Source organism: Sorex araneus, chromosome 3, assembly GCF_027595985.1.
Source record: "Sorex araneus isolate mSorAra2 chromosome 3, mSorAra2.pri, whole genome shotgun sequence".
Classification (NCBI taxonomy): Eukaryota; Metazoa; Chordata; class Mammalia; order Eulipotyphla; family Soricidae; genus Sorex; species Sorex araneus.
Window position 1 is genome coordinate 10492667 of NC_073304.1, and position 269204 is coordinate 10761870.

The following is a 269204-nucleotide window of genomic DNA, read 5'->3' on the forward strand; positions in this document are numbered from 1 at the left end:
CTGTCCTGCCCCTCCCCCCACATACCCTTTTGCTCACAACGGTATTTCCTCAGACCCCGCAGAGCCCCGGCCGTGCACCAGGGGGCAGGGTGTGAGACCTGCCACAGCCCAGTGCGGGGCCGGGGCTTGGGACCACCTTCGGTTGCCGGTTTCTAGGGCTGAGACTGGCGTGCTGCCGACCACGGTCCCCAGGGTGCGTGGTGACTCCATGTACTCCCCGGCACCCCCACACTCTAACGTGCAGAGTGCAGCGTCCACTCCCGTTGGCTGTGCCCAATCACCTCTGCCACCCTCCCCTGCCCAGCGACACTTCCTGCGCCGGGGCCCTTTATTTCCTGGGGTATCTAGGACCACCGCATGCACATCCAGCTGCTCCCTCCATGGGAGAGTGTTGGCATCTGAGCTTTGAGGGCAGGGCCTGGTGTCCTCAGCTCACAGCCTAGTCCACGGGGTCACATACTCTCAGCACCTAGTCACCGAATTGCGTCTCTCCCGTCCGGTTCTTCTGCAAATGTACCAAGCAGGCACCCGCAGTCAGTAGGAAATTATTTTATTTTCACTTAATTCATGACTTATTGGTATTGTTTGTGGTATTTGGGCCACACCCGAGATGCTCAGGGCTGACTACGGATTACGTGCTCGGGGATTATTCTTGGCGGTGCTCAGGGGGACCACATGGGATGCTGGGGAAGCCAACCCCGGTGGGCGAACCTAGTGCAAGACACATGCTCTGCCCACTGTACTATTTCTCCAGCCCTCAGTGGATTCTTGACCAGCACCTGCGTTGCCTTCCCTGCTTTGTTGGGCTGAGATGCTCCCACAGTTCTTTTTTTTTTTTTAGTTTTTTTTCTTTTTTAAATTTTATTGAATAACCATGAGATAGTTACAAGCTTTCATGTTTGGGTCACAATCTCACAATGATCAAACATCCATCCCTCCACCAGTGTACATTCCCCACCACCAATATCCCTGGTATATGCCCCCTTTCCCACCCTCCCCCTGCCTCCATGGCAGACAATATTCCCCATACTCTCTCTCTACTTTTGGGCATTATGGCTTGCAACACAGACACTGAGAGGTCATCATGTTTGGTCCATTATCTACTTTCAGCACACATCTCCCACCCCGACTGGTTCCTCTAGCCATCATTTTCTTAGTGATCCCTTCTCTATTCCATCTGCCTTCTCCCTTCTGCTCATGAAGCAGTCTTCCAGCTATGGGTCAGTGCTCCTGGCCCTTGTATCTACTGTCCTTGGGTGTCAGCCTCATGTGATGTTATTCTATACTCCACAAATGAGTGCAGTCCCTCTATGTCTGTCCCCCTCTTTCTGACTCATTTCACTTAGCATGATACTCTCCATGTCTATCCATTTATAAGCAAATTTCATGACTTCATCTCTCCTAACAGCTGCGTAGTATTCCATTGTGTAGATGTACCAAAGTTTCTTTAACCAGTCATCTGTTTTAGGGCACTCGGGTTGTTTCCAGATTTTGGCTATTGTGAACAGTGCTGCAATGAATATATAGGTACAGATATCATTTCTACTGTGCTGTTTTGCATCCTCAGGATATATTCCCAGAAGTTGTATTGAAGTTGGTATCATATGGAAGCTCAATTTCTAGGGTTTTTTTTTTCTTTTTTGGGTCACACTCAGCGATGCTCAGGGGTTACTCCTGGCTCTGCACTCAGGAATTACTCAGGTGCTTGGGGGACCACATGGGATTGAACTTAGGTTGGCTGAGTGCAAGGCAAATGCCCTGCCTGCTGTGTTATCTCTCCAGCCCCTCAATTTCTAGTTTTTGAAGGACTGTCCATATATTTTTCCAGAAAGGCTGGACCAGTTGGCATTCCCACCAACAGTGAAAGAGCGTCCCTTTTTCCCTACATCCACGCCAGCACTAGTTGCTTTTGTTCCTTTGAATGTGTGCCAGTCTCTGTGGTGTGAGATGATATCTCATTGTTGGTTTGATTTGCACCGCTCCCGCAGTTTTTAGCTGTGGTGCTTGCCAGGGTTGCATCTTTGCACACTCAGCCAAGGTGCTCCCAGAGGGATGACCTTCTCCTATTGGGGTGCCTGCACACATGCTCACCTGGGCGCACATCCTGGCTCACCTGGGCACACGTCATGCTCACACACACGTCAGCGGTGCTCACCAGAGGTTGCACCCCTCAGGGTGTGGTAATCACACATGCCTGCTTGTGGTACAGCTGGAAGTCTTTTGTGACTCTAGGGATCACTGAGAGCACAGCTATTGGGTTCCATGTGATAGCACCAGGGGTTAAACTCAAAACCATATGTCACAGACCCTGGCATCCTAAAATAATTTTATACATTCAGGTTTATAAAAGTTAAAAGGCAGTCAAAGGAAATGTGTGTCTTTGCTTGAGCACAAACATTTGGAAATAGGAGCTGGGCAGAGAGATAACTCGTTGCGGTGAGAACATGCTTTGCAGGCAGGAGATCTGAGTTCGATCCTGGCCTCATGTATTCCCTAGAGCACCACCAGGAGTGATCCCAACCACTGAGTCAGGAGCAGACCCAGAGTACTGTTGGGTGTGGCCCCAGAACCAAGATCCAGGGATACACACGTAGATTAATGGATAAATAACTAAACAGCCTGGTCTGGAAATTGGGGCCTTTCAGCACAGTTGCCTTATTCCCTCCACATCTGAGTGAGACCCTAGCATGCTCTGTTTGTCGTTTTCTTTGTTTTGGTATTTGGGCCACACCCAGTGGGGTTCTGGGGTCACTCCTAGCTTTGTGCACAGGGCTCACACCTGACAGGACTCAGCAGACCATAGTGGGTGCCAAGGATCGGATCTGGGCCAGTCGCATGCAAGACAAGTGCCTTACCTGTTATACTATTTTCCCGCCCTCACACTGTCATTTGTAATCCAGGCATCACGACAAGAGCCTGTGGGTGATCTCCAGCACCCCATAATCATGCACTCAAGTGTGAGATCCACGCCCCTCAGAGCATCGGCCCCCAGGGTCTATGCCCCAGGTACCCCAACAACTCAGGGAAGGAAAGAGGAAAAAGACATCCTTAGCACCGTGGAAATGGATGTGGGCAGCAGGTAGCAATCACATCTCACTTTATCTTTGCATTTTCTTACAAAAGAATTGATCCTGGGAACCTCATGAACCCCAAGCACCCCAGCAGTGACCCCCAAACTCAGAGCTGACAGTAGCTGCTGAGCATTATGGGGTGAAACCCTCCATAAAAGGTTTCATTTACAAATGAGTCAGGAAGAGAGAGACAGACATAGGATGACTGCACTCATTGGTGGAATATAAAGTAGCATAATACGAACTAACACCTAAGGACAGTAGCGATAAGGGACAGGAGGGTCACCCCATGGTTTGGAAGCCGTCCCCACGTGCTGAGGGAAAAGGCAGTTGGGATGGAGAAGGAGCCGCTAAGTGAATGATGATTGGAGGGATCGCCCGGGATGGGAGATGTGTGCAGAAAGTAGACCAAGGACTAAACACGATGCCCTCCTAGTATTGTATTGCAAATCATAATGCCCAAAATGAGAGAGAGAGAGAGAGTAATGAGGATGGTACCTGCCACAGAGGCAGGGGGTGGGGTGGGGTGGGAGTGGAGGGTGGGACACTGGGAACAATGGTGATGGAAAATGTGCACTGGTGGAGGGATGGGTGCCCGAGCATTGTGTGACTGAAACGTAATCATGCAAGTTTGTAACTGGATCTCACGGTGATCCAATAAAACTTCTTAAAAAACAGTTTCATTCACAGGAAATGGGGATCACCCCAACATCACCTCCTGGGATCCGTCCATCCTCACCCAGAGAACTTGAAATAACAGCAAGAGACACACCCAGATGTGGGGGGGTGCTTCACTGGAGCCAGGATGTCTATGCTGAAAGCCAGTGGGCCACCAGGCGTTCCGCTGGGACTCAAAAATGTCCCGACAATGAACTTCTTGGAGTATATGTCGTTTGGAAGTTCCCTCAAGGGTCAGGACTAGGACCCCTGCCTAGCCCCCAGCCTCCGAGGACGTGGATGAATGGTTTGCAACATCCGGTGGCAATGTCTGTCACCAAAAGGGAACCAGGAGTGCTAGCAGCTCTCCCCGAGGGTCTCCTGGTGTGACCAGCCTCCCCCCCTTTGTGGGGACCAGCACAAAGGTGGCCTCCCATCAGTACCCCCGGAGGACTCACTCTCACCCGCCCCCCTCTTGATTCCTGGGGAACTTGCACTTCCTTTGTCCTTGTTGGGTTTCAAGCCACACCTAGCTCAGGGCTGGGTGGGCGTCGCTCCTGGTGGTGCAAAAGGGACCATGCGGTGTAAGGATGTAAGGATGAAGTCCAGACCTTTGACAAGCAAGGGAGCACACTGACCCTTTGAGGGCCCCTCCCCCTCTCGCCTGGAAACATGCGGGGGCAGTTGTGGCCGCAGAAGCTGGTCAGAGGACCCTGTGGCAGAAGTCAGGTGCCAGTCGCAAACGTGTGTTTGAATTCTCGCTCCCTCCAGTTCTCTGAAAGTGGCTTCCGGATCCACTTACCCCGTGGAGATCTGGTTTCACACCTTTAGAGAGAAACCGTGCCAAGTCCAAGCCCCAGAGAGGCGCCCGGGAAAAGAGGGGGGCAGTTATTTTTATCCGCTCCGAACACGCCCCCACCACGCGTGGCTCTGGGGACCAGGCCTCGGAGGCAAGCACAGACTTGGCCTCAGAAGCCGTGAGGAGGTGACTGAATCTCTCCACCCTCAATGCCTCCTCCTCTCCGCAGCCCGCTCCCGAAATAGCCCCCCCCCACCCACCGAGGCACCGAGAGCGATGACATTTCCCAGCGGAGGAGAAAACCGATCACTTTCAAATTTTGTAATATTTTAAGTGCATCATCTTTGAAATCTAGGTCAGGAAAAAAAAATGAACTCAGGCTCTAGGAATGTTGGAGCGGAGGAAACTTCTGAATCCTTTTCTCCCTAAAGAGGAGAAAACTGACGTCCAGAGAGGGACAGCCACTTGCCAAAAAGGCACAGCAAGTCACATGGACGATGTGGGCCAGAGAGGCAGCCCCAGGCTTATCCCTTTTGGGTTCTCAGTCTGGGAGGTAAGGACGGTGGGGGAGGGGGGGCCAGATATCATGGACAAGAACTCAACTGGGCCAGAGGGGGTGGTTCGCTGGCAGAGAGCTTTTTTTTTTTTTTTTTGCATGCATGAGTTCCTGGCATGTATCTGTGGCACTGTGACAAAACAAAGAACGAAAGAAGGCAACTCCACTGGTCCCAAACTGTGATGTTGTGTGTTCATAAATGAAGTGGCAAAATCCTGACTGACAGGGACACTCCATACCCCAGAGGAAACATGATTCCCTTCCCAGGGTGATGGTTCTCTAGCCTCTCACCCCCTGACCCAGAGCAGATCAGAGTTTTGGGGGGGAAGAAGGGAGATTTTATGCCTATCAGCGCATGGCTGAAACACAGCAGTAGGGCGTTCACCTTTCACGCAGCCGACCCGTGTTCGATTCCTCTGCCCCTCTCGGAGAGCCCGGCAAGCTACTGAGAGTATCGCGCGCCCACGCGGCAGAGCCTGGCAAGCTACCCGTGGCATATTGGATATGCCAAAAACAGTAACAACAAGTCTCACAATGGGAGACGTTACTGGTTCCCGCTTGAACAAATCGATGAGCAACGGGATGACAGTGATCACAGTGATCACAGTGATCAGTGCAGGGCATATGTTAAGAAGCATTTGGGGGGGGGCAGAGCAACACTACAGCGGGGAGGGCATTGTTCTGGCATGCAGTGACCCTGGGTTGGACCCCCGGCACCCCAGATGGTCCAGCCCGCCAGGAGTGATCACTGAGTGCAGAGCCAGGAGCAAATCCTGAGCACTGCCGGGTGTGACCCCAAAAAAAGAATTTGGAAGCGTGGGTCCCACAGGTGGGATGTCTCCCTTTGAACTTTCTTCTTGTTCTTGCTTGTTTTTGCTCTGTTTTGGGGGCACACTACTGGTGATCAGGACATCATGACATGCTGGAGGTGGACTCAGGGCTCTGGCGTGCAACATCCGTGCTCAGCCCTTGCACACGCTCGGTGGTCTCTGAGCTTTTTATTAAAATAATTTTCTTGAGGGGGGTTTTGGGCCACACCTAAAGTAGTCAAGGCCTATTCTCAAATCTGTGCTCAGGGATCCCTCCCAGGGGCGCCCTGGGGACCGTGTGTGATGGGGATCCAATCTGGGTCTCCTACCTGCAAAGCTTGTGTCAGCCCTTGCGCCATCTCTCAGCCCCTGCGCTTGCATCCACTGTCCCTTTGGCGAGTCCTGAGGCGGGCCAGTTCCTTTGCGGGCAGTCTCCTTTCTTTTGACACCATCTGCCTCGCGATGCCGAGAGAGTTTGCCTGTGTCCAGAGCAGAACCGAGTCCCTTTACTCTTCTAAAGGTAAATAAACTCAAGTCAAATTTTTTTTTTCTTTTTTGGGTCACCCCCGGTGTTGCACAGGGCTGACTCCTGGCTCTGTACTCAGGAATTACTCCTGGCGGTGCTCAGGGGACCCTATGGGATGCTGGGAATCGAACCCGGGTCGGCCCCTTGCAAGGCAAACGCCCTCCCCGCTGGGCTATCGCTCCAGCCCCAACTCAAGTCACGTTTGCATTCAATTCTCTCCTCCCCTCCCTGCTGTCCTCTCTCCGGCCATTCATCAATGCCTTTGAGGTCATTCACTTGGGCATGTGCAGACGCTCCACGAGGGGGTGTTCCCAGGCACTTTCCAGCTTGGCCCCCGGGGGCCACAGCAATAGGACAGTGTGGGGAGGGCCCGTGCAAGTGTCTGACCCAGGTGCGATCCCCAGATGGTCCCTGCAGCCCCTCCAGGGGTGATTCCTGAGCACAGAGCCAGCAGTGAGTACTGAGCATAGCCGGGCGGGGCGCCCAAACAAAAAAGATAAACAAGTAAACTAAGAAGCAGCTTGGCCTGCAGCCACAGGGCGTGTAGCTTGACGTGGGGCCTCTGCAGCCGAGTGAATCAGCGGCTGCTACAAATCCAGCTTTTTATTGGCACCTCGCAGAGCTGGTTGGTAAACATTTAGTCACACACCACTAGCACGAGGACTTGGGTTGAAGCCAGGGAACCAAGTGAGTGATCTTGGGTGTTTAGGCGGAGGTTGGGGGAGGGGGCTAAGTGCAGTAGGAGGGGTGGGGGGTGGGGAACCAGGAGTGGTGGGGGGTGGATAACCCTGGGACAAATTTGTCCACACACTTGTCTGCTGTTGAACCATTATTTTTAATTTTTATTTAATTTTTATAAAGTGGTTCACAATATTTGATTACGTTTACTATTTGAACATCAATCCCACCACCCTTACACCTTCTCACCACCCTATTTCAGATGTTTCCATCCCAAACCCCAACTCCTGTCCCAAAGCAGAACTGAAATAATTTATTTTGTATTGTTTATTGGGCTGGAGCAATAGCACAGTGGGTAGGGTGTTTGCCTTGCACGAGGCTGACCCGTGTTTGATTCCTCCGCCCCTCTCGGATAGGCCGGCAAGCTACCAGGAGTATCCCACCCACATGGCAGAGCCTGGCAAGCTCCCCGTGGCGTATTCGATATGCCAAAAACAGTAACAACAAGTCTCACACTGGAGACGTTACTGGTGCCCGCTTGAACAAATTGATGAACAACGGGAGGACAGTGACAGTGACAATATTGTTTGTTATGAATAAACCTTTGTGGTTGAAAAAACAACAGTTATGGGACACAATAGTTTTGGGGCTGGAGCGATAGCATAGCTGGGAGGGCGTTTGCCTTGCACGCAGCTGACCCGAGTTGATTCCCAGCATCCCATATGGTCCCCTGAGCACCGCCAGGAGTAATTCCTGAGTGCAGAGCCAGGAGTAACCCCTGTGCATCACCGGGTGTGACCCAAAAAGAAACAACAACAATAACAACAACAACAACAACAAAGCCAAACCCAAACAAAAGGCATAATAGTTTTATTAAGACGTGACACACCGACACTCTCATTTCTTTCTTTTTTTTTTTTTTGCTTTTTGGGTCACACTCAGCGATGTTCAGGGGTTACTCCTGGCTTTGCACTCAGGAATTACTCCTGGCGGTGCTTGGGGGACCATATGGGATGCCAGGGATCGAACCCGGGTCGGCCGCGTGCAAGGCAAACGCCCTACCTGCTGTGCTATCGCTCCGGCTCCCGACACTCTCATTTCAAGCGTGAAGTTCTGTGCCGGAGATGTGGTCCAGTGGTAGGTAGAGCTGCCTCCTCCTGAAGGCCCACCGAAGAGCTCAGAAAGGAGAGGCCCAGTGGGAGGTACTGGTTCTGAGCCTTCCTGTCGGCCCCTGGCCCAGACTCTCCTCCCAGCCCCACTGCCAATACACACAAGTCCTTGTTCTTGGCCCACATTCTCCGCTGTTGACACATTTCTGGACTGAAAAAAAAAAAAAAAGCTTCTCTCTTTGCACCCACAAACGAAACTGAGGGGCCGTGTGTGGTTTGGGGTGGGGGCCAATCCCTCAGGAAGGCACCGCACCCTGGCCAGAGGTAACGTGACTCGCACAGCTGCAGGAGCGGGTTCGGCACACGCTGCCCCGTGGGTCACCTGGGACCCCCCTGCCCCTCCGCTGCCTCCCGTGAAAACAGCACTTCCCAGTCTTGGCAGCCCCGGGCAGGGCCGGGCTGATTCCCAAGCAATGATCACTGTTTTCCCGATGCTCCGGGAAGCAGCTCTGGCAGGCGGGACCATCGAGAAGTGACGTCAGCTTTGGCGCTGCCCAGAGGGAAGACCAGTGTGTGTCTGATCTGCTGGCAGGGCCAAAGTCATCGGCAAAGGACCTGGACGGGGACATGGCACGGGCAGAGCGTTTCATGTGACCGAGAGAGGTGGCAGGGCCTGCAGCAGGGCCATGGTTTACTCGCCATCTGCCCAGGGCTCCTAGGGCTTGAGACCACCTGTGATGCCTCGCAGAGACCCTTCTCAAAGTCTCTGACTCCCACCTGGGCCTGGGGGCCCCCAAGATGCCTTCCAACTGGTCACCACTCTCGGTCTTCCTGTTTCCTGTTTCCACGTGGGCTCGGGACGCTGTTTTCATTGCTTAGCCTCAACCTGTAAAACACACAAAATGTACAATTGACCCCTTTTCCCAACATACAACTCAGAGGCGTGAAGCCTTGGCCTGAGGGAGCACAGCCATCAGTTGAGTTCTAGAATTTTCCATCACCCTCCCCACTCCCACAGCTCCTGGCCCCCACCCAGCTGTTTTCTCCCTCTGTGGGTGCGGCCTGCTCTGGCGGCTTCAGGCAGATGGAATCAGGCAATATCTGACAATATCTGGGGTTTGGCTTTTCCTCCACGTAGCTCAGAGCCTCACGGCCCCCTCACACTGCAGCCTGAGTCAGCACTTCCTGTGTTTCTTGTTTTGTGGCCGAACAATAATCCATCGCAGGGATACCCCACACCCCCCCATGCTTTGTTTCTCTGCTGGGGTTGCTGCCATCTCAGTGGCCCTGAATCTCAGCCCCTGACTCCATTTCCACAAAGACCCACACCCCAGCGCAGTCCACTGAGGCATCCTGCAGTGTCCAGTCACCAACGGGAAAGGCACGTACCATCCTTGATGTGACTCACAGCGCCATTAATGTAGGATTAACATCATCTGCACTGCAACTGGTCAGAGACGTTCTCCCAGAGGCTTCATCCAAGGTTCACTTCACAAAAGCACCGAAATGCAAAAAAAAAAAAAAAAAAACACAGTAGACATGACATCTGCACTTAGATATTTATTGCAGCACAGTTTATAATACCCAGAATCTGGAAAAAACCCAAGTACCTGAGAATAGATGATTGGTTACAGAAACTCTGGTACATCTACACAATGGAATACTATGCAGCTGTTAGGAGAGATGCAACCATGAAATTCACATATAAGTGGATGGACATGGAGAGTATCATGCTAAGTGCAATGAGTCAGAAAGAGAGAGACAGACATAGAATGACTGCACTCATTTGTAGAATATAAAGTAGCATAATATGAGACTAACATCCAAGGACAGTAGACATAAGGGACAGGAGGATTACACCACGGATTGGAAGCCAGGCCTACATGCTGGGGGAACAGGCAGTTGGGACGGAGAAGGAACCACCAAGTCAGTGATGATTGGAGGGATCGCCCAGGATGGGAGATGTGTGCTGAAAGTAGACCAAGGACCAAAAACAATGGCCTGTTAGTACCTGTATTGCAAACCATAACACCCAAAAATGAGAGAGAGAGAGTAAAAAGGATGATACCTGCCACAGAGGCAGGGAGTGGGGTGGGGTGGGAGTGGCGGGTGGGACACTGGGGACATTGGTGGTGGAAAATGTGCACTGGTGGAGGGATGGAAGCTCAAGCACTGTGTGACTGAAACGCAATCATGCAAATTTGTAACTGTATCTCAGTGATCCAATAAAACTTCTCAAAAAAAAAAAAGCACTGGGGCTGGAGTGATAGCACAGTGGGTAGGGCGCTTGCCTTGCATGCAGCCGACCCGGGTTCGATTCCCAGCATCCCATATGGTCCCCTGAGCACCGCCAGGGGAAATTCCTGAGTGCAGAGCCAGGAGTGACCCCTGTGCATTGCCGGATGGGACCCAAAAACAAAAAAAAAAGCACCAAAATGGGGACAGGGCTCCTGAGGGGCAGAGAGGACAGGTCTAGGGCAGCACCAGCACTGGGGGGGGGTCTGGAAATGAGGGGTCTCTGCCACCCGGGTGACAGGAGGGCTTGCTCCTGGCTTCGGGGGCCGCTGCTGATAGTTCCAGCAGAACCTTCTTTGGCAAACGGACGTTGCTGCCTTCTCTTGGATGACGTGTGGCCACTTGGGAAGGCAGGCCAGCACCGTGGGCACCCTTGGCCCTCCTGCATCTCTAGTCCAGCCGCTGAGGGCACCCTTCTTCCCAGGACGAGCCCTTCCACGTGGAGATGGGTAGAAGAAGCCACGAAGCCAAGAGCTCAGCTGGAAGAATCTGAGTCGTAGCCCTTGGCGGGGCCCAGCAGGGGTGGCTAAAGAGCCACTGGGTGTCCTACCTGTCTGGTGACCATGAAACCCGGTGCTGCGGGCCCTGCAGGGCATGTACTGTGTGTGGCACCAGTGGAGTCTCCAGTCAAATGCAGAGTCGGGGGCCCAGTGACCTCGGGATGGATTCCTGGGTGAGCCCGGCCCCAAGGGTAGGTGAGTCTTGGAAAGGGGTGGGGAGCCTGGGCAGGAGCAGAACACGAGAGTCAGGACCCTCCTGGGACTCCCGGGCCAGATTGGGGGCACCAGGGGAGCGCCCATAGGTGGCAGGTCCGAGGATACAGCCCCCAGAGTCGACAGAAGACAAAGCCATGTGGGAGGCTGTCGGCCTTGCTTGCAGCTGACCCGGGTTTGATCCCTGGCATGTGGTCCCTGAGCACCACCAGGAGTGATCCCTGAGTGCAGAGTCACGAGTAAATCCTGAGCATTACTGGGTGTGGACCCCAAACAAAAACTAAACAGCCACTGGGTTATTTTTTTTTGGGGGGGGGTGATGCTCCCAAGTGGTGCACACACAGGATGTCTGGGGGTCCTATGAGCAACTCTCAGCCAGTGGAGCCATTAGTTCAGAGCAGGGGCCCGAGGATGGGGGCTCCTCAAGGTGTGCAGTTTTGGGGGTCCCCAAAACTGCGATGCCCGGGGCCCATGTGGGGCTGGGATCAAATGCCGGGCCTGTGTCCTTGCCGCTGACCCGTCTCCTGCCCCACCCCTGAGGTTGCAGAGCGAAGAGGGGGTGAGAATTACGTCCCAGCAGCCCAGGGTCTGGGTCTGGAACAGGGCTGGGGGCACTCAGGGACTCTGGAGCCACCGTGGCAGCACCTGGGGTCGCTGTCTCTCCAGCCTTCTTCCTGCCACACGCAGATCTGGGAGCCCCCTCCGTCGGAGGACAGAGGCCCAGTGGCGGAACACTTGATCCTTCCATCCAGATGTCCAGAAACGGGTCCAAGGCCTCAGGGAACGAACCCCAGGGCTGAGACCACCGCACTCTGGGAAACCATAGCCCAGCTGGGACCAGGCCCCGGCTCCTGACAGAGACCTCAGAGTGGCCAGTAAGAGAAGCTGTTAAGCCCGGGACTGTGGGTTCCCAAGTGGCGAGACGGACAGAGACACGATAATGCAAAAGCGGTAGGAGTTTAATTCCAGTATACTGGGGTCGGACGAGCCTCACGCACTGGGGTCGGACGAGCCTCTGTACCAGCAGAGGAACCCAGGTGTGTGGGACCCGGGGCTGAGACCTCCAAGGCTGCTCGGATCGGGACTGGGCCTCTTCCCCCCAGATTCCCCATTTTCCAGTAGCTAGGAAGTCACACCCAGGGACTGCCCCCAGCACTGTGTAATCCCACCAACGGCCAACATCCAGAGACTGTAAAACTAAGCTCCCAGAAGCGACATCTTATAGCCTACTTTTCCCTCTGGGAGAACTTGGCAAGCTACTGAGAGTTTCCTGCCTGCCTGGGGGAGCCTCGCAAACTCCCCATGATATATTCATATGCCAAAACCAGTAACAATGCTGGGTCTCATTCCCCTGATCCTGAAAGATCCTCCAATGCTGCATCGTTGGGAAGGACGAGTAAAAAGAGGCTTCTAAAATCTCAGGGCTAGGACGAATGGAGACGTTACTGAGACGGCTCAAGAAATTAGAAGATCAACGGGATGATGATGATGATGATGATGATGATGATGATGATGATGATGATGATGATACTGGGGTAAGCTCTCTCACCCACAGAGTGGTCTCTTGAGAGCGACCCTGACCTTTAAGTGCAAGGAGTCTATATAAGCAGTCCATGCCTTACTGTTTCAGAAAAGAATCTTCCTTAGTTACTAAACAAAGGTGTTTTGGCAAGTGTCTAGGGTAACAGTGGTCAGGCAACAGTTAAACAATAATTTCTAGTAACAGTAACAGTTTTATGGTTACATAGGCTGCTCATTCTTTACCACAATTTCTGGGGTATTTTGACTGGGGCCATAGTGATCCATGGAGCCCACGTGCTGAGCTCAGGAACTTTCCCAGGGGGGCTCAGGCTGGCCTGAGCCCCTCTGGGAAACTGTTTCATTGTACACGTTGTTTCATTGTACACGTTGTTTCATTGCTGGGAAACTGAATCTGTTTCAGTTCCAGGAACTGAACCTGAGGCCGAGCTGATATTTCTCATTTCTGCCGCCTGTCATGATGTCCCCCTTACAAAGCGAGGGGAGGTCTGGGCTGACGCTCGAGCGCAGCTCCTGGCACGAGCCAGAAAGAGACACAGAGACCCCGCGTGAGCCTGGAGGGGCCCACCCCACCTCCACCTTCCCCACTTGCTCTATCGCCCCAACTGTCCTGCAGAGCTCACCTGTGCAGGGGGCACTGCGGGCTGGGGGTGGTGGGGTCCCCATTTCTATTACGCAGGTGCCAATGCTGTGGGTGTGCGGGAACTGGGAACGGGACCCCGTGGTCAGCCTCTCCTTGAGGGAGGCATTATTCAGTGACCCCTGGTGTGGGGGGGGAAGAGACATCTAACACCACCTGGGGGAATGTGGCTCCCCTGGGGGTAGGAGAAGTTCAGGCCCAGGGTAAGTAAGTGGTCTGGGCGGCTCTGGGCCCCCTGGGTCCCTCTGGAACTGGCCTGCTGACCTCTCAGCCTGGCACATGGTCTGTGGCTCCACGGCCCCCTCGGCCCCGTCCCAGGCCACCTGCTGCCTTCCATCTGCCAAGCTGAGCCCAGTGACATCGCCCGTCCCAGAACCATGTGAGTTTTTTTTTAGTTTCGGGTTCTGATGTCGGGGTTTGAGCCAGGACCCCTGCCTGCCGAGCGTGCATTCCCTCGATGCCAGAGCCATGATTAATAGTGACCTTTTCCATTCCTCAGATGTCCTGGTTTGCACAAGAAATGGCACGAGCACATTAGAAGAGGCAGATTTGCCTAAAACAAAGTCGCGTAAGTCACACAAATTCTTTCTCTTCCTTTCCGATGTCGGTGCGGGGCCAGGGGCTCACACGTGCCGTGGAGGGGCTTTAGCCCTCAGCCACACCCCCCCTCCAGCGCCTGGGGATTTTAATCCCAGGGAGCGTGGGGAGGTGTACCCCCGTGGCCAAGGTGACTCTGCTCCCCCCCCCGCCACCCCCCTCCCGGCTCTGCCTGCAGATCCTTTTCTCTCTGCACCGTTGTCCTTGTCTCCAGGACCAGCCTGGGGCAGCTCCCAGCCTCTAGTGACAGACTCAGGGAACCCAAAACGAGCCCAAGGAAGGTGCTCCCAGCCCCACGGAGAACGGAGGGCCACGCGGCTCAGAGCAAGCTCTGCAGAGAGCCGGAGAGGACGGAGGCTCCACTGGTTTCCCAAGGGGTGTTCCTGGGCATGTGAACAGACACCCCCTTCAGTGACCACCCCCCATGGCCCTCCTCACCCCCCGGGGATCCTGAATGAGCCCCTGCGACATTTGTCTAACCACAGGGCTGTCACCTACACTGCTGGGAGGAGTCACATACCCTGGATCCCACAAAGAGATAGTGTGGGTCCCCCACCCCCACCCCCACCCACAACGGGACAGGAAGTGGGCCTGGGAGCAGGGGGGAGGGGCTCCTTTGCTTGGCAGAGGAAAAACGCTGCTTCCCAGGAAGGGTGTGGCTTTGTTTCCTGCCTCCTCCAGGTGACCGCGTGTGCTCATGTATAGTGTGCACGTTTGTTTTTTATTTCTTCTTTCTGGTTTTTTTTTTTTTTTTTGCTTTTTGGGTCACACCCAGTGATGCTCAGGGGTTACCCCTGGCTCTGCACTCAGGAATTTCTCCTGGTGGTGCTTGGGGGACCATATGGGATGCTGGGAATCGAACCTGGGTTGGCTCTGTGCAAGGCAAACACCCTACCTGCTGTGCTATCGCAGCAGCTTTTTAATTCTTATTAAATTTTTATTTATTTTAAAAAAATATTTTATTATTGAATCGCTGTGAGAGAGACCCTTACAAAGCTGTTCATGATGAGGCTTCAGTCATACAGTGCTCCAACATCTATCTCTCCACCAGCGCACATTTCCCAGCACCCGTGTCCCCAGGTTCCCTCCCAACCTCCCCTACTCCCATCCTCACAGCCTACCGAGGGAGAAATCCCAGAGAATTGCAAGGCATTGCACTCAAACCAGCAAATATATATACACATGTATAAATAAATATATATGGTCTGCCTCGGCTAGACCAGGATCCACCTGTCCCTCCTCCTACCCTCCCCCCTCAGTGAGGCCTGACAAGGGATTCAGCCTGAGAACCTCTGACACTTCATTCTAGAAGGTTCCTGGCCCCCGAAAGCCAGGGCTGATCTGCTACCATGGAAACGCTGCTGAGGTGGCACCAGGGTGAGACCAGGGGCCCGAGCATGTCTCAGGCAGCCTTTCCAGCCTTCTGAATCAGAGGCTGTTTATTACAGCAGCTGAAACCCTCTGTCCTTCGGAACGGCCCTGCTGGGACTCTCAGTTGCGCCTTCAAAAGCATCTGAAAGTTCATCCCGTGCTGCTCGGGTACACATCTGGCTCTTTCTGGAGCATCACTTCACGTGGCTTAGTTACCATGGCACTTGCTAGTGCTGAGTGGCCTTCACCTAGCACAAGACTCTCTAAGGAAACGCTTTTGAAAAGGGGAATGACAAAGTGTGTTTGTCTTTGTTTAAGACTACCTTGTACGTCTCAATAGACTGAATGTTAGACACAAAATATAACCACTCTGAAAATTGGTCATGATTATTTTCCAGAAGCTTAAAGCAGAAGTTTCAAACCTTTTCCCACCTATAGACCAGTTATGCCCATGTTCCTACAGTTCAATCACTGGTTTCAAGCACAACTACTGGGCCTGAGAGACTGAGATGTCTTGGGCCGGAGCAGATGCTTCTGCAGAGATCTGGGTTTGATCACCAGCACTCAGGGTCCCCAAGCACCCCCAAGGGAGCAACCCCCAAGCATTGAGCTGGGAGGAGGCCTGTGTACTGCCAAGGGTGGCCCCCTAAACCAAAATAAATGCAAAAATAAACAAACCAAAGGATGGAGAGATGGCAACAGTTAAGGCATGTGTATCACATGGCCAGCCCGGTTCTATTCCTGGCACCACGTGGTCCCCTGAGCATTGCTGGAGGCAGCCTCGGGGACGCCCAGTACATTTGGGGTTGCCTGGGTCTCCCCAGCACTACAGGGCATGAGCAGCACCTCCTCCTGGCACTGAACAGCCAGCCCGGTGAGCCAAGAACTGCCAGTGGAGCCCCCAAGATTTCCAGAACACCATTTGGGAACCCCCCAAATAAATGAGGAAATAAGTAAAAAGTAGAAGTTCCTATTTCCAGTGACCTCGATTATTACATAGGTACTGCATTTATAGTTAAAAGCCCCTTGGAAGGAACCAGAGCTATATAGCACAGCGGGAAGACAGCTGACCTGGGTTGGATCCCCAGCATCCTACATGGTCCCCTGAGCACCACCAGGAGTAATTCCTGAGTGCAGAATCAGGAGTGACTCCTGAGCATCTCTCAGTATGGCCAAACTAACAAAAACAAACAAACAACAACAAAATAAGCCTCTTTGGAGTTTAGGACTGGTTGGTTAAAATGGAGTCAATCATCTAAAATGGTATCAACTCTGATTTTATTTATTTTAGCTTAAAATATATAATCACAGGGCTGGAAGGCAAGTTGCCTTCTCCCCAAGGACCACATGTGGCTCTCTGAGCACCACCAGGGATGATCTCTGAGCACACAGCTAGGAATAAGCCCTGGACAAAGCTGGATGTGCCCCCGCCCCCCTCAACAAACAAATAAACAAACATGTAATCATTCACCTGCAAGTATGAGTCCCTCAGTCATTCTGGCATAAACAACATACAGACCTCATTGATGATGCCCATCTTCGACTTGATAAAGTGGTGTGAGTTTCCTCTAAAAGTTAAAGATCACCTGACTTTCACCTCTGCATATATACAAAAGAGTGAAAACTAGGGGCTAAGCTGATATCTGCCTCCATTATTAATAGGTGAGAATTGTGAGAAATCATGAGAAAGTGGAAACAGTCCCAGCGTCCACTGAAAGGCTAAGAAAATGTACGTCTCTCTCTTTCTCTCTCTCTTTCACACACACACACACACACACACACACACACTCACTCATTCCATCAAAAGAAAAGAATAAAATTTTGATAGGTGTTATAGGAATAGACCCTGAAAGCATAATAAATGAAATAAGCCAGACAAGACGGGAAGACTCGTTTGCTTCTGTTTATACAAACTCCTAACACCTATTGTAGACAAACGCCAGGGACTGGGGAAAGGGCAGCGGCAGTGATTACTTCATGTGCAGAGTTAATGTTGTGGGGATGACAAAGTGTTTTGGCTTTAGATAGTGATGACATTCACACAACGTCGGTTACTGAATTGTACACTTAAAAGTGGTTAAAATAAGAAGCACTCATATATTTTTACCACAATTGAAAAAGTCGTAAGATTCACACCAATTTTCTGAATCTATTCTAGCACAATCACCCAAAGGTGAGTGAAAATGTGTTTTTGCAGAAATCTCTTTACCACCATGCTATTTCAATTATAGTCTAAGAGAACTTGAAAGGTTACTAGTAGGTGATTTTCTTTTAAAGTGATGTATGTCCAAATTGTGGATTTTTTGGGCATAAATCATATTTACTAAGAGAGTTTTGCTGATATGGAGACTTGCTTAGAATGTTAAATTCAAAAGGCAAATTAGTATTGTGATCAGAGATGAGTTTGTCCTTATTGACGTTATGAAGAACTAAAATGCTGGAGGAAATGTTCCACACACAGGTCTGGAGGCCGAGGGCAGGGCTTTGAGTTAATGGGTGTGTCTGTTAAGTCACGCTCAGCTGTGCTAGTTCAAATCCCCGAGGCTCTTATGAGCAGCTCTGCGGGTTAAGCCAGGATACTCTGCTATAGGACATTCTGCTGTCTAACCCTTGGGGCCGCAAACAATGTCTTATTATTTCTTTTTTCGGGGGGGGGGTCATACCCAGCATTGCTCAGGGGTTACTCCTGGCTCTGCACTCAGTAATTACTTCTGGCGGTGCTCGGAGGACCATATGGGATGCTGGGAATCGAACCTGGGTCGACCGCGTGCAAGACAAACGTCCTACCCACTGTGCTATCTATCACTCCAGCCCCCATAAATAATGTCTCATTTACTTATTTGTTGTTGTTGTTGTTTGGGGACCAGACTTGGAAATGCTCAGGGGTTACTCCTGGCTCTGCACTCAGGAATCACTCCTGACAGTGCTCGGGGCACCATTTGGGATGCCGGGCATTGAACCCGGGTCGGTAGTGTGCTAGTCAATGGCTTACCTGCTGTACTGTCTATCACTCCAGCCCCATGCAAGTGAGTTCTAATGGCACTGTTGCCGGGTATGTGTGTGAGCACCACAAAAGGGGTGTGATCCCCAGCAAATGTCACAACTAAATAATGTGCATGTGCAGAAGGCACAACCTTCAACAACATGTTAGTGATCTCTTATAGAAGGGCTTACTGGCCCCTGGTGAAATACAGCCACTCTTCACGCATATTCCTCTAAGGAAACTTTTTTGATCATTTTCAGTGGTTTTTCACAACAAACAATACAAAATAAATTATTTCAGTTCCGCTTTGGGGCAGGGGTTGGGGTTCGGGATGGAAACTCCCGAAGTATGGTGGTGGGAAGGTGTAATGGTGGTGGGATTGGTGTTTGAAAAAAAAACTCATATATATATATTTTTGCTTTTTGGGTCACACCCAGCGATGCTCAGGGGTTACTCCTGGCTCTGCACTCAGGAATTACTCCTGGCGGTGCTCAGGGGACCAGATGGGATGCTGGGATCGAAACCGGGTCGGCCGCATGCAAGGCAAATGCCCTACCCACTATGCTATCGCTCCTGCCCCAGTTTGAATATTGAATGTAATCAAATGTTGTGAACCACTTTATAAAAATAAAATAAAAATTTAAAAAAATAATGTGCGTGTGACACTGCTAGGAAGTGTGAGTGCTGGGGGCAGGCGTGGGGTCTATCACAGCCACCCTCAAAGCAAGGCAGCGTGTGTGCATCAACCAAGAGAGGGCCCCCCGAACGCCTACACACGCCCCACGACTAGGGAAGGATGGGAAGAGAAATGTTTGAAAATCCCAATGGTGGAGTTGGAGAGACAGCCCAGAGGATAAGGCACTTTCCGGGCAAGGAGCCAACCCCAGGTTCAATCCCTGCCAGCGCCTGTGGTCTTCTGACAGACACCACTGCGTGGCCCACAAACAAATAAAAGCAAAAACACCAAAATGAATAAAGAAGAGTAGCAGAAGTTGCATCTAGATCATCAGATAAAAGGTCATACCCCTCCCCATACACTTTTCTTTGACTTTGTAGAAATTTTTGCTTTCAACCAACAAAATAAAAAACACCAACAACAAACAGAAACAAACAAACAAACAAAAAGTAGCAAGGGCCGGAGCGACAGTACAGCCAGGTAGGACATCTGCTTTGCACGCAGCTGACCTGGGTTTGATTCCCAGCACCCCATAGAGTCCCCTGAGCACCGCCAGGAGTGATTCCTGAGTGCAGAGCCAGGAGTAACCCCTGAGCATTGCCAGGAGTGACCTCGAAACAAAGCAAAGCAAAACAAGTAGCAAAAGTTGCATCTAGATGGTCAGGTAAAAGGCGATATCCCCCGCCACACCTTTGTCTGTCTGTCTGTTTGTTTTTGTCCCCACCCACGTGACTAGCAGGGCTGGGGATGGGACTTAGGTGAAGCCTGGACTTGAGCCACTTGTGTGCTCTCCCCAGGTCCGATTTCTCCATGTGGTTATTACTTCCCTCTCCCTGCCAGTCTTCTCCAGAAAACATGTATCCAAATATTTCCCAAAGATGCAAAAACTCAATCCCCGCTGCCCCCATCCCCCTTTTTAATATGGCATAGTTATCATTATTTGCCTCATCCACAGGGGGGACAAAACTGTCTTGTTTCTTATGTTTTGTTTTGGGGCCAACCTGGCTCTGCTCAGTTCTTAGTCCTGGCTCTGTTCTCAGAGATCACTCCTGGTGGGCTCTGTGTGTGTGTGTGTGTGTGTGTGTGTGTGTGTGTGTGTGTGTGTGTGTGTGTGTGTCGGGCTGGGGGGGAGGTAGGGGATGGGGAGGCGGCACATGCAGTGTGGGGGATGGAACCCAGGCGGGCTGCACGCAAGACAAGCGCCCTCATCGGCTGCTGTACCGCTGCTCTGACCCCCTGTCTGTTTTCTAACAAGAGCTTCTCGAATCCTCGTTGTTCGCCGAAGCAGGCGTCCACTTCTTTGCAGAGCGAGAGAAGGACCAATCCAGGGACCAAGTGACTGAGAGCCCCGGGGACGAGAGGCACCGCTGCGGGAGACGGCTTCTCCCTTTCCGACCGTGCCTGCACCACACGCAAAAACTAGGTTGTGAAACCACAAGTTTTCATTTCAGGGTTGGAGGGGACGACCAAGTCCCTTCAAAGTAAATGTAGGTCAGGTTATTAATTATGGTGGCGAGAGGGAGGCGGGCGTTTGCCTTAGGAGTGAATTTCATTTTCACTGGCACGCTACGGCTCTTCACCTTTATGAACACTGATGCCGCCTTGTAACAATAATGGCACCAGGAGCCGGAGGGGTGGTATACGGCAGCTGAGGTGCTTGCCTTGGACGTAGGCGACTCAGGTTTGGTCCCGGGGATCCCCGGCATGGGGTCCCCTGAGCCCTCCAGGGGTCACTCGTGAGTGCAGAGGCAGGTGTAACCCTTGAACACTCCTGGGTGTGGCTCCAAAACAAACACAACTAACGGAAACAGCTTAATTTCAAAGCCACACACGTGTTTATGAGCCCCGGAAGGTATCACAAGCAAGAGGCTAGGAGGGCTGCTGCAGAAGGACTTGTTATGAGCAAGGAAAGATAAGACCGTGTCATCAGTGAGTCCCCAGCTACCCACGTGTGACACAGCCCCGGGTTGTGGGGCTCTGGTGTACCTTTGGGGACCTGGTCCGTCACCTTTCCAAATAGCTGCCATCTCTGTGCTGCCGTTCTCCTAGGGGGCTGGGAAACACCCACCCTGTTCTCCTACAGGCCTCCCACTTAAGAGCTCTGGGAGGGGGAGGCCCTCTGGGATGGACCTTGATTTGTTTGTTTGTTTTTTTGCTTTATTTTAGGTCACACCCGGCGATGCACAGGGGTCACTCCTGGCTCTGCACTCAGGAATTACCCCTGGCGGTGCTCAGGGGACCATATGAGATGCTGGGAATCGAACCCGGGTCGGCTGCATGCAAGGCAAATGCCCTACCCGTCGTGCTATCACTCAAATCCCTGGGATTAGCCCCTGGGATGGACCTTGAAAGACGTGGAACTCTGGGCGGGGCTTGGCACAGAAAGGGTGGGCGAACTCTCCACCCGATGAACCCCAACCTATGGCTTTTTTGGAGAACAAAAAATTGCCTTGGGGGTGTGGAGCGATAGTACAGTGGGTAAGGTGCTTGTCTTTTTTTTTTTTTATGTGTGTATGTGTGGCTATTCACAAATTTTTGTTGTTTTTTATTTTCAAATTGAATCACTGTGAGATACACAGTTATGAAAGCTGTTCATGATGGGTTTCAATCATACAATGTTCCAACACCCATCCCCCCACCAGTGAACATTTCCCTCCATCAATGTCCCCAGTATCCTTCCCACTGCCCCCCACCAGCCTACCTCATTGCAGGAAAATTTCTTCTCTCTGTCTCTGTCTCTCTGTCTCTCTTTCTCTCTGTCTCTCTCCTTTTGGACATGATGGTTTGCAGTACAGACACTGAGGGGCCATCATGCTCAGTCCTTTACCCACTGTTGCACACATCCTCCATCCAGAGCGATCACTTTCAACCGTCATTGTCATAGTGGCCCCTTCTCTATCCCAACTACCCTCTCCCCCAGCATTTGAGGCAGGCTGCCACATGGTGTACTGGGGTTCAATTCCCAGTATCTTATATGGCCACCTGAGCACTGTCAGCACTGTCAGGAGTGATTCCTGAGTATAAAAACAGGAATCACCTGTGAGCACTGCCCAGTGTGGCCCAAACACACACACACGCACACACACACACACACACACACACACACACACACACTCAGAATTGCCTCAATCCCTAGCCCTGCTTATGGTCTCTTGAGCATCACCACATTATGGACGAGGTTGGGCGCATGCAGGGTGGTATGGCCATAGAGTCACCACATCACAAAGGAGGAAAGCACTTCATTTTCATTAATGAAATGAAAAGAGCAATCGCAATTGAATAAAATATCTTGTTGTGTTGATATAATAGAAGTATTTTTCAGGGGATAATGTTGTATTTTAGTGGTGTTTAAAGCTTGTGTTCCCGGGGCTGGAGTGATAGCACAGAGGGTAGGGCGTTTGCCTTGCACTCAGTGGACCCGAGTTCGATTTCCAGCATCCCATATGGTCCTCCAGCACCGCCAGGAGTAATTCCTGAGTGCATGAGCCAGGAGTAACCCCTGTGCATTGCTGGGTGTGATCCAAAAGGCAAAAAAAAAAAAAAAAGCTTGTGTTCCCCTCTCAGCGGGTCAATTGTGGGCATTCATTTGTAGAAACCACCCCCCCCGCCCCCGTGCCCCATAGAAATCACTCTTACATTATGACCCAAGGACAAAACATACGTGGCCTGGGGGTTACATTTTGCTGACCCCTGGATTATGCCACTGTCACCAAATTAGTGGCAACTTCTCAAGCACCTATCCAACTTGCATCAGTGGAGTGCTGTTTCCCGCATGGATTCTCCCCTCCGCAGCCCCCAACCCCCACCCCGGGCCCACCATCCAAGTGGATTCCTGACGTCCCTCTGACATTATGTTCGCTGGTTTCTCCTGAGCGGTCCCAAGTTCCAGCTGAAGTGGAAGACTGGAAGTAGGTTCTCCCACTTAACTGCTCTAGGACTTTGGACAAATGATTTCATCTCTCAGTGCCTCAGTTTCCCCATCTGTCTACAAGCTGGTTTTCAAGCCTCAGTCTGCTGTGGGCAAAGTTAGGGTCATCTATGTATCTGGTGCTTCTGTCTGTCCCCCTCCCCTGCATTTTCATACAGAGCCAAATCCTTATTAAGACCTCCCTTGGTGATTTCTTGTGGTCCCACTCATACCAACCATGCCAACTACCATCATCCTTTAAAAAAATAGATTTACCAGGAGATACACAATTACAAAGTTGTTCTTGATTGAGTTTCCCCTCCATCCCCAGTTTGCTTCTGTGGCAGGCATTCTTCTTTTTTGTTGCTTTTTTTTGGGGGGGGGGTTCACACCTAGCGATGCTCAGGGGTTACTCCTGGCTCTGCATTCAGGAATTACTTCTGGTGGTACTTGGAGCACATAAGGGATGCTGGGGATTGAACTGGGGTCTGCCACATGCAAGGCAAATGCCCTACCTGCTGTACTATTTACTATTGCTCCTCCTCCTCTTCCTTCCCCCCCCCTCCTCCTCCTCCTCCTCCTCCTCCTCCTCCTCTTCCTCCTCCTCCTCCTCCTCCTTCTTCTTCTTCTTCTTCTTCTTCTTCTTCTTCTTCTTCTTCTTCTTCTTCTTCTTCTTCTTCTTCTTCTTCTTCTTCTTCTTCTTCTTCTTCTTCTCTCCTCCTCCTCATCCTTCTCCCTCCCCCTCTTCCTCTCCCTCTCCCTCTTCCTCTTTTTCTTTCTCCTCCTCCTCCTCCTCCTCCTCCTCCTCTTCCTTCTCCTCTCTCTTTCCTTTTGGGCATTATGGTTTGCAATATGGGTATCAAAAGGTTATCATGTATATCTCTTTACCTACTTTCAGCACCCAGTTCTTGTCTAGAGTGATCATTTCCAACTATCATTGCCATCGTGGTCTTTTCTCTGTCTGCCACCATTGCTTGTCCAGCCAGACATGCAGACTCTGTTGAGCACCTGTGGCTCTGACAGGTGACCCGTGCCATCTCTTGTGATCTGCATCCAGACACCTGTGGCATGGATATCATGGGACTGGACTTGCACTGGTCATTTGGGCAGAAGGTGGGCTTGTCCTGTGGTTCCCTGTCAGAGGGGCTGTTGGGCAAGGTTATGAATCAGTATCTATGAGTTTCTGGAGGATAATTCTTCCATGTCAGCCTTACCCCTACAGAATCCATCCCTGGGGTCCACCTCTGGGCTGCAACCCAGAAGCACCCTCAAAGACCTCCCCACAGGCAACTGGCATTAGAACAGCACTGAGTCTCATATACCCATGATTAGATCAAATTCCACAATTGGCTCAGACCCCACAATTCTATCAGCTCTCTCTCTCTCTCTCTCTGACTGCTGCTCTTCTGGGATGTCTGTTTGTTCCAGAAGTTTCTTCAGCCCTTCTGAACTCAGTCCTATGTTGAACTTATGGAGCCCATTTATTTGGATTCAAGGTGAGACACCCCTCCCCTACCAATTATATTCCCCTGGGTCAAGAGTAAAAAGGCAAACACTCAGTTGCAATGTTTTCTTATAAGAAGATTAAACATTAATTAAAATAAAATGTTAATATCAACCAATTAATTAAATATTCATTAAGTGTATTGTAGAACCCACAGAATCTCCTGCCCCCGCACCAGGCTGTTTTCACCAGGCCCCCTCAAAGCAGGAGTGGATTGAGTCTCCCTCCCTGCCCCAAGCAGAACCCCAGCAGCGAAAAACCTCCAGAACCCAGCCACAGCCATGCTCAAGGCCACTCTCCACATGCTCAGACGAGCCTCATGCATGAAGGAACCAACAGAGGAACACAGGTATGCAGCCCGTGGCTGAGATCTCCAAGCCTGCTCAGATCAGGACTGGGCCCCCTCCACCCAGATCCCCCATTTTCCTGTAGTTTGTCAGTCACACCCACAAACAAACCCTGGTGCCGTGTAATCTCATCAACAGCCAAAATCCAGAGACTATAAAACAAAGCTCCTGGAAGAGAGCAATGCAGAATCTCGCACGGCAGAGCCTGGCAAGATACCTGTGGCATATTCGATATTCCAAAAACAGTAACAATAATGGGCCTCATTCCCCTGACCCTGAAGGCGACAGGGATGAATAGAGACATTACTGGTGCCACTTGAGCAAACCGATGAACAACGGGACGACAGTGATACAGTGATACAGAGATTGTAGAACCACTTCTTACAATCAAAGTTTTGCCTCCATGAAGTATCCATGCCCTGGTGACCTGGATCTTTTCTTTCAAGGACATGACTTGGCAGTGTCCCAGCTGGCACCTTTTCCCCAGATGTCCCCATCCGACAGTCTGGGGTTGCCATTTCCCCTTGAAACCTGCCAGATCTGTTTTTCCCAGGTGTACAGCCCCTCCACTGACCTCTGCAGACCTCCCCTGTCCACAGGCTGGCAATGCTCGCCTGCCTTGCACAGACAGGAGGTTTTATTTATCTATTTGTTTATTTATTTTGAAGAATTTTTTTTTCTTTTTGGGTCACACCCAGCATGCACAGGGGTTACTCCTAGCTCATGCACTCAGGAATTACTCCTGGTGGTGCTTGGCGGACCATATGGGATGCTGGGAATCAAACCCAGGTTAGCCACTTGCAAGGCAAATGCCGTACCCTCTGAGCTATCACTTGGACCCCAATTTTAAAGAAGTTTTATTGGATCACCGTGAGATACAGTTACAAACTTGCATGATTACGTTTCAGTCACACAATGCTCTAGCACCCATCCCTCCACCGGTGCACATTTTCCACCACCTTGTTCCCAGTGTTCCACCTGCCACCTCCACCCCACCCCACCCCCTGCCTCTGTGGCAGGTACAGCCCTTCTTACTCTCGCTCTAGTTTTTTTTTATTTGCTTTTTGGGTCACACCTGGTGATGCACAGGGGTTACTCCTGGCTCTGCACTTAGGAATCACTCCTGGCGGTGCTCAGGGGACCATATGGGATGCTGGGATTTGAACCCGGGTCAGCCGCATGCAAGGCAAACGCCCTACCCGCTGTGCTATCTCTCCAGCCCCCTCGCTCTAGTTTTGGGCATTATGATTTGTAATGCAGATACTAAGAGGCCATCATGTTTGGTCCTTGTTCTACTTTCAGCACACATCTCCCATCCCGGCTGATCTCTCCAATCATCATTTACTTAGTAGTTCTTCTCCGGTCCAACTGCGGGCAGCCTTAGTTAAATTCATACTTCGGTGTTATCTTTTATTTATTTATTTATTTTGCTTTTTGGGTCACACCCGGGTTAACTCCTGGCTCATGCACTCAGGAATTACCCCTGGCGGTGCTCGGGGGACCATGTGGGATGCTGGGAATCGAACCCGGTTTGGCTGCGTGCAAGGCAAACGCCCTACCCGCTGTGCCATCTCTCCAGTCCCAAATTCACACTTCTGTGTGATCTTGGCTGGTTTGTACCAGGCAACACAAGGCAATCCAGCAGAACAACATCTGTGATGCTCCATCCCCTCTCGGGGACTCTGGCAAACATGCCAATAAATGGCAACACGAATCTCCATCACACAAAAAGGCTAGGGTTTGCTTCAGCTTTCTTGTTTGGCAAATAAGTTGCTTGCCAATTTTGTGTCTTGTCAAACTTACTTCCCGAACACAGGTGCGTGTGAATCTGGGGGCCCCTGAGTAAGAAACAGACCGGATCCGGGTGGGACTGGGTGACAAAGCCCAGTCGTCAGCGTGCGTCATCCCCCGACCCCCGGGGCACTGACGCACGCCTGCTCTCAGAGACAGCCGGCTACACAATTGTGTGGCCTTGAGACCACAATCTATGAGTGTCCCCCGAGCCTGTAGCTGAATAGGAGACGCTCTGTTGGGGGGGAGACCAAGGTCCTCAAGGTGGAGATGATCGGCTTGGTCTCCCGTAAGTCCTCTTCCCTTGGCGTCACTGGGCGTCATTGGAGCAAGACGTCAGCATGTTCCAAGGACTTGGGCCGCAGACTCCCCTTCTTTTCTAAAGCATCTTGTTATGAAGATGGGTTTAATTGAACAAAATAAGTGGCAGCTCCTGGCAGCAGACGGATGGCATCAGAGCTGAAAGGACAGGAAAGCTCATCTCCGACTCACCTTGGCCTCTTTCTGAGGCTTGCTTTCTGCCCACACGGGCGCATCGGGATGTGTTCTGACAGAAGTGACGGTGTATCCGCAGTCCCAGCCCCCCCACCTTGTCGATTCTCTTCTTCTGTTCTCAGAACAACAATCTGGAGCACAGGCTCGGGTCTGCAGCTGCAGCAGCTCGGACTCTGCTCTGTTTCCCAGCCCCCAGGTCAGCTTCTGGCTGCAAACCTGTCCCGTGTCACCAGAGTGTGCAGAGAGGCCAGCGCCTGCACAGGCACCAAACCCTCCCTTCCCTCCCTCCCCCTTCCCTCCCCTCTCGACCCCTTCCCCTCCCCTTCTGTATGTGACTTACAGTCATAGAAGTGACGATGATGATGATGATGATGATGACCACAGAGGAAACATAGCGAAGAGAAAGGCAAAGAGTTCCCCCGGGTTCCACTAAACAAAATTTAAAAATGAGTATCTCTGGGAAGGTAAACAGCACATTCTAAAATTTAGAAGTCCTAGGATTGGGAGACTTCCTTTAGCAAGCTCTGCACAGGGTCACAGGGTCAGCTTCGGGGCTTCCCTACTGGTGGACCACACAGAATCTCTAGAGGCTAGAGAAAAGGACCCCATAATGAGGCAGGAAGAAGGAAAGAAAGAAAGATAGGAAGAAAGAAAGAAAGAAAGAAAGAAAGAAAGAAAGAAAGAAAGAAAGAAAGAAAGAAAGAAAGAAAGAAAGAAAGAAAGAAAGAAAGAAAGAAAGAAAGAAAGAAAGAAGGAGGGGGCTGGAGCGATAGCCCAGCGGGTAGGGCATTTACCTTGCACGCGGCCAACCCGGGTTCGATTCCCAGCATCCCATATCGTTCCTTGAGCATCGCCAGGAATAATTCCTGAGTGCAGAGCCAGGAGTAACCCCTGTGCATCGCCAGGTGTGACCCCCCAAAAAAAAGCAAAAAAAAAAAGCGAAAGAAAGAAGTAAGAAGAGGAAGAAGAAAGAAAAAGAGAGAAAAAGAAAGAAAGAGAAAGAGAAGGGAGGAAGGGAAGGTGGGAGGGAGGGAGAGAGGGAAGGGAAGGAATAAACTAAGATAAACACAAGTTAAAAAATGAAACAATTTTGGAGGAAATATATATTTTGAGGAAGAGAGCCCAAATGGAGGTGAACAAAACTAAAAAGTGTCAATGAATATATTCAGAAAGGCAGAAAGCTATTCCGTCCATCAGATTCCACCGTAAAGTACAAACAAGATGAGCTCTTACAAACTAAAAGGACATCTGTTAAAGTTGTAAAAGTACTGTGGAAAAATCAAATTTTAGTTGTTTTCTGGAAAGGAGACCCTAAAGAAAGCTTGTTGGTTACTTGTTTGTTTGTTTGTTTTGCTTTTTGGGTCATACTTGGTGTTGCACAGCAGTTACTCCTGGCTCATGCACTCAGGAATTACTCCTGGCAGTGCTCAGGGGACTATATGGGATGTTAGAAATCGAACCCGGGTTGGCTGCGTGCAAGGCAAACACCCTACCTTCTGCGCTATTGCTCCAGCCCCAGTTTGTTTGTTTTTAAATGTAAGTAAAAGAGGGGGGAAGAAAGAAAATAAACACAGGAAATTAAAAAATCTTACTAATAGTAGGTTCACAAAGAAGGATAGACTATCAAAGGAGAGAACATAGGTAAGATCTACGGTTTGAGAATTTTCCAGCACTGAAGCCCACTCCCCACACAAAGCAAGCGTCTTACACGCCAGCCCAATCCAGGAGAGCATCTTACAAGTCAGCCACATAGAAGGAAGCATCTTCCCTTCTGGACCGTCGCTCCAGCCCGCTCTCTGCAACTGGACGCTGTTCTCAGGGGTCTGCAGGCACCTCCTCTCTCTTCTTTTGTTCATGTTAGGGCCACACTCAGCAGTGCTCAGGGCTTAATCCTGGCTCTGTGCTCAGGGATCACTCCTGGCTGGGTTCTGGGAACCACATGGCTCACTGGGGACCAAACCCAGCTGGGTTGGCTGCCTGCAAAGCAAATGCTCCCCCCGCTCCAGTTTCTGCCGCCTCTATCTTAACAGCCGGCTCTTGGGGGGGGGGGTCGTCTCTCTTGTGCTGAAGGTGTTCCTTCCATGCTTGGGGTCTCTGACTTCCTTTGTTATCAGCTGGACACAGCCCCCAGCTCGGAAAGGTTCTCATGCAGGTGGGGGAAATAGCTCGAAGGGCTGAGCGTTTATACTTCAGTCCCTGGCGTTGTGCAGTTCCCTGAACGCCACTGGGAGTGAACTGAGAGCAGAGGTTCGAGTAGCCCCCAAACACTGCCCTGTGGGAGCCCCTCCAAAAGTAAACAAAAGACTCTGATGATTAGGCTCATCCAGTTCATCTTCCTATCTTAAAGTCAACAAACTAGTACCTTTAATTGCATCGGCCAAAATCCTTCTGCCCGGTAACGTCGACATAATGAGAGTGATTCATTCATGCCAGGAAACAAAGGTCATATGGTCATCTTATCATCACTTGTATCACTTGTCATCCTGTTGCTCATCGATTTGTTCAAGTGGGTGCCAGTAACGTCTCTATTTGACCTTGTCGCCTGCTAGTGTAGCCCAATGGCGTCTACTTGCTCTTGGAACATGAAGAACCTCAAACCGTTCGTTCAGGGTCTTGGGGTGGCAACGGTGCCATCTTATCATACTATTGCAATTTCTGAGAAAGTGACTTATTTATATGGAGGATGTATTTGATAACAAAAATAATACTGTTAAGTACAAAGAAGTTTTTTGCCTTTTTTAAAAAAGTGCCTTAGGCACCACAGAGAGTACAGTGGGTAAAGAGCTTGCCTTACCAGCAGCTGACCTGGGATTTAATTCCCAGCATCCCTTGGGGGCCCTCTGCCCCCACAGTACTGCTAACAATGATCACAGCAATGATCTGTGATCATGAATCATAGAGCCAGGAGTAAGCCCTGATCACTGTTGGGTATGGCCTTCCCCCAAAACAGTATTTGAGATCTCAAATATCACTTCCCAGAAACAGGCACTGATATTTGGGTATTTGTTACCTTAACAGGTGCTGATGTATAACAGGGAAGAAAGATAAATAGACAATTATGGGATTTTCACTCTGCGATTACCTGTAAGTAAGTAAACAGTTTGTAAGTAGCACTGGAAACACTTTGTAAGTATAACTATAAAATTATTCAACTTTATTTTATGGAACTAGACATGGAAGTGAAACGAGTTGCTCTCAGGTAGATGCGCTTACAGCACAGCATTTAAAAGGAATCTTATTATCTTTAAAGATAAGGAAAATATTAAAATTGTCAAGATGAAATCATGCTTTATTTAAAAAGCTGTGGTGCATGCACTTCACTTTTTTAGAGTGATTATTTCCCTGCCATATTTTTTCTCAGTGATTATTTCTCTTTTCATGTACAAAAAATGAGGTAATTTGTATACTCACAAGTCCCCCCGCTGCTCTTCCATCTTTCTTCTCAGTTTTAGGAGGTTTGGCATTATTTGTATAGCATGAGAGTTTGCAGTGTTTGCATTTTTCTCTTACACCATCAGAACATTAAACAATTAAGACTGTCCGATCCTTTTTTTTTCAGAATTTTTTTGCATCGAATCACTGTGAGATAGACCCTTACAAAGCTGTTTATGATTGAATTTCAGTCACACAGTGATACAACACCCATCCTTCCTCCAGTGTTCATTTTCAGCACCAGTGTCCCCAGGTTCCCTCCCATCACCCCCCATCTACCTAGCCTCTCCTCTCTCTCTCTCTCTCTCTCTCTCTCTCTCTCTCTCCTCCTTTGGGCATTATGGTTTGCAATAAGACTGTTCAATCTTAACTCCAATACTTTTCAAAATTCATCTTCAGACTTTTAAAAATCCTCAGCTTTCCTCTTCATTTATTTTCCTTGGAGTTTTGGATTGGATTGGATTATTTTGATTGGACTTCAGTGTAAAGAACATTTTTTAAGTGCATGGAAGTCCCGAATCCTTTCATGCCTCAGCATGGCTCTGAGTAGGTGCTACACTGAAGGGACGATGGGCAGAATATGAAATGCACGAATCACACCTCCGTGCTCTTATATTTTGTAGCCGTTGCTTCACTGACATTTAATAGTAGTTGTGATTCTTGGTTTGCTGTTTTGAAGGGATAGATTTTATTTTTTTCCTCTCTGGATCACTGTTACTTTTACCTTGATTCAACTCTTCATTTTAGTTGAGTTTATTGTTCCTTTTGTCCTGGGCATTTCCTCAGTGACACCAGTTTTTCAGATGTTGGATCTCCATGGTTTATTTTCAGTAGCTACCAAATCTTTATCAATGGAAAAATTGCCTTGTTTGTTCCCATCTTGTTCCTTCCATATTTGTTCCATTGTGGGTTTTTTTTGCATGTTTTTTTTTTTATTTTTGGGTAATGCCCGGCAATGCACAGGAGTTATTCTTGGCTCTGCACTCGGGAATTACCCCTAGCAGTGCTCAGGGGACCATAGGGGATGTTGGGAATCGAACCCAGGTTGGCTGCATGCAAGGCAAACGCCCTACCCTCTATGCTATCGCTCCAGCCCCAACTTTTGGGCATTATGATTTGCATGAATTTTCCCACCACCATTCAAGCCTGCCTGCCAGGGACAGATGCTAGATAATTTATTTTCTATTGCTTATTATGAATACCACAAGAGGTTGTGTGGCTGCAAAAGTGGCCGCACACTTCTGGAATTCTAAAATTGTAAGTGGTTGGGGTCCAGAGATATCTCTGTAGGGAGCTAATCCATCTTGAGATTCATTTGGGAGTCTCTGGATCAAAGCCATTGATGCATTGATGTGGTGCCTGGAGGTAGATTGTGGGCATGACAGCCAAGATCCCATGTGGGCAGCGAGACGGGAAGGGATGGCCTATCTTCACTGCTGCAACGTGGCCTGGAGTCTTAGTTCTGGAACCCGTGTACCTGGATTTTACTTCTTTTTTTTAAATTTCTTTTTGGGTCACACCCGGCGATGCACAAGGGTCACTCCTGGCTCTGCACTCAAGGAATTACTCCTGGTGGTGCTCAGGGGACCATATTGGGATGCTGGGAATAGAACCCGGGTTGGCCGCGTGCAAGGCAAATGCCCTACCCACAGTGCTATCTCTCTAGCTCCCGGGATTTTGCTTCTGGAAGCTTGTGGCTACTGGGGTTTCACCTGGAGCAGGCGGGGAGGGCACTCCTGCTCCGGCTGGGGTGCCCTGGTGGAATTGGCTCGGCACGGGGTCCAGAGAGATCTTTAGCAAGCTGCTGTTTTCTGGGACTCACTGCTGTGTCTCCCCTGAGATGATTTTTGAAAGAGAAATAATTTTGGATTTTCTCCATTTGAGATAGTCACATAGAAGGAATGGAAGAGTAATGAGGCACTTGGCGACTCGTGTCTGTTTTTGAATCTGATCATTTGCTCTCCATGACAGAACGTCTCAATGATTCACTGTCAGGTTTTGGGACTGGGGCGGGGTCCGGCCACCCACTTTTTGTGTGTCGGAGATGCTGGAGGACGGAGGTCCCATACGTGGCGACTGTGGCTTGGAAGCCAGGTCACAGCTGATAGCAGTGAGTGACCCTCAGCCTGGTTTCTTCTCCATAGTGTCTTCTGCTTTGACCAGATGATTCTTCAATGAACACTCCTGCTTCCCTCGGGGGTCTTGGCGGGGGGCGGGGGGCTTCAATATAAGTATCAGCCATTTAGGTACCACTTCCTCAGTATTTGCATACCACCCTTATTATAATCAATATTCTTTGAATCAATATTCAATTTTTACTACCTTGTTTGTTTTTGGGGAGCCACACCTAGAGATGCTCAGCGTTTATTCCAGGCTCTATGTTGAGGGATCATCCTGGCAGTGCTCTGGGAACTGTATGTGGTGCTGGGAATAGAACTCAGGTCAGCCACATGCAAGGCAAGTACCTTATCTTCTGTACCATGTCTCTGGCTCCTTAATTTTTCTTTTTCTTTAAAAAATCTTTTTCTTTTTTTTTCTTAAAAAATTTTTTTTTCCTTAAAATTTTTTTTTCTTTTTGGGCCACACCCGGTGATGCACAGGGGTTACTCCTGGCTCTGCACTCAGGAATCACCCCTGGCATGGGACCATATGGGATGCTGGGATTCGAACCTGGGTCTGCCGCGTGCAAGGCAAATGCCCTCCCCGCTGTGCTATTCCTCTAGCCCCTAAAAAAAGATTGATTTGCCGTGAGGTACAGTAACAAAGCTTTTATATTTGAGCTTTGAGCATACAGCCATCAAACACCCATCCCTTCACCAGTGCATGTTTTTCCACCACCAAAATCCCCAGTATCCGCCACCCCCCACTCATTCCACACCTCCCCCTGCCTGTGTGGCAGACAATTTGCACAATACTCTCTTTCTCTACTTTAGTTACCTTCGATATTTTGAGACCAGTCCAACTACCCCTCATACCTGCCAAAAAGACAATGCTAGACAATGTGTTTTGTATTGCTTGTTATGGATACAATGTAACAAGGAATTCTAAAATTTTAATAATTAGGGTCTGAAGAGATCGCTACAGCAAGTTGCTTGGGTCCGAGATTTGTAAGTGGACAGTGACTGGATGTGGCGTCACCTTGGAGTCCCATCGGGGCAGGGGAAGGAGAAGGGCCTGGTGTTTGCCGCCACTGCCACCTCGTACCTGGAGCTTGTCTCTGACTTCTAGAAAATGGTGGCCGCCAGGGCTCCTAGAGGGCAGGCGGAGGGACAACACCTGACCCCGTCTGGAGCAGCCCAGAGGAGACGGCCTATTGCAAAGTCCAGGGCCATCTCTGCAGCGAGTTACTCGGTCCGAGATTCGTTTGTGTGTCCACAATTTTTATTTTTCGAAAGGGAGGTTATCACTATTATAAGTGAAAAATCCAGACTTGCTTGTCATAAAGCAGAAGTAACTAGTATAATAAATCCTGCACAAACAAAACAATAGGAAGAGCGAGCTAGCTACGGCAGTGTATTATCTGAGACTGGGGTCTAAATTCGCCTAGTTGGGCAGATGAGTAGCACTTAGAGACAAATCAAAGCCCACTGCACCAAAGCAAGACTTTTTTCTATTCATGTGATCACAAGTGAAAGAATTCTAAATTAACCCCTTTTTGCAATGAGCTCTTTGGTATAAACGGCTGATGCTTACCCTCAACTTGCCTTCTGCTCCCCTAGAAATAGTCTCCTTTGCCTTTGGGGAAACTGACTCCAACCTTGGGACTGAGAAGAACATTTGAGGAAATACTGCTGAGGGCTGCTGGCCCAGGCTGTGGGCTCTTAGCACCTCCCCAATTTCGGTACAGGTTTTGCAGTATTTGGCAAAATACTTCATGGCTTGTGGTCTGAGGTTTGAGAATTTCCTTGTTTCATTAAAAATAGGACTTTTCTTGTGTTTTTGCTGTTCTGGTTTTGGTGGTTGATGTTCCTTCCTCAAGATGTCAAATGGAGGAGGGGAGTAAAAAAAAAATCTTTACTGCCATTGCCTGGATATATGTATGTATTTATACACACACATATATATGCATATATATATGTATCTTCTTCATACATATAATGAGATGCCTCTATGCACTCTCCCTGCTAAATATTGAGGGGCTTAGACCTATACAGCCGAATCTAGGAGGGGGTCTTCCAATTCACCTAGGGCTAATTTGTATCCTCTGGAATCCCAGAGGGCAGGGTGAGAACCGAGGGCTGTCCCATGCCTGCAGGATGCCTCTCTCCCCGCCTCCCAACCTCACTTCTGGCTTGCTTTATTTTGGCCTTTCCGAAGTCTCTCAGATACAGCAGCCTTTTGTCTGCCTCCAGAGTCTGCACCAGCACCTGAGAATTCTTTCCCCTGCACAGTTCACCTGTGAAACTGGCCTGGAAGGCCAGTTTGTGTCTTGGTAGTAAACGACTCCAACAGCTCAGCGACTTAAACTGAAAGCCATCATCAAATTGTTTGCTTCTCAGTCTGAGATGGCTCAAGGGGGCTCACTTGAAGACTCTCCTGTCTTTCTAGATTTAGTGGCTCTAAATTAATGTGTTTCCCCGCCCCCCCAAGCATATTCAACAGGTGGCCTTTGGAGTTGCTATGGAGAGAGTGAGTGAGTATGTATGGCATTTCCTGGGCCCACCTGGAAATGGCAGTGGTGTCTACTCACCTTCCATTGGCTAGGTAAAAGTCACATGACCCTATCCTAACTTACAAAGTGGGGGAGCGATGGAGTGATCCTGGTAGTCCCGGAAGAGGAAATGAGTTCAGACTGTCACATCCTGGTTAAAACCTACTCATCTTTAAAGACTCAGATGAAGTACAACTTCTTTTACAAGGGCCTTCAAGCTTCTCCAATCTCCTCCCACTTTCCAGGATATATTGCACTGCAGCATCCTGTAATTCCTGCCCCACCCCCAGCTTGTTCACAATGGAGTGCCTTCATTTAATCGTGCCATTTTTTCATATGCATTCCCATTTATAGACTCTAAGAGAGCAACTGTGGCATCTAGTTTATTCCCACTGTGTTTATAGCATCTATCACAGAAATGGATACATTACTGGTACGGAAGTTGAGTGAGAAAATGAATAATAGCACACCATAGAGGAGAAGGACCAAAAGTAGGCAGTCATGTTTGAGTGGGACAAATGTTCCAGGCAGACAGGCCCAGGATGCTAAGGGCAACCTGAAGAGGCTTCCAAGACTTCCTGCTCTCTTCTCCTGGAACTTCACGAATCTGTAAACCACAGCCTGCGCCAAATTTGGCTTATTGGACCCTGTCATTTCAGGGTCCTCAAAGTGAGGAATGGTTTTTACATGTTTTAATGTTTACAAAAGGATTATGTTTAATTTAAATATCAATATCCATAAATAAAGTTTTATTAAGATCCAATTATATGCTTTAGTTTGCTTATTTGTGTTGTTTTGGGCCACACCTGGTCGTACTCAGGGTTAACTCCCGGATGTGTGCTCAGGGATCATTTCTGGTTGAGTTTGGGAGACCATGTGGTGCCAGGGATCAAATTCAGTCACATGCAAGGTAAACACTTTATCCGTGGTACCATCCCACTGGTCTGTAGTTTGATTATTGCCTATAGCTGCTTTTGCACTATAGTAGCATAGCCAACTAGTTATGAAATAGACTACATGGTCACAAAGCCTAAAATATGTACTATTTGGCTTTTTACAGAAGTTTTCTGATCTTTGATCTAATCCCAGCTTAGTGTAAAAGTTCATTCCTATGTTAAATCCAAGTGTCCTTCTTTACTCTCTTTTTTCCATTATCTAACCATTGTCAGAAACTGGGAAAAGTCATTTCTCTCTGGCAACAGTTTTCCTATTCTGCTCGCACTTTTTTCCCAGTTCATTCTTGTGGTTACAACCAAAGCAAATTTCTAAGGGAGGAGCTCTTTTTTATTTTTCTTTTTCGAGCCACACCCAGCGGTTCTAAGGGGTTACTCCTGGCTCTGCACTCAGGAATCACTCCTGGTGGTGCTCTGGGACCGCGTGGGACGCTAGAGATAGAACCTGAGTCTGCTGCCTGCTCCCTAGCCCCTAAGGGAGCAGCTTTGATGTTGTAACTACTCTTGGAAGCTACCCTTACAGTGTTAAGTAAAATCTTCCTCGTTTAAGCACTGTACTCATGGTTCTTCATCATCCCACCTTACCTCATTATCTTTTCCTCCATGTCTCTCACATCACACGTCAGTCCGGGCCTCCCAATTCCTTAACCCACCTTTGCCTTCACCTTTGACCCACCAGGTTCGTTACCATTTGTGTGAAAAGTCTGCTACTGGTATTTACTTCTATCCTACCATATCTTTTATGCTGATTATCATAAACGCTTCCATGCCTTTAAAAAACCTTCCCCAGTTCCTCTATGGAGTGGTACAACCCTCAAATGCTTTGTGTGACTTTTTATTTCAAACTCTGCTTCACTTTCCTTTGAGAGCTGTTTAGGGTTACTGTAGTCTGCTCTCTTCATCACTGTAGTATGCTTTGGGTGCTGTCGACGTCTATTGTCAATAAGGGAATGTCAATTCTTTGCGGATTTCTTCAAGTAAGAGCTAGGATTGTGAGATTTCATAACGTCTAGCAAAACTACCTAATTCGGGCACAAACTCCACTTAACCTGTTCGTGCCCACTTGGGGAAAGTGACACCACCTTTTCAGTCTTCCAGGGGGTCACACTTGTGGATTTCAGTCTATGAGCCAAAGTCTGCAAACACGTGCAAGAGCAGAGCGTCCCTCCAAGCTCCGCCTCTGTCCACAGTGATTGGCGGACCAAACGTACCAATCAGCCCTCCCCGCCTCTTTCCGCTACGGCCAATCACAGACCCCGAACGCCTCCTGCCTACTAGATACTGTTTACTAACACAGAAGCTGGGGAATAAGGGGTGTGACAGCTCTGGGGAGGTCAGGGAAGGGAAGGTCTGGACTGCGCGTGCGCGCCCAGGGGTGGGCGGGGCCGAGACTCGGGGCCTGACCAATCCGAGGCACCGCGCTCCTCCCTCTCCTGCCTCCCCGCCAAGCAACAACAATTCGGGGAGCGGGGCGGGGCGGCCCTGGGAGCGTCAGGGCTGATGGGCCAATGGGAGCCGGCGTGGGCCGGTGCGCGCGCGCGGCGCCCAATGAGCGCCGGCGGCTGCTCGACCTTGCTGGCAGTGGGCGGGGCGGCGGGGCGGAGGCGGCGGCGGGGCAGGGGGCGGCTTGGTTGCGCGGTACTAGCGGTGCTCGCCGGAGGGGGAGGAGGCGGAGGCGCGAGCCGCGCGGCCGGAGCGGGAAAGCGCCGCCCGTCGGCGTCGGCTCGGACCCCGCGCGCCGGCCACGGGAGAAGATGGAGGAGGAGGCGGGCGGCGCGGCGGGAGAGCAGCTCCTCACGGTCAAGCACGAGCTGCGCACGGGTGAGCGACCCCGCCCTCCCGCGGGTGCCCGGGCGCGCGGGCGGGCGGGGGGCGCGGGGGGCGCGGCCCCGCGGGGTCCCGGAGGTCTGGGCGCGCGCGCCCCAAAGTTTCCCGGGCTGCGGAGGGGCGCTGGGCGCGCGCCCACACCCGCCGCCGGACCCCCCGCGCCGCGATCGCCGTCGCGGCCCCTTCCCGCACAGGTGACACCGCTGTCACTGCGTCCTGCCGCGGGGGCCGGGGCCGCCCGGAGCTGGGGCGCCGCGGACCTGGTCTCCCGCCCCCGCGACGTGGCCCCGGTGGGGTTTTGTGGCACCGTCCCCTTCAGGTCTGCCGCTGTCCTGCACGAGGGAAAATTAAAAAAAAAATAAAGAAATTAAAAAATTAATAAGAGGAGGGGGGTGGTGGCTGGTGCCCGGGCTTTTCATAAACCGCAGAGAGATAAAGCGGGATCAAAGCCTCCAGCTCCTGCGACGGGGAGCTTTTATTTGCAATCCACATGAAATCCTAGACTTGGCCTTGAATTTCTCGCAGAGGTTCCCGGAGGGAAGGAGAGAGGCTGTCGGTGTCCGCCTCTAGGTAGAGAAGGGCAGCGAGCAGGCTGCTCGGGGCGGCGTTTGCGTGCCAGCGCGTGAGGTCGCTGGAGTTGTCCCAAGCTTTCTACTTGTTAAATGACTTGGCTCCTCGTGGGGTGGGAGGGGGGCGGGGGGGGGGGAGAGCAGGTTGTTCATTTTGGAAAGCGCTTATCTGCACGAACACGGTCTGGAGCTGTGTTCGTGGAGCTCAGAATAGAGATTCGTTTCTGAGTCTAAGAATACCTTTCCAGTAGCTCCCGTTATTGCTCTCACACCTTCTCATGAGCACGGAATACGAGATGCAGTGAGACCGCCGTGGAGAACAGTCTCTTCTCCCACGCCCCCCCCTTTTTTTTTTTAGGAAAAACAACAAAATATTGGGATGTGCTTGTGTCTTCTAGGGTAGGATTGGTAGGATTCAGGTGTAGGCTAGTGCACCCCGTGCTTCTGTTGGAAACAACTGTAAATTAGACGGAGCGCGGCTTCTGGTGTATCTAATGTGTCTAAGATTATTAGCATACAACTGAGTGCCAGCCATGGAGACTTAATTCAAGAGAGCTGTGGATTGCATGCTTTCCTCCACAGTTTTTCAGTCCCTGTGAACTTGTTATGTATACTAAGCCATTTCCTCGGTGGTCCTCTTTGGCTACTAATGTAACCTGTGTCTTGTAACCAGTTAGTTTAGATGTTTCTCCTTTAACTTTATAGACAGCTGATGTTTTCAAAGAACTGTTACGTCTTTTATTCATTATTAATGTCTGATCAATATCAGGGGCTTTTCTTGGGGTGGATATTTTTGCATTTGTCTTAACCTTGCACAACAGTTTATTGATTTGTATATCGGATCATGCCATGCAGCCAAGACCACTTGAGGTCATATGCTCCCAAGTCACCCAAGTTGACCGTGGTACAACAAGCAGCTTTTTTTGCTAACTGACCAAGGAGCCAACCTACGTGCTAGGCGACTCAGCCAGCTGCTCGGTTTCTGGGTTTTGCAAACAATGCTAGTTTTGTAGAAAACAATGAGTACTGCTTTATTTCTCCTTCTCTAGTAACTGGGTGAATCATCAAGCTGCAAGTTTGCATCTCAGAAAATGTTCTGATGGATGGTGAGATTATACTGAATTCATTAGGACTGTTAACTGTCAAAGGAAATGAAGAGTCATTTTGATTTATTGCTGAACACTGGAGCAACTGACCGGATATCGTGGTCAAAGGCACCGTTAAAATATAACTTGAAAGATTTGCTCGACTTCAGCCAACTGTGCTCCTGTCAGCACATGGTACTATAATAAGCAGCAAAGTCATTTGATCTGGCGTGGTCCTTTGCTTCTCAAAACACGGCAAGCATATAGTCCTGTCAGCTCACCAGTTGGTGATCGCTTGTTTGTGCCTGACACTTAGTTATTTTATTAATTAATTTGTTTATTTTGCTTTTTTTGGGTCACACCCGGCGATGCACAGGGGTTACTCCTGGCTCTGCACTCAGGAATTATTCCTGGTGGTACTCAGGGGACTATATGGGGTGTTGGAACTCGAACCCTGGTTGGTCTTGTGCACGGCAAACACCCTACCTGCTGTGCTTTCACTCCAGCCCTGACACTTAGTTATTGTATGCCGTGAAGGAAAGTGCAATCAAAGTTGCAAAGGGAGGAGTGGGAATTGCCATCTTTTATTTTGCCACGCTGGGGCTGGAACCCAGGTCTTCTGCATGGCAGGGCTGCTCTGCCACTGAGTCACATCCCCAGCGCATGGGACGGCAGTGGTGCCAGTTGTGGAGAACACAAGGTAGTGTGGTTTACCTGACCCTAGAGTCAGAAGTTAGGCATTTCTGAGTCCCGGCGCTGCCACTTAACTAGCTCTCTGAGCATGAACAGGTCACTTATATCAGACACGCGGCTCTCGACAGTAACAGTGTGAGAATGGAACAAGACCCAGTGGGGAAGTGGTAGGCCGTTTGCTAGGCACATTTTAGATTACGTTGGTTGAATGCGATTCTGAAAGAATCGAAACGGTACTTTATGTGAATTGGAATCTGAATCACCCGTTTGGGCTTAACTCATGCCACTTTGCCAGGCTCTCAGTTTGTTCTGTGTAGACCTTGTCTTGGGCTGGAGCAATAGCACAGCGGGTAGGGCGTTTGCCTTGCACACAGCTGAACCGGGTTCGATTCCTCTGCCCCTCTCGGAGAGCCCGGCAAGCTACCGAGAGTCTCCTGCCCGTATGGCGGAGCCTGGCAAGCTACCCATGGTGTATTTGATATGCCAAAAACAGTAACAATAAGTCTCACAATGGAAACATTACTGGTGCCCGCTCGAGCGAATTGATCAGCAATGGGATGACAGTGACAGACCTCGTCTTCTGAAGGAGTCAACAGATCCCTGATACTGTCAGACAACCTTCTCTTCAAAAATATTTAGCACACAGTGCCACAAATAATAATTGATTTACTTGTCTGTGGTAGTTTATAAGACCCTTGAGGGCAGATACTATGACCTTTGTCATTTCAGCCCTGGTGTTTGGTGGGTAAACAGTCATAGAATGAATTAATTCAATGGGTAAACTACTTAACTGAGCATAATAGTTTGTTCTACCTCCTGTATCAAACAGTGAATTAATTGAATGGATGAAATATAGAACTGAGTCTACTGGTTTATTCCCAGTATCTTGCAGATTGAAATATTGATGGCAGTGACTAAAAATGCCGAAACATGAAGAGTAAAAGACTGATTAGATCAGTTAAGCATAGATTTCCTGAGTGATTTCTGTTTTCTAGGTTAGAAGGTACAGATGACATAAAAAAAAATGATGAATTTCACTTTCTGATAGCAAGGGAGGAAGCTCTATAAGTCCGTATTTAGGACATACTGCTGAGGGTCTAGTAACAGAGGCAGAGAGTAAAAGTTAGCTGTGAAGACCCAACTCTGGATTCAGATAGCCTAACTGTTGAACAACAGCGGCACAGAGAGATCGGCCTGTTATCTAAGGAATATTGGATTTTCTTATCCGTTCATTTGTTTGGCAGATTTTTTTTTTTTTTGGGTCACACTCAGCGATGCTCAGGGGTTACTCCTGGCTTTGCACTCAGGAATTACTCCTGGCAGTGCTTGGGGGACCATATGGGATGCCGGGGATCAAACCCGGGTCGGTCGCGTGCAAGGCAAATGCCCTACCCGCTGTGCTATCACTCCGGCCCCCTGTTTGGCAGATATTTCATTACACACGGTGTGCTCGCTTAGACACTGGGGTTACAAAAGACGTGCGGTTTCCCAACCAAGGAACCTTTGCAACTTGAGAGAGGTGTTGTCTGTCCTCTTTTCATCTCCAATCTGTGCTGCTCTGCACGGGCCACTTCATTCTTCACCGCTGTCCAGCTTTCCCCACCCGGGAACGAGGGCTGCTTGCACCCTTGAAAGTGTTTCCTGTCTCACCGTTTCAGGCCCGGGAGAGACAGCACCGTTGTCTCAGGCTCAGGGACCCATGTCTCAGGGAAGGACTGGATTGGTTTAATGTTTCTCAGGTGGACACTTTGGGCTCGGTCAGCCAGTCACCGCTCTCTGCAGTCAACAGAGCAGTGGGAACGAAAGGAAACTTTTCGAGGAGAAAACACCGGAAAGCGGACAGCTGGGACAATCCTGTCTGCAGCCTCCTTGATGAGAAGAGAGAACGGAACACTGGGGCGAGGTTTAAGGCGTTCTCGGCCTCAGGGGCTCGAGGCAGCGGGAGAGTGCGCTGTCGGGACCAGGGAGTTGCCAGGAATGATGGTTCTCTTGTCACCCAGGGTCTCACATGAGGTCGTCGTCGTCATGCGCCCCGGCCGGGGCTGCAGTCTCCTGGAGACTTGTCTGGGCTGGAGGTTCCCCGTTCAGGAACGACTCGCATGCTTTCCGTTGCCTGTGTCATTACTGCTTGCCATCTAGAGCTCAGCAGCGCTGTACTTGCTTGGCGGTCCTTGTGATCAAAAGAATGAACACAGTGGAAGCCCAGAGCCTCGTCTGTAAAGACATTTACTTTATATATCTCATAAAATAGGCTGTTTTTGGCATTTAGGTTCCACCCGGAAGTGCCTGGGACTGCTCCTGCCTTGGTGCTTTTTTTTTTTTTTTTTTTTTCTTTTTGGGTCACACCTGGCGATGCACAGGGGTCACTCCTGGCTCTGCACTCAGGAATTACCCCTGGCGGTGCTCAGGGGACCATATGGGATGCTGGGGATCGAACCCAGGTCGGCCGCGTGCAAGGCAAGCGCCCTACCTGCTGTGCTATCACTCCAGCCCCTGCCTTGGTGCTTTGGGGTTGTGCCTGGTGGTACTTGGGGGAGCACATGGTACCAGGGATTGAATCCAGTCTCCCAAATGCGTACTAGCCCCCCTCCGTTTTTTTTTTTTTTTTTTTGCTTTTTGGGTCACACCCAGCGATGCTCAGGGGTTACTCCTGGCTCTGCACTCAGGAATCACCCCTGGCGGTGCTTGGGGGACCCTATGGGATGCTGGGAATCGAACCCGGCTGGAGTGATAGCACAGCAGGGAAGGCAAACGCCCTCCCTGCTGTGCTATCACTCCAGCCTCTAGCCCTTTAAGCTATCTCCTTGGCCCCCAAATCCACTTTTTAAAAAGTGTATAATTCAGTGAATTTGAGTACATTTATAGTTATACAATCATCACCATGAGCTAATTTTAGAACATTTCAATCACTCTAGGAGGAAACATCCTACCCATTTATATCAGTCACCCCAGATTTTGCAGCTTCAGGCAACCACTAATTCTGTTATTCTTTCCCTATAGAAGCAAATGCTTCTGATGGACATTTCATATCTGAGACTTTATAAAATGGGGTCTTCATGGCGGCTGCCTTTTATTGACTGTAGTGCTTTCAGGGTTTATCTGTGTACCGATACAGGGTCACGAAGATGGATTCCTCCTTCTAAGCTTTTGTGGCTTTAGTTGGTCCATTTATGCTTTTGATCTAGATTGAGTGGTTTTTGAATATCATGCGAAGCAGTCCAGATTTTATTTTCCATGTATATAATTCGGGGTAGGGCTTTGGCCTTGCATGCGGCCGACCCGGGTTCGATTCCTCCGTCCCTCTCTGAAAGCCCAGCAAGCTACCGAGAGTATCCCGCCCGCACAGCAGAGCCTGGCAAGCTACCTGTGGCGTATTGGATTTGCCAAAAACAGTAACAAGTCTGTTACTGGTGCTAGCTCGAGGAAACGGGAGGACAGTGCTACAGTGTATATAATTCAGTTGTCCCAGCATCATTTGTTGAAGGACTCTCCCCTCAACCTCCCTTCTTCCCTCCTCCCCAATCCTGTCATCTGTATTCGAAATTAACTGAGCAAAGATTTATGGATTTATTTCTGCGTTCTCAATTTGAATTTGAATTCATTGATCTTTTCTTTACTTTTTATTTTTTCCCCCTTTTGGTTTTGGGGCCACACCTGCGGTGCTCAGGGCTTACTCCTGGCTCTACGCTTCAGAATCACTCCGGAGGGTTTGGGCCCCATATGGGATGCCACAGATTGAATCCAGTTGGCCGTGTGCCCTGCTCTTGTACTATCTCTCTGGGCCCTTGTCGATCTTTATGTATATCCTTATGGTAGTACCGTGTTGCCTTGAGTATTGTGAGTTTTGGAGTTGGGAGTAAGAATCCTCCAGCCCTTTTTTTTTTCCCCTTCAAGATTATTTTGGCTAGCTGGGCGAAATCCTTTCGATAAATTTTAGAATCAGTTTGCTAATTTCTGCAAAAAAGCCAGCTGGGCTCCTGGTGGGAATTGCATTGAGTCTGTATATCAGCTCTGGAAGTGTTTCCAACGTAGCATACTTGTTTCTCCGATTCATGAACATGAACATAGAATATTTTTCCATTTATTTCGAGCTGTCATGTGTTCCCACATTTTGTAGTTTTCAGAGGAAAAGTTTGAATTTTGTTAAATTGCGTCCCGAGTATTTTATTCATTTTGGTCCTACGGTAAAAGGGATTCTATTTTAATTTAAAATTTTGATTATTATGGGCCAGGGAGATGGTACAGTGGGTAGGGTGTTTGCCTTGTGTGCGGTTGACCCGGGTTATATCTTTGGCATCCCAGGTGGTCCCCTGGGCCCATCAGGAATGATTCCTGAGCACAGAGCCAGAGGTAATCCTGAATACTGCTGGGTGGCGCCTAACCCCTCAAATTTAATTTTGATTATTGAAATTATGTAGAAATACAGTTGTGTATTTTTTTTGTTCAAATGATTTTGTACTCTGCAGCTTTGCTTAGCTAGTTTACTAGATCTAATAGTTTTTAAAGTGGCTATTTTCTGTTTACAAGATACTGCCTAAAAAAAGAGATGGTTTTACTTTTTCCTTTCCATTCCACATGCCTTTATTTAATTTCTTTTTTTTTTTTTTTTTTTTTTTTGCTTTTTGGGTCACACCCAGCAATGCACAGGGGTTACTCCTGGTTCTACACTCAGGAATTACCCCTGGCGGTGCTCAGGGGACCATATGGGATGCTGGGATTCGAACCTGGGTCAGCCTGGGTCAGCCTGGGTCGGCCGCGTGCAAGGCAAGCGCCCTACCCGCTGTGCTATTGCTCCAGCCCCTTTTATTTAATTTCTTGCTTAATTGCTCTGCCTAGAACATTTAGTCCGATGTTCAGTAGCATGGGTGAAAGCAAATATCCTCGTCCTTTTCCTGCTCCTCAGGGAAAGCCTTCGTCTTCCACCATTCAGTATAAAGTTAGCTGTGGATGTCTCCGAGAATCCTTTTTCCTTTTGCCTTTTGTTCTTGCCTTGTGGTACCAGCCAGTGCCAGCGATTAAACTTGGGGCTCCTGCATGCAGAGTATGCTAAGCCATTTCCTCAGTCCCCAAGGTAAAATCAGCTTCTAGTTAGTTCTACAGGAGTATAATGGTGACCTCCAATATGGCACTTGAAAGATGTCCATGATAGTCTATCTCTGGTGGGAATGCAGCCTCCATCTTTATATCATATGTGCAGAAATAGGTGTTCCTGTGTGTATTTTTAATCATATATTTTTCTCGAGAAGTGTGTCCTGACCTTGTGGTTCTGTCTTTATTTTTATAGGGTATGTTGAGAAGGTATAAGTACCGCATGCTAACCGATTGTGCCACTGGGGCTGGAGCAATAGCACAGCCGGTAGGGTGTTTGCCTTGCATGCAGCCGACCCGGGTTCGATTCCTCTGTCCCTCTCAGAGAGCCCGGCAAGCTACCGAGAGTATCTCGCCCACACGGCAGAGCCTGGCAAGCTCCCCATGGTGTATTTGATATGCCAAAAAACAGTAACAACACGTCTCACAATGGAGACGTTACTGGTACCTGCTCGAGCAAATTGATGAGCAGTGGGATGACAGTGACAGCGATATTGAGAAGGTTAAAATGTAAAAATATATGGGCCGGAGTGATAGTGAAGGGGGAAGGACCCCTGCCTGGCAAATGGCTGACCTGAATTTGATCCCCAGAGCTCCATATGGTCCTCGGAGTCTGCCAGGGGTTATCCCTGAGTGCAGAGCCAGGAATAAGCCCTGAGGGCTGCTGGCCTGGCCCCAAACACAAAGAACAAAATGTAAAAATAGAGACTATCAGTATCACTCTAATTTAATTCCCTAGAGTGCAGCCTTTAAGACATTATTATTATTATTATTATTTTTGTTCTCTTTATGGTTTTTGGGCCACACTCAGTGGTGCTCAGGGTTTATTCCTGACTCTGCACTCAGGAATCACTCCTGGCAGGGCTGGGGGACCATTGGGGGTGCCGGGGGTGAACATGGTTTATCGCATGCAAACCCATCGTAAGGCAGACACCTCACCCACTGTACTATCTCACCAGCCTCTAAGAAATGATTTCCAAACTCTCTCCCATGAGTTTTAGATAGTAAGAGGAAAATAATCTAAATGGGAATAGGAGGCAGCACCTCAGTCCTCAGGGTTAAATACAAATCTGCTTTGTATTTGTAACCTAAAGGGGGAAAACCCTTTCTGTGACACGTGTCGTGTATCATCAAGTACAGCAGTGACCTTTCCTCCGGAGAAGCAAGGAAGAATCTCGAAACGGCAGCTTCTTGGAGACGCACATGGTTTTGGGAGCAGGAGCTGAAGATTGGAGAAGACTGCAGAGAGAGAAGAGAGGGGTTAGCCTGGTAGCATCGTGCATTGGCTGAAGCTTCCGAGGGCAGCCCACTGTTGAGAGATGTCCCGAGACATGGGGGGCTGCCCCACGCACTTCCTTTGGGCATTTGGGATGACTTCCAAATCTCTTCTGTCTGTACCTTGCAAGTACCCTCACTCCTGCTGGTTCCTTGGGTGCCAGGTCAACAGTAGAATCTGCTCCTCTTCCTGTTTGTTCTTGGAAATGCCCCCCAGGGTGCAGGTGTAGCTGTTTCTCCAAAAGTCTAAGAAGCTCTCAGGACTTTAAATATTCCTAAGGTTGTGACCTCGCTGGCTGCCGCATTTAAAAACAATTTCAGGGGCAGGAGAGACAGTAAGGTGCTGGCCTTGACATAGGTTTGGTCCCCAGCACTGACGTGGTCCCCTGAGCACCGTCAGGAGCGATCTCTGAGTGCAGAGCCAGCACCCGGCTCTGAGCACACACGGCCAAGTGTGGCCTGCAAACAGCAACAGAAACCGAGCAGAAAAGTCAAGGACACCTCCTCTGTGGTGCAAGGGGAGTGCGAGGGTGAAATTCCTGACTTTGGGGACTTGTTTCTGCAGTTATTTTATTTCACACGTTTTTCTGTAGGTGTGATGCTTTTGGTGTATCAGTGGGTTCCTGACCCAACAGTGTACAAATAGTATTTTTCCAACCGCTTGGAATCTAGAAGATGCTCTTTGTTCTTAAATAAACTCTGTTATCAGCTCTTTTCTTTTTGGGCCGGTTGGTTCGGGGCCACACCTAGCTGTGCTCAATCCTGACTAGGCTCAGGGGGCCAGATATGGAGTTGAGGATTGATTCAGTCATGTCCAAGGCAAGAGCCATATCCACTGTATCTCCAACTCTCTTATTAACCTGTCGGACACAGAAAGCCAACTTTTCGATTATTATTATTTTTTTATTTTTTTGGGGGTCATACCCGGTGATGCTCAGGGGTTACTCCTGGCTCTGCACTCAGAAATTACTCCTGGCGGTGCTCGGGGGCCCATATGGGATGCTGGGAATCTAAACCGGGTCGGCCATGTACAAGGCAAGCGCCCTCCCCCCTGTGCTATCCCTCCAGCCCCCCTCCCCCCCAACTCTTCGATTAGATGCTCCATTTGTAACTTTGTTGCTGTGTTGATTTGATGCAGCATTGCCATCTCCCCTTGGCCCCATGGCCATGTTCTCACCTTAGAGCTGTGTGTAGACAGCGCAGAGTAAGGAGCGGGAGCGCTTAAGCCAAGGATCTTAATCCCGGATTATACAGACATAGAGAAAGTGACTGTAGGGTTCTAAAAGAGGCGAGAGGCCAGACCGGAGCAGGAGAGGGGAGGCTGGAAACCAGGTTGGAGCGAAGGAAGTCTTTGCTAGGGGGAGGCCACGAGCCACAGGATGTAGGCAAGCCTCTCCAAAAGCGAGGAAGCTCCACAGTCACCTTGCCTTTAGCTGGGTCATCAGACCCAGTTTTAAACTTCTGACCTCCAGAACTATAGGAGAACAAATTTGTGTTGTTAATGAGCCATAAGGTTTCTATTAATTTTTTGGGGGGCACCATTTGGGGATGCTCAGAGGTTACTCCGGGCTCTACATTTAGGAATTACTCTTAGCGGTGCTCAGAGGACCATAGGGGAGTCTGGGAATAGATCCTGGGTTGGCTGTATGCAAGGCAGACACCTTACCCTTCGTACTGTTGCCTTGGCCCCTCCTGTTGTTGTTGTTGTTTTGTTGTTGTTGTTGTTGTTTTTCAGCAGCCCTAGTACACCTATGCCTTGTTTCAGTTTGGGTGAGCCAAGAGGTCATTTTGCCCAGACCAGGGAATCGAGTATGAGAGCAATGTGAAGCATTTGGTTAAACAAACAACTATTTCAGTACAAAATGGTGCCAAGTGTCATTCTTCCTCGGAGCAGAGTGGTGTCCTCTCCGGAGGAATTCACGAGAAGACATTCCTCTCCGGGCCTGGTGCTAAACCTGCGGAGCTGCCTTCCGACAGCTGCTGTGTTCCGGAACTCTCAGGCGGACTCCGGAGACTCTCACCACGCCGGGGCCGGGAAGCGCCCAGTATCCAGCCTTTTCCCTGTAGGAATTGTGGTCTGGCAGAGTCCCTATTCTTTTTTTTTTTTTTTTTTTTGCTTTTTTGGGTCACACCCAGCGATGCTCAGGGGTTACTCCTGGCTTTGCACTCAGGAATTACTCCTGGCGGTGCTTGGGGGACCATATAGGATGCCGGGGATCGAACCCGGGTCGGCTGCATGCAAGGCAAACGCCCTACCTGCTGTGCTATTGCTCCGCCCCAGAGTCCCTATTCTTTTCTCTTCTTCTTTGTCTTTTTTTTGGGGGGGTGGGTTTTGGGCCACACCCAGCAGTACTCAGGTTCTGTTCTGAGGGATCCCTCCTGGCTGTGTGCTCAGGGCTCCCTCCTGGCTGTGTGCTCAGGGCTCCCTCCGGGCTTATTCTCAGGGATCCCTCCTGGCTCGGTTCTTAGGGCTCCCTCCTGACTGTGTGCTCAGGGATCCCTCTTGGCTGTGTTCTCAGGGATCTCTCCCTCCTGGCTTATTCTCAGGGATCCCTCTTGGCCGTGTTCTCAGGGATCCCTCTTGGCCGTGTTCTCAGGGATCTCTCCTGGCTTATTCTCAGGGATCCTTCCTGGCCGCATGCTCAGGGATTCCTCCTGGCTCAGTTCTCAGGGATCTCAGGGATCCCTCCTAGCCGTGTGCTCAGGGATCCCTCCTGGCTTGTTCTCAGGGATCCCTCCTAGCTCAGTTTTCAGGGATCCCTCCTGGCCTTGCTTGGGGACCTTGTGCGGTGCTGGGAATTAAAGCCAGGTTGGCCGTATGCCAGGCAAGTGCCCTCCCCGCTGTACTGTCTTGCTGGTATAGCTTCTCTTTGATTGCAGTAATTTTCCCGAAACTTCTCCTGGTTTAAGGTAGGGATTTGGTTACGTATGTAATTAAAGAAATATACATATATGCAAACGTATATGAATGAGAGACTCTAAGAGTGATACAGTGTCTCTTGCCCTCACGCCTGTCTTCCCGGGGCCCCTCGGAGGGGATGGGCTCCAGCTTCCCTCCCCACCCCAAGCAGAGCTCCCGGCAGCCGAAGACCACCGGAACCTAGCTACTTCCATGCTGGAGGCCCCTCTCCACACGTTCAGACAGGCCTCATGCCTTCTTCTCCCTCTAGGAGAAACTGGCAATCTTCTGAGAGTTTCCTGCCCACATGGGACAGCCTTGCAAGCTTCCGGTGTATTCATATGCAAAATCCAGTAACAAGCTGTATCTCATTCCCCTGGCCCTGAAGAGCCCCCAGTGCTACATCGTTAGGAGGGCCGAGTCGAGATGGACTTCTAAGATCTCAGGGAAAGGACGAAATGAGATGTTACTGAGCCTGCCCGAGAAATCAGTGATTAACGGGATTTCGTGATATGAACGAGCTGTAAATGCTGAGTGCAGGTTGGGAAGTGAATTCATTTTAGTGGTCACCTCCCAAGCAGTGCTCAGGGGGCCTTAGGGCCTCTCTTGGGGATCCTTGGCACTGGGGCCAGTGAATCAGTGCTGCTGTGGCCCTGCAGTGCCAGGGGCCATCAGGGATACCCTGGCAGTGCTCCGGGCTCCTGTGTCACCATAGCTGATGCTTAGGGGACCTCCCAGCCTTCACCTGCAGTGCTTGGGGTGCCAGGCCGTGCCTGGGATTGAACCCTTGTGGGTCTGTAATCCTTGGCCCAAATATTTGTCTTCCTGTAGTGTTTTGTTTCTTAGATATAATCTTTTGTTATATAATGTTTGTGCTGTATTTGTCCCAAAGAGAAAATAAGATTTGTAGTTATATTTTAAAAAATCACTGGAGCGATAGCACAGCGGTTGGGCTTTCGCCTTTCCGATTAGTGTTCGATTCCTCCGCCCCTCTCCGAGAGCCCCGCAAGCTACCGAGAGTATCGAGCCCTCACAGCAGAGCCTGGCAAGCTACCCGTGGCGTATTGGATATGCCAAAAACAGTAGCAATAAGTCTCTCAATGAGAGACGTTCCTGGTGCCCGCACGAACAAATCGATGAGCAACGGGATGACAGTGACAGTGACAGATTTAAAAAAAATCAGGTAATGAGAAATCAGTAAAGATACCTATTTAAAATAAGGCAGGGGCTGGGGCGATAGTATAGCAGATAGTATATTTATCTTACTTACGGCCGACCTGGGTTCAATCCCCCGCATCCCATATGGTCCCCCAAGCACCGCCAGCATTAATTCCTGAGTGCAGAGCCAGGAGTAGCCCCTGAGTATTGCTGGGTGTGGCAAAAACAAACAAACCCCAAGCCCCAAGCCCCCCAAACAGGCAAGCCCGCCTGCTTCCTAGTAACAAAAAGAGCATGTTTGGAAGGCAGTTAGGGGAGTGTCCCATCTTCAGCTGGAAAATCCAGCCAGATCAAGCACTCTGTTCTCTAGCCACATCAATACTGGAGTGAAATTTTTTATTTATTTATTTATTTATTTATTTTAATTTTTTATTGTGGAAAGTTACAAAGTTACAAAGTTTTCAGGTTTAAATCTCAGTTATACAATGCTCGAATACCCATCCCTTCACCAGTGCTCATATTCCACCACCAAGAAGGAGTGAAATTTTATGTTTTTCCGAAAGGAAAATTATTGAAAGTACTTAACAGGGGCAGTTGTACTTGATGTCTCAGTGCAGTGTTGTACCGTGGACTGTGCGGACAGCTTCCCCTGTGAACTTGACCACATCTCCGCCATTCGTAAGGAAAGGCTGTAGTTACGGTCAGAGCAGGACAAGCCCTGTGGGACTGTCACATATCAGAAGCAAAATTCTGACCTAAGTTTGCCGTGGTGTTTTGGGTGACAGAGCCATGGTTTTATCCAGCCATTAAACCTGTGTCGAATTCCTGGTGTCGTGTCCCATAGGAGATGCTGGGTTTTATGGGGAGAAAATCAGATGCTTCTTCGGCCCTCACTGAGCCGAAGAAAAGGACCTTAAACTCAGACTTAAGCAGCCGAGTCCGTGGCTGCGGCAGTTGTACTAAGCTTTGGAGAAGCCCGGGGTTCGATGAGGGGGAATCGAGGAGCCTGATGGCATTCTGGGGGAGGGTGAGGAAAGGCTTCTGTGAGGAGGTGACACGCTCAGCCAAGGCTTTAAGATTTATGGGGTGACAAGTGGGTGGAGGCGTGAAGCTTTTCTACCAAAGGAGGCCACGCGGATGGGATCGTCCTACAGTGGGAGTAGCCCAGAAGACTAGGGTTACTACAAGAGACCTCTGTGGCTTGAGTGACATGTGTCCGTCAACCGGGGGAGTCACAGGAAATAGGGCTGCAAAGGCAGCAGGTTCTGTCGGTGCCTCGTGAAACCATTCGGGGGGATTCGGGCTGGGAGCGAGATGCGTTTTGTGTTAGCAAGAGACGCGTCTCCTTGTAATGGGCCGGGGGAGAAGGATCCGTGCAGGAAGCTGCTGCAGCCGTTCCCAGGGAACCGTCGGGATTGGGGTAGAGCCCAGCGGACCCCCAGCGCTCGAGCCTCTGCAGGAGGCACTTAGGGGCGAGAACTGACAGCACTCAGTGCTGGCCGGTATAGTTTCCTAGGTGGACCAGATGTCTGTTTGCAAGTGCTGTTTGCTCCAAGGGTGTGTTCGTTTTCTGTGGCCACACAGCAAACTATAGCAGGTCGCTCTATAAGGTTGTGTTCTTCAGCATCGTTTTATTGTGACATGAGTGTGGTGAGACCAGCCGTTCACAACCAGGTCGCGTCTGTGTGGATTTCGTCTGGGGGCTCCGTTTCTGTCCATGGTCTAGGGATGTGCCAGGTAAGTATGGTGGGCAGTCAGATGTCCCTGACAGAGAGAGAGGGAGGGGGGGAGGACACAGAGGGAGAGAATAGAAGAAGAGAGAAGAGAGATTCCAGCCACTGTGAGTGGAATAAGCAGATTGGCAAACAAATGACTGAAGGCGTACCAGTGATCGCTTCATATTACAAGGTTTGGGATCTTTTTAAAGGAAGTTTTTGTGTCCGAAAATAGACCCTAGAAACTTAATTATTTATAGCAATTAGCCTGTGGTCAGCTTAGTTTTTTTTTTTTTTTTTGCTTTTTTGGGTCACACCCAGCAATGCACTGGGGTTACTCCTGGCTCTGCACTTAGGAATCACTCCTGGCGGTGCTCAGGGGACCATATGGGTTGCTGAGAATTGAACCCGGGTCGGCCACGTGCAAGGCAAACGCCCTACCCTCTGTGCTATCACTCCAGCCCCAAGGTCAGCTTAGTTTTTCTATGTGTTTCACTTAAATTCGGTTTCCAAGAACTTATACATGAACTTAAGTGACAGTTTCGTGTATGCCACACTTTTAGTGGTTTGTCATAGTCCTCATTTATTAATTTTTCCTCATGCCCACCCCTAATGCTCGTACTATCGCCTCACGGTTTCGGTTTGGCCAGGCTCAGGGGGGCAGCCTGCGTTCACAGAGGCTTTGGATAGAACCTGCTCAGAGGCTCACCCAGTGGGCAGGTTTCAGTCCCCTGGGTAGGTGTGAGCTCCTGGTTTCCGTGCAGGGTCCTCCTGGAAGGCACCAGTGCACCCCTTCACTTGACCCCTGTGTCTTCAGGCAGCACAGGCCCATCAGGCCCTTCCTGTGTCTTTGCCTTCTGCATCCCTTTCTCTGTCCTCTGTGCCTAGATTCAAACAGCCCCGTGGTGACCAGTAGCACATTCATCCATCAGAAGGAGTCAGGGGCCTCTCAGACCTGTTATATAAAAGGGAACCCCTGGGCGGGAGCGATAGCACAGCAGGTAGGGCGTTTGCCTTGCACGTGGCCGACCCGGGTTCGATTCCCAGCATCCCATATGGTTCCCTGAGCACCGCCAGAAGTGATTCCTGAGTGCAGAGCCAGGAGTAACCCTTGAGCATTGCTGGATGTGACCCAAAAAGCAAAAAAAAAAAAAAAAAAAGTGAACCCTGTCTCTTTGACCCACCCCAGGTCAGGCCCGCCTAGATGATCTTCCCCTCCTGAGTGAACTGATTTGGAGTCGTGATGGCTTCTGTACATTCCCTGCAGCTCAGAGCGACGTCTCATCTCATTCACTCCCCGGGCTGAAATCAAGCGAGAGGTCATAGGGGTCCTCTCCAGATTCTGCTTTTGGATTTGCAGGTGGTCAGAACAGGAGGCCCGCACGTGGGGCGGGTGGAGAGGATGGGCCGTGGTAGGTCTGAGAGGGATGGCTGTGCTAATGGTCATTGTTTCAGGGGTTGCTGTGTGCCACATGGGTGGTGTCACACACTCGCTTCCAAACACCATTTAGGCGGCACTGGTATTATGCTACGTTTTCAGAGGGGGGAAAGCGAGTCTGAGAGGAATCACCGGTTTGCGTGGGCTCCGCAGGCAGTGAGTAGATGCAGTCAGGCTTCAGGGCCCTTCTGTGCCTTATGCCATCACTGGGGGGTGGGGCAGGAGCGTAGTGACTGCTTTGGGTAAAGAGCCTGGCGTCACTGGCACTTCGATGACAGTTCAGGCCCAGGTGTGGATGACATCACCGTAGGAAGGGAAACTCCCGGAGGGTAGGGGTGGCTGGAGAAGGAGTTGGCGAGAAAGGGTACGGAGGGGCCAGGAGAGCCAGGCGAGAGGCTCTGGCTGCTCGGGCATGGCATACGGCGCCTCAGTTAACTCGGTGCGTCTCACCTAGTGCCCTTTCCGCCTCTTCCTGGTAAACACTCCTAGCTCATCATTAGTGCTACAAATGTCAAGTTTAAATTAGCGTGGCTTTCCTACCATCGGCACATCCTGACTAATCCAGTGGGTAAAATAAATATTTGGTACTTTTGAACCGGAACTAGAAATTATCCACAAAATTCCATTGTACTAGAATCAGTTGTTGCCAAAGTTTTCATAACTACGTAATAAATCATTTGTTTTTCGAAATAAAAAAAAAAGAAAGAAAGAAATCCTCTGGCTGTCGTGGTGTTGTGAAGCAGACGTTGTGCCGCAGAGCAAGGGTTCCACCCGGGTGATGGGCCTCGGTCCTTAACCACGAGCAGTTTTTGGGGACGATAGGAGGAGGAGGAGCCAGATTGGAATGGGCCGAGGGGTGGGTGCAGATGAAGACAGCTTTGGAGAGATGTGGCTAGGGAGGGGACTAGAGACGTAGCCAGAGAGGAAGAGAGGGTGTGAAGGCATCTTCTTCTGTTTTCGGTTTCGGGATGGGTGGATGCTGGAGCTTGCTTAAGTACCGCAGGTCTTGATCTCTGAAACTGCACCAGTAAGAGCAAGAGCCGCTGCCATCAGGGCCCAAGGGGGAGTGGCACCTGGGGATGGGGCGGGGGACTGGCCCTGCTAAGGGAAGCCCACCCACGGCGGCAAGGGGGAGGTGCAGGCGCCTCTGAACATCATATGTGGGAAGATTAAGGGCCTTTTAGCTCTCTTGGCTTTTCTTCCTTTCCTTCACCCTCCCCTGCTGGCCACACCCGGTGGTGCTCAGGCTTACTCCTGGCTCTGTCCTCAGGGATCACGTGATCCTGGGGTCCTTAGGCCAAATGCGGTGCCAGGGATTGGACTCAGGTCAGCTCCGCCCATGGCAAGCACCCTAACCACTGTACTATCTCTCCGGCCCCCAGGTTTTCTTAATTCTTTATTCAAAAGAGAAAAAGAGCTTTGACGTTCCTAAAGTTTGTTATTCTCTCACAGCTGTCATTGCAGAATTCTTAAATGTCCAAGCATGTTCCCAAAGTTGGCACAAAACGTCATCCATCATAGGTGAAACTTCATATAGTGCACGGTGCCATGTGGAGGATTTCCAGCTGAGCTATTGAGCAAACAGGTTCCGGGGCTTTCCAGCCAGGCAACTTCCGGTGCTTTTTCTTCTTTTCCACAGATTTTGTATTTTTAGATGAGTTTATCTAAGTGAGGTGGATGGGGTCCACATTATGTGATTGGGATGGTGGGGGGATGTTTATTGCAACTGTCGTGTAGCATTTATATTCTTACAGACTCGGTTTTCACATTGACTTCGCCAGGGAATTTTATTTTATTTATTTTTGCTTTTTGGGGGGTGGGTGAGGTGGGGGGTCACACACCTGGCGATGCTCAGGGGTTCCTCCTGGCTCTGCACTCAGGAATTACTCCTGAAGGCACTCACAGGACCATACGAGATGTCAGGGATCGAACCCAGGTTGATCATGTGCAAGGCAAACGTCCTCCCTGCTGTACTGTCGCTCTGACCCCACCAGGGGACTTTAGAGTCAGCTGGCTACGCAGACACTGATGTTTTACACCCCCGGAGTACAGGGAGGCCCGAATGGAGGCACCCCTGGCAGTGAGAGGGACGCGGCCAGCCTTGCTTCCCAGTGTGCTGATGTGGAAGAGGACTTTGCTCTCTCTCCAGCAGAATGCTGTCACACGTGTGGCTGGTGGCCTCGCCAGCAGTCTCGGCCCCTTCAGAATCGTTGAAAGGCACCTGGCCTCGGAAAGGAAGCCCCCAGGTGGCCGTGCTTTTGCTCCTCTGTGAGTGATCCCCCGAATTGGGCCGACCAGACCCTGCCAAGTTGGGTTAGGGATTGTAGGTTTCAGTTCTGTTCGGGCTGGCACACTGCGCCAGGCACCCCCTAAACTAGAGCTGCTCTGGCACATTGTTTTATAAATAATTTATTTGCCCCTGACAAGAAGGAAAAAAAAAAGCTTGAACAGCAGAGAAAGGTTTTTTTTTTTTAATTTCGCGCTGCATACAATTGTCACCTTTTGATGGAAGCTAAATTAGTTCAAGAAGCTTATGTTTCCGTGATGTTGAGTAAGAAAAGACAAGGTTTCATAAGAGAACTTATTTCACAGCTTTATTGTGTTGGTCCCGGCAAATTAGATCCCAGATACATATCTTCCAGTTGGAATATTAAAAAAAAAAAAACCCAACAAAAACCATCTAAGCCTGTAACAGTTGGTCGCGTCAGTTTGTGCACTGATAGCCTCTCTTGGAAATCTTCCGCTTCCTCCGACCACTTCTCCATTCCTTCTCCCCCACTGCCCCTCCTTTCCCTGAGCCTCAGACTCTCCTTTACACAAACATTTGGGTCTTCTTGGCAGCACCAGCAGGAGCCTCCAGGAGCCCCTGGACTTTGTTACTCTCCTCTCCACCAGCTTTCTCGAGAACATGTTGTCCCAGCTGTTTCTGCTTCCTTACCTCCCGTTCTCATGCCCGTTCCCAGGGCTGGGGCCTTAGCTTACGGCTCCTAGTGGCGCAGTTGCCCTGTGTTGCCCAGCTGAGTATCACCTGGAGGGGCCCTGAGGCCCCTGAGCAGCCCAGGGGAGGCCCCTGTTAAAAATGAACCTTAAAAATGAAAGTTGTATCTCTGTTTTCCTGGTCCCTTGGCGTGGCTCCTGAGAGCAGTCAGTGTGTGAGTGCTGGGCCCTGCTGTGGTCCTTCTCCAGCTCTGACTGTCTCCTGCCCTGTTCGCCCAGGCCCCCCACTCTGTGCCCCTTGAGCCTTGGTGCTTCTCGGAGTGCCCCAGAGGGGGGCAGGTGAGAGCTCTCCCTGCCCCAAGGGACCCAGCCCCAGGAACCAAAAACCTCCAGGGCTCAACTGCCGCCCTGCTCACAGCTGCCCTCCACGTGCTCGGGCCCAGCCTCACCCACGGGTGAACCTTTTCCTGGATCTTGCGGCCGCATTTGTGGCCACAGGACACCTCATAGGACACACCCTACCCGTACTCCCAGGGTGCCAGCACAATATTTGATAGGATTCAAAGCAGGAGGCAACCAACCCTAGAGGGAAATATATTATTTTGCTTCTGCTGTGCGGCAGGGAATGGAGTTCGGGATGGAAACATCTGAAATACGGTTGTGGGATGGTGTAATGGTGGTGGGATTGTTGTTTGAATATTACATGTAATCAAGTATTATGAACCGCTCTATAAAATAAATTTTAAAAATGAAATAAAAAAGGTAGAAGGAGTCTCTGCGCTCTGCTGTGGTGTGTATGTAAACGTCCGAGTCCTCTTGCGGGTCGGAGACCAACCTGGCCTCCCCGTGCCGCTGCTTCCAGCTTGCCGTGTCCTGCCCAGCGGCAGGTGTCCTTCATCATTCCCAGCACCGAGCTAGGAAGGGCCCCGGACTTCTTCCCACTCATGCGTCTCTCTCCCAGCCATCCCGCAGCCTGGCGTCAGCTCCTTTATCTGTGTCTTGCTGAACCGCGGTCCCTACCACAGACCGGTTGGAACCAGTTGTTCTGTCTTGTGTGTTTGCTACTGTGCTGAGTGCTCTGCGGGTCTCACTGAGTCCTCCGGCACACCTCTGTGATGGGCATGCTTCCCAGCCCTCTGGAACACGCCTTCACAGCCTGGGGTGGTGGCAGCATATGCTCACTCAGGCTCACTCCAAGCCCCTGTGTCTACTTTTTTTTTTTTTTTTTTTGCTTTTGGGGTCATACTCAGCGATGCTCGAGTTACTCTGTACTCAGAAATTACTCCTGGCGGTGCTCAGGGGGTCATATGGGATGCTAGGGGTCGAACCCAGGTTGGCCGTGTGCAAGGCAAACGCCCTCCCCACTGTGCTATCACTGCGGCCCCCGTGTGTCTGCTTTTGGGCACACGCACTGCCCGCTGTCCACGTTCTGGTCCAGGACTTTGATTCCTGCGCCGAGATCTAGGATCTGGCGGGGAGCTGACGTGGCTGCACAAACGCTGGTTCCAGAACCGAAGAGTTTCCCTGTGCCACTGAGAGCGTGGTAGCTGATGGGGCGCCCGACTGGCACTTCTCAGCCCTCGGCCTCGACTGGGGGTGGCCTCCGCTGGCCTTCCCTCCTCCTCCAGGCCGTTCCTCCAGTGCTCACTCATTCCTCTTCCTGACTGACCTTCCAGGTGAACCACGTGCCCCAGTCCCCCTGAGGCAGTGGGGGGCTCTAGAAGGCATCCCTCGAGGGCACCGTGGGCGTGACTCAGCCAGGTGGCAGCGAGGACAGCATGGCAGCTGGGAGTTGGGGTGGGTGATGCCCGCCTCTGAGCGGTCAGGACTAGCCTTGTAGGGAAGATACAGTGTCATGCCGTGGCCCTGGCCTCAAGGGGCATGGCACAGTGGCAACGAGGGCTCTGAAATTGGCCGACCCCTTCGACTCAGGGGGCCTTGACCGCTAGAGCTTGGCTAGTTCCGTCAGCCCTTTACCCCGAAGAGCAGCTTGTGAGAAGAGGGACCCCATGTATTTAATTTTTTAAAATTTTCGGCACTGTGATTTACGATACGGATAATGGCAGGGCTTCATGCCTGACACCCGTCACCACCATCCCCTCCACCAGTGTCCCCGTGTCTCGCTCTCCCACTTCCTGTCCACTCCCATCCCGTCTGCCGTGAGAGGCTTTCTGCTAAAGACCACTCCTCAGTTTCTGTTGCTTTGGGGTATTTGTTGTTTCCTCACTATGTTTCCTTATAAGCCCCATATCAGGGGGACCGTTCTTTATCTTACCCCTCCCTCTGACTGACTTCCCTCAGTCTGGTGCTCTCCAAATCCATCCCTGTAGCAGCGAAGTGCATGATTTCTTCTTCTCTTCTAGCTGAGCAATATTACCTTGTGTGTATGTACCATCACTGTATCACTGTCATCCCGTTATTCATCGATTTACTCGAGTGGGTGCCAGTAATGGCTCCATTCGTCCCAGCCCTGAGATTTTAGCAGCCTCTCCTTACTTGTCTTTCCAACGGTTGGAGGCTCTTTTCAGGGTCAGGGGAATGAGACTGTTACTGTTACTGTATTTGGCATATCGAATATGCCACGGGGAGCTTGCCAGGATATTTTTTATCCAGTCATCTGCTCTAGGATAGTAGGGTTGTTTTGGCTTTTGTGAGTGGCGCTGAAACAAACATAAGGATGCAAACGTCTTTTCTGAAGAGAGTATTTGGGTCCTTGGGGTAGATGCCCAAAATTGTCATTGCTGGGCCCTGTGGAAGCTCATTTCCTTTTGAGAAGTGGCCATATTTTTTCCCAAAAAGATTGAACTATTCGACATTCCTACCAGCTGTGAATGAGGGTTCCCCACATCCCCGCCAACACTGGTTTATTTTAGTCTTTTGTGCCAGTCTCCTAACAGCGAGATGATATTGTTGTTTTGATTTGCATTTCCCCAATGATAAGTGATCCAGAGCATGTTTTTCATGTATCTTTTGACCTTCTGCATTTCTTCTTTGAGAAAGTTTCTATTCATCCTTTCCCTCCATTTTATGTTTTTTTTTCTTGTAAAGTTCCACCAGTGCTTTATATATCTTGAATGTTTACCCTTTGTCAGATGTGTGATGGGCAAATATTCTCTCCATGTGTGTGGGTTGTCTTTTTAAAGAAATTATTTAAACACCATGGTTTACAAAGCTGTTCCTAGAACCGTTGTTTCAAGCATTCAGTGTTCCAGCGTCCATCCCGTCACCAGTGTGATCTTCCACCAGTGTCCCCGGTTTCCTGCCCATTCTTCACCTCCCCCACTCCAACCTGCCCCCTAGGCAGGCACAACAAAATTTATATTACTTGTTACAACAAAATGGCAAATTATATGGAATTATAAAAAAAATGGTCAATAAAAGCCGATTTGTGCTAATTATTATATTTCACAATGGTGTTACTAAAGTCATTGAAGATTTGCAGGGCTGGCTGGTGCTCGTTGCATCTTCTGTGCTATTGGGCTTAGTGGATTTCTATGCGACTTCCCCATCAGATTTGCTGTGCTCCTACTGGGCTGTCAGTCCCATGAAACTTGGAGGTATCTGAGGGCCACATGTGTGGCTGCCCACTTCTGGAGCTTTGGAGCTGGGGCAGTTTTGTGGCATGGCTTGCTGAGGTTCATTTGTGAAACTGGGCCATTTATATGCTGGATGGTGTTGGGTGTGGACATAGGCAGCTGGATCTTCTGTCCAGGTGTGTGTGTGTGTGTGTGTGTGTGTGTGTGTGTGTGTGTGTGTAGTCTTCCCTCCTATTCCAGGAACGTTCCAGAATGCTGGATGGTGTTGGGTGTGGACGCAGGCAGCTGGATCTTCTGTCCAGGTGTGTGTGTGTGTGTGTGTGTGTGTGTGTGTGTGTGTGTGTGTGTGTGTAGTCTTCCCTCCTATTCCAGGAACGTTCCAGAATTCTCAGCCTGAAGATGCATCTACCTGGGATGATTCAGTGACTTGGCGTTCTTTTGAGATTGGTTTTGGATCTGGGTGGGGGTGTCTTTTTATTCTGGTCATTATTTCTCTTGCAGTGTGGAAGCTTCTTGGTTTGATGTAGTTTAGTTTGTTTCTCTTTGTTTCTGTTTGCTTGGTCAGTGGTATTGAATCATTTGAAGATGACTCAAGATTCAATGTCATGAGGTAGTCTATGTGTTTTCCTTAGTGTAACTTATGGAATCATGTCTGATATTGAGGTCTCTCATCCATCTTGACTTACTTTTGTGCATGGTGTTAAGAAGTGATCTGAACTCTCTCTCTCTCTCTTATGTGAAAGATCAGTTATTTCATCTGTTGAAAGGCTTTCCTTGTGCCATTTGGTACTTTTTTCCTCCTTTGTCAAAGATTAACTGTACTTATACCTGAGGATCTACCTCTGGACCCTCAATTTTATTCCATTGGTCTGAGTCTGTCCTTATTCTTATACCACACCGTTTTGATTATCACAACTTTATAGTAAATTTAAAATTGGGTAAAGATAAGCCTTTACTCGACAGTAGAGACAAGGGCCAGGAAGAGTGTTCCATGGTTGGCAGCCTGCCTTATGAGCTGGGGGAGGAAGCAGCGGGATAGAGAAGGGATCACTAAGTCAGTGATGGTTGGAGGGATCGCTTGGGATGGAGATGTGTGCTGAAAGTAGATAAAGGACTAAACGTGATGGTCTCTCAGTGTCTGTCTTGAAAACCATAATACCCACAGGTAGAGAGAGACTAAGAGGAAAATTGTCTGCCATAGAGGCAGGGGGAGGGGTGGGATAGGTGGGGGAGGGATACTGGGGACAGTGGTGGTGGAGTATATACCCTGATGGAGGAATGGGTGTTTTTTTTTTCTTTTTGGGTCACACCCAGCAATGCTCAGGGGTTCCTCCTGGCTTTGCACTCAGGAATTACTCCTGGCAGTGCTTGGGGGACCATATGGGATGCCGGGGATCGAACCCGGGTCGGCCGCGTGCAAGGCAAACGCCCTACCCGCTGTGCTATCGCTCCGGCCCCAGGAATGGGTGTTTGATCATTGTATGACTGAAACTCAAACATGGCAGTTTTGTAACTGTAACTCATGGTGATTCAATAAAACAACAACAACAAGCTAAGCCTTTATCCTCCCCCACCCCACCAAGCTATCTTCTTTCCCCCAAGGATGGTTTTGGATATTTTGGGGGTTTTACTATTCCAAATGAAATTCAACAAGCGTTTTATCTATGTCTTTAAAAATATCTTTTTTTTAAATAACAACTACATTTTATCTGTATAATGCCTTGGGCACCATTGTCATTGACAATACTAATCCTTCTAGTCCATGAACAGGAGATGTGATTCCATTTCCTTGTGTCATTTTAGTAGTGATTCATAGTTTTTTTTAAATACGTCTTCCACCACTTTTGTTAAGCTGATTCCTAGATACTTGATTTTCTGAGGTGCAGTTGTGAATGGGATAGTTTTCAGTGGCAGAGTAGTCCACAGAATACTTTATTTGAAGAAATAGTAGATGAAAAGTTCCCAGACTGGCAAAGGAGTTAGACACCCAGATCCCGGAAGCTCGGAATATCACACAAAATAAATCCAACATATATGTGAAGACGCCTCGGCATGAAACTGGTGAGAGTCAGAGAGACTCTGAAAGCAGCGAGGGGGAAGTGCAGCGTCTCGCAGAAGGGAGCTGTCAGCACCCCCAGCAGATTTCCGCACGGAACCTTCAGAGCCCAGAGCAGCCGCACCGTGACGGAGCCCGGGCAGAGGCCTCCAGCCAAGAACACTCTGCCCAGTGAGGTTTCTGCTCGCACTGGCAGAAGGAATGAGCGGCTCCTCCGACAAATCGTGGTTAAAGGGATTCACTGCCCCTGAACCAGCCCTTCGAGAAATAAGGGGAAAAGAAGCCCCACTGGGGTCATTTGAACATCCACATAAAAACCCCCGAGTGTGGGGGAGCTGGGCCCCCGTCCTTCCCTTCCCTCGTTAGTGACCTGATGTAGGTGGAGGCTGCAAAGGCTTCAGCTTTATGAATTTGTGGTAGGAAGGGGGGCTGGAGCGATAGCACAGCGGGGAGGGCGTTTGCCTTGCATGCGGCCGACCCAGGTTCAATTCCCAGCATCCCATATAGTCCCCCGAGCACCGCCAGGGGTAATTCCTGAGCGCTGAGCCAGGAGTAAACCCTGTGCATCACCAGGTGTGACCCAAAAAGCAAAAAAAAAATTATGGTAGGAAGCTCTGACACTGGGCCAGGGAGATAGCTCAGTGGACTCGGGTGCCTGCTTTGCATGCTAGAGCCCTGGGCTTGATTCCTGGCACCTCCTGGTGCTCAGAGTGGCCACTCTGAGCACCAAGCTTGGAGTAGCCCCTGGGCATCACTGGGTGGGATCCCAGAATCTCAACAAATAAGAACTAACAAACCTCTGGCACTGCCCATCAAAACCAAGTGACCTCCCCCTTACCCCCAATATCTCAGTGACAATGACAACAACTTCAAAGGGAAAAAACACAGTAAAAACCTTTCATGGAATTTTTCTCTTTACCCTTCCCAGTACTGGGGATGGAGTCCAGGGCCTCGTGCTTCCAGGCAAGTGGCTTCTGTTTTGTTTTAGAACCTGTTAACACACACACACACACAGACACACACACAGACACACACACACAGCTGGGGGCTGTGGCTCTCCGAGGTGGAGGGGGTGTCACAGGCAAGTCAGAGGACGCTGGGAGCCCGGAGGAGTGGATAACGGCATTAGTCACCAGCTTGACATCTCGCTGCAATTGTCCAGCAGTCCTGAAGTCGAGGTGAAAGTGGTTTAATTTTCTGCTTTTTACCAGCGAGGAAATAGTCGGCCTGGGATAAGCCTAGATCCAAGCTGAATTCTGCTTTGCAGCCGAGTGGGGCCAGAGGCATGGACCGGGGAGTCTGGTTTGCGGCTCTTGCCCCTTCGTGCCCCCAACCCCACCACGGCAGCCCACAGCGGCCAGCAGGGAGGGGTGGTGAGAGAGAGAACCTGGGCGAGGCTCTGGGCTTCACAGCAGCTGCAGGGTCGCGGAGTGTGGACCGTTCCCGAGGAGCGTGAGCCTGTGGGCTCTCCTGGGTGGAGGGCAGAGGAACATGCGGAGATGGGAGAGCCACGGCCCGGGCTGCCCTGCGACTAAGCCACGCCACCTGGGGTTCAAGCCACACCCAGGGCTCGGGCCAGCCTGGCTGTCCCGGCCTGCCCTCACCAGGGCACCTGTTCAGCAGTTCTCCTGCATCGAGTCTCTCCCAGGGGAGGTTTGGCCCACACCTGGCGGGTGCTCAGGAGGCTGCTTGGCACCAGGCATGCACCCAGGCTCGGAGACGAAGCTGTCGCATGCAGGGCACGTGCGTTGCTCTCCACGCCCTGGACGGCCTCTGGTGGTGAGGTAGATATGCATACAGAGGTGTGAAGCGGGCTCCCCCGAGTCAGTGGCGAGCCAGCACAGCTTGTAATGTTTAATAAGCTTCTACTGAACGGAAAGGGACGAGGCAGCTGCCGTGTTGTTCCCCCAGGAAGGTGGTGCACGGCCTGCTGGTGGCTCAGCTCCGCAGGCTGCTGCAGCTCTGCTGTCCCTGGACTCTGGTGCTCCTGTAGCCCCGCCGGATTGCCCCCCATCCATTTTTTTTTTTTTTTTTAGTGACCTGGGCCTGTGGGGCTCTTGTCTCTGCGTCTCTGGCATCCGTCAAGCCAGGGCGAGCATCTTGCATGATTCCTGGTTTCCCCGGTTGCGGCCTGTCTTGGGGACTCCAGTTTGCCCGCGCTCCCGCCCACTCTGGGTCCCCCGTCTCCGTCCCGCCCGCCCGTGCTGCCCGTTTGCACTCTCAGCGCCAGGCACCGACGAACAGCCTTCTTGGGCGGTTTCAGGCCCTGACCTGTGTGGGGGCGAGTCTCTAGCGACGTCCCCCCGTGCTGTGGCACTCGGAGTGGGTCAGCCTCGCCGCCACGCCCTGGAGAGGTGTTTCATGCTCTCCTGGGCCGAGTGCTCCCTGCGATCTTACGTGGAAACGTTCGGGCAGATGTGCCTGAGCATCTCGGGCCCTCGATTTTCCAGGAATCCTCCATGCAGCATTTTTCCAGTTTGAAGACCGGATTTCTGGATCCTGTTGGGGTGATGTTGCTGTTCGTTGTCCTCCTCCTCCTCCTCCTCCTTCTCCTCCTCCTGCTCCTCTTCCTCCTCCTCCTTCTTTTTCCTCCTCCTCCTCCTCCTCCTCCTCCTCCTCCTCCTCCTCCTCCTTCTTCTTCTTCTTCTTCTTCTTCTTCTTCTTCTTCTTCTTCTTCTTCTTCTTCTTCTTCTTCTTCCTTCTTCTTCTTCCTTCTTCTTCTTCCTTCTTCTTCTTCTTCCTTCTTCTTCTTCTTCCTTCTTCTTCTTCTTCCTTCTTCTTCTTCTTCTTCTTTTCTTTTTTTTGTCACACCCGGCGATGCACAGGGGTTACTCCTGGCTCATGCACTCTGGAATTACTCCTGGCAGTGTTTGGGGGACCATATGGGATGCTGGGAACTGAACCCGGGTCAACCGCATGCAAGGCAAACGCCCTGCCCGCTGTGCTATCGTTCCAACCCCTGGTTCCTTCTTAGAAGCTGCCCCAGCCCATCCTCTCCTGAGGCTTCCAGAGCAATAACGACGAAACTTCAGCATCGTCCATGCATAGATATCCTTGTTCTGGGAGCAAATGCTCAGGCAAAGCATTTCAAGACGTGGCCAAGGTGTCCCAACAGGCGCCAGAGACCAGTGCAGGAGGGTGGGCCTGGGCGGTGCCGGACCCAGGAGCCAGAGTAAGGCTGGGGTGAAACGGGGGAAGGGCTCAGTCACAGGGCAGCACCGCTCGGAGCTCAGGGTTCCTCTCCTCATCACCTGGTTTCCTGGGCTTTGGCCTGGAGTATGACTTTTGACAAATGAGCAGAGTACGCAGGCGGAGAATCACGGTCAGGCGCCTCCAAAGGCTCGGGGTGAGAATATCGCGGGGAGGGTGCTTGCCTTGCACCCAAACAATCCGGATTTGATTTCTAGCCCCCCATAGAGTCCCCCGAGCTCACCAGGAGTGACTCCTGAGTGCAGAACCAGGAGTAAGCCCTGAGCACTGCTGGGTGTTGGGCCCCCAAATGGGGGAAAAGTTCTCTGAAAAGAAAGCCTGTGGGAAGGGATTCACCCAAGCGGTGGGAAACATGCCTTCGTGTTTTCTGGGAGGTCCAGAGACAACTTCCCTCGCCGTGGTTTACAGATTGTTCTGGTGAGGAACAGGCCAGAGGGGAGAGACATCTATGGACGCGGGTTTCCGTGCAGCCATAGAAATGCTGGGTTTGGAACCAGACCGTGTGGTGGCTCTTAGCATCGTCGGGAAGGTGCAGAGGGCCACTGGCGTCCGGGGTCTGTCCCAATTGCTAACCTCTGAGAGGGATCCGAGGCTTCTCTTGTCCTTCTCTATAGAACCGTGGCTGCTCCCTTTTGGGGAACATACCCAGCAGTGCTCTGTTGTGTTCAGAGGTCCCGCCCTTTGAACCCAAGGGTGTGGCGTGAAAAGCACGTGCTCCAGTCCTTGGACCGTCTCCTTGTTCGCCCAAACACGCTCCCTCCCTCCTGGGGCGTCCTGCAGAGGGGGGACCCTTTGGAGGTGAAATCAGTTGGCCGTAGGTTGTGACCTTCAAGGGTGAAACCTGTCGGTCTTAGGGTGTCTTTCGGGGTCCTCAGTGATTGTTCCTTCCTGTCTCTCTGTACTTTTCTGTGTTGAATCAAGCTGTTGTGTCGTTTCTTCCCTTTTTTTTTTTTTTTTTGATTACTTGCTCGTTTCTGTTCTTTCTTATTCCACATTAGGATTTTTTTTTTTTCTCTCACTTCCCAGATGTTTATTTGAAGATTTCAAATCCAGTTAGGAGCGTCCCGTGATCGTTTTCTTCAGCCTTGTGGCTATTCTTTTGGAGGAGGGGGATGGATTTATCAGCTGAGAAGCTTTCACTCACCATTTCTGTGTGCCTCGGGCTGGTCTGCAGTGTCTGGTGGCTGCTGTCCTGTCTGTCCACTCCTCGGGACACTGTCTCGTGTGGCTGCTCAGCACAGGTCCCGGTGCTTCCTAGCACCCTGCAAAGACCTGGCCTGTGCGTTTTCTGTAACTGGGTATGAGTGAAGACTTAGACAGTGTGTTTCTGTGTCCTTTAGGAAACTAGATATGTGGGCATCCAGGCCTGTTATGTAATCATTAGTAAGTATTCCATTGATAGACATTTCGGGTTTTTTTCCCCTGCCTATCTTTCCGTATCACAAACAGATTTTTCAGTGAGGTCCGTTTCTTCTCAGGACAAGGGATCTTTCCAACCCATTTGGTATTTTTTCAAACTTCATTTCGTATTGCGTTCCTAGCTGCTTTTACCTCACTCTAATTACATGTGTTGTGTTGCACTGTGATTATATATGTTTCCCCTTCCTCACCCAAGTTGTCTCTAGACCAGCGAACACTGTATGGTTCTTTTTTTGCGGTACTCGTAGGTCCCCACTAAAGGAATTAGTTTACTTAAAGCAGAATAGAGACTAAGTTGATGTCCCCTCATCAGTTGTGAAGAACATGAATATTTTGGCGGTCATCTTCATTTTGAAAGAAGTAGAAAACTTGAGTAATGATTAGCTTTTATAATAATACTAAAATTTAATCCATCCAATAAGTCTCTCAATGAGAGATGTTACTGGTGCCTGCTCGAACAAATCGATGAGCAACGGGATGACAGTCACAGTGACAGTGACTAAAATTTAAGGTAATGGGGTTGCTACCACTTTATACCACAAAACTTAGGTTAATTGATATGTATTTGGGAGGGTGATTTTGGGGTCACTCCCAGTTCTCCCAGCTTGGGAGACCACGTGGTGCTGAGGCTCCAACCATGCACCTCACATGCAAAACATGTGCTCCAGCCATTGAAACTGTCTCCCAGTCCTAAATGATTTTTTAAAAACAAAAATGACTTTCACATGTTCAGCTTTATAACTAATATTGTTGATTATTTAAAACTCTGGGAATAGAAAAGAGTCCCTTTAAAAAAAAAAGAGTACGGGACTGGAGCAATAGCACAGCGGGTAGGGCGTTTGCCTTGCACACGGCCAACCCGGGTTCGATTCCCAGCATCCCCTATGGTCCCCTGAGCACCACCAGGAGTAATTCCTGAGTGCATGAGCCAGGAGTAACCCCTGAGTATCGCTGGGTGTGACCCAAAAAGCAAAAAGCAAAAAAAAAAAAAAAGTACGAAAGACTGCAAAATCACTATTGTCAGCACATCATTTTATAAGTAGCTTTATATATATATATATATATTTTGGTATACAAAGCCATGTTGCATATTCCACAAGCTTAAAATTGCTCATGCTTATAAAAAAGACAAATCTGGTTTCTTTCTTTCTTTTTTGAGAGAGAGAGAGAGAGAGAGAGAGAGAGAGAGAGAGAGAGAGAGAGAGAGAGAGAGAGAGAGAGAGAGAGAGAGAGAGAGAGAGACCCAGCTGTGCTCAGAACTTATTCCTGGCTCTGTACTCAGGGACCACTCCCACTGGGGCTCTGGGGACCGTATGGGGTGGCAGAAATGAAATGCAGGTGGGCTGCATGCAAGACAGTGTCCTGCCTGCTGTACTGCTGCTACGGCCCTGATGCACCTGATTTCTTTGGATGTAGATTTGCCCTGTTCAACACAATTCCTGATGCTTTTTAGCACCCTGCAAAGACCTGGCCTGTGCATTTTCTGTAACTGGTTATGAATAAAGAATTAGACAATGTATTTAAATGTCCGTTAGGAAACTAGATATTTGCAAATCCAAATGTTATGTAATAATTGTTAAATATTCCACTGATAGAAACTTTGGCTTTTTTCCTACCTATCTTTTTGTAACATAAACAGATTTTTTCAATGATGTCCATTTCTTTTCAGGTCAAGGGACCTTTTAAACCTGTTTGTTATTTTTCATACTTAATTTTGTATTGCAGGTCATAATTATTAGGCATGACAGTCACAAGATTTTGAACATTAAAGAAGTGGTCCGCATAACTTTATCATGGAGTTTGCTGGATTAAGAAAAAGAACCCTAGATTTCATGCAGAACTTCTCACAGAAAGATATTGTTATTAATAGCACACACGCTGTTGTATAGGTCAGGAGAGAATTTTGTCTCTAATTAAATTCATTTAGAAAATAAATGCTAATTTTCTATATTTTGCTAGTTTGCTAGTTTTCTATGTTCTGGAAGAAAGAGAAATGGGGGCAGAATAGGTAGTTGTCTCTTACTTGTGTAGTATTCTTTACACTAATTTTCTTTACAATAATTTTCTGTTGAAGGATCACTTTCTTTAGTTCTATTTGCATGATAATTTAAACTGATCTATATATGTATATTTGTATGTGTTTATATACGGGTGGACTGGAGCGATAGCACAGTGGGTAGTGCCTTGCACATGACTGACCCAGGTTCAATTCCTCCATCCTTCTCGGAGAGCCCGGCAAGCTACCAAGAGTATCCCACCCGTACAGCAGAACCTGGCAAGCTACTTGTGGCTTATTGGATATGCGAAAAACAGTAACAACAAGTCTCACGATAGAGACGTTACTGGTATCCGCTTGAGTAAATCGATGAACAACAGGATGATAGTTCTACGACAGTGCTATATACGGGTGCATTTTAAGTGTGTATATCATCATCATCATCATCATCATCATCATCATCATCATCATCATCATCCCGTTGATCTTTGAATTTCTCGAGTGGTCTCAGTAATGTCTCCATTTGTCCTAGCCGTGAGATTTTAGAAGCCTCTCTTTACTCGTTCTTTCCAATGGTGCGGCATTGGAGGTTCTTTCAGGGTCAGGGGAATGAGACCCATCATTGTTACTGGTTTTGGCATATGAATACACCACGGGGAGTTTTCGAGGCTCTCCCATGTGGGCAGGAAACTCTCAGTAGCTTGCCAGGGTCTCCCAGTGGGAGAACTAGGCTAAAAGATGTTCTGGGAGCTTGGTTTTATAGTCTCTGGATGTTGGCCATTGGTGGGATTACATGGCTCCGGGGGCAGTCCCTGGGTGTGACCTCCTGGCTACTGGAAAATGGGGAATCTGGGTGGAGGAGGCCCAGTCCTGATCCGAGCAGGCTTGGAGGTCTCAGCCCCAGGTCCCACACACCTGGGTTCCTCTGCTGGTTCCTTCATGCGTGAGGCTCGTCCGAATGTGTGGAGAGGGACCTTGAACATGGCTGTGGCTAGGCTCCGGAGGTCTTTGGCCTCAGGAGCTCTGCTCGGGGCGGGGAGGGAAACTAAAGCCCACCCCTTCCAAGGGGCCCCGGGGAAGACAGCCAGGCGTGGGGGCAAGAGACTCTCTGCAACTGTGTATATATATACATATTTGTATATATAGAGAGTGTTTGTGTGTTTGTGTGTGTGTGTTGGAGTGGGGCACACCCAGCAGTGCTGAAGGCTTACTCCTAGCTCTGCACCCAGAGGTCACTCCAGGCTGGGCCCAGGGGCTCATATGGGGTGCCAGGATTTGAACCCGGGTCAGCCATGTTCAAGGCAGGCACCTTGCTTGCTTTAATAAAAGCTTTTTTTGACCCCCAAACTGTGATCTGTATTTTGACTTATTGCTACTGTTTAAGAGACAGGCTAAGTAAGCCAGCTGCACTTGAATTGTTGCCTGATTCCTTTGGAAACATTTTACTTTCAAGTGGATATTAGAAGACATTTTAAGCCTGCTGTTTTTAGCCAAGTTGCCTGTTTATCATTCAAGAAATTGTGAACACCTGTTCTCGCTGTGGAGGCATGGACGGTGCTATTAGCTGGCTGATGGTCCTGCTGTGGAGGCATGGACGGTGCTATTAGCTGGCTGATGGTTCCTGTTGTTATTTGACAATGCAGGCAGCTGCTTTGTGTCTGTGTCCCCAGGGCTCCGGCGGTTGCCCTGCACACCTTATTCTCACTGCCGCTGCGTTTCAGGAGATGAGACTAAGGTCTGGACTCCACACAGTTCACACACCTGGCACGTGGCAAAGCAGGGTCTGAGTCCAGGCTTGCGGACTCCAGAAACTGTGCTCTGAGCCCTTTCCATGAGTGGTTTTCACCCTTCCTGAGGACATATATATATGTGTACATATATATATACACACACACACACATATATATATGTATATATATACATCTATCTATCTATCTATCTATCTATCTATCTATCTATCTATCTATCTATCTGACTGGGAACACCGGTAAAGGCGATTAGAGGCTGCCCCCAAAGCCTCCATCCGTCTCAGAGAGCCCGGCAGGCTACCGAGAGTATCCCACCTGCACGGCAGAGCCTGGCAAGCTACCCGGGGTGCACTCGATATGCCAAAAAACAGTAACATTGACGGTCCTCATTCCCCTGACCCTGAAAGAGCCCCCAATACACCATCGGGCTACATTGGCATGTGACAGGGACGAATGGAGACGTTACTGGTGCCCCCTTGAGCAAATTGATGAACAATGAGATGACAGTGATACAATGATACAGTGTGAATGGTTTTGTTTTGGGGCTGCCCCTGGCATGCTCAGGGGTTACTCCTGGCTCTGTGCTCAGGGATTTCTCCTAGTGGGGCTTCGGGGACCATATGTGATTTTTGGAAATGAACCTGTATCGGATGTGTACCCTGTCCTCCATACTATAGCTCTGGTTCTGGCATACTAATTTCTGTTGAGGTATAAACAGATATCTCTTTGATCGCTACCTCCCCTGTCTTCTTATCAAAAGTAATCATTATTCTGAATCTAGTTCTTGTCATTCTGATGTTTTTTTAAAACATCACTTGTATCAGTTATCATCCCATTGATCTTCTGTTTGCTCCAGTGGGCGCCAGTAACGTCTCCATTTGTCTCTGTCGAGTGCTAGTGTAGCCCAGTGGTATCTGCTCGCCCCAGGAACAGGAAGAGCCTCAAATCGTTCATTCAGGGTTTTGACAAAGAAGTCTGACCATCTCATAGGTGGGTAGTCACATGGTCTTTTGATGTCCTGTCAGTAACAGCTCTAGTTCAGCGGTCGTCTCTGAATCGCATTACGTGTCTGGCGCATCTGATTTTTGACGCCTTGGTAAATGAGACAGCATGCCTGATTCTTAATTGTCGACGGAGGCTAGAACTCCGGATTCCTTCTCTCACTTGATGAAACGTGATACTCCAAGCACAGCTCTTTCAGTTCCTCATTGGGATACCCAAATAGTGTTTTCATCCTGTTTTCGTAGGGCCCAGGTCTCTGAGGCTTATGTTAGTGGTTTCAAACATAAGCATATATTACAAAATGGCAATATATAATGTTTGTGTGCCCTTCTCTTCCATAAACGACATCACATTGTATCCACATCTTTATTAATTATGCCTGTATCCTATTTCCACATTATACATAGTCTTCCTTGCTAACATTACAAGGGAGAGTTGTGTTGACATCTGTAACTTTTACTCATTTTTCCTGCTGTTCTTCAGTATTTTGTTATATGATAGCAATCTTGATTTGTTTGTCCACTGTTCTGTTACTGGGCTTTCAGGCTGTAAATGTTTTGCTGTGGGTGTGGCGTTCCTCTGTCCACAGGTGTATGTGCCCGAGTTTCTCTGTGCTGCAAGCACATTGGTGTAAAAAACTAAGGCTCGCAGTGGACAGGAAGAGGACCGCCGGTGGTTAAGGAAAGGCGAAGGAAGGACAGGACCCAGCTGGTTGCTGACTTGTTACTGTTTATTCAATCTTTAAACTTCTCTGGCACTCCCAGCTCCAGCCTCTCTCTGGATCTACTCCGCTCTCTCTCTAGTCTCTCCTTCCCCATGTCTCTCTCTCAGAACCCCTTTTTGCTCATGGTGCAATACATTGACAGTCACCAAAGGCACCTTACAGGAAGAACATTGAGGCAACATTATTCTCTTGTATCTGCAGGCCAGTAATCTAGGCCTCCGGAAAGAAGATATAGAATCAAAACAGAAGCCTTCCTTGGGCTGAAAAGCATTCAGATTTACATACCAAAGACTGGGCTGGGCTGCCACGTGAAATCTACATTGTAAATTGCAAACTAGGTAGCACCTGAAATCTACATCCCAAAGACCAGGCTGGGCCAGAGCCTGGAATCTACAATGTAACAATTCAAGCTTTCAGCAGGACCCATCAATGATGAAATCCCATGGTTGTGTTTCTCCTCTCCTTGTCCAACAAACATATAAGCATTCTTAATATTAATCATTTTGTATGGGCTTAGCAAGAGATGCATTAAACTTTTAGAATTGCTCTCCTGGGGTCATCTCAATCTCAGACGACAGTGCCCAGGCCAGATTAGTCTTTCCTATCCCTAGCAGGGTCCTAGTCTCGTTATTACTTTAAGATCATGACAGCACTTGTCCATGATCAGACTCTTAACTTACAGTTAAGAATGAGGCACTTTGGCCAGGCCTATCTCGATGCCAGGGTAGCACATAACTTACTGCTTGCCCTGGGTCCGTCTCGTCCCCCGTTGGGACCCTGCCTTTTAGAGGGCTAGGAACTGAGGGCAACCAAGGCTACAGTCAAGAAAGCAGATGCCCGGGAATTAATAATATTCAAAGCCAATAAATGTCTTTCTTTGTCCATACAAAAGGGACTTGCTCTGAATAAACTATGCAAAGGACTCAAGGAGAAGAGAAAAACATTATTTACAAGTTAACAGAACACTAAGAAAGAAGCTACAAATAAACACAGAGGAATGGGAGCACTGTGACGGGAGTAATCCAATAAACCTAAACTACCTGAAGCTATGTAATCCTACATATCCCCCTTTTTCTTTTTACAAAAACACAAAAATTTGAAAATGAGGAACAATTCCAAATCACAACACAATTTGAAATCACAATACAGTCTTATAGTTGTGCTAAGATTTCAGTCCGACCCTGGGTCCAGCTGTGTAATCCTACACATTGGGACTAGAATCATTGCATTGTGTGTGTGCATACTTTCAGCTGCCCAGTAGGGGCCGGAGAAATAGTACAGGGCTTAAGGCACACACAGACCACCTGGGTTCGAATCCCCAGCATCATATATGGTCCCCAGAGCATCACCGTCGTCAGGAGTGATCCCTGAGCACAGCCAGGTGTGCCCTCCGAACCAAAGAAGGCCGAACAAATAATCATCAGCTTTGTCAGGATGGCAAGACTGCTTTCCAGCTCGATTGTATTCATTCATGTTTTCATTATCTGGATACAGGAGTTCTTTTTACTCGGACAGCTCTTACCAAACTTTTACATTTTTACTGATTTGATGGGAATAGTCTCATATCTTGAATTGGCGTTTCCCTGAAACTGAGTGATTAGTAAATTTAGTGGCTATTTGCTTTTCTCCTTTTGTGAAGTTATCTGTTTATCTCATTTGCCTCTTTACCAAAACAAAACAAAACAGAACAGTTTCTCGCTGTTTCATCTGCTGCTTGAAAGTACCTGTGATGTGTGTTTTCCTCTCTGCTGACATTGTTCCAAATAAAACTATTTTACTTTACTAAGAAACAAACACCCACAAAATGGGTTTTTAATGCATAGCCTTCATTTAAAAGTAGTTCTTTATACTGTATCCCTTGTTACTAGAACTTTCTATAGAGTATTAGGGACATAATTTAACTCCCCCCATCTTTTTTTTTTTTTTTTTTTGGGGTCACACCTGGCGATGCGATGCACAGGGGTTACTCCTGGCTCTGCACTCAGGAATTACTCCTGGCGGTGCTCAGGGGACCATATGGGATGCTGGGATTTGAACCCGGGTCGGCCGCGTGCAAGGCAAACGCCCTACCCGCTGTGTTATCGCTCCAGCCCCCCCCATCTTTTTTCTTAAAGTTACATTTATTGTGCTGTGTTTCTATAGCAATGCTGCCTGAGGTACATGCGTCTGTATACTCAGTTACATACTAGGGCTTCCCACAGTGGGTGGTATTGCACCCTGGGGGGCACAGAGATGATGCAGGGGTGCAATTGAGGGATGGTGAATAAAAATAAGGGGGTGAATGTGCACTGGCGGAGGGATGGGTGTTTGATCATTGTGAGATTGTAACCCAAACATGAAAGCTTGTAACTATCTCATGATTCAATAAAATTAAAAGAAAAAATAAGGGGGCATATGCTCTCCTTCTTTCTCTCTTTCTCTGTCTACACGTATACTTTTTTTTCTTCTTCTTCTTTTTTCTTTTCGGGTCACACCCAGCAATGCACAGGGGTTATTCCTGGCTCATGCACTCAGGAATTATTCCCAGCGGTGCTCAGGGGACCATATGGGATGCTGGGAATAAAACCTGGGTCGGCCTCATGCAAGGCAAACGCCCTACCCGCTGTGCTATTGCTCCAGCCCCACACTTTTCTAAATAAAATTTTTATTACAAAAAATTTGCATGGCAGAGCCTGGCAGGCTCCCCATGGCGTATTCGATATGCCAAATACAGTAACAATAACAACAATACTCATTCCCCTGGCCCTGAAAGAGCCTCCAGGACGGCACCGTTTGGAAGAATGAGTAAGGAGAAGCTGCTAAAATCTCAGGGCTGGGACGAATGGAGATGTTACTGGCACCCAATCGAGCAAATTGATGAACAGTGGGATGACAGTGATACAGTGATTACAAAAAATATGACTAGGGTTACTACTGACTCTACACTCAGAAATCATTCCCGGTGAACTTGGGTGGACCATAAGGGGTGCCAGGGACTGAACCTGGGCTGGCTGCTTGCTAGGCCAGTGCCTTATCTGCCGAACAGTCGCTTTCGCCCCTATCTTTTAAATTCTTCACTAATATATTTTAGAGTTTATGTGAAGTAGGTAGAGCCTACAACTGTAAATTTTAGTATGAGTGAAGAGGATTTAAAACAATTTTAAGGGAATATCTAATGTCCTATTAGATATTCCCTTAAAAGCATAGAGTGTTTTATCTTAAGAAAGGGAATATTAAAACATTTTAAGACATAATATATATTCAATATAAGTGAGGCGTTAATTCCTTGCTGAAAATGTATAAAATCTCTTAGCGGTCTAGGAGAAAGCATATCTCCACCTTCTAGCCGGGCAACCCTAAGCACCATGGATAAATGTCTGGCTCAGTGCCTCTGCCCAGCAGTCCGTCCATTCCTTTACAGATGCTTCGTCAACCCTTGTTGTAAAAGTGGTTTTTAGGCTGTGAATTCCCTCAGCTGCTGCCTGGCTCGGAACCTTTGTATGGTTCCTTCACATCTGCATGGTAATCTGGCTGGAGAGAGTATTCTTGGTGACATGTTCATTTCATTGAGTTTTTCTACTGTATCTCTCCGCTCCCTATGGCTCGTAGTGTCTCATTTGTTAGGTCTGCTGTGACTCTCTCTTTTTTTTTTTTTCCTTTTTGGGTCACACCCGGCGATGCACAGGGCTTACTCCTGGCTCTGCACTCAGGAATTAGTCCTGGTGGTGCTCAGGGGACCATATGGGATGCTGGGAATCGAACCCAGGTCGGCCATGTGCAAGGCAAATGCCCTGCCCGCCCGTACTGGCGCTCCAGCTCCTACTGTGACTCTTACGGGACTCTCCTTTATATGTAAATTGCTTTACTGATCTTGCTGCTTTCAATATTCTGTCTCTTGTATCACTTGTCATCCCGTTGATCTTTGATTTGCTCGAGTGGGCGCCAGTAACATCTCCATTTGTCCCTGTCTTGTGTGTGTGTAGCCCAATGATATCTGCTTGCTCCAGGAACAGGAAAAGCCTCAAATTGTTCATTCAGGGTTTCATTCTGCCTCTTATCATTGGACTTTTAAATTTTGAGTAGATGATATCTTGGAGTTTTCCTCATGTCTGTTTTCATTGCGACCGTTTAGGCCTCTTGGAACTTGGCGCCTGTACATTCCTTTCCTTTGTTTCTGTCACATCATGTAGAAAATTCCTCTCCGTCATTTCCTTAAATATTGTTTCTTCATCAAGTTTGCCTTCCTGCTCTTCCAGGACTCTGAAGATTCCTAATATTCTTCCTCCTGCGCTCACCCCACAGTTCTCTGGTGTGCCCTTCATTTCTCTTCAGACTAATTCCGCCTTCTGATGTTTCCCAGTGGTTTCCTCCTTTGCACCTCGGGGCACCTTGGACTTGGTCTCAGCTGCTGTTCATCATTGTGCAGCACTCTAGTTGAGTTTTTTTTTTTTCTTTTTGGGTCACACCTGGCGATGCACGGGGATTACTCCTGGCTCTGCACTCAGGAATTCCTCCTGGTGGTGCTCAGGGGACCATGTGGGATGCTGGGATTTGAACCCGGGTTGGCCGCATGCAAGGCAAACGCCCTCCCTGCTGTGCTATCGCTCCAGCCCCTCCAATTGAGTTTTTGAAATCACCTGCCATGCTCTTCACTTCTGCTTGTAGTTTTCTCGTTTCAGCACTCATCCTTCTGCATGGCTGCGCGGACTACTTGTGCTGTCGTTTCTTTGATCCCATTGAATATCCTCACCGTGCCACTGCAGTCTTTGGCAGAGGGTTTCTGAGCTGGGCTTGCTATGTGAGCCCTCTGTGTTCTTCGTTTTGCTCACTCAGTGGGGTTCTGTATGGCTTCCCCAGTGGGTTTGCCGCGCTCCTAGTGGGTTGTAAGGAGTTTGAAATTAGGAGGAGAGATTGAGTGGCCTCCCGTGCTCTTCAGCAGTGTGGAACTCCTTGTTATGGTGTTCTGGCGTGGAGGCTGCACGGTGTGCCTGGAAGGGAGGGGAGTCCACTCACCTCCATCCCGAAAAGGATGTGTGGCTGTCAGCTGGGCAACTGATCAGCCTGGGTGGCATGGCGACATGCAGAAATCAGGAGTCGTGGTATTGGATCCCTTGCTATGGCAGTTTGGGGATGGAGGCGGCTGGCAAATGGGCATTTTTCTATGCAACTTTCAGTGGCCTGGGTTTGAAAGCTATTTGGTGTTCATCATACTTTTTTTTTCTTTTTGTTTTTTGGGTCACACCCAGCGATGCTCAGGGGTCACTCCTGGCTTACCCCTGGCGGTGCTCAGAGGACCATATGGGATGCTGGGAATCGAACCCGGGTCGGCCGCGTGCAAGGCAAACACCCTACCCGCTGTGCTCCAGCCCCTCATCATACTTTTGGTATAGATAGTGATAATTATTTTGAAGTCAGATTTCTTCTAGGAAACCATGCATGTAATTTATGTTCAATAATTTTTTTAAAGAATATTGAATGAAACTAGTTTTGTAATTGCATATCTTTTGAAATTTAATTCTATTTTCTACTTAATGACAAAGTGTTCTTCATTTATATATATGTATATATATACACACTTATAATACTAATTGCCAGCTCAGTTGAAAAGTAAAATTATTTCATGGTTTCTTTATGAATATTTTATATGAATATAATTATTTGATCTTAAATTCTCTTCATTTCGACCAAGTTTTGCTGGATTTATTGATTTCCGATAATAAAATAGTTAATCATGAAAGCTTTTTTACTTTATCTCTATATTTTTCTTAAGAGAATTATGGATAAAATTCTATAGATATTCCTTGTGAAAAAAAATAAAGGAGCAGTGGGAGCATAAAAAAGAAAATTGTAAAAACTAAAAAAAAGAGAGAAAAAATTTTAGGTTTTCTCCAGTTTGGAGAAGCCCGTGTTCTCTCTTGAACACGTATTTCCTTGCTTTCTCTCCTCTCACATCTTTCTAAGTTTCATACAGTAAAAACTATCTTGTTTCACTGTATCACTGTATCACTGTATCACTGTTACTGTCATCCTGTTGTTCATCGATTTGCTTGAGTGGGCACCACTAACGTCTCCATTGTGAGATTTGTTGTTACTGTTTTTGGCATATCGAATAGGCCACGGGTAGCTTGCCAGGCTCTGCCGTGCGGGTGGGATACTCTTGGTAGCTTGCTGGGCTCTCTGAGAGGGACGAAGGAATCGAACCCAGGTCGGCCACGTGCACGGCAAAGGCCCTACCTGCTGTGCTATGGCTCCAGCCTGCAAGAAGAAAAAGAATTAAAAAAGCTATTTGTGCACATAGAGTTAAAGTGATAGTGACTACTCCCCAAATAAATGAATTTCAGTTATAAATGATCAGTAGGTAAGTCCATGGGCAGGCCTCTTCAGGCAGGTGTCGGCCCAAGAGTCTGCCATGCAGGGCTGTACGCAGCTGCAGGAATGTGGGTGCAGTGGCTGCTTGCAAGTGGGACTATAAATCGGTCTCATGTATGGCCTCTCATTTGCATTGTTTCTGAATTATGTGTCAAGCAGTCGACAATAATGCAAGTGCAATAACTGTTTAAAGCATTGAGGGGTTGGAGCGATAGCACAGCAGGTAGGGCGTTTGCCTTGCACGCGGCCGACCCGGGTTTGATTCTCAGCATCCTATATGGCCCCCTGAGCACCGCCAGGAGTAATTTCTGAGTGCAGAACCAGGAATAACCTCTGTGTATCTCCAGGTGTGATCCAAAAAGCAAAAAAAAAAAAAAAGTATTGATTCATTTCAATTTAATTACATATTTAATATTTTTGATCTTTACAGATTATGGATTCAAACAAAGCCAATTGTATTGTTTTTATAAAACAGCAATTTACACAAGCATATTTTAATTCATTTCTATGTCTTCTAGTGCTTACTACTAATAAAACTGTAGCAGTTTGTGTTAGCACAATACTATTTGAAGTGTATAGTTAATATATTTCTCATATTTTTATTATAATATCGACGAAAATAAAATTATAAAAACATATTGGCCGTTAACATTACATCTTTTGAGTCATTTATGTTAATTAGCTAATAAGTCACTTATTAATAAGGAACAGGTATTTAAATAAGAGCAAACTAAATTGCATATTGATGGGTTGTTTTGACGGGGGAGTTTGAGGTCCTTTCTTGGTGTTACTCAGAGGCTACTTCTGACTCTGTGTTCTTAAACCAGAGTTGGGTTTATGCAAAGTACTGTCTCTCCTGCCTTTGATGTATTATTTATAATTAAATTTCTGATAAATTTAAAGTAGAACACATGTATCGAATGTTAAGCAAAGAACAGAACACAGTTTATTAGTTTCATTAGTATTTTAGTTTGTCTTTTGCCATCTTACACAAAAGACATTGTATACATGATGTCTTCTTGACTGTTATTGCACAGTTATTGCAGTTAGTTATATAACTACACAGTTATTGCAGAAAAATTTGATTATGGCAAGAGGAATTGAACTTTTAAAATTTATATAGATAGTTTTATCTCTTGATGATTTTTTCACCACTATTATGAGAAACATAAATATTTTAAAGATAAGAAGGCTGAATCTAAGGGAAAAAAAGTGACTATTTGATCTATGACTTTACTCAGTTCCTACAAACAGCACATTGCCAATTTGCCTGATTTGCCAGAAAGTTTCACCAAGTGAAGTTTTGAAGCCTTCAGGACTAGAATAACATTTGTTAAAGCTTCATGCGGATTAGAAAAGATAACAATTTATATCTTGTTCAGGTATTTTAGAAAAATATTCTGAGACATCGAAAATGTCACAACTCTTTTCAGTAGCATTCGAACAAGGTGACAATGTGTGTGTGCTTGTTAAACACTTCATTGCTGATTACTGTATCAAGAAAATCACATGTTACCAGTGAAGAACTCATTCTACAAACCAGCATCTGGCATAACCAAGAAAATTTCTAAGAGTAATGATACAATGCAGCGCAGAGTTGATGAGATGTCTCAGGAGGTTCAACACATATGTATTTAAAACCTTCCCAGTACCCTTACAGCTTGCTGAATCAAGTTGTCAAGAGATAAAACCTTACTTTCAGCATATGTGCAATTCATAAAAGAAGAAAAAGTTTGCTGGGAATTATTCTTGTAAGAATTAGTATTGCTGGAGTGATAGTACAGTGGATAGGGTATCTTCTTGCACACTGCAGTCCCAGGGCTAATCTCTGGCACCCCATGTGGTCCCATGAGCTCCCCCAGAGTAATACCTGATGCAGGACCAGGAGTAAACCCTAAGCACTGCTGAGTGTGACCCCCTTCTCCAGATTATTTGCTAAAGAATTTCAAGTTTCTTCTAAAGGAGAATTGATGTTTCATGCATTGGAAGAGGTTTTTTGTCTTGTTTGTTTTAAGAAAAAGCAATGTCCCTGAGTAATGTTATTACTGATGGTACTCCACTGATGATAGTGTTACAAGGGGTTCTTACGTACGGAAAAATGGGATTCTGGGCCAGAGAAATAGTACAGCAGGTAACGTGATTGCCTGGAACGTGGCTGACTCTCTTCGGTCTCTGGCACTATATATGGTCCTTTGATCACTGCTGTAAGTCCTGAACACCACTGGTTGGGACCAAAACCAAGAAACAAATAAAAACGAGCTTCTGAATATATTTTCTGTACAGTGTGTCACTTCTTACCAGCATCTAGTTGCCAGAAATCTGAGTGAACACCTACATAGATCATTATGTTATTAAAGCACTCCACAAAATCAGAAGAAATCCATTAAATGACAGATTGTTTGGACAACTTTGTATTGAAAACAATGAAGAATTCAAACGCTTGCTGCTTCATGTAAGAAGTTTTCTGGGCATCAGGACTGAGAAGTAGTAGGAGCTAAGCCTTGCATGTGGCTAAACCAGTTGGATCTCCATGGCACTACGTAAAGTCCCCTGTGGACCACCAGGTCTTGCCCCGGCTTCCCCTGCCAAAGTTTCTGGCTATCAAAAGATACCTCTTTGCTAAATCCATAGCTTCACTAAGAATCTCTGCAGACCTTTTCCCGATTCTCCAGATCCTGAAGTTTCTGGTCTGCACATATGTGGCTGCATGACACCTCCAAATTCTGCAGTACTGAAATTCCAGTAGGAGTACACCAAATTAGGTGAGAAAGGGACACAGAAGTCAACTAAACAAGCAAAACCAGTAACACAGAAGGCTCAACTAGTGACAAACAGTTTAGTAAATCCCCAAAGACTTAGCAACCTCTTGATGAGATAGAATAATTTTCACAAATTTTCTCTTACTGAAGTATTTTTGATATTTCCTTTAGTCATTTGGTTATAATAAGTAATATAAAACAGATTATTGTGTGCCTGTTAAGGGGGTAGGTTTGGAGGGTGGTTGGGAAAATTGAGACAATGGTTGAGGGAACGTCACTCAGGAGATGGGAGTGGTGTTGTAACAACAAAGTCCCGTAACAACTGTATTATGACAACTTTGTAAGCCACAGTGTTTAAATAAAGTAAAAAAAAAAGAAGAGAAAAAAAAAGATGCCTGTTTGGACAGGTTATATAAACTCTTTTACTCATGGTAGAGTTCCTAGAAAACAAAGGTGATGCTTTACGAGCAAACTTGAGTCCAATAATGATAGCTTGTTTGACAAATTTGTTTAATAAATATAATGAACAGATCTGTAGTTCCAAGATGGTAAGCTGAATTTTTTGTTTATTTGGCGGTCGCAATGCGGCGATGCTCAGGGCTTACTCCTGGCTCTGCACTCAGGGGTCACTCCTGAAGGGGCTCGAGGGACCATAAGGGGTGCTGGGGATCAGAACTTGGGTGGCTGCGTGCAAGGCAAGCACCCTACTTGCTGTACTATCTCTTCAGCCTCAAGCTGAACTTAATCAGAAAAAAAACTTATTTCTGTGTTTGTTGCAAACTCTCTTCTGTACAAATGTAATTTAGGACAGGGGGAATTCAGCCAGTTTCCAGCTTTATCAGTCGTAGAGGAAGATGACCAAAGCTTACCTATTGTCAGCCTACGGAAGCTCTCCATTCTGACTTAGTCCCTGATGTGAAGATATTCTTCAAAGGACACGCCTGATTGGATTTCAGTCCCTTTCCCAAGTACAAACAGGAAAATCTCCAAAATGACAAGAAGAGCTAACTGGTGGAAGTGAACAACAAAGGCAGCACTGCACTGTCGTCTCATTGTTCATTGATTTGCTCGAGTGGGCACCAGTAACGTCTCCATTGTGAGACTTGTCGTTACTGTTTTTGGCGTATCGAATACGCCACGGGGAGCTTGCCAGGCTCTGCCATGCAGGCAGGATGCTTGCTTGGCTCTCTGAGAGAGCAACAACAAATGAGGAATTGAAATTGAAATTCAGTTTCGGTTGCAAAAGCACATCCTGACACTTGATCCTGGATTATGGGCGAGAGTATAAAAGGTCTTAATTTCATTTCCTTCACGTGTAGGAGAACGTGGGCTGAGTGCAGCCATAAATCTGTTAACTAAAAGCAGAAATTGACTGAAACGGGCTAATCACATCAATGTAAGGATGCTGCTGACAAAAATAAGGCCAAACATTATTGAATTGATAGCATATCAGATTCGTCCTTGTCATTAGGATTATTTTTAATATTGTCTGTAGCTTTTTCTTTAATATTATCCTTTTTTTATCGGAGTGTAATGTGAATGTTACTGTGGTTGATTTCAATAATCATAATTATTGTCTGACAAAATCTCTGCTCTGTTGTGGGGGGGTAGGTAGAGCTATCCATTAAAGAACGTAAATGTGCATCTTTCTGTTTGTTCACTTCAAGAAGGTAGATTTAGGGTCAGGGAGATTGCTCAGAGGGGCTTCAGTGGATGCTTTGGGCCCACTTCTGGCAGTGCCTGTCCCCTACCCTCAGCACGCTCACTCAAGAGCTGAGTAACCCCTGAATCACACACAGACACACATACACACACACACACACACGTGCTCACTTACCCAGAGCTGAGTAGCCCCAGGGTACCAGCAGGTGTAGCCCCAAAAGAAGACCAGGAAGATAAAGATTGCTAGTGGGGGCACTTAGTAATTTTGATTTTCCTGTAAAAGGGGCAGTAAACCAGGTAAGTTTGGGAGTCTCTGTGGTAGACCAGTATGTTCTGTGTGGGGACCCTAAGGCCCCAGGATATTCTGGGGCGGGGGAGCGTGCACAGATGGCAGTCATGTAAATGGGGGGCACGAGTCTTGGAGGCTAGCTGTATGGGGGGGCTGGGAAGTAAAGAAGTTTGGAGAGAAGCAGAAAGGGAACTGTGTCTGTGGACCGCTGTGCTCTTTCTGAGGTACTTGGTTTCTTTTTTTTTTTTTTCAGTGTTTTCTTCCTATTTTTCCCCCCTCCTTTTTGATACTTTTTTTTTTTTTTTTTTGCTTTTTGGGTCACACCTGGCGATGCTCAGGGGTTACTCCTGGCTCTGCACTCAGGAATTACCCCTGGCGGTGCTCGGGGGACCATATGGGACGCTGGGAATCGAACCCGGGTCGGCCGGGTGCAAGGCAAATGTCCTACCCGCTGTACTATCGCTCCAGCCCCCTTAGTGATACTTTTAATGTCTTTGATTGCTGCCTCTCTGCTGTGTGAGTCTGGATAACTCTCTGGATGCGGCTCTGAGACAGGTTGTCTTGGTGCAGCGAGTGTGCAGGGCTACAGTGCGCAAGTCTTGCTTAGGGCATGTTCAGGTCAGGGCTTGACTCTGGGTGCTTGGATTTGGTGAGCTCGGTGTTTTGTTCTTTGGGGGTGGCGGCACACACGGGGGTGCTCAGGGTTTTACTCCTGACTCTCTGCTCTGGAATCACTCTGGGCTGTGCTCAGGGGACCATATGGGCCGGGATGTTGAACCAGGGTCAGCGGGTGCAAGGCCAGCGCCCAACCTGCCGGACTCTCTCCCTGACCCCTGGATTTGGTGAACCCTGACCTCTGGTGATGCTTTGAGGACGTTGCTTCCCTTTCATGGTGATTAGAGGCCTTTGGGACTGGCCTTTGGGACTGGCATATAGCACTTTAAATCGATGTAAAATTCTCTTTAAATATTTTAAGATACAAAGTCAGGTGTGTGTGTGTGTGTGTGTGTGTGTGTGTGTGTGTGTGTGTGTGTGCTTGTTGAGTTTCTTAATTCTTCTGGAGCAAACTGAAGTCTTGGTTATTTTGTGAGTTTGGCTGGGATCCCACTCTGCCTGACATTACTTGATGAGATTTTATATTCACTTTGGCAATTCCAGAACCGTTTTATTCCCTTACTGCTTTACACTGGCATTAAAATTCTTTGGCAGTAGGGATACTCTCATGTTCAATTGTATCTGCCCATCTAAAATAATATTTGGTTAGTTGGAAAAGTAACATAGAAGCCAGCTAAACTCAACAAACAAAAACAATATGACTCATGTAGCAACAGATGACCCAACTAGCAACAAACAGCATACTAAATGCCTAGACAAGGACTTAACCCGGTGATCAGATATAATAATTTTCGCATAAACTGATTTTTTTATATGTACTGATTTTGATATTAGAGCTTTGTTATATAATCAGTTGTAATTCTAGAATTGTATTGACAATTGTGGCTTTTTTCTACATTAAAATAAAAAAAAACAATAGTATTTGGGATATAGAGGATTTTGAGAATTAATGATGGAGTGAATTTCCTTCTTTTTTACTAATAAATCCTGACTCAGGTGACTGAGAAGATGGTCTTTGTGTTTTTCACTTTCTCAGATTACCTGCATACTTTTCGTTGTCTCTTCTATTTTTGTGTGTATGAGTGCTTGCGTGTGTGTGTGTGTGTGTGTCTGTGTATGTGTGTAGTGTGTGTGTGTTGTGATGATTACCAAAAAATACTAGGGCACAGGTGGTGCAGATTTGGGGCTGGAGCACCCATGTATTTGCTCCTAGTGCTGCGTGGTCCCCGCCTGCCACCGCTGTGACCTTGGTCGCATCGGCCCTGCTGGACCCGAGCAGTACTGTCAGTGTATTGCTGATGGTGGCCCCCAGCCCCCTGAGTACTGCTTAGGATGCCCCCCTTCCCATCTTATTTCAGGAGCGAATGAGAATGCTCACGTGACGTAGCACATGCCTGACACATGTGAAGCCCAGACTTTGAGCCCCAGCATCTCATGTCCACTCCCTACTGCCTGCCGTGGGCTCCGTGGCTCAGACACACGTGTGCCTCTGGCACACGTGGGCCTTCAGCCTGGCATTGCCGGGAGCAGCCCCAGCCACCCAAATTCCGCCAGGAGTGACCCCTAGAAGTAATTAAGTTAACGGTGCACATTTTTAAAGATATAACATACATGTGAAATACCAAAAGTTAATGCACTGCCAACCCTTGCTGTAGCCATCACATAGTTTATGCAAAGGAATATTCCTTTTGAATGTTGTTGTTGTTTTGATTTTGCCCCCAGTGACCTGTGGAGGACCTTTCAGTGCCGGCCATTGAATTTGAGGCTCCCACATGCAAAATGTGCTCCAGCCCTCTGAGCTAGCCCCCAGGCCTGCATTATCTTGATTTTTGTGTTGTCATTCTCTTGCCTTCTCCAATATGGAGCTTTAAACAGTGGAAAGATAAGATCCTGCTGCATGCATTCCTCTGTAACTTGATTGTTTTCACATTGACATACGCTCTTAAATTAATCCACGTGGTTTCAGGGAGGTAGAGTTTATTCATTTTTACTGTTTTAAACTAACACAGGGGCTGGAGCAATAGTATAGTGGGTAGGACGTTTGCCTTGCACACAGCCGACCTGGGTTCAATTCTTCCGTCTCTCTTGGAGAGCCTGGCAAGCTACCAAGAGTATCCCGCCTGCATGGCAGAACCTGGGAAGCTCCCCGTGGCATATTCGATATGCTAAAAACTGTAACGGTCTCACAATGGAGACGTCACTGGTGCCCGCTCGAGCAAATTGATGAACAAGGGGAAGACAGTGCCAGAGTGCTAAACTAACACAGGTGTGAAAGTTGCAGTTTATTCATCCTGTGCTCAATGGACAATTGGGTTTTTCTTTTTCTTAGAGAAACATTGCTTGAACATTTTTGTTACAATTTTTTCCTGCTTGTCTATATTTACCTAGAAGTCATATAGACTCCGGTGGTCATGGGTGGATATTACTGGATAGTTCCATTTTTTGTTTCTTTTTTTTTTTTAAATGGTTGCATTAATTCGTACTCTTCGCAGTAGTATGTAAGTAATTTGGTTGTTCTTCACTTGGCCCGACAGGTTTTTGGTTTGTGTCTGGTGGTGTTCAGGTGGATCTGGGACCCCTCCCTGCAGTTCTTGGTCAGCAGCCGGTGATTCCGTGTGAGGGCCCCGAGGACCCCGTGCTGCTCAGGCCCTGTGGTGCTGGGAATTATGTGTCTAAACATTTTCATTGTCTGGCTGAAGAAAGATGTCTTTGCCATTATGGGGAATGAAATGAAACTGATTTGTTGTGATTTTAAATTTACTTTTCTCAATATCCCGCAATTGCCACCATGTCAGCTTACCCATTGGCCCCGCTTTACAGACTCACAATTAAATCTCCGAAGAGATCAAGCAAGCCACGAAAATTCACAGGTACACCGGTCTTCTGGCGGAAAACTCTGGGGTGCCCTTGGGAGAGGGGAAGGCCAAGACCCTGCCTCGCTGAAGGCCGGGCATCTGTGCCCACACCCCCCCAGCTGCCACAGTACCAATCATCCAATTCCACTGCTTCACAGTTAATCTTGGCAGACTGCTTAAGATTCCAGGTCCATCAGCCTTCAGGCTGAGAACGCTGGGGTCTTCTCCCCTGCACTTCTGGGAGCCCTGGAAGCCATGCCCACATCCCACAGCTGCTGGCATGTAAACTCAGGGTGCAGTGAAATGTTCTGGAGTTCCTGGAGTACGTGGCCACATTCTTGGTCGCATGACACCTTTGGATTCTACAATACTGAGACCAGTTGGAAGTTAGATAGGAAGGTAACATAGAAGCCAACAAGCCCATTAAAAAAAAAAAACAACACAATAATACAGAAGGCTCATCTAGCAGTGAGCAGCTTAGTAAACTCTCAGATAAACGCTTAATGACCCCATGGTTAGAAATAACAATTTTCACAAATTTTCTTTTACTGAAGTGTGTTTTGATAATTCCATTAGCCATTTAGTTGTAACAAACGATATAAAATAAAATTATTTTGTGCCTGTGAAGGACAAACTTGGGGTTGATTGGGAAAATGGGGATGGTGGTGGAAGGACGGTCACACTGGTGGTGGGATTGGTGTTGCAGTATTGAATGCCTACAACAAACATATGGTTTTGTTTGCCATGGTTTTCAAATAAAAAAATGACACTTCTCTGATAACTAGTGCGGTTGTTTATTTTTCATGTTTATTGACCGTCCTGGTTTTTTTTTTTCCTATGAAGTGTTGGCTTGTGTCTTTTGCCTATTTTTCTGTTGACTGGTTTGTCTTTATTTTTACGTAGGTGTGTATTACAAGTTCTGAATTTCCTTTGCCAGTTATATTTGTGTTGCAAGTAAAATAATGTTCTTCAGGATCACAAATGCAGTGAATACTGTGATTGAGAGTTCTTTCCAAGTCAGCAGCCTTTTCTCTCCTTAAAGGAAATACTTAGTTTTGCATATATGCTTGGACCATTTCTGTGATGTGGGATCTGTGTGTGTGTGTGTGTGTGTGTGTGTGTGTTTGAGGGGGGGCTTTGTCCCCCAGACCATTGATCGTGAGCTCTGGGTCCACAGAAATGTCCATCTGCATGAACACTCTCTCCAGATTGCCCCCAGCACCATATTTTGGCTTTTGGAGTGCCTTATGTTCCCCTTACTATTATCTCCTTAGATAATAAACGTTTTTTGGGAAAGATGCTATTTCCTTCATCTGTTTCTCAGGCCCGTCTTAGTAATGACTGGTGTGAGAAATCCAGTTCTCAGTGTTTTCATGCTAACCAGTAAGAGAAAGCTCAACTCCAGCGGTTTAAGCAAGTAAATAAAATGGAAGAGCACATACAGCGAGGAATCTGGGCTCAAGCAGTGTTTTCCCCCAGAGAATCCAAACTCTTCTGTCTGTAGCTCTGCCAGCCGTCCCGGTGGCTTCTGTCTTCATGTTTAGGCGGAGACTCAGGGCGGGAGGAGGAAAGCACGTTCTGCGTGGGATGCGTTTTTTTTCCTCCTCAGAATTTGAAACTCGCTACAGACTTCCTGTGTGTTCTGGTTTGGACAAATGGTGTCGGATGAGCATCTTCCCGCAAGGGAGGCTGCAAAGTCGGGTTGTTTCCCAGACCCCCTTGCTGAGGAAGAAGGGGACCAAGACCTGTGTTAATCAGATCAAATGTTAGTGTCTGCCATAAAGAGTATGTAATATTATTTAATAATTTAAACAAAGATAATCTGGGGCAGAGAGATAGCATGGGGGGAGGGAACTTGCCATGCATGCAGCTGACCCAGGTTACATCCCCAGCACCCACATGATTTTCCAGTCCTCAGCAGGACTCATCCCTGAGTTCAGATCCAGGAATAAGCCCTGAGCACTAGCCGGGTGTGGCTCCCAATAAATAAAATAATTCCTGCAGATGTTCAGTCGAGGCTCATAGCAAAACAAATAAAATTAGCAATTCCTAACCCTGATCTGCCATTCCTTTCCCATTTCCTATTTATTCCATTATTATCTTATCATTTTTGTTAGTGACATGCTTAAGCTGACATGTTTAAGTCTCATCTGTTTTGTTTTTGGGCCACACCTGGCAGTACTCAGGGGTTGCTCCTGGCTCTTTACTTAGGGGTCACTGGCGGTGCTCAGGGGATGGTTCCAGGATGGGAACTGCGTGCAAGGCAGGTTTCTAACCCTTGTGTTGTATCTTCAGCCCTCATCCATTTTAGACCATCATTTTCCTTTTCATATATTTAGTGACGTTTTATTAAATTATTTTCTGAATCTATGTATTTAGTCTTTAATGTCTATGTAAATATTGCTAAATCATTCTAATCTTTTTATTGAGTTTTCAATGAGTCTTTGCTCTCATGTGTTTTAACAGCCCTGTAAAATGCTTCCAGAATGGTTTTCGGTGCTGAGTTTGCCATTTGTTCTTGCACACGTCTCTCTTGACCCCTCTGTCCCCTTCCATATTGGTCCACTATTCTTTCATAGTCATCAAGGGGCTTTCCTTCTCTGTCATGTCATTCATCCTCTTTTCCTAGCTCCTTTAACAGTTATTTTTTTTCAAACATTAAAAGTATTTTTGTTGATGTTTGCATGTGTGTAATAGGTTGACTTGTCAAGGCTGAATTGTCACTTAGGATTTTCAGAACTTGTCTTCTAGCTTCTGTGATGCCATTCTGATTCCCGTTGCTTTAGCTATGACTTATTTTCCTTTAATCTCAGAAAGTAATTTTTGAGATAGCACATTTTTATTTTTGGCTTGGTGTGGATGTATTTTATTTATTATGCTCAGCACTGAGTGTGTTTAAAAATCCTTTCAGGGGCCAGAGAGGTAGAACAGTGGATAGAATGCTTGCCTCATTTGCAGCCAAACTGGATTGATCCCTGGTACCCCTATGGCCCCCCAAGTCTGCCAGAGTGACCTCTGAGCATGGAGCCAGGCGTAATCCCTGATGATATATATGATATACATATACACACGTATGTATATATATACATTATATATGTATATATACACATATACATATATATACATATTTATGGGGTTGGAGAGATATTTCAGCAGGAAAGACACTTACCTTGCACACAGCTGGCCCAGATTTGATTCCTGGCACCCCTTATCATTCCTGGAGTATCACCAGGAGTAATCACTGAGCCTATTATCAGGAGTAGTCCATTCAGGGGCTGGAGAGAATAGATAAATACCTATTTGAAAATTTCCTCCTTTTGGTTCTTCCTGGCAAGCTCCCGTGGCGTATTTGATATGCCAAAAACAGTAACAGCAAGTCTCACAATGGAGACGTAACTGGTGCCCGCTCGAACAAATCGATGAACAACGGAACGACAGTGCTACAGTGGTTCTTCAGTTTTTCTAGAATGTGTCAGGTCCCTCCTCCTTTCCCCCTCTAATTTGCTTTATTCCTTTGTCATCCACACCTTCATAAGAGGGGCTCAGGTGCTTGCCTTGCATTCCTTCAACCCTAGTTCAGATCCTCACACCACATGTGATTCCCTGAGCACTTCCAGGGATCACAGAGCCAGAATGGGCCCCTGGACATCACCAGAGGTGGCCCACCCCAATTTATATTTCTCTAACTATACTTTCTATAAATACCTCTTACCCAGGAACCCTTGATTGGCTCTTTTTTTCCCCCCTGAATTCTTTTTGCATAATTTTGTTCCTGAATTTTTTTTTACATTGATCTAATCCTTCAATATTAAGGTGCTCTAAAACATTGGTTAGAAGCTCTCCATAAGGGAGAACTTTTTCACTGGTAACAGCAAGACCTCTCGAACCCAGCCACACTCATGCTCAAGGCTTGGATGAGCCTCATGCATGAACAAACAGGCAGAGGAACCCAGTTGTGCGGAACCCGGGGCTGAGATCTCCAAGCCTGCTCAGATCTCCAAGCCTCCTCCACCCAGATTCCCCTTTTACCAGTAGCTAGGCAGTAACACCCAGAGTTCCAGAGACTATAAAACAAAGCTCCCGGGCCTCTTATTGTCTAGTTTTCCCTCTCAGAGAACCCAGCAAGCTACCGAGAGTATCCTTCCTGCACGGCAGAGCCTGGCAAGCTCCCTGTGGCATATTTAATATGCCAAAAACAGTAACAATGATGGGTCTCATTCCCCTGACCCTGAAAGAGCCTCCAGTGTGGCACCATTGGGAAGCACGAGTGAAGAGAGGCTGCTAAAATCTCAGGACTAGTATGAATGAAGATGTTAATGGCACCCGCTTGAGCAAATCGGGGAACAACAGGATGACAGTGACCGTGATACAGTGAACAGCACATGTTAGTATTTCTCTAGAGGAAGATCCTTCAGAGTTTTGGGGAGCACCGGTTGACTCTTTGTGTACTGGAACCAGGAGGGGACATGTAGACCTTTGCCTAATTCTCTCTCTTCTCTGTCCCTTGCTCTGCTTAATGAACCCAGATTTGAACCCCGCCCCCCCTTTGCCCAAATTATTAATTCTGTGTCCTGTGTGTATGTTCACATGGGGAATAAAACTCCTGATGCGGCCTTCAAGCTGGGCAAGTGGCTCAGCAGCGCAGTGCATGCCTGGCAAGCGTGAGAGAGACCTGGTTCAGTCCCTGGAACTTCAAACAGTGCTTTGGAAAATGGAGAAATACCCGGGGAGATGGCTCCGAGGATGGGGGCGCGGGCTTTGCTCGCCGGAGCTCTGGCTTCGATGGTCCCGGAGAGGAACTCGAGAAATCTGAGCTGGGGCTCGCCCAGCTAGTGTGGGCCCCAAACCAAAACAGATCAAGTGTTAATGCTGATTAATATGTTCATGTCTGAACATTAGTATGTTCAGATATTAATGGTTATTTTCGAATTTGTCTTTTTACCTTCCAGACCTTTAGCCTAAATTTAGAAGTATTGGAAATGTAAAATAGTGGAATCTCTCTCATTGTATTTACCACCCCTTTAGATATTTTGGTGTAAAACAGCAAATTTGTGGTATGTAGAGACAAATACAGGTATTTGTGACTGTGTAGACAAACATTTTTGGAAAACACACACACACACACACACACAAATACCAGTCAATGTGTGCATGTAATTGTGGTTGCCTGAAAAGTCATCAAATTTTCTTTATGTGTGTCATGGATACAGTTATCTTCCATAATTTAAAGCTGTCAATAGCTTGCTATGGCAATAGCTAAATTTGTTTTTTGAGAACTCTAATTAAAGCATTTTAGTTCCCATCATTTGGCCAACCAAAACATTACATGTCTTTGACAGGGGGTACTTAGATTTGCTGCTCGTCATTTGAATTTCATAAGAACATGATTTCTTTGATTGAGTCAGTCTAGTTTCACATTCTAAGAAAGACATTTCCTGATTGCTTTGAACAGAAACATGGTTAGTTGTGGTTTCAGATGCAACTTCTTTGATGGAAATCCTTGTCTCTTGTCTGGCACTTGGGATAGGTCCTTTTGCGGTTGGGTCAAGTCATGTGACTCCACTTTAGTTCTGGCCAGTGAACTTAATCAAAGGTTGCGTGGAAGCCTTTGACAGCTTTAGTGCCTCAGCAGGCGGCAGCACTCATGATGTTCACTAGGATCTTGGGACTCTTGTCAAAAATAGTGACAGAACCCCTGGGCAGCCCTCATTGGGCATATAGAAGAAAGGAGAAATAAATATTTTTAAGTTGCTAAAATTGGGGGCACATGTTACTGCACTGTCTTACTGTCATTTAGATGAAGCTGGGTAGATTAAATGACGTGTAGCGAAAGTTGTATGAATTATTGTCAGAATTATCATCGTCACCTCCTCCTTCTCCTCTGCCTCCTTCTCCTTCTCCTCCTCCTCCTCCTACTCCTTCTCATCCTCCTTTTGAGAGCTTTTTGTTCTTTGGGGGTGGGGGGGCACTCCAGAAATGACAATTTATAGTGAGATATTTTCTCAAGGCTAGATATTTTCTTTCTTTCTTTCTTTCTTTCTTTCTTTCTTTCTTTCTTTCTTTCTTTCTTTCTTTCTTTCTTTCTTTCTTTCTTTCTTTCTTTCTTTCTCTCTCTCTCTCTTTCTTTCCTTCCTTCCTTCCTTCCTTCCTTCCTTCCTTCCTTCCTTCCTTCCTTCCTTCCTTCCTTCCTTCCTTCCTTCCTTCTTTCCTTCCTTCCTTCCTTCCTTCCTGCTTTCTTGCTTTCTTTCTCTTGCTTGCTTTCTTGCTTTTTGGGTCACACTCAGCAATGCTCAGGGGTTACTCCTAGCTCTGCACTCAGGAATTACTCCTGGCGGTGCTCAGGGGATCATATGGGATGCTGGGGATTGAACTTGGGTAGGCTGCGTGCAAGGCAAATGCCCTACTTGCTGTGCTATCATTCCGGCCCAAGGCTAGACATTTTTGGTCTGGAAGAAAATGATAGTTATCTGATTGAAATATTTATATGCAAAAATAATATAAAACTGCTGTAAAAAGGAAATTAAAAAAATCAGTTAATGCAGAGTTATCCATAAATCCAGCCATTATAAGAAAAATAGAAACACAATACCCCAATTGAGTAAATGTCTTCTGATATGTACTAGGAAATGTAGGGGAAAAATACCATAAATCAAAATTTCAGAAGCAAAGCAGGAAAAAAAGGCAAACAATATAAAAAAAATCCCAAATAGGAGGAAATTGAGTGAAAGTTTATTGAAATCATGTAAATCTTAGAAGGAAAAGACAGAATAGTATAAGAAATGAAGACTAAGTGGTAATGCACTCAAGGAGGAGTAGACTCAAGGGAAAATTTCAAAAGGGCATTAAACAAGAGAAGGAAAAAAATCTTAAAATTCATATGCCAGGAGAAACAATGAAAGTCAGAGAGAAAGCAGTTGAAGTGGAGGAGAAACAACAATGTAAGATCTACATAACTGGAGTCTTTAAAGCCAGAAAGATAAACTTATCTAGGGAATGTTATAACAACAAATGAAAACTTGAGTCTGGGTACTGGGGATAATCAGTAATGATATTTTGGTTGATTCTGAGACATACTGTTGCGCTTTAGCGGGTAGTTTTATTTTGGGGTCACATCCAGTACGGAGAGCTGTGCTCAGGATTACTCCTGGCAGGCTCAGGAGACCACAGGTGGTACCAGAGATAGACCCTGGGTTGGCTGCATGCAAGGCAGGCTACCTACCTGCCGTACTCTCTCTCCAACCCCAATACTATCGCCCTTTAAAGATCAAATTCTTTGACTTCAACAGATCAACTAAGTTAAATAATGGTGGGATAATTTTTCTGAAACCAGACTTCTCAGCAGCCACAAACAAAGCAACATACTCCTAACAACTTAAAGGAAAAAAAACTTAAGGAAATACAGTATAAACCAAGAATTATAATCAGCCAACTGCCATTAAAATTGAGGTCCAATGTTAGAAGTTTGGAGATGGCAGGAAGTCCAAGAATTCCCGTAGGAAGTGATGTCTCTGAGAAAGCTACCAGACAGTGAGCTTCCTGCAGAGGGACAGGGAAAAAGGATGGAGGATGAGCCTTTAGTGTGTATTTTAGAGCAGACTCAAACGAGGATGAAACGCTGAGTAGATCTGTGGCATTTGAGCTGTAGATTACATTGTGTGTGTGTGTATATATATATATATGCATATATACATATGTATCTTCTCTCCCCCATTTTGTGTCATAAGTATGCTCAGAGCAGAAGTCTGTGTACATGTTTGTTCCTGATCTTAGCTTCGATTTCTATTTTCCTCTGGTCACAGCAAAAATCAAATTCTTTGAGTGGTAGCTGTAGAGGTAGAACTAAGGAACCTTGCAAATCTTGTCCCTGCCTCACGTTCAAGTGTTCCTCTCCAAGCTCAGCTGGTAGTAGAAACAGGTCATAGTTTCTGACTCTTCTCTTTCCCTCCTCTCCCCTTCCTGTCCCTCCCCTCTGGCCCTGGGGCCACACCTGGCTCCGCTTTTGGGCTTAATCCTTCCTGCCTCTGTGCTCGGGGATCACTCCTGGCGGTCCACAGAGGATCCTATGGTGTTGGGGATCAAACCCGGGTCAGGTGCATGCAAGGCAAGTGCCGTGACCTCTGTCCTCTCTCTCCCGTGCCTGTTGCTGAGCCCTCAGCGGGCTTTCTGCAGGCCTGCTAAGGCAGCTACCTCAGGATGGTGGCGGATGTGGCAAGACCAGTGACTCTCACAAGCCTGGGTGCGTTCTTCACTTCTTTGCCATGAAGGGAGTTCTTCAGTGAGAAGGCTGTGCGGACCAACGTTATGATGGAGAAGACATTTTAAAATTCCTTGGGTGGTAGTTTGGACAAGGATTATGGGCAGAGAAGGCAGATCCACACTGGGCCACAGTCTGCTCCCCTGACAGCGGAGTGCTGCCCCTTCCACGGGGGGAGTGGCGCCTTGTCATCAGCCTGCCCCCAGGTCTCTGCTATCCTGGCAGGGCGGGTCAGTGGAGCTCTCTGGTGCAGACAGACTGGGTCCTGCTGCCTTGAGTTGAGGTGGGTGAGCGAGCAGAAGTCCACATTGCTGAGTCCATGCACAGCCTCCATCTCTGCTGCCGGGGCCGTTGTTACTGGTGAGCCTGTGGCAGCGGCAGGGCCAAGAGACAGAATGTCACAACCAACAGGGTCATCCTGGCCACCACATGAGTATTTAAAGCCTTCGGTCATTGTTCACGGGGGACACAAATACCTGAGCTGTCTTTGGTCCTGCGGAGAGTTCTGTCCACTTACCACCTTGTGACAAGCTTCCTTCCCCTTTCCTTCCAAGTTCCTTACGTCCAGCCGAGCCACTGGGCACGGCCCAGCCCTTTCTTTGTATATGATCATCCATCTGGTCAGTTCTCCTCCCAGGAAAGTGAGCAGCCAGCAGGAGCACTGCTCGGAGTTTGGCCCCCAGAAGGACTTTCCCGGCACCGTCTTCAGGGATGTCCCCAGAAGGAACAGTAGTGCTGCGACTCTGCTCTGGGGTCGTGTCTCGCTGTCTGTGAAGCAGGCCCGTGTCCCGTCTCTTCCGGGACTCCCTCACAGCGCCACTGTGGGCTGGAAGAGTGAAGGGCCGTCATGGGAGTAGGGATTACTCGTCCGGGGGCTACTCCCTGTAACTTCTTGTGTCTTTAGACTGCCGCAGTCTCTTGAACCCTAGATCCATTGGTGTTGGACTCACGTGCGGTTGTCTAGTTGTCATGGAAGGCAGTCTGTTTCACTCAGCAGCCACGATTTTAATGGTAATTAGCCCTGCCCCCCAAAAGAAAACCTCCCAGAAGCACCCAGAGTAAAGGCTGACCGAATAGCAGGACACCCTGGGTTCCTGCCAAAATTCCCTGTAAAAGTGAGCCATGACAAAGTGCATCGGACGGCTGACGAATGGGTTGTTAAAGTATTTTTACCAGTGATAAATGTGCAGATTTGATACTAAACTGAGGTTACCTAAGAATCTTTAAGAAACGCGCACTGAAGTATTGGGGATAAAGGTGATGAGATGTGCCAGCCGCTCAGAAATAGATGACGACAGTGAGTTTGTGTGAGTTTGTATAGTGTAAGGGAAAACAGATATGGCAGAGTGTTACAGATTAGTGATTTGAACCATGTGCTCATTAAGAACCAAGAGGATTGGGGCCAGGATGATAATACTGCGGGTAGGGTCTTGCCTTGCATGCAGCCAACCGGGGTTTGATTCCTGACATCCCACGCGGGCCCCTAGGCGCTGCCAGGAGTAATTTCTGAATGCAGACCCCAGAGTAAGCCTTGAGCACTGCCAGGTGTGATCCCCCGCCCCCCCAAATATAATAATCAAGAGAGTTATGCATATTAATCGTCTATTTTTAAATAATTTTGGATTGTGAAATCCTTTAAAAATAACATCATGCAAATAACTAGGGAACATTATGGTTATTTAGAGGCACAGAAGACATGTGACTTTCTGGGGAGTGGGAAGTGGTGTATATAGTGTTCAGGCTACACCAGCCAAGTGTGCAAAGGATATTCCTGGCTCTGTGCTCAGGAGTGACCCCTGGTGGTGCCCGGGGGACTGTACGCAGTGCTGGGATTCAGACTGGGGGTGGCCGCCTGCAAGGCTAGCGCCTTAACACCCCCCCCATCCTCATTTCTCTGGCCTCTGGAATATGTTGTAATGTAATTGTGCATATACGGTTGTCAATGGGCTGGAGCGATAGTACAGCAGGTAGGGCGTTTGCCTTGCACGCGGCCGACCTGGGTTTAATTCCTCTGCCCCTCTCGGTAGCCCGGTAAGCTACCAAGAGTATTCTGCCTTCACTGCAGAGCCTGGAAATCTACCTGTGGTGTATTCAATATGCCAAAAACAGTAACAGCAAGTCTCACAATGGAGCCTGCTCGAGCAAATTGATGAGCCAGGGGATACAGTTGATACAGTGATACCCTTGTCAACATTTTGGAAACATTGTGTCTCTGGTTTCAGGGTAACTTCTATACTTCCTCTCTGGAATCAGAAAAATTGAGGGTAGCAGGAGCTCCTTAGGGGAGCCCTGGAGCTTGACCACCTTCTTGGGATGGACTTGGGGGCCAGAGCAGAGCAGGGCTGGAGAAGTCACAGTTCACAATTAAGGAAGGGACTAGGATGCATTTTCCCTCCTTCAGCCTCCGTTATTCATTGCTTTCAATTAAGTTCAAGTTAACATTTTTAAAAAGTCGAACTGTTCTTGACAAATGAGTTGGCAGTAACCCTCTGAAAGTTTGTAGCTTTTAAAGATACAAATGACTGCAAAGTGATTTCCGAGTCCCGGTTTCAGTGCTAACAGAAACCAGATCTGCACACACACATCTCTGGTCGTTGTCGCTTGGAACATAGAAAAGGAAAAGGTGTTGACAGGGTACTTTCCCACAGTAACAATGGAATCCTGCTAGAAAAATTAGATTATGACTTATGAGGGATGAAGTGCCGCCTTTTCTTTCATCACAGGGAAATCTGATCCCTTGGGTTAGTTTGTCTTGCATGGAAAGGACGGTTGGAAGCGAATCAACACACACCAGAATGCTTTGGGATAGCGCGTTGGGAGGGGAGATGGTGGCCTTGCTGGACGGGTTTTGGTTTTTATTGTTTCAAAGTCACCTTGTGGGGGTGGAGTGATAGCACAGCGCGTAGGGTGTTTGCCTTGCACGCAGCCGACCCGGGTTCAAATCCCAGCATCCCATATGGTCCCCTGAGCACCGCCAGGGGTGATTCCTGAGTGCATGAGCCAGGAGTGACCCCTGTGCATTGCTGGGTGTGACCCAAAAGGCAAATAAATAAATAAATAAAAAATAATAAAAGTCACCTTGTGTCTTGCTTGCCAGAAAACTCATGTAGGCTTGCTGTCATACGTGAGCGCCGGCCTCCGCTCAGGAAGGCCTGTGGAGAGGAGAATGTGGATCCAGTTTCTGTTAGGGTGAGATCTCTAGAGTGAGTCACTTGAAGCTGGCTGCACTCCGGGCTTGGTCCCTCGTCTGAGGGTCTCCCCCAGTCCCCGCGCTGCCTGGCTTTGGGGGGCCTGTCTGCTGTAGTGTCGGCCCTGCTTTGCACGGTGTTGAATACAAGTGTGCGTGTACTCGGGATGCTGATTCAGTGTAGACAATAGAGGTAAATGTGGAGGGAGATGCCTACGGAAAGCCTGAAAAGTGGGTCGAGGACGGGCACAAGGTATTAGCACAGCCCGGGGTTCCAGAACCACTTGTCTGGGGGGAACTGTCCTGGGAATTACCTTGGTAACAAACTCAGTTAGGAAGAGGGTTGGGGAGGTGAAGGGAACGGGGATGGATTTGTTAGTTTTCTTCCTAACGGGAAGGAGACAGAGGGAAGTAAGTAACGTGATTGGAGACCCTGCAGTGGGCGTCGGGGGTGGGGGGGGGTCGGTGATCCTTTTGCAGGGAGGAGCCCTGCCAGGAGGGGTCCCCGAGTACCGATCTCGGAATAGTCCTAGAGAACCCATGGGCGTGGTGTAGGAACCAGCCAGCTGGCCCAACAAAGAATATGCAGCCCCCCTGACTCATTTTCCTTGTTGCCATATGTGCTGTACCCCTAAATCTCCACGAGACGCTAGTGGCAAGGAATTGAGTGCTTTTTGCTGTCGATTGGGCGTGGGTTCTTTGGGTTTGTGTCGGGGGGGGTCTTGTGTAGAACCCAGAGGAGGACCCAGGCTCGGGCCATGTCTGGATTGGGCTGGTGCCTTTCGGGCACTGCGGCTGGCAGCTCTCCTGGTGGGTGATCGGCACCGCAGGGGGGCAGAGGCCTGGGGTCCCTGGCACGGGCGTGGCCGGGTGGCATCTGAGCTCGTCTGGGAAGCCCTGGATTGTGTGCTCCCAAGTTTCATCAGGGTAAACAGATGACCAGAGGCTGGAGGTGAGCGCTCGAGGGGAGAGTCGCCGGTAGTAGGATGTTGGGGTTCAGTCCGCCTCACCCCAAGACTCTCTGTCCTTGAAAGGAGGAAAAAAATGCTACAATATTGGGTCATGATCCTGTTCGCACCAGAATTTGGAATGAAAGGTAACGTAACTTAGAATTCTTTAATATTGAAGGTCTGGAGAGAGGGAAATAGTGATTAAGGAACAGGGAATTGGGGCAGGGCTGAAACGGCGAAAGGAGGAACTTTGTTATTAACTTGTTAGGCTTTGCCTGTCTGTCTCTGCCTCTCTCTCTTTCTCTTTCATTTGGAGAGCTATTTTTTTTTCTCAGAAGCAAAAAAGCCGTGGCTATATAAAAATTGGATAAGATTTTTGAATAGCAGTTTTGTTAATTGATGGTGCTCTCTTTGATCGTAGATTTATCATAAATTATGACTTAGCTTTCATTGCAGCTACCACAAGCTGTTTCCCTACTTCCTGTTGCTTTCTGCAATGAAATCGAAACAATGTTGCTTCTTAATCATTGTTCTCCTTTTCTTGAGAGGTGAAAACACAACTCAAGTGCCGTGTCCACTGCTGCTGCCCCTTGAGAGTGGCCAGTGTACTTGAGTGTCCCCAGTATCACGCTCTCTGCATTTTCTCTTCACGCCCCGATTTCATGCGCAAAGCTAGCCAGAGTCTGATGTGTCATCCCCAAAGGCATGAAACTAATTGACGTGAGGATTTGACAATAATTGACAATAATTTGACAATAATTGACAGTAATCAAACGCACGGAACATTTGTGTCTACTGAGTTAGGACATTTTCCCTTTGGGCTGAGGGTTTTAAGGTTGGCTTGCTCGGGGAGTATGGACTTAGCATAAAGGGAGTTGTTAGTTGCATATTTGGGTAACTAAAGACTTAAACTCTCTGGAGCTTGCAGAAACACACACACACACAAATTTTGAAACTGAGCAGCTCTCGGCAGAGATGGCTCTGGACTTTGCCACAGGCCACTTTTGCCTGGCCACTCCAGAAGGGAGCAGGTGCTGTCCCTCCGCCTGCCCCCTCGGAATCCTGGCGGCCGTCATCTTCTAGAACCCAACAAAAAGTCTAGGTATGCGGGAGCAGCAGCAGCAAATGCCAGGCCTCAGGGGACAGGGGAGAAGCCGGTCCCTCTCCTTCCCCCCAGCCCTACAGAACTCTGAGATGACACCCACGAACTGCCCCTGGCTACTTACTAAGCTCCTAAACGGCCATGATCCAGAGATACACACATGTATCTCGGAACCAAGCAGCTTGCTGCAGCGATCTCTCCAGACCCTGACTGATAAAATTTTAGAGTTCCTAGAGTATGGGGCAGCTCTTGCGGCCGCGTGACATTATATGCTATTCATAAAAAGCAATACAAAACAAAGTGTCTAGCATTCATTGCCTTTTCGGCAGGGTTGTGGGGCTGGTGATGAAATATTGAATGTAATCATACTAGAGAGAGAGTATGGGGGGAATTGTCTGCCTCTCAGGCAGGGGAAGGGTTAAAATGGGGTGGGGGGATGCTGGGGATTTTGGTGGTGGAAAAGGCGCACTGGTGAAGGGATGGGTGATTGATCACTGCGTGACTGAAACTCAAATATGAAAGCTTTGTAACTATCTCACAGTGGACCAATAAAAAGGGGGGAAAATAAAGTCTCTGTAGCTTGACCCGGTTGGCAGGAGAGGGTTGAGCTCTCCTAGGGGAGCTGGTGTTGGAATGAACTAGTTAACTTCTGCCCTGGAAAGGGATAATCACGCATTGCCCAGTTTGGCATTTTCTTTTTCAGATTTTATGTTTTCCAGTTTCTTTTCTTGTTCATTAGTTAATCGGACAGTTCAAATGACAGTTCAAATAATTTTCCCCTGATAGTGTTTTTTACTTCTTTTTGGTTGTCGTTTTTTGGGCCACTCCTTGTTCTGTGCTCAGGGGACCATATAGGGTGGTAGGGATTGAGCCCCAGTCGACTGCATGCAAAACAAGCACTGTAGCTGCTGTAATCTCTCTCTGGCCCCAGGTTTATTATTATTATTTGTTGTTGTTGTTGTTGTTTTATGCTGGAGTGATAGCACTGCGGGTAGGGCGTTTGCCTTGCACATGGCCAACACAGGTTTGATTTCTCCACCCCTCCCAGAGAGCCCGGCAAGCACGGTAGAGCCTGGAAAGCTACCCGTGTTGTATTCCATATGCCCAAAACAGTAACAACAAGTCTCACAATGGAGACGTTACTGGTGCCCACTCAAGCAAATCAATGAACAACGGGACGACAGTGCTACAGTGCTACAGTTGTTTTTTTTTACCACTTTAAAGGTGAATTTTTTTTTTTAAGTAGGACTTTCAAGCAATGCTTATGGAATCCCCAGAACCATGCCTGGCACTCAGCCAGCCAGCTCTGAAGGAGTCAGTGCCAGGTCCACAGCCAGCAGTACTTAGGCCCCTAGGGCTGGACCCAAGTGCTGGCCAGCAGGGAGGCCTGGGCCGGGGACGGAGCAGGTTCTCTATGTCCCCGAGCCCAGGGCCATCACCCTGGCACCTCAGGGTGACTTTTGGGTAGAGCTCATCGAATCTTTTGCTGAATATTATTCCTTCCTGGTGGATTAACACCTCAATCTCTACTTTTGCCACCTTTCCCAGCTTTCTTTCTTTCTCTCTCTTTCTTTCTTTCTTTCTTTCTTTCTTTCTTTCTTTCTTTCTTTCTTTCTTTCTTTCTTTCTTTCTTTCTTTCTTTCTTTCTCTCTCTCTCTCTCTCTCTCTCTCTCTCTTTCTTTCTTTCTTTCTTTCTTTCTTTCTTTCTTTCTTTCTTTCTTTCTTTCTTTCTTTCTTTCTTTCTTTCTCCTGGGGTTTCCCACCACACTAAGCAGTACTCAGGTGCTACTCCTGGCTGTGTGCTCAACACCGTTATGGTGGTGCTGAGGGAACGAGGTGTTGTGCCGGATTCAGGCTGGCGCCAGCAGGATGAAAGGCAAAAGCCTTGACTCCTGCTCCATCCAGCAGCCCCATCTTTCCTTATCATTATTACTATTACTACCAGTTTCCCTCTGGGCTGGAGCGACAGCACAGCGGTTGGGCGTTCGCCTTTCATGCAGCCGACCCGAGTTCGATTCCTCCGCCCCTCTTGGAGAGCCCAGCAAGCTACTGAGAGTATCAAGCCTGAGTGGCAGAGCCTGGCAAGCTACCCGTGCGTATTGGATATGCCAAAAACAGTAACAACAAGTCTCTCAATGAGAGACGTTACTCGTGCCCGCTCGAACAAATTGATGAGCAACGGGATGACGGTGACCAGTTTCCCTCTATTCTTTTTCTATTCTCTATCCTTAGTTGAACTCAGACCAAAAAAAAAAAAAAGGCAGTCAGTTATTTCACCAACAAAATAGGTTTATTTGGAAATGATGTTTTTTGAAAAAAGGCCATTTGTACAGTGCAGTCTCACCACAGAACACAGGAGTCCCTTGGGAGGACACTCTGTGGGGACAGTGCTGTGGAGTGGCTGTTCACTTGTTGGCTCGGGATGTTCTTTCATTGGTCGGGCTGTTGCTGGGCCCCAGAAAGTGTCACCAATTGCTGGAGCTGCAGTGCGTGCCAGCGGCCGTGTGTCCTTGACCTCTGTGTCTTCAGAGAGAGAAGCAGGCCCTTCTTCAGGGTGCCTGGAGGCCCCTCACGGGAAGGTCATTCTCGCAGTGTCATTTTGTCATTTCCCAGAATCCTTCCGCTTCAGATAGCCGCCTCGCCAAGGTGTCCAGCACTTCCCGAGCCCCATCCGTGCACTGGCTCTGTGGAGTTTCAGCCCTTTGCCTGAAACGGTCTACACGGCAGCCCGTGGGGATATCCCTGCCGTCCTTCAGAGTCGTGTTGAAACCCCTTTCCACTTCCACTTTCAACTAAATCCTGTCACGTCACAATTACCTTTCATCAGACTCTGTGTCCGACCGGAGGATTTGGGACAGTTGGGGCCTGTGACTCATTTGGTGCCTTTCTCTGTGAGAGAGGAGGACCCAGTCCCGCTGGCCCCTGTAGTCGCAGCCCCCAAGTTGTGTGAGGGGTGAGTGGCCTACAGCGTCGGTGGCTCCGTTGAACGGAGCAGGATTCTCCGGTTCATTCTCATTCCTGCCCTGGGCAGACTCTCCTCAGCATACTCGAGACTGGGGCAGGAACTCCCCCTCCCCCCCACCTCGGCCCAGGGGGCTGTGCTGCTGAGCCGTTCTCCCAAACCTTCCTCTCCGTCTTGGCACGAGCCTTCATTGCTGCCGGGCTCTGCTGGGACTGAGTGTGGTACCCTGGGTTCCAGTCAGCAGGTGTGCCGGGTGTGTGTGTGGTAGTCGCAGTAGCCGCTTTCTGTTGTTCGCCCACAGAGGCCAAGTCGAGCCAGTTAGAGCGGTGCTCTGCGTGCTGTCTGCGAGAACACGTGTCCGCTGCTGTTGCTCCAGCTGTTCTCCGAGCCTAGTTCCTCATTCTCTCTCCCCGGCCAGCTCCGATCTCATACTGCAGAACCCAGTTCCCAGCCCCGAGCTCGGCTGTTGGTCGGCCCGGTGAAGGCTGAAGGAGTGAGCGAGGACGTGGGTTCCTGTCAGCCCTCCCAGCGAGCTCACAGGATAACGATGCTGCCCTTAGTAGCCACAAGCCGTAGAGTCCTTCCTACTCGATGCCGGTTCTCATATCTGAGTTCAGTTTTGATGAATCATCAGTTCATTGATTAAGATCTGGTTGATGAGTGCCTTGCAGATCGCATGTCCTTCTCGCCGGGAAGGGAACATAACATGATGCTCACCATAGCCAGGCCACCGGACCCCACACCAGGCTGTTTCACTCGGGGTGCCCCAGAGGGGGTGGTGGGTGAGAGCCCTCCCTGCCCCAAGGGACCCAGCCCCAGCAGCCGAAAACCTCCAGAACCCAACCGCTGTCCTGCTCAAGGCCGCTCCCCACACACACGAGTCACCCTATTCCTGGACCGTGCGGCCACGGGAAACATCATGAGACACACCCTACCCACTCTCTGAGAGGACCGCACCACATTTGATGGGGTTCAGATAGCAGGCAACCAATCAGAGAGGGAGATATAAACATGTATACTTACATGCATATATGTATATATATTTACAGATATATATCTATATATATGAAAGTTCACAGGGATCAACCTTTAATAACATGCTAGTGATATCCTATAGAAGGTCTTAATGGCCCCTGCCAAAATAGAGCAATTTTCACACTCTTTCCTCTATGAAAACTTTTTTGTAGCATTTCCAGCGGTTTTTTCATAATGAACATACAAAATATATTACTTTGGTTCTGCTTTGGGACAGGGATTGGGGTTTGGGGTGTGAAACATCCCAAATATGGGGATGGGAAGGTGTCATGGTAGTGGGATTGGTATTTGAATATTAAATGTAGTCAAATGTTGTGAACTTGTATCACTTGTAGTCCCGTTGATCTTCGATTTGCTCGAGCGGGCGCCAGTAACATCTCCATTTGTCCCTGTCGCGAGCTAGTGCAGCCCAATGATACCTGCTCGCTCCAGGAACAGAAAGAGCCTCAAATCGTTCACTCAGAGATTTGACGAAGAAATCTGACCATCTAGTTGGTGGGCGGCCACGAGGTCTTCTGACGTCCCGTGGAATCCAGTTGGTAACAGCTCTAGTCCAACGGTCGTCTCTGAATCGCATTACATGACCTGCCCATCCCCATCCTCAGCAGGGCAGCTGGGGGCGTGGGGACACACCCGTGTGGCCATGGTGGGGCCCAGGGCCGAACACACAGCCGGGCCTGGTCACCACCTCGTCTCCCCGGCAGCTACGCCTTCTGGTCAGGACCGGTTCATTGACTCTGTTTTGAACTACCTTATAAATTTTTTTTTAATTAGAAAAAAAAGAATTCCTTAGTCTGGACATTCAGAAGCGTAGGGGGCAGATGGGAAAGAACCACAGGACAGCAGTGATGCGATTCTGGCACTCTGATGGTGGGTGGGTGTGGTGCGGTAACATTATATGCCGAAAACACTAGTATTAATGCTGTTATAAATCATGATAGCTCAATTAAAAGGGGGGCAGAAACTTGAAATGGCTTTCAAGACCATTATTCTCTTTCTTCTGCTTTTACTGTAAAAATGTTTTTAAATTAAGCCTTTTCATAGCTTTAACACTGTGAATCATTAGATCTAATCAAATGATTGCAGCAGGGCTCAGTTCAATTGCATTTGTGCAGCTTAGCAGAAACTATGGCAACAGAATGAAAAAAAAACCTGTGTTCTTACTGATTGTTTTCACTGTAAGAGTGAGAATTTACAAGTTAAACATTCACAACAGAAAAATTCATAGAAATATGCATTGCAAAGTACATTTGATAATAGAAAGTACATTTGGCCTGGAAAGTTGGGTGAAGAATCCATTTCTCAGTCATCGTCTTAGGACTAGACTTCTGAAAGGATCCCTTCTCTAGCCCAGCTGCCTTCTCCCCTCCGCTCATGAAGCAGGCCTCCAGCTATGGAGCAGTCTTTCTGGCCCTTGTATCTACTGTCCTTGGGTGTCAGCCTCATGTGATGTTATTTTATACTCCACAAATGAGTGCAGTCCTTCTGTGTCTGTCCCTCTTTTTTCTGACTCATTTCACTTAGCATGATACTTTCCATGAGGTACATAGAGGAAAATGTAGGCACAATTCTCCATGACATTGAAGCTAAAAGCATCTTTAAGGATGAAATACCCCTGACCATGCAAGTGGAAGCAAATATAAACAAATGGGACCACATCAAATTAAGAAGCTTCTGCACTTCAAAAGAAACAATGGCCAAAATACAGAAAGAGCCCACAGAATGGGAAATAATATTTACCCAATACCCATCTCATAAGGGATTAATAACAAGGATATACAACACACTAGTAGAATTATATAATAAACCCCAACCCCATCCAATAATGGGGAGATGAAATGAACAGAAGTTTCTTCAAAAAAGAAATACAAATGGCCAAAAGGCACATGAAAAAAATGCTCCACATCGTTAGCCATCAGGGAGATGCAAATCAAAACAACAATGAGATATTATCTCACACCACAGAGACTGGCATACATTCAAAAGAACAAAAGCAACCAGTGCTGGCGTGGATGTGGGGGAAAAGGGATGCTTTTTCACTGTTGGTGGGAATGCCGACTGGTCCAGCCTTTCTGGAAAACAATATGGACAGTCCTTAAAAAACTAGAAATTGAGTTTCCATATGGCCCCGCAATACCACTTCTATATCCCAAGGATGCAAAAAAGCACAGTAGAAATGACATCTGTACCTATGTTCATTGCAGCACTGTTCACAATAGCCAAAATCTGGAAACAACCCAAGTGCCTAGAACAGATGACTGGTTAAAGAAACTTTGGTACATCTACACAATGGAATACTATGCAGCTGTTTGGAGAGATGAAGTAATGAAATTTGTTTATAAATGGATTTTCCTTTTTTTAAATTGAATCACCATGAGATATGGTTACAACGCTTTCATGATTGAGTTTCAGTCATACAATGATCGAACACTTATCCCTCCACCAGTGTACATTTTCTGTCACCAATGTCCCCATATCCCTCCTGCCGCTCCCACCCGATTCCACCCCTTACCTGTATGGCAGACAGTTTCCTTTCTTACTCTCTCTTATATTTAAAAAATTTTATCAGTCATATATCATTTTTCAGTGCAGATAGCCATCTTAATTATATGAGGAGCGAAAGGATTCACTCAAGAGTATAAGGGAGCCACTATTTATTTTTTCTTTTTGGGTCACACCCAGCGATGCTTAGGGGTTACTCCTGGCTTTGCACTCAGGAATCACTCCTGGAGGTGCTTAGGGGACCATGTGGGATGCTGGGAATCGAACCCGGTCGGCCACATGCAAGGCAAACGCCTTACCTGCTGTGCTATTGCTCCAGCCCCCGAGAGCCACTTTTTTTTTTTTTTTCAGGAGATATTTTTTTATTCCCAGATTTTTTTTTAAATTATTTTATTAATTCACCATGTGGAAAGTTACAAAGCGTTCAGGTTAAAGTCTCAGTTATACAATGCTCAAACACCCATCCCTTCACCAGTGCACATATTCCACCACCAAGAATCACAATATACCTCCCCCCTTCCCCCCACCTCCCCAGCCCCCCACCCCGCATGTGTAACTGGTAAATTTCACTTTACTTTCACTTTACTTTGATTACATTCAATATTTAAACAAAAAAAATTCACTATTATTGATTTGGAGTTTCTCCCCCCTAAAGTCGATCTGCTGAAAAGAAAGCATTTGGTAATTTGTTTTCCATTGCTGAGAATGAAGAGATATGAGGTCAGGAGGCCGCACTAGCAGCCGCATGGTTTTGGATTTCTGTATTTTAGTATTTTAGTAACTAAGTCCAGAGAAATATCTGTCAGAAATTGCAACATTGTAAGCTTGTACCTCTCAGCTACTTTATATTCCACATATGAGTGCGATCTTTCTATGTCTGTCTCTTTCTTTCTGACTCATTTCACTCAGCATGATACTTTCCATGTTGATCCACTTATATGTAAATTTCATGACTTCATGTTTTCTGACAGCTACGTAGTATTCCATTGTGTAAATATACCAGAGTTTCTTTAGCCAATCATCTGTTTTCGGGCACTCTGGTTTTTTCCATATTGTGGCTATTGTAAACAGAGCCAGAGCCACTGTTTTATACTCATTATATAACCTGAGGTTTTTCCTTTAGGAACTGTTCGTTCCATCTTTTTTCTTTTTTTCTTTTGATGCTCAGGGTTACTCCAGGTGCTGCGCTCAGGAGTTACTCCTGGCAGTATTTGAGGGATCCTATGGGATGCTGGGGATCGAACCCAGGTCTGCTGTGTGCAAGGCAAATGCCCTACCTGCTGGACTATCGCTCTGGCCCCTCCACCTCTTTTCTGAGGATCATTTCCCTGTTGAAATTAGTTTATGTTCCGACAATGATTGTTTGAAAAATACACTGATTTCTTGCAAAGGGCGTAATGATACTCCCTTTTAGAGTGGTTTCCTAACCAGGAGTATGCTTTGTAGGATTCTTCTAAGAGGCGAAGCGTTTTTACTGGGAGCGATCCTAACATTTTCTTTCTCTCTTTCTTTCTTTCTCTCTCTTCCTTTCTTCCCTTCTTTCTTTCTTTCTTTCTTTCTTTCTTTCTTTCTTTCTTTCTTTCTTTCTTTCTTTCTTTCTTTCTTTCTTTCTTTCTTTCTTTCTTTCTTTCTCTCTTTCTCTCTTTCTTTCTTTTCTTTCTTTCTTCATTATACCCGGTGATGCACAGGGGTTACTCCTGGCTCTGCAGTCAGGAATTACCCCTAGGGGTGCTCAGGGGACCATATGGGATGCTGGGAATCGAACACGGGTTGACTGCGTGCAAGGCAAATGCCCTACCTGCTGTTCTATTGCTCCAGCGCCCCCCCTAACATTTTCTTAATAAGGAAATCGGTGAATTTGTGAATTGTTTCTAATGGAAGTATTGAAACTGCTCACAACTGTCTTTTCCTAAATGACTCAACTTGGTAATGCATTGACATAAAAGAAAACTGTATGTGTGTATGATGCCAGCGGGCTGTCTGAGTTGACTAACAGTAGAGATGGGAGCCCAGCATGTGGCTCAGGGCAGACAGCAGGCTTTGATGGGCGAAGCCCTGGTTTCTTTCTCAGGCACTGAAAGGAAAAAAAAAATAGGTCTAAAGTAGACCTTGATATGTTGAAATTAATTAGTCGAAAAGTTTACTCATACTTAACAAACGCTAAATTTAAAAAAAGAGAAAAGGGACAAAAACAATCATGTGATTTGGGACTTAAAACAGATGCTAGGGACTGGAGCAATAGCACAGTGGGGAGGGCGTTTGCCTTGCAAGCGGCAGACCTGGGTTCGATTCCCAGCATCCCATATGGTCCCTTGAGCACCGCCCAGAAGTAATTCCTGAGTGCAGAGCCAGGAGTAACCCCTGTTCATCGCCGGGTGTGACCCAAAAAGCAAAAAAAAAAAAAAACAAAACAAACCAGATGCTAGATAGAAGCAGTTGTGGAGTGTGATTGCAGAGCAGAGAGGGCGCTAGCCTTGCACGCAATCTGCCTGGGTTCAACCCCTGCACCCCATGTGGTTGCCTGAGCTCCGCCAGAGTGATCCCTGAGTGCAGAGCCAGGAGTAAGCCCTGAGTATAGATGGGTCACTGTCACTGTCACTTTCATCCCGTTGCTCATCCATTTGCTCGTGTGGGCGGCACCAGTAACATCTCTCATTGTGAGACTTTTTGTTACTGTTTTTGGCATATTGATTACACCACGGGGAGCTTGCCAGGCTCTGCCGTGCAGGTGCAATACTCTTGGTAGCTTGCCGGGCTCCCTGAGAGGGGTGGAGGAACGGAACCCGGGTTGGCCTCGGTGAAGGCGAACGCCCTACCCGCTGTGCTATCGCTCCAGCCTGCATAGATGGGTGTGGCTCAAAAAAAAAAAACCACCAAAAACCAACCAAACCAACCCAAAACAAGAAAGAAAGTGCAATGTGCCAACTAAACTAAATAGATCCAGTCTAAAATTTTAAATGGTAGGCCTGGAGAGATAGTACAGTGGGAAGGGCAGTTGGCCTGCACCTGACTGACTTGGGTTCGATCCTCAGCATCCCCTATGGCCCAGCCCATCCCTCCCCTCACTGCCTACCAGGAGTAATTCCCGAGCGCAGAGCCAGGAGTAGCCTGTGAGAGTCACTGGGTGTGGCCTCCCAGCAAAAACAAGAAAATGTGGAAGCCTCTCCGGATTCTTTGTTGATTCATGTGTTTGTGAAGAGTTTTCACAAGGCACTGTTTCTGCGGGAAGGAGTTGATCTAATTAATTTAGGGGCTGAGCACCAAGGTTTGGCATTTCTGTCTGCCATCCTATCCCTATAGCCGGAAATCCACATATGCCTAATATCTGCTCAGCCGGCCTGCTCTGCTCTGTCCGGAATCCTGCGGGAACCGTGTGCAGGCGCAGGCGCACATGGGACAGCGCCCATGAAAGGTGCCAGGGTCCTGCAGGCCCGTGAGGGGTGACTCTGGCTGCCGGCTGCCCCCAGACTGTCCCTGAAGGGAGGGAGGGCTGCACGGCGTGCTGCAATGCCCCGCTCGTCTTTGACAGCCTCGCCCCCTTCCGGCGCGGGTGTCAGATCATATAGAAAAATCACCCTTGTGAATAGAACAGTTGGTCTATACAGTTGTACGTGGACTCCTTGGTTTGTTTACTAAATCTTTCATTCCTTAAATAAAGCCAGTATCCTTGGGAGGGAAAAAAAAGCAACACGGTGGCACATAGTTGAGGTTTAAGACCACAGGGGACTCCAGTTTCTTGCCCACCCTCAGCTAATCCTAATCTTGGGACCGTCACAGTCTCTAGTTCTCCGAGTTGGGAGACGGAAGGAGTGGGGTGAGCACCGGGTCCCACCGAAATTCAGAACTGACATTAAGTTCAGTGTTCTGCATGGTTAAGGGAGAGTGGCAGGAGAAGGGTCCCAGTGGGGCAGCCCGGCTCAGTTTGGGGAAAAAGTAAAGAACTACATGAAGACTTTTTTTTTTCCCCAAGCATTGGACTCCATCTTCGGTTCACTTGCCCGGTCAGAATGTTGACTCTCAAATGATTAGAAACGGCAGGGTTGACAGGTGTGCCTTGGCATGGGAGCAGTGGCTCCTACTGCCCCAGTAGTAACATAGTAACAGCCACTTTCATATGTGATGGAAAATAGTGGACAGCCCTCTCTCTCTCTCTCTCTCTCTCTCTCTCCCTCTCTCTCTCTCTCCATCTTCCTCCCCCCTCTCTCTTTCTCTCTCTCTGTCTTTCTCTCTCTCTCCCTCTCTCCCTCTCTCTCTCTCTCTCTCCATCTCTCTCCCCCCCCCTCTCTTTCTCTCTCTCTGTCTTTCTCTCTTTCTCTCTCTCTCTCTCTCTCTCTCCCTCTCTCTCCCCCCTCTCTCTTTCTCTCTCTCTCTCTCTCTCTCTCTCTCTCTCTCTCTCTCTCTCTCTCTCTCTCTCGTCCAGTCCCAGGCCTGGGTATTCCAACCCCTGTGATCAGCATAGCACGCTGCACTTTTCCCAAACCTTCGGAATGACTCAGAAATGCAGATGACCCCTATCATTGGCTAATGTTTATTTCTCCCCCGGCTGAAATACAACATATAAACATTTGAAGTCTCGTCCTAATAAATGTTAGTGTTCCTGGGGAAATATGAGCCCTTGCTCTTAGGTTACCAGTTAATGAAGAGAAACATCATTTAGTTTTAGGTTCTCGTGCTCAAAGGCTTAAAACCACAAATAATAGCATAGAAATGAGAACCAGTTAGAGACCTCGATTTATGTACTTGAAGAGATGTTTGCCACTGGTTAGGATGCAAGGTGTATATTTACCCTTTGCTTTTAGGTGCTTTTTTAAAAAAAACAAACAGACATTTTCATAATTCACAGATACTCCCCCTTGTCCAGGTAGGAGAGCTCTCCATAAGTGTTTTCTTTCCTTGTAAATGCAAAATGAAGAATTATATCAAGAGCCCTGTGTTGGACCTACGGAATATCATCCTTTGGGGGTTTATTTTACTCTCTGACTTGCTAGGACAGTCAAATGAAAAGTAGAAGAACTGAGATCACAGTGTCATCAGTAGGAAGGCTTTAGCTTCCTGTCATGACAGAGTGAGACTTCTGGCTGGAGAAATTCTTTGCAGAAAACCACTCTAAAACCTGGACTTAATGCAAAAAAGCAGCTCCAAAGCCCTGGAGAGAGTGAAGAGAAGCAGAGAGACTGCAGGGGGAGTTGATAGCTGCAGGAGGAACGGGAGCGATGAGAAGTAATTTTCCTTTATCACAAGCGCTAGCTTCAGGCTAATTAACAGTCCAGTCCCAGGAGGCTGTGGTGGAAAATCCAGTGTCTCTGGCCCAGGAACTCGAGAACTGAATCCAGAGAATCGAGACCACTGAATAGCTCAGAGAAATCCAGGAAGATGTCTGGGAGGAGGCCTTCAGGTTTGTGTTCACACATCTCTGTCTAACCTCGGACCTGTGTGAATTAAAGCAGCCTCAGAATATCGCTGTTGAGGACAAAAAATAAAAAAACACACAAAAAAACAGAACAAAACAAAACACTGAACTGGAACCCCAGCAGGCTCCTTAGAGGCAGTTTTTAATTCAAGTTGGAATATTTGCTGAACCAAAAGAAACAACTCTCCCTGTCCCCTTTTTTGAAAAATGGAATCACAGGGAAGTACCCAGTTATGGCTTCATGATTGGGGTTCAGTCATACAGTGTACCAAGGTCTGTCCCTTCACCACTGTACATTTCCCACCACCTGTGTCACCAGTTTCCTTGCTGCTCCCCACTCCAGCCTGTCTCCATGGCAGACAACTTTCCCTCTCTGTCTATCTGTCTGTCTGTCTGTCTGTCTGTCTGTCTGTCTCTTTCTCTCTCTGTCTCCTTTCCCTTTTTTCCCTTCTAAGCACTGTGGTTAGCAATACTGTTACTGAAAGGCTATCGTGCATATCCCTTTACCTTCTTTCAGCACCCAGTTTTTGTCCAGAGTGATCATCTCCAATGATCAATGTCACAGTGGTCCACTTCCTGTCCTAACTGCCCTCTCGCTCCCCCTTCGTGGCAAGCTTCCTGCCATGGACCACTTCTCTTGGCCTTTGTTTCTACTCTCTTTGGGTGTTAGTCTCATGCTGTGAAAAGAAACAACTTGTGTGTGTGTGTGTGTGTTTACACTCATTTAGATTTTTTTAAAAATTATTATTGCATCACTGTGAGATAGTTACAAAGCTTTCATGGTTGAGTTTCAGCCATACAATGATCAAACACCCATCCCTACACCAGTGTACATTTTCCATCATCAATGTCCCCAGTGTTCCTCCTGCCACCCCCCACCCCACCCTACCCCCTGCCTTTATGGCAGACAATTTCCTTCTTTCTCCCTCCTTTTGGGCATTATGGTTTGTAAGACAGATACTGAGAGGCCATCGTGAAGAAACAGCTCTTGTGAGAGGGAGTGGGGATATCCACAGAGCTTTCACAAATGGGGGTTTGTAATCTTATGTATAAGGGTATAATAAAAAATAAGCAACACATGAAAAAAACCAAGAAAGTAAAACATGCCCCATGAAGGAAAAACAACTGAAATGAAGTATTTGCAGTAGTAGACAAGAATTTTAAAGAGAGACTGTAATATGTGCAATGAAATCACATTCTCTCAGTGAGTAGAGAAAAAAATAAAGCAGAACAAAAAAATCTTATCAGTTAAATAGAAACCATAAAAAAGACATGGAAGTTTTAGAAATGAAAAATACAGCACTTGAAATGAAAAAGAAAATTCACTGGATAGATTTAACAGTGGAATCGGGACATCAGAAGTAAAAGCAAGTGAACTTGAAGATGGAGCAATAGAAATTCATGTGAGAATGGGAAGAAAACAGAAGAAATGAGTAGTGTCTCTGTGACCTCTTAGATCCTATCTCAAACCCAGGCACAGTCAGGCACCGTCAGTCGCCTCTCAGGATTCATTAGCAGGTAGGTTCATCGCGTGAATGTTGTAGTGTGTGGCTGCGCACGCCTCCATGCCATGACCTCCCGCACCGGTGCTCCGCCCTGGAACTACCATCACATGTGCAACCTGTGTTTCCCCGAGGGTCATGGTAGCAGCCTGGCTGTGTGTGAGAGGGGTCTCAGGCATGGGCCAGGGAGGGTGGGTAGGGTCAAGAAGTCTTTGGAAAATTTAGACCAAAAAAAAAATTCCTAAATTTGATGAGAAATAGAAATGTATAGATATGAGGACCTCAATAATTGGATAAAAGCCCAAGGAGAGGCTGGGTGCATGACTCAGTGAGGGAACTCAGGAGCCCTGTGTAATTCCCGGGTCCATCATGGCCCCCCGTGGCCCCTGGTGTGTAATACCCCAGGTCCATCTTGGCACCTTGCAGCCCCTAAGTGTGTAATGCCCCAGGTCCATCGTCACATTCTGTGGCCCCTGATGCTAGTACCCAAGATAGCAAAAGAAAAAAAAATTAAATAACCCAATGAAATTCACATCAGGACTCGTGACAAAACTGTTGAAAGCAAAAGATAGGAAAAATGTGCAAGTTTGGCAAGTGCTTAAGAGAAAAAAAAATCACATGTTTCAGAGGCAGAGCGATCCACCTAGCTCTTGGAGCCCCCCTCCCCCCTATAAAGAAAAGAGTGGACAGATGTGTTTGGAAGAGCATGCTGAAAGAAGCGTAAAAGCCGTTCACCCTAAAATAGGAATGGAGATGGCTGTGGTGATGACATAACCGTATGAATAAAAGAAAGCCAGTGAATTGCATATTTTAACGGGGTGGATTTGGGGGGGGTATCTGATTTATGTATCAGTAAGAAATTGGGGATTCGGTGGCTACATCTGGTGGTTAGGAGCTACTTACGACTCATTATTCTGGGGTTGCTACCCGTGGTACTTGAGGGTCACTTCCAGCAGTGTTCGGGGGGCCTGGCATCAGTCCTCACTTCCCGTGCACGCAGAGCACAGAGTTAAGCTATTGAACTGTCTCCCCTGTCTTGGGGGCTGGGAGCGTTGGGAGGGGTTCGGGGAAGATGGTTTTAAAATAAATGCTTTCCGGGGCTGGAGAGATAATACAGTGGGTAGGGCATTCGCCTTCGGGCCACGAGCCTGGTTTGATCCTTGGCGCGCCATGTGGTCCCCTGAGCTCAGTAGGAGTCATTTCTGAGCGGAGACCCAGGAGGACCCCCTGAGCATTGTTGGGTGTGGCCTAAAAAACTAAAAATAAAAACTGCTCTCCTGATAAGAGAAATCGCAAAGAAGAATGTCCTAGGAGAAATGTCAAAAGAAGTTCTTCAAGGCTACATTAAAGTGTTACCAGCGTTGGGCTGGGGGATGGTACAGCAGTTAAGGTACAGGCATGTCCCCATTGATACTTGGATTGACACTGGGATGGGCACTGGGATTGATACTTGGCATCAGGTGGTCCCGAAAGCACTGCTGGGTCAGACCTGGAGGTCCTGAGCACGGTTGTCCAGGTAACCTAGGACTGTAGGTTATGTATTTTCAGCGCTCCCCCCCCCCCCCCCGCCTCCCTGCATTGAACCCTGGCTCAGTAGGCAGAGAATAGCCTGGGAGTACCCCCACTCTCTTCCCCAAGTGACACCACCTTAAACTTTGGATTCTTAGAGCATTTAAAATGGTTAAATGGGGCCTAAGCGATGACCCTCCATACGGTCCCCTGAGCATCTCCAGTGGGAGTGATTCCTGAGCCAGAGCCATGAGTAAGCCTTGAGTACTAACAGTTGTGAACCAGAAATGAATGAAAGGCTGTATTTTTAAATATAAAGTTCTTCCAATGAATAAATATAAAGGCTATAAGAGAAATTTGGGAAACCAACAACAACCTGATAAGTACTAAAACATGCACATGAAAAATTTATCACAAAAATATAAAAAGATGTGGGGCGTCAGGGAGACAGACTTGGGGGGCGAGGGAGTCAGGGAGAGGGTTCAGTGGGTAGGACGCTTGCCTAGCACACAGGTTCAGTCCTCAGTTATCCCCACGGTCCCAGGAGCATGCCAGGAGTGATCCCTGAGCTGAGAGCCAGGAGGAAAGAACTCAGCCCCTGGCAATTCGATCTGTACTTCAGTGACGAGAAAGGCCCCTGGGGGAATCTGCCAGCGGGACCAAACAGGCGCTGGTTCATCTTCACCTAACACTGCTGGGACAAGGCACCCTCAGGGGTCCAATTTTAGAAAGGAAAAGAAAAGCTACTCTGAGAAAGGGCTGGTTTTCCCGCTCAAGGCCGAGGGTAGTACACAGGGACAGAGAGTTTGGAGAGTTACTGGCTTTTGGGATATAGACTAGAATCTTCTCACAAAAGCAGCCAACGGCACAAAATAATCACAATCAGAGGATCGGAAGCTACTGAGAAAAGTCGGTTTCCAGGAGCTATGACAAGCGTGGTCCGACTTGGTTGGACAGAGAACAGAGCAACGTGGCTGACAGTCCAGGTCTTTAGACTAACCAAGAAATCCGCTCAGGGAGAGCCAGGATTCCTACTGAGAGGGAACAGTGGCCTGACCATTAGCAGGGCTAACAAGGCCCCAGTCAGACCCAGCTGGGGGGACGCTCTCAGCAGGTCCCGTGGGAATCATAGTACCTGCACTTTGAAGAATGCCAGGCCACCAGATATCCTACCTTCCACTCGAGGTGGGCTGCGATGGCAGAGGAAGGCGAGGAAATGGGTGGGATTCTAGCTAATGAGGAGATTTTCCTTAATAGGGGCTCTTTCAGCCTGACCCTCTATGGCCACAGGAACCTTTAACCTATGTTCTGGCTAAATCAACTCCACCTCCATGTGGCTGAGTTTGTGGCAGCCTCTGTGCCCAGTTGCAGGCTAGAGTTGTCGTGTCTGATTTTTCTTTAAGGACTTGACTGTCGGGAGCGCCAACGGCCAGTTAGGCTTCCTAATGCCATCCCTCTGTGGGAAACACAAAGACGGTAACCACGTCCCAAGCCGGACACAGAACGTGTCTTCCTGAAACACTTTTCCAGTTCACATCTCGGTCAATTCTCAGCCATGGACCCTAAAAAAGCACCAGAGACGTGTCTCAGACACTAAGGCCTTCAAGGAACTTCCTGCTGAAATAAAGGCTGGAGAGACAGTACAGTGGCTAAGGCACTTGCTTAACACACTGAAACGGGAAACCTAATTCTAAAATTTATAAGGAAGAACGTGACTTTTTTTTTTTGTTTGTTTGTTTGGGGGGCACACCCAGCAGTGCTCAGGGCTTACTCTCGGCTCTGCATTAAGGGATCACTTCTGTTAGGCTCAGGGGACCATATGGGGTGTCAGGGATCAAATACGGGTCAGCTACATGGAAGGCAAACACTCTCCTCATTGTACTGTTGCTCCGGCCCCTGAACATGGCATTTTTGGTTGAGATGAAGGTCGCAACCTTGCCTGAGTTTAGGGTGATTGAAGCAGCGACTAAGGAACCTGCCTGTGGCTGATAGAGATTCTGGCCCAGAACAGAGCTCAGAGATGGGAGATCAAGAGACACAAAGGAGTCACATAAATCAGTGGTGACAAGTTAGGCGTTCTGATCCAATGACCCTTGAACAACTAGATAAAAGTATGAATCTGGATTCTTTTTTACATTTTATTTGTTTATTTTATTTTTATAAGATAGTTTGCAATATTTGATTACATTTAATATTCGAGCACCATTCCCACCACCATTACATCTTCCCACCACCATATTTCAGATGTTTCCATCTCGATCCCCAACCCCTGCCCCAAAGCAGAACCGAAATAATTGATTTTGTATTGTTTGTTATGAGTAAAATGCTGAAAATACCCCAAAAACATTTCCTTAGGGGAAAGTGTCGTGTCTGAAGATTGTAATATTTCACCCAGGGGCCATAAAGCCCATCTATAAGAGATTAGTAACATGTTGAGCCTTGTATACATATGTATGTGTGTATACACATATTCGTAAAAATACACTTTCCTCTAAGCCAAATCAACATGTTATATGGAAGGGGCCAGGAAATAGTACAGCAGGTAGGATGCTTGTTTGCACCAAACTGGGTCTGGTCCCCATACGGTCCCATGATAAATGAACTTAGATAGCACAGCTCGTGGGGCATTTGCCTTGCACGCGACCAACCCGGGTTCCATAAAAATGAATCTTGATTCTTACCTCACATTGCTTTTTGGGGTTCTGTTTAAAATTATTTTTGGTGGGGGCCACACCTGGCTTGCTCAGGCCTTCACTCCTGGCCCTGTGCTTAGGGAGCACTCCCGGCTGTGTGTGTGTGGAGGGAGGGGCGGGGGCCGGGGGGTGGTGGCCAGAGAGAGTGCTGGGGATTAAACTGGCGTTGACTAGGTGCAAGCAAACGCCCTGTCAACTATATTCTCTCTCCAGCTCTCTTACTGCACATCGAGACAGTTAACCCAAAGTGGACCATACATTTCAGTGAAAGAGCGAAAAGTGAATTAATTATAGCGCAGGAGAGTGTGTGATACTGCATAGGCAAATATTTCTTAAATAGAATCCAGAAAGTGTATATTGTAAAAGAAAAAAAAATTGGTGGTAGATTGCAAAAAGTTCTAAACTGAAAAACAATTTTTAAAAACTGGGATCTTCTAAGGAAATGATGGTTAATGTGGAAAGGTGGGGGCTGGAGGGAGGGTACAGTGGGGAGGGCACTTGTGTTGCACGTGCCTAACCCGGTCCAATCCCTGGCATCCCGGGTGATTCCCCCAAGCACTGCCAGGACTAATTCCTGAGTGCAGAGGCAGGCGTAACCCCAAGCATTGCTGGGTGGGACCCCAAAACTTAAAAAAAATCAAAGGTAACTGGAGAGAGAATTCAGTGGGCCGAGCCCCATGTCCGGTCACCGAAAGGTCCTGATGTGGCCCGTAAGCGCTAACCCAGGAGTAGCCCCCAAGCAGCACTGGACGTGGCCCAGGAGCAAATAAACAGTTTAAAGAAAAGAAAAGCTCAGAGTGGCCCTGGGAGAGTGAAAAGTATCCGTCCCCAGCACTGCTGAGCTCTCTGGGGGGCTCCTTCCTAGGGGTCCAAACCCGACTGGGTCCATGGGGCACCACCGGGAGGTCTGCCCACCAGGTTCCATCCCCAGCATCCCGTATGCTCCCCCGGGCACGGCCAGGACTAACTCCTAGAGGCAGGAGTAACCCCCGAGCCTCGCTGGATGTGACCCAAAAATTAAAAAAAAAAAAAATCCTCCCCCACAGAATTGGAGAATGCGTTTGGAAGGCGTCGTGACAAAGCACTTTTGTTCACAATACACCGAGAGTCCTTAAGCCCAGTGGATCGGGGGCAGCGAGTGCGTCCAGGCAGAAGGCATCTGCCCTGTGCCCTGGTTGCATCTCCCGAACCGTGTCCCCTGAGCGTCCCTCAGGTACAGCATTGGTGACACCCACCCACTGCCAGGGGGCCCCAGTCACCCCCAACAGCACGGGAGCCGGCAGCACCACACTCGGAGCCCTTGCGTGTTTGGCTGAGTGACAGGGAGTGTGGCTCCTGGCTCTCGTGAGCTCCACTCAGGGGACACCCCGACCCCCATGAGGGCTATAGCCCAACAAGATGGATAGATCTAGTGTCGGGGGTTGAAGGTTTACAAGCACAATTGCGTAGTACAGGTGTGTGGTGCAGCTCCAGTAAGACCCTTGGGGGGCTGAGGAATTCCTCACTCTTCAAACCATCCAAGTTGGGGCTGGAGCAATAGCACAACGGGTAGGGCATTCGCCTTGCACGCGGCCGACCTGGGTTTGATTCCCAGCATCCCATATAGTCCCCCGGGCACCGAGAGGGGTAATTCCTGAGTGTATGAGCCAGGAGTAACCCCTGTGCATCACTGAGTGTGACTGAAAAAGCAAAATATTAAAAAAAAAATCCAAGGGGCTGGAGCGATAGTACAGCGGGTAGGGTGTTTGCCTTGCACGCGGCCGACCCGGGTTCTAATCCCAGCATCCCATATGGTCCCCTGAGCACCGCCAGGGGTAATTCCTGAGTGAAGAGCCAGGAGTATCCCCTGTGCACGCCGGGTGTGACCCAAAAACCAAAAAAAAAAAAAAAATCCAAGTTTGTTAACTTGGTGACGGGGCGGAGGCACTTGCTGGGCCTGTGAACTCGGGGTTCAATTCCTGGTGTTGCCAACAGGATAAAAGAAATAAAAAGTTTATTAGTCCCGAAAGCACCTTGTCCCCAAATATAACACATATATGATACCTCTTAGGAAGGGGCCAGAATTCAGTGGACGTTATCTTGGAACACGCTCCCTTGTACAACGTGCTAATTTTATTTAGGACAGAATATTTCGTTGGAGCGCTTCTGTTCTTATGTCCTCCTAGGGGCATTTTAGAACCGGCAGGGATCTCACAGTTTGAGACCAGCTCTTTGATTTTCTGGGCAGAGGAAATCCGAGCCACGAGCGTCTTATGTTAATCATAGCGTAATTAATGCAGGCAGAACATATTCAAGTGTTTAGCAGCAGAAGTGGGAGCGGATCCCAGCCCAGAACCTGGGGGTGGCTTTTAGTAGACGCTCAGTAAATATTTGTCGAGTAAGTGAACACATCTTCTAAATTGGTCCAGTTTCCTTTCCGCTACACCTCTGTCTACATGGTAGAATTTGTATTTCTTTTCAGGAGGCATTGGTCGGCAAAGCTTCTGTTTATACTTTATTTGTGTATGAACTTTTGGTACGAATAAGATATAGTCACCAGTTTCTAAAAACAAAAATGGTACTGTGGTGTGTAGCAGAGAAAACTGCACGCCATGTTGCTGTACAGCCTAATGTGTAATTATTAAGTGGTTCCTGGTTTCCCCTCGTCAGGAAAGGAAACCCCCACAGAACCCCTCCTGTGGCTCATCCCCTTAATTATTTTGTTTTTTTCTCTTTCTTTTTTTAGCTAATCTAACAGGACATGCGGAGAAGGTGGGGATTGAAAATTTTGAGCTTCTGAAGGTCCTCGGAACTGGAGGTAAATACTAGACGAATCTTTTCTTTAACTTTACTTTTTTTTTTTTTAAGGGATAAAAATACGCTTGTTATTCTTAGGACAAAGGCATGATCTCTCCAACTCGGAGCTCAGTTCAAATGTAAAAAACATTAGAAATACAGTAAGAGAATTGTCGAAGAATACGATCTAGCCATTTATAGAGGAAATCCGAAAGGCAGAGTTGGGCAGCACGGGCAGTGGTGGGCGGTCCTGACACGGCAGGCCGCAGCACTGGCCTTCAGTCTGGGCACTTGCCTTGCACCGCTGGCCCCGCTCACTGAGAGTCGCTGGACGAGGCCCTGGGCCCCCGGGAGCACTGCTTGGAGGCTCCCTTCCCCCTCCACAAAGAATTGGTTAGGGGCCTGGGAGACAGTCCCAAAGGCCGGAGCAAAGTCTGCTCTATGTGCGAGTTTGGGGGCATCGCCTGGGCCCTGGCATCACTGCTGGGATGAGCCCTGGTGGTCCAGGCAGTTCCACATCACCTCCCCCCCAACACACACACACACATACACCCCAGCATTGTTTGACTGCTTGGGAGGCCCAGAGGAACAATCAAATAGGAAGCAGACAGACCAACCGAAAAGAATTGGCAAGGGTGTGGGATAACCCGGTCTCTTTACTCTGCTGTCGGGAAGATGAATGAGCTCAGTCAGCACACGGGACAAGATAGAAAAGCCCATGAGCGTCTGTTGAGAGCTTGCCGAGTTCTCCGAAGCACTTTGGCCTGATGGGGTCTCCAGCCCTCCATGGGTGGGCCCTGCTTACCACCTTTTTTTTTTCTTTTAATTTAATCACTGTGAGATATAGTTACAAGCTTTCATGTTTGAGTTTCAGTCATACAGTGATCAAACACTCATCCCTCCATGAGTGCACATTCTCCACCACCAGTGTCCCCAGTATATCCTCCCCCTTTCTAACCCTCCCCCTGCCTCCATGGTAGACAATATTCCCCATACTCTCTCTACTTTCGGGCATTACGGTTTGCAATACAGATACTGAGAGGTTACCGCGTTTGGTCCTTTATCTACTTTCAGCACACATCTCCCATCCCGAATGATCCCTCGAACCATCATTGTCTTAGTGATCCCTTCTCTATCCCAGCTGCCTTCTCCCCCAGCTCGTGAGGCAGGCTTCCAACTACAGGGCAGTATTCCTGGCCCTTGTGTCTACTGTGCTTGGGTGTCAGTCTCATGTTATTTTATATTCCACAAATGAGTGCAGTCCTTCTATGTCTGCCCTTCTCTTTCTGACTCATTTCACTTAGCATGATACTCTCCACGTCCGTCCACTTACAAACAAATTTTATGACTTCATCTCTCCTAACAGCTGCATAGTATTCCATTGTGTAGATATACCAAAGTTTCTTCAACCAGTCGTCTGTTCTCAGGCACTTGGGTTGTTTCCAGATTCTGGCTACTGTGAACAGTCCTGCAATGAACATACACAGGTGCAGATATCATTTCTACTGTGCTTTTTTTGCACCCTCGGGATATATTCCCAGAAGTGGTACTGTGGGGTCATATGGAAGCTCAATTTCTAGGTTTTGAAAGAATGTCCATACTGTTTTCCAAAAAGCCTGGGCCAGTCGGCATTCCCACATCCACGCTAAGTACTTACCACTTTTAATCACACAAAGCAAAGGACCCGTTAGTAGCAGGAATGTGACCGAACGTTGGTTAACTGGAACGTGGTCCCTCTGTTCTGTATCCAGCAGGGTGAAATGGCCTCTGTGGCCTTGGAGGGGCTCCAAGTGGTGCTCAGGTCAGGCCCAGCTTCTCGCCCAGCTGAGTCAGCAATTCCTGGAGAGCCTGAGGCTGCGGGGCTGCTCGGGTCCAGAAAGGCTGGGATTACTGAGACCACTGGGAAGTGCCCAGGGCTTCACCCGGCAGTGCTCTAGGGACAAGGTGGTGCCAAGGATTCCACCAGGTCACATGCACTAAGTCTCTCACCCTTCCTTTTTTTTTTTTAACTTTGTTTTTTATGTTGACTGTACCCAGTGGTGCTGGGAGCTTACTCCTGGTTCTCCGCTCTGGGTCACTTGGTGGGTGCAACTCAGGGGACTGTATGGGTGCTGGGGATCAAACCTGGGTTTGTCATGTGCAAGACAGTTGTCTTACCTGCTGTACTATATCTCCAGCGCCTCCCTCCTGAGTCTTTTGAAAGCTTTCCAGAATGTTGCACTGTGTCACTGTTGTCCCCTTGTTCCTCAGCTTGCTCGAGCAGGCACCAGTAATGTCTCCATTGTGAGACTTGTTGTTACTGTTTTTGGCATATCAGATACACCACAGGGAGCTTACCAGGCTCTGCCGTGTGGGCAGGATACTCTCAGTAGCTTGCCGGGCTCTCCGAGAGGGACAGAGGAATCGAACCCAGGTTGGCCACATGCAAGGCAAACGCCCTACCCGCTGTGCTATTGCTATTGCTCTAGTCCTTCCCAAAATGTATGAAGTAAAAACAAACCAGAAAGCTGCTGCAGAGAATGTATAGCGTACCATTTCTGTAGTGGAAAGCGTTGTCGGGGAAATGTCTCCGTGCATAAATGTGTAGCAGGTCAGTTCTGCTATGCACTGAAAGCTATGAGAAGTTGTCACTGGAGATAGGGTTTTATTTTACTATTTTTTCCCACCCCCCTTATTTTACTATTTTTAAAAATTTTTAAAAATATTTTTAATGAATCACTGTGAGGTAGTTACAGACTTACGAACTTTTGTGCTTATGTTTCAGCCATACAGTGATCGAGTACCCGTCCCTCCACCAGTGCCCATTCTCCACCGCCAGTGTTTTCCCAGTATCCCTCCCACCACCCCCACCCCACCCCTGCCTCTGTGGTAGGCACATTCCCTTTTACTCTCTCTCCTTTAGGGTGTTGTGATTTGCAATGCAGGTATGCAGGTATTAAGTGCCCATCGTGTTCAGTCTACAGTCTACGTTCAGCACACATCTCCCATCCCAAGCGGGCCCTCCAAGCATCCTTTACTTGGTGGCCCCTTCTCTATCTCAGCTGCCTTTTTCCCCAGCATGTGAAGCTGGCTTCCAAGCTGTGGAGCGATCCTCCTGGTCCTTATCTCTACTATCTTTGGGTGTTAGTCTCCCATTCTGTTACTTTATATTCCACAAATGAGTGCAGTCATTCTATGTCTGTCCCTCTCTTTCTGACTCATTTCACTTAGCATGATACTCTCCATCTTGATCCACTTATATGAAAATTTCATGACTTCATCTTTTCTTTTTTTTTTTTTTTGCTTTTTGGGTCACACCCAGCGATGCTCAGCGGTTACTCCTGGCTTTGCACTCAGGAATTACTCCTGGCGGTGCTTGGGGGACCATATGGGATGCTGGGGATCGAACCCAGGTCAGCCACGTGCAAGGCAAACACCCTACCCGCTATGCTATCGCTCCGGCCCCATGACTTCATCTTTTCTAACAGCTGCATAGTATTCCATTGTGTAGACGTACCAAAGTTTCTTTAGCCAGTGATCTGTTCTCAGGCACTTGGATTTTTTTTCAGATTCTGGCTATTGTAAACAGTGCTGCAATGAACATACACGTGCAGATGTCATTTCTGCTATACTTTTTTTGCATCTCTGGGATATATTTCCAGAAATGTTATTGCTGGGTCAAACGGGAGCTTAATTTCCAATTTTTTGAGGAATGTCCATGCTGTTTGACAAAAGGGCTGAACCAGTCAGCATTCCCACTAGCAGTGAAGGAGAGTCCCCTTCTCCCCACATCCACTCCAACACCAGATGCTTTTCTTCTTTTGGATATGGGCCAATCTCTGTGGTAGGAGATGATACATTATTGTTGTTTTGATCTGCATCTCCCTGATGATTAGTGATGAAGAGCATTTTTTAATGTGCCTTTTGGCCATTCAAATTTCTTCTTTGAGAAAGTTTCTGTTCATTTCATCGCCCATTTTCTGATAGGATTGGATGTTTTCTTCTTATAGGGTTCAACCAGTGCCTTGTATATCCTTGATATAACCCCTTATTGGATGGGTATTGGGTGAATATCCTTTCCTATTCTGTAGACTGTCTTTGTATTCTGCTCACTGTTTCTACTGAGGTACAGAAGCTTCTTAGTTTCAGATAGTCCCATTTGTTTATCTTGGTTTCCACTTGCTTGGCCGGTGGCGTGTCATCTTTGAAGACACCTTTAGCTTCAGTGTCATGGAGGGTTTTGCCGACCTTGTCTTCAGTGTACCTTATGGATTCTGGTCTGATGTTAAGATCTTTAATCCATTTTGATCTGGCCTTTGTGCATGGTGTTAGGCAGAGGTCTGAGCCCATTTTTTTTGCATGTAGCTGTCCGGTCGTGGGTCTGGCGGGGGACCTGCTGCTGTAGCCTCGGGAGGAAGGCACCGTGCAGGGTCTCGGCTGCTCTGAGGAAGTGCTCCTCTTCCCTTCCTTCCCTGGAAAGGAAAGTGGATGCGAGAGGACGCTGTCTGCCACGGTGCCTCCTCGGGAGACCACCCTCTCTTCCCTGGGAGCGGAGAGATGTGGGGAGACAGCAGACCATTTGCTTGCCCTGTCAAGTTCAGCTGCGCCCTGTCCCATCCCAGCAGGAGAGAGGTGCAGGTCGGGGGGCCGCCCAGACGGCCAAGCCTGCCAGCAGGAGGACGGTCGCCTGTCCTGGTCCCCACCGGCAGGCCCGGCCACTGCCCTCCACTTGCTCACAGCTGTGCGTCTGCCTAAGTTCCCGGGCGATATTTCACATCTCTAGGCCGCTCCCAAGCTGGGCCTGGACTGTTTCCCTGGGCCAGCGTTTCCAACCACAGACTAATAAGCCCTAGTGTTTATTGTCACTAACGAAGGGTTTTAATGCCAGGAGGAGTTTGGTGTAATTCTCCACTTGGCCCTTTACAGTAATACTGATCTTCTTTCGGTAATTTGTAAGTATATATATTTTAAATACAGCCCCATTACATCCTGTCATTCAGAAACCAGCTTTACAGATATCATTGTTTTGTGTATATATATGACCTGTTATTAACTTTTAAAAAATGGAATCAAGTGAGATATACAGTTACAGAGTTGTTCATGATTGAATTTCGGTCATATGTTCTCCCAACACCAAAGCAATATGTTTAATCTCTATCTGAATTCCCATATCAATAGTAACGTCTACTCAAAACGTTGTCCAGTCCCTTAGTTACTCACTTCCCTTAAAAACGGTGTTTGTGGGGCCAGCAGGAAAGTGTAGTGGGTGGGGCACTTACCTTGCATGCAGCTGACCCGCGTTCGCCCCTCAGCATCGATATGTTTCCCTTACACTCCCAGGAGTGATCCCTGAATGCAGAGCCGGGGGCAGCCCTGAGCTCCACTAGGTAGCACTGGCGTCCAGTCCCTTTGCTCATCGATTTGCTCGAGTGGGCACCAGTAACATCTCCATTGTGAGACTTGTTACTGTGTTTGGCATATCAAATATGCCACGGGTAGCTTGCCAGCCTCTTCTGGCGGGCAGGATACTCTTGGTAGCTTGCCGGGCTCTCTGAGAGGGATGGAGGAATCAAATCTGGGTCAGCCACGGACAAGGCAGACGCCCTACCCGCTGTGCTATCGCTCCAGTCCTGAAGGCTAGAGGACATAACCAGACTTTTTTTGAGCTCTCAGAGCTCTGGTAATGGTTGGCTTATCGAATACGCCATGGGTAGCTTGCCAGGCTTTGCTGGGTAGACAGTATACTCTCGGTAGCTTGCCAGGCTCTCCGAGAAGGATGGAGGAATTGAACTGTTGGCCATGTGCAAGGCAAATGCCCTACCTGCTGTGCTATCGCTCCAGCCCATATTCAACAGAATTAGTAAAAGTAAGTTTATAAAATTACAGCAATTACAAAAAATGATTGCTGCCTAAAAAGATTTGACAGAGAACATTCATGGACTGATTGCTATTTTTAATATATGTTCAGTTATTTTCTGCAAGTTACATCGGCCACTGTCAGACAACTTACTGATTCCTAGGAAAGTGTCTTTTACATACATTTCACATTACATACGTCATTTGTTAAAACTCCCAACAAAACAAAGTCTAACAAACACAAAGTTTAATTGTGGCCCAGAAAACCAAACCCAACCCAAACAAAAGAAAACAAAAATAGTGTTTATGCTCCGGAGAGTGAGCACTGGGGGCTAAAGTCCTTGCCCTGCGTGTAGCCAACTCTATTCCGTTCCCTGAGCGCTGCTAGGAGCAACTCCTGAGTACGGAGTCAGGAATAATCCTCAAGAGCTGCCAGCTACCGTCGAATCTACCCCTTCCCCTGCCCAATAAAAGTAATAACAAAACTTTTTTTTAATTGAATAACCGAGAGATACAGTTACAAAGCTTTCATGAATAACAAAACTTCAGTGTTGTTTGTGACATCGTGCTTTAAAGGATTTTTATTAGGTAAATATTAATCTGGAAATTTGTAAATACATCTGCAATTTCTTTATTCTGAGAACCCTTTTGAGATAAAGTTTACGTTACACAGTTGCCTATTTAACGTGTAGATTCAGTGTTTTACTACGTTAACCACAAGCGTGCAGCCATTCGCAGTGCATTTTAGAATATCTAACTTTAGTCAAAAAGGAACTCCAGCCCCTGTTTGCTCTTTCTTTGCGAGCCACGTTATCCCCAGCCCTAAGCAATCACTAATGAGCTTTCTGTTTCTATATATTTGTTTATCCGGGATCTTTCACATAAAGGGAATGGTGTAGTCTTTTCTATATGACTTCTTTCACTTGGCATAATATTTTCTAGGTTCATCCTAATTTGTAGCATGTTTCATTCCTTTTTATGGATTAGTATTACTCCATTATATGAGCAAACCAATTTTGTTTGCCCATTCATCGGCTGATAAGAAAGAATACAAATCTCTAGGAGAAAACATAAGACAATTTAGATATTGCTATACCATAGACAAACAGATGAATACCAGAGGTGGGGTGGGTTGGGGTGGAGAGAGAGAGAGACAGAGACAGAGACAGAGACAGAGAGATCCTGAAGGCAGCCATAGAGAAAAAATTTATAAAGGAACAATAATTATATCCACAAAGAATTATTCAGTAGCAACCTTGAAAGTGACAAAAGAAGATAAAAAATAGCCCTGAAATATTCAAAGAAAATAACTATCAACTTGAAATTGTATGCCTAGCAAATCTTTTTTTCTAAAAGTGAGAGGAAAATAGTTTCAGACATATGAAAGTTTGCCAATAGTTCTCTAAATTTTTTTTCTAAACTATGTACTTTTAGAGAGAAGGAAAGTGATTTTTGAGAGCTTCTGACTGGGAAAGACTTGGTTAAAAAAAAGTCAATTTCAAGTGTTGACTGTGTAAAACCAGTCAGTATCACATCTGTGGGGTTAAAAAAATAGAAACGGGGGCTGGAGCGATAGCACAGCGGGGAGGGCATTTGCCTTGCACTCGGCCAACCCAGGTTTGATTCCCAGCATCCCATATGGTCCCCTGAGCACCGCCAGGAGTAATTCCTGAGTGCAGAGCCAGGAGTAACCCCTGTGCATCGCCAGGTGTGACCCAAAAAGCAAAAAAAAAAAAAAAAAAAAGAATAGCATTTTTTGAGAAGTTGAGTTTTGAGGTTTCTGAAGTTGTGTTGCTGATATACACGAATCTTCACGTGTAGCAGAACACCCGAGCAGCCCATCGACCGCCAAAGAAATTGCTCATTAAGTCCAGGTGTCGCAGGTGGAAGAACTAGTTCTGCCTCACCTTTGTGGTGTAGATCACTCCAACCATTACCAGAGCTCCGAGAGCTCAAAAAAAGTCTGGTTATGTCCTCTAGCCTTCAGGACTGGAGCGATAGCACAGCGGGTAGGGCGTTTGCCTTGTCCGTGGCTGACCCGGGTTCGATTCCTCCATCCCTCTTGGAGAGCCCGGCAAGCTACCAAGAGTATCCCGCCCGCACAGAAGAGCCTGGCAAGCTACCCGTGGTGTATTCGATATGCCAAACACAGTAACAACAAGTCTCACAATGGAGATGTTACTGGTGCCCGCTCAAGCAAATCAATGAGCCAATGGGATGATGGTCTTATAGTTTAGTGCATGTCCTCTGGCCCGTTGCCTCAGGCTGATGGGACCTTGATTCCAAAAGCACAGGAAGAGGGTACGAAGAAGAAAAACGACTGGCCAGTCACCTACATGTGAAGCTTTTAAATATCAAATGTTGGTAATATTCAAGCCACTACCATATTTTTTCTTTCAACACTGGCAAAGCTTTGTCACATTCTCGACTTCTATATTAAAATTTTTTTTAATTGGATCATCATGAGATACAGAGTTACAAAGCTGTTTATGATTTTTAGTCATGTGGTGTTCCAACACTCATCCCTTAACCAGTACACATTTCCCGCCACCAGAGTCTCACCTCCTCCCGCCCCGTCCCCGCAACCTGCCTCTGTGGCACATACTTCCCTCCCCTCCACTCCCCTCCCCTCCCCTCCCCTCATTTTCCTTTCAGGCACTGTGGTTTGCAATACAGGTATTGAAGGGTATCATGCATATCCCTTTACCTCCTTTCAGAACCCAGTTTTTGTCCAGAGCAATCTTTCTAACTACTGTTGTCAAAGCGGTTCCTTTTCTGATTTAACTGCCCCCTATGACAAGCTTCCTACCATGGACCAAGCCTCCTGGCCCTTGTTTCTACTGGCTTTGGGTATTATTCACATATTGTGGTTTTTATATACATATATGTGTATATAAACTGTCAGTCTTCTGAGAGTTTCCTGCCCACATGGGACAGCCTTGCAAGCTTCCCATGGTGTATTCATATGCAAAATCCAGTAACAAGCTGGATCTCATTCCCCTGACCCTGAAGAGCCCCCAGTGCAACATCCTTGGGAGGGCCAAGTCCAGATGGACTTCTAAGATCTCAGGGAAAGGACGAAATGAGATGTTACTGGGCCCGCCCGAGAAATCAGTGATTAACGGACTATCGTGATCGTGATATATATATATATTTATGTATATTTATGTATATATGTATATATACACATACATATATGTATGTATATGTATAATATATGTATATATTAATATATTAATATATCCCACAAATGAATGTGATCTTTCTGTGTCTGTCCCTCTTCCTCTGACCGATTTCTCTCAGCATGACACTCTCCATGTCCATCCATGTATATGCAAATTTCATGACTTCATTTTCTGTAACAGCTGTGCAGTGTTCCATTGTGTAGATATATTGTAGTTTCTTTATCCGCTCATTTGTTCTCGGGCACTTGGGTTGCCCCTATTTTTTGAGGGGTTTGAACCACAACTCAGAGAGACCTCTCCGGGGAAGGAAGAGGTCAGCTCTGCCCCAACAGGTGGCCTATCCTGTCCTGCCCTGCCCTGTCCTCTGATTGGTCCACTCTTCACCACGGCCACTGCTTTTCCTTCGTGTCAGCTGACAGGAGATGGAAATCACTGAGAAATGCCTTTTTGAGTACTTGTGCATTTCTAAAATCACAGTTTTGATGACTAAAAAGAGTAGGTGGAAACTTTTATTATGAATATAATAAAATCTTGATTTTTTTATTCAGAAATTTTACTGCTAATCTTTCTCTCTTATTCCCTTTTAAAGGTAATTTTCCCCCAGAACTTCTGGGAATTAAAAAAAAACCCATCAGATGTCTTTGTGTGTCTTGTCAGATTTTCTCTGAAAGTGAAACTGAAAACTTCTGATGAATTAATTTTTTTATATTTTGAACCAAAAAAATTGCTATTCACCATGTATTGTGAAGGCTTTGTGGGATATTGAAATATTCACCCTTTGCTCTCACGCCAGAGTCCATGAAATATGCATGAAAGCTCTCTTAGAATGATTTTCTTCTTCTAGCTATTCTTTATTCTTTTGGTCTACTGGGACTCTGTTGAGTAATTCTCTGAGCAAGAAACCTGGAAGTCATTTTGGCTCTCCTCTACTTTGACCTTTTTATTTCTAGTTTCTCACAAACTCCTCCAAGTCTTTCCTTGGATTTTCGCCTTTCCCTTTCTTTTCCTCGTGCCGCCAGCCAGTCCTCCGACTTGGAATCTCATTAGGGTTTCCCTCACTGATAGGCCTTTCTGCCTTCCTGCTTCTCTCTTTACATTTTATACCATGTTCTGTTTGAAGACAATATGCCACCCTATTAAGATGCAGCATTATTCAGATAACTGAATCAAAGTACAGTGTTCTCTGTTTTTTTTTTTTTTTTTGCTTTTTGGGTTACACCCAGCGATGCTCAGGGGTCACTCCTGGCTCTGCACTCAGGAATTATCCCTGGCCATGCTCAGGGGACGATATGGGATGCTGGGAATCGAACCCGGGTTGGCTGCATGCAAGGCAAACGCCCTACCCGCTGTGCTATCACTCCAGCCCCACAGTGTTCTCTGTTTCAGAACTCAGAAGTCTTTTCAATTGAACACTTACGACCAAAAGCTTGCCTTGCTTCCAGACCGGGCACTGCTTCCCCTGTCCTGTCCTCAGTACCCCGCCCTCTGGCCTGCTGGCTTTCTTTCCTCCACTGGAGTGGCGGGTGGGTCTCCACCCTCAGACGCCCCGCCCTTGCCTGTGCCTTCCTAGACCATCTCAGTTCTGCCTCTCCAGTTGCCCCTATGGCTCCCCGAGCACTGGCAGTTCTCCGTGGAGAACACAGCATGGAATAGTTTTCCGAGGTTTCCTTCACCCTCCGCTGTGTCTTTAGACTCGAAGCTCCTAAGATCACCCGTGTAGCAGGACAAGGAGGTGGCCGTGTGCTTTGCGTGGGGAGGCCTGGACTCAGTACCTAGTGGTACATGGTTCCCCGGCACAGCTGGGAGTGGCCCCTAAGTATCGCCAGATGTAGCACAAAAGAGAAAAGAATGAAAGAGAAAAATAAAGAAAAAATATCTCTTGTTTTTTCCACCTGGCCCCCTTTCTACCATTATAGGATGAAGAAAAACATCTGGCAAATAATGTCATTTATATATTTCACTCCAGTTCTTGAGACTGATATTCTTTAAGTCCAGGAAATTTTTCTGGTTCACCCTTTAGAATTATTATTCTTCAAGATAAAATTGTGACTTTTTGGTGAGAATAATGTTTTCTCTCCCCCGGTCTCTTCTGTTGGCTTCCTTTGGGCCATTTTATGTTCTTTGAGACATCTGTCCAAGTATGTCGGAAGAAGGTAGTTCGATGTGCCTGCAGTATGCATGAGCACTAATTCCAGTGCTCTAGGGAAATGTGAAAGTCTTTGCTACAGAATTGAGTATTTTCTTTGAATTTTTTAAAAAAATCCATCATACTATGGTCATGTCCTTTGGATATGTTTTGTCACTCTGAGAGAAGAGAAAAGAGAAACTTTATACCGGTCAAGAGGTGGGTGTTGGAACATTATATAACTGAAACCCAATCGTGAGCAGCATTGTGACTGTGTATCTCACAGTGACTCAAAAAAAAAAAAAAAGAAAAAAAGAATGAATGAATGAAATACTTTGACCTATATATATCCAGGGTGCAGCTGAGCATCCTCTTTTATTTCCTTGCATTTATAGTTGTGAAGCTTTTGACTGTGCAGGATGACCTAAGACACTCAGGTTGAACCTTGACATTACCATGACCTGCTTATATACCTTAAGCTCTGTGTGCCTCCGTCACTACTGGGATAAGTCAACAGTGCCTTTCACTGTGGTGTTATTAGATTCATGAGATAGGAGACATGAATTACCAGTCACTGAATGACCATCAGTCAAGGTATTGATTGAAGTGAGAACTTCATTTGTTAAGTTGTGCATAAATGAGAAAAGCAATTATTTAGGACTTAGAAGGATGATGACTTTTCACACTTAAGTCACTTGGTTACCATCTCTGGGAGTAATTTCAACTGAAATTTTGTCTCTTCTAAGAAAAAACTAACATTGGGCTGGAGAGATAGCACAGCGGGTAGGGCGTTTGCCATGCACACGGCCGACCCGGGTTCAAATCCCAGCATCCCATATGGTCCCCTGAGCATGGCCAGGGGTAATTCCTGAGTGCAGAGCCAGGAGTAACCCCTGTGCATCGCCAGGTGTGACCCAAAAAGCAAAAAAAAAGAAAAAACTAACATAAAAATAAATGAGCTAGTGATATTTGAAATTAGCATTTTTAAGAACTTAATTTATACAGTACTTTAAAAATTGTGTCACCTGAGGAGCTCGAGGGATAGTACAGCAGATAAGGCTCTCGCCTTGCGTGTGGCTGACCCAGTTCCGTCCCTAGCATCACATATGGTCCCCCAAGCACAGAGCCAGAAATAAGTCCTGAGCACTGCTGAGTGAGGTCCAAAACCTGAAAAACAAAAATCACGCCAAATATAAAGATCATATTCTTTTCTGGTTTTTGTCTTTCAGTTTGGGGCCATACATTGATGGTGTTTGGGGGCTACTCCCGGGGGCTCAGGAGGGCGGGGGGATATTGTGGGACTGAACAGCGACTTTGGATGCAGAGCGTATGGCCCAGGCCTTTCAGCTGTTGTCCCAGCCCCAAGATCATATTTCTGATCCTTTATTTTCTTCAACATTTTGTAGATTTTCTGTTCTGACCTTTGTGTATTTTAGGTAATCCCATTTTTACCGATAGACATGAAGTGAGCGACCAAACCTTCTGAGTGCCCTGCATATAGTAAATATTACATGTTAGGGCTTCTTATAGCAATGGAAGAATCTACCTTCTAAAATGGCTATCACAAGCTCTCAGATTCTCCTGATACAAAAGTGGATGCTACTTCGTAACACAATTTGACCATGAAGCCTGAAGTGCATCCCACCATCGGGAAATAACAACCCCTGCAAGATCTTCCGGTTCCAGCTTCCTGTCCATCATTCTCCATACTGATACTGCCCCCAGCCCCAAAGAGAGCCTTTCCTCTCAATTTTTCATACTGAGAATTGCACCCCCCTACCCAAATCTGACTTTAATGGATTCTCCATACTAAGTATTGCCTCACTCTTAAGCGTCCTTCCTGTCCGTTTTCCATATTGAGCATTGTCCCCCGGAATCTGTCCTTTCTGCCATTCTCCATCCTGCCGCCAGAGCGATCTTTCCCAGGTTACATTCCATCGCCTCACTTCTCCACGTAGAACCTTCTGTTCATTGTCAGTGCTCCCAGACTGATTAATTCCTGCGCATCCTGTTTGGGATGCTAGAACTAATTGAGTGTTCCTAATGAGTATTGCTCGGCAGACCGGTCCCACACAACCCTGAAAAACGGAAGGACAAGGTCACGCCGAAGGTTTCTGGTCTTTTGAACCCACTGACAGCAGAGAAAGCCAAAGTGCCAGCTCCGGTCCTGTCTCACGAGCTGCCCCTCTCCCTCTACCCACCTAAGGAGATTGCTTTTCCCTTTCATGTGGCCTGGGGGTCCGGGGGGGTGTTGGGGGTTGTCATCATCACCGTGCCTGTGGTTGTGGCCGTACTCCCACATGTAGTGGCGAGACTGTCTCTGGTGCATCTCTCAGTGCTAAGGGCCACCCTCCCCATGGCATCGGTGACGGTTCTGAACTCATTGGCTCCAGACATGAAAATTCATCCCCGACGGGACACTTATTTAAAAAGAAAAAGTGTTCTATAGCAGACTTCTCAGAAACATGTTTTATTTCTTAAATGACACATCTTTCTCCTTCGCTGGTGCCATTTGCCACTAGAGGGAGCTGGAAGTCCCATAGAGCAGCTCAAAGATGCAGCCGCTGCTTTATTTGGCGGGGTGGGATGGGGTGGGGGTGGGGTGTGGAGTGCGTGATAGTGGAGAAAAAAAAACTTTGGCTGAGTCACAGAAAAAAAGACGCCTACAAAAATAAGATGACTTAGTCATCAGTTGTCATTTTATTCTCTCGGGGTCGGGGCAGTGTCCCTGTTAAAATAGTACTCTTCAAAGTGTGTGCGTTGCACTGTCAGAATCATCACTTAGGAATAAGTTTCGAGTCTTGCATCTCTCTGCACTCCCCGGACCTGAGTGTAGCAGCGTTCGGTGTAGATGTGCGTCTTCCAGGCTAGCCAGCCGCCCGCCGAGGCGTCAGAGGAAGGTAGCACGAAGCTCTCGCCGGGCCATCTCCACACATGTGGTGGCTGTCTTGGATCCTGTCTCTGGGGTGCAGGCACCTGGAACAGGGATTTGGGGCACGTGACTTTCACGGGGCGCCCATGCGAGTGACGGGAGCAGGGACGAAGGGGAAGAAGCTCAGACAGCTCGTGTTGTAAGCAGAAGTTTCCGAGGGTGGGAGAGGTTAATGGGACCCGACTTTCTGGTAGGTGCTGTCTCCTCTCAGCCTTTTTACTGGGGAGGGGGGCACCTGTGGCTGCTAGTGGTGGGGACGCAGGTGCACCAGCCCCCCAGGTACCATTCCCACCCATGGTGGATGGCTGTTAACACTGGCATCCCCACCCATGCAGATTTAACTCTGGCATTCTCCTTCCAAGTTGATGGCGATTAACAATGATGTCAAGACAGTTGCTGATTTCGGCAGATAGCTTGTTGAGGCAGGAACAGAGACCGTGTGATGAGTATGCTTTTTTGTTGGCCTGCCTTGTCTTCCTGTGTTTTTCATTCAGGAAAACCCTTAGTATTCAGAAAAATAACTCCTGGTAGGCATTTCCAAGTCTGGTCCTTAGAAGTAGTCTCTACTCTGGTCCATGGTTTCTTTAGCAGCTTTTTCTTCTTTTCTGCCCAACCAGAATATCTGATTTTCATCGATCTGGGCCCAGGGGTAAGAAATGGTCTTAATTGTGGACCATCCAACATGAGAGTCAGGATTGGCTGAAACCACATGCACGTCTGTCCTGAGGAACTGGTTTAACACGCGTGGTATTGATGCTGATCTGGGCTGTTATTATGCTTATTTATTTACACACATACAATACACAAAGAGTTCTAGTCCTGTAAATTTTTTTTCTTTTTTTCTCTTTGAGAAGACCTCAGACTGTGGGGTAGTTAAGATATCTCTGAGCCTGTGGACTGAAACTTATGATCTCAGACTTGCCCTAGACACTTCCTAAGCCCCCAAACCACCTTTGAGGTCCCTTTTCCTCCGGGATCCTTAATAGCAAAGTCCGTAACAGAGACCAAAGAACCACCTCACAACTTGCAGACAACACATGGCATTGAACTTGTGGCTTTGAATTTGTGCCAGGCAAGTGCTTTAAGCCACTGGGCTATCACCTGGGCCCTTCACGCAGGCAGTCACAGTTTGCAGGTCTGGCCCAATCACCTGGTGTATGCAGTGGCACTGGGGTTTGAACTCACAACCACACAGCTGCCAGGCATCCAGCCGTTTCCTGGGCCCTGGCTTTTTTTGGGTTTGTTTCTTATAGGTTTTTAATATTCTTACATATTATGCTTGTTGGGAGAAGGGGATTGGTTGGGTCATAACTAGCAGTGCTCAGGGCTTATTCCTCCCTCTGTGCTCAGGGATCACTTCTGGCGGTGCACGGAGAAACATGTGCAGTGTTGGAGATTGAACGTAAGTCAGTCAAGTGCAAGGCAAGTGCCTTAACCCCTGTACTAGCTCCGAAGCCCCTCAAAAAAAATTCCATTTATATTCTATACTTTATTAATCTTAAATTTTGCTTTTATGAGTTTATAAATACTTAAAACAGTATATAGTATGATCAATAGCCTGTTATCATTTTTAATTTTAAAATGATGATGAAGTAGTTATTTGTATATATTTTTTAGCATTTGCAATTTAGTGTGCAGTGAAGATACTTGTTTTTATTTTTTTTGTTTATTTTTTAATTATTTTATTGAATCACTGTGAAAAAAGTTACAAAGTTTTCAGGTTTAAGTCTCAGTCATATAATGATCAAACCTCCATCCCTTCACCAGTGCACATGTTCCATCACCAAGAACCCCAGTATATCCCCCTCCCACACCCACCCCCCACCTGAATGGCTAATGATCTTCACTTTATTCTCTCTATACTTTGAATACATTCAATATTTCAACAGAGAACTCACTATTATTATTTGGAATTTTCCCCCAACAATCAAACCTGCTTAAAAGGCATCATTTGAAAGATACTTGTTTTTAAAGAAATCGGGAATCACTGATTGTTGTTTGATAAATACATAAAATCTAATGCATTTTATTTTCAGTGTTTTGAATTTTTTTCAGAAAGATTAAAGCGCATTTTAAAAGGTAAAAAGAAGGGAGACTGAAAGTGTTTTAAACAAAACAAAAAGATAAAAGAAAGAAAATTAGGTCTTGTAAACTTCTAGAATGAAGTAGTCATTGAAATTGAGTCTTGCATGTATTATGGTTACTAAAATGTGAAAGGAAAACTTTTTTGGCTAACACAATTTATATTATTTAAAAGGAAAAGCTGGATGGGTGGGTGAGGACTTAGTTAACAAGAGGCCTAGAAGTTAGAAAAGGGAGGTGAAAGCCATATAATTTTGTCATGAGGTTATCTTAAGGATTCTCTAGGAATGGGAAATAAAGTGGTTTTAGAGCAAAGAGTTAAATATTTTTGTTTTGCTTTTTCTTCTGGGCCATACCCAGTGGTGCTCAGGGATTGACTCCTCACAGTGTGTGGAGAATTTTGTGCTGTGGACCAAACCCGGGCCTCTTGCATGCAAAGTATGTGCTCATCAGGCTCTCTCCAGACAAGAGTTAGACTTAGCAGCAACTGAGGTGACAACACAAAAGGAATGTCTGCAAAAATTTGAAGGCGGGCTGAGAAGTATAGTTCGGATGCTTGATGGCTAGCCAAGTCTCCACTGAACAAGATTCTAGCTGTCCAGAAGGAGAGAAAGCCAGATATGCAGGCTTTCAGTTGGTGGATGTGCTCTCATTGGTGGGATTATTGGCATTTGTAGTTTATCCAAAAAGTCTGTTGAAGTGGGAACTCAGGGGCCAGAGTGATAGTACAGCAGGTAGCCGTGCACTTGGTCGCCCTGGGTTCAATCCCCGGCATCCCACATGGTCCTAAGCAACGCCAGGAGTAATTCCTGAGTGCAGAGCCAGGAGTAACCCTTGAGTATTGACAGGTGTGACACACTGTCACTGTCACTGTCATCCCATTGCGAGATTTGCTCAAGTGGGCACCAGTAATGTCCCCATTGTGAGACTTGCTATTACTGTTTTTGGCATATTGAATATGTCACGGGTAGCTTGCCAGGCTCTGTTGTGGGGGCGAGACACTCTCGGTAGCTTGCCAGGCTCTCCGAGAGGGACAGAGGAATCGAACCTGGGTCAGCCGCGTGCAAGGCTGTGTGCCCTACCCACTGTGCTATAGGCAGCACCCAGCAGTTCTCAGAAACTGTTTTTGACTCTATGCTCAAAAGTGACTCTGGACAATGTTCAGAAAATGATATGCAGTACTGGGGATCGGAGTTGGCATCTGCCTTCATACCTGTTCTCTCTGGCCCGCCAGTGCTTTCAAATAACTGTTTTCACAGATCTCTAACAGGCTCCCAAATGGTGTCTGTTGGGCCTTAAATGGAAAGATTTGCCTCATTCGTATGGTCAGTCTGTCAAAAATGAATCCTTCCCCTCCTTTTTTGGGGTTCCCCAAGCTCTCCTCTGGAGAAGTCTGTGTTCTTTCCTGAACACATTTCTCTTGCTCTCTCTCTCTCTCTGTAGTTCCCTGAAATAAAGCTACTTTACTTTGCTTTTTAAAAGTGGATCACATTCACAGCAGTACACAAGACTGTTGGGGATGGCCAGTAAGTCATTTGAGGCCTGTTCATACAGAAGTTAAAGAGTGATGCTCAAGCTCAATGCATCATCTCGGAAAGCAGCAAATACAGATAGAGGTTTCCAAAATTCCATTTGGGGGGCTCCAGCAGAGCAAGAAGTACTGTCTTTTGGTGCCGAAGGCGTTCTTGCTATGGTAGCTTTTACGGTTTCCAGAAGATGCTGCTGTCCGAATATAAATTCTCAAGTGATGTCAGCATACACAGAAACAATGAAAGCCAGGGGTTGGCTGCATTAAAAGATAGTAGCTCATTCATTGAGTTGCAAATGAAACTAAGAATGCCACCAACTCTGGCTCTGGTGGCTCTGCTTAAACTATTACAAAGCTTGTCTGTGGTCTTCCACAGAAGGGCCACTTCTCTTCTCCCTCTGCTGAAAGCTGCAATCAAGCCTGCCCCAGAAAAAGGGCCTCTTCAAAGTCTCTGGTAGCGAATACGGTCTCCTGTGCCCATGGCAGTGTGACACATAGCCTTCTGTGCGCATAGCAGCGAGGCAGTCTGGAGGCAGCGAGGCTTGAGTTAGGCAGCTTATTCATAAGTTAGATCATCTTGATTAGAAATGTTGGTCTAGAACACTGCAAGGCGCTCTTCGAAGCTGGTTGATGAAACATTTTTTGACACTTAGCAGGTGATAGATGCTTCATAGCTTTAGTGTTAATGGTGGCAACTGTGCAACTAATACCCAAACATAATGTAATGTCAGCCTCATCATCCTTCTCTCCTTGACATTTTCTGAGAGATGAACATCAATGAATTGGCAGACTGCACAGTCTGTAGCTCACATTAGTGACGAACTTCTGCTTGTCATCATACAAGGAGGATGGCTAAGTATTGGATTCCATAGCATTTAACATCGACAGAAGGATGTTTTCTGTTAGAGACCACATATAGTTGCCTCTTGTGGTGCCTTATGTTTATATGTAATGAAATAAGACTTTTTAAAAAAAGTAATAAAAAATATTTACAAATGGCACAAGGCAAGCTTGTGGTGGCAAGACATCTCTAGCACCATCTTTGGTGGCTCTGTGAGGATGATTAGCTTCAGGGGCAGAGAGATAGTACGTTGGGTAGGGCATTTGCTTTGTATGTGGTTGACCTGGGTTCTATCCCCAGCACATTATTGTTTCCTGAAATGATCCCTGAGCACCACCAAGTGTGGCCCCCCAAACAAAAACAACAACAAAAGTTTGGCTTCAGAATAAGGACATTTTTACCTAGACGAGATGGCATGATGGTGCTTTTCAAATACTCAAAAAATTATCTCCCAGAAAAGAATGCTATTATTTTTTTTTAGAACCCCTGAAGCCACAGAAGGACCAGCAGATGACTATCACGGTGTGGCCTGTTGTCACAAACTTAGGAACAAATTCAGATGTTAGATGCCCCCATCAGTGAGACGGGAAACTTGACGAAACTTTCTCCCCGGGGAAGCAGCAACAGCCTATTCATCCCCTGTGGACCTCACCAGGGCTGTGTTGTCTGCACACTGTCGCCTCCCCCCCGTACTTGCCTTTGAGGTCATTCACTTCAGAGAGGCCACTGGAGCGCAGCTGAGAGTGTGGCTTCTTTATCCCTCCCGGGGAGGTGACGAAAATCAGACTGCTCATCTCTCTACAAGTGCCCCACAGACTTGGCTGTTGGGTTCTAGCACCCTGCTTGCTGGCTGCCTGCCCCAAGGTCAGTCTTTCTGCTCACGAACATGAGTGCTACGAAGAGGCCAGATGGCCACTGTTGAGGTGTGGAGCGCTCAGTGGGGATGTGCACAAACCACCAGGATTTCTATGGACCACGGCGTCCTGGAGGTAGGAATTCGGAGTCCAGGAATTTTGGATAGAAAAGTCCTCTTAAGGCCCGGACTTCATCCTGAGCTTATACACAGCTCCCTTGTTAGAAAGCAGCCTACTTCATGAACACGAGTCCTGGCTCCGTTTCAGCACTTCTTCATATACTTGAGGTCGGTTTGTTGAGTTTTATAACTGGCAGGGCTGGCTTTTGTCACTCTCAGAATCTCAGTCTACAGTTACACTTTATAATGAGATACAACACCAACCTTTTGTGAGCTTTTGCTGTATTCCAAAATGTGTTTGAGGTGTTGCACTTACTCCAATCTGGAACATATGATTGCAAATCTTGGTGAGAATCTGTTTTTCAGTCATTGGAGATTGAGCAGGGGCCCGAAAGTCACATCATTATCATTTAATCACTTCTGTCAATTCTTGCTCAAGTCTTCTGGTCAGTTATTGACTCTTCTCAACCTGTCTCCTTCTCTGTGGAATGGAAATACTGAAGGCTCCATCTTTGGTAGCTCTGTGAGGATGAAGCAAATCAACACATGGACTCAGCACAGAGCCCAGCATAGACAAACCGTTTGTAGGGTTTGGGGGTCCTCCCCTTTGGGAGCAGTGCAGCCACTCATCTGTTCTACATCATGTTTTGGTCCTAATCTGCTTCAGAGAACTGAACTGAATAGCATAGAGAACACAAGTCTTTCCTTTAAAGCTCATGATAGAGTGGGTGGACGAGAGCCCAATTGTGTGCCAACTACCACAGCCGTGTGGGCAGAGCATGTGGAAGCCCCGGTCTGCGTCAGAACTCAGGTTCCTTCCACAAGGGCCTGAGTAAAGCAGCTCACGTCCTGAGTCTGAATGCGCTTCTTGCTGTGCAGGTTTTTGCCTCTTTAGAGGGAAAATAGCTTACGCTGTTTCAGGATGAGTTGCATACCTGAGCTTTGTCTCTCTCACACTGTTAACTTTTTTCTGCCTATCTCTTCCTATCCTCCTTCTGCTTCTCTCAGGAAACAGATGCTGGTAACTGGCTCTACTCAGCCAGGCCTTGTTCCTCTAGAGGACCATGGGACCCTAATAGGAGTTTCCCAGCAGAGAGATCTTAATTTAAAAACACAAAACAAGACAAGGGGTCAGAGAGGTAAAGCAGCGGGCAGGGTGCCTGTCTTGTTAGCTACCAACTCAGGTTCACTCCCTGTATGGTTCACTAAGCCCTGCAGAGAGTGATCCTGGGGTACAGAGCCAGGAATAAGCCCTGAGCACTGCGCGGTATGGCCCAGCCAAATCAAGAACAAAACAAAAAATGTGACCAGGGGCTGGAGAGAGTACAGCAGGTAATGATGCTTACCTTGCATGCTCACCTGGGTTTGATCCCTGGCACCTTAAATGGGACCTTGAGTTCCATCAGGAGTGACCCCTGAGTCAGGAAGAAGCCCTGAGCATTGAGGAGTTTGGCCCCCTTACAAAAAAATGACCAGGTGATGTAATGGGGCCCTGTCAGTGCTGTTCGCATGTTTCTTAAACCTGAGACTCTCACTTCCCTGCCAGCGATTGTGACTTTGGACCTAACAGTACTTTTGAGCTACTTGATCTACACACACACACACACACACACACACACACACACACACACACATACACACATGCACACGCACACATGAGATTAAGAATTATATTTGTGGGGCTGGAGCAATAGCACAGCGGGTAGGGTGCTTGCCTTGCATGCGGCCGACCCAGGCTGACCCAGGTTCAATTCTCAGCATCCCATATGGTCCCCTGAGCACCGCCAGGAGTAATTCCTGAGTGCAGAGCCAGGAGTAACCCCTGTGCATCGCCAGGTGTGACCCAAAAACAAACAAACAAAAAAAGAACTATATTTGTTTACATTAAAAAAAATCCTAGAGGTCCCCACCCCCCATGTCTAATATGTCCTGTTTGTTCCAGAATTGGACAGTGGCTAATTGACCATAATAACAACTAGTTTCCTTCGGCTAAAAATATTGAGAGAGTAACAGTCAGAGTCAAAGCATACATTTGTCAGCAGTGGCTAAAGATATAAATACTGAGGGTTAGAGTTAGAAGTATATTCGGCATAAAACAGAAGAAGAAATATATCAAAGAACTATTTGAAATAACACATGGATACTTTTTTTTTCATTTTGGGACCCACTTCCAGCAGTGCTGGTGGGGGGGGGGCACTCCTGGCTCGTGCTCAGGGGTTGCTTTTGGCAGTGCTGGGGGACTGTGTGGGGCCAGGGATGGGACCCCATCTCTCTCCAGCTCAGCATTAGGGTACCTTTTCATTCTGTTGGTTTTTTGGGGGTTTTGTTGTTGTTTGGGGGCCATACCTGGCGATGCTCAGGGGTAACTCCTGGCCCTGCCCCGAGGAATCACTCTCGGCAGTGCTTGGGGGGCCAGGTGGGGTGCCAGGGATGGAACCCGGTCCAGCCGCATGGAAGACATGCGCCCTTCCCGCTGTACTCTCTGTCCGGCCCCGGATTTTTCTGGTTGGGGTTTGCCCTGCCCTTTGGTCCTGGTTTTGCAAGGCTAAGGCGGGATGGGCCGCCCTCGTGTCGCCGACGTCGCGTCCCAGCTGCTGCTCTCTGTGTCTTCCTTCTCAGCGTACGGGAAAGTGTTTCTGGTCCGCAAAATAAGCGGCCACGACGCCGGGAAGCTGTACGCCATGAAGGTCCTGAAGAAGGCGACCATCGTCCAGAAGGCCAAGACCACGGAGCACACCCGGACGGAGCGGCAGGTCCTGGAGCACATCCGGCAGTCGCCCTTCCTGGTGACGCTGCACTACGCCTTCCAGACGGAAACCAAGCTCCACCTCATCCTCGGTGAGCGCCGCCCGCCCCTCGCCCCGCCGGTACCTGCCCGCCGCCTCCTCCACCACCGCCGCCGGAAGAAGCGGCCGCGCCCGCCCCTTCCGCATCCGCCTTCCCACTTCCGCTTCCGGGGCGGCGCGCCTCCCTTCCGGTGCCCCGAGCCAGGGGCCGTTGACCCTGCGGGAGGCTGCTCATCTGCCTGGGCCAGGGCCGTGGGGGTGAGAGGAGGGAGAGGACTTGGGTGTGTCGAGCTTTGCCCCCCTGGTGAAAGCCCGCACGGGTCACGGAGCTTCCCAGCGCCCCGCGGGGCGTGTCCAGGCAGGGCTGGAGCGGGGTCCGGGCCACCTGGCTACTAGGGTGCTCGGCAGGGGAGACGTGCCCTTTCCTTAGCCAGCCCAAAGTCAGTGGGCGCGTGTCCGTGTCGGGCCCCTTGTGAGCGTGTGTGCTTTGGCACTCTTAACTCCCAGTTCTCAGAACGTCACGGGGAGCTGATGAAGCAGAACCTCACTGAGTGCTTGGTAAGCCGCAGACATTTCTTAAGCCTCAGGATGCCAGTGCCCCAATTGTAGGCTGTCCACTGCATCACTGACCTTCCCAGAAACGCTGCCAGTGGCCCCCTCATTGGTGATGTAGAAGGTTCCAGAAACGATGTTTCCTAAAGTTACGGGTACCACGTAAACCTGAAAGTTAAGATTAGAGGGTGGAAGAGATAGTACAGCCGAATAAGGGCTTGCCTTGCATGCAGCCCACCTAGGTTCAGTCCCTGGCATCCCATATGGTCCCCTGACCACTGCCAGGAGTGACTTCTGAGCTTAGAGCCAGAAGTGAACCCTGAGCACCACCAGGGGTGATTCCTGAGTGCAGGTGTGACCCCCAAACAAAAAATAAAAAATATTGGAATTCAACTCAAGATAGGTGTTTAGGGGCTGGAGCAATAGCACAGCGGGGAGGGCATTTGCCTTGCACGGGGCTGACCTGGGTTCAATTCCCAGCATCCCATATGGTCCCTGAGCACCACCAGGGGTGATTCCTGAGTGCAGAGCCAGGAGTAAATCCTGTGGATCACCAGGTGTGACCCAAAAAAAGCAAAAAAAAAAAAAGTGTTTAGCTTTTCAAAGAACCCTTTGTATTTGATTTGTAGTAGTACATGCAACTTTTTTTTTTTTTTTGCACATGTGGTATTCTTATTTAGTGCTCTCATTTTGGGAGGGGGGAGCTATGCTTACATATTTGTTACATGTAGACTCTGCACTTAGCCAAACTCAGGGCGCTCATTTTTTAAATTATGCTTTTTATTAAAATTGTACTCACCATTTTTTGGCAGGGGAGGGTGGGATTTGGGCCACAACCTGCTGTGCTCAGGAGTTACTCCTGGCTCTATGCTCAGAGGACTGTGTGGTGCTGGAGATTGAAGCTGGGGTCCCAGTGTGCACAGCACGCACTCCAGCCTTTGGAGCTGTCTCCCTGGCCCAGCATTCACTTTTCGAATCATGCCTCAGATTCGTTTTACAATACTTAAAGTCAGCTAAGAGTCCTCGGCCTCCTATGCCCGGTGATCGCAGGCTCTCCTGTCCTATCATTCATTAATCTTACCATCTGCCTTTTGTTCTAGTCAGTGTCATTCAGCTCTTCGGCCTCTTGATTTAAAAGTACGCCTTCCTTCAATATTCTGGCCCAGTTTGATTGATAAGAATGACCCAGGGGCTGGGTAGATGACTCAGAGGGTTCGGGCACAAGCTAAGAAAGTTACAGGGTATTGGACTATCATACTTTTCAAGCATTTTATTAGCAGAAGATCTCTTTTCTCAAAGGAAAATGCAGACATTCCAGTGGAAACCAGACTGAGTCCATCTGCTCAAATCTGTGTTTAAAGGCGCTTTGCCATACCGATTTTGTCCTGGTCTTCATCTGGCCATAATTTCCAGGGAAGCTTTTAGGGCCTCTCCCTTTGCAGTAAGCTAGCCTGCTCCTCAGGTAATCAGGAGCCAGAGCAGTAAGCACGGGGCTCCCAGCCACCTGCACCCCATAACACTCTCTCCTCCCTCCTTACAAATCTAGGACAAGGAGCAGAGATCATAGAGAAATAGCAACTAAACACAATAATATCAAGAATCATTGTTTTTAGGGGTGCAGAGAGAGTACAGCAGGTAAGGCTTTTGCCTTGCACGCAGCCAACTTGGGTTTGATTCATCCAGTCAAATTTTTATTCCATCCAATCATGTGTCTTTTTTTCTTTTTGTCTTTTGATCGTGAGTCATTTTATGTAAATGTATTTCATTTAGAAGTAGGTGAGCAAAACAGGTGAGTAAAATATACATGATTTAAAAACAATGATTTGTTTGTTTTTGTGCCACATTCGGCGGTGCTCAGAGTTTCTCCTGACTCTGCACTCAGGAATCACTCCTGGTGCGCTAAGGAGACTGAATAGGATGCTGGGAATCAAACCCAGCATTATTATTATTATTATTATTATTACTTCAAAATCGTGTATGTACTTATGGAAGAGAGAGGAAAATAAAAATCAAGAAAACAAAACCGGGTCCGGATAGATAGTACAGCAGGTGGATGCCTTGCACACTCTGGACTCAGGCTCAATCCCTCACATCCCATATGGTCTCCAGAGCACTGCCAGGAGTAACAGAAACAGTAATAAATAACCCCTGAGCAATCCTGGGTGCAAACCAAAAACAAAAGCAAAAAAAAAAAAAGAAAGAAAAAGAAGAAACAAGAGCTTATTTTCGCCATCCCGCCTGCATTACTGTTTTGTATTTCCCTCTATTGTCACTTCCTTCTTGATTTTTCTGTTGGTCTGTGCACTTGTGTTTTATTAAAGGAGGCCATACAGTTCATCTAATTCGTACCCTTCTCCCCTGCACCCCAGCCCCATTTAGCGCTCTCTGTCTTTCTGGATAGTAAAATTCTGGTTCCCTTAATACCCAGTGTGTCTAAATTATGTATCGCAGCATGTGAAACCACTGTAGAGTGTAGCTGCTTAGTGTTTCGTTTTCTCGTGTTTCCGGGCACTTCTCTGCTGGTCTAGCCTGGTCTCCCTCCTGTGGTGGTCGCTGGGCCATTGGGCTGCACTTGAGGAGCTAGGATGGTTGTCCTTGGTGATCTGTGTCCTTGGTGCCCGCTCGGCCATGGGGCGGCCCTCTGTCTCAGACAGTGACACCAGGGCCTCCCCTCCCCACCCCCAGGGAGCACAGCAGCTTCTTCCAAGCATGGGAGGCTCAGAGCAGCTCACAGAGACTGGCAGCAGGACAGCAGGGGCTCCCGAGGCCAGGCCCTGGCACGTGACACGGGCTCCCTCCTGTTTGCATGGCCAGCCCGGGCTCAGCAGATGGGGATCTTGACTCCCACGGAATCAGTGGGCCACATGACCCCACACGAGCCCACGTCTGCATGTCACTCGCTGTCACGTCCCACCCTTCCCAGCTGACTGGTCCAACAGGAGGCGTTCTGTGCACACTCGTCTGGTTCCATCCTTGGAGTCTTTAAATCTGGAACATTTCCTTTCCTATATCCGTGGCGCAATTGGTGGGGAAGAGATCCCAGGATGTCTGGCAGGCTTGTTCCTTTCTGGAAGTCGAGCAGCTCGAGCTGAACTATCGATGGATCGACACCTGCTCACGCGGCTCTCAACAGTCCCTGCCACTCTGGAACTTTCTGCCCCGCAGTCATACGATGTTTACTTCCTCTTCACAGTGCTCAGAGCCTCTCCTGTTCCTTCTTGGACCACCCACAACATGCTCTTTGTCCTTTATGAGTTTTCCTAGTCCCGGAAGTGTGTGGAAGGGGTAGGTTGTGGAGGATTCGAAGCGCTGACTATTCTTTAGGGTGCTCTGGAGGAACTGAAGAGAGAGCACAGTGGGTAGGGGGGCTGCCTTGCAGGCACTCCATACGGTCCCCTGAGTCCTGCCCGCGGTGAGCTCTGGGTTCAGGAGTATGCCCTGAGCATTGCTGGTGGGGCCCACAAGAAAGCAGAGATGTTTTGGAAGCAGGCGCAGAGGTGGGGGTCTGGGTTGCTCCCATGCCGTGGCTGGGAGTCCGGGCTGACGGGACTTCCTTCCTTCCTTTTCCTCTTCCTTCTCCAGCACCACACCCTCCACCTGAGTGTCTTCCCACCATCCTGTGTCCCATTCTCCCCTGTAGTGAACATCCTCCTGGGACCCAGGTCTCAGTTTTTGTTTCTATGGTGCACCTGTTACCCTCCCCCCCACCCCACCATGTTTCATTATATCTCACACATGAGAGATTATTCTGTGTCTGTCCCTCCCCCTCTGGCCAACTTAACTCGGCCCTGGAGATTTCTTGACAAGATTTGTTCCTTCAGGAGGAAATTTGCCGGGTTAGCCCAGGCTTTTCCAAAGCTCATTCACAGGCGACATTAGCTTGTCAGGTGCTTACCTCTGCCACATGCCAGGTCAGAAATAGTGTTGCGTGCGGCATGGCGCCTGTGGCATGCTTTGTCAGTTGTAACTGCTTCCGTTCAGTTGTATCCTGCTCCCTTCCACATCTGACGCCGCCACTTTTCTTGGTAAAACAAATATTTCCGGCTTTGAAGGCCTGGAAGTTTTCTGTGCTTGTATGTAAATAATCTGAAAATGTGATTAAAACAGCGGGAGACCAAACATGCCTCCAGGTTAGTGCCTATAAATTGTCCTATAAATTTCTCTCTTACGAGTCATATTTGTTTTTATCTATTTTTGCTGTACAGCAGTAGTATCTTTATTTTATTTATTTATGTTATTTATTTGCTTTTTGGGTCACACCTGGTGATGCTCAGTGGTTACTCCTGGCTCTGCACTCAGGGATTATTCCTGGCGGTGCTCAGGGAACCATAATGGATGTCGGGGATTGAACCTGGGTCAGCTGCATGCAAGGCAAATGCCCTACCCACAATATTATTCCAGACACAGAATCTTTATTTGGACTCTGTTTTAATTTATATCTTATGATATAAGGAGTTAATGTTTTCTTGTTTGTATTTAGCCTTTCTGAGCCTTACTCATAAAGAGCAGACCTTTTGTAACATACTCTGTACCTCTGAGTGGTAGCAACAAGAAATATAATGTCTATCTATTCTCATCTTCATTAATTAACCACTAACCGTGGGAGGGAAATCTATGTGGAAAAATTTTTGTAGCAAACAGTTTTCTTTGGGGGTCGTGTGATCCCTGTTAGTGGTGATTTTGTCACAACACCCGCTCATCTGTGGCAGTATCAACGTCAGGTTCATCAGTCGAATTCATGAGACACTACATCATAGAGGTGTTTGGAGAGAAGATGCCGAGGAGCCGTCTCTGTGATGAATGCCACCTAAGCCCGGAGACAGCTCTGCCTGTGAATCATCTTTCCAACAAGAGGTGTTGGAAATGCTCAACTTTCATTTTTCAGTATCGGTTTCATCTCAGAAATTGCCCAGGTGAGGGGACTTGATTAGATGGGACCAGAACAACTCCTGGGATTCTGTCTCTCATGCCACAGGACAGTCACCAAAGGAACTCCTTGTTCTGCAGTGAATGAAGCACTGCACTGGCCAGTAGAGAGAATTTGGTTGTGGTGCTGGTAGGCTGGGATGCAGGCACAGGAGGGCTTTTTAGAAAGTTGCGTTAAAAAATCTAAAGAAAGGGAGGCAGTGGTTTGGGCATGAAGTTATATAAAAACGGCAGGTGTGCTTGTGTAACCTGTTAAGATGGTCCTGTGAGACAAGAAAAGGGAGAAGGCAAGAGATGCAGGTGGTCTGGAGGAAGAGGTGAAAATGAGAACCAGAATACGGGAGTTGATGTATGTGATGTATATCTGAAAGAAAAGAAAATTTTATAGGAAAAAACCAAAGTGCCAAGACAACCAAGGGACAGTGCACATGATTTGTGGTCTGAATCATCAAGAAAATAGGGACCAGTAGCAGCCCTTTGGAAGGTACATTTTGGCTATTATAACAGCCAGAATATGGGATCAATCCAGGTATCCAATGAAGAGTGGATAGTGAAGGTGTGGTATCTCAGCACAATGGAATACTATGCCACCACAAGGAAGGAGAAAATCATGTAATTTTCTACAATTTTGATGGAACTGGAGGATCTTTTGTTAACTGAAGTCCAAGGAAATTTGTCCAAAGGAAATGGACAAATGCCAGATGCTTTCACTACGTAGTGGTATATAGAATAACTTGTCTAGGGAATAATAGGCATAACATTGGCTCTAAATTATAGAAACAAAAAATGCCAAGGAAGAGGAGAAATGGAGGGGAGGAAGCAATAAAAGGAGGCTGGAAAGTAACATAGGGGCAACAGAAGCAAGGTATCAGTCTGTAGCTAAGCCACTAGGCACAAGCTCTTCGTTGATGCTACAATTAATTGCCTGCTTACTGAAAGATGAAATCATGCAGTTTACTGCTATGAGGATCAAACTAGAATGTATCAAGCTGCTTCGAGGTGGAGAGACAAATACAGAATGATGTCTCATGGAATATAAAGAAACATAGGAAGGGAATAACCAGTCGCCAGTTAAGAGGTATTACCTTGGAGTTAACAATCCTGAGAGTCAGCCTACAGAATTAGTTTGCTAAGCGGGGGGGGGGGGGGGGGGAGTTGTGGTGGAAGGGAACCTTGGGACATTCAGTGGAGGAACGTGCTGTTGGGAATCCCGACTGGCCCAGCCTTTTTGGATAACAATATGGACATTCCTCAGAAAACTGGAAATTGAGCTCCCATTTGACCAAGGAATATACCATGGGGGCCCAAAGACACACAGTAGAAACAGTATCTGCACTTCTGTGTTCATTGTAGCACAATTCAAAATAGCCAGAATCTGGAAACAACTTGAGTGCCCAAGAACAGATGGATGGATAAAGAAACTATGGCACATCTACACAATGGAATATTACACAGTTGATAGGATAAATGAGGTCATGAAATTTGCCCATAAATGGATGGACTTGGAGAGTATCATGCTGAGTGAAATAAGTCAGAAAGAGAGGGACAGATATGGAATGACTAAAACAGTATGAAACTAATATCCATGGCTAGGTAAACAGGCCAGGAGGACTGGTCAGTGGTTGGGAATTACCACTGGAGTGTGGGGAATGGAGGGTACTTAAGATAGAGGAGGGTCCATTATGACAATACTAGTTGGAAATGATCACACTGGATGAAACCTGAGTGTTGAAAGTAGGTAAAGGACTTTACATGATAACCGTTCAGCATCTGTATTGCAAACCATAATGCCTAAAATATGAGAGAGAGAAGAGGAGAGAGAGAGAAAGAGAGAGAAGAGAAGAAAAGAGAGGAGAGGGGAGGGGAGGGGAGGAGAGGGGAGGGGAGAGGAGAGGAGAGGAGAGGAGTCTGCCATAGAGGCAGGCTGGGGGTGGGGAGTGGCTTGAAGGGGTGGGAAGGAAACTGGGGACACTGTGAGGAAACTGGGGACACTGTGCTGGGAAATTACACTGGTGGAGGGATGGGTGTTGGAACATTGTATGACTGAAACACAATCATGGATAGTTCTGTAAATTTCTGTCTCACAGTGATTCAATTTAAAAAAAAAGTAAAAGCAAAGACAAAAACTTAAAAAACGAAACAAAACAATATATACCTGAAATTCTATAAACAGTATTGTGGGGCTGAAACTATAGTACAGTGAGCAAGGCACTGCCTTGCATGCAACCAGTATTGTAAACCATCATGCCTAAATAAAAATCAAGAAACTATTAACACTTTGGTGGGGGAGAGGCACAAGTATTTGTGTGCCTTTTGTGGGTAGGTACTTGAATATAGTAACAACTTTAACACAGCTCTTGTCCTTGGGGTCTTATCATCTGAAAGACTGACAGATATTAATCTGAGTTAATAATTTCAAATAAGTAGCTGGAAGGAAATGTGTAGGGTGCCAGTGAAAGCAGGAAAGGAAAAGACAGAAATCTATTCTGTTGTGCGGGATGACCTTCCCAGAAAAGTGTCACGTGGAGTAAGAATCAAAGTTTAGGGAATGATCCTAGAAGATCAGGAAGAATATTCCAGACCTGTGGTGACTCCACATCCAGGAGTCTAGTAGATGAAGCATTCGAGAACTGCAGAAAGTGAGGGCAGTGTCGAATCCCACAGTGCAGACCATGCAGGGTAAGTTGAGTCTGGAGACAGACTGGGATTTAAATTCCAGCTCAGTCACTTTATCAGTATAAATTTGAGCAGGTCACTTGGTTATAACCATAATCTACAAGGCACTAATGTAACAACCTTCATTATAGTGAACTACCCCCCCCAAATTACTAGAAAATGGGGGATCTGGGTGGAGGAGGCCCAGTCCCAATCCGAGCAGGCTTGGAGATTTCGGCCCAGGGTTCCACACACCTGGGTTCCTCTGTCAGTTTCTTCAGATGTGAGGCTCATCCGAATGGGTGGAGTTTCCTTGAGCATAGCTGTGGCTGGGTTCTGGAGGTCTTTGGCTGCCGGGGCTCTGCTTGGGGTGGGGAGGGAAACTCAACCCTACTCCTCTCCGAGGGGCCCTGGTGAAGACAGCCAGGTGCAGGGAGCAATAGATTCTGCCATTTTCCAGTAGCTTGGCAGCCACACCCACAAACTGCCCCCGACGCCCTGTAATCCAATCAATGGCCAAGATCCAGAAACTATAAAACAAAACTCCCAGGCCATTTGGGATGAGAGATGCAGGCTGAAAGTAGACTATAGACCAAACATGATGGCCACTTAATACCTCTACTGCAAACCACAACACCCAAAAGAAGAGAGAGAGCAAAAGGTAATGTCCTGCCATAGAGGCAGGGTGGGGTGGGGGAGGATGAGGTGGGGGTGGTGGGAGGAATGCTGGGACCATTGGTGGTGGAAAATGGGCACTGGTGGAGGGGTGGGCACTAGACCACTGTATGACTGAAATGCAAGCACGGAAGTTTGTAAGTCTGTAATGGTACCTCACAGTGATTCACTAATTTAAAAAAGAAAAAACTAGAAGAGCATGGCCGCATTCACAGCTGTGTGACTTCTTATGGCCTAATTCTCCCTCTCGGATAACCTGGCAAGATACCGAGAACATCCTGCCCGCATGGTGGAGCCTGGCAAGCTCTTCTTGGTGTATTAAGTATGCCAACTACAGTAACAGTGATGGTCTCATTCCTCTTACCCTGAAAGAGCCTCCAATGCGGCACCTCTGGGAAGAACGAGTAAAGAGAGGCTGTTAAAATATCAGGGTTAGGACGAATGGAGATGTTACTGGTGCCCGCTCGAGCAAATCAGCGATCAACGGGATGGCAGTGACACGTTGATACCCTCAAATTAAGTACTCCTAAGACAACCTTTTTCTTTTTTTTTCCAAATTGTATTTTTCATAAAGTTGTTCACAATAATTGACTACATTCACTATTTCAAAACCAATCCCACCACCATTACACCTTCCCACCACCATTGTTTCAAATTTTCCTACCACTGCTCAAGCCTGCCCCACAGGCAGATGCTAGATAGTATATTTTGTATTGCTTGTTGTGAATAGCACGAAATGTTGCACGGCTATGAAATGTGCTCATGAGATTCTAAAATTTTAAATAATTGGGGTCTGGAGACATCTCTGCAGTGAGCTGTTCTATTCTAAGATTCATTTGTGAGTTTCTGGATCATGGAGTTAATGTGCTGAAATGGCACCCAGAGGCAGTTCATGGGTGTGACAGCCAGGACCCAAAGGGGCAGGGAGATGGGCAGGGAGATCATGGGGCATCCCTGATCTCCCTGAGGCCTGGAGCTTTCAGTCACTGGTCCCGTGTACCTGGGATTTTCACTGGGTTCTGGAGGTTTGCGGTCATCAGGATTCATAGTGGGCAGGTGGAGAGACATTGCCTGCTAATCAGAGGCACCTGGTGAAATCATCCTGGCACAAGGTCCAGGACATCTCTGGGCAAACTGCTTGGTTCCAGGATTCATTTGTTAAGTCTGACAACCATTTTTCAGAATTGGGTTTATTTAGACATTTTTGAAATTGTTACTGGTTTACAATGTTAAAGAATTTCAGAGGTATTGCTATAACACCTCTTCATGTGTTGAGCGTTTCTTTGTCATAAGAGCTCTAATGTCATCTTACTGTCTGCCTATTTCTCTCTCCCCACTCCTTGCTTGCCTAGTTTTCACCAAGCTCAGGAGTTAACTGTTTCTGTGCTGGGCCACAGCCGATGTTACTCAGGGATTACTCCAAACTCAGTGTCCAGTGTGAAGGATTGGAACCAGCCAGTCCTACATGCCGCGTATGTGCTCAGATCCTTTGAATCATCTCCCATGCCAGTTTTTTTTTTTTTGCCAGCTTGTGTGCTTTAGTTGTTAATGTTCCCCATATGAATGAAACCATCTGTTAATTCCTTATTTCACTTAACAAAATAATTTTAAGGCCTGGGAGAGATAGTACAGCTGGTAGGACACTTGCCTTGCACTTGGCCAACCAGGATTTGGCATCCCATGTGGTCCCCCGAGCACCACTGGGAGTAATTCCTGAGCGTGGAGCCACAAATAACCTCTGAGTGTTGCTAGGTGTGGCCCTCAAATTAAGCAAGAAACAGCCCCCCCACAGTCACCTCGGGTTCATCCATTTGTCCCAGAAATGATCACTGTGGAGAGCTTCAATTTGAGCAGGGCCCTCGGGATTGTCTTGTGCCAGTTCCACTTTGCATCACTCGAAATCCTTTCCCTTTTAGCTTGCAAATTGCAGATCAAAAATTGGTTAATAGGGGGACGTAAGAAGTGTCCCACAACACGAGTAACATGAGGTTATTTTAAAATTTTTGTTTATTTCGGTTTTGGGGCCATACCCAGTGGTACTCAGGGTTTACTCCTGTTTCCGGCCTTATAGATTGCTCCTGCAGGGCTCACGCCGCCTTATGGGGTACCATGGATTGAACCCCAGTTTGCTGTGTGCTAGGCCAAACCACTGTACAATTGCTTTGGTCCCAACGTGAGGTTATTTTTGTGATTGCCCTGTAGAGGTGGAAGTTTCAGTAGAAGGCAGATGTACTACAAAGACGGAAGTTGTCACATAGAGGAGAAAGTTGTATTATGGGAGTGGAAGTAATAGAGAAGGAAGTTATATTAATGGGTGTGAAGTTGTGTTAGAGGGGAAGAAGTTATATTATGGCGTGGAAGTTCTATTATGGAGGTGAATTTTGTATTATGGGGGTGAAATTCTCAAGAAGTTGTATGATGGGGGGTGAAGGATGTCTTATAGGGGTTGTATTATGGTATCCTATAACACAATATCCTAATCCTTAGAACCTGTGAATTGGTTTTGTTACATGACAACTGGAAATTAAGACTGCAGATGGATGTAAAATTGTTAACTGGTCTTGGAATAGATTATTTGGGTTTATTAAGTGGATCAGTGTAAAGGCAAGGGTCTTTAAAAAGTCAAAGAAGGAAGCCGGAGAGGAGAGTCATATAGTGGTATGACTTGCAGTGCAAGAACAGATTTGGGGAGATAGAACAGCAGGTATGGCACTTGCCTTGCATGCAGCTGACTTAGATTCGATCCCTGGTACCCCAGAAGGTTCTCTGAGTCCACTGGAGTTATCCCTGAGCACAGAGCCAGGAGTAAGCCCTGAGCACTATCCTTGTGGCCCCCAAACAAAACAAGAGTAGACTCTTGCCATCGTTGGCCTTGAAGGTGGAGGGAGGGGGCCCCGAGTTGAGAAAGGCAGGCATCATCTCGACCCCGGCAAGGGGAAGAAAACTGTTTCTCCTCAGCTTCCAGAAGAAGTGCGGCCCTGCTGACACCCTGATTTCTGCCCAATTTAGAGTCCAATCAGACATATAATCTGCAACATCAAATAGCTCACTTGTGTTGTTGGAAGTCACCAGAGTTATAGCATTTTGCTGGGGCAGCAATAGGAAGCAGGCAGAGGGGAAACAGTAAGATCAGACTTGAAGATCACTCGGCAGAAGTTTTGCCATGAAAAAAGAAGAGAAGATGGGCCGGGCAAGATTGGAGAGGATGGTGGAGGGTTTTGTGCAGAGCGAGATTTTCTGTGTTTGAATTACCCTGTGATTTGTGTGATTGCTCTGTTATTTTGATGCCTCTCGGAGCCTGAGCATTATAGCGCTTCAGCTGTTACTCTGCCATCCCAGAAAAGCCTCTGAAAGAAAGTTAATTGCACTTGAATAAAACACAGCGATCTCTGCAAATTTAAAACTTTGGGCTAGTGAGGGGGGGAAAAAATCAATGATAGAAAAAATTTCTCTTTAGCCGCATAATACTCTAAAACTAATTAGCCCCGAATAGTACTTTGCGGGATTAAAAGCATTTCTAAGTCTTGAGATTATGCTTCTATTGAGAAAATAGGTAAATCAGGACACCATAAATTTGAATTTTAAAAATATTTTGTCCCTGTGGTTGAAGTTGACAGTATTTTTCAGTTCTGTGTAATCGACTTCTGTAGGTGCTTGACTCTGTGACCCACACTCACCCCTTATAGATTGTTTATCCTCATGACAGTCTTTTGAGGGATAAGAAATTACATTCAGAGTTTATAGATAGGGAATATGAGCTTTTCTCTGTATAAAAATTATTTGGAAGATGCAAAATAATTGTGATGTGATCATTTAGCGGGGCCAGAGCAATAGTCCAGTGGTCAAGGCACTTGCCTTGCACACAGCCAACCCAGATCCGACCCCCCGCCATCTCATTTGGCCCCCTTAGCACTGCTAGGAGTGATCCCTTTGTTCAGAGCCAGGAATAAGCCCTTCTTCATCTTTTTTCTGACTGTGGCTCCTCTGTTTTTTTCCCTTGAAATCCATCTTACAGACTGGCCCCCTAGTTTTATGCCATAGCTCCCTGTTTATGCAGTTTTTTATCTCTGTCTGCCCTTCAAATGTTCTGGGGCCCACAGAGTCCCGTATGCTCCTTGATTGAGGAATAGTGTTTGAGATAGCCATCACAGCGAGGTATTCTATTGTAAAGCTTAGACTGATAATAAACTGATAATTTTTTTAATAAGTCACATAGGAGACATGTATGTCACAGCTTCCAAAAACATAGCAGATTCATTCACATTTATTTAGAATAATCCATGGGCTCTTGATGGTCCCTTCTGTTCTTCAGATGAACAGAATAAGTCCTCACTTCCATGGAAAATATATGAAATCCTGCTGCTGATACAGGCTTATATTTTCTTCTTTTCTTAATTTTTTTTATCTTCTGAAATACATGATAATATGAAGTAAGAACTTCCTTAAAGGCATTGATTTATTGTTGACGGATGATAAAAATGGCTGTTGCCTTTTGTAATTTTGTAATTTTTTTTTTTTTTAGGAAAAATGCAGTTTGTTTGACTTAGTATGTGAAGTACTTATTTGGTATCGGGCACAGGTCTTGGCAAGCAGCCATCAGTATGAATTCGCTTCTTTTGTTTTACGCATGAGGTGTCCTTGGCTTAGGAATTCAAGAGGGATGTGGAGGAATCAGACGACTTTATTTCTCTCAGCTCAGACAGCAAAAGCAGCGTTATTTATAATAGCAGAAAATTAGAAGTTTGTCATCGTCAGTTTTGCCTTCTCATGAGGGAAATCAAAACAGCAGGGGATGAAAAAAAATTTTTTTTAAAGTTCTCTCCCCATTCTTCCTTTATATGGTTAGATATTTATCTACTTCAGGAAAAATTTTAAATGTATTAGCATAGAATTAGTATTCTCTTAATTTTAAAAAATTTATATACTTGTCAAAAAAGATGTTTTTTGGGGGGTTGGGAGAAACCAGATCTGGCAGTGCTCAGGGCTTACTGTGCACTGAGGACTCCCTTCTGGTGATGCTTGGGGGACCATGCGTGGCCGGGATCAAACCTGGGTTGGCCTCGTGCAAGGCAAGGGCCTTACCCACCGTGCTCTCTCTCCGGCCCTAAAAAAGATGGGGTTTGAAAAAAATTAATTAGCTTAATCATTGGTTCCCCATTTTGCGGAATTTCAGAAATTTAGCTTTATTCATCTGCATGTGAGTATACATGGGATAGAAAAAAAACACAATAAGGGCACAACAGATGGGCAAAGGCCTCGGAACTGGTGCTTTTGTCTATACGACTGAGCATACGGTATGGGGGCTGGTGTGACCCTGAGGGGCCCCTGGGACACTGCTGGACAGAGACGGGCTCTCTGGTAGTGGGTGTGGGGCTGGAATGACGTCGGCATGGAAAGGCTGATTGTAAATCCCAGTGCCTCAGTAAACATGGTGGGAAAAAGAAAATAATACCTCAGAATTGCAATTAGTTGTGGAAGAAATGGCAGAAACTTGAGAAATCTAAGGGTTTGTTTGTTTATTTATTTATTTATTTATTTATTTATTTATTTATTTATTTGCTCTTTGGGCCACGCCTGGTGTTGCTCAGAGGTTACTTCTGGCTCTGCACTCAGGAATTACTCCTGGCGGTGCTCAGGGGACCAGATGGAATGTTGGGGATTGAACTCGGGTTGGCCACATGCAAGGCAAACCGTCTTACCTGCTGTACTATCGCTCCAGCCTCAAATCTAATCAGAAGCCCTATGGTTTGGCCACGTGGTCCAGTGGGCGGAGAAGAACCTAATCCATTCTAGCAGTTTTTATTCAGGTTCTTCATTCCAGCAGAATTTGTCACTACCTTTTTTTTTTTTTTAAATAGAGAAGCATTGGGGCTGGAGCGATAGCACAGCGGGGAGGGCATTTGCCTTGCACGCAGCCAACCCAGGTTCTAATCCCAGCATCCCATATGGTCCCCTGAGCACCGCCAGGGGTAATTCCTGAGTGAAGAGCCAGGAGTAACCCCTGTGCATCGCCGGGTGTGACCCAAAAACCAAAAAAAAAAAAAATAGAAAAGCATCTCTGTACCCACTGGAAAGAGAGAGGGCTGGGGACAGGGGAGGATGAGAGGGAGCCCGAGTGACCTTGTTCTGTGGGGGTCAGAATTCAGGCTCTCCCCCACAGTTCTCTCCTGAGCGAGACTGCCTGTGTTCCTGGCTTCAGCATTCTCCAAGAAGACAAAAGGTTCATCACGCAGCCCAGTTTAATAATATCCCTGATGATCTCTACCAAATGTTGTTTGCTTGGTGGTTTGGATGCCTCTCGAAGTTGTTCTCAGTTTCAAGGACAAGCCCCCACCTTCCCCTCACTGAGCGGTTGGACTTCTCGGTGGCCGCTGAGGTGTAAAGACAGCAGGGACACGGTTCCGGCACGTTCCCGGGCGCCTCTCACTCCATTTCACTGTTTAAAGCGCTGAGCCCCACCAGTCCGACTCCAGATGCCAGTAAGCTCCAGGCCCGCTCTGCCAAGCAGGGGTAGACGTCAGGGAGAAGGGATCGAGAGTGCCGGGTCAGGGCTGGGCACATGCTGGAAGACTTCTGGGGCGCTGGCACAGACACCACCGCCGGTGCATCCTGAGGCCTCTCAGTCAGTGAGGTGAGAGCTTGCCCATTAAAGAGTACAGTGCTGTTTTTGTTGATGTTCCTTCAGCCTTCTCTGACTTGTAACTCCTTGGAGAATCCCCTTTTCTCAGAAAAAGTTACCTTGTGATTACATGCACTTGAAAATAATGCACATAATGTTAAGGAATTAATGTCCCCCCACCTGGAAGTTTCCAGTGCAACTCTCCTGTCCTCTCAGCTATTTTAGAATGTAACCCTCCACCCCCAAACACAAAAACACTTGTCTCTTATCATCCTGTTGCTCATCTATTTGCTTGAGCGGGCACCAGTAACATCTCCATTCATCCCTGTCGCATGCTAGTGTCACCCAATGGCATCTGCTCGCTTCAGGAACACCAAGAGCCTCAAACCATTCGTTCAGGGTCTTGATGAAAAGTCTGGCCATCTCGTAGGTGGGCGGCCAGGCATTCTTTTGACATCCCCTGGAATCTAATCAGTAACAGCTCTAGTCCAGCGGTCATCTCCAATTCGCATTATGTGTCCGGCCCATCTGATTTTTGACGCTTTGGCAAATGAGGCTGCGTCCCTGATCCCCTTGACCATCGACAGAGGTCAGAACTCCGGATTCCTTCTCTCACTTGAGTGAAACATGATACTCCAAGCATAGCTCTTTCGATTCCTCTTTGGGAGACCCGAATAGCATTCTCATCCTGTTTGCGTAGGGCCCAGGTCTCTGAGGCGTATGTTAGTGCAGGAAGAATGGTGGAGTCAAAAAGATGTGCCCAGAGCCAGAGGTTCTTCGCGCTCTTAACAACTTCTTCAACGCTTTTGAAGGCGTTCCACATTGCTCTTCCTCCTGCGCAGTTCTGGCACCAAGTCGTTCATCATGTTGAATTCTCAACCCATGTACACATAGATGCTGCATTTGGAGATGTTCATTCCACTGAGAGCAAATGGAACATCAAGAAGTAGTTCATTTCTCATGAACATTGTCTTCGTGAGATTCAGCTGCAGTCTGACCTTTCTACACTCACGGTCAAAGTCAGCCAGCAGCTACACCACCCCCACTTCCCTGATGACATCGTTCTAATAACAACAAACACAAAAACATGTATTCGAAAAGATACATACACATCTATGTTCATTGCAGGGCTTAGTATAATAGCCAGGATATGGAAACACCCCAAATGTCCAACGACAGATAAATGGATAAAGAAGTTGTGGTACATATACATGATTGAATACAATGCAGCCCTAAGAAAGGATGAAGTCATGCAGTTCCCTGCAACCTGGATGGAACTGGAGGGTATCATGTTAAGGGAAGTAAGTCAGAGGGAGAAAGATGAAATATCAATGTTCTCACTCAGCTGGGGGCATATAGAGCAATAAGATACGGGAATGGATAGCAGCAAATAATCAGAAACTCTTGGTCCTGGATAATAGAAATGATCCTTGAGCCCTGCCAGAAGTGATCCCCAAGCACAAAGCTTGGAGTAAGCCCTGACCACCTACAGATGTGCCCCCAAAACAAACCAACACACATACACACACAACAGGAGGAGAAGAGGAGAAGGAAGGAGGAGTAGCAGAAAGAGAAAGAGGGGTCTGGACCTGGCGCTAAGGGCTAGCACATGTGCTTTGCATGTGGGGGCCCCATTCCTGGCTGCCCATGGTTCCCTTAAGTACCGCCAAGCTCCACAATAAAGTTGCACTAGTCAAAATTAAACACTTCCGGTTCATTAAGAGACACTTTTAAGGAAACTGAAGATAAAAAACACAGACTCATATAATGGCTGTGTATCCCCCTGAGAGGATTGCATCTAAAGTATACAAGAATGCCTTTGAGGTCAATATTAAAGTGAGAAAATTGAAGGTTCCACTTTCAAGAACAGCAATGTGATAAGGCCCCTGACTCTTCTCCTGGAAACAAGCCATCACAGCTGACGATTACTCTTTAAAAAAAAAATACAGCAATGGGATGTCCAGACTCTGAGCCAGGCTGTCTCATCCAGGGCAACTCAGAGGTGGGTGGGCGAGCTCTCCTCCTTGCTCCAGTGGAGCCCCAGCAGCCAAAAACCTCCAGAACTCAATCCCTGTCATGCTCATGGCCTCTCTCCACAGGCTTGGATCAGCCTCACCTATGAGTGAATCTGCAGAAAAACCCAGGTATACAGGACTTGTGACTGAAATCTCCAGGCTTAAGAGAGTTGGGAGTGGGTGACCTCCCCCCCCCCATCTCCCTGTGTTCCCAACAGCTTGTCAGTCACACCCACAAACTGCCTCTGGTGCCATATAATCTCATTAACGGCCATGATCCAGAGACTCAGCAATAAAAGTCCTAGAAGAGAGCACAGAACAACATGCCACAGACATGCTGCTAGACCTCATACCAGGCTGTTTCATTCAGGGAAACCCAGAGAGGGGGCAAGTGGGTCCCCTCCCCAGCCAACCCTGGCAGCCGAAAACCTCCAGAACTCAACCACTGCCATGCTCACGGCCACTCTCAACAGGTTTGGACGAGCCTCTCCCATGAGTGAATCTGTGAACCTGCTGTATAACTGTATTTTAGGTCTTAGAATTCCTGGAGCAACATTCCGTACTTTACACCACTGATATACCAAGTGTAGCACACCACATTTGATGGGATTTAAAGTAAAAGGCAACCAATCTTAGGAGGAAGTATACACACACACACACACACATACACACACACACACACACACATATTTGGATGAGCCTCACCTGAGCATTGCCACTGTGTGTACTCTTGGAATCTTCCCTCCCCAGCTCCACAAGTTGTGACATCTGGTACATCCAGGGGGCATCTGCAGGGCCCTAGTAGCACTGTAGACTCAGACCCATGGATTGAAACATCAGCCCAGTTGGCTGAGAATTTCTATGCAGTGCCCCAGGACCTTCTGAGCAGTGATTGGGAGCAGCCCCCACCCCACCCCCATAAAAAGTGACAGGTGCACATTTTTTTATTGTTGCTAATTTTTGATTGTAGGCTACCCTTGGCTCTCTGCCTGGTGGGGAGAAGAGGGGGCTGCTCCATGGTGCTCAGGGAAATTTGAAGTGCCTGTGACCAAACCCACAGCCTCCTGCATGCAGAGCCGCCTCTCAGTCTACCACCACGTGTGTTGTTTGTTTTCACAACTCACTATCTTTTTGAGTTTCAGAGTGACCTTCCCCCCCCCAATACTCTAATATTTACTTACACATAAAGAACTTCAGTTAATAATCCTATAAGCATCTAGTGAATGCTTACTGCGTGCAGTCACTATGCTGGATCTCTAGGGAAGAATATAAGATCAGTTTGTGCAGTTGGAGAGATAGTACAGTGGGTAGGATTCTTACTTTTCAGGCGCCTGACCTGGGTTCGATCTCCAGCATCCCATATGGTCCCCTGAGCATCTCTGGTTGTGACCCCAAAACTTTAAAAAAAAGATAGGAGTTCATGAAGAAAAGAAACATATGAAAGTCAGCCTTTTCAGTACCTAAAGGTAATGGCAGTTTGAAGTCTTTAATCAGTGTACACTAAGCATAAAGGAAATGTCCATTTTGCTGGATGGTTCTTACAGATGAGCTGATTGAGTAGGACTTCCAAGGATGTAAAGGAGTTTGCCAGTTGGCCGTCTGACCTCTGGGTGCCGATTTGGGGGTCATGACTATATAACATAGAAACTGTTTATGCAAAACCAGCAGAAAAAAATCATCGTCAATTTGCAGGAATGTTGTGTTCCTTTACACCTTTTAATAATTAGCTTTGTGCTCAGGATATAATTAAAACCCTGTGACAAATTCAGAGCACTAGAAGGGAAATGCTTTTTGCTGGCATGAGTTTTCTGAAATATTCTGCAAAATCACCAGCTATTAGCATTCTTTCTCTCCGTGATATCTGCTTTTTTGGTGTTCAGCACCGTGAAGTAGGAAAGATGAAACAAACCTGTGAGCTGATGCAGCTATTACTTTGTTCTTTTGTTAAGCTGTGGCATCATTTAATGGAAGGGCACACATACGTGTGATAATAACAAGTTTACTTGGGACGTGTGTGTTCCAGAGTCTTTAAGGACCAGGAAGCTAGCTCACAGGGCTGGAGCTGGAGCTTCACACCTGGAGCCCAGCACCACACGGCCCCCTGAGCATGATTGGGGGTTAAGGGCCACATCCAGGCACTGTAGGTGTGGCCCCAGAGGCCCCCCCCCACATCCCCTCCAAAACTTTGAATTCTTCAGGAGAAGCTCTGACTTTGGAGAAAAGCTTTAAATTCCATTGATGACTGTTTTCTAGATACGCATCGTTTCTTACACACAAAGCTGGATGTTAATATAGTAATGGTTAGTTCCTGACGAGACTGTTATCAGTATTGTAGCTGAACAGCATTATACAATCATTGTATTTCATTCTTCTCATTTGTCCCCTTATTAATTTCTTGCAAATAGCATTTCTACCTATCCCTGAATTGTTTATCTTGTTTGTCTCTCTGTCTCTGTCTCTGTCTGTCTCTCTCTCTCTTTGCAATTTGGGTCATACTCAGCAATGCTCAGGGGTTATTCCTGGCTCTGCACACAGGGATTACTCCTGGCGGTGCTTGGGGGACCATATGGGATGCCAGGGATCGAACCCGGGTCAGCTGTGCACAAGGCAAATGCCCTGCCCACTGTACTATGGCTCCAGCCCTGGATTGTTTCTCTTGGCTCACGAATTACTTGAAGGGCAGCAGGAATCTCCCTGGGTCCCGAGTTTTGGTCTAACCGGGTTGGGCTACCTTTACTTAAGAGCCTTGTGCAATAATAACAGAATGGTACAAGTTCTGGAAAATCAGGGATCCCCTTCAGATTAGTAGCTGGTCATCTGACAAAGCAAAGGCTGGAAATTTGGGGTTCGCTTTTTATTTTTGTTCTCGTAGTGCTCCTCCTACTTTTTAGTAAGTTAATGGTCCTGGCAGGGGTGTCTGACAGCTCTGTCGGGGGCAGCGTACTTAAAATAAACAGATGTCACGTCACGGTTGCACGCAGCTCCGTGTGGGTGTATTTGCTAGTTGCTTCACTTTCAGGCTGCCCTGTCCCTCACAAAGGCGTATTACCCTGAATTTGGCAATCCAGTCTCTATGAAACCATCTATCGTCTACGCCGCCTCCTTCCAAAATCGGTCACCTCCGTTGTCTTGCCGTTAGTGCAACATGCTTTAAAGGAAGTAACTTTCTGTCATGTCTGTGAATGCCAGTGAAAGAAAGAAAAAAAAATATATTTCGTTTTTAGATTATATAAATGGTGGAGAACTTTTTACGCATCTTTCTCAGAGAGAGCGTTTCGCGGAGCACGAGGCGCAGATCTACGTGGGCGAGACGGTGCTGGCCCTGGAGCACCTGCACAAGGTAAGGCTGTTCCCCTCGGGGCTCTGGGTGCAACATTCCGTGTCCCCTCCCCAGCCCCAACTCCGCGGCGGGGGAGAGCGCGGGGAGCGGGGGTTGGTGCCCGGCCACACAGAGCCCCTGACTGCCCATCGTCTTGGTTTCTGTGTTCCCTCCCGAAAGACCAATCCTCCTTCCTTTGCTGCTCGGGAGCCCGGTGTGGGCGAGGCCGTGCAGTTTCTGGGCTCTGTATCGAGAGCATCCGGCCCGCGTGGCAGAGCCTGGCAAGCTCCCCGTGGTGTATTCAATATGCCAAAAACAGTAGCAATGATGGGTCTCATTCCCCTGACCCTGGAAGAGCCTCCAAGGCAGCACCACTGGGAAGAACGACTAAAGAGAGGCTGCTAACATCTCAGGGCTCGGACGAATGGTTACTGTAGATGTTACTGGCGCCCGCTTGAGCAAATTGATGGTCAATGGGATGACAGTGATACAGTGATACTACGAGAAACACTCTTCTTTCTTTGCACTCTCGTCCCTCCCCCCTGCCCTGGCTTTCTTTCCCCCTGGCTGTGGTCCCAGACGCTCTCTTGCCCCACCTCCAACCCACCACCCTTTGCCCCCAAGTCGCCTAAACAGTGACTCTGCATTTCAGATGGAATTTACATCTGTTACACTGCTTGCACACTGTATTATAAAGTTAGTTTAAACTTTCAGCATCGTGGGCATTACAGCAGGTAAGGCGCTTGCCTCTCATACAGCTGGCCCGAGTTTGGTCCTGGCACCACATAAGGTCCCCCAAGCCCACCAGGAATGGTCCCTGAGCACAGAGCCTGGAGAAAGCCCTGAGCACCGCTGGGTGTGCCCTGGGAAGAAGCAGCCCCAAAACATGTGTCATTAAACCAGCTTTCAGCACGTTGGTGCTGGTGCAGGCCACCCGTGGCTCACAATTAGATGTGGCTTAATCAGCACTAACTGTGGAATTCGCATCAGTGTGTGTGTGTGTGTGTGTGTGTGTGTGTGTGTGTGTGTGTGTGTGTGTGTGTGTGTGTGTTTAAATAACCATTTTGGATATTTTCATCTTGTCCAAGCAATTTTGGCTTAATTTTTCTTTTCAGTTAATGAGGAACCATTAGGTGGGAGCATTCATTATGACGGCCAGGCTTGCGGGCATTCCCTCCGAAATAGAAGCACTCAGATAACTTAACATGGTGTGTGCCATGCTAAGGGCCTGACCAGAGGCAGGAATGTAGAGAGATGCCAGAGGTTCAGCTTGAAGCCATTGTGCTTTGTCATGTGTACGTACCCTCCCCTAGATCACAGGAAAAGCAGATTAACGTGCTTATCTTGGCAAGCTTCTTGTGGTGCATTCGATATGCCAAAAACAGTAACAATAACAGGTCTCATTTCCCTGAGCCTGAAAGAGCCTCTAATTATTGGGACAGACGAGTAAGGAAAGGCTGCTAAAATCTCAGGGCTGGGAAGAATGGAGACTGGCACCCGCTCGAGTAAATTGATGAACAACGGGATGACAGTGATACAGTGATCTTGGAGTATAAGATAAGCACATTGGGCTGGAACCATAGCACAGCAGGTAGGACGTTTGCCTTGCAAACAGCCGACCCAGGTTCAATCCTCCATCCCTCTCAGAGAGCCCGGCAAGCTACCGAGAGTATCCCGCCCGCACGGCAGAGCCTAGCAAGCTACCCATGGCATATTCGATATGCCAAAAACAGTAACAACAAGTCTCACAATGGAGACGTTACTGGTGCCCGCTCAAGCAAATCGATGAACAACGAGACGACAGTGCAACAGTGCCATCTTGGAGTATACAAAAGAGAGGCGAGAAATAGAGGCCAGGAAGAAGGAAGAAGGGTGGGATCTCCCAGGCGGCAGGGAGATGGGACCGCAGGATGGAGGCAGTGGAGAGGAGGAGATGTTAGGCAAGATGGTGAGAGATGAAGGGGTGGGGAGAAGCGTAGACCTGACCCAGGATAGAAGCGAGACGGGGCGGTGCAGAGTGATGGGCTTCCGCGTGGGAGCAACGTGTATGGTGGTGGCGGGGGGGGGGGGGTGCAGGTGTCCTCCTTGGAGAGAAGGGGCCAGAGCAACAGCTGAGAGGGGGACCACAGGGGTCAAGGGTCAAGAGTCGCAGTTGCTTTTGCTGTCAATGTCAGGGACGTGACAGGCTTTATGCCTGCAGTGACTTTGTGGAACCTTAGGTAATGGCATGATCACGCATGAACTGCATCGGTCCAGGAATGAGCCGTGAGGGGCACTGAATTATATGCTGACAGCACAGCGAGGAGTCCAGCTTTTGATTTGAATAAAAACCTTAGCTTGGTTATTAAAGGAAGGCCCATGAACATTATTATAAAAACAGGGTAATCTAACAGAAGTAGAATGTGGTGAATTCTGAATATAAAAGTGATGAATACTCAGAAGTGAAAGCAGTAGAGCTGATCAGGCCTCAGCTGAGTTTTTCTAAATCTTACAATCCTAAGAGATGAGGATGAAGCCAGAATTTTAATCTTGGTGTGGCTCCTACCACTGAGTTTCCCGAGTCAAAAATTGTAGTTTTCTTGGAAGTGATGAGTTAAAGTGCCCCAGTGAATGATTTACGCAGAAATAAAGAGGTGCTTTTTGTTTTTGAAGTGCTGGTCATTAAAAACTTGCACTGCAAGCCAAATGCCTTCTGTCAGACTGGAGTTGCTGGCCTCCCGAAGAATGTAAATGCTGTTGTCATTTTCTCTCTTTCTTTTGGAGCACTGAAATTCCTGGAGGAAAATTCCCCAGGATTCTTCTTTTTAACTGCAGTTTCGAGATATTACTAAGAATCTGCTCTCTCAAATAATTAGTGCAGGGGGCTGGAGCAATAGCACAGCGGGTAGGGCGTTTGCCTTGCACGTGACCGACCCGGGTTCTATTCCCAGCATCCCATATGGTCCCCTGAGCACGTCTAGGGGTGCTTCCTGAGTGCAGAGCCAGGAGTAACCCCTGTGCGTCGCCAGGTGTGACCCAAAAAGCAAAAAAAAAAAAAATAATTAGTGCAGTGCTTGGAAGTTCAAAGACATTTGATTACGGGGTGGGGAGATAACTCAAGGCATGAGAACACGTGCTTTGCATGCGAGAGGTCCACATTTGACCCCCAGAACCACATGGTCCCACAGCACCGTGGGGAGGGAATCCTGAGCATAGAGCCAGGAGTCCCAGTGTACCACCAGGTGTGGCCCCCAAAACAAAGCCAAAAGAGAGGCATCGAATCTAGCACACTGTTCTTTAACCTGTTTGTGTCTGTAGACTGGCATCTGCCCTGCATACCGGTCCACGGCAGTTACAGCCAAGGAGGTGGACATTTTTCTGACCTTTCTTCACCCACGGAAAGCCCGGGGTCTGGGGGCTGGATAACACCATTTCCACACGTTACAGATTTCAAGAGAGCGGAGCATATGAAATGAGATTTACTCACGTCACTCTAGTGCCTGAAGAATTTCGCTCTGAAACTTTTTTTTATTCTTTTTTTTAAATTTTTAAAATTTTTTTTCTTCTTTCTTTCTGAAACTTTTTTTTTAAATAAAGGAGTACTGCTATTTATTCAGCCATTGATTAAGCTGATTGAATTGGGCATGAACTCCACATTACATTTTTTTTTTAGTTGAATCACCGTGAGATGCAGTTGCAAAGCTTTCATGATTCAGCCATACAATGATCGAACACCCATCCCTCCACCAGTGCACACTTTCCACCACCAGTGTCCCCCGTATATCCCCCCATCCCAGTCCTCACCCTGCCTCCGTGGCAGGCAGTTTCCCTAATACTCTCTCTCTACTTTTGGGGCTTCTCTATGAAACTTACGTGTGAAACAAATGGCAGGATGTATAAGTGTTATCTAGTGGAGTCATTTTGAGCATTTAGCACTAAAAAACAACAAAAAAAGTTGTCAGGGCTGGTGAGCTAGTCCAAAAGGGTGCACGCCTGTCCAGCGAAGGACCCCTGGCATGGTATGGCCCCCTGAGTGTAGGCGGGCATGACCTGGGTGGCCCAACTCCAGTCAGCCAGGAGCCTAACCATTAGGGCAAGTACCACTGGGAGTGAACCCTGGACTCCCAAGCACTGCTGGGGAGAGCGCCCCCAAAACAGAGCAACGGAAAGTATCAAGTCACCTTGATTTATTTATTTATTTATTTATTTATTTATTTATGCTTTTTGGGTCACACCCGGTGATGCTCAGAGGTTACTCCTGGCTGCTCTGCACTCAGGAATTAATCCTGGAGGTGCTTGGGTGACCATATGGGATGCCAGGGATCCAACCCAGGTCGGCCACGTGCAAGGCAAATGCCCTACCCGATGTGCTATTGCTCCGGCCCCCTAAGTCACCTTTAACCTTGATGCTTATGAGCCTGTTATTAGAAAGGCCTTTTATTTGACAGATTGTGCTGGGACACTAGACAAATACATAAAAGATAAAACACTTTTAGGATGTGCTTAAAGCTAGATGAAGTATCTAGTAAGTATGCATTATTTTAAAGTAAGTACTAAATATATATATACATATATCTCATATATATGTAATATGTATATATGTGAAAATCTATTTTGAATTTTTCTTTGGCATTTTGGGGGTGGGGGCATACTCCAAATGCCGTCGGGGGGTTCTCCTAGCTCTCTGCCCAGGGGACCATGTGGTGTCAGGGATTGAACCTGAGCCCCCTGCATGCAAAGCTTACGTGCAGCCCATTGAGGCCTGACCCCGATTTCATTTCTAAGATGGATAAGACGTTCTTAGTTTACTTTGGGGCAATTTCTGTTTTTTAAATGCATATCTGTTTGCTTTTACAGTTGGGGATTATATACCGTGACATTAAGCTTGAGAATATTCTCCTTGATTCTAACGGCCATGTGGTGCTGACCGATTTTGGTCTAAGTAAGGAGTTTGTAGCTGATGAAGTAAGTATTACCTGTTCATTTAAAGTTGATAATGATGGAATGTAAATACTGATGACCTGCAGAGTCTAAGAGCCCACAGAATGAGCACGGCACCACATGCTGTCATACAGGTCATGGGGTTTGGGTGCAGATTGCCCAGAGGAACGTCTTGACATGAATGACTGACTGCAAAGGTTTTTGGTTTAAAATTGTCATGTTAATTGTCCTGTTGAATTACAGTGACCTTTGATGGGTACATCAGAACCCCCCAGCTTAAAACAGAAAAATAATTGCCCTATAAAATAGACTGGATGCATCTTAGACAGTCTGGTAGAATGTGCCCACAGAGGAACTGGTGGAGACTCATGAAACGAAGCCCCGGGATCTTGCATTATGCCTGCAGAGTGAAGGCCCTTTCCTGGGATGGCAGCAGTCACTCTGCACGATTTTTACATAATCTCACTAGTCTCTTGCTCTGTGAAACTAAAATGTAATAATGTGCGAATTTTAGCTGTGAAAGATTTGCATTTTCAGTGTTGATTAGAACTTGTTTGGTATTAAGATGTGTATAATGATATTTAAAAGTGGTTACGCCTCCTACTTCTAATTAATGCTCTTTATAAAGCAATTTTAATAATTATATATATATTACACTCCTGGTGATTTCAAAATAGCTAGATTTGAATGTCAGCTTATTTCTAAGAAATTCTTGGCCTAGACCAGAGAGATCGTCCAGGGGTTAAGACACTTCCTTGTGCCACCAACCCCAGCTCAATTCCCCAGCACCACAGACGGTCAAGGAGGACTCCCGGAGTACCTAGAGTGTCACCCCAGTTAAAAAAGAAATTATTGTTGTAAAATACAGAATCAGTAAAAGTGGTAAAAAGGACTTTGTTCTTAGAGAACACATCATTTGTACATTCCAAATCAGGCATAGCTATCTCTGCTTACTTATTTCAGTATAATGAAATCAGTCTCTGGTGGCTTGGGTTAGCCTGAAAATTATGAAAAGCTAATGGTTCTGATTGCTATTCATATCTGTGTTTCTCCAAGTTGCATTTCAGTTGTTATTTCCTGATCACCTCTACTATGCCAAGTTACGGACTAACAGAGTGAAGAGTCCCTTGGAAGTAGTCTCTGCCTTTATGAATCAGGGATGGCTATCAGAGGGCAGTTATGCAGGAAAACCATAGTTAGGATAGATAACGTTTCAAGAATTTCATTTGAATCTTTGAAGTCTTTTCCTCCTTTCTAAGTGTATCACTGGAAACTCCCGGAACATGTCATATATTCACTGTTGCTTCCTCATAAATCCTGCTCCACAAATGAGTGAAGGAATAGAATGGGTGGGGACTTCAGTGAAGAGAGGGAAAAGAGCCAGATTTGGGGGAAAAAAAACTGCAGAAATACTCATTGATTGAACAGTGCCCAAACTGCTGAATCCTAAGCCAGTGATGTGAGAAGTCCCAAAGAAGGCTCATTTGTGCCTCTCAATAGCCCCCAACCCCCCAAAAAAGACTCAGGAGTTGGGGGATTGCAAGTGTCCTCCCAAGTAAGGCTGCAGGGATATAGGACCCAGAGGGGCTGGAGTCTGTATAAGAAATAGGTGCCCAAGATTCCGTCTCTTCCCCGTTTCTACGGCAGCCATGTCCTCCTTGCCTGAGGGGCAGAGGTTGGCCAGACAGAGAGTGTGTTTGAGGACAGTGGGTACAGATTTGGGGTGACATTAGTGAAGAGTGGCCCCCGAACTGTGCAGCCCCCAGACTCTCTCCCTGCCACTGCACACTGAAAACGTGGCTTTCGTGGCTTTCTCTGTGGGAAGCAGAAAATGATCCATCCCAGGTGCTGTCAGTCCGGTCTTGACCAGTCACGTGACCCAGTCAGGTCTGCCTGCAGGGGGCTTATCTTTGTGCCTTATTTCAGTGGTTGTGTTTCAAGTAACCGGGTGCCTCTACCCAACAAATGTATTAAAACACATTTATTTCCTGGGCCACAGAGAGTAGAGCAGGAAAGGTGCTTGCCTTGCACGCCGCTGACCTGGATTCCGTCCCTGGCAGTTCACAGGGTCCCCGGGACCCCACCAGGAGAGATTCCTGAGTGCAGAGCCAGGAGTAAGCCCTGAGCAGTTGCTGGGCATGTCCCCAAAACAGGAACACAACAAAACAAAACCTGACTGTTTCCCTGCGCTTCCACGCCTGGTACTTAAAGCGTCGCCTGCATGGGGACTGGTGGTCACCGTTCCCTCTCTCTCTGGAGCCCCCCAGGCGCTTGCTCACACCCCCCTATCACTGTTTCCTGTCAGACTTACCTGCTAGACAGGAGGCCCCCATGAAGGGGCCACTTCCGGGAACCCCACGGCTTCCAGACGTGTGCAGCTGAGCATTTGGCGCGAGGCAGAAGTAGCGAGTGCCTGACACTGAGACGAGGATGACAAGCAGCAAACATGGCCCTGGGTTTTCCCAGAGTCGTCTGGAACGCTGCTTGAGCGTCAGCCGGCTCCCTCCCCTGAGCGAATGGGGGTAGTTTCTGCTTATCAGGTTAGAAGCTGCCCCGTGAGAGAGTAAAGGGGCTCAGAGTGACATCAGGGCGTCGCTATTCAGCTACACGAAGTGGGCAAGTCGTTGATCCTGTCGGCCTTGCTGGGTTCAGCATAGTTCTGTGGCACTAAGGCACATGTCAGCCATGTTTTCTGATTTCCCCTCTCTCCCCTGCAACTTCCCACTCATCCTCCCTCAGCCCCGAGGATGCGCTGTCGTGCCAGGCGTCAGGCCTGACTCGGGGTGGGATGGGCTCTGTTCTTTCCTGAGTCTCCTACACTCAGTCCCGTGAGCCTTGGTCCCAGTTCCCGCCAGCACCTGCTTTGAACCTGCCCGATCCCTTTCCATCTGAAAAAAAGTGCCCCTCGGTCTCCTTGTGAGTAGATGCCATTCCGTTTTCATTTCCATAGCAACCCAAGTCCCTTCGACCGAAAGTCCCCTCTTTCATGGATGAGTTTCTGTCTCCCCATCTCTATTCTACCTCCTTGGTTTCCAGTTAATAGTTGATCTGTCTCTTTCCACCCTCTTTCCTCTTGGGCCTTTTTGTTATCATTTAAGAATGCCCAATTTCTCCTCTGTAGTCTCAAAGTTTTAAAATTGGACAAGCAATAAAGAAGTTGTAGAATAGAGAGAGAGAGAGAGAGAGAGAGAGACAGAGACAGAGACAGAGACAGAGACAGAGAGACAGAGAGAGAGGAATACTATGCATCTCTAAACAAGGACAAAACCTTGCAGTTTGTCACTTCTGTGAGTGGAACTCTGGGGTATTGTGCTGGGTGAGCTCAGTAGGAAAGGGTTAGATACAGAATGATCTCTCTCACCTGTGGGATTTAAAGACACACAGCAAGGGAGCAATGGATGGTCAAAGGCAACAAAACTGCAGAATTGGCCCATAGAGCTGAGTTAATGGGGTGCGGGGGATCAGGAAGGGCCTTCGAGACCTTGCTGGAGGGAGCGGGTATGATGGCAGGTGTGATGCTGGAATCATGTATGCATGGAACTATCATTAACAACATTATGAATCACAGCAACTCAATACAGATTTCAAAGAATGGTGGGGGCATGGATGGGTGGATGGATGCATGGATGGATGCGTGGATGGGTATACGTAAGAATGAATAGATGCATGCATGCGTGAATGGATGCGTGTGGGGATCCATTACATAAGAATGAATGGATACATGTATGCTTGCGTGGATGGATGTGTGGATGGTTTGCCAGTGCCCAGTGGATAAACAAAGATAAAAAAGAAAATTTTTTTTCTGGCTCCATAGTTGCTTCTACTCTGACCCATGCTGTGGCTCGCCTTTGTGCAGTGTTTACCCATACGACCCCCTTTCCTACTGCGTTTGGGTGGTCCCCTCCCCTCGAGCCCGCTCGTCTTTCTCTTCCTCTCCTGCCTGCCGGTGTCGACTCGGAGCCATATTCCTTGGCTCACCCTCTTCCTCTCACTGTCTCTTGCAGGTTCTTCTTTGATATAATGAGAATCCTTGACACTGTCTTTTAATTTTTTTATTATTATTTTTTAAAAATTACTGATTTGGGGGGCCGGAGCGATAGCACAGCGGATAGGGCATTTGCCTTGCACGCAGCCGACCCGGGTTCGATCCCCGGCATCCCATATGGTCCCCCAAGCACCGCCAGGAGTAATTCCTGAGTGCAGAGCCAGGAGTAACCCCTGAGCATCGCTGGGTGTGACCCAAAAAGCAAAAAAAAAAAAAATTACTGATTTGGGGCTGGAGCGATAGCACAGCGGGTAGGGCTTGCATGTGGCCAACTTGGGTTCAATTTTCAGCATTCCATATGGTTCCCTGAGCACTGCCAGGGGTAATTCCTGAGTGCAGAGCCAGGAGTAACCCCTGAGCATTGCCGGGTGTGACCCAAAAGGCAAAAAAAAATTTTATTGATTCATCATGAGATATAGTTACAAGCTTTCATGTCTGAGTTACAATCACACAATGATCAAACACCCATCCCTCCACCAGTGCACATTCCCCACCACCAGTGTCCCCAGTATACCCCCCCTTTCCCACCTTCTCCTTGCCTCCATGGCAGACAATATTCTCCATACTCTCTCTCTACTCTTGGCCCTTATGGCTTGCAGCACAGACACTGAGAGGTCAGTAGATAGAAGGGACAGGAAGACTGCTCCATAGTTGGAAGCCTGCCTCATGAGCGGGCGGTGAGAGGACAGCTGGGATAGAGAAGGGATCACTAAGAAAACGATGGTTGGAGGAATAGGTGGGATGGGAGGTGTGTGCCGAAAGTAGATAAAGGACCAGACATGATAGCCTCTCAGTATCTGCATTGCAAGCCAAAACGCCCAAAAGTAGAGACATTATCTTTTTTAAGCTTTATTTCTCCCCCTGTTGGCGCATCCCAGATGGGAAAGGCCAGCCCTGGCATCGCGCCCCCTAGTGGGTCCCCACTTGATTTTTCCTTCAGGTGCCTCAAGCTCAGCTTTTCAAGCACTGAAGGAATCATCCTTGCCCAAATGTGCTTCTCTTTCAGTATGGTGCAGGGTTGTGAATTATGAAGTATGACCTCTTTGGTATGGGAAATGTATTTCTGTTACATTTTACTTATTTATTTTTTATTGAATCACTGTGAGATACAGTTACAAAGCTTTCATGATTGAGTTTCAGTCATAGTGTTCCAACTCCCATCCCTCCACCAGTGCACATTTCCCATCACCAGTACACCACTGTCCTTTGTCTACTGCCACCCCCCCCACTTTCCATCTCTCTCTCTGCCTCTCTCCCTCTCCCTCTCTCTCTCTTTCTTTGTCTCTTTCTCCTTTTGGGCATTGTTCTTTGTAATACAGATACTGAGAGACCATTATCATGTTTGGTCATTTGCCCACGTCCAGCACACACCTCCCGTCCAGAGCGATCCCTTCCAACCCTTATTGTCATAGTGGCTCCTTCTCTGTTCCCAACTGCCCTCCCCCCAGCCCTTGAGGCAGGCTTCCAATCGTGGAACATTCATCCTGCCCCTTGTATCTACTGCACTTGGGTGTCAGTCTCTTAGTATGTGTTGTTTCTTTCTCTTTAATATCTCACAAATGAGTGCAGTCATTCTATGTCTGCCCTTCTCCTTCTGATGTATTTCACTTAGCATGATACTCTCCATGTTCATCCATTTATAAGTGCACTTCATGAGTTCAGTTTTTCTGACAGCTGTATAGTATTCCATTGTGCAGATGTACCATAATTTCTTTAACCAGTTGTCTGTTCTGAGGCACTCAGGTTGTTTCCGGATTCTGGCTGTTGTGAACAGTGCTGCAATGAACACACAAGTGCAGATGTCATTTCTGCTGTGTATTTTTCGGCCCAGGGGTGTATTCCCAGAGGTGGTATTGCTGGGTGATATGGAAGCTCAATTTCTAGTTTTTTGTTTTCCAAAAGGCTGACCTGTCACCAACAATGAGAGTCCCCTTCTCCCTGCATCCTTGCAGCTCTGGTTGTTTTTACTCTTTTTGATGTGTGCCAGTCTCTGTGGTGTGAGGTGATATCTCATTGTTTTGATTTGCATCTCCCTGATTACTAGTGATGTAGAGAGTTTTTTAATGTGCCTTTTTGGCCATTTGTATTTCTTCTTTGAGAAAGTTTCTGTTCATTTTTTCTCCCTCCCCCCATTTTTTTGATGGGGCTAGAGTTTTTTCCTTATAAAGTTCTACCAGTGCCTTATATATCTGGGATATTAACCCATTATCTGATGGATATTGAGTAAATATTTTTCCATTCGGTGGTGGGCTGTCTCTGTATCTTGGTCACTGTTTATTTTGAGGTGTGGAAACTTCTTAATTTAGTGTAATCCCATTTGTTTATCTTTGCTTCCACTTAGTCGGTGATGTTTCATCTTTAAAGATGTCTTTAGCTTCAGTGTCATAAAGAGTTCTGCCTACATTTTCCTCCATGTAACTTTATGGATTCAGGTCTGATATTGAGGTCTTTAATCCGTTTTGACCTGACTCTTGTGCCTGGTGTTAGACAGAGGTCTGAGTTCATTTTTACCCCATGTAACTGTCCAGTTTTCCCAGTACCTCTTGTTGAACAGACTTTCCTTGCTCCATTTCATATTTCTTGCTCCTTTGACAAATATTAAGTGATCATTTATTTGAGAGTCTGTGTCAGGATACTCAACGCTATTCCATTGGTCTGTGGGTCTGTCTCTATTCAATACCATGCTGTTTTAATTACTATTGCTTTGTTGTAAAGTTTGAAGTTGGGGAAGGTGATGCCTCCCATCTTCTTTTTTCCAAAGATTGCTTTAGCTATTCATGGGGGTTCATTGTTACATATCAGTTTCAGTAATGTTTTGTCCATTTCTTTGAAAAATCCATTTATGATTAAAAAAAAACCTCAACAATATACTGTGGAAAGTTCCTTCAACTCCCATTTTTTTGAGTTTTTCTTTAATCATAAATGGATGCTGGATCATGTCAAATGCCTTCTCTGCGTGTATTAATTTGGTCATATGGATTTTTATCTTTTCTTTTATTGATATGGTATATTATGTTGATTGACTTGCAAGTGTTGAATCATCCATGTATCCCTGGGATGAATCCTACTTGATCAAGGTGTATGATGTTTTTGATGGCTTCTATTTGCTAGCATTTTGTTGAGGATCTTTGCATCTATGTTCATCGGGAATATCAGTCTGTAATTCTCGCTCTTTTTGTGTTCAAATATCAGGGTGATATTTGTCTCATAGAAACTCTTTGGAAGTGTTTCTGTTTCTTCAGTTTCCTGGAAAAGCTTTAACAGGATTGGGAGTATGTCCTTTTAAAGGTTTGGAAGAATTCACTAATGAGTCCATCTTGGTCAGGACTTTTGTTTTTCAGGAGACTTTTAATTACTATTTCAATTTCCTTGATAATGATAAGTCTGTTCAGGTATTCCAGATCTGTTCAGGTATTCTTGGGTCAGCCTTGGAAGATTATAGGAGTCCAGGAACTTATTCATTTCTTCAAGGTTCTCATGTTTTGTGGCATAAAGATTTGCAAAGTAATCTCTTAATGATCCTTTGAATTTCTGTGGTTTCTGTTTTGATGTTCGCTCGTTCATTTCTGATCATATTTATTAGGGTTCTTTCTCTCTCCTTCCTTGTGAGTCTTGCTAGTGTTTTATTGATCTTGTTAATTTTTTTTAAAGAACCAGCTCTTGATTTCATTGATTTTTCACATTTTTTTTGTATTCCCAGCTTGTTGATTTCTTCTCTTGACTTAGTGTTCATGTTTGAAGTTTCTGCTCATGGTCTAAGTAATCATCTGTGTGTATTCATAAATATAATAGTTCAGCAATAGTGCCCCTTATGTGTTAGGCATTATACTAAACACTAGAAAGATAGCGGTACATGCCTAAGAGATAGAACAGTAGATAAAGCACTTGTCTTGATTGCAGCTTACCTGGGTTCAATCCCTGCATTCCATATGGCCCTCTGAGCCCTACCAGGAGTGACCCTGAGCACAGAGTCCTGAGCATTACCAGGTATGCCCAAATCCCCTCCCCTCCAAAAGTGGTACACATAAAAGATTTCTTATCTTATTCTCATGGACCTATGTTCTAGAGGTACTCACTAACTATTCAGTCATTTCTAGATTATAGTTTGCTGAACTTGATTGTATATCAGGCAAAATTGATTCATCATAGAAGCCTTAAAAATCTTCTGTATGATAAGATGTTGAAAACTTTGATATAAATTTTACCAATGTGCTCTTTGCTCAACTGACTGTTTTTATCTTTTTTTTAATTGAAGGAGAATAGTATTATTATGCAAAATTTGCTTTAAGAAATCAGAGGGTTGGGGAGAGATGGGACCGGAGTGATAGTACAATGATTAAGGTGCTTGCTTGCCTTACACACGGCCGACCTGGGCTCAGTCCCGGCATCCCTACAGTTCCCTGAACCCATCAGGAATGATCCCTGAGTGCAGAGCCAGGAGTATCCCCAGAGCACTGCTAGGTGTCCCACCCAACCAGACCAAAACAAAAAATAAAAAAGGGGGGATAGAGAGAGAAAAAAGAGGAGAGAGAGAGAAGAGAGAGACAGCAGTATTTGGCTGTCCAGTTCATGTGCTGACCCCAGTAGCAGAAGAGGATGTGAGAAGTGACCAGGGTTTTGTTCTGTTTTGTTTTTAAGTGTTTTGATAAAGGACATACAAAATTTCCTGATGGAATGTGATGTGTGAGAGAAAAGAGGCCTCCCGGGAACTCCTGGATTTGGGGCGTCAGCTGGGGGTGGGGCTGCCCACTGGGACCGATTGGAGCAGACGGAGGAGGGGGGGGTCTCAGATCTGTCAGAGCTGCACATGGGCGCTGAGGTCGCAGGAGCCGGGGAGAATGGTCGCAGGTAGAGAGAGGCGCTTGGAATTTGCCAGTCAAATACTCAAATTCATGGAAATGAGTGAGAATACCAACAGAGTAAACGCATGGGGGGGGGGAAGGTCAAATTTCTTCATTCTGGGCTACCCCAGCATAGAAGGAATAAAGGGGGCAGGACAGCAAAGGAGCCAGGGGAAGGGCCTGGGAAGGCAGAGGAGAGGGGCAAGTGTTTCGTCTTAGAACCGAAGTGTAGAAAGTCTCAGAGGGTGATAAAGGACAGTGACGAGTCCTGTTTTTAGGTCAGGTGACGAATGGGGCAGGGAGATAGTACAGTGGGGAAGGCACTTGCCCGGCACACATTGACCTGGCTTTTATCCCTGCCACCCCAGGTGGGTTCCCTGAGCCCCACCAGGAGTAATTCTTGAGCACAGAGCCAGGAGTCAGCCTTGAGCACTGCTGAGTGAGGACCCTCCCATCCCCCACCACCAAAATAATAATTAGAAGGAAAAGAGTTGATCTGACTGAAGAACAAGCTTTGACTGAGTGCCAAGGAAGGCACGCCAGAGATCGGGGCCAGACATCGCCCTCCACAAACACAGGCGTGTCTGGGGGCCTTCCGGGACAGCTGAGGAAGAAGGGGGTGGAGAGAGGCCTGAAGTGACAGGTGTCACATGCTGGTTGGCGCGATCCCGAAACAGCATGTTCCAGCTATGACCGCTGGATGATGAGACCCGATGGGGTGCAGTGGCTGTAGCAGAGCTTTTGGGGGATGCCCTTACGACAAGGCTGAGACGTGGTACTCGGTCAGCACCCTGGCCGGCCACTCCACCCTGACGGCCAGGAATCTGAGCGAGTGGCCGCAGCAAGATGTAGACTAGGGAGCTTCTAGAAGGTCTGTTTTTCATTGCCTCTGTTTCCCCACTGAGGGTGAGGAAGGGAGAGAGACTCAAGATGACACACAACGGCCAAGTGAAGACAGTAAGAAGCTAAATCGATTAGGTTCTCTCTATCTCTGTCTTTCTGTCTCCTCCCGGTCTCTGTCTCCTCTCTATCTGTCTGTCTGTCTGTTTCTCCTCTCTCTCTTGTTTCTCTCTCTCCTCTCTCTCTCCTCTCTGCTTATAGTGACAGGATCAGACCCAAACAGCTGAACACACAGGCAACTGTTGTGCCACTGAGTCACCTCCCTGTCCTCTGAGTGGATCCCGGAACAAGCGTTTTCTGGAGCAGCCACTGAGGTTTATGGGCACACGGTCCATGAGCGCAGATTAAAAATGACCACGAGGGGCTGGAGTGATAGCACAGTGGGTAGGGCCTTTGCCTTGCACGCGGCGGACCTGGGTTCAATTCCCAGCATCCCATATGGTCCCCCAAGCACCGCCAGGAGTAATTCCTGGGTGCAGAGCCAGGAGTGACCTCTGAGCATCGCCGGGTGTGACCCAAAAAAGCAATAATAATAATAATAATAATAATAATAAATATAAATGACCACGAGCAGGCTGGTTACTCTGTTTTCTTCTGCCCAGGGTAGCTGCATGGCTGCAGGCCATAAACCGGTGTTGGATTGAATTTCAGCCTGTTTTATGCCCTCCTTTGCCTGTGTATCAACAGCATGTACTGTTACCTTGCATCCCCAGCATGCACCCCTGTGAAACGCCTTATTGCAAGTTGGTTTTCCATTTGACCTATTTTGTAATTGGCTCATATCGGTAAATATGAATGTTTCGTTTATTGTAGCTGCTGTATAAAGCTTTGATATGAGCAACCCTGTTACTCACCTGCTGAGGTAGTTAGATGCTTTCTCCATTCACAGTGTTGCGCTTTTTTTCCTGAGTGACAGGTTTGTTGGAGTTCTCCAAGTTCCAAACGGTGGTGAGCGGAGTGGCCTACCTGTCACCAGTGCAGATGACCCAGATGCAGAAAAATCTCTGCAAGCTTGTACTGGGTGTTTTTTTTTGTTGCTGTTGCTGTTGTTGTTGATGGAGCGATAGCACAGCGGGTAGGGTGTTTGCCTTGCACACGGCTGACCCAGGTTCGATTCCTCCGTCCCTCTCGGAGAGCCCGGCAAGCTACTGAGAGTATCCCGCTTGCATGGCAGAGCCTGGCAAGCTCCCCGTGGCATATTCGATATGCCAAACACAGTAACAACAAGTCTCACAATGGAGACGTTACTGGTGCCTGCTCAGGCAATCAATGAGCAACAGGATGACAGTGATACAGTGACACACTGTTGGCTGAGGGGTGCTCCCACATAGTGTGTAGGAGGCCCATTCCCCCCCACCCCGACTATTCACAGTCAACTGGGCCAGAGGTTCAGTGCAAGGAAGCCATGCTGGCTGGGCCCTGTGGTACCGGGGATACCCAGGACACCCAACCTAAGGCCCTTCAGGGCTGCACCCACCACCAGGAACCTTGTGGTCCCAGGGTTGGCTGCGTGCATGGCATGCACCTGACCCCTGCAATGTCCCACCAGCCCCCAAGATCATATATTTGTCTTAGGGGGTCAGGGGGGGTCTCACGGGAAAACCTTCTAGACAAATTCTTCCAGAGCTGCAACACTCCCAAGATTGTAATTTTAATTATTTTGGAATTAAAAATTTTACCTCTGACCGCTAAGTAAGATCGCTGGATCTGGTGACAGCCTCTGTTGAGGAAACTACACACTCTTTCATGTCTGATGTTTTGCATTTGATGTTTTCCACCCTCAGTGCACACGAGTTCCAGTTCCCCCAGCTCCTCACCTGCACTTGGCTATTTCTGCCCTTTATTGTGACAGTGGCCGGACGGCGAGAGGGCATAGTGCAGGCGGCATTTGCGTCCCTAGTGCTCTGGACAGCCTTACCTTACGCTTGTCAATCATTTGCATATTTTGCTTAGAGAAATGAGAGCAAGAGAGAAAAAGGGGAGGGCCACAACAAAACTGAGTGAATGTTCTGCTCCCCTTTATACACCAGCGACACTCAGGGGCTACTCCTGGCTCTGCACTCAGGAATTACACCTGGCAGTGCTTGGGGGGCCCTGTTGGATGCTGGAGATTGAACCTGGGTCTTCCACATGCAAGCAAGGAAGTTCCCTACCCACTGTGCTAGAGAGAGAACTATAACCTTTGCATATTGAATCTTTTTTTTTTTGGGGGGGGGAGGTCATGCCCAGCGATGCACAGGAGTTACTCCTGGCTCATGCACTCAGGAATCACCCCTAGCGCTACTCAGGGAACTATATGGGATGCTGGGAATCGAACCCAGGTCAGCCGCGTGCAAGACAAGTGCCCTACCCGCTGTGCTATTGCTCCAGCCCGTGAAGAAAACACAAATGATTGTCATAGTGAATTATTATGAGGGAAGAAAACAGGAATTCCAGGGGCAGAAGGGAAGGTACTTGATTGCCAGAAGTGATTCCTGAGTGCAGGGCCAGGATAACCCTAAGCGTCTCAGATGTGCCGCCCTCCCACCAAAAAAAAAAAAAGAAAAGAAATTGAAATTTAGAGGCTGGAAATTTGGGGGAGAGAGAGCCAGCACAGGGTCGGGGAATCCTGTTTTGCGTGTATCGGATGCTGGTTCGGTCCCCAGCAGCACTGAGTGGGGCCACCCAGACATCACCAGGGTGGCCCAGGTGGTACCTAGGACCATGGGACTGAGCAGCCTTTATTGGTGGTGGGGAATGTGCACTGGTGGAGGGATGGGTGTTTGATCATTGTGAGATTGTAACCCAAACATGAAAGCTTGTAACTATCTCACGGTCATTCAATAACATTTTAAAAATTTGAAAAAAGAAAAGAAAGAATAAATAAATAAATAAATTCTTGGACCCTTGCACTGAACTCTCAGACCCAGTTGGAAAAGTTTCATCAGAATTGCCCTCATCCTACCCCCTTCCCCACCCCTCCCCACTGCACTGCTTATGTGGTGCCCTTCCCCCCCCCAAAAAAAAAGTAGAAATTTGTAACTCAAAAATAGGTATTTTAAAATGTAGTCTGCTTGCAGCTCTGGCGGTGCCCAGGCCCATCTCCCAACTCCGTCATCCAGTTACGAATTCTCTCTCGACGGGGCCTGCTCTGTCCTTCCTGCCTATTTTTATGAATATCTTTTCCATTGATGTCAATGTTTCCAACGTTCCGTTTTGATTCTCCTTTGTGCCTTTCTAACCGCTTCGGTAGCGGCAGTGCCTCTGCTGCCTCCTTTCTGGGTCTGCAGCGTCTAGTTTCTCCCTCAGGGACTCCTGGGCTTTTTCTGTGGGATTACTGGCCACTCCCTGGTGCGAGTCTTCCAGTTCTTCCATCGTTCTGAGGATCAGCCTGTGGGGCCAGGTCGTCTCACTTTCCCTTACCTTGGGGAGGGCGAAGGAGTAAATTCAGGCCCCAAACCTACAAGAGGCACAAGCCTAATAAGTTTATTTCATTCACCTGGGGAATATTGGCGTGTTTGCGTGTTTCCAACTAGATCGAGACATAAAACTGTTGGAGAGGCTGAATTGATCTTTCTGCACCTCTCTTTCCCCAAGAGACTTCGTGCAGCCAATTAGGGGACTTTGCTTTTTCATTATATCAACAGAGATGAACTGAAATGTTTAATTTTATGATGTAGTAATTTTAATGCGCTTCTCGGCAATTTTTTCTTCTTAAAATTCAAAACAAAATGTTCTTGCATGGTGGAGAGTTAACTGACTAAAAAAAAATTCAGTTTTTAAAAAAGTAATTGTATGGTATTTTTTAAAATAATTCGGTCAGCTGGGGCTAGAGAGATGTAGCCCAGTGAGCAGGGCACTTGCCTCGCACGTGGCTGACCCAGGGTTGATCTCCAGTTCCCCAAATGGTCCCCTGTGCATAGTCAGGATTGATCCCTAAGGACAGAGCCAGGAGTAAGCCCTGAGCACTTGCTGGGGGTTGGATCCAAAAATAAGATAAAAATCACTCAGACAACAGACAGTGCTTCCCAGTACATCCATTTTTTTCTACCTACGGATGTCTAAAAATTGATTACTTCTGATTTACAGACTTAATGGAATTAATTTAACTTACATTTAATCTTTCTAGTAGTTTGATGCAAGCTTAGTCTTTATTACTGTAATAATGTAGTAGACATAAAATGATATTTGATAGATAAATTTGTTACCTATTAAGTAGTAGTATTCTACTAGGTCACAAGAAAGCAAATTATCTATAGACTTAAGCTTAATTGTATTGGGTCTTTATCTTTAGTATCTAGAGTGGTAATAATCTTCCAGAATATTATCACACACAATTGAACCTTACAGATCATATTTTGCATTAATATTTGTATGTAGATTAAATCAGATGGGGCTGAGGTGATAGCCCAGCAGGTAGGGCATTTGCCTTGCATGCAGACCACCTGGGTTCGATTCCTCCGCTCCTCTTGGAGAGCCCGGCAAGCTACCGAGAGTATCCCACCCACACGGCAGAGCCTGGCAAGGTATCGGTGGAGTATCGATATGCCAAAAACAGTAACAATAGTCTCACAATGGAGATGTTACTGGTGCCCACTCGAGCAAATCGATGAACAACGGGGTGACAGTGACAGAGAAAGTACAGCAGGTAGGGTGCTTACCTTGCACACGCTGACCTGGGTTTGATCCCCAGAATCCCATATGGTCCCCTAAGCACCGCCAAGAGTAATTCCTGAGCCAGTAGTAAGCCTAAACACCACCTGGCATGGCCAAACAAATAACGAAAATAACAGAAACATTTCTTTTCAAAAAGGCAGTTTGGGTTTATCAACGCTAATTACCATGCTATCAGCAGTGTAAACAACGTGGTGTGGTAGGAAAAGTTTGTGTGTGTTTTTTTCATCTTTGTGCTCCCTTTTCCCCTTATAGCAGTTGATCTTCCTTCCTCATCAAGTTTCCAGTGTTTTTCCAACCTTACCTGGCTGGAAAGAGTCTTGTACACTAAAGTGTCAGGCAGTTCATGGTACCCTATTGGGGCTACTTGCATTTTGGAAGAAGAATGGGTGAGGTAACATGAATGGGTGGACAAGCAGATGAACAGGTGTGTGGGTGAGTGGGTGGATGGATGGATGGATGGATGGATGGATGGATGGATGGATGGATGGATGGATGGATGGATGGATGGGTGGATGGGTGTATGGGTGGGTGGATGGATGGATGGATGGATGGATGGATGGATGGATGGATGGATGGATGGATGGATGGATGGGTGGGTGGGTGGGTGGGTGGGTGGGTGGATGGATGGATGGATGGATGGATGGATGGATGGATGGATGGATGGAAGGCTACTGGGTTTCAGGCACGAGACGTTCATCCAGAACTCACACCACAGAGATGTGTGTCCTGGTGAGAGTGAAATTCTGCCACTGCTTGGCTGCAGTGTAGACCTGAGCCACCCACATGCCGTGGGAACTTTCTTTGACCATCTCTGGTCGTGCTAGCGTGGAATCAAACCCCTTTCTGTTTGTTTGTTTGTTTAAGGCTGAAAGAGCATATTCCTTTTGTGGAACTATTGAATACATGGCCCCAGATATTGTCAAAGGGGGAGACTCGGGACACGACAAGGTACGTTCTTTTTGCTGCTTCTGGGTGTTCCTCTAAGCGTGTTTGTCAGGGACCATGCTAGGGAGCGCCCCCGAGGTGTCCTGGCTGCACCCCAGTAGTGCTGGGCTAGTCTTTCTGCCTTTAACCTTCTCGAGAGGCTGGAACACATTGTTGATTATCTCTGCAACAGAGATAACGGTTGCGACAACTGTGAGAGAATAAGACACAAACTCAACACAGTCTGTTCTCCTAAGCCCTCTAAAAAGCTTGAGTTTTCTCCCCTCCTTGCTTCCCTGCCGGTGTACAGAATGATGAGTATAGAAGAGACTTTGTTATATCATGTAATAGTACCTAAGTCACTTACTTTGATTCCCTCTGTTCGAGGTTTTGCATTTGTTCAGTCTTTGTTAATAACTTTCTCCAGAAAAGGAACTTAACTCTCTGTGTCCCACCTCCCTCTCTCCCTCCTCGCCTTCCAAAGTCCTACAAATGTAATATCTTAGAATATTTAGAGGAAGATTGGAGGAATATCTTAACTTGGAAGAATGTTCTTCTGGCTAATGACTAGTGATACTTAGAAGCCTGTTATACTTCAGGGTTATGTGTATTGATTTCAGGCCCAAGACTCAAACTCTGGTTATTGATCTGCACCTGTTTAAGAACATGGCTTTGGGCCAGAATGATAGCACAGAAGGTAGGGCGCTTGCCTTGCACATGACCGGGGTTCAATCCCAGCCATCCTATATGGATGCCTCGTGTGCTCAGCCTATCTGATCCTTTTTATATCATTGTTACCTATGCTTAAAAGTATCTCTCATTTTGCATATTTTGCACCATTTCTTTAAAACATTGGCCCTGAAATTTGGAAGCTGACAGCTTAAAAATTGGACAGTTACTATGTCATTGATAGAAACTCATGTGTGGAACTGTTACTGATAGCTTGACATGTCTAACCATGAAAGAGCTAAGTTTTCATAAGCTCTATATACTTTGTCTGGATTTTAGTTTAGGTAATTGAGTTTATAAATCGATTTTCAATTTAGATTGCATTTTATCTTGTGTTTATTTTATATTTGAAATCTGTCCACACATTCCCATGAATACTTTTATGTTACATAATTAGGTTTAATCAGAGGAAATGATTAGATGGTTATGAAAAGTATCACTTTCACATGGATTTTTTCAGCTATATTCTTTTATTTTCAAAAATTTCTTATGAGGGGCTGGAGCAATAGCACAGCGGGTAGGGTGTTTGCCTTTCACACGGCCAACCCAGGTTCGTTTCCCAGCATCCCACATGGTCCCCTGAGCATTGCTGGGGTAATTCCTGAGTGCAGAGTCAGGAGTGACCCCTGTACATTGCCGGGTATGACCCAAAAAGCAAAATAAATGAATAAATAAATAAATAAAATTTTCTTATGACTCATTGGGCCTGAATAATGAATAAAAATGTACATCATTACTCTACCATAAACAATCAAAGATTTCATTTATTTAAAATTTTAGAAATTGTTGGAGCTGGAGCGATAGCACAGCAGGTAGGGAATTTGCCTTGCATTTGGTTGACCCAGTTTGATCCCCGGCATCTCATATGGTCCCCTGAGCACCACCAGGAGTAATTCCTGAGTGCAGAGCCAAGAGTAAGCCCAGGTGTGACCCAAAAAGAAAAAAAAAATTTTTAAGTTGTTTTTAAATTTAATTTTGAATAATTAGCCAAGAAAGGTGTGACCCAAAAAGAAAAAAAAATTTAAGAAGTTGTTTTCAAATTTAATTTTGATTAATTAGCCAAGAAAGTAAAACCACAACTGCTTCTAGTTTTAGAAATGATTCAAATGCTTTTTAGTGCCCTGACTGACTTCGCCAGGATTAAGTTCTCTTATCTCCATATCTGTCCACTAAATGTCTGTGTACTGTCATTTATTACTCCTTATCCAGAAAACTGTATGCAAATCTGTCAAGTAGCTTTTAAATGTACGACTTTGTTTTGTTCACTTTTCTTTTTATGAAATATTTATTAGTTATTAGTTGGTGTTCTAAAGCTGATATTGTTCTTTCATAGGCTGTTGACTGGTGGAGCTTAGGTGTCCTAACATATGAATTACTCACGGGGGCCTCTCCTTTCACTGTTGATGGAGAGAAGAATTCCCAGGCTGAGATATCTAGGTAAGACTTCATAAAATAATATATTTCTCAATGGGCAGAGCAAATTTCTGCAGTTCCTGATGGGAAAAATTTTTTAAAAAAAAACAGAAATAGACGAGATGAGATTTGAAACAGTAAATTTCCCTTTGTATTTATGTAGGATGTGGATCTAGATAGACTATGTTTCTTTACAGATTATGCATCCAATTTGATCTTTATTTGCATATGGCTAATGTCCTAATATTTGTATGTTCCCAAGCTCTTGGAAACTTAACTTAGTAAATAAATCATTAAGTTTATCAATCAGTTCATTTGATGAACATTTCTTTCCTGGCGGATACTTAATATAGTTTCTTTGTGACTTTAACACTAAAAAAAAAAAAAAAGCAGCAACACTGTACTCATTATTTTCATAGATGTGGGCTCTGTGGAAAGCAGTACCTGAATTCTCCTTCCTGTGCAGTATCACAGCAGTATTCCAGCCCTCTTCCGTAGCAGATATTGCCGCTGCGCGGTTACAGTTTTCATCTTATCCTTATCCTGTTAGTCTCTCTCAGCCCCCATAGACTTCGGCGCCGTAGGAGCGAGGGGCATGTCTGGTTTGGATTCTCAGCATTTTCTGTTCCAGTGCCCGCCCAGTGCTAACTCCGTGAGAGTCCGTGGGAATTTGCAGAATGGGCGAGTCAGTGAACAGCTAAACTGACGGTGCGAAAGCAGGAGACTTCTCGCTAGTCGTGTCTTTGCCCTGTTTTCACCTGGATTTTATAACTTTGGGAACAGAGCTAATATTAAACATTAAAAAAAAAGGGGCTGGAGCGATATAGCACAGCAGGTAGGGCGTTTGCCTTGCACTCGGCCGACCCGGGTTCTAATCCCACCATCCCATATGGTCCCCTTGAGCACCGCCAGGGGTAATTCCTGAGTGCATGAGCCAGGAGAGACCCCTGTGCATCGCCGGGTGTGACCCAAAAAATAAGCAAAAAAAAAAAAAAAAAAAAAAAGCACAACTTCTGCTTCTTACCAAGATGGAGTAAGAGGGATTGGATTTACCTTCCTGCCTGCAACAGTTTTCTAAACACGGGCAGGTATGAAGGCACCGTTTTGAAGACACTGAACACCTTGCAGTGAAGGACAGTGAACAGTGAGAGACAGAAGGAAACGAGGCAAGCCGTGGGATTGATTACCTGCAGCGCTGCCTGCCCTGTGGGGTGGGGTGAGGGGGCCCAGGCAGACAGGTCGAGAAGGACCAGAGGCCCCAGGATGCTCAGGGCAGCGGCCAGTGTTGGCAGGAAGAACACAGGGGAGGAGAAGCTGCAGGAAGAGAAGTCCAGCGATCTGGAGCGGGCACGCCAGATGCGCTGATACGCACCCTGGCAAGGAAACTGCAGCATACAGCTGTCACCCCTCTCCACATGTGTCTGGAGATTTCACAGGCCCAGGCCCAGGAGATTTGGGGGGATGAGGGGTTAGAAATTGACAACCTGGGTCTGAAGTTTATATGGAAAGAGAGGATTCAGAATAGCCAAGTCTTGGAAGGAGCAAAGCATGTTTACTTCCGAGCATCCGCTAGGCTAGGGTCCTTTTAGACACCGTGGTCTCGAGTGAGGATGGAGAAGTCTTCAGTGGGATGGACCTGAGATTGCAGAGACACAGCACACTTGTAGGGAGGCGACTGAGCTCACGGTGGGGATCAGCCTGCTAGAAAAATGATTGTCCTTTTCCCCTTTCTTTCCTTTTTTCTGCAAGGGCCTGAAACTTACCCAGTTACTCATCGTCGATTTTTAAGCATGCAGTGTCCCAACACCCATCCCACCATCAAAGTCAGCCTCCCTCCATCAGTATCCCTGGGTCCCTCCCACACCCCGGCCTGCCTCCTTAACTAGCACATCTTCTGGTTTGGTTGTTGTAGTTGGGGCCAGGCTCACAGTGGTCTGGGCTCCAAGGTGTAGGCAGTAGATCTAGAGGGTAGTCTTGTAAAGAAGTGGTCCTTTAAACACACTGGCTGTTTAGATGGCGGAAGTGAACTCTCCGCCTTAAATTCTTCATGCATAGAGGAAGGCAACTTGAAAATCTTTGACCTCAGATCGTCAGATGTTTCTATAATATACAAAAAGCATACAGAGAGGGGCTGGAGATAGTACAGCAGGGAGGGTGCTTGCCTTGTACATAGTTGATCAAGGTTTGATCCCCGGCATCCCACATCGTCCCCTGAGCACTGCCAGGAGTAATTTCTGAGTGCAGAACCAGGAAAGTAACCCCTGAACATCATCAAGTGTGACCCCATCAGAAAGAAATAAGAAAAAACAGAAAGAGTCCACAAAAGAAAACAGTGGTGAGTTGTGTTCCATCAAAATGGAATATACTCTTTCCCTTCAGAGAGATTGTTTATATAATTCAAAAGAAAAGCCCCCTACTAGAATAAATTTGTACATGAGATCTAGATTTGATATCAGATCAAATGGGCAGACATCAGAAACCAAATGAACAGGTATCTAGAACTCTCAGCACTCAAGAAAACCAAACTCCATTTGTAAAATGAGTAAAAATTAGAAGAGACTGTTTACTGAAGACCTTTAGGTGGCAAATCAGCTCATGAAAAGGTGACCTACACCACTAGTATTTAAGGAAATGCAAATTGAAACCAAAATGAGATGCCACCATAAATTCACTAGAGCGATTTGAAATAGAGATCCCAGAACAATGGTAAAGCACTTGCCTTACACGCAGCCAACCCAGGTTCTATCCCCAGCATGCCATATGGTCCCCTGAGCTCACCAGGAGTGATCCCTGGACACAGAGCCAGGAATGAACCCTGAACATAGCTGGGTGTGGCCCCCAAACTAAAACTAAACTAAAATAAAAAATAAAGACACTGATTAGAGAGAGGGGTTAGGATTAGGATACAGAAACCAAACCATCTTAGCTGATTCTGTGGGAAGATTTTTTTTTTTATTGAATCCTTCTGAATTACAAAATTGCAGTTATTCATGATTGAGTTTCAGGCATTCAGTTCCAGCACCAGGCCCCTCATCAGTGTCCCCTTCCCCCCTCAGTGTTCCCATTTTCCCTCCCACCCCCAAGCCTGCCTCCATTTCGGCCACTTTCTTCTTCCCTTGTCCCGTGTAGGCATGTGATTTGCAGCCGTTACTGAGAGGGGCTCATGTGTATCACTTTGCTCTTCTCGTCCCCATCCTCTTTGCTGCTGGAGCCTGAGACCTGCCCTCAGGGCATTCTGTCACTCTGGGGGAGTCTCTCACCTGCCAACCCCAGTGCTGATCTTAGCTGGAAACGCCCTGAAATTTTGCTGGATCTGAGTGACCTGTGGCTGGATCTGGTGATACTAATTAAGCTCACGAGTCCAACCCCTGCTGTTTGGCAGCCATAAGCATCTCCTTAAGCCTTTCTTCACTGTATCACTGTCATCCCGTTGTTCGTCGATTTACTCGAGCGGGCACCAGTACTGTCTCTATTTCTCCCAGCCCTGAGACTTTTAGCAGCCTCTCCTTACTCATCTTTCCCAACGATTGGAGGCTCTTTCAGGATAAGGAGAATGAGACCTATCATTACTGTTTTTGGCATATTGATTATGCCCCGGGGAGCTTGCCAGGCTCTGCCCGTAAACCTTTCTTCATCCTCAAATAAAGACATATAAAACAAATTAAGAGGAAAGGTTGTAATTCTCCCTAACACAATCTCATACCTAGCGCAAAAACTCACTGAGCCCTTTCTCAGAGGTCATAAACATTTTTTGTGTTTGTCTGTTTTTATTTTAGGGGCCACAGCCAGCAATGCTTAGAGATTACTCATGGCTCTGCACTCAGGAATCACTCCTGGCAATGCTCAGGGGACTATATGGGATACTAGGATCTTACCTGGTTGGCCCTGTGCAGAGCAAGCGTCCTTCCCATTGTACTCTCTCTCTAACCTCTTGTATTTTGTTTGTTTTTTAAGGGGCACACCCAGCAGTACTTAGGGCTTACTCTTGACTTTGCACTTAGGGCCTCACTCCTGGAAGGGCTCGGGGAACAATAGGGTGCTAGGGCCTGAACCCAGGTTGACTGCATGCAAGGCAAGGCAAGCACCCTGTCCTCTGTACTATCTCTCCACCCCCCAGAGGACATACGCTTCTAGAGTGATGTTCCCTCTTCTTAAATCTCTGTACCTTAAATCTGCATTGTAAATCAACAAAAATTAACCCAGTGATTAAAAAAAAAATCAGTGCATCTCATCTTTCCTAATAACTATTTGTATGCACACACACTGTTGTATTCATAGCAAATTAAGGAGGAAAGACTCATGATCACCAAATCATAAGTATAGTTCATGGCATCTTCTGTTACCTTCTACGACCTTCTGCGACCACTCTGTATTCCTTTGCTATTAACAAGCCTTGGCGGATCAGGTTTGGGTTTGGGTTTTGGTTTGGTTTGGGGCCACACCTGACAGTGCTCAAGGCTCACCCCTGTCTCTACCCTCAGTCCCCTGGTGGGACTCAGGGGACCACGTGGGATGCCAGGGATTGAACCCAGGTTGTCTGCATGTGAGGCATGCCCTGTCCCCTCTTCTGTTTCTCCAGCCTCCGGCCAGTTGTTTATGTCTTTTTCTTATTTGGCGGGGTGATCCAAACCTTCATCCCGAAAAATCTGGGCTATTAGTAATGTTGCTGAGATTGTAATAGTTTTTGGGATGCCCTTAACCCCCAGGCAGGGTGAGATCCCGAGGTGAGGCACCTCCTGGGTTCTAGACACCTTCTTCCTTTATTCCACTGTGGAGTGCCCTCTGCCCTTGCTTGCAAAGGCTGCTGGGTAACCTCAGGGCTGGTGAAGTCTCCTGCCCTACGCCACCTAGGGATACCCCACTAGGCAGCTCCATTCACCGTGGAAACTAATCCCTACCACCAGGATCTCGGAGTGCTGTGGTCCTCAGGCTGGGGCAAAGGTATCTGTGCTCTTTGCAGTTAAGGGAAATAGTTCCAATCTCCTTTCTGGGGTCCAGGTCTTGACCTTCATCATAGAAAAGAATCTAAGATGACATGCAGTGAAGCAAAAGGACGTTTATTGAAGATAGTAAGCTCTTTCCAAGGCAGAACAAGTGTATTGTGCCAGCTCAGAGGACTGCCAGGAGCTCGGGTTCTGGGTAGGGGGTGTATATTCAGCAAAGAGTGGGGCTTTTCCAGGAAAAGTCAAGACCCCTTGGGTAGGGGTCTCTTAGCAGTTGGGGTACTCCCCACCTCTTCTGTCCGTATCTGGTAACTTTGGAACTATCAGCCATCACATGCAGGTCAGGAGGGGGTTTACACAATCATGTCACTGAATCACGCTGTACTGAAGTTAAAGCTCGGGTTGTACTGGATTCTCTGCCCCAGTTAGTCCCCCCTCCTCCCTCCATTTCCAGAGTGTTTGGTCACGTGGTTCTGTGGCTCTGGGGTTCCGAGGGTGTTGTCAGAGTGCCAGAAGATCCCGGTGGAAACTTACGCACCTCACTGGTGGCTTCAGGATCCATAGCCAGGATCAGTCACCCCAGTCAGCCCTGTTGCCCCTTCTTCATGCTGAGGCTTCCGGGTCCTCATGTGACCAGATGAAGTTTTCCTTCTGCTGCAGCGGAACCACTGGTGGAGTGGTCAGTGGAACCATCGGCCCCAGAACCAAGACCTCCCGGGCAGCTGAGCCTAAAGTCCCAGGGACACGAAGCAAGCACTGTGCCAGCAGGTCACAAGCCTGTTACTGGAGGGTCTCACGCCCATACCTGCCCTCGATTCCCCAACCCGTGAATCCGGGCTGTGGGAGCATGTCCCGCCTCCTGGGGAAGCCAGCCTGGCCAGGGTCGCCACCTAAGTGGGCCCGTGGCTTTCAGAAGGCCGTTCTGAGGGGCTGTGAAGCCAGCGGCTTTAGAATTTTGGAGAAGTCCATCCGGCCAGTGGCTTTCATGAGCCTGGGCCATCCGGGTACAGCTTTGGCTCTGGAATGTGATCTCGGGTCAGCTTCAGCGCCAAACAGATGCCGTGAGAGCGGGCGAGGCATTGGGTGGGTGCCGGGTGCTGGTGTGGCGGGCAGGGAAGGCAGCCTGGGAACACAAAAGGTCTCCCCGTCTAGCATGGAAGGTGGCCCCAGAGAGTCAGCCCGCCTCCCTGTAGCTGTTGGTCACTCCGGGGATGGGCAGGGTGTGGGCTATGTTGGTCTCTGCTGTCTGATCACCCCAGGAATGGTGGCGTCATGGGGGCTCACTGCTGGTCTGAGCTGCCAGCCTGCTGAGCTCTCAGTGACGGCCTCGGGCAGGCCAGCCCTGCTGAATGTCTGTTGCTCGACCTAATCCTAACCTCCATCCCTGATACCCTGGGCACTGGCCAGGGTGGCTGGAGGAAAATGCTAAATGCCGTCCACACGGGTCGTGCTGGGAGTTTGATTCCAGAATCCTCTGCTCTGGTTACCTCGTGGTAGCATTCACGTGGGACCCAGGGAATTTTCACCTTTCCTTTCTCCTGCCCATTCATAGATTCACCCATGTAACCTTCCCCCGCCAAAGACTCGGGTCCCCTCCTCTTCCCTGTCATAAATCTGACCATCCAGGCAGACCATTGCTCATAGCCTGATGCTTGGTGTGAAATTGCGCGTCTGGGCACATCCGGCCTTTTCTCCTTTTGGGCAGAATGAACCTGAAGATGCACTGCTCTGAAGGATGATGGGAAACCTGGGTCGGCCTTGTGCAAGCAAGCGCCCTGCCGGCTGCACTACGGCTCTGGTGGTGGGCGGTCTTTCTCCCGCCGAGCCCAGCAGCAGCCCGTCACGTGCAAGTGGGCACTGGTGTCCGGCCTGAGCAGATCTCGAAGGCACAAGCAGGTTCTATGAGGAAGTGGTCCAAAGACCCAAGGCCCCGTCTCCCGCTCCGCGGCCTCCTCTCTCCTCGTCTGCGTCTATGGCCTCACTGGGGGCAGGGGGAGGGGGTTCCCACACTATTCAGAGGAGAAGACTTAGGCCTGGTTCGCAGATGGTTCTGCAGGCTCCATACCACAGTAAACCCCAGAGGTGCTACCGGGGCAGCCCCGAAGGACAGTGGAGAAAGAGAAACTGCCCAGGGGTGGAGGAAGATGGAGTGACTAGAATTCCTAGCAGGAATTATCCACCTTCACAGATTGACCTGTGATTCCTTGATTGAGAGGGGGTGTGTGTGTGTGTGTGTGTGTGTGTGTGTGTGTGTGTGTGTGTGTGTGTGTGTGTATGTGTGTGTGCGAGTGTGTATGTGTGTGTGTGCGTGTGTGCGTGTGTGCGTGTGTGTGTGTGTGTGAGAGAGAGAGGGTATGAGTGTGTGTGTGTGTGTGTGTGTGTGGTGTTATTTTTGTTCTTGCCACTGAAATTTGCAAACTGTATGAATTGGAATATCCTACATTCCCTTTCCCGCTCATATGATCGTTTCGAATGTCTTTCCTGGTGAAAAAAATCTCTCATAGTCTATTCTTTCTTTTTTTCAGACGTGCACCATTCAGATAAATGTATCATTATCGTGTCCCCAAACATCCTAATTAGCTAAGGCGTTTTCCTCATCATTGAATTCTTCTGCTGCTTAATTACTGTGACCTTCCCTGAGCGATGCATAATTTTCATGGTTTTTTTTTTCCCTTCCTGCTTCAAAGTACTATTATCCAAGCTACCTGCTTGCCTGTCACTGTCCCCAGTAGCACAAATCAGAACAAAAATATTTTGTGGTAAATCAGATTTCAAAATCGGAGACTTTAAGAGGAGGATGAAATGTACTTCCAGCTGTAAAACTCCCTCAGTCGGGGTCCCGGCCTTTGTGTCCGCCTTGAGGCCCCGTGACCTTGTCCCTGCACCCGGGGGTGCAGCTGCGTCCAGGAAGCCCCTTCAGTTATGAGACAGCTCAGGAAGGTGCAGTTTCCTCCCCCTTAAAGCTTAGATTTCCTTTCATCTCTGCGCCTCCATCTCGGTCCTCCCCTTTGAAGCTGTTTGTGACTTGGGAATCCCCCCAAGCAGTGCTCAGGGGACCCGGGGGCCACTGCTGGTGGTGCTCAGCCAGGCCTCTGTTGGGCACAAAAACCCAAGGCTGTGGTGTGGCGGGGCCCACGGGGCGTGGCTCCCTGGCACACCCCTGTGGCGGTGCTGAGCAGTCCTCACCCAGAGCCAGGAGCCCCGAGCGGCATGCCTGGACAGGGGGCACAGCACTGCTTTAATCACGCCCGCGGGCCCAGCTGAGCTCATGCTCCAAAACTGGGCCCCCAGCAAAGACGAGAGCTGGGTTCTGTGGTTGAACTGATGGGGATGGAGCCTTGGTGGGCAGCGGGCTGGCAAGCACAGAAGCAGACATTCCCAGGCCTGTTCTTCTGCAGCGCCGGGTCTGGACCCCCTCGAGGACGTGATCAGACGAGGAGGATGTCCCCAGGTTACCGCGGTTACAGAGCGGAAACCCACTGCCCTCTGTCTTGGCGCCCAGACTCAGCCGCCCCTGTGCAGTTCCTGCTCTCTGCTGCCAAGCGGCCAGGGGGTCTCTTTTTCCTCATCAGCAGTGCCGAGCTAGGGACCGCCAGGGCCACCTGCAGCAGGGCAGGGGAGGGGGCGGGGGAAGGGAAGCAGGTGGTGTGGGGGATCCCACTCCAGCCACTTGCACACACCCCAGCCCTGTGGGCTCTGGTCCCGGCCCCTCTCGTCGAATTTCTTCCAGGTTGAGGGGTCCTGCCAGGCACTGACGCTGCCTTCCTGCGTCTGCCTCCCCGTCCTGAGCAGGGGTCCCTGGGGCCCTATGGCCCACATTCCCAGGGAACCATTTCTCAGAAGACTATTTGAGGGCTGGAGAGGTAGGGCAGTGGGTACGACACTCCCTTTGCACACAATCCCCAGGACCCCCACACCACCTCTCGAACCCCAGAACTCCCGGGAGTGAGCCCCGAGCCAGGATTAGCTGCTGGTCACCGCTGGGGGTGACCTGAACACCAGCCTCCCCCCAAAAGATGTTTATATGCAATTTGACAATCCACGAACATGATGTGCACGATTCGTTTGTGTGTTTTTTTCATTGTGCAGTTCATAAAGATTTAGTGTCTTCAAAACAGAACTGTGAAGGGTTGAGGAGGTCGCTCACCACAGAGCACTTGCCTATGTGGGGCCCTGGATCTCTGTCTCTCTGTCTCTGTCTCTCTCCTTCCCTCCCTCTCTCCCTTTCTCTCTCTTTCTCTTTCTCTCTCTCTCTCTCTCTCTCTCTCTCTCTTTCTCTCTCTCTCTTTCACACACACACACACACACACACGGCACAGTTCAGTAAGACTCTGTGAACTCCTCAGGCCAAGAGTTGGCAGACTCTGGCCTCTAGATCCATATTCCCATCTGTTTTGGAAACTCTCCAGAGATGAGCTTCGTGTCGTGCGGAAAGTAAAGGGAATGCAGACTCCCGAGTCCACTTCAGTGGACACCACCACGCATGCTCGTTACCTCTTCCCCTCCACCGTCCTGCCTGCCTGGAGTGCAGGGCGAGTATTTGCTGCAGGGATGGCCCCCCCAGACCGAACCTGGAGTATCGACCCTCTGCCTTGCAGTCGTTACCCATCATCCTTTGCTAAGTCACAGATCGCTGCCAAATACAGAGTAGCTTCAAGGAAGGTCAAGCCGTTGCCTCCTTTTCTGTGGAGTCGGACTCTGTGGGCAGCTCGGCAGAGCCCTCTGAGTGCCTTCTCGGTGGTTCTGTTTGACGGCACCGCGTGCTTCCTCAGAGTCCACACACTGGGGAGGTAGCAGGAAGATGGGGTGTTCACAGCCCGGCTGTGAGTGCGACTTTGTGATTTTCTGTCTCTGTGGGTCCTGAGAAACTCCCCAGCCCGAGTCACATCTGGGGGGGTGAGCGTGAGGATGAAGAGACGGCGGTCTTGGGGACCGTCTCGGATATCTGCCGACAGGGCCCTTCCTCAAACATGTTGGTTTAGGTGGTTTCTGGGCCTCCCAACAGTCTTTGTGTTTAGGTGATTGTTTTAAAACATTGGTTCTTGTGAATCTTGTGAACCAAAACCACATCAGGGATTCTGCTGCCTTAGATTCGATCCCTGGTGACGAGTCAGTCACGCCTTGTATTTGTATTTTTGAAAACCTCTGCTTAGAGACAGCTTGCTTGTAGAGTCATACGTAGAATAATCTAGATGTCACTATGTCTTACCCTACTCAGAAAGAGATCAGATTCATTTTTTTTCTTATCTTTCTTATCCTTCTTAGAGCTTTCTGGTAAAAACTTTTCCTGATTTATTTTTATCAAGGTGTCTTGATTCTCAGTAGAAAGAAATAGCCCTGGGTCATTACCGGTTCGGAAGCCGAGTCCTGGACCAGAGGAAAGGCTCATCTGGCGGGAGCACACATGTTTCAGGCAAGCGGCCCAGGGTTCGATTCCCCGGCACCGCCAGGAGTGAGCTGGGAGTAGCCCTTGGCACAGGTGGAAAAAATGAAAGAAGAGAAAGAAACCAAGCTCGTTGGAGGAGATGAAGGTGCAGTCACGGCTGCCCTTGGTGCCGGTCCCACTACTGGGTTCCTTGCTTGGTGTCTGTGTCCCCCAGGGTTCCTCCCCACTCCCCAGGGCTGTGGTGCCCACTTACGGTGATCTGGGTCAGCCCGACAGCCACACTCACAGGACACCATCGGCTGGCCTCAGGCTTCATTGTCACTCACCGGACTTTCTAGAAGGTTCCAGGTTGGCATCGCAGGGCAGGCTCAGGTATCATCAGGAGTTCTTTCTGCCAGCAGGGGCCGGCAGGGGCCAGCAGAGGGCACACCGGGTCATCGGTCCCCTGAGAGCAAGGAGCGGGGTTTGGTCAGAGCCATGGGGCCATCTCAGCACGAAAGCTGTACTGCCTGACCCACAGGGCACAAGTTCCACAGACGCCCAGGGGCAGGAGAGGAGCCCCGAGAAGCCGGGGTTCTCGCCGAGAGGGTTAGGCGGTCCAGCCCAGAGCAGTTGAAAGCGCCTGCCCACACCCTCCCGGGGAGCACAGCCTGGCCCCTGGCCCCGGCCCGCCTGTTCCTGACCCGCAGACGGCACGGAAGTGAGCCCCACACGTTCAGCTGAGACTGGCCTCCCCGCGAGAAACGGTTTGAGGGGCTGTGAGAGGGCCTCTCTCCCCCAGGCATGCACCCAAACTTCTGGTCTCTTCCTGGAATTTTTAATTTTGCCCACCCTGTTGGTGCCCAGGCCTCTACTCCTGGCTCTGTGCTCAAGGATCCCTCCTGGCAGGGATAGGGGGACCGAGGAAGGGACCCAGCCAGGAGCAGCTGCAGGCCAGGCAAGCACCCTGTCCGCTGTATCTCACTCTGCCCCTCTCCCTGGCTCCGAACGTGCGCGCGCACACACACACACACACACACACACAGCCGCCACAGTCCCCCACCCCCAAGGCCCGGGTGGTCCTGCTTTTCTTCTCAAGCCAACTGGGAGGCCAGTCTCGCCCTCGGGGTTCCAGGTCTGCCCACTCTGGCTAGTTCTGTCCCTCGGGAGAGGAAAATAGAAGACGGGGCTTTCACTTCTGGGCTAAAGAAGTGGAGGTGTTTATACATCATGGAATAGTATGGTGGTCTCTGTGCCTCAGCACCGTTTTCTTCAACATGCCAAAATAAATAAATGAGACGACATCAGACTAAAAGGATTTTGCATGGCTGAAGCTCTGACTCAAAGTACGGGCCTCGAAAGGGGGTTCAGTGGGTCAGGTGCGCGCCCTGCACAAGCCCAAACCAGGGTCCGGCCCCAGCACCCCGTAGAGTTCTGAGCACAGAGCGAGCCCTGAGCACAGAGCCAGGAGCACTGTTGGAGGTAGCCCCCACACCAAAATAATAACAAAGTTAAAAGAGACCTTAACTTGCCCATCACCAGATAAAGGGCTGCTACCCCAGACACAAAAGCCCTCAGAAGGCTCCTCCAGAGACAGTTATGTGATCCTCCCAAAAAATGTATATTTCTTTCGTGTGCATGTCTTAAATGACTCAGACTGTCAAGGAAAGCCGACAGCCTCACACCCAGGCGGGGAGAGGAGACCAAGAGATACTTCCTCTAAGAAGATTGATTGATGGCACTTGGGAAAAGTGTTCCTGGCCCCTTGTGCACAGGGAAATGCAAATTAAAACGAGTTCCCATCATGGGCCAGTGATAGCGGCATATACCAAATAACGAGACACCCCGGGCCCATGTGAATGTGTCGAGAAAGGCCTCCATAGAGACAGTCCGGAGATTTCCCAAAAATGTAAGAAGAGGGCTTCCACGTGACCCATAAATGCTCGTCAGCACTTTACCCCCCTGCTGGTATACAACATCCCATAATCGCAGGCCTAGCTAGGCTTGGATGTAAACATCGTTTTTCTGTTACTGTTACTTTAACTGTCTATACTTCTGTGGTATAACTGACTTTGATACTGTTTCTGTTGACTAAGTTAATTTGCATATTCTGCCTATGTGGCTGAATATCATTGGTTAAAACATCAACCTAGTTAATAAAAGGGGGCTGAACAGGCTGCTCTCCGGCAGGCCACAACACAAAAAACTCCGGAGACAGTTATGTGATCCTCCCAAAAAATGTATATTTATTTCGTGTGCATGTCTTAAATGCCTCAGACTGTCAAGTAAAGCCTTACTGCAACATTGTTGCAACACCCCCCACCCCACCCCAAACACCAGAGTGCTCATTTGGAAAGGTGATGTGCACATCAAGTTAATGGCAGAATGTGCTACTGTAACCAGAATGTGGGAACAACCAGATCCCCCGCTTCTGGGGCGAAGGAGCAGCGCTGTTTATACACAAGGGAATGAAGAAAAGATGAAGGCGGGCAGTTGGCTGCAGCTTGGCAGGGGCCAGAGGGTGTCCCTTTGGATAAAATAAGCCTGAGGGTAAAGAACAGATTCCACCAGAGCAGATGTCACCCTCTGGGGCATAGAAAATAACATGACAGTTTGGGACAATGACAGACCCTTGGCCCAGGACTTACAAGACTGAAGTGACTGGACTGTGGGGAGAGGAGTGAGGAGTGGAGAGGAGGGAAAGAGGCGGAGTAGAAATGGTGACAGGACCGTGATGGAGGGATTCGGTACTCATGTGGGCATCGTGGAGGTGCAGAGACCTTATGATTTGTTTTGTTTTGTGGTTTTTTTGAATTTTGTTTTGTTTTTTTAAGTCACACCCAGCGATGAACACGGATTACTCCTGGCTCATGCACTCAGGAATGACTCCAGGCAGTGTGCTCAGGAAACCATATGGGGTGCTGGGAATTGAACCCGGGTCAGGTGCATAAAAAGCAAACACTCTACCCGCTGTGCTTTCGCTTCAGCCCTGGTGCAGTGACTCGGTATATCAAAACGGTGCTCCTGTACCTCTTGCGGGTGAATGGTGTATGGTGGGGTCGACTCACTCGTCGTGCCTCATCCCCCTAGGGCTTCCCAGGGCTATCTGTGTTCCAGCTGCGAGTAAGAACATGGATCCTGACCTACTGACAGCCCCCGGGAAAGCCCCATTCCTGGGCTCCGTTACCCACGCCCAGAGTTGGGAAAGCTATAGTCACAGCCCTGTCCCCGTGGCCGTGACTCCTGCTCCGTGCCCCTTCTGCACCCCCACTGCCCCATCTTCCTGCCAGCATGCGGGGAAGGAGGAGAGAGCTGGTTCGGGCTGGGTCTTCCGTTTCCTTTTCATGTCCCAGCAACTAAAACTCACTTTCCTGTGTCAGTGGCATGTTCTTTCCTGTGTGAAATCTCTGGCCGTTGAATCGAAGCCGTACCAGAGATCAGCCTCCTCCAGCTAGCCCCAGGCCTTCCCTTTCCAGTTAAATATTGCTGGGGGCGGTGGGGGGGGTGGATTCTTTGGGGGATTGACTCACGCTGAAAGATGGGCGTTGGTTAATGCTGCTTTCGGTCACAAAACTGTCATGGTTTGGTATCTCATTGGCACTGTTCTCGCTGCTTCCAAGTGTGTTCCACTGTACTTGTTCTGGCTAAAAATAACCATCAGCTGTAACTTCACTTCGGGTGGTTGTAACAGCAAGTTTCATCTGCCCACAGGAGGATATTGAAAAGTGAGCCTCCTTACCCCCAAGAAATGAGCGCTGTCGCCAAGGACTTAATCCAGCGCCTCCTGAGGAAAGATCCCAAGACAAGATTGGGATGTGGACCCCGTGATGCTGATGAAATCAAAGAGCATCTCTTTTTTCAGGTGAAATGAGTCGGAACGAATGGATCTGTCTTGCCTAGCTGCCAGAACCAGGGTGCCCGGCATCCTTGGGGAAGGGTGTGGAAGTCCCACCTTTGGGTCCATTTCTCTGTTTCCACATGAAGTCAGTCCACTGCTAATTCACACACAATACAGAGCGCCAAGGGATTGGTCAGGCATGTACCTGTATAGAGTGGGAGAAGGTCGCTTTCTCCCTCAATGAAATGGGGCCAGGGAGAGGGGACCTATTTATCGGTTGGTCTCTGAGTGTTGATTTCTCTTTATGTATGTTAGTAATTTCATCTCGTTGTTTTTCCAGGAGGAACCATATAGCCAATTCAGGTCTGCCTGTTCTCTCAGTTACTGGCGGGGAATTATTCGTTAATGTTCCTTACGTTTGTGGTGGCCCTGTCTTAGTCTGAGTGTAGACCGTTTCACAGACACCGAGCGTTTGCTCAACTTAGCGTACTCAGTTTAGTAGCCCCTCCCCTCCAGAAAGCCATCAGAATTTACATCACTAACTGGAAAAATAAACATGTCCAGAGCGATACGGCGCAGCGGATAGAGTGCTTGCCTTGCACGTGGCCGACCAGGCTTGATCCCTGGCACCTCATATCATTCCCTGTGCCCACCAGGAGTCACCACTGAACTCAAAGCCGGAAGCAAGCCCCCTGAGCAGGGTCAGGCATGACCACAAGAAGGCAGAGCCGGGGAGGGGGCAGTGTACCTGGAGAGATAGTACAGTGGGTAGGACTCTTGCCTTGCATACACCTGAGTGGGGTTCAATCCCTGACATCCCACGGGGTCCCCTGAGCACCATCAGGAGTAATGCCTCAGTGCAGAGCCAGGAGTCAGCCCTGAGCACCGCCAGTTACGGCCCCAAAGCAAAACCAGCAAACAGAAAACTAGTAAGAGAGGTGACTGAGTTGACAACCGTCTCCATCTAAATGATCAAACTTCAGGTACCCTTGGTTGCAAGAGTTCTGAGTTCAGGACTTTGACATAATTTCATCCTGTCAGCAAGGCTGACCTAAATATTATATTCTCAAAGGGCCAGCTAAGTTCTATTTTAATTCTGCAAACGGAGTTTTTACATGATCACCAAATGAATATAGCATTCCAAAGCTAAGAAAAGGACTTTGTTATGAGAGCTATAAATTTTTTATGTTTTTATTAAACATAGGAAAAGTACATAAATAAATATAGAAAAATGGTGATTGAATATAAGAGTGGTCTCCTTGTACTTCTGTGCGCAGAACAGGGCACGTTTATTTCAGTCTCTAACTGAAATATAAAGATATAAATATATAAAATATAAAAACTGAAATATAAAAATAAAATCTAACTTGGTATAAAAAAATTTCAATATATCAGTGCATGTCTTGCAGAAGTTCAGTGACAATGAAAAGTGAATTTAAAATAAATTTTCATGGATTTTATAGATTCATGTAGCTTGGAATGGTTAATATTTGAAAAAATTTTACATATCTAGAAGTTTGGCTCAAAAATAATAGTAATATAAAATTCAAGAAATACTCAAGCAAATTACTGCCAATTATACCTTCAAGTGTCTTTTTTTCATGATTTCCTGTATTTATAGTTATTATAGTTATTGCAGTATATCTTTCAGACTAGAGATATGTCTCTTTTCTCTATCTTAGTGGAGTAATTTTAGATTGCTTAATTGCCTTGGCTTTTTAAAATTAGTGACACTTAAGGAACGATGAGATTTCTACTCGTGAAGACCTCGATGGAGTGGAGGTGGATATTAGCATTCAGTGCTCTATATACTAAATGTTCTTCTAATGACATATTTCTTTAAATTACCCCTTCACTCTAGAACTTTCTCTTAATGTACATACAGTAGCTAAGTGCAGGCCAAGTATTTTTAAGGAAAAACATCGCCGCTATTTGGAGGAAAGACTGACCAGAGGGATGCTTAGAAGATTGTCTGGATGTTGACATACCCACTCACGTTTAAGTGATCAGCTGGTCTGGAGAGAGACTTCAATGGCTTTGCATGTGGGGGCCCAGGGTTTGACCCCCAGCACCACCTGGTTCACTCCCAAGTGCCTGGCTGGGTTGGTCCCCAAGCAAAAACAAAATAAGTGAAAAGTCTAGCTATTTTTGTTTAGTTTGTTGTTTGTTTTTGTCTTGGGGCCACACCTGGTGGTGCTCAGGGGTGACTCCTGGCTCTGCACTCAGGAGTCACTCCTGGTGGTGCTCGGGGGACCATATGGGATACTGGAGATCGAACCCAGGTCAGCTTTGTGGAGGACAAGTGCCCTCCCTGCTGTACAATGGTGCTCCAGCCTCAGAAAGCTTAGTTCTTATTTCCAAATTTCAATTCTTTTTTTCTTTTTGGGTCACACCCAGTGATGCTCAGGGGTTACTCCTGGCTCTGCACTCAGGAATTACTCCTGGTGGTGCTCAGAGGACTGTATGGGATGCTGGGAATCAAACCCAGGTCGGCCGCGTGCAAGGCAAATGCCCTCCCCACTGTGCTATCGCTCCAGCCCCTAAGCTTCAGTTTCTATCTAAAAGCAAATAAAAGAGGTGAAGTAAATGACTCAAAACACTCTGAAATACACTGCCGCCCCAAATTTAAGATTTCTTTTTCTTTTCCTTTTTTTGCTTTTTGGGTCACACCAAGCAATGCATATGGGTTACTCCTGGCTCATGCACTCAGTAATTCCTTCTGGCGGTGCTCAGGGGACCATATGGGATGCTGGGAATCGAACCCGGGTCGGCCGTGTGCAAGGCAAACGCCCTACCCGCTGTACTATCGCTCCAGCCCCTCAAATTTAAGATTTCTTATCTCATCAATTTTTCTCCACTCCCTCCACAAGAGGGCATAATTAAAGCATTTCGTGTTGATTAAACTTACTGAACATCAAGCAAGAGATACAGATTTCTCATTTTACTCTATCTGAAATCAGGACTCAGCTCCTAGCAGGCAAAATCTTACTACTGTAATTGGTAGTGCTTTTGTCTTTCTAAAATAGTCCATAAGATGGTGGTTTATCTTACTGCCAACAGTTTATTTTCTATATTTGGGGGGCAGGGCAGGGGCATGTGGTTGGACCACACCTGGCCTGGCTCGGGGATTCCTCCTGACTCTGTGCTGAGGTGTCACTCCTGGCAGGCTTGGGACCATATGGAGCGCCAGGGATCCAACCCGGGTCAGCCAGGTGCACGGCAGGCACCCGACCCACCTACCCAGTGTACTCCTGCTCTGACCCCTGCTGCCAACATTTTACATACAGTGAAATATGTTCCCAGAGTGTGTCTAGGATTCACTTCATGAACTAGGTTCTGAAGTTGTGCAAGTGACGAAAGGAGTGTAAGGAGAGTAGACCGTAGAGTCAGATCAAACATCACAGTTGATCAGGCAGACCTGTCTCGTGTGAGCGCAAGGATCCCTGAACTGACCACGAAAGGGTGAGAAGAGGCTGCGTTTAATTCTTGAACAATTCCCTGATGATTTCACTCTGATGTGGAATATAAATAGCCAGAGGAAAAGAATTGACAAAACACAATGGTAAATAGCTCTCCGGGGCTGGAGCAATAGCACAGCGGGTAGGACACTGGCTTTGCATGCGGCGAACCCAGGTTCAATCCCCGGCACCCCATATGGTCCCTGAGTTCTCCTGAGCCCAGAGCCAGGAGTAAGCCCTGAGCAGCACCGGGTGTGGCCAAAAAACTAAATAAAAGTCACCGAAAAATTGCTAAAACTGAGGTGGTTACCAGAAGGCAGGGGAGGGGTGAGGAGGGCTAGTGGAGGGGTTCTGTTTGGAATTTAGGCCCCAGGTGCCATGAGTCTGAGCATCCATCAAGATTGAGGTAGTGAGGTTGTTCTTCTGAAATCTGCCAGTACTCCAAACCCTTGGCAAATAAATTTTTAAAAATAAAGGGCCAGTGCTGTGAGTCAACCACAGAGCATGTTCTCTGCGTGTGTAAGGCCCTGGGTTTGATTCCCGGCACCAGCCAAAACAAAAGAATAAAATAAAATGCTTGACTACAGGTGAGTGGGGGGAGGGGAGACAGGTGAGTGGACCAGTATGGCAGCGTCTTTCAAACATACATTAAACAAATGCAGGATTTACAGTGAGTTTGTGTATTGGCCCCTCTTGCCGGGATGGTCAGACAGGGAAAGTAACTCAGAATTAACAGGCCCGCGGGAAAATGCAGCCACTCCCTCAGACTTCATCTCCACGTCGGTAGAGCGGCTTAACATCCTCTGTGGAGGTTTAGTCTGAGTTTGGTTCCATCTCATTTGAGCATCAGGCCTTTTTCCGGCATTTCAAGACAAGAGAGATAATCATTTGCCGTCCCTGCGGGCAGACCAGGCGGTCCTCTTGCCCCTGGCTGGGGCTGGACGGCTGCTGGGAGGTGCAGCCTCATCTTCAGAGCTGACATTGGCTGAGCCCAAGCTAGTTGCAAAATGGCATGATGCTGGGGGGGGGGGGCGGGGGAATGCTTTTTTTTTAAGCAATTGATTTATAATATGGCTTTTTCCTTCTTGATCAGTTAGATTTTTTTTTTTTTTTTTGCATTTTGGGTCAACACCCGGCGATGCGCAGGGGTCACTCCTGGCTCTGCACTCAGGAATTACCCCTGGCAGTGCTCAGGGGACCCTATGGGATGCTGGGAATCGAATCCGGGTCGGCTGCGTGCAAGGCAAACACCCTACCCGCTGTGCTATCGCTCCAGCCCTTGGTCAGTTAGAATTTCACACTGTCCTTGTTAGTCGCAATGTTTTGTTTGTCTTTTGGGGGGACCACTCACCCAGTGGTGCTCAGGGCTTACTCCTGGCTTTGTCTATAGGGAATCAGTCCTGGTGGGGACTGGGGAAAGGAAGGCATGTGGGGTACCAGGGATCAAACCCAGGTTAGACACATGCAAGGCAAATGCCCTATCTGCTGGACTGTGACTCCAGTCCTTATCTTTGTTAGTCTTATAAAATAGATCACCACCTCCAGCCAACTCGGGGGACCATAGCGAGGTATGGCTCTCCCCCTCTGGGCCACATGCACGGCAAATGTTTTAACCCTGTACAATCTCCCTGGCCCAAAAGATAGACAGTGTTTGTTTGTTTTTTTTCTTGCGGGGGGGGGGGGGGGGTGGAGATATATTTTATCAGCTTATCATTGATTTGCAATTCAGTACAGTTTCAGAGTTGAGCTCTATTCGTCATAGGTGTGTAGATGTTATCCCCTCCACCATATATTTTTTTTAAATATCACTCTCATATGTGTGATATAGAAGAGACAGAGTGTGGGAACAGGGGACGGAAATTCTGGCCAAGGTTACTGGGAAGGGCCATGAGAGGCTTGTAGGGACGCTGGTGAGGTTCGCAGGCTCTCCCGGGGGGGGCTGTCGTGCTGGGGCACTGTTTGTGTGGAAAGTATAGTTCAGTGTTTCACAAATCCCAGCACCTCGGAGAACGTGCTTAGAACAGTCCAGATGGCATCTTGGTGGACGTCCGCTTTGCACTAACGCTCTTGCTCCATTTCAGAAAATAAACTGGGATGATTTAGCTGCCAAGAAAGTACCCGCCCCTTTCAAGCCGGTCATCCGGGATGAGCTGGACGTGAGTAACTTTGCCGAAGAGTTCACAGAGATGGACCCCACCTACTCGCCCGCCGCCCTGCCCCAGAGCTCCGAGAGGCTCTTCCAGGTACACGAGGGGTGCCGGGGCCCGCCCTGGGTCAGAGGGTCCTGGGCACGCACGCAAGGGCCCTGTGTGCTGGGGGCCCAAAGTCATTCCTCCCCAGGAAAGGTTCTGGCATCTCAGAGTGGAGTCCACTTGTCTCTGAAATTATCCAGTAACAGAGATCATGTGATTGTTAGCTGAAGCCGATAGTTTATTCAACACCTGATATTCACATGTGGTTTTTTTTGTTTGTTTTGTTTTGCTTTTTTTTTTTTTTCTTTTTGGGTCACACCTGGTGATGCACAGGAGTCACTCCTGGCTCTGCACTCAGGAATCACCCCTGGTGGTGCTCAGGGGACCATATGGGATGCTGGGAATCAAACCCGGGTCAGCCATGTGCAAGGCAAACACCCTACCCGCTGTGCTATTGCTCCAGCCCCACATGCATATTTTTTATATAACACAGTGAGGTCTTTATTCTTGAGTTTTTCTTTTTATTTGTTCAGACTTTGTTGGGGCCACAAAAAACAAAAAAACAAACAAAAACACAGTACACCTCCCATCCCGCCCCCCGTGCCCTCCCCCATGTAACTGGTAAATTTTACTTTACTTTCTATTTACTTTGGTTACATTCAATATTTCAACACAAACCTCACCATTATTGTTAGGAGTACCCCACTAGTCAGACCTGTTGTGAAGAGAGATGAGGTTTTGGATTTCTGTACTTTAACAACTAAGTCCAGGGAGATTTCTTCCAGGTATTAGATCATTGCAAGCTTGTAAACCCCATCTGTGGGCGTCATAATATGGCGGTCACCACGCCCTTCACCCCCAGCAAGGAAGAGGCAAAAGAGAGAAATACCTTTCCCCTCCTGGGCGGGCATCGTGCCGCGGCTTAGTTCTCAGTCTGGAGACATTACAAGGCAGACACTTTGAACATTTGTACTGTCTCCCTAGGCTGTGTTCAGGCTCTCTAACATAAGTGGGAAACTGCTTATTTTGAAAATCTCCTGTAGTTCACAAGCAGGTGCTGTCTACTTCATTATTTTCAGTGACTGATATTTAACCCTGGCTTGTGGGTGACCCTCAGCACGGCTTGGCCGGGGGGAGGGGGGGGGCGTTCTACAAATAAATAAGAAAAAAATTAAGATACAAATAAAAAGGTTTAAAAGGATTCCGCATTTGCAAAACGCTTAGGCGTGGGATCAGTGCTCCCTTTGAGGGCATCACGGCCTACTTCTTACTCTCCAGCATGTCTGCCTCTCACGGCCGCAGCGCGACGGTATCTCTGTTCATTTCAGCTTGTTCATTTCTGCTAGGATCTTGCACAGAGCTGTGAACAGTAAATACTGAACCGCTGAATTTGAAACTGCACTTAAACTTGATATTTTTTTTGGGGGGTGGAGGAGGGCCATACCTCTCTATGCTCAAGGATTTCTCCTGGCTCTGCACTTGGGAACCACCCCAGCTGGTGTTTGGGGACCATATGGGGTGCCTGCGAGCGGATGCAGTCGGTCATGTCTTGCAAAGCAAACACCCTCCCCGCTGTCCCCACTGCAGCCCCCAATCTTGCTGTTATTCTACTTTGAAGAAAAAAAAAAAGGTAGACTTGAACCATTTTGTTTCATACCTTTAACTTTTTGGTCCTTTTTTTTTTTTTTTTGTGCTTGTCACACATTTATGAGCAAAGCAAAAGAATTACAGTTCTGACTCAGATGCTGAGAGTGGACGAGTGAGGACATCCTTTTTCTGCTTTCATTTTTGAATTGGTTGGATTCTGCCAGAAGATGGCATTGTCTCCTTCCACAATGCATTTCTGCAGTGATTTGGAACAGCCTTGCATTTAGGATTGCGACTGAAATCATTTCAGATTTTCCTTAACAAATACTTGAGTGTTTGACTTCTCTCCCCACCTCCCAGCCCCTTCTACCCTTGGTGTAAGATAACAATGTGTTGCCATCTTGTCTGAACTTGGAAGTCTCTGGTCCTTACCCTCTGCGTTGCTTTATTTCACTTTCAGGGCTATTCCTTCGTGGCCCCTTCAATCCTCTTCAAGCGGAATGCGGCGGTCATTGATCCACTGCAGTTTGATATGGGCGTGGAGCGTCCCGGCGCTACAAACGTGGCCAGAAGCGCAATGATGAAGGTACAGGGGCTAATCCAAGCACGTACTTATATTTTAGATACCAGTGACAGCTCACATGTCAGGGCCAGTGAATTGAATAGACTTAACATTCAACTGAGCTGCAATATTTTTCTTTTAAACAAGCACATAGAAATAGCATCATTTGCCTTAGACTATTATTAGCATCCGTTTGGACGAGCTCCTTTGTCCATTGGTAGAAAATTAGTTTTCTTAAATGAGAGCGATGAAAATGGAAATGAGGGGCTGGAGCGGTAGTACAGTGGGTAGGGAGTTTGCCTTGCACACGACCAACCCGGGTTCGATTCCCAGCATCCCATATGGTCCCCCAAGTACCACCAGGAGTAATTCCTGAGTGCAGAGACAGGAGTAACCCCTGTGCATCGCTGGGTGTGACCAGAAGAGAAGAGAAAAGAAAAGAAAAGAAAAGAAAAGAAAAGAAAAGAAAAGAAAAGAAAAAAGAAGAAAAGAAATAACATCATTTCCTTAGACTATTATTAGCATCCATTTGGACAAGCTCCTTTGTCCATTGGTAGAAAATTAGTTTTCTTAAATGAGAGCGATGAAAATGGAAATGAGGGGATGGAGCGATAGCACAGCGGGTAGAGCATTTGCCTTGCACACGACCAACCCAGGTTCGATTCCCAGCATCCCATATGGTCCCCCAAGCACCACCAGGAGTAATTCCTGAGTGCATGAGCCAGGAGTAACCCCTGTGCATTGCCAGGTGTGACCCAAAGAGGAAAAAGAAAAAAAGGGAATGAACTGAAGTAGAGGGATTTGGGTGGTCCTTGTATTCCAGCCATATGGAGTCCCACAAACTAACTGTTCTTTCCAACTTGATCTCTCACTGCTGCATTCCTAGTAATTCCTTAGGTTAACGATGCTGATTCCTTACCAGGACTCCCCATTCTACCAACACTATGACCTCGACCTGAAGGACAAACCTTTGGGAGAAGGAAGTTTCTCAATTTGCCGGAAGTGCGTGCACAAAAAAAGTAACCAAGCGTTTGCGGTCAAGATCATCAGTAAAAGGTATGGCCGTTTCTGGCCGCCTCTCGCCTGTATCCAGCCTAGTCACTGAGACTGTCATTGAGTATTTTTTTTTATTTTAAAATCCATGGTATATTATTGTTGGGCTTCCTACCCATGGATTCAGCCATCTGACTGGTCAGCGAGCCATCCAACTTGTAACTCTTTCATAGTCCTTTCTGACACGGGAAGTAATGCACTTCAGGGATCAGTCTTTGTCCTCTTCTTCTGAGTTACTTTGGGGGAGATTTTCCTGTGGCGTGACCCTGACCCAGACCTCCTTAGCCTCTCGCTCCGGCAGCTGTTGCCTTTCCTGAGTTGACGCTGGAAATACCCCCCGTTTCCCGGGGTGGTTTTGCTAGCTGCGGGTAGCTCTGCGAGCGGGCAGTTGTGTTGGTAACTGGCAGTGATCTCCATGATTGTCTATTCTTACTCCCGAGCTTCCCGGCAAGGAGGGCGCCCATTTCTTCCCCGTTTCATCAGCTCGTTTCTGACTCAAACATCGTCACTTTTCCTCAGAATAATGCGTTTCCTCGTGCGGGTGGGTGGCATGACTCATCCCTTTCATGGAAACCTCGTTCTGTGTTTTAACACGCATGTTCGGAACACACTGTAAACAAAAACAAAGCGGGCCTGGGGGCTCGGGGCGGCCCTGGGCGCGGGGAGAGCCCGGCGGCATCACGGCCCCCTCTTGCAGGATGGAAGCCAACACGCAGAAGGAGATCACAGCTCTGAAGCTCTGCGAAGGCCACCCCAATATCGTGAAACTGCACGAAGTGTTCCATGACCAGGTACCCCGGCTCTCTCCTGCACGTGCTGACTCCCAAGCCAGGGGTGGGTGCTTTTGGGGGGAGACTCAGCGTGAGGGGGTGCGACCCAGCACCCGAGGGGGCAGAGACCCCAACTAGGGCCTCTTTTGACTACTGCTTTTTTTTGGGGGGTCACACCCAGAGATGCTCAGGGTTTACTCCTGGCTCTGCGCTCAGGAGTTACTCCTGGCGGTGCTCAGGGAACCAAATGGGATGCCCAGTATTGAACCCAGGTCGGCCACATGCAAGGCAAACGCCCTACCCATAGGTACTATCGCTCCGGCCCCTTACCTACTGCTTTTGCCCCTCACGAGTAGGGGAGGGCCGGAGCCCTGGGGAGTCGCCCCCGCCCCCCGCAGCTGCCCCGAGAGGGGGTTATACCTAGTTAGAGCAGCCAGGCAGCAGGGGGCAGAGAGATTTTCCCTGCTCAGCCCACGGTGGGCCATGCCACCCCTTCCCGCACGCTCCCGCTTCTCTTACAGGAGTCTCACACAGAAGCGGTGACGGGGCGCAGGGGAGGGCCACCATGTCAGGTCTCTGTCCCCTCACTCCCCATATCCCTCACCTCCCGTGATAGGAACTGCCCCGTTACGGCCCTGTCCCCCACGGGCTGGGCGGGCTGGCGCAGTCCTGCCCCAGGTAACACTTAGGCCCGAGCCAGAGTACAGTGGGGAGGGCGCTTGTCTTGCACCCGGCCGACCCAGGTTCAATTCCTGGCACCCCAGACGGTCCCCGGAGCCCCACCAGGAGTGACTCCTTAGGACAGAGCCAGGAGCCAGGCCTGGGCCCCACCGGGTGTGGCTCTAAAACCAAAAGCAGGGGCTAACCCAGTCCTGGGTGTGCCCGAGCCTGGTTTTACCAGAGACGTTCAGGTTCGGGAAGGCACCGACACTCGCCCAGGCTCACACAGCAAGTCAGTGGCCTCGAGTAGGGAGGCTGGGTCGGCCCTGCCCTGTGCCGCAGGGACGCCCAGGTCGCAGGAGGGCCGCGAGCCAGTTCTCTGCCACATTTGCACCTTCCCAGAGTGCCCTGGGCCAGAGTGGAACAGCAGCAGGCGCACCGAGACTCCGGCTCCTGCCACCGCTGTCCCTCGTGCACCTGCGGGGCCCCAGCGCTGTCTGGCCCACGCCCTGTGCCACGTGCGTTGCCTCCTTGGGGCGTCAGCAACCCCATGGCCCTGGCGCCAGCTGCAGCATCACTTGATTTGTGCAGGGCAAAGGCGGGTCTCACTCCGGCTTCAGAACCAGCTGCTTTTGTTTGGTTGGGTTGTTTCTTTAGCTTTTTGGGCCACACCCGGCGGTGCTCAAGGCTGGCACCTGGCTCTGCACGTTGTGATCACTCCTGGCGGTGCTCAGGGAACCCTATGGGATGCCGGGGATGGAACCCTGGTCAGCCGCGAGCAAGGCAGGTGGCCGCTTCACTGTACCACCAGTTCCCGGTGGCTTGCGCTGCAGCCGCGTCACGTGAGCGAGCACCGGAAGATGATGTCATCATCGTTTGCTCTCCAGTCCTTGTTCATCAGAGGAAGGAGCACCAAGGGCTGTCTGTCTCCCGTGGGAGATGATCCGGGCGGCGATCTTGGTTGGCCCCCTCTGCTCTGACAGCTGTGCCCCCCCCGCCCCCCACCCCCGCTTTCTCCCGACAGACCATCTCTGCCCTTCAGGCGGCTGGCACGCCCGGGCCCGCATCCCCCTGTTGACGTTTTATGTTCTCGCAATCCCAGGCTCTTTTTTTTTTAAATTTAATGTTTTAATTTCTTTGTGTTGAATCACTGTGAGAGAGACCCTTACAAAGCTGTTCATGATGAGGTTTCAGCCATAGAGTGTTTCAACACCCAGCCCTCCACCAGAGCACATTCCCAGCACCAGGGTCCCCAGGCTCCCTCCCATCACCCCTCTGACCCCCAGCCTCTATTCTATGGCAGGTGATTCTCCCTCTCTCTCCCTCTCTTTCCCTCTCTCTCTCTCTCCCTCTCCCTCTCCCTCTTCCTCTCCCTCTCCCTCTCTCTCTTCCTCTCTCTCCCCCTCTCTCCCCCTCTCTCTCCCTCTCTCCCTCCCTCCCCTCAAAATTTTCTTATAAATAGGTGGACATGCTGAGAGAAATGAGTCCAAAGAAGAGGGTCAGATATAGAATGACTGCATTCATTTGTGGGATATTAATAATAACATATATGTGTGTATGCATATATATATATATACATACACACACTATATATCACAATCACAATAACGATATCCCGTTAATCACCGATTTCTCGGGCGGGCTCAGTAACATCTCATTTCATCATTTCCCTGAGGTCTTAGAAGTCCATCTCAACTCGGCCCTCCTAACAATGTTGCACTGGGGGCTCTTCAGGGTCAGGGGAATGGGATCCAGCTTGTTACTGGATTTAGCATATGAATACACCATGGGAAGCTTGCAAGGCTGTCCCATGTGGGCAGGAAACTCTCAGAAGACTGCCAGTTTCTCCCAGAGGGAGAAGTAGGCTAAAGATACCGTTTCTGAGAGCTTGCTTTTAAGTCTCTGGATGTTGGCCGTTGATGGGATTACACACACCTGGGTTCCTCTGCCGATACCTTCATGCATGAGGCCTGTCCGAACGTGTGGAGAGGGGCCTCCAGCATGGCTGTAGCTAGGTTCCGGTGGTCTTCGGCCGCCGGGAGCTCTGCTTGGAGTGGGGAGGGAAGCTGGAGCCCATCCCCTCCGAGGGGCCCCGGGGAAGACAGCCAGGCGTGCGGGCAAGAGACTCTCTGCATCACTCTCTTCTGAGAGCTTGCTTTTAAGTCTCTGGATGTTGGCCGTTGTGTAATCCCATCAACACTATATATATAAATATATAAATAAATATATAAATATATGTATTATATATATATAGGAAGACTAATATCCACGGTCAGATCCCGGACTTTAAGTCATCTCATGGCTGAGTCCTGTGCTGACCGGTCCAGATGCATCTCTGCTCTTTGAGCACTGCTTGATACCCAGGGAGGGTGGGGGGGCCCTGAGGGTGATATGGATCTTTTCCAGGTCTCCTCATGTTGGCTGTTCAGCTGTGACATCACCATGGAGCTTTTATTTTTTTTTATTGCATTTATTTGTTTGTTTAGGGGGTCACACCTGGCAGTCCTCAGGGGTGACTCACTCCTGGCTCTGTCCTCAGGGGTGACTCCTGGCGGTGGCTCAAGGGACCATCAGGCCTTTAGCCTGCCTGCAGCCTTTGTTTGTTTTTTTGTTTTTTGGGTCACACCTGGCGATGCACAGGGGTTACTCCTGGCTCTGCACTCAGAAATTACCCCTGGCGGTGCTCAGGGAACCATATGGGATGCTGGGAATTGAACCCGGGTTGGCTGAGTGCAAGGCAAATGCCCTACCCACTCCAGCCCCAACCTGCCTGCAACTTTGACCTGATTTGTCTGATATAGATTGGCCTGATCCCTAATAGCCTGGAGCGTTTATTTATTTATTTATTTATTTATTTATTCATTCATTCGTTCATTCATTTTGGCTTTTTGGGTCATGCCTGGCAATGATCAGAGGTTACCCCTGGCTCTGCACTCAGGAATTACTTCTGACAGTGCTCGAGGGATTAAACCTGGGTCAGCCATGTGCAAGGCAAACACTCTCTCCACTGTACTATCACTCCAGCCGCAATGGAGGTGTTTTCATAGATTCACCCTTTACAGTTTACCCATCATGTGCTGGGTAATGTGTTTATAATTTGCTTTATATATATATGTATATGTATATATATATATAAAGTAATCTTTCTGAATCTTGCTAATTTACAGGAGAACATTTTGTTTGTGGTGTGATGTTGGTGCTATAATGCAGAGCACCTGGATTTGAGTATTGATTTGGGAACTTAAAAAAGAAAACCCACCCACTTGTGTTCATTTGAGAAGTGACATAGCTCCTGCACTTCATTTTATTTATGGAAATGTATGCAAAACATGTAATTTTTAATATGATTTGGTTAAGATAATGTTGGGATCAGAAGCCTTTCTTTAAAGAACCTAAAGTGACTAATGGGTATTAACAGGGATCCTGAAACTACTCTTTGATCCCCAACAGGGTCAAAGTTCAGAGTGACATCAGTAAGCAGGTTCCGGAGAGGGAAAGTGGCCTTTGCATGGGTATGCCCGCCTCCTGCAAGGTCACCTTATTGATATTGGACATATGTATTGCTCTATTCATCTTTATTATAGTTACTTTATTAATCTTTAAAATCAAGGGCAGATTTTGTTTTATTAATTTGTTTATTAAATGCACCGTGATTTACAGAGTTGTTCATTAAACTCTTGTTTCAAGTATTCACTGTTCCAACACCACCAGTGTGACCTTCCCTCCACCAGTAGGAGGGCAGATTTTTTTGTTTGCAAGATTACTCCTGCAAAGATTCATATTAAATTCAATCCTGCAAGCTGACTGTATGATTTAAGGGATCTGATTTCATGATTATCTGCACGAAGCCCCACTTTCAGAAGAAAGAGCTGCAAACTTTTGTTTGTTTGTTTGTTTGTTTGTTTGTTTTAGGGGGAGGGGGGTTTACACCCTTTGATGTTCAGGGTTACTCCTGGCTCATGCACTCAGGAATCACTCCTGGTGGTGCTCGGGGGACCATATGGGATGCCGGAGATCGAACATGGGTCGGCCACGTGCAAGGCAAACGCCCTACCCACCCTACCCGCTGTGCTATCGCTTCAGCCCCAAGAGCCGCAAACTCGGTAGAGAAGGTGGGGATAGAATTGAGAGGGAAGTATTTGTCAAGGAAAAGATAGATTTCTGCTGCAAGGCTTGAAATTTTCCACCACCCCAATGGCATTCTGCAAAGGCCACGTCCTCCTCTAACCCCAGCCCCTGCGCTCCTAGGGGTGTAAGCCGGTTCCCCTAGCCCGGGGGTGTCCCCCCCCACCCCGTTCTGGGTGGCAGTTCACTGTTCCGCAATGTTTGGGTGAGGAACCTTCCTGCCCTTTCTCAGGGCCATCCCCGGTCCCGCCTTCTGTTTTTCTAGCTTCACACGTTCCTCGTGCTGGAGCTGCTGAACGGCGGGGAGCTGTTCGAACGCATCCAGAAGAAGAAGCACTTCAGCGAGACGGAGGCCAGCTACATCATGCGGAAGCTCGTCTCCGCCGTGAGCCACATGCACGACGTCGGCGTGGTGCACCGGGACCTGAAGCCCGAGGTAGGGGCTCCCGCCCACGCCCGCCTGGGCCCCCAGTTCTCCCCAGCCCGTGCGGGTGTTTCTGTGGGTCTTTATTTCTTGGACTTTCCGGACTGACTGCGAAGACATTCTCGCAAAGATCCTGTTTCTTGGATTTCTTTTTTCTTTTTTTTTCCTTTCCTATGACAGTCTAAAATTCTTGTCATTTTTTTTTGTTCCTTTTCCTTTTTTTTTTTCTTTTCACCAGCTGATCTTCTCGAGGTTATATTTGTAAGCGTGAGAGCCTTTTATGGAAGAAACGCTTTATGCAACAGTTGTAGACTAAAAATAGCCATGGAAATTTCTGTAACAGAAAATAATATGCCTTCTATATGTATACTCTTTTAGTTTGGGGGGTTCTTTCTTTCAGGATGTGTTCGGGAGGCTCTTTTTTTTTTTTTTTTACACACTTACAATCAGATTTGATTAACTTATGAATAGGAATGTATACGATGCTACTGTAAACCATTTAGAGATAAATGATTATCCTAGTGCGTTTTGGGGTTTTCTTTTTTTTTTGGGGGGGGGACACACCCAGCGGTGCTTGGGGCTTACTCCTGGTTCTGTGCTCCGGGATCACTGCTGGTGCTCCCTGTGGGATGCTGGGGATCATGTGCAAGGCAAGTGTCCTCCCCACTCTGCCATTGTCCTGGCCTGTCCTGGTACGACGAGCCCCTCTTCCCTCGTGTGCTCGCCTGGCCTAAGTGCTGCCATATTTATAGAATCATGCGGCAACACCAGCGAGCAGCTTTTTACATATATTTTTCAAAGGTTAACGGAGAACGTTTAAAACTTCAGAGCGATCCCTTTTTTTTAGTACCCCGCCCCCCCAAATAAAAAATTCCTCCCTTCTAGAAGACCCTCCAAATAATACTAATGGAAATTGGAAAATAAAAACGAGTCATTTTTCAAGGGATAATAACTGTGACTCAGCCTCAACATATGCGAAATGATACACACACACATTCTCTCCAGAACAGAGAGCCTCGTTCTTAATTACCGGGTGAAGGCAGTGCGTCCCGAAGTCTATTTAAAAGAATGATATGACATTTAATGTTCTCGTTAGATCACCGCGGGCTGTGCCTCAGAAAGGCCCATGTTGTTGCCTTTGATTCAAGGCTCGGGGATCACTGGGAAGAAAAGGATGGTTTTGAAAACGGACCCTCAGCATTTGGCTCTGGGGGAGCGAGTCCTGGTCCCGCCGCACATCCCTCTGCATCCTTTCGGTGCCATGAGGCGCCTGACAAGCCGTGGTCCGCGGGGAGGGCGTGTTCCGCGAACTTGCCTCTCTGAGAGCCGCCCCGCTGCCTCCCCCGCGACTGTTCTCACTCTCCCACACAGCACCCACGGAAAAGATGTCTCCGTGCATCTCAGGGCTGAGCTGTCTGCGTGCAAATGTGGAAGCACACCACTTAAATGGCTTTTTTGATAGACAGGGAGCAAGCATGTAATTTTTTTAATTGAAAGGCTCCGTTCCACGGCTGTAGAGAATTCATTTTCACATGTTTTATTCTTTGATAACTGGCCATCTGTCGTCCCCTGAGTTTCGGATGATGCAACCGTGTTCTCCGGCAGAATTTCCATTTGCCTCCCTGTTTTTCTAATAAAAAGATACTTCCCCAGCCCGAAGTTTTTTCCTTTCAGTCACTGGAGATGAAGAACTGCCAGGTTTATTCGAGGCATTCGACTGCAGTTATAGCCTAGATCAAAAAAAAAATCTATTTTGGAGAAGTGAAAATAAGCACCTTTGTGCTTAGATTTCCATTTGGAAAAAAAAATTAGCAATCACTTTGACTTTCAAATGGCAGGATATCTTATTTCCATGCAAAAGGTTAATCCCTTTCCTGTTGATGGAGGATTTTAAGATCTGATGATAGACATTTTTGGGGTTCTTGTGGGGGAGGGTACACCCGGAGATGCTCAGAGGAGGGGCAGGGAGCATGTTCTGGGTCTCTGCGTGCTTGTCTTGCCCTCCATCCCTCTGAGTTATTTCCCCGGACCCTGACCATTTGTCTTTAGGCAGAGAGTTATGTGATATCCGTTGTCACCATAGGCAAAATCCTAAACTTCTCTAGGTGAGAAGCAGATATATTTAGAAGCTGCCTGACATTCTAAGTAGACTGCTTTATATATATATTTTTTTCCAAACTGGTCTCCATTCTCTTGAGTGATGAAGGGGGGAAAAAGACCTGTCCAGTCAGTTTGAGACAGAACTGAGGGCAAGCAGAAAGGGTTCGGGTTGTCTCCCTGCCTACCCAGCACTCACACCACACCCCACTTGGAGACAGAAGGGAAGGGGGACGTACTGCATCCCCTCCACTTGGAGCGCTTAGAGCCCCAAGCTCTTATATTGTCCAAACTCGGAATAAACCAGTGTCAGGTGCCAGGCCGTGTAGACTCGGGGTTCTGGGTTGGGGTGTGTTTGCTGGGCCGGTTCTTCTACAGTAACCCCCCTGGGATCCTATCCGAAACTTCTGTTGTGCTGGAGCCTTCCACTTCATTCTATCAGCTTGTCCATTGTTGCCTTTGATTTCTCTTTGGCCACATCCAGGGGTGCTCCGGACTCAAGCACCTCTTCTGGTGGTGCTCGGGAGACTGCAGTATGGCTCTGGGGACCATTTAAATCCTTACAGATCTAAGGCTCCAGCGCTCGAGGAGAGAAATGTTAAGAAAACTTTTCCGTTCATTTCCTCGCATCTCTTTCCTCCCACTTGGTTCATTTTTAACTTTTGAATGAAAGGTTTAGAAGATTTTCCTTCTGCGATTCAAAGAAGCCCTTTCTGATGTCTTTGACTCCCATTAGAATAATGTGAACAAAGTAAATGATGTTCCCAGAGCTCGGGAATAATTTAACGAACATAAAGGCAGAGCAGATTTTGTTAGGATGTCTAAGAATGTGATCACACTCACTCCCCTCTCCCCGGGGCTTTATGTCCTAAGAAAAATGATATTTTTATAGCAGCTCAGCTTTGCATTTATGAAGCTTGTGATAAGCACAAAAGTAGTACCCACGAAAACCTTGGTGCTTGAGAAGGCTTGGTGACGGGTGATTCAAAGTAACAATTGTTTTGGTCCATACTTGGGATACATTTTTAATGATTAAGTGTTTTTTCTGAAATGTGTTTTGTCTCCGCCATCTTTATTCAGTAGGTTACCTTCGAGCTCCTATGCTTCAAGGTTTTCCTTATGACTTCATTCCATGAAAGACATTTACCAAAGCACCTACTATGTGGCTTGTCCTGCTGTCCCCCAAAGCCCAGGGGACAGGCTTACAATCAGCTGAACACAGTACTTGATCTGACAAAATTACGGCTGTGGGGTGAGGAAGGCACGGAATGAAGCAAGCAGTGATCCCTGCCAGGAAGAAAAGCTCAGTAACTCTGGGAGGAAATCCAGAAAGTTCTAGCTTCAGTCTGGGCGCAGGGGGAGGGTGGCGTTTCTGACGGAGGAACAGTTAAACCAAGACCAGCAGGAAGGAAGCTTGGCAGAGGAAGCAGGAGACAGATCGATGCCGACAGAGGAGAAACGCCTCAGGAGAGTGAGGCTGGTGCAGTCGGAAAGTGCCATATGACTTCCTGCACGTCAAAGTTAAATATTTGGGAGTCCGAGCAGTAGTATAGTGCTTAGGGTGCTTTCCTTGCATGTAGCTGACCCGGATTCAATTCCCAGCACTTCCCCTGAGCATTTCTGGAGTGATCCTTGAGCACAGCACCAGGAGTAAGGCCTGAGCCACCACCAAGCTTGGCCCCTCAAAATCACTGTCATCATCAATTTGCTCATCAATTTGCTCAAGCGGGCACCAGTAACGTCTCCATTGTGAGACTTGTTACTGTTTTTGGCATGTCGAATACACCACAGGGAGCTTGCCAGGCTCTGCCATTCAGGCGAGATACTCTCGGTAGCTTGCCGGGCTCTCCAACAGGGGCGGAGGAATCAAACCCGGGTCATGCAAGGCAAACGCCCTACCCGCTGTGCTATCACTCCAGCCCCCCAAAATAAATAAAACAAAATCAGTCTTTGTTAGGGCAGGAGAGACGGCTAAGCAGACCGAAGGCAGGTTTTGCTACCAGGAGGCGTGGGTTCACTCCCTAGTCTCTGAGCACTGCCTGGAGCACCTGTGAACGCTGAGCCCAGGATAGCCCCTGAGCACTGCCTGCTGCGGCCCCAGTACTAAAGCAGGCGGAAAGGAACTGTGTCCTAATCGTTCACTCGGGTGAAGATCCCAAGAGCCCCTCCGTCAGCGTGACATAACACTCAGACGACAAAGCGGGGCGCCCAGGGCCCCGCCACACGGCCCGCCGGGGCCCCTGAGCGTGTCACACAGGTGCTGTGCCAACAGCCCCGGCCCCCGGAAACTCACTCACGCCTTCGTGTCTTTCAGAATTTACTGTTCACGGATGAGAACGACAACCTGGAGATCAAGGTCATCGACTTCGGGTTTGCGCGCTTGAAGCCCCCGGACAACCAGCCCCTGAAGACGCCCTGCTTCACGCTGCACTACGCCGCGCCCGAGCTCCTCAGCCACAGCGGCTACGACGAGTCCTGTGACCTCTGGAGCCTGGGGGTCATCCTGGTGGGTCTGCGCTGCGCCCCCCTCGGCGTCTCTCTCCCTCTCTCGGGCCCCTTTCCCCGCCTCCGGCCCTGAGCGTCGTGGCCAGTCGGTGGCTCTCCTCCCGTTCAGCGATTCTGAGCAGCCGTTGGAAGAGTTTCTTGTTCCTAAAACTTGCCTCGGAGGGCTCAGGAGATAGTGCAGGGCTAGTGGCGCTTGCCTGCACCAGTCCTGGGTCAATCCCTGGCCCTGCATATGGTCCCCCTCCCCACCCAGACCCCCGCCCCAGGCACCACGAGGGATGATCCCTGAGCCAAGAGTTAAGCCCTGAGCACCACTGGGTGTAGCCCAGAAACCCAACCACCCACTCACTCTCCCACGGAAGAAGGAAGAACTTGCACGGGAGAGGACATCAACATTTGTATTTGGTTTTCTTTGAAAACACTTAAGGCAGCTGTGTTATGTGTGAACAGTAGTTGCATGCGGTGTCCCCAGACAGAAGCAGCAGGGCCGGGAGGGGGGCCCAGTGGTGACAGCACTCGCCTTGCATGGGCGAGGCCCTGGGTTTGTCTGTCCTTGGCACCGCCGGGAGGAAAAATAAAGCAAATGAAGCGGTAGCGTGTTTCCGAAGGATAGGCCTTTGCTTGTGTGTGTGTGTGTGAGTGTTGTTTGGTTTGGGTGTTTGGGGTCACACCCAGCAGTGCTCAGGACCTACTGCTAGCTCTCAGGAAGGGTTCCTGGCTGTGCTCGGGGACCGTTTGCAAATGTCAGGGATCCACCCCCACCTATGACGTTAGGTGTTGTATGAAGACAGTAAGATAGCATTCGTAGAAAAGCATTTCGAACTGCTCCTGGGAAACTTTCAAGCTAAGAATGTCATTCAGAAGCATCATGGAGCCCGAGAGATAGTAGCGCAGGTAGGGAGCCTGCCTTGCGCCTGGCTGACCCAGATTCGATCACCGGTGTCCTCTATGGTCCCAAGCCCTGCCAGGAGTGATCCCTGAGGGCAGAGCCAGGAGTGAGCCCTCAGCATCACTGGGTGTGGCCCCCAAACAAAAACTAATGAAGAACAACATTCAGTATGAAGAATAATAACTGTAATTATCCTGGGAAGCACCTGTTCCACAAAAGGCTGACTCTCAGAAGCAACATCAAAGCAAGAAGACGTTCTGCATGTTATATTTTGAAATAAGCTATACTCTTTCTGCGTGTGATTGGTCCTGTAAGTTGGGCAGGCCATTTCAGACTATCACAGGGTCTGGAGAAATAGTATGGCGGGGAGGATGTTTGCCTTGCACGCTGCCAACCCAGGTTCAATCCCCAGCTTTTTGTATGATCTTCCTAGCATCTCCAGGAGTACTTCCTCAATGCAGAAGGAGGAATAACCCCTGAGCATCTCTGGGAGTGACCCAAAAAAATGATTTTTAAAAATATAGAAAGCTCTGGGGAACAAAGGGTCACACCCAGCAGTGCTCAGGCCCTACTGCTAGCTCTCAGGAAGGATTCCTGGCTGTGCTTGGGGACCGTTTGCAAATGCCAAGGATCCACCCCCACCTATGACATTAGGTGTCGTATGAAGACAGTAAGATAGCATTCATAGAGAAGCATTTCGAACTGCTCCTGGGAAACTTTCAAGCTAAGACTGTCATTCAGAAACATCATGGAGATCCTGCGTTATCTCCGCAGATAGAGGGGTGCAGGGCAAGCTCTCCCTCAGCATCTCTTCCCACCCACCCCCAACCCTCCTCCTCCCTTACCCCTATCTCCCCAGGCCCCCTCTTCCGCCTTCTGCAGTTCTGCGTTTTTCCACAGGCTTGTCTTCACTCATGTCTGTGGCCGTTGAGTGTTGTCTGGTCTTTAGTTTGGGCGCCAAACCCCGTGGTGCTCAGGGGCTGCTCTGGGCTGTGGCCCGGAGTCACTCCTGGTGGTCCTTGGGGGATTGTTATCTTGTGGTACTTAGGATACAGTTGGGTTTGGCCACCTGCAAAGCAAGCGCCTTTCCCTGTACTGTCCCCTAAATTTGGTCTTTTTTTTTCACCAAGTGAGATTATATTCTGCAGGCAGTTTGAGTTTGCAAAGCAGAGTCAACCTTCTTTTTTTTTTTTCTTTTTGGGTCACACCTGGCAATGCACAGGGGTTCCTCCTGGCTCTGCACTCGGGAATTACCCCTGGTGGTGCATAGGGGACCATATGGGATGCTGGGAATCGAACCTGGGTCAGCCTCGTGCAAGGCAAACGCCCTCCCCGCTGTGCTGTTGCTCCAGCCCCTCAACCTTCATTTTTGCTGATGAGCAGTTAGCAGTTTCCGGTTTGGATCAGTCCATAAATCGAGCACATCACATTTTGTGTCTAGATGTGCCGGCGCACACACCCACAGGTTACCCTGCTTGTTCGTATCGACCAGGCATTGGGGAAGGGTCTTCACCTCTTGGCTCTGACTTAGGGTCCTCTGGGGGGTTCCCCCCAGACTGTATTCTCAGCCCTCCCCTGGGAGCGCTCGTCTCCATTTCAGTCATGGCTTAGCACGACGGGATCTTTCGCATGTATTTCCTCGATGAATATGTAGGCTGCGCGCCCTTCTGTTTCAGTTTTCCCTCTAACGAATTCCTGTTTCTGAGCTTTGCCCGAATTCCTGTTTCTGAGCTTTGCCCGTTTCTCTCCTCCGGGGGAAATCTTCGGACCGAACGTTAAAGCATTATCGAGGGCCTCTGTCCTTTCTCTTGCCCTCATTGTTGCTGGCAGGGGTTTCTCTGGCAGGCCGCTGGTTAGAAAAGTCTGTAAAAGGAGATTTCAGAAGGAGATTGTCTTCCCCGGGGCCGAGCCGTGTCGCTCTCTCGCGGTCAGCCCATCCCTGCCTCCCTCCACAGGCTCTGGCTGGGATGTCAGCTTGTCACCCCACCCCTGCCTCAGCCCCCAATTATAAAAATATCCTCCTAGATTCTCCTCTCAAATCGCGTTTTATTTTTGCACTGAAATCTGGGCTCCATCTGGGACTGGTGCCGGAGCCGGGCTGTTCCTCCCCTTGCCTCGCCACTTGTCCCCGCACCGGGCTGCTGCTTTTATTGGGAAGCTTTAGGCGGTTTACATTTCAGCAGTCTTATTTGTTTATCATTCGAAACTAAAATGATGTGTTTATGAATAAGGTTTTCTCTCTTTGGGTTTTTTTTGGGGGCCACCCCCAGTGGTGCTCAGGGAGCACTCCTGGCTCTGTGCTCAGGGCTGGACCTGGTGCCACACACCGGGGCTGGGGGTGGATCCCGGGGCTCCCACATGCAGACCTGCACCCCGGCACTTACAACACTCTCCGACCACAAGTGAGATTCCTCTTGGAAATCACTGTCACTGTCATCCCGTTGCTCGTCGATTTGTTTGAGCAGGCACCAGTAACGTCTCTCACTGAGAGACTTATTGTTACTGTTTTTGGCATATCCAATACGCACGGAAATAAACAACTAATTTCTGTAGATCCGAGTTGGTTCAAGGACTTCGCCGGAAGAAATTATGTTTATCAGGGACACGCGCCTTAAGAATTAGTGTAAGTCAAAAGAGCCTTGTGATTTTAGTAACAATATCAGATCACCCCGTGCCCAAGAGCGGTTATTCCGAGTACAGGCCTGTTTGGCTCTGGGTTTTTTTCCAACGCTGAAAGTTGGGGCAGAAGCTGCAGCAGGTGGCGGATTACCCAGAAGGAGGTGGGGGTCTGTGGAAATAACCCCCCGTACCTCACACTGTATGGCCCTTACATTGGAAGGCCTGCACCTTACCAGCTTATTTTTAGCAGTTTTTAAATTTAAATATTCTTTTAAATTTTTTTTTTGTTTTATGAAAAGATAGGTTTATTGTTTGCTTGGTTGTTAGTTGGTTTCTTGGGCCACACCTGGTGATGCTCAGGGCTTCCTCCTGGCTCTGCACTCAGGAAATACTCTGGCAGTGCTCAGAGGACCATATGGGATGCCAGGGATTGAACCCGGGTCGGCCGACTGCAAGGCAAGAGCCGTACCTGCTGTCCTGTCACTCCAGCCCCTCACTGTCAGCATTTTAAGAGAGAACAGGGGACGGGAACTGGTAACTGATATCCCTGGAGGACAAATGCAATATCCAGCCGTGGGAAATCGTACAGGCCCAGAATCCAGTTTCTCCAGCAAATAAATCATCAGGGGGAAAAATAGCCTAGCCAATAAGTTATAAGAGAAAAAGACAACCCTATGGATTAAAACAAAAAGCTTAAAATTTGCATCGTACTTCAATTCTGGTCGGAGCAAAGTCTAATTCCTGTTATGTGTTTTAATTAAATTAAAGCTCTTACACCCAAATCAGACATCCAGATACCATTACTTTATACGTAGAGATACATGGATCTAAATATCTGTATCTAGATAGACATCATTATTGGGAGGAATATTTGAATTGGATATCAGATGAGAGACGCATAATGAAATATTCATGTGAGGCAAATTCATTGGAGCTGGAGCGACAGCACAGCGGAAGGGCACTTGCCTGGCACACTTCAGAGCCAGGTTTGGCCCCGTGGCACCTGAATGCCCCCCCTCCCTCAGCCCTGCCAGGAGTGATCCCAGTGCACAGAGCCAAGAGTAAGCCCTGAGCACCGTCAGAAGTGTCCCCCCACCCATTTTTTTTTTTAAATAATGAAACGTAATACCTGCACGCTAGACTGTCTCCCCGAAAGGGGGTTTTGCAGACTTTCCCCCTGCAGGGGAGCTGTCTCCGGAGACCGCGTGCCGAGCCTGACTCATCCCCGAGCAAATACAAACTGTCTCCGGAGTCTCCCGCTCTTTCCCTGCTGCTGCAGCCGGGGCCCCGCGTGTGGGTGCAGCCCAGCCTCCCTCCCGGCTGTGCAGTCTCTGTCTCAGGCTCCCGCACTCGGCCTCAGACTGAGCTTCCTCGCGTCCCCCATCTGCTCGCGCTGCCTTCACCCAGCCCCGCAGCCCGGCCCCGCGCTCCTCCCCGCAGTTCTGGACGGAAGTCGGCCAGGGGGTGCGTGCCTGGGTGCCACCCGCCTTGCTCCCGGGGCGCAGACTGCTGCCTGCTCCCGGTGGCCTCCTGCGGGGGGCGTTGCCTCGCCCATGGATGGCTGGGAGACAGTGACAAACTCCCTAAGGACAAGGGTCCCTTCATCCCTCTGGTCAGGTCCCTGCCCTTCAGGCCGAGCCTAACTTTAATTTTCCCCTGCAGAGGCCCTTTCTCCAGGAGCTTGTGGGTCTTCGGCAAATGAGTTTTCACAACTCACAAACGTTAAGTCCATAATGCAGAGCAGAGAGGTAAAGAAGGACAGGATCCCACTGAACAGGTGCGGGAGAGCTACCCAGGGCAGGGATGTGGTCCATGTCGAGCTTCTTTCAAGTGTCAAATCCTTCTCTCAGGTATTTATTAAGGGGACTCCCCCCGATTTTGTTTTTTTTTCCTTTTTTTTAGGAGAAAGGGGGAAGAGGAGGAGGGGAAGAGGAGGAGGGAGAGAAGAGAAGGAGATGAAGCCGAAAGAGGAAGAGGAGGACGAGGACGTGAGGCAGGAGGAGCAAGAGGAGAAGGAGAGGGAGGGGAAGAGGAAGGGGAAGAGGAGGAAGGAGGAGAGGCAGGAGGAGAGGCAGGAGGAGGAGGGGGAGGAAAAGGAGGAAGAAGAGGAGCCCGATTTTGTTTTTGTTGATTTTCCCCTGATTTTTTTTTTTTAGAAATTTTAGACCTAGCTGAAAAGTTGTATAGCATATAATCCCCCAAGCCCCACCGGAAGTGATCCCTAAGCACAGAACCTAGAGTAAACCCTGAGCACAGCCAGATGTGGTCCAAACTACTCCTCTCCCACACACCAAAAGTAAGTGAAACTTTAGACTTAGAGAAAATCCGAGAGAATAATACTATGAACGTGCATCTCACCCCGTTTGCTCTTACTGCCCTAGTCAAGTTCTCTTGTGCACACACTCCCCGGATGTGTCTGCTTATACACGTGGTATGTGCCACATACAGTATATGATATTATATGGGCACTCATATACAGATGCAGATTTATTTCTTTCATTTTTTAGTTTGGGAGCCACAAGTGGTGGTGCTTAGGGCTTAGTCCTGGCTCTGCACTCAGGGATCACTCCTGGCAGGCTTGGGGGGACCCTATGAGGTGCTAAAGATCAAACCCCAGTTGGCCATGGTCCAAGGCAAGCACCTTCCCCGCTATAGTACTGCTCGAGCCGCTAAAGATGCAAATTTTATTTTATTATATTTTTTTGCTTTGTGGGTCACACCTGGCAATGCAGAGGTGTTACTCCTGGCTCTGCACTCAGGAATCACCCCTGGCGGTGTTCAGAGGACCATATGGCATGCTGGGAATCGAACCCGGGTCGGCCTCGTGCAAGGCAAACGCCCTACCCGCTGTACTATTGCTCCAACCCCTAAAGATGCAAATTTCTATGTATATAGATGACTTTTTGGTATACTACTTGCAAGGCATTTTTTTAATGAAACAAAACAATTTTTATTTAAATTAAAGACAAGATTATGGTAACAGTCAACTCCTGTCTGATCAAAGATGGTGAGATTCCGAAGTTGAGAGGAGAGAAGATTAAAATTTGTTTAATTCTGCCTCTTCCCAAAAGAGGCCTATTTTATAAAGTCCCTGATTACGAAATGAGTCTCCTTTAAATACTTCCAAAGATGGAGAATCGTTTTTTTCCCACCCAACAGCCTGTTGTATCATTACACATCAGAAAGCAAGACACAGTATTTGTAAAGGTTACTTGCTATATTTGGCCACCGTAGTGTCTGTCAGGAAGTAGGGTTAGATTACGACGTGGAGCAGATTCGAGGAAGTGGAGGATTGATGGATTGAAAATACTCAGATCAAATGACCCAGCAGTTCCAGCCCCAAGAATATATTCCGGAGACTTGGGTATTCATCTGGGACAAAAAGCACATACGAAAAAGACAGACTTTGGGGGCTGGAGCCATAGCACACGGGTAGGGCATTTGCCTTGCACGTGGCCAACCCGGGTCCGATTCCCAGCATCCCATATGGTCCCCCGAGCACCGCCAGGAGTAATTCCTGAGATGCAGAGTCAGAAGTAACCCCTGAGCATCGCCGGGTGTGACCCAAAAAAGCAAAACATAAAAAAATAAAAAGTCTTTTTGGAAGCTCAAGTTTGGGGTCCCTGGGAAGCAGACCCCAAAGCTAAAGTTTGTTTCCCCTTCATCTAAGCAGGAGGCCCCCAGGGCAACACGAGGTGGGGGACCGAGCCTCTGAGCATCCACTCTTCGTGTGACTCCCGGAACCAGGGTCTCCGAGAAGGCCCCTTGTAAGGCTGCAGGAAATGCAGAGCACGGCCACAGGCCCCTCCCCTCAAGGTGCTCAGGGACTGCTCCCCACGGGGCCTGAGGGTCACTCCTGGGGTTCTGGTGGATCGCTGCAGTGCAGGCCATTTGCTTCAGCCCTGGGAGCTCCTGCCCGAGAAAACACGGCCCCGAGGAAACACAGATTCGTGAGATGAGTGAGTCATCCGCCCGCGGAACCGGGGTGCTCGGAGCCGAGCAGCACGCAGCCTTCGCTCCGGCCTTGGAGACCTGGTCCTGAGTGTTCTGTGTCCGCAGGATGTCCCATGGCTGCCGCCACATTAGGAATCCGGACTCAGCTCACAGTGCTCTGCCCGCCGCCACCGGGCTTACCTCTCAGGCCCAAGTAGGACTGAGAACGAGCTGGTTCAGGCTAGTTCCGTGATTCCTGTGTGGGTGCCCCGGACTCCACACAGCCCCGCCTTCCGGGTACCGCTGGCACAGTCCAGCAAGGGGCGCTGGCCTGGCACAGACCTGCCAGCCCAGACCCCTCCAGAACTGGCAGCCCTGCAGCCCAGGGCACAATGGGCCGGACGGATCCCTCCCGGTGGTACACACGGAGGCTGCTAAGGGCCCCCCCTGAAGTGCTCCGTGGCACGAAGGCATGGACGTCCGCCTTTCGGAGGGACTGCCTCTGTGCCCCCGCCGAGGCCCCTGGACTCTGAGCCATGTCGCTGTGCCCCGAGCCTGCAGTGCGTGTCCCCTCTCTGCCACTCACATGCCTCCTGGTGCAGCCACTTGCCCGGTCATTCCCTTACCGACCGCTGGTAAGTGGCCTTCGCTTCACGGAGACATCCATGTAGAGAAACAGCCTCGGCCCTTTAAGATATCAGGATGAGGGGCCGGGGCGGGGGGGACAGTCCAGCAGGTGGGACCTGGCCTTGTGCATGGCCAGCCCGGGTTCAATCCCTGGCACGACATATGGTTCCCCCAAGCACTGCCCGGAATGAAAACAAATATTGGGATGTCCTCGCCCTGCTGCCCGGGTAGACTGAGCGCTTTGCCTCGCCCGTTGCTGGGACTCCGGCAGAATTCTGGTTGGTGGGCCACAGGGTTCTTATCAGTGCCGGGGCCACAGGGCCGTACCGCCGTCAGCATGGCTGCTCTTGGAGGCCCTGAGATGAGTCTGTTCTGATGATCTTCAGTCACACCACACACACACACACACTCTCACACACACACACACGGGTACACACATACATGTACCCTTGCGCATACACATGCACATACCTATATACACATACACATATACAAACACATGTACACACATATATACACATGGATGTACACACATATACACACACATGCACATACATACCTATACACACATATACACACGTACACATATACATACCTATACACAGATATACAATGTACACATACACACATTCATACACATACACATATACATACCTATACACAGATATACAATGTACACATACACACATTCATACACATACACATATGCCCACATGTACACATACACACATATGCACACACATACACACACACACACTGTCTGGGTTTTGCAGAACCTGATTGAATCACTGTGATGGGGTCTCCTACCCTAGAAACTTCAGGTCTTTATTTCTTTTGGGTTTTGGGGGCCGCACCCGGCCATGCTCAGGGGTTCCTCCTGGCTCTGCACTCAGGAATCACTCCTGGTGGTGCTCGGGGATCAGCCGGGATGCTGGAGATGGAGGTCAGCCCTGTGCGAGGCAGGCGCCCTCCCCGCCGTGCTGTGGCTCCCGCCCCTGCAGGCCTCGAGGCCTCCAGCTCTGGGATGAAGTGTGACTTGTGGTTTGGGACGCGCGCCAGAGGCAGCTTCAGGGGACTCCCCGTGGTGCTTACTCCCATGTACAGTGGATTTGGCCGAAAGTGCCATCTGTCACCACAGTAAGTCAGTCCCTCTCCTGCTGGAGGAGCGTGTCTGTTCCCGGGTGCCCTGGTTTCAGCGCTCGCACCCCAAGCAGGACTCAACAGTCTGGGTGTGTGTGTCCCTCTCCTGCTAGGCCTTACCGAGTGCCTCAGCCCCTTAATGGAACAACTGGCAACCGTGGACAGCATTTGATCCCTTTGGCACGGTAATGACCTAGTAGGTCTGTGAATCTAGAAAAAGGGCGAGGGGTGCCAGCTCTTCCCTCAGCGACTGAGGCCGGCCCCCGGGCATCCGTCTCGATCCTGAAGGCACCTGAGGCCGCATGCCGTCTCCCAGCCGGATCAGGCGTCTCCGGCGGTTCTGTGTGGTGGCAGGGGAGCGTCTGTGCAGCAGCATCTCTGCTCGCAGATCGTGCATCGACTCAGGTGCCCGGCCCCTTCCCGGACACTCTCCGGGCCTGCTCCCGCCAGCCGGCCCGCACCATTCCCGTGGCCCCGCCCTCGCGCCCCTTCCTCTGAGCCGGGCACCCTTGAGAAGCCCCCGAGGACTTGGGGGTAACAGACTCAGCTTTCTGGGGAGAGGAGATGCCGGCGTGTCGGTGCGGGGGGGGAGCAGGGCGAGACCGCAGGCTGGACGGGGTCCAGCGCGCACGGGCACGGAGGCGGCCGAGCTGCCAAGGCCTTGTCGGCCTAGACCAGCCCGCGTGCCACCCCGCGATGCCATCTGCTCGGGCTCCTTAAGGCCGTTTGTTCTGCTCCTCACGGCCACTTCCTCCCAGCAAATGCCTTCCTTGTGAGGCTGCGCCAGAGCCGTAACCTTAGTGCCTCCCGTTTTGTCTCCCGTCTCCGCACCGTCTGTCCCCACGGGGATCAGTTTCCACCTCCCGAGTCTCGGCTTTCTTTCGCCCCCGGTTCCAGCTCCGCCAGCCTGCAGGTGCTGGGCGTCTCCTCACAGCCCGCGGCCGTTGTTCTTCTCGGGCTCCGTGCCCACTTCACGGCGTCTCCCGCCTCTGGGAGCCTCCCCGCCCCCTGAGAGCTGGGGGGCGCGAGCTGCCTCACCAGCCTGCCTGGCCAGGGGACTGTCTGCCAGACGAGTGGCCGGACACGAGTCTGTCTCCCTTCCTCAGGGCCGGGCCTCAGTAGACTCTCTCCTCTTGGTCTCCCTCCTGGACATCTCTGATTTGCACCTCGCCCCGGGGCCTCCGTCTGTGGACACAGCCCGCTGGCCCCGAGGACGAGCCTCAGCGTTAGGGTTTTCTCTCACCCTCTCCGAGGGCAGAAACCTCCTTCAGGGCGGCCTCTTAAACACACGGCTCCAGTGACAACAGCCGCTCATGAAGAATTCAGAGTACTAAGCACGGCCACAATCAAAATAACATTTAAGTGGCATTTATAAACAAAAGAGGAAGGCCCAAAAGAAGAAAAATAAACAGTCGAAAGTCCTTAACTTTTTTTTTTTTATCCTAGGGTTTCGATGTGTGAAATTGGGGAGAAAAAAAGATATCATTAGGAGAGGTTTTACAGATTCAGTTTTCTAGTAACTTTTATTGGCCTTTTTTGGTGGCGGTTAGTTTGGTATTCGCCACAGCCGACACTGCTGGGGGCAGTGATCACCTAGTCCTCAGGAACCGTGCAGTGCCAGGGCTTGAACCCAGCGCATGGCATGCAAAGCTCCTTCCTTTTGAGCTGCTGCCTGACCATAGTAAGACACCAGGCAGGAGCACCATCTTGTGTGAAGCAACTGTGTCACCACTTTGGGGGAGGGGGTTGAAGTGTTGGTTTTGTTTGTTTGTTTTTGGTTTTAGTTGTTTGGGTGTTTTTTTTTTTTCCAGTTTTGGGATTTTGTTTTGGTTTGGTTTGGGTTTTGGTCTCTGGACTGCACACAGGGCTGACTCTTGACTCTGCACTCTGGGATCACTCCTGATGGGATGGAGACCATGTGGCGTGCCGGGGATCGAACCCCAGGTCGACTGCATGCAGTGCAAGCTCCCTACCCACTGAGCTATCTCTCTGGCCCCCTGGGTTATCACTTCTTGTTCTTGTTCCCCTGAATGTAATTACAAAACTGGCTTTAAATCTTGATATAACAAGCCAGGCCACTACTTGTACAAGTTTTTTAGATGTGCGCATTGTTTCAGTGATAAAAGTCCAATCTTTGTTTTGTTTGGGGGGCCACACCCAAATGTCCTCAGGGCTTACTTCTGTCTCTGCATTCAGGGGGGTCACTCTCTTTGTGGGGCCCGGTGAACCATAGAATGTGCCAGGGATGGAATTTGGGCTGGATGTGTGTAAGACAAGTGCCTTCCCCGCTCTGCTATCTCTCTGGCCCTGAAGTCACGGTCTTCTAAACCCGTAATGCTAGCTGTTGGCTAATCACGCTATGACATGGGTGATGAAATTGCTAGAATGGACAGAGATGCTGTTCTCTCTACAGGCTGAGCCCAGGTGTGGCATGTAGGACGTCCAAGTTCAATTCTCCCCTGCCACCAGGTCCCTCAAGCACCGCTGGGTGTGGCCAAATATGAAAATAATCATCATTCTCCCTGGGGTCACTTAACAGTTATCATGGCCATCATCACGCTGTGCTCTCTCTCTCCCCCTCTCTCTCTAGTATACCATGTTGTCGGGACAGGTCCCGTTTCAGTCTCAGGATAAAAGTTTGACATGTACCAGCGCAGTGGAGATCATGAAGAAAATAAAAAAGGGAGATTTTTCCTTTGAAGGAGAAGCCTGGAAGAATGTTTCCCAAGAGGCTAAAGATTTGATCCAAGGTAAGAATCCCATGAAAGGTGACTGTTTGCAAGCCCAGGAAGCAACTGAACTGAGGAGATTGAAAGTGCCATAGGGCCAAGAGAGTCCCTCATCCTCATGACCTTCCTCTCAGAACACGCTCCCTTCCTCTCAGAACACACGCCCTTCCTCTCAGAACACACTCCCTTCTCTCAGAGCACTCTCCCTTCCTCTCAGAACACCTCCCTTCCTCTCAGAACATGCTCCCTTCCTCTCAGAGCATGCTCCCTTCCTCTCAGAACATGCTCCCTTCCTCTCAGAACATGCTCCCTTCCTCTCAGAACATGCTCCCTTCTCTTAGAATACACTCCCTTCCTCTCCGAACATGTTCCTTTCTCTCAGAACACACTCCCTTCCTCTCAGAACACACTCCCTTCCTCTCAGAACACACTCCCTTCTCTCAGAGCACTCTCCTTTCCTCTCAGAACACCTCCCTTCCTCTCAGAACATGCTCCTTTCTCTCAGAACATGCTCCTTTCTCTCAGAACACGCTCCCTTCCTCTCAGAACACGCTCCTTTCTCTCAGAACACGCTCCCTTCTCTCAGAGCACTCTCCTTTCCTCTCAGAACACCTCCCTTCCTCTCAGAACATGCTCCCTTCTCTTAGAATACACTCCCTTCCTCTCAGAACATGCTCCTTTCTCTCAGAACATGCTCTCTTCCTCTCAGAACACGCTCCTTTCTTTCAGAGCACGCTCCCTTCCTCTCAGAACATGCTCCCTTCCCTTCCTTCCTGCCTTCATAGCTGGAGCCTCAGTCCACATGTCCAACATGGACCTACTGTAGCGCTCCTTCCCCCTTTCTCCTCGACCTCCGTCCTGTGGCACTGCCAAGAGGCCAGATCAGCGGCACAGAAACCCCATCCCAGATGCTGCCCTCTCCCATCTCTCCGTTCCCCTTCCTCACCTCCCGGGCTCCTGCAGCCCCTCACTCGGGCTGGCCGTCCCATTCACATGGTGCCATATTTCCCCCATGACATCCCACCTTGCGTCCCTTCCTCTGCTGTCACCTGACTACCCTCAGTCAGCCAAGTGGCCAGTTTCCCAGTGGCCGCCAGGAGCCTCGCCCTTCTCTTCTCTCACACACCCCGAGCTCAGAGGCCTCGGGACAAAGCCCTGCCTCTGTGTCCCGTCCCCTTAGCCTGCAGTGGCAGAACACTGGATCCTTTTTTTAAAAAATCTTGTTTGTATTTTTGTGGGGGCACACCTGACCTTACTCAGGGCACCCGGTGGGATGCCAGGGATCGAACCCCGGGTTGGCCATGTGCAAGGCAAGTGCCTTACCCACTGTGCATCGCTCCAGCCCCCAAACACTAGGCTTTCTTAAACAAGACAAGGGTCCAGATTCCCGTGGGACTAGACACGCCCCCTTCATCCCCGTGCGCTCATCCTCGTAGAGCCCCTTGGACTCACCCCTTTCCGGGATGCCCGGCCCGCTGCCCTGGCCCTCCTCTGGGCCCACAAATGCACTGGGTGTGAGGGCTCTGCCCAGGGCCCCGTGAGCCAGGCAGGCCTACCCAGCGCCACCCAGGCCTCCCTCCCCAGGCCTCTTGTGCTGTCCTGCACCCGGTGACATGGGGTGGGTGCCCCTCTGCAGGTGGCCTTGACCCTGTGCACGGGCAAGCTGTCATGTCCCAACAGCACAGTGTGGGTGGGGGGCGCCTGTCTGAGGCCGGGCGTCAGCGAGAGATGCTACCCATTCTCCCTGCAGGGCTGCTCACGGTCGACCCAAATAAGAGGCTTAAAATGTCCGGTCTGAGATACAACGAATGGCTTCAAGACGGCAGCCAGCTGTCATCAAACCCTCTGATGACGCCGGACATCCTGGGGTCCTCGGGCGCAGCCGTGCACACCTGCGTGAAAGCCACCTTCCACGTAAGGCGCCGGGCGGTCTGAGAGGGACCGGGGGTGTTCAGAGGCCCGGAGTCTCGAGACAGTGATGCTTTTTTTGTTTTAATTTTTTTTCTTTTTTATTTTTATTGAGGGGGTGGGGAATCACTGTGAGATGGTTACAAGCGTCATGTTTGGGTTGCAATCACACAATGATCAAACCCCCGTCCCTCCACCAGTGCACATTCCCCACCACCAATATCCATGCGTTTGAAAGAAGCCATTTTCCCCACAGATGGGTTTCTGTGAAGCCCTTGCTGCCGTGAGCGTACTAGAAAGAGAAAGCGCACAGGGCCCGGAGTCCCAGCTGGCCCAGAGACTCTGAGGGCGGGTCTGGCCTGAGCGGGTTGGTAGTTTTGTGTTTTGGGGGAGGCCATACCCAGCAGTGTTCAGGGTCACTCCTGCCTCTGCACTCAGGAATCACTGACAGGCGCAGGGACCCTACGGGGATTGAACCTGGGTCAGCCTCGTACAAGGCAAATGCCCTCCCCGCTGTGCTCTCACTCCAGTCCCAGCAGTCAGATATTTGAATCCCTGGGAATGGCCGGTGGATAATGAGAGCAGTATGTTGAATACTCGAACGTCTTTCCCTCAACTAAGCTAATTTGTTTCTTTAAAAACCAGACTCGTTAAGGGGCTGGAATGATAGCACAGCGGGTAGGACGTTTGCCTTGCACCTAGCTGACCTGTGTTCAATTCCCAGCATCCCATATGGTCCCCTGATCACCGCCAGGAGTAACTCCTGAGTGCAGAGCCAGGAATAACCCCTGTGCATCACTTAGGTGTGACCCCAAAAAGAAAAAGAAGAAAAACAGATGAGTTAGGAACCGAGGTGTCCGTGGAAGTCCACTCATTCAACGGCCATCTTTATAGCTGATGCATCCGAGGGACGGTGAGGGTCAGAGTTAGTTACTCATAACCTCAGATCAAGGGGCCAGAAAAACAGCACAGGGTGGGGAAGGCATTGCCTTGCGTGCAATGGTTTGATCACGGCTTGATTCCCCGGCACTGCGTACGGCCCAGGGTATAACTCCTGAGCACAGAGCCAGGAATCAACCCCCCAAACACTCCCATGTGTGGCCCGAAATCCAAAAGGGAAAGAAAGGAAAGCTTTGGGCCAGAGATGGTCCAGGGGTTAAGTCCCTTGCTGTGCACACTGCCCACCCCAGCGTCAGATCCGGGCCCCTGAGCCCAGCCAGGAGTGATCCCTGGGCACTGCCAGGTGTGGAAACACGCCCCTCCCCCAAACAGAGCTCACAGTGTAGAATGGCCCCCAGCACAGTCGGCCTCCTCCTGCTCCGGGCCCTAGCCCCCCAAAACCTGCCTGCACAATACTAACAAAAACTGTAAGATTTCATATTTTAAGGGCTGTGACTATAACTGTAGATTTTATACTTTTGTACCAAGCAGTAACAATCCGCTCAGATAAGGTACAAGGAGTCAAGAACACTCAATACGAGGAGCAGCTGAATTCAGGAGAAATAAGATGACCTTCTGGGGCGGGGGAGAAGGCCGGAGCACAGGCCTTGCATGTAGGAGGCCCTTTAGAACTTTTTTTTTTTTTGCTTTTTGAGTCACACCCGGTGATGCTCAGGGGTTACTCCTGGCCCTGCACTCAGGAATTACTCCTGGCAGTACTCAGGGGACCATATGGGATGCTGGGATTCAAACCCGGGTCGGCTGTGTACAAGGCAAACGCCCTCCCCGCTGTGTTATCGCTCCAGCCCCTAGAGTTTTTGTTGAGGTTTTTATTTTTTTTCTTCAGAGGCGGGGGGTTGCACACCAGCAGTGCTCGGGCTTTCTCTTGCTTTTGTGCTCAGGGGTCACTTCTGGCAAGGCTCACCCCTGATCACATGATCACACCCAGGCCAGATGCATGCAGGACAAGTGCCTCACCCCTGTGCGGTCTCTCTGGACCCAAGGGGGTCCAGGTTGGATCCATGGCGCCACAGAGTCCCTTGAGCACTGCTGGGAACAACCTCCCCGTCCAAAAGAAAGTTGTGTTTCGGAGGGATCATCTTGAGACGGGAAGAAGGGAGAGGCTTTTCTTTCTCTTCAGCTGCAGAGACAAAGAAACCAGTGAGGTCAGGCCCCAGGAAGTGCTGAGGAACTGGGCGTGCAGACACAAGCGACAAACATGTGTGGCAGCTGGTCGGGGCACAGCTGTCAGGAGTAACCAGGGCCGGATTCACGCGTGGGCTACGCAGAGTACGGGCAGGCCGCCAAGCGGGCTTCTGCAGAGCCCAGCGTCTGTGGCCATGTCGGGGGTCCAGGTCCGTCGCCATAACGCTGGACAGGAAGTGGAGAGCAGGAAGCCCTTTCTTTGAACTGAAACTTGGACTAGCACTTTCTGCGGTTTCCGTTTCCCCTTGGGGACACATCCCAAAAGTGCTCAGTGGCTACTGCCGGCCACTTACTCGGGGTCCCTCCGGGCAGTGCAGGGGAGCAAAACCAGACTTCCTGCAAAGCATGACCTCTGGCCCTTAGGACTATCTCCCCAGCAGGCACTCAGCTCAGAAAAGAGGGGTCGGGCTCAGGGCGGGGTTGTGCTTTAGGTCTTGGCTGTTTTAGGAATTTCTCAACAGCCACAAGTCCTGGAGAGGTGGCTCTAAGTTCTTCTGATGGCGTTAGAACACCTTCCTCGAAGCGCAGCTGGTTCGACTTTAGCAGCACCAGAAATCCAGGCTGGGGGCTGGAGCGATAGCACAGCGGATAGGGCATTTGCCTTGCACGCGGCTGAACCCAGGTTCGATTCCCAGCATCCCGTATGGTCCCCCCAAACACCGCCAGGAGTGATTCCTGAGTGCAGAGCCAGGAGTAACCCCTGAGCATCGCCGGGTGTGACCGAAAAAGCAAAAAAAAAGGAAGGAAGGAAGGAAGGAAGGAAGGAAGGAAGGAAGGAAGGAAGGAAGGAAGGAAGGAAGGAAGGAAGGAAGGAGAGGAAGGAAGGAGAGGAAGGAAATGGAGGGAAAAGGGAGGAAAAGAGAGGAAGGAGGAAGGAAGGAAGGAAGGAAGGAAGGAAGGAAGGAAGGAAGGAAGGAAGGAAGGAAATGGAGGGAAATGGAGGGAAAGGGAGAAGGAAGGAAGGAAGGAAGGAAGGAAGGAAGGAAGGAAGGAAGGAAGGAAGGAAGGAAGGAAGGAAGGAAGGAAGGAAGGAAGGGAGGGAGGGAAGGAAGGAGGGAGGGAGGGAGGGAGGGAGGGAGGGGCTCTGGCCTTGCATGGAGCCAACCTGGGTTCAATTCCCGGCACCCCATCTGGTCCCGTGAGCCTCCCCAGGAGTGGTCCCTGTGCAAAGAACTAGGAGTCATCCCTGAGAGCACCCCCAAAGCCACACAGTCAGTCCTTTTCTGGAGCTTCTGCACCCTGCCCTGCCCGGTGGTTCAGAAACCCTAGTTCTCAGGACTGTCCTCCGAACAACTGACAACACTAACTGCTATGAGTTACTGTAGCACTGTCATCCCGTTGTTCATGGATTTGCTCGATCGGGCACCAGTAATGTCTCCATGGTGAGACTTGTTGTTACTGTTTTTGGCATACTGAATACGCCACGGGTGCTTGCCAGGCTCTGCCGTGCGGGTGGGATACTCTCGGTAGCTTGCCGGGCTCTCCGAGAGGGATGGAGGAATCAAACCTGGGTCAGCCACATGCAAGGCAAACGCCCTAACTTCCCCCCGCAAAAAAAAAAAAAAAAAAAAAAAAAACCCAGGCCAGTGCCTTTCCCCCACGGAGCTGCCCTGTTCCCCCCCAGGCCTTCAACAAGTACAAGCGCGAGGGCTTCTGCCTTCAGAACGTCGACAAGGCCCCGCTGGCCAAGAGGAGGAAGATGAAGAAGACCAGCACGAGCACGGAGACGCGCAGCAGCTCCAGCGAGAGCTCCCACTCCTCGTCCTCGCACTCCCACGGCAAGACCACCCCCACCAAGGCCCTGCAGCCCGGCGGCGCGGCCGACGGCGCGAGCACAGACGCCCTCTTCCAGTTCTCGGACTGACCGGCCCGCCACGCGTGGGCTTCTCCGGAACACGTCCGGCCGTGCCCCCTGGAACCTGCACCCCCCCAGGGGAGGATTTCTTTCTTTCTTCCAGGAAACCCCGATGGGGGCTCCTGGTCCCAAAGCGCTGGACTAAGTACGATACTGTGAATGGAGCACCCGGTCTGGCGCCGGGAGGCGGAGCGCGGCGCCCGCGGCACTGCCCTGGACGGAGCGCAGAGGCCGGGACGTTCCCTCGGGACGGGCTAGATCTGAACAGCCCGCACAGGAGGGCCCGGGCCTGGCAGCCGTCTGCGGGCCTGAGGACTCGGGCTGGGGAGGGCCCCGTGGCTCTGCCATGTGGCCGAGTATGTGAGTGAGTGAGTGTGTGTGTGTGTGTGTGTGTGTGTATGTGTGTGTGTGTATGCGTGTGTGTGTGTGTGTGTGTGTGTGAGAGAGAGAGAGAGAGAGTGTGTGTGTGTAAGAGAGGTAAGAGAGAGTGTGTGTGAGTGTGTGTTTGTGTATTTTAAAAGATATTTGCACCCTTTGAATAGTGATTTCTCAGAGAAAAAGGTCTCGACTGTTCTCAGAAAGACTCTGTCACACATTTTGGGTGTGGCCTGTGTTATTTCTTGAGAGAGGATTTTAACTTATTGTTTTTATGTTATGGTTAAGTATGATAATAACCAGCTATTATTATTCTTTTTCTAAAAAGTAAAGCTATATATATATATATACATTTATAATTGTATGTGTGTATATATATATATGAGAACTGAAGGGCCTGTGTGCTATTGGGCCCTACCTGAGCTGCATGCGAAGCTACATCTTGTCTCCTATCTTTGCACTGCTCCTTCCTGGCAGTTTGTCCTAACGGTGATTACGAGGCATTGAGGTACCTGTCTGTTTTCAGCAACGCTGCACTTTATAAGAGAATACGAATGAAGCCAACTCTTTTATACGGCGTACCGTTTCAGTGCGTATGTACTGTATTCCTGCCATTTTCCCCTGTCCCCGCTTCCACCCCATAATCTACTTTAAATTTGGCCTCTCATCCCCCTTCTCCTTCGAGTGAAAGTAGAATGGGCCACGTTGTGGGAACACGCTCCTTAGCCTCCAAGGCCCACGGTGAGGAAAACCTAAAGGGAAATTCTCTGACCACTGTGTTTCAGCTTCGTACACTGCGCTGTGCTACAGTGAGGCCTTCCTCCTGTGGTCACTATTATGTACATAATCTTTTCCAGCCGTAGCTTCGACTTCCTTTTGCAATGTTTCTGTTCACTCTCAAGTCCCGAAAAGCCTATTTTATAAATTGATGCCAAGCACTTTCATCGTTCCTCAGTTCAGGATTCCTACAGAAGAGAAGTGCTATTTGGAGTGGAAGGCGTTTCACTGAAAGGTTGCTGCATTTTAAAATACGGATGAATTCATTCCCTATGCAAAAAAAATATATAAAAGAGAAAGAAAAGTAGAAGAAAACGAAGACATGATAGAATTTGTATGTTATCTTTTGAAGCCATCCATGAATGTCAAGGCTGAGAAAAATGATTGTTGCTATGTTTACAAGAGTCGTGCTTAAAAAGATAATGCCCAGCTTGTTTATTTTATAGTTTTTTTTGTTAATGATGATCTCTTGAGCATTAGTTTGGAATTGGGGCATGATATTTATTTATTCCTTTCTTGAGATAATAGCAGCATTAATTTCAAACAATTATGAATACTAAAAGATATTGCACTCTATAATAGTATATTTATTACCAAATCAATGTATATATTAATAGCACAGGCAACAAAAATGGTGAAAATTAAAATATTTTCGAAGTATTATACTATCCTGTTCACATTTTTGTCTACAATGGCTCTGGGGAATAACTTTTCATGGTTTTCAGTAGCTCAGATGGTTCCATATTCCTGGGTCAATGCCAATTTTTACTCCCTTCCTTTCAGTCATTCTTAGTTATGCTGAGAAGTTTTATCAGAATTAGTAGCCGGCTATATTTGATTCACCAAATACGGTTCTGTCAGATTCTTTTTTTTTTTTTTTTTTGCTTTTTGGGTCACACCCGGCAATGCGCAGGGGTTACTCCTGGCTCTAAACTCAGGAACTACTCCTGGTAATGCTCAGGGGACCATATGGGATGCTGGGAATCGAACCCGGGTCGGCCGCGTGCAAGGCAAATGCCTTACCCGCTGTGCTATCGCTCCAGCCCCCCGGTACAGATTCTTAACAATCAAGAAATGCCCATTTAAACCTGTAGCTGTGTGGAATGCATGTGGAATGCATTTGGAAGTATGCTTGAGTCAGTTCTGAAACGAGCTATTCCAGTAGAAAAATGCAAGTTCCAAAGTGCCACAGAGAGGCGCTCTGTGGCTTCTGGACATGATTCGGGGGTGATGGACCCCGAAGTCGGTTCATTTCTCCCTTTCGTTGTCACGCCTCTTCAAGAGGGCTTGGCAGAATATGAAAAGGGTGGGAAGGCCAGGGGAGGCGGGAGGGGAAGGAGAGAGAAGGCTCATCTCATTAGCCAGCCCGTCAGCCCCCCGCCCCCCCCCCCCCCCGCCCCGCACAAGGCCTGATGAACCCTGAGAAGAGCCGGAGCAAGGCTCCTGGACGCCTCCCGCCTCGCAGCCCCGCCCTCGCACTCAGGCAAGGAGCATTCGGGGCACCCGCGCCCCTCTCACCTCCTGGTGCCCGGTGACTTGCACTTCCAGACTGCAAGGCTTGTGTTTAATCATCTCGAAAATAAACTGAAACATGCTTTCTATGAAAACATTCCATGAAAGACCTCTTTCTTTTTTTTTTCTTCTTCTTTTTTTTTTTTTTTTTTTGCTTTTTGGGTCACACCCAGCGATGCACAGGGGTCACTCCTGGCTCTGCACTCAGGAAACACCCCTGGCGGTGCTCAGGGGACCATATGGGATGCTGGGAACCGAACCCAGGTCTGCCGCGTGCAAGGCAAACGCCCTCCCCGCTGTGCTATCGCTCCAGCGCCGAAAGGCCTCTTCCTTGACATTAGAAGTAAAGGAGAAGTAGATCTAAAGCAGAGGCAACAGAGAGGTAGAGTTCTCTCTGGAAGGTTCACTTGGGGGACTGAGCCAGACCACCCTTTGCTTTATCTGGCATTGAGCTTGGTGCCATGTCGTCTGCGTGCCAGCATCATCTCGGTTCATGGGATTTAGGTAGGTAGCGTGCATCGGGAGGCAGGCGCAGGGAAGGGGGCCGGGGACAGGGTTCAGCAGGAAAGACACTTTGCTTCCACATGCCTGGGCCAGGCTCCGTCGCTGGTGCCATGTCGGTCCCCCAGGCCGTGCTGGGTGTGATCCCCGAGACCCATTTTGTGGTCTCCAATTAATGTCTTTTCCCTGCATCAGTAGGCATCTTCATTTAACCATACTAAAATGAATGGATAAGACTCTTACGAAATTTTAAATTTTAATAGGAGTTATTATAAGACTCAGAAAAATGTAAAACTAGTCAGAAGATAGCAGAGGAAGTATATGTCATATAAGTATCTTAAATATAACTACCCAGGAAAATACCCGCTGTGTAGCACAGCAGGTAGGGCGTTTGCCTTGCACGCGGCTGACCCGGGTTCAATTCCTCCGCCCCTCTCGGAGATCCCGGCAAGCTACCGAGAGTATCCCACCCACACAGCAGAGCCTGGCAAGCTACCCATGGTGTATTGGATATGCCAAAAACAGTAACAACCAATCTCACAATGGAGACGTTACCGGTGCCCACTCGAGCAAATTGATGAGCAATGGGATGACAGTGACAGTGACAAACCGTGACAGTGACCCGAGAAAATAGTATGCTCTTGCAACATACAAGTTTGTTCTGTGTCTGAAGTAACTTCACTCGAAATAGTGATATTCCTTATAATGAATCTTTTCCTTAAGAGTAGTCTTTTCAGTTCTATTTCTACAGAGAGAAAGTGCTTGGGGGGTGGAGGGGTGAGGCCATACCCCAGCATGTATGCAGTGACAGAGATTGAACGGAGGTCCGTCAGCCACATTTACATGTAAGCACCTTACCCCAGTTCTGTCCAGGAAGCAAAGCATATTTTTAAGGGACAGTGTTTTTCTTTTTTTTTTTCAGTTGAATCAGTGAGATAAAGAGCTACAAGGTTGTTCATTATTGGGTTTCAGCCATATAATACCCCAACACCTGATCTCTTCACCAGTGTACATTTCCCACCACCAATGTCCCCAGTTTCCCTCCCTCCCCTCCTCTGCCTCTGTGGCAGGTACTTCCCTTCTCTCTGTGTCTCTCTCTCTTTCTCTCTCTCTCTCTCTGTGTCTCTATCTCCTTCTCCCCCTCTATCCCCGCCCCCTCCCTCCCTCTCTCTCCCTCTTCTTTTAGGCATTCCGGTTTGCAATACAGATACTGAAAGGTTATCATGGTTCTCCCTTTACCTCCTCTCAGCTCTCAGTTATTGTCCAGAGTGACCATTTCCAACTCTCACTGTCCCCCTGGTCCCTTCTCTCTCCCAACTGCTCTCTGCCCCACCACTCACTGCGACAAGCTTCCAACCATTGACCAGTCCTCCAAGGGACAGTATTTTTCATCAAGAAACATTTGGCATTATTTCAAAGTCTAACCTTCATCATTTCTTCATTTGTAAGCTGCCCGGCTTTCCTGGAAAAGGAAAGGCAAAGGGACCTTTCAAAGGGGGCCCCCAGCTCCCTGTCCGTCATCCCGTTACTGGCTCTCTCCCTCCTCAAGGCTGATGTCTACCTTTCAAGTCATGGACTTGAAAATTAAACAGATGCTAGGATTTTAGTGTTTCCCACTATTTGGCTAAAAACAAAAGCCAGGAAACTAAAATGGTTCTTGGATATTTCTGCCTTGGATTTTTTCACATCCCTGCAAATCAGCCACTATTTATGGCCATTCCTGTCCTTCCCTCTGTGACTTGTGACCATGGAGTAACCAGCTGGTTTTTTTTTGTTTGTTTTTTGGTATTTTTGCTTTTTGGGTCACACCCGGTGATGCCCACGGGTTACTCCTGGCTTTGCACTCAGGAATTACTCCTGGGGATGCTCGGGGGACTATATGGGATGCTGGGAGTTGAACTCGGATCAGCCACGTGCAAGGCAAATGCCCTCCCCACTGTGCTATCGCTCCAGCCCCCCCAGCTGGTTATTTTGAATTTAAATGGAGACTTGGGAGAAAAGACAGGATGCTCCTAGTGGATTACCAGGCCCTGGTGTTTCTCCTGGGGAGTGTGAGAATGTGAGTGTCTGTGTAAAAGGCTGCTAGTTGTCACAGAAGTCGACGTTTTCAGCTCGGTCAACTTCCGGTGTTTAACATAGCCATGTTTCCTCCAGAGCACAGGATAATACTCGAACCGTGCTCTGCCAGTGCATAATGTTTTTCAATTGTGTGATAGCACAGCAGGTAAGGTGTTTGCCTTCCACGAGGCCGACCCAGGTTCAAGTCCTCCGTCGGAGAGCCCGGCATGCTACCGAGTCTCCCGCCCGCACGGTAGAGCCTATTGGATATGCCAAAAACAATAACAGCAAGTCTCACAATGGAGACGTTACTGGTGCCCACTCGATCAAATCGATGAGCAATGGGACGACAGTGCTACCGTGCGATTGTACAAAATTCATTCCTTCAATATGACAAAACCCCAATTTCATTCTTGTTTCTTCCTCATATGGAACAATTTTTTTTTTTTTTTTTTTTTTTTGCTTTTTGGGTCATACCCGGTGATGCACAGGGGTTACTCCTGGCTCTGCACTCAGGAATCACTCCTGGCGGTGCTCAGCGGACCATATAGGATGCTGGGAATCGAACCCCGGTCGGCCGCGTGCAAGGCAAACACCTACCCGCTGTGCTATCGATCCAGCCCTGGAACAATTTTTTAAAAGTCTTTTTGTGTACGGTCTGAGGTCACATATTTATTATTGATTTTGTTTCCATTTTTGGAAATGGAAACACTCCTGCCAAAGCTCAGAATGCCATGTCAGGAGCCCAGGTTGGCTGCATGCAGAGCAAGAACCCTACCCGCTGTACAATCAGACCCCGGAAATCCTTCTATACTTAAGAAGCAAGAAGTCACATTTTAGAAAGTTTACAATAGATTTTTCTGACTTTTTTTTTCATTTGCAGGGGTGGGGATGGAAATCAGGCATCATATATTGCTCTACCATGAGCTACCGCCAGCATTTAGCTTAGAAAATCTTTGTTTCTAACAATATTGTAAACCACGGTGCCAAAACTGGGGGGAGGGGGGAAGCTTTAAAGGAAAGGAAAAGAAAGAAAATCTCTGTTTCATATGTTTAAAAATCCAGTAAGGTGGAGGAACTTGACATTCTTAACTGCAAATTTATTTTTAGCTTTCTGAGAAGCTTGTCGTGGCTTATGGGCTCTGCTGGGATCGGTGTGTGATAATTAATGAATCCTCATTAAGACCTGTGGATGTGGTAGACACTTGAATATTCATACAGTTTATTTTAGGTTCTGGAGAGCTGTTCTGTTTGCTCAAATTATCGCTACTGGTGAAGGCAGGGATGAAGTATGTAATAAAATTTATTCTTTTGCTACTTTTGACAAAGCTGCTTAAGCTTTGTCACATGTAAAGGTGATACCTCAGCACTCACATTTTGAAAAATATCCCAAAAAGCTTTCCTGGGATGAATGGGAGCCACAGACTTCCGTTATACTCACTTGGCAGAATTGTGTGAAATCGGGCTTTTTTATGGTATAGCTGATATATTTCAGCCCAGAGTAATATCTCTGGGCGCAGAATCAAAAACTTGATGATAATAATCTATAGTGCAGTTATCTGTGTAACTGTGTAAATTCTTTTTTTTTTTTTGGCTTTTTAATTGTTTTTGCTTCTTGGGTCACACCCAGTGATGCTCAGGGGTTCCGCCTGACTCTGCACTCAGGAATTTCTCCTGGCAGTACTCAGGGGACCATATGAAATGCTGGGGATTGAACTCGGGTCAGCTACATGCAAGGCAAAGTGCCACTGGACTGTCACTCCAGTCCACTCTGTAGATTTTTCCACAGGTTTATATAAAGGTAAGAATTTTTCCTAATAGAAAATAAATGGAGGATATGGAAAACTTGTTTTATCTTTTTTTTTTGGGGGGAGGGGTCTTTAAGAGAAGCAAGTTACAGGGCTGGAGTGATAGCAAAGCGGGTAGGCATTTGCCTTGCACACGGCCGACCCGGGTTCAATTCCCAGCATCCCATATGGTCCCCTGAGCACCGCCAGGAGTGGTTCCTGAGTGCATGAGCCAGGAGTAACCCCTGTGCATTGCTGGGTGTGACCCAAAAAGAAAAAAAAAGAAAAGAGAAGCAAGTTATACTCCCACAGATCCCATGTGTGTCATCCCTGTCCCTGTCTCCCTGTCCCTGCCACCCTGCCCATCACTGCACACAGTGTCCATCACCTGCACCTCCTTCTTGCACCAAATTTTTATCTCCTGCTCTTTTATGCACAGTAATGGTACCCTACCCTGCCATTTCATCCACTGTTTAACACAACGGCATATTGACTAGTGTCCGTAGGTAACAACTGAAGAGCAGAGAAGCAAAGACTTCCTGGGGGCAGCGAGGGCAGATTCTGTAGGAATCGGGAACTGTGGCACCAGGAGCCAGCAGAGAGCACTGGGATACCGGCCCTGGCCTGGAGAGAGACGCGGCTGCTTCACAGAGATGCTCCAGGATCGCCGTGTCAGTGACGCAGTGATGTGTCTGTGTCAGTGATGCAGTTAGTTCCTCCATCTGTTCTGTGAACTAACGGATGACCCTGCACCACATGTCTCTGCACACTTTGCGACGTGGTTCTTTTCTCCCTGGAGGGCTCTCGGTAACTTCCTCTCCTCTGTACCCTTGCCCCTTCCCCGACTTGTCCCAGCCTCTTTCCAGGCCACTGGCGCTTCCTGGATAGCCAGTCCCCCAGCTCCCAAGACCGCCCCCTGGTAGCGATGACACTTTTCAGTGCAGTGATCAAATCTAAAATATACAAATCCTTGGGGCTGGAGCGATAGCACAGCGGGGTAGGGCATTTGCCTTGCACTCAGCCAACCCGGGTTCGATTCCCAGCATCCCATATGCTCCCCTGAGCACCGCCAGGGGTAATTCCTGAGTGCAGAGCCAGGAGTGACCCCTCTGCATCGCTGGGTGTGACCCAAAAAGCAAAATAAATAAATAATAAAATACACAAATCCTGGGGTCAGAGCAATAGGACAGTGGGTTGGGCACTTGCCTTGTACACAGCCAACTTGGGTTCTATCCCCAGCACCCCATATGGTCCTCTGAGCCCTGCCAGGGGTGATTCCTGCACGCAGAAGCAGGAGTAAGGCCTGAGCATCACTGGGTGTGGTCCCCAAACACAACAAAGTGAAGAGCCCGAAGGGCAGCCTAGGCATGCTTGCGTGTTTTTATTCCCACTGCCTGCCTCAAGGGTCTGTCTGTCTGCCCTGTCTGTCTGCCATCATCACTCCTGTCGCCGGAGATTAGATTCGCCCTATGTCCTCTAAGTGGAATTAACCTTTAGGCTTCTGTGTCTGATTTTATTTGATTATTGTGTTTGTAAAATTCATTTATTCATATTGTGCTATGTAACGATAACTGGTCGGCTTTTCCACGGCTGTGTACTATTCCGCTGGGTGTGCAAGCCACCATTTGTAGATCCTTGGTCTAAATCCTGAGACTAAATCCTTAGTCCTGTCTGTATTTCAGTTTGTGTCATTTTCACGGAACTCTCTTCGCAGTCATGGATACTCTGCTGTGCTGGACTTAAAGAGTTGTTTATCTTCCTTTCCTAAATCTCCGGTTCCTATATTCTTTGATCTCTTTGTCTCTGCTGATATCTAGTCTCTAGCTGAGCATGTCCATCGAAGGATATTTCAACGCTCTTATGGGATTCAGGTATGAAATAACTGCTTGTGCATTGGTCCTCTCGTCTCCAGATGTTTTCTCCTGGCTCCCAATCATTTGCCCCTTCTCTTTTTTTTTTTTTTTTTTTTTTTGCTTTTTGGGTCACATCCGGCAATGCACAGGGGTCATTCCTGGCTCATGCACTCAGGAATTATTCCTGGCAGTGCTCAGGGGACCATATGGGATGCTGGGATTCGAACCCGGGTCAGCCGCGTGCAAGGCAAACGCCCTACCCACTGTGCTATCACTCCAGCCCCCTCCCCTTCTCTTTTAAATACCGTATCTGTTGGCCTCTCGTGCCAGACACCGTGTGTGGGGGGGTGGCCAGGGTTGCTACATCCAGGAGGTTGCTACTGGCTTCTGGGGTCGCCATAATCCTATTGAGGGTTGAGCTTGGGCCTTTGATATCTCTGGTTTCTGAGTTTTGGTGGTTTTGCTTGAGGGGCCACACCCAGGCGCGCTCAAGGCTTACTCCTGGCTCTGTGCTCAGGATCACTCCTGAATGGGCTCGAGAGAACAGAGGTGGTGCCCGGGACGGGCCCATCTACTCTGACGGCCATCACTTTACACCTCAGAACTCTCTCCACAGTAACTCAGGCAGCCACAGCTTGGGTGACTCCTGCAGGGACAGCAGGCTAGCGAGTTTGCTGCGCCATGCCCTGAGCTCCCGTGGGCCTGGGGACCGTGCCCATCAGTCCAGGGAACTGCTCTTAGCTCGGTGCTCAGGGGAGCAGGCAGTGTGGGGAAGGAACCCAGGGCCTCAGCAGGTATGCTCTCTCAAGCCCTCGGCCTGACCCTTGCACAAAACAGTCTGAGCCCCCAAGTTCAGGCCAGGTTCCATTCTAGACCAAGCAATGGGACAGTGGGGGACGGCCCCTCAGCGCCCAGCTTCTTGTACAGAGAGACACCCGCGGGGTTTCTGGGTCAGACTCGTACTAATTAAAGGCTCTCTTAGCCGTGGGTGACAGAGAGGCAAACCGAGGCCAAGCGCTTTGCATGACGGCGCCTTCCTATTTTATCCAAGTATTTTTAGACTTCCTTTACCTTCTGCAGAGACCCCCCCCCCCCCACTCACACTTCACACCCGATGCCCCTCGCTGGCCCCCCTTGGAGAGCAGAAGCATGCTCCTTCCCCTCCTTTCTAGATCCTTCTGACAAGAGACACTGGGAGAAAACTGACTTTGGAGCCCCGAGGTGACAATTGGGTTACGACTCCAGGACCCGAGCTCTCTCCCTCCGGAGAAACCTCTGGTCTCTCCTAGGGGGTTCTCTTTCTCCCTTCTTCACTCCCCCTGCAAACTCCCTTTTCCTATCCACCCCTCCCCCCACCATCACCCATATTCCGTAAATAAATCTATTCCTTAAAAAAAAAAATAATGCAACCCTAGCAACTAATTTCTGGAGAGCAAGCTTAGCTCTGTAATCAGATCGTCTCAGGCGAGTCGACGTCAGAGCCGACCGGTCAGGCCACTGTGGTTTCTCATTTTTAACTTCAATGCCACAAAGCACTTTTGAAATGCTTTGAGCTACTAAAAAAAAAAAATGGCTGGGTGTTCGCAGGCTCCCAAAATAGCTGAAATGTGTCTGTTACCAAGAGAAAAATAAGCCCAGCATCACCGGGTGTGACCCTGTGGCCCCCAGCATGGCCAGGCCCTGCCAGCGCTCAGGGGACCTGGTCTCCAGGATGTCCAGCTCACTCGGCTGGGGACAGGTTTGTCCAGGGGTCTCCTTCTCTGCCCCGGCTTGGCCTTCCTACTTCAGCAGCTTCGCCCGGTGATTTTTCTTCCCTCGTCCAAAGACATTCCCCAGCACGATCACTTGCTCGTTCAATCACAGTCAGTTTCCCTGTGCTCAGAGGCAAAGACCTTGAGCTTCCTGTCTGGGAGCTGTGGATGAGCCAAGATGCACACAGAACCACCGATCCACAACCCGGAACACTTGATTCTGGTGTCCTTGGACTTCCAGCCCTTTCCGAATGTCTGGAAAGGCCCAGCTGAAGTGGAAAAAGCCAGCAAAAGGCTGCTGAGGTAGGATTCCAGTTATCTGACATGTTCAGAAGAGGGAAGTGCAGACAAAGGAGGTCCCAGGGGATGGCGGGGCGGGAGATGAGAAGTGACTGCTTAATTGAACACACTAAAAAAAACCACCAAATTTTATACTGAAGTGGCAAATTACATAAGTGGAAATACACACACACACACACACACACACACACACACACACCACACACACACACACACACACACACACACACACAAAACGACCAGATGGCAAGGACAGCATTATTTCATATTTCAGTTACTTCAAGGAAGTTAAGTTTTAACACTTTGTGCTCAGAGAATATCATCCCCAGCACCCTTTCTTTGGTAGCCCCTCTGAAACAATTACTTGGAAAATCTTTCATGGGCTGGAGCGATAGCACAGCAGGTAGGGCATTGGCCTTGCACACGGCCGACCCAGGTTCAAGTCCTCCGTCCCTCGCGGAGAGCCTGGGAAGCCACCGAGAGTATCCCTCCCACACGGCAGAGCCTGGCAAGCTCCCCGTGGCATATTGGATATGCCAAAAACAGTAACAAAAGTCTCACAATGGAGATGTTACTGGTGCCCACTCGAGCAAATCAATGAACAATGGGATGACAGTGATGACAGTGATACAGTGATTTTCTTTCATGAGTAGAGACTAAGTCCTTGGGGGCAAAGTGCATTTTTTTTCTTGCAGCTAACCCCAAAGTCCCAGCCTCTGTAGTGGGGGTGGGGGTTGATGTTGAACCAGCCATATCCCCCATGTCTCCAGGACCCAGTTAACAGAAGCTTTTATTGACTTGTGATGCCATTGGAAGCAGTTGTCTTTCTTACTGAAATTCCAGAAACTCGGGATTGGAGAGACAGCACACCAGGTAGGGCACGTGCCTTGCATATGGTTGATCCCGGGTTGGATCCCCGGCAACCTGTATAGTCCCCTGAGCACCACCAGGGGTGATCCCAGGATGCAGAGCCAGGAGTAGGCCCTGAGCACCACAAGGTGTGGCCACAACCAAAGGGAAAAAAAATACCAGAAACACAGAAGCTACAATGTCATCGTCCTTAACTCAAACTGCTTATGTTGGAAATCTTCATTCTCATTTTGCTGTTGTTTGGGGGTTTCACACCCAGCAGTGCTCAGGGCTTCCTCCTGGCTCTGCAGTTAAGAGCATTCCCATCAGGGCTCAGGGAACCATATGTGATGCCAGGAATCAAACCCAGATCAGACTCATGCAAAGCAGGCACCTTACCCACTGAACTGAATCTCCGGTCTCCAATGTAGGATGGCTTTTACTAAGCAATTCCTACGTATCTTTTAAGATGTTTGAGTCAAGGCTACTTGTCAGAGTATTTCAAATTATTCAAGGTTTTTTAAACTTGATTTTAGTTGGCTTTCTAATGTTGTGAAAATCAAATTCTATTCATCTGAAAACCCAGAAAACATTTTCTACTGATGAAAATACTCGGTGAAAACTTGGATTATTTTAAAACTGATTAGAGATTAGAGATTTGAGGGACGTAGGTATAGTACTGGGATTGAGGTATTCGCCTTACTGTGGCAGACGCCGCTTTGGTATCACAAAGGCCCTGAGCACAGAGCTGGGGTAGACTCCCAAGTCCTCCAGCGAGAGCACCAAGTAACAATAACAATAAATTGACTTCCTTGAGCTACTGGGAATATTACGATACCTGAAAAGAGTCTTGTAGCTATAATTGTATAATCCTTGTGTAGGCTTTTAAAAATAAGTTTCTGTAATGGTTTCATGTTAAGTTTCCTAAATGTTAGAGTATAGTATTAAAAGAACTTGGGCTGGAGCAATAGCGCAACAGGTAGGGCATTCGCCTTGCACACACAGCCGACCCGGTTTCGATTCCTCCGCCCCTCTCGGAGAGCCCGGCAAGCTAACGAGAGTATCTCGCCCTCACAGCAGAGCCAGGCAAGCTACCTATAAAATACGTGGCGTATTTGATATGCCAAATAAACAGTAGCAACAATGGAGACGTTACTGGGGCCCGCTTGAGCAAATTGATGAGCAACGGGATGACAGTGACAGTGATTGGAAGAACTTTATTTTCAATCAAGCATACTAAGACACTTTAGGTGTTGGGGAGGTGTGGATTAGGAGTTTGGGCTACCCCAGGTGGTGCCCAGGGCCTGCTCCTGGCTCAGTGTTCACGGGCTATCCTGACAGTGCTTAAGACCACATATGAGGCTAGAGAAAGCTCGGAGTCAGCGGCACAGAAGACAAGCACCTAGCTCCCATCCTGCCTCTCTCACATGCATTGGAATTTTTATTGTTTTATTTGCTTTTGAGCCACACCCATCGGTGCTCAAAGTTTATTCCTGACTCTGCACTAAGGGATCATGCCTGGTGGGCTTGGAGGAATATGGAGGGTGCTGGGGATCGAACCCAGGCTGGCTACGTGCAAGGCAAGCACCCTACTCCCTCTGACTCAAGGAATTCTTAAAATTAGAAGTCAAAACCAAATCTTTGTGCTTGCATTGTTGTTATTTAAAATTCAGTTGCACTGACAGTCTGCCCAAATATGTACCTTAGTTTAGAGAAAATACTCTCCAATTTTCCATTTGATTATCATGTTCATTGTTACTAGCTACTTAATAGTTTAGTGTTGTGACATGCACCTATATGTGTGTGTATGTGTATATAAACACATACAGGAAGTGTTAGTACAGTGGACAGGGTGCTTGTCTTACATGCAGTCAACTCAGGTTCAGTTCCCAGCACCCCATATGGTCCCCTGAGCACAGAGCCAGGAGTAACCCCTAAGCATTGCCAGTTGTGACCCAATGCCCACCCACCCACTGAAACACACACACACACACACACACACACACACACACACACACAACTTTCTGTCCATAGCATCTCATTAAAAAACCCAAACCAGAGAGAAGAGCATTTGTGAGCCACATCTTCCCACCCCCCCAGTGTTTAACTGAGAAGAACAGAGGTCGCACATATGCCCCATATTTGGCAGACTCCCCTCAAAACCCAATACCATGTTTATTGGCACCATGTCAACTGGTTTTCCACACGTTACATTTCCAGCTCAGACCCTGCTTGGGCATTTCCCATGTAATTGGGCAAACATAGAAACATTTGCTCCTTTGCGAGGCATGTGGACATCGGAAAGTAGGGATTTGCTGATCAACTATAGATCTGAGAACGCTTTTAGATGAAATTCGCTTTCTTCACTTTTTTGTGTGTGTGGATGAATTAATTGCTGGGCCATAATGCTAGGTTTCTAGACTGTGGGACTACTATTGAATAATACTATTTCCTTTTTTTCAGCCAAACAACATATTATTAGATTAGTTCTGCTTTTGTTCTGTCGGGCACTGAGATGGCTGGAACGCTGAGTGGAGGTTAGACGCCAAGTGGCCCATTGTTCAGAGAGGCAGGAGCGAGAGCTCAGCCCCCAGAGACCTTGAGGAGAAGCTTCTGAATTCCGGGCTTCTCTTTGAAGTGTTCGACTGATGTGGAATTGGTTGATTTGGATTTTTGTCATTGGGCCACACCGGGCTGTGCTCAGGGCTTATCTCTGGCTCTGTGCTCCTGAGGGGAGTGGCTTGGGGGACCCTATGAGGGGCCAGGGACCAAACCTGCGTCAGTCGCCTGCAAGGCGACTCCTTTCCTGCTGGAGCATCTCTCCCATGGATGGTCCGGCAGAGCATTCTCAGTGAGCTCAGGCTCTTTTGGGGGGTCTTGCGTGCAACCAATCCGGGTTCAATCCCTGGCATCCCCTGGGATGCCTCAGGAAACGAGGCCGTGACGAGTGTGCCAGCCATCCCTTGGCAGCCTGGATCTCCTCAAGCTCTGATGTTGAACCCCTTCTTCTGTCCCCTCTTTGGGCCTTGGTTTTGCCAGCTGGCCTTCCGTTTGCATCCAGATATTCCATCCTGTTCCCGGAGTCTTTTGGTTTCCCCTCACCCCGGTCTTCCTTCAACCGCCTCTCACGACCTGGGGTGATCTGCTGAGATGAATCTGCAATAGCAGCAATGGCCTACACGGAGTCCCCAAAGGGGGCCATTGTTCCCAGTCACGGCTGCACAAGCATCACAAGCAGCCTTGGGGACGGAGCTTCCCTGCAGGTGTTTCTAAAGTAAAGGCTTAGGGTGAGAGAGAGACAGAGACAGAGATAGAGACAGAGACAGAGAGACAGACAGACAGACAGACAGAGAGAGAGAGAGAGAGAGAGAGAGAGAGAGAGAGAGTGTACACAGGGGTTAAAGCACTTAATACTCAGCTCAAATCCCCAGCACTACATAGGCTCTTGTAGGGGCTTCCTTTCCCGAGCACAGAGCCAGGAGCAGCCCCTGAGCACTGTTGGATATAGCTCATCCCTCTTCCCGCATTATGTTAAATGAAAAACCCTTTCAAACCTCTAAGGGTGTGGCTGCACATTCATCTTTGACCACTCGTGGTTGCTGGCAGCAAGGAGGCTGGTTCTGAAGGTGTCTGGTGCCCCTGTGTGTTGCCAGCTCTGGGGCACTACTTCACCAGTGCCTGGTAGTAGTGTCCACCCCCTCCAGGTGGAAACTCCCTCAAGGGACCCAGCTCTCCTGGTTTCAGAGAAGAGCTTGAATTTTCCTTGTGTTGATCTTCGCCACGTCCTGCCTGGCTCTAAGAGGCACTTCACCTGCTCGGCTCTCTTTCCCCATCTCTCCTTTCCTGCGGCTTCCCATTCTCCACACACCCTGCCACACAGACATATCCTAATGCAGAAAAAAAATCTCTTCCATTTAAGAAAGAAGATGAGAGGGGCTGGATCGATAGTACAGTGGGTAAGGTGTTTGCCTTGCACACGGCTGATGAGTTCAATCCCCAGCATCCCATATGGTCCCCAAGTACCGCCAGGAGTAATTCCTGATCACAGAGCCAGGATTATGCAGGATTAACCCCTGGACATCGCTGGGTGTAACAGAAGAAGAAGGAGAAGGAGAAGGAGAAGAAGAAGGAGGAGAAGAAGGAGAAGGAGAAGAAGGAGAAGGAGAAGGAGAAGGATAAGGATAAGGAGGAGGAGGAGGAGGAGGAGGAGGAGGAGGAGATGGAGGAGGAGGAGATGGTAGAGGAGAAGGTGGAGGAGGAGGAGGAGAGGTCAGGGAGCTATATAGAGGTTAGGGGACTTGTTTTTCTGTTTGTTCAGGGCTACACCCAGCGATGCACTGTTACTACTGGCTTTGCACTAAGGAATTTGTTCTGGCAGGGCTCCAGGGACCATATGGGATGCCAGCAATCAAACCCAGGTCTGCTTTTGTGCAAAGCAGGAGCCCTACCTACTGTGCTATCTCTCCAGTCCCTAAGGCACAAGTTTTGCTTACAGATGCCCCCAGTTTAATCCACCAGAACTGCACATGGTTCCCCAAGCACTGCCAGTAGTGTTCACTGAGCACAGAGTCAGGAGTAACCGCAGAGCACCCCAATGTGATGGCCCACTCCAATCCCTGCTTCCCCCTCCAAAAAAAAAAGAAAATTAGCAAAAAAGTGCAATAAATGATGCTTGCTTTCTCGTGCTTTCTTATTTTGCTTGCAAACACCAATTTGGACAGCAAGTAAGATGGCTTTGACGGAAGCCCTTCTGGAGCAAACCTTTGGCAAGCCACTCGATTGGCATGCAATCAGAATTTAATTTGCATGGCTTTAATGCCTGAGTCTTTTCTCGAGGAATATGACATTCTTTAAATGCTTAAAACTCTTTAAAATGGGGATGGAGAGATATTACAGCATGTTGCCTTGCGTGCAACCAATCCTGGTTCAATCCCTGGCATCCCGTATATTCCCCCAAATCCCACCAGAAGTGATCTCTGAGCACTGCGGGGGGGGGGGGTTGCCTCCCTCCCCACCCCTCAAAACACCAAATAAAAATCTTTTTTAAATGCCTATGCTTAGAATCCTATAAATTCTTTTAAAAATCCAACTATACTCTCATCACAGATCTAGTTTACAGGGCTGGAGCGATAGCACAGCGGGTAAAGTGTTTGCCTTGCATTCGGCCGACCCAGGTTCGATTCCTTCGCCCCTCTCGGAGAGCCCAGCAAACTACCGAAAGTATCTCGCCTGCACAGCAGATCCTGGCAAGCTACCCGTGGTGTATTCAGTATGCCAAACACAGTAACTACAAGTCTCACCATGGAAATGTTACTGGTGCCCACTCGAGCAAATCGATGAGCAATGAGATGACAGTGATACAGTGATACAGTGAAAATTTTTGCAATATTGATGCTATAAAGCTGGTTTGACTATCCCCAGAGGGAATGGCTGTTTCTTGACTGATGGCTCCTGCATTTAGTAAGTTGGAGCTTTTCTTCCTGCCTCCTGAGTCCCATATTGATAATACTTAATAGTTTTTCACTTAGGGGGTATTTAGGGTTTTTTGTTTGTTTTGTTTTTGTGGTGCCAGGTGTTGATGTCACAATTCTTTGAGCGAGTCATGCATTTTATCACTGAGCCACATCCCTAATCCTAGTGGTAGTTTCTAAAAACTAATTCTAGAGGGCTGGAGAAATAGTACAGTAGTTGAACTCTTGGCTTGCATGCAGCTGACCCATGTTCAGTCCCCAGCATTGCATATAGTCCCCTGAGTACATCCAGGAGTAATTCATGAGTGTAGAGCCAGGAGCATTGCTGGTTGTGGCCAAAAAAATATATATCCCAAATAAAGATCAATTAATTCTAGCTGGGCTAAAATTTTTATACATCAATTTATAATGAATTTACCCTGTTATGGGATTTATTAGAAGAGCTAGACATTATATATTTCTTTTGTTGCCATAAATATGCATTAAATATACATAATTATATCAATGTTCTTTTTGGATTTTTTTTGTTTGTATGTGTATGTGTGTGTGTGTGTGTGTGCAAACGCACACACACACAGTACTTACTTTGAAGAACCATATGAGGTGCTGGGGGTTGACTGCATCCTTCCCTGCTATACAAGCTCTCCATCTCCTTTCGATGTTCTTGGGTGGTTTATCATATTGAGAGTCGGTACTGCCTTTGATGAAAGGTAAGTTTATGGAGTTAAGACTTTTGACCAGAATAACAGCTTCTTGGAAATTCTCAGAATTCCATCATTGCTTGTTTTGAACAGTTAAGAAGCAACTTTTCCCCATTCATGGCATTCCACTTCCTTGTCCTTTGTTCAGGCTGGTCTGAGAGAGCTTTATTAACACAGGGAGCACTTAGGTATATCCAGACTGTGGGCATATATACAAATGTGATGGAATTTTGCCCTTTGACTTAGGGGCCACCTCCAGCAGGGCTCAGGGCTTACTCCTTACTCTGCTCAGGGGTCACTCTTGGCAGTCCCTGGGGGAATTACATGGGTGTTAGGGATCAAACCAGCAAGATAAGTGCCCTGCTTGCTATACTATTTCTCTGGCCACATGTAGTGTTTTCTCTCTTTTATTTTTTGACAACGATAGAACTTTATTTAACAACAAAATTGTTTGTTGGTTGGTTTGGAGGCCACACCGGGTGATGCTCAGGGGTTACTCCAGGTTCTACACTCAGGAATTACTCCTGGTGGGACCATATGGGATTCTAGGGATCGAACCCTGGTCAGCTGCTGTACTATCACTTGGCACCGCCCAAGTTATGTTTTCTTACTTTAGGAACTGGGTCAGAAGATTTTATGCGAATTCCATATTTTAAAAGAGTTTGCGGCTTTATTTATACACCACGGTTTGCAAAGTTGTTCATAACAGTTGTTTCAGGTATTCAATAGTCCCAATCCAGTCCTACCGCCAGTGAGACCTTCCCATCACCAATGTCCATAGTTACCATCCACTCCCCCAGCCCACCCCTTAGAAGGCACAATATAATTAACTTTATATTGCTTGTTATAACAAATATTTCCTGATGCTGTTGCCACCGACATTGCTTGAGTGTTTCCTGAACTTTCAGGTGCAAGTTGGACCATCTCTCCAGCCCAAAGCATCTGCTTTTGTGTTTCCCAACACCCGACAGAGTAAAAGAAAAGAAAATACATTTGAAAGTTTGCAATCTTACCTGAGGCAGAAAGCATTCCAAATATGAAGAAATGCTAACAAGAGATAAGAGGTCAGCCTCAGTTCTCCTGCAGGGTGGGCAGGGCCCCTTAAGGAGGGCCCTGCAAAGGGCTGGAGTGTGGACAGGCCCAGCTACCTGTGCACTTATCAGCAAAAAGAGAAATGAACTTACCTTCCCCTGAGGGCTCATGGAAAAGACTTCTGCAAAATTCACCCCCTTGCCCAAATGTTGGGGGCTGGAGCCATAGTACAGCAGGTTTTCCTGGCACACCGCTGACCCAGGTTCTATCGCTGGCATCCCATATGGTCCCCTGAGCACCTCCAGGAGCAATTCTGAGTGCAAAGCCAGGAGTAACCCCTGAGCATCACCAAGTGTACCCTCCATAAAAAAAAAAAAATTTCACTCTGGAGCAATAGCACAGCGGGTAGGGTGTTTGCCTTGCACGCAGATGACCCGGGTTCAATTCCTCCATCCCTCTTGGAGAGCCTGGCAAACTACCGAGAGTATCCTGTCCGCCTTGCAGAGCCTGGCAAGTTACGCATGGTGTATTCGATATGCCAAACACAGTAACAACAAGTCTCACAGCGGAGATGTTACTGGTGCCCGCTTGAGCAAATCGATGAGCAACGGGATGACAGTGAATTCCATGGCAATTCTAGGGCAGATGGTCCAGGGGATCCAAGTGGGACTCCCTCCCGAGCACGTGGAGGTGCCTCTGCACCTCCTATCTTCGATCACCAAACAAGTCCACCAGGTATTCTGAGGCATCTCGAGTTTCAAGTCTCCTGATTTAAATCTTCCGAGGAAGGGACTGTTAGGGGTTCTGAGCCCCTTGCGCAGTCAGGGACCAGAAAGGAAAACAACCACTGAAAGCATCAGAGATTGCCAATGGTGACATCTACAGCATGGTGGACAAAGGAGAGAGAAGGTTCTAGAGGCCATGTCCCCCAAGAACCCTCCAGCTAAGAGGGTTGAAAAAGGGACCTAAAGCATTAGGAATTGGAGGTCCTGAAGCAGGAAGTGAGCCTGAAGGAGGAGCAGGAGGTCAGTGAAGGGGGCCTCTGTAGAATGGGGTTCCCTCTCTACCCTGGCATTACCGTGGGCATGTGCAGAAAGAACCTTCACGGGCTCCAGCTCCAGCTGAGCCACGCTGGACACTGGCCAATGAACGATTTTTCTGGCTGTCCTTAAAAGGTTGAGGTTAGTTCCTCTGTGTGTTGGGGTAAAATGACACCAAACAGACCCTCTGCTTTAAGGGGAAAAAAAATGCGGGGTCCTGCGGGACAAGGAAGCCTTGTCTCACGGTGGGTAGAGGTTGTGGAGTTTTCCTCAGCTGGTTTGATTGTCCTTGCCAGAGCATGCCTTGTCTCCTAGTCTTTCCTTGCTCCATCCCGCAGTTCTTAGGGGGAACTAACAAAATTTCTATCATCCTCAACCACTGCCCTTCCACCCTGAGTTGGCGGGGCTTTAACTCTTTGCTTTCAACTTGAGCTGATTCTAAGATCTGGGCTCAGAGGATCCTGACAGCTTCTCGTTACCCCAGGGTGGAATGAAAGTTCTGGAGAAAGTTCTGGAGGGGTCTCTCCGCAAGTTCTCTTCCCTGAACCTCCAGGCTGCGACCCTCCGCCCTGGTACCCAGCGCTCCGCGCCGCCGAAGCATCCCCGCAGATCGGCCAATGAGGCGCCGAGGCGCTAGATGACCTCATCGGAACGGCTTCTCATAGGCTGTCCCCTCGCGTGGGCCCGCCCCTTAGGGAAACCGGTGAGAGCCCCGCCCCTAGGCTGAAGGCCACGTGATTTATTACGGGCGCGCAAACTCCGCGGAGCATCTCTGCAAGCTACAACCCCGGGAAGGAAAAGTCACCCCCTGACTTAGACTCTGAACCAGCCGAGGCACAGCTTTCCCGCGCAGGGCGTTATGGAGTTCCTGGAGGTTGGAGGTGTCTTACTGGGAGAGCCCCCGTAAGGGGGAATCATTCTAACAAGCGAGGATTCGCCCCCAATTGATACAATATTATCGGACAGGATCCGAGGCAGCACTAAGTTTACAAGTGAACACAGGGTCCTGGGTCATACACCTGGGTGTGGTGGTTTGATTGTCCTTGCCAGGCCTCCACCCAGGCCTCCTGCCGGTCTTCCCCTCAGTGCTGACCCTCACGAACTCCAGGGAAGAGGGAGCCAGGAGTCCCCAGCGAGAGCCAGAGCAGCTGGAAGCCAGCTTGGTGTTAGTGCTGCAAGCATTTCATGGGGTGAGGAAACAATCACCCTCCAGAGAGGCAGCACAGGGGCTGGAGCAATAGCACAGCGGGTAGGGCATTTGCCTTGCCCACGGCCGACCCGGGTTCGATTCCCAGCATCCCATATGGTCCCCTGAGAACTGCCAGGAGTAATTCCTGAATGCAGAGCCAGGAGTAACCCCTGAGCATCGCCGGGTGTGACCCAAATAGCAAAAAAACAAAACAAAACAAAAACAGAGAGGCAGCACAGAGGGTAGGATTTGCTTAGGGTTCAATCTGGCCAACCTGTATGGTTCCCAGAGAACTGCCAGGAGTGATCCCTGGTCACAGAGCTAGGGTAACCTCTGAGCATCACCAGGTACGGTGGGAAGAAGGAAGGAAGGAAGGGAGGAAGGAAGGAAGGAAGGAAGGAAGGAAGGAAGGAAGGAAGGAAGGAAGGAAGGAAGGAAGGAAGGAAGGAAGGAAGGAAGGAAGGAAGGAAGGAGGGAAGGAAGGGGGGAAGGAGGGAGGGAAGGGGGAAGGAGGGAGGGAAGGAAGGACGGAGTGAAGGAAGGAAGGAAGGAAGGAAGGAAGGAAGGAAGGAAGGAAGGAAGGAAGGAAGGAAGGAAGGAAGGAAGGAAGGAAGGGGGAAGGAAGGAGGGAAGTAAGGAAGGGAGGGAGGGAGGAAGGAAGGAAGAAGGGAGGAAGGGGGAGGGAACAATCAGAGGGGTCTGTTTGCGTCTCTGTGGCCAGCAGGTGAGGTGAGCTTTCCCCCAGTCTATAAGCCCAGGACAGCAGGTACTGTACTATAGGGAGGAGGAGATGGAGAAGAGGGGCTGGGGGGTGGGGGTGGGGGGAGGGGTGCTTTTCCATTTGGCAGTGGAGAGAATTTGGGACTTGATGTCTCTGAACGCTGTGATCCTGTGTTGAGTCCAGTGAGAGCTGGTGAGCAGATTAGATCTCAAGACCCTTGTCAAGGCTTTGATCAGGGCTGTTGCCTGCAGGAAGCCTTCCAGAAGCCCCTTGGTGTGCAGGATTCCTCCAGTTCCTGGTGCTCACTTGAGTCCCTGAGCTTGGGCCCCAGGTGCAGCCCCTTTCGCTTGCTTTGTCCCCTTTCCCAGCTTGATTGCGTCTTTCAGACATCAACCTTTGTGCAGTGTATGGTCCCAGGGCCTAGCACTCTCTGGCACACAGTAGATACTCTGCAACTTTTTTGTTTGCTTCTTCTCTGGACTACTTCCAGCAGTGTTCAGGGCTGACTCCTGGCTCTGTGCTCAAGAATCACTCCTCGCAGGCTTGGGGGACCATATGGGATGCTGAGATCAGACCCAGGGGAGCTGCATGCAGGGTAACCACCCTACCTGCTGTACTGTCACTCCGGTCTCCAGAACTATGCCGTGATTTTAAATGCAGTTGTGGAAATTTTACTAACCTGCTAGTGGCCTTGTGTGGGGAACGGTCACTTAGAATTCCTGACAGAAATTGATTCTATAATTTCCTTCCCACAGAATGAACCCTTGCTTCTTTTCACTAAGAAAGCGTTGGAAATGAAGACATCACAACGGTTTGCTAAGGCGGGACCAGATCTTGCAGGCCTGCCTTGTTCCTCTCAAACTCCAGGAGGCCCTGAGAGATAATACGGGGTTAAGACGCTTATACTCAGCGCCCACAATCCCAGGACCACAATGGGGTCGCCCATCCTCTCCAGGACTGATCCCTGGGCATAAGGAATGTAGCCCCAAAAACCTCCGAGTCTAGCTCAAAACCAAAATATATATATATATATATGTATATATATATATATATATATTGCTTTTTGGGTCACACCTGGTGATGCACAGGAATCAACCCTGGTGGTGCTCAGGGGAGCATATGGGATGCTGGGAATCGAACCTGGGTTGGCCACGTGCGAGACAAATGCCTTACCCGCTATGCTATCACTCCAGCCCCCCAAAAATATTTTTTTAATTAAAAAAATTAAAGTAAAAGTCCAAGTGTGTGACTAAATCTCTCTTTTTGTTTTTTTGGGTTTTTTTTGTGTTTCTATTTTTAAAATTTATTTTCATAAAGTTGTTCACAATAATGGATACATGCAATATTTTGACACCAGTCTCACCACTGTTATTTTTAATTTTGATTTTTAATTTTCCTGCCACCACTCAGACTTTGGGAGGAAAAGTCTTGTGTGGGCAATGATCTTGTGTGGGGAAAAGTCTTGTGTGGGGAAGAACTCTTTCCCTTCCTGGAAGAGGGTTGGACAGGGACTATCCAGGGTCAGAGGAATCTCAGGTGATGCTGGGTGTGAAAGTGCCTGTGTGAGTTAAGGGATTTGGAGGTCAGGGGGGCGTAACATCTCATAGGGTCCCCCAAACACCACCAGGGGTGATCTGAGTGCCAAGCCAGGAGTGAGCTATCAGCACAGCAAAAACAAAAAAGGAATTCTGGGAACAAAGACATAGGACTGGGGTTAGGGCACTTGCCTTGTACCAGTCCTGGTGAGGCATGGTCCTGGGTACCAGCAGGGAGTGACCTGGACACAGCTGGGTGTGACCCCTGAAACAATCAAGGAAAGAGCGAGAAGGGGCTCCCCGAGTCCGGACCTCACTCAGAACCCACTCAAGTGCTCTTACAGCATCCAGAGCTCAGGCAAAGTGAGCCTGGATGGTACGAGCGGGACGGTCCCTCTGGCAGGGGACGCAGCTCTGGGCTGTCCAGTAGACGTTTCAGCCCCAGAGAGGTGGGCTCGGGAAACCACGGGACCTTCTCCAACCCCCAACTGTCATTCCAAGCCCATCACCTGACAGTCTTTTGGCACCGCCGGCGTCCTGACCCCGTGATGGGCTTTCTGGGGAGGGACACCTGCCCATAGAGGTGGGCACAGTGTAAGAGGGCTGCGCTAGTGGGCTTCACGGGGGGCACGGGGGAAGCACCCACATGTGGAAGACCCCCGAGGACGTGACGTGGTTGCCCACGCAGTCTCAGTCGCCCGTGGCCTGCCCTGAGCTTCAGTCCAGCCCTGCAGAGTCTGCGCATCCCTCCTGTGACAGCAGCTGGCCCATGGGGACCACCAGCTACGGGACCTATAGTGGTAAGGTTACTGATGTCCTTTGAGATGGGGACCAGGGACGCTTGGGGCGAGAGGAGGCTGCAAGAGAAAGAGGGGGAAAGAGGGGCAGGGGACCGTGGAGAGTCAGCATCAGAGTTGCCGTTTGGAACCAGGGTGCAGACGTGTGTGTTATAAAGAGCGACCGTGGGCCCGGAGCGATAGCACAGCGGGTAGGGCGTTTGCCTTGCACGTGGCCGACCTGGGTTCAATCCCCGCCATCCCATATGGTTCCCCGAGCACCGCCAGGAGTAATTCCTGAGTGCAGAGCCAGCAGTAACCCCTGAGCATCGCTGGGTCTGACCCAAAAAGCAAAATCAACAAAAACAAACAAACAAAAAAAAGTTTAAAAATAAATAAATAAATATTGTAAATCAGAGTTTTTCCAAATACAGTTAATACTTCCCCCCCATTAGATTAGATTTTAAAGTGTTAACAGATTAAACTGATATGATAGTAAAAGTAAGTGGCCCGAGTGTTAGCACAGCAGGTAGGGCATGTGCCTTGCATGTGGCTGACCCGGTTCCATATGGTCCCCCAAGCAACTCCAGGAGTGATTCTTGAGTGCAGAGCCAAGAGTGACCCCTGAGTATCGCTGGGTATAACCCAAAAAGTGAACAATAAAAAATTAAAAAGAAAGAAAGAAAGAAAGAAAGAAAGAAAGAAAGAAAGAAAGAAAGAAAGAAAGAAAGAAAGAAAGAAAGAAAGAAAGAAAGAAAGAAAGAAAGAAAGAAAGAAAGAAAGAGCGGCCGTGCACAAAGACCTGGGCACAGACCATGCCAACACTGGGGCAGGGGAACGCAGGGTGGACCTGGGAGATCACACAGGCAAGACCGAGGCACGGGAGCCTTGGAGCAGTGGGCATCAGGCCCTGGTTTCCAACAGCCGCGCCTGTGTGCCACACCCAGTGCAGGTGGGGGAGATAAAGCAGAGTTGGCGATTTTTTCTTGGAAAAAAACCACAAGAAATCCAGCGGGTGCTTAACCCTGGGAGAGCGAGGACTTCCCTGCTCTTACCGTGTTGCTTTATTACACAGGCGCCGCGTGATTACATGTGCTCCTGGAGCCGTTCAACATTTCATAATTACAAGCCCGCCAGAGGTTTATCATTACCCAAGCCCCAGGCCTGTAAGTTGTGGCTGTTTCAGGCTGTTTCCCGGTTTCCCTGGAGCCTCTCTGCAGGGGCCACGGCCTCCTGCCTGCCCCATCCTGCCTCGCCCAGCTCCGGACCTATGACGGCACCCGTTGGCCCGCAGGAGGGGTGCAGAGAGGTGCAGTTGTTGATTTAGCACTCACAGCTCCCCCACCCAGACCACTGCGTCTCTCTGAACCCCTTTCTCTCCTTTACACCACACCCCTGTGCTTCAGCAGACCCGTTCCCACCTCTGTTCTCTGAGCCTGGGGGCCCGGGGTGAGGGGGAGGTGCTCTCAGACCCAGTCGGGCTGGGACCCCCTTCCTTCTCTTTCACCTAGAGAGGCCCGCCTGGCGGTCAGGGTGGAGCTCCTGGCGGTCAGGTGGTGAGGTTGGCTGGTGACAAGAGGAGGGCGGCCGTCTCAGGGGAGAGGGGGGGCCACTTGCAGGAGCGGGAGGGCTGGGGCAGGACGCTCTGAGGTGACCAGAGTGAAGTGACCCCATCGGGAAGCAAGGGCCCCCGTGGGCATGGGGAGATCTGCCAGGCTGAAGGCAGTGAGAGGTCAAGGCACAGAGCCCTGCTCTCAGCGAACCTGGGAATCCCTTTCTTCGTTCTCCCCTCCCCTCAGCCCTGCGCCCCTCCTGCCCTGCTCATCTCTTCCCTGTTGAAGCTAGACAGGGACTGAGGCTTTGTGTAGCGGGGGTGCAGGGTAGGGGTGAGGCTGTCCCAGATTGCAGGGACCTTGCCCTGGGCCCAAGAGTTCGGGATCTTTTTAAATGATCTTTTTAATATTCTCTCTCTCTCTCTCTCTCTCTCTCTCTCTCTCTCTCTCTCTCTCTCAGTGAAGCAAAAAACTTCCTTCAAAAGATGTGAGAGGAGAGAAAGAGGCAAAAGTGTGTGTTCAAGAGAGAACACAGGCTTCTCCAGAGTGGAACTAGGCAAAGAAACGTCGAGACGCGCCAGTGAGACACGCGTTCCGGGGGAGCCCTGGCTTGAAGAGCAAGGCTCTCTTTCAGACCCTTCCCCTGACCTGTAGTTGCTTTTGAAGCATCTCCTTTTTCCCAAGGAGTCCCCCCTTCTCTCGGTGGAGCCTCTGTTTCTGCGCCGGGGTGACGGCTCAATCCCTCCATCCCCCAGGAGCTCAGGATGGACCTCGTACAGGGATACGGCCTCATATCTTGGGGCCGCTTTCAGGATGCTGATGATTCGCCGATGCAAGGCAAGCGCCTGACACACTGTACCGTCTCTCTCGCCCCCTAAAATTGTTTTCTTTATTTGTTTGCTTGTTGGGGGGGCACACCCAGAGGTGCTCAGAGATCACTCCTGACAGGGCTCAAGATAGCCATACGGGGTGCCAGAGGTTGAACTTGGGTCACTGGCATGCAAGGCAAGTGACTTAGCCCCTGTCCTGTATCTCTAGCCTCCTTCTTAGTTTGATTACTCCGCCCAAAACTCAGAGTCATCCCTTTCCCTCCCTTTCCACCCCGAATCTATCTCCATGCACCGGTCTGATGTTTTTTATTAGCAAGCAAGGGCTCCCTGCTTCTGAATTCCCCGAAGGTAGGCTCACCCGGGAAACGGTTTGGGGATTTTCCCACGTGGCCCCGTGATGGCTAGGAGTGGATCTGGACATCGCAGAAGCAGCAACAAGCCTAGAGACAGAGACGTCCAGTTCTGCGGCTCTACGTAGTAAAGGTCTAGAAAGTTCTTTGTCTCTTGGACTCATCCTCTCTGCCCCATCTCTAATAGCTGAGCAACCACAATGCTCAAGCAAACATTCTGGATTAAAAAAAAAAAACAAACCCTGGGGGTTGCCAGCTGCTTTCAGCGGGCCCTGCAGCAGCAGTAGAAGCCTCAAATGCAGTTGCTTACATTCGTCAGATATGCCTGCATATCTGCAGGCAGACCCAGTGTTTCTAAAAGGAGGACATGCCCTCACCCCAGGGTAGTGGTGGTATGGCTTATCGGAAAGATCTGGGGGTTAGTAGTAGAGTAGCTTCTGGTTCAATTGGGGGGAGCATTAAAGAAGGTGACTTTTTGCTGTAGAGATACTATAGGGCTAAAGGCTTTGCCTTGTATGCAGTTGACCCTGGTTCACTCCCCAGTACCACATATGGTCCCCAATGTGAGTGACCAATCTGAGAGTGACCTCTGACAGTGACGATCACTATCCCCAATAGAAAATAAACCCCCAAATTTCCAAAATTAAACACAACAAAGAGAGGTCCAGAGAGGTAGTTCAGTAGGTAGGGTGCTTGCTTGGCATGCAATCAAACCTGGCTTCGATCGCCAGCACTATGTAAGGCTCCCTGAGCACTGCTAGGAGTGAGCTCTGAGCACAGAGCCCGAGTCTCAGTTTCTCCATCATAAGGAGCTCAGGATTTGCATGTCACACGGGTGTGGCTGTCCTATCTCCAGAGTGCTTCGGGGCTGGGCAGTTTCTTAAGTGTCGTTATTTCCCCAGAAGCTCATTAGCGGGGCCCCATCCGCCTGCCTTAACACTGGCACGCGGGATGTGGCAATTCAGTGCCACCACCCGAGCTGCAGATGCTGAGTCTGTGTTCCGGCCCCACAGACCTCAAAGGTCTTGCCTCAGAACATATGCGTTAGGGGGCCAAGAGGTGGACACTGGTCCTTTGCATGACCCTGGGGCCATGGCGCTGTTGGCATCTCATTCATCGTTAGGACACAGTTCGTTAGGAAAGGCTGAAAGCAGACCGAGGAAGTAGCAGCCGAGGAGGAGTCATATAGAACCTACCAGATGTTGAGCAAGGCTTCTTGGGGACCTTTGACCTGGGTTTTAAAGACTTAGACAGGAATCTCCCTCCTGAACTAGTATGGAGAGAAGGCTTCAGGCAAACATCTGGAGAGACAAGGCGCTGTCTCTGTCTGAGAACCAAGAGGCCAAGATGAAGGTTTAGGGGAGGGAAACTGTCTTGAGGTGATTCCTTCCCCCAACTCCTTCCGGTTCTCTCGGGGGGAACCGAAGGGTCCCCTGTGGAAACGCTCCACTTCCTCATTTTTGTAAGGGCCACAGTGCCCGAGGCCCCTCAGGTCAACCTCCATCACTCAGAGCTCCCTGGAGGTGACCTCAGAAGGCACTTCCTGCTCTGCGCTCCTCACCTCGCAATGTTTCAAGCTTCCCTCTTGGTAAACGGGGGTCCCAAGAAGCCCCAGCGCTGCTGAAGGGAGGAGACGCAAGCATGCCTGAGTGAACACCCAGGAAGCCGGGTGACTCTAATGATGGCTTCTTCAGACCGCCTGTTGCAGGCTGACAGCCTCACCATTCAAATGCAGTAGCCGGGATGCACAGATCCTCTGTCCGCCACCATCTCTCCCTGCACGACAGGCGGGAAAGAGTCGTTAGTTCTCTGCTGGGCGCACCTGGGCCACACGGGGAAATGCCTGGTGTGGGTCAGGACTGGTCAGGTTTGAGCCCCTACCTCACGTCCTCCCAGCCCCAGGAGGCAGCCGTCCAGGGGGGCTAAAACCACATGTTCCGCACGCACAGAAAGGGTCCCCACCACCTGAGTTCTTTGGAAAGACAGTCCTCACCTCGGCGCGGACGTCTACATCTGTCTTCTCTCTCGCAGAAAAGAATTTCAAAAGGAGGCCAAATAGTGAAGCAAAATAGATTTCATGGAAAGAAATTTACTTAGAGGTGAGGGGAAAGAAAGAAATCTGTGTTCAAAAGAGAACACGGACTTTTTCTGAGTGGAAAATAAAGCAGAGGGGAGAGAGAGAGAGAGAGAGACAGAGACAGAGAGACAGAGAGAGAGAGAGAGAGAGGGAGGATGATGTTTGGGAGAGAGCAGGGGCTGGAGTAGCTGTTATATTATCCACGATTCCTGCCCATTGTCTTGACCTGGAGTTCTCTGTATACATGAAACTTAATCTGGGCGTCACCACAGGGAAGCCTTGCACTGTGGATGGCCCTTAAGCTCAATATGATCTTTAGAATTTTCTGTAGCTTCTCCTTTTCTGAGGAGTCCACCCTTCTCTGGATGGGGGCCTCTAATTTCTGCATTCTGGATGGTGCCTCAGTTTCCTTGTCTCCAAAGAGCTAAGGATTTGCATGTCAAGGGATGTCATCTTCATGCCTCTTGGCTATTTGTTTTGTTTGTTTGTTTGTTTTGCGTTTTGGGTCACAACTGGCGATGCTCAGGGGTCACTCCTGGCTCTGCACTCAGGAATCACCCCTGGCGGTGCTCAGGGGACCATATGGGATGCTGGGAATCAAACCCAGGTCGACCGTGTGCAAGGCAAACACCCTACCTGCTGTGCTATTGCTCCAGCCCCATTTGGGGACTGGGCAATTTCTTTCTTTCTTTCTTTCTTTCTTTCTTTCTTTCTTTCTTTCTTTCTTTCTTTCTTTCTTTCTTTCTTTCTTTCTTTCTTTCTTTCTTTCTTTCTTTCTTTCTTCCTTTCTTTCTCTCTCTCTTTCTTTCTTTCTCTCTTTTCTTTCTCTTTTTTTGGTTTGTTTTTGGGCTACAGCTGGTGGTGTTCAGAACTTTTTCCTGATTCTCTGCTCAGGGGTCACTTCTGACTGTGCTGGTGGCCATATGTGGTACCGGGGATTGAGTTGGGTCTGATGTGTGCAAGGCAAGAGCCTGACTTGCTTCAGTATCTCTCTAGCCCCCCTGGGGCAATTTTTTCTTAAATTTCATTATTGCCCCCAAATTCATTAACAGGCCTCTCTGGAATGTTCTACATGGACAGCCCATTCATAATGGCCCACAGAATCCAAATGTGTTAACATCCTCTTCTTTTCTCCCTCCTCCTTCCAGCCCCACTGGGCCATGTTGGTCTCTGATTTTCCTTTGGCTCCCCACTAGGCTCTTAGCCCCAGGACCTTTGCACTTGCTGCTTCCTTTGCCTAGAGTGCTGCCCCACCCTGCTTCCCTGAGAAATCTTTGTTGTTCTCTCCCCTTCTCAGGTTTGTCAACTCTTTGCCATGGGACTGTCCCTAACAGTCCCATCCCCACCTATCCCCCTTGCTCTAGTCTCTGCCCTGCTCTTTCTTTCAAATAGCCATGTTTATTTTATTTTTAATTTATTTTGGGGGGGTCATACCCAGTATTCCCTCGTTTATCCTGGCTCAGTGCTGAGTGGGGTTGGGGGGTTGGGGCTAGGGCCCCAACCTGGGGTTCTCTGTGTAAAACGTGCACCCCAGCCCTTGGACGATTCTCTCTAGCCCATGAGCCATTTTCACCTTCTTAGGTTTTAGCTTAGGTAGCAAATGAGCTAAAAGCTCTGAGTTCACTTAGGAATGGGATGGAAATGCCAGCAGGCTGGGGGGTGGTCTGTGCAATTGCCCACGGGAGCCCAGCCCCTAAGCCTGGCTGACACACCCCACCCACCCCTGCCCCCGTGGCACCTATGTGAGAGGAGGACAGCGGGACCCCAGCCCTGGTGGTCTCGGTCCAGACTGGGAGTCCTGGGTGCTATTGCACCGTCCTCAGAAGGTGCGGGTGGTCAGTCGGGCTGGCTGCAGCCTGGCCCGGAACTGATCACCTCAACAGGTCCCAAGGCTCTGGGCAGGGTGGTGGGGCCTGAGTGGACGCACCTCTGCCCACCTCTGGCTGGGAAGGGCCTAGCGGTCTGGACAGTGGGGACAGCGTAGGGATCAGCGCCCCTGTGGCCTGGGCAGTGGGGACAGCCTAGGGGTCAGCGGCCCTGTGGCCTGGGCAGTGAGGACAGCGTAGGGGTCAGTATAGCGGCCCCGCGGCCTGGGCAGTGGGGACAGTGTAGGGGTCAGCGCCCCAGCAGCCTGGACAGTGGGGAGAGCGTAGGGGTCAGTGCCCCTGTGGCCTGGGCAGTGGGAATGGCATAGGGGTCAGCGCCCCCGCGGCCTGGGCAGTGGGGACAGCGTAGGGGTCAGTACAGCTCCCCGGCGGCCTGGGCAGTGGGGACTGCGTAGGGGTCAGCACCTCCGCCGCCTGGGCAGTGGGGACAGCGTAGGGGTCAGTATAGCGGCCCCGGCGGCCTGGGCAGTGGGGACCGCGTAGGGGTCAGTATCCCC

At 48.5% G+C, this 269204-nt stretch overlaps 1 protein-coding gene and 1 pseudogene across 2 annotated transcripts; one reads left to right on the plus strand and one right to left on the minus strand.

Moving 5' to 3' along the window:
* The first annotated feature begins 37726 nt into the window (after positions 1–37726).
* Positions 37727–239600, plus strand: RPS6KA5 (ribosomal protein S6 kinase A5). 2 transcript variants are annotated; one of them, XM_055132042.1, is made up of 17 exons: positions 37727–37920; positions 120834–120905; positions 143004–143222; positions 163837–163952; positions 168768–168875; positions 184158–184241; positions 186280–186383; positions 200379–200529; positions 206045–206206; positions 208203–208328; positions 209227–209360; positions 210055–210148; positions 215178–215348; positions 219748–219939; positions 231737–231896; positions 233626–233789; positions 237553–239600. In XM_055132042.1, exons 1-17 carry the CDS (start codon positions 37854–37856, stop codon positions 237790–237792), a joined length of 2364 nt encoding a protein of 787 aa, XP_054988017.1. In that variant the 5' UTR covers positions 37727–37853; the 3' UTR covers positions 237793–239600. The 2 variants fall into 2 exon arrangements, with proteins under 2 accessions (XP_054988017.1, XP_054988018.1); XM_055132043.1 differs by lacking the exons at positions 37727–37920; positions 120834–120905; positions 163837–163952; ... (1 more) ...; positions 184158–184241; positions 186280–186383 and having other exon boundaries at positions 143008–143222.
* LOC129403917 (U7 small nuclear RNA) lies at positions 180222–180274 on the minus strand (annotated as a pseudogene).
* Positions 239601–269204: the final 29604 nt, after the last annotated feature.

Coding starts and splice junctions, on each gene's coding strand:
- RPS6KA5 (XM_055132042.1), top strand. CDS start 37,854: ATGGAGGAGGAGGCGGGCGGCGCGGCGGGAGAGCAGCTCCTCACGGTC. Junction 184,242..186,279: donor GAGACTCGGGACACGACAAG/GTACGTTCTTTT, acceptor GTTCTTTCATAG/GCTGTTGACTGGTGGAGCTT. Junction 219,940..231,736: donor GGAGCCTGGGGGTCATCCTG/GTGGGTCTGCGC, acceptor CTCTCTCTCTAG/TATACCATGTTGTCGGGACA.